The 288358-nt window shown below is 39.2% G+C and overlaps 2 protein-coding genes across 2 annotated transcripts; one reads left to right on the forward strand and one right to left on the reverse strand.

Moving 5' to 3' along the window:
* Positions 1-4587: 4587 nt before the first annotated feature.
* Col3a1 (collagen type III alpha 1 chain) lies at positions 4588-40748 on the forward strand. Its single transcript, XM_048456003.3, has 51 exons — positions 4588-4791; positions 13665-13864; positions 14115-14165; positions 14585-14698; positions 16017-16094; positions 17722-17775; positions 18276-18329; positions 19024-19077; positions 20194-20247; positions 20407-20460; positions 20842-20895; positions 21261-21305; positions 21437-21490; positions 21901-21945; positions 22582-22635; positions 23052-23150; positions 23669-23713; positions 23824-23922; positions 24112-24165; positions 24276-24383; positions 25061-25114; positions 25648-25746; positions 26083-26136; positions 26281-26379; positions 26645-26698; positions 26801-26854; positions 27232-27285; positions 27809-27862; positions 28328-28372; positions 28914-29012; positions 29098-29205; positions 29442-29495; positions 30078-30131; positions 30213-30266; positions 30914-30967; positions 31550-31657; positions 31934-31987; positions 32278-32331; positions 32522-32683; positions 32795-32902; positions 33803-33910; positions 34954-35007; positions 35092-35199; positions 35642-35695; positions 36173-36280; positions 36544-36597; positions 36695-36802; positions 37628-37916; positions 38802-38989; positions 39321-39563; positions 40321-40748. The coding sequence occupies exons 1-51, from the start codon at positions 4707-4709 to the stop codon at positions 40465-40467; spliced, it is 4392 nt and encodes a 1463-aa protein (XP_048311960.3). The 5' UTR covers positions 4588-4706; the 3' UTR covers positions 40468-40748.
* A 22167-nt stretch (positions 40749-62915) lies between these two features.
* Col5a2 (collagen type V alpha 2 chain) lies at positions 62916-194550 on the reverse strand. The gene is made up of 54 exons (XM_048456004.3): positions 194062-194550; positions 129357-129581; positions 125035-125048; positions 122348-122380; positions 121316-121348; positions 118110-118163; positions 114229-114339; positions 112441-112518; positions 109944-109988; positions 108554-108607; positions 108119-108172; positions 107361-107414; positions 104477-104530; positions 103481-103534; positions 102720-102764; positions 102236-102289; positions 100882-100926; positions 98761-98814; positions 95166-95264; positions 94815-94859; positions 94619-94717; positions 94130-94183; positions 93821-93928; positions 92452-92505; positions 91830-91928; positions 91318-91371; positions 90532-90630; positions 90369-90422; positions 90220-90273; positions 89263-89316; positions 88353-88406; positions 86675-86719; positions 86266-86364; positions 84628-84735; positions 84312-84365; positions 83050-83103; positions 82847-82900; positions 82164-82217; positions 81687-81794; positions 81526-81579; positions 80952-81005; positions 79912-80073; positions 79212-79319; positions 78054-78161; positions 76973-77026; positions 74996-75103; positions 74433-74486; positions 72014-72121; positions 71592-71645; positions 70162-70269; positions 68010-68301; positions 66422-66609; positions 64916-65155; positions 62916-64604 (listed from the first exon to the last, which is right to left on the reverse strand). Exons 1-54 carry the CDS (start codon positions 194153-194155, stop codon positions 64458-64460), a joined length of 4497 nt encoding a protein of 1498 aa, XP_048311961.3. The 5' UTR covers positions 194156-194550; the 3' UTR covers positions 62916-64457.
* Positions 194551-288358: the final 93808 nt, after the last annotated feature.

Here is a 288358-nt window from a genome sequence, read left to right on the forward strand (position 1 = left end):
CATGTATTCTAACTTAAACACAAAACAGAAAAACAAAAGTCCATGCACATACAAAGACATGCACAATCTTTCACATTTCCCAAGACTGTTATCTAAAATTAAGTATAAATTACTGAGTGTTTAATTCACTTAAAATTAATTTAAGAGTAGGTGAGCTGGCTTGGTGAGTAAAGATACTTACCGCCAAGCCTGATGAACTGAGTTCTGGAACACACATGAGGTCTAGGAGAGAAACGAGTCCTACAAGTTGTCCTCTTACATGTGCATGTAAATTACTGGATGCACAACACACACACACACACACACACACACACACACATCAGAAACATAAAACTAAAATGAAATTTACCTAGATGCAACTCTAACATTTACTCAAGCATAAGTGATAAGATAAAATCAGAAATCTGGAGAGTGATCTCTTAAACAAGCCTGATCACCCACTCAGACTTTATTCCTTTTTCTCCATCTGTTTTAGAGTCCTCAAAGAGAAAACGCAAAATTATGTGCCAAATTTGTATTCACATAATTTCTACATTGCATAAAAGTATAGTTGCCACAATCAGTGACTAATTCAAGTGGAAAACATTGTGAAAACTGGAAAGGGTGGTAGTTAATTCCAATTCCAGTGAGCAACTCGCGGACTCACACAACTTATTTGAACTTTTCTTTTCAAACACGGGGAAAACTTCATCATAAAACACAAAACTAGATATTTACAACCTCAGCTAGAACAGCAAATATTCAAAGAGTAGATCATTGTAGAGTTATTTAGTATTTCCCAAGTATGCAAGCAGTCGATCATCATAGAGTTATTTAGTATTTCCCAACTATTTGAACAAAAGTCAAGAAGACATGAGACTGGTGCAGAAGCGAAAGTCACAAAGAAATGACTACTAACATAATTAAATAGACACAAAGTAGAGGGGTGAATCACAGCAACTAAACTCTTGATTGTCACATTTATAGTTACTGATTCAACATCTCTCCACACCATTTTTTCATCCTACAAATTTTGTAATCAGGCATATTCAAGTCTTCCAGCTATAAGACAATTTTCAATAATAAGTCGACAATTAGTAGGTACATATTATTATTACTCAAATTCTTTTGAAATTCTCCAGAGATAGTACTTCCCATGACCACTGAGTAGATGGGTCCATCTCCTTAGGAATAACAAAGGCTTACAATGTGCTTCACAGCTGTGTAGAAAATAACCCTTTTGTTCTTGCCATTCTGTTGAAGGTTCAGTGTGTTTTGTGAACACCAGCACAGGTACATTTTAAAGGGCCTTACAGTAACTCAAAATATACAAACTGTCCATAAAAATAATCATTAAAGAAGACAGCACCATGAAGTTTAAAGGAAGAGGTGGGGCACAGGAGTTATTTGAGGGGAGAATGTGGGATAGAAGTATTGTAAATATAGTATGTATATGATGCAAACATAGAAATAAATACATGAATAAAGTATTGTCCTCTTTTAAAAATATCACAAATAAAACTTTAGACTAAATATGTGAAGAAAAGAGGAAACAGAGAGTGATGGATGTTGACCGAGTATCATTCTGTTGACAGAGTTTTCTGTCCCACCTGGTCCTGCAGTCATTCAGTACCAAAGAAACACACATAGGTCTACATCAATTATAAACTAGTTGGCCGAATAGCTCAGGCTTCTTATTAACTCTTATAACTTAGATTAGCTAATTAGATAATTCTTGTCTGTGTTAGCCACGTGGCTTGGTATCTTTCTCAGCAAGGCAGTCATATCTTGCTTCCTCTGCGGCTGGATCACGACTGCAGACTGAAAGTTTCCTCTTCCCATAATTCTCATTGCCCTGCCTCTACTTCCTGCCTGATTTCCCTGCCTATACTTCCTGCCTGATTTCCCCGCCAATACTTCCTGCCTGGCTACTGGCCAATCAGCGTTTATTAAACAAGTACAAGAAAGAAATCTTTACAGGGTAAAACCATTGTCCCACAGTAGATGGGTGGAGGAAGAGAGACAGGGCAGAAGAAAGAAGAGACGTGTGTTTCACGATGGAGACAGTTGATTGTGTTTCACGACAGAGACAGTTGATTTCTTTGTTTCAGTCCACTGTGGAGAGCACTGCGGACATTCTCTGGCCTTCAGAGTTCGTAACAGCTGGGCTTGCACAGCTCCCCCAGCTCAGCTTTCCACTGACTTAGAAGATCCTAATTCTTGGAAGATAATTGGCCACACCCTTGCTTTGCCTCATCTTTCCAGTCATTCTTGTCCAGAGACAGTTTACGCGCTGCTTTCGCTGGTGCAGGAATTTGTGTTTTTGTCATGTTTCCAGATGCAATAAAGAGAGCAAACTGGCTTTTTAAAATATATATACATCCTGTTAATATCAGTTAAGTCACAGAGGTATACAAAGCAAACTGTGTAGTTAACGATAGTGCTGGGCTTGCATGATACAGTTTCCCAGGGCGTGCATTTCACCCGTTGTAACAATAGCTCAGATCCACTCCCATCTGGACACTCCACCAAGAAACACTGTCTCCTCCTCGAAAAGAGGAGACAGAAGGTCTAGGACATAGAGAAAAGACTCATCATGCAGAACTTCCAAACACGCTTAAAGTAGAAAAGAATGATGAACCAGACAACCTGGAAGTATTCTCCAAGTCTCTCCTAAAGACCTTAAAATAGAGCAGACCCTCCATCTGCAAAATACCAGCCATATCCCTGTCCTGAGTGTGCTGATCAGGAACTTTCTTTATGCATATAAGGCTGCTTTAAGAATTTTAACGCAAACTTAAAATAGTATAGAAATCGTGCATACTGTGGTTGAAATTGGACATACAATATTTTTAAAGTAGCATTATTAATTTTTCACATGGAAAAATAATTATGCTGAAATTTTTCAATACATCTCCATGTCTATGAACCACTTTAAATAAGGAGACATGTATGTATGTGCATTGTCCTGTTTTATGTTCATGCCAAAGATTCCAGGAGAAAAACTCATGTTTCGGAGTTGGTTTGGACAGAAGAGAACATTGAAGAAAAGGATGAAGACCAGATGACAGAAAGACACATGTGACCGTCTTTCCCCAGCTTCTTCATTATCACCCAGCAGCACAGATGTTGTCAACAGTTACTTTTCCTGCCTCTTTCGGCAGCCATTCTCCAATACGAAATCAGAAGATGTACAGTAAGTGAGTCTTGTCCTATTTCTTGTTACCTGTCACCAAATGACATCACTTTCTCGCTTGACCATCTTGGTCTGGCCTCCCTCTGAGCAGGGATATAAGGAAAAAGGCATAGAATTGTCCTTGATTATAGCATGTACATAAAACACAATTTAAAAATTAGCAATCTATATTAGGGAAAAGAAAATGACAAAAAGAGTTTTAAGTGAGATGCTTTTCCTAAGGGAGAAAGTCTTGAGCAGAAGTAACTTTCATGAAATGGTACAAGAGGGCAAGAATCTCAAGGGTAGATGCACAGACAGGGCACACGTCCATGAAGTTAAGACTAAAGAAACAAATTATGTGACCTTGATGAGGAGGTTGACCTTGAAAGGCTCACAGCAGATTTTGAAGATAAATGAAGGAATAAGTGACTGAAGGTTAGGTATCAAGATATTGTTTGGTCATTAATGACATCATCACAAAGTTAACAAATGCCTTTTTCCTACAGAAGTCTAGTGGTACTTAATTCTCAGATAGATCTAGAAAAGCATAGAAAAGCGCTACTGATACAGACGCAGAACAGAAACACAGAAGAGATGAAACCCAGATGCAATTGCAGTAATCTTTATAATAATGAAATTGAAATTGAAATTTCTTGTATCCCAGGCACTGAACTCTCTCTTGTGGTTTCTTACAAAGACAAGACAGGAAAAAGTTTTATTTTTCTTTAGTAACGTCTGTTCTGGCTTCCCCACACAACATGTTAACTGGAAATCTTACAAGGAAACAGGCTTGCTAAAGACATCTGGGAGAGATGGAAACAGGGAAACAGCCACAGATAAGAATCTCTTAAGATCTGCTCACACCAGGCTCAGAAACAGTTACGTGACTGTCTGTGAAATCCAACATCCAGAACACTTGGGTGGGTGGGTGAATGTAAGGGCAGACAGGGGCTTTTCCTTCAGTAAGTTTCTTACAGTTCCCTGTTTAAATGGAGTTGGGGTGGCTTCTGGCAAAACCCCAACATCAAAGTCCTCCAGGAAAGATAAGAGTCCACAAAATAACCACACCCGACAATGGGAATCAAACACTTTTTCAAATTCGAGCTGCTTTTTACTGTTTCCCAGAGATATTTAAAAAGGCCAGGACAATTGTTCGAGATGATCCCAAAGCACATTCCTGTGTGTGCCTGTCAGGCAAATATGTATTTAAGACTAACGCGTGTTATAAACATATACATGGGCCGATGTATACAAACTCCAGATGTGCCGTTTCCAAACTCCATGGGCTGTGTCCTCTATAAGAGAAAAAGAAATATTAATCACGGCTTTTACTGCTGAGGGGATGGGAGCTGGTCTCATATTTCAGAAAGGGGCTGGGAAGTGAGGGAAGCCAACCTTTTTCCTATTTAAGGCCAAAGCAGAGGAATCTCAGCGGCTGAGTTTTATGACGGGCCCGGTGCTGGAGGGCAGGATCCAACTGATGGTGCTACTTTGAGCTGCTTTTGCTTTTCTCCGCTTGCACAAAGAGTCTCATGTCTGATATTTAGACATGATGAGCTATGTGCAAAGTGGGGCCTGGCTTCTCCTTGCCCTGCTCCATCCCGCTTCCATTTGGGCACAACAGGGCAGTGTTGGTAAGTAGGTACTGATTTCCACAGGCTTTCTGCGTTAACTTTGTCTTAACTTCTTACCAAGAGTCACATAGGGGAAAAAATAATCAGCGTCCCAGGAATTTCCTGCCTAGCCTCTGACTGTGGATGGCTTCTCTAACCATAAGTTTGCTTTTTAGATTTGCTTCTAAAAACAGAGTGCATATGTGTATTTGAAAGTTCTCTAGTTGTTTAAGATAAAAATGGTCTTAAATTGCTTTGTTTCCATTTTCACCTTTTTTAAAAAAAAAAATGCCTTTCAGACACTCCCTTCCTCTATTGTGAACATCTTGGAATGCTCCCAAGCCATCTGGAATTTATTGGTCTCTTGTAATAATTTCATGTTCTCTTTGTGTGCTGTTCTCTTTGTAAGAATGGGCCATTTAGCCTTATTTTTCCAGTAAAATAATGTATTAGAAATGCATCTGTTGTCAACAGCCCAGAAGAAGATACTAGAAGACCAGCAGAACCCCTGTATGTATTTCTGTAAATGGCCACAGTGAACTGTCTCTGGACAATGCTGAAGAGAGCCCAGGCCACTGAAAACATGCCATTGTTCCTATTCTTATTGCATTCTAAGAATGTGCATAGTCGGTTAATCCATACTTCCTCAGAGTTTTGCCGCAGGCTCTTTTACATCCCACAAGCTCTGCTTAGCTGGCTTTCCGCTACTGGAGGCAAAGTGTTTTAAAAGGAGTGTTTTCACTTTTTCTACAAACAAGGTAAAGATGCTAGCTTCGTTCTGAAAACGCTTCCTTCACATATTCTTGGTGAGCAAACACAATGATCTTTACTTTCCTGTGCCACAGATTAAAAGCAGTTGCCTTGTTAATTACTTAAATATTTTTTTCAAACGCCTACGTTCCTCAGCATCATGAAAAACTGGGGTACATACTTTCCTCAAAATAACTGTGCTTTTGTGAATTTTAACTATGTTAATGATTTTTCATATTTTATACGTTATCAAACGTGCTTGTATTTAAACCTTTAGTTTTGGTAAATGCTTCATGAGTATTAGTTTTTCCATTGTTTGTAATATCCATATCTTTGCTCTCTTTGCAAATTATTAATTGAAGACTAAGTGGTAGAGGCGGGGGGTGCCCGATAACATTTATGTATATTCAGTCCATGGCTGCATGTAAAGGAACACCTAGATTTCTTGTTCTTAGTTTTCTCTTCCCCAGCCCCCCTCATTCCCCTCCCTATCTCCCCGCCCCTCGGTCTCTTAAAGAAGTCCCCTCCCAGTTTTCCTCCCTCACTCATCACCCCACCCCCACCCTGGGCTTGTCCACCTCCCCTCCCCATTTCCTAATCCTTCCCCTCTCCTGCCACACCCAAGGCATCCCCCTTCAGCCTTCCATCTCTGTTTTCATTCTCTCCTCTTCCCCCCTCATTTTTCCCCCTTCAGATGCTCAATTCTCCTCTACCTTTCTGTCTTCACTTTCTCTCCCCATCCTGCCCTCCTGGAAGATGCAACAATCCCCACGTCTTCCCTAGAAAACCCAAAGACAGGGCCCCAAAGGAATGCCAATTCCCCAGCATCCCAATAAAGATCTTTGGATTTCTGGGAGAAGAATCACAGAATTTTATGTTTTGAAAAGACTGTGTTCCTTATATGAATATGAAAAACAGTGTGGGCACAATGAGTATGCTTCTTCCCAGTCTGACATCACCATCTTAACATCATTGCTGGCTCACTTGCTTCCGCCCTTGTGCTATGGCCATTAAGACAATGAAAGGGATTTAAGAGGGTGTTTTACACATTCTTTATATGTTTGTAGTGAAGGTTCTCCCGGATCTTTGGGGAGGTTACAGTCGGTGATGGCTGTTCAGCACACTGGGAATATTCACCGAACTCTAATGGGGTATCAACTATGTTCTCTAGAAACCCCAGAAGGGGCCCAGAGCTGCAGAACCGTAACTTGCAATCTACTCATGGGAGTTTTCAGGAGTCTAAAACATGTCTCCAAAAGGAATTCTGGTCTCTTTACAAATCTGTGCAAGTCTTACTTTATTCATGCATCTTATGCCAGCTGTGGAAAAACCTGGTCTGCTTTATATTTCCTGTGGTTTAGAAGTGTGCCAGATTTTTAAGTGCTAAATCACGCCACCTAGTGGCTGGCAGACAGGGATGCCATTTACGGAACCAGTGCCAACATGACGGCTGCATCACAGGATTGGTATTTTAGAATGAGGTGTGTGTGTGTAGATTTCATTCTGTGTGTGTGTGTGTGTGTGTGTGTGTGTGTGTGTGTGTGTGTGTATGTATGTATATATATATATATATATGCACATATGGTTTTGTAAATTTTAAAAATTGAACACTGCTTTCATAAGTTAAGGAAAAGATAATAAGATGTTGCCAAACATACTCACAAACAAACTGGTGATGATATTGTAAGACATTTTGAAAATGAGTGTTAAAGTTACAGACATTTTCCAGCAGGCATGGTGGCACAGTCTTGTCATCCCAGTTCTTTGAGTGGTAGAGGGTAGATGAACACTAGTCCAACGTCTGCCTTGTCTACAGAGTGAGGTCAAGGTCACCCTGGGAACAAAAGTGAAACTGTCTCAAAATAACAAATTTAAAGAAGGCTGGGAATGGCCCTAGTTTCAATCTCCAGTGTGCTCATAGAAAAGCTACAGATGTATTGAAATCCATAGTATGACCTTTAAATGTATTTTCTCTACTCATGGGCTGATATCATCCTTGCTTAACATTAGCATTTTGCTGGTTATAGGTCCATAGATAGATGTTAATAATATTGCTTTCTTAGGACAGGGACACAAACTACTTTAATTAAATGTCCTCTAATGTTGAACCTTCTACACTTTGCTATGCCAGTGATGTCACAAAACTTAACTATGAACTATTAACTGGCTTGGAATTTCAAAACTGTAAGTGAACTTCGAGAATGAATTCTTATTTCGGGCTTTGTGAGTCTATTTCCCTCTATGTTTAAAAGGAAAGCTATAGTTGATATTAAGATTTAGATTTTTTCTGGTTTATGTTATCCTAATTATTAAACATACCAAACCATGGGATTAAATGTCTTGTAAAGTCATTGGAAATAACTGAGGCTCATGAGAAGATACATTGTTAGAACATTGTAAATCGTGCACATATCTCAATTTCAGTCATGTAGTGAACAGTGTGTTGGTATAGGTTAGAAACAGGAAAGGACAGGGTTAATACTCAGAAATTTGAAGAAATGTTAAATGATTTAAGAAAAAAACCATAAACTTTTAGTGTCTGTATTTCTTTATTTTTTGTAGCTATTTGTCAATAAAAGAGAGATTCCAAATTCCAAATTGTTCCAGAAAATATATTTATAAAAGATTTTTACAGGTAGTCTTTTTTTTTCTATTTAGTACTCAACTTTTAACAGATTAATCTGGTTTATTAGGCAAAAGACTGAGAAGCTAATGACCTAACCAGAGATTACCATCCCTTCTGTGAACATGTACACTGCAAGCAAATAAAGGACTATTGACACACACTTTTGTTGTTTCTATCTGTGACCCCTCGCATTTCCTCAGCAGCTCCACAATGCTCAGCCTGAGGGAGGATACATCCTGCTTAGCTCTAGGAAGGAGCCTGAGCATTATAGAAGCAAGCCAGTCTTCTCAAACCATGCTGGGAGAGAGGAGAGCAAAGGTCCATTAAGGAATCCAGTCCCTTGTGTTGATGTCTTGCCCAGAGATTTCTGGTTAAAAGGACTTGTCCAACACTGTAGTGGACATTAACCGAGAGCCAGCTCTTTGCAAAGGCCTGTGTCCTGTGTCGTACCTACAGGCCCAGGCCAGCCTGAGTGGGAACTCGGAAAACACAGCCACCTACTGAGGTTCTGTAGTGTCCACTGCGAATGATGCTCTGCTGTGCAGAGTTCCTAGTTCTTTTACTTACGTGACGTAAGTGATATCTCCACCTTGAATCCATTAAACTGCATTGCTTGCAAGTCTGCTGGGAAGATGAAAGATAAGCTTGCCTTTGCTGGATTTGGGGGACACTTGGAAAGCTCCAGGTCTGGGGCAGATTCCTGGCAATGTAGGTGCCCTGATTCTTATCAAGTGTTTCATTCTGTTCCTTAGGGGGAGACAGCTTCGTGTCATTGATGTACAGGTTAGCAAAAAAGTCACATTTTTTTTTAAGACGAAATTTTTAAAAGGGGAGACGTTGCCTGTCAGGAAGGCAATGGAAACTCTGCGTTAGCTCTTTGAACAACAGTCATTTGTTAACTGCAGTCTGGAGAGTTAGCCACTAGCAGTTCTGTCTGTGCCTAACAAAAACACAGCCCCAGTGGATTCCTTTCCGATTATCTAATCAAAGCCTCGCTTTTTCCACGACTGAGGTCAAGCACTGCCATTTCCAATGTAATCTCAATGAGCAAAATGGAAAGTTCAAGTGGGAAGAATGCTAAAATTGTCCCCCCAAAGTGAGGTTGGAACACGACTAATCCCGAAAACTCTTAACAGTTAAATTAGCTTTGAAAATTAACATTGAGAGATGACTTTTTCCAGTAACATATTTGTCAGACATTTCTCTTTTGTTTGTTATTGTTGAGGCAGACAGGCTATATTTCTTAAAGAAACACTCTGTGGTGTTCCACAGAACTTATAAATCCTTATTTATTCAAAGGAGACTTGTGAGCAAGTTAATGCATGCGAAGCATGTAGTAATTATATTTTCTGAATATTAGTGCTTGAGGCATCGTAAATGCATCTATGCATTGGAAGCAGAAACCTTATGTTTGCTTCTGCCTGTCTTCCTGCCTGGCTTTCGAATCACTCGTTCATCTTGCTGGTGGTCTGGATGCCAGCAGGGTGGCCTTAGAAATACAAACCTTTTTCATAAGGTCAAGAGAAATAAACAGTAGGACTAAACTCCAGATGCTATCTTCCCGTTTCAAGATTAGAGAGAAAGGACATTTTGCAGACCACTGTGATTCCTTAAAATGTCTGCCTTCATCCTCCTGAGGGCACAGAGTTTACAAACCAAATGGGACAGGGAACTGCTCTCCATCCCATTCTGTCCTTGAAAGCAGAAAGGAAATAGAATGAAGCCATTAAGAGTATCAGCCTTCCAAAAAGCATCCTAGATTCAAATCTGATTTTCTTTCATTATTTAGTCTGGGGCACTACTTGGTTTGTCTCGAGCTCTTTGCCTGCGGTGAGAATTGTCACAGCATTTAGTTGATAGGTCCTCTGCAAGCAGAAAGGGAGCCATAAGATCAATGTAAAGCATCAGGTATAGAACTGCGCAGCTGCGTTCCCGATGGGCAGTTGCAGTGACCCACCCCTACATTTCTAGCAGGTTCATTGCAGGGATGCATGCCTGTACCTGCATTCCCAGCAGTCCGCAAACTCGGATCAAAAACTGTGATTTCATGGCTGGCTTGGCTTACAGGTGGAGACCATGATTCAAAAGAAAACAAAATGAGGTCAGCCACTCAAGAATAGTGCCTAGACGACAAGCGTGGTCTAGCAATGGTTGCGCTGTCAATTGTCAGCTACCACTCTCCTTTGGAAGAATCAAAAGTACTTAGCCATGTAACGTAAGGGAAGATTACACAAAAATCTGTGTTCTCCAAATATAAAACTAAAGTTGCTATAAAATAAGTTAAACATATTAAACATATTCATGATCTGGCAGATTGTATTATAAATAAGAATAATGTATAAATATTAAACAAATCAATAAACAGATCTATTCCAATGCTGCAAAGGGTGAAGCATTCCAGGACATGCCCAATGCTCTACCATGACTTCCAGGTTTGATACTAAAGGCAGCATCAGGAGATGTGCACTGAAGGGGTTCTGCTTTGGTAGATTATATGGCTAACAGTAGATGGTCATGCATGAGATAGTAAATCAAAAGTAACTAGGAAGGCATCCTTTTCAGGACAAATATGACTAAGAGACACAGGGTGGGAAGTGTTGTGTTCAGCCACAAGGTCTACTTACGACTTCTCAGGGTCTGATTTTTCAAGAAAGACAACTTTGCTGCAAACGAATATGAAATAAATTATGGCAACAAATTAGATCCACTAACTCTTATTTTTTTTAGGCATTCCAACTTTCTCCTTTTATGTAGAACAGCATGACTTTCTTAAAAAAAAAAAGTATGCTCTATCACTTTAAATGGTAGGAGCAGATTAAAAGAAAGACATCACCCCTAAAGGTGGCGTCACATTAAGAAAGGAGTGGTGGTTTCTAGAGGTGGGGGGCAGGAGGAGAACCACAGGCTGTCCAGAATGGCTGTGCAGAATGGATGTCAATGGGAACCAACACCAAGAAATCCTGGTGTGTTAATGCACAGAAGGTCAACTTTTTAGTGTTAGTATTAGCAACAAAAAGTATAAAGTATACATTTTAAAAGTTAAGGAAAATATTTTGAACGATTTTACCATAAATTGTAATTTTTTGAAGAAATAAATATGTTTAAACTGAATTGATTGTTATATATGTATATATATTGCATGGAAATTATTAAATTATAGAATTTTATAATTGCATATATTAAAACAAATAAAAATATTAAAAGTATTAAAAAATATGTACTAAGACATACTGATCATTATATTGAAGTCTCTGTACCTAACAAATAATAATATTTCTAATAAAATTTGAAAACAAAAAGTCAAATAACAGTTTTCTATTATCTATCCCTAGATTTGACATGTTAATTTATAATTGTAAGGAGTCAATGTCGTGCTTGTCTACTTGGCACTGTTCAAAACAGATAATAAACAACATTTCTTCTGATGTGAGATTGGCCTCAATAGGGTATACACAGGGGAGGATGAATGGGGGAGAAAAGCTTTATGGCCAATTAAGAACACATGAAGTCATTTTAAAATATGAGGTACTTAAATCTAACTTTACCTGCTATATTGATTTATGTTTAACTTTACATGGGTGCCCAATAGCTCCTTTTAATAACCTGTATGCTGTTTTAAATGTCAAAAGCTATTTCTGATTCAAGGGTAAGTTGTTCATAGAATAATTAGCATAATCTACCAGTGTCTTCAAAGGGTCAAGGTCAAGCAGTTTGACATCCATATCTTCAGTGAGAATATCCCAAGTTAGAATCAATCAAATAAGAATTTCTTGTCCATCTAATTGAGAGGAGTTGGAAAAGATTCATATGAAGAAAGGAGCACCCATGAAAAGATCTTAGTGATTTCGCTGAAAAGTCTTCCATCTCAACACTTGACATATTTTTTTTTTTACTGCCAACGGAACATTGTTCTTAAATACAAAACATCAGTTCTAGGTAACACAAATAGGTTTAGTGATCATCTCTTTATGCACTAAGACTATTAGTTATATGAAAAACCTCTTTGCCTTCTCTTGAATTACTAAAAAGCAGCAACATCACACCATTCTGAATCCTATATGCTGAGATAAACAGTTTGATATTCAGCACTTATATTCTCCGAGAATAAAGGTGCATTCCATAAAGCTTTAGAAAGTCTATTTCCACCCCACCCTTCACCCTCAACCTCACACATCTGCTGAAGACATGGGAGGAGTTGACATAAAAGAGAGATTTTTTTTAACTGTATAATCTTTATTCCCTATTGAAAATTTTAGTGGAACTGTCATTTTTGGTTTTTATAAAAGCTGTTACATTGTTAAATTGTTAAGACAAGAATGGGTCTCAACTTGCCTCATACAAGATCATATGATGATTAAAGCTGTGTTTATACATATATGTAGAAGGTAAAACAGCTCCATAGTCTGCAGAGAATAGATACTCTGAAATTTCTCTTAATGGTAAAGTTTTAGATGATGTATTATCTAAATATCACGATAAGGAAAGAGAAATTTGCAATCAGGGCTACAGGAAAATAAAGTTTCACTGTCTGAAAAAAAAACAAAAGAACACACAAGACATTGCTTACATTCGAAATTGTTTCCAGATGTTTTAAGACTTATTATTTATCCATTTGTGATTGGCAAACTGTCATAGCAATTTTCAAGCTGAGCTTAGCCATACTACACAGTCAACACTTCAAGAATTGGGAGTGGGTTTTATTCTGGCATCTCCTAAGTTGTTTCACTGGGAATGACTGCTGAAATTTCAATTTCTTACATATAATTAAGAACCAACTCTAAAATTTTGGTTGAAGCTATTTCTTCTGCTGTAGTAAGCCACAAATACACATGGCCATGATTCATATTTTCCCTATTCTTTCTACTTACTCATTGCCAATATTTGCTTTAATGTTGCACTTTATTCTAGACATTTGGAAAACTCTTTATCTAATATATATAAAACATTATGTCATATAATGTTGACCCACTAATACCCAACAGAGTTAGTAGTGACACTGAGCACACAGTCAGCTTTGTTAGCTTTCCCAACAATCTGGAAGAGTTTTATGCTGCCAAGATTAGCTCAGTTTTCCCCCTGAATGTCTCAACTCGGTTAATATAATCCAGAAGGTCCCAGAGTTAGTAACAAAAATCACCCTTTTAGTTGCATGTTCCCATTAAAGCATCTGCCATTAAAGCAAAGAATAGTAATTAGGCAGAATTGCTTATTTTCTGTTGTGTAACTAATATACAAGTGTTTGCATATTTGTATTGTGTCTACTAATGCTCAGTTTTTCATATGAGAAGTAAAAACAATTGATTTTTAATGAAAATTGTGGTGTGACATTTTATTTTAATAGGCAGTATCCTGGTGCATAGCAATTGCATAGCGGAAATGTGCTTTTTCGATGAAAGGAAAAAAATTAATTTTTCCAAACTTTCTTCATTTTGAATGTACTCTGCCAATAGTTACGACTGAAAATCACATTTTTTCAAAACATAAAATAGGCCATATGTTCTCATTTTTCTTCCCGCAGATGAATCAGGATGCACCCACCTCGGTCAGACCTATGAGTCTAGAGATGTTTGGAAACCAGAGCCATGCCAAATATGTGTCTGTGACGCCGGATCTGTCCTCTGCGATGACATCATCTGTGATGATGCACCACTAGACTGCCCCAACGTAGAGATCCCGTTTGGAGAATGTTGTCCAATATGCCCACAGCCTACCACACCTGTGAGTCTACAGAATACATAAAGTCTTCAAAGACTACATCTTCAAGCTTCATATTAAACAAATGGATAGATAGCATCCATTGCAAAGAGGCCTGGAAGGAACTGCAAACCATGTCTGTTAAGCAGGCTTAACAAGTGAATGATGTCATTTCTAAATGAAAGCAGGGGGTTGTGTGGAATGAGAATTAAGAAATATTTAAGAATCCTGCCATAGTTTACATATATTAATCTATATTGTTTATACTTCGTAGGCTCCTGCCCTTCCTGATGGCCATGGACCACGAGGCCCCAAGGGAGATCCAGTGAGTAACATCTTCCCAAGAAGAAAAGTTAATGCTAATGACATTTCTAGGAATGCCTGGTTTTCCTTGTCAAATTATTCCCGTATTCAAACTGAACGGTCATCATTCTGAATTTTCTTCTGTCCTATGTATTTGAAAATCATGACAAATCAAAGTAGAAATATACAGCGGTACCTCTCGGGTTTCCCAAACCTTACAAGTCTTCATCCCTCTGTCAGGTCAAAACACAAAATGTAGGTCAAGATACAAAGGAACAGAATAAACTTCAGTTATTCATGAGACATAGTTGGATATATACTTATCGCAAGGACAAGTATCACAGTGATAATTCAATATATCGTGGAAGCAAATCCCTAATAATCATTTTAAATCACCCCATATTTTACTGGTTTTGTTTGTTTTTGTCTTATTTGTTTTAGGGTCCTCCTGGCATTCCTGGGAGAAATGGTGACCCCGGCAATCCAGGGCTACCAGGTCCCCCTGGCTCTCCTGGCTCTCCTGGAATCTGTCCATCATGTCCAAATGGTGGTCAGGTAAGAAATTACAGAATTAAAACCTCCTCCATATAAATGGCTTAGTTGTCTTTATTTGCTCTGCATTACATCTCAAAAGCAACATTCGTCCTCTGGTTTTATATATTTAACAAATTCTTATGTAGTGCATCTATATGCTAAGAACTTTAAAAGAATTCCACTGTCAACATGCTAATATGATTGCGGCTACATCTTTAAAAAATGTCCCAACCTCTTAGCAAGTATATGACTTACTCATTATGTTTGATAGATAGACTATCAGCTCCTAAAATAAATAACTTACAAACTTTAAAAAGTGCTATAATTGCGGATTATTCCCTAATTCCTCTCCTAACATCCATGACAATGTCATTGGAGGCTTGGACACTAAGCAGTTAACAGCTCCAAAAATGGCTTATCAACTTCAGATAAACAGAGTAAGCCTGTGCTTCTCTGGCGACTGAACAGAACTCAATCTTCAGGACACACCTTTCTCCTTTTGAGTCAGGGCTGCCAATCAGTCTGCACATAAAACAGATAATCAAGAATATAAACACTACAAAGTTAAGTTGCACGGGTGTAAGTGAACTCAGAAAACTACACAAATACTTGTGATTTTTGTAACTGTTTTTCCAAAACAATTCAGGAGCAATGAGTATCACTGAAATCAAAAAGAACCTATCTAGACCTAGAACTTAAAGCAAGCTCTGAGCCCTTCTGATATTTTTCCTTGTTTACAATGGTTCAGTGCTTAATTGGGAGGGATTCAGCTCTTATTACATGAAATCAGAAACCATATATATGTATATGTATATATATATAAAAACTGTATATAGTTGATTGTATATACACATATGTATATATATATACATACACACACACACACACACACACATATATATATATATATAAGTTTTATTGGCCTTTTGGGAAGTTTATTTTACTTCCTCATATTTAGCTGGAGATTAGATACTTAGAGTTAATGACTTCTATGTTTCTTTGTCCTTACATATTCAATTACTCTGTGTATAATGCTATGACTATTGTATAGAAATAATGATTTCAGTAATAACATTGGGGGACAAATTGAAGTGGAAATTTTTCATTTAATACAGGTTTTTAAAATCTTCATACACCACTCAATATATATTTCTGTAACAAGTATAATATTTAAAGTCATAGACAGACAATAAGCAGAAAAAACATCACATCCGGCATGCTGAAATCTATCAGCGAACAGTACATGCTGCATACGCTTTTTCTAAATGCTTCAAAAATTAACTATGACCTTTGTATTAATAGAATCTGATCTATGTACCTGATTTTTTTTTTCCTACAGAATTATTCTCCCCAGTACGACTCGTATGATGTCAAGTCTGGAGTAGGAGGAGCAATGGGCGGCTTTCCTGGACCAGCTGTATGTACAAATGATTCTGAGCATGTTCAAGTATCACACAGCATTTGTTTCTTAACTCCTGAGTGATGTTCTTCCAGAAATACAACATTTTCATAAAATTGTACAAAATGGCTCATTAACTACCAAAGCTGGAAGAGAAACCAACAACCTGGCTGTGATTTTTTATACTAACTCATTTCCTTCTTGTGGCATTTTATGGCATGCCATTATTGTTAATTCTTCATGCTCACCTACATAAGGGTTCTCCAACCATCACCTCATACACTGTCTAATTGAATGCAATTTTGTTAAGGAGTGTTTCCACTTCTCATTTTCTCATCCAAGTTGCTTAGCATCCTTTTTTCGCGTTTTAGCTCACTGAATTTTTCATTCTAAATGATATGAATGTTCAATATCACTTTTCATCTTTCCTCCATGCTTTAAATCAAGTATGAATATTTTTAGAATCATTGATCTTTTATGTCCATCTAGCTTAAGAATAACTACTCACTTTGACTGCGAAGGGCTTTCCAAATGTAAATGGCCCAGAGTTTTAATAACAAAAGACAACAGGGATCATTCCAAGTTGGATTTGAATGTGTAATAATATAATGACATATTCTGTGGATGCTTGCTCTTGAATAACTCTCAGGGAGAGGCATAGTATTGAAGCCCATGATTTATTGCAAGTAACAGAAACATCACTATAAATAAATATAATATGCCAATATATTTGTGGCTTCTAAAGTTAAATAAAAATTTTTATCAGTAGATGCAAAAGAGCTGGTAAAGAGTATTGTAATTGGCATAAATGAAATTGAAAAAAGTTTACCAATTGGATGTTTATAATTTTCTAAGTTTTTGGTACTTTTTAATGTTTGAAAGTCACATGGAGAATCAATAATTTTTATGACCATTGATTATTACTACATTCATGTTATAAATCCTCCTTTAATAAGGTACACAAACCTCAATAAAACTACCACGTATTGACATTCCAGAAAGATAAGCTAAAAACTTGTTGTCAGAAATAATATACTACTGGTTTGCTAGTTTAGTCTGCATTTCTGAATGATGATGACATCCATTGGCTTTAAGTGTTTAGTGGCCCATACACTGTGCTTACACCCAAGTCTTACCATCAATGTAAGATGTTTGTCATCAATGTAATGTCACATGACTGTGACATTATCAATACAGTCATGAGGTTTGAAGCTGACTGACCCGCTTAAGTAAGAAACATGCATAAGATCTATAGTGTGAAGACATTCTCCACACGATGCTTAGACAAAAGACAAGAAATTGTTTTTAACCGAGGGAGGTATTAATGAAACACTATGAAGCTTATCATTATATTTTCTACTGACTTTCCCCCCTCTGTACGCCCTTTCTTAAGGGTTGAGGTTAAAATTTTTAACATTGATTAATAATCTGAATGACTCTCTAATTTCATCTGGAGTAAGGTTTTCATGCAAAAGCCCTTAATGGAAATCTCATACAATTAAGCGTATCAAGGCTGGTTAACAGATAACAAGATATAGTTGTATATGTTTCAAAACACATTGGCATCATGTCTGAACAGACATCACTCTGTGTAGTGCATTTTCCATTTATCTACTTGTGTTTATTGTTTAAATTTGCATTCTAGGGTCCCCCAGGCCCTCCAGGCCCCCCTGGCTCTTCTGGACATCCTGGCTCCCCTGTAAGTATAACGCCTACTGGTGTTTCATCTTTATGAATATATAAATCAAATTAATATAGATATGGATATGATCCATTTCAGCATGCACACTCACAACTAAGTGAAGTTGCAACCAAGAAACATCATTTTTAATGTTACATTTTCATATTTAATGTACTTCTGAACAACTATTATCAATTAAAATTTTGGTAAAGTTGAAATACATGTTTCATTTATAAACAATATGCCTTTGAGTTAAGAACCATTCATTTTCAATTTCAACGAAATCTTTATTTAATCCTGAAAATATGTTTTAAACCTTCATAAACTATAATGGAATTTTTGACTAAACTCACTAATCATGACTTCTGACTATTCTCAAAGTATGAGTGGTTTCATATGAAGCTCTTGTTAGTTTATTTACATACATTGCATCATGTGACAATGATGTCATAACTATCATTTAATAATGCAGATAGTACATAATATTAAAATCTATTTTCAATATTATTCTACTGTAGGGTTCTCCTGGATACCAAGGTCCCCCTGGTGAACCTGGTCAAGCTGGTCCTGCTGTAAGTAACATTTAGACTGCTGAACATGTTGACAAACTCACTTCCCATATGAAATCTATCAATTGCTGAGTCATTCATGGCTATATCTAGAGTGCAGATTGCACACATGCTTGGAGTTCTACATAATAACTTAGCATTGTGTGGTGTTTGCAGTGAACCCAAAGATCTTAGAGATTCTTAACTGGTTAGCCATCAAAGTTATCCACTTTCCAGAGTTAACAAAGATCATCAATCTAAGCACCTAAGGTTTCTGTAGACTCCCCTTGTGTCTATTCTGTCTGTGCTTATAGGCATGCATACATCTGCATATAGTGAAGAAAACGATCAGAGTCCTCCGGAATCATATGCCACACAAACGTACAGAAATTAAAATAAATGTTATTTTAATACAATATTTCAAAATATTGAGAAATGTATTTATATTTTTGTATAGTCAACGTCTTAAAATATACAATTGCATCTATAAATAGAAACTTTCATTATAAGATATAGATACATGGTATTTAAAGCTTTTATTAAAAATAAGGTTTAATCAACAGCAAAAAGTAGATGTAATGAACATATAATATTAACTCAGTGTAATTTTCATGGTGAGAAGGACAGAAGGATGTTTCCTTCCAGATGCCCTTAATATGCAGTGACAAAATGTAACAGAAAAATTTTGAGTTCATCTATTTCTATTTTCTCGTTTCAGGGCCCTCCAGGACCTCCTGGTGCTATTGGTCCTTCTGGCCCTGCTGGAAAGGATGTAAGTATTCATAGGTCAAATAGGAAGATAGTAAAATTCTACTTGAATGATAAACCATGTATCCTTCATGTCACTATAGAAAAGTTTAAGAAAAACTTGAAAGTCTTCATTCAAAAAAAATTTGTAGTTAGGTGGTGCTGGCACACACCTTTAATCTCAGTAATCCGGAGGCAGAGGCAGTAGCAGGCTGGTCTCTATGGGTTCAAGGCCAGTCTGGTCTATGGTGAGTTCCAGGTCAGTCAGGGCTATTACACAGAGAAACCCTGTCTCAAAAATAACATAAATTGTACCCTAACAAACATTTTCTATTATTAATGGTGGTTGGTAGGATTCTCATAGACTTTTATACTGAATTTCATAGCTTCCTAATTCCCCTTTTTAAGGGTAATGGCCAGCACTGACCAGCATTATTATTGCTTCTAGGGTAGTTTCATGGAGAGCCATGCTCTCTTGCTGAGATCTTCATCAGAAATCTTGCAACACTTCTAGCTCTAAATCACGAGATGAGATAGTTGTTTTCACTTTTCAGGATGCTAGCATTTTATCAACATGTTCATCTCTGCGTTGCGTTTGCAAAGCTGTATGTACATTTGACAAATTCAAAAGTAACAGAACTCTCTGATGCGCTTCATCTTCATCCCAGAAGGAACAAGATTTTTTTCTTTACATTCTTGTAACAAATAATCAATATATTAAGATCATTACTTTGTGAGCATAAATTTATAAATATTAAATATTCTCCTTTTTTCTTTAATTAATTTCCAGTGCTAAATTCTTTTCATTGACTTGGGGAAAAATCTGAATATTTCAGGGAAGAGACATCTGTACTAGGACATCATAGGTTTACGAAAAGGTGGAAGGAGCCTCCTTTAGTCCTTCCATTGGGAAACCTGATGTCACTGAGTAGATGGCTCTCACCTATCATCTTAGCACTAGGTGGCCATTGGAGGTTCAGGAGCACAGCATCAGCCAGGGCTACCTACAGAGACTGCGTCTCAAATCAGTACCTAATCGGAAGTAGTCTGATCTCATAGCTGCATGTGTGATGCAACCAGACCACTCCTTAGCTGCATCCTCACACATGAGCCCTTATGCATCCTTTATTTCTCTGCCTAGGGAGAGTCAGGGAGACCTGGTCGACCTGGAGAGCGTGGACTACCTGGTCCTCCGGTAAGTCTCCTCCATTTGATAACCTCCTCAGCCACAAGCATTTTAACTGCAAAAGCGCATGACCACATTGAAAGCAACATAAAGACAAAATGCATTTCATTGCTGGATTTTGATTCTATCTGAATGTTAATTCATGTCTTTCCCATGCATTACTTTTAGGGTGTGAAGGGCCCAAGTGGCATGCCTGGATTTCCTGGGATGAAAGGACACAGAGTAAGTGACCCTATGCTTATGCCTAACTCTAACCCTTTATTTATGAACTTAGTAGGTATGATTTACTGATGGCAAAGCATCTTTATGTTTAACTAAATATTAGGTGAAATCTGCCATGTCCAACACGTATCAATCTAATAAGAACAAAAACCATCAAACTAGGTTCTACTCTTCTACCCTGAAGGCAGCTTTCTAAACAGACTGAATGGAACTTCTTTCTTCTATAAAAACTATGCCAATGTTTAAAATACTTTACGTTATTTAGATTAACATTATAGATAGCTAAATATAATCAACTCCAGTAACGAAATTTAGTGGAAGACTTCCATTTGGAATTGCGTGCAAATCTTCAATTATTTTTTCTGTTTTTAAATTTTCCAGGGTTTTGACGGACGAAATGGAGAGAAGGGAGAAACGGGCGCTCCTGGACTGAAGGTGAATTGCAGCCCACGGTGTTTTGAGCGAACTCATTTGGAGTCTGGAGCTCTATGGGACATAACTCTGTCAACTGTTCTTTACCTACATTGATTGCTCAGGGTAGCCCCCTTAAGCTTCAATGACAGCTGATATAACAAAGCCTCTGGCATAGAGATGTTTGCACTTCCCAGCATGACTAATGAATATATAGAGTTGTCATGTACTTAAAATGCAGAATTTTACATTTCTGGTGATTAAAATTAAAGGCTTACACCAATTTAATATTACCAAAGTCTATATTTTCCTTAGTCTCTTCTGCGATACAGGATTTGCAATATCAAACGGTTTGCTCTACAACATCATAACATTTCGTATGTCTCTAGGGTGAAAACGGTCTTCCCGGAGACAATGGAGCTCCTGGCCCCATGGTAATTATGTTTCCTCTCCTATGATTTTCAGAACTAACACTAACCATCCAGCCCCACTGCCTTCCTCCTTCCCGTCTGTTCTCACACATGTCAGGTTCACAGTAAAATCATGCTCTCAATTTTGCCTGCAGGGACCCAGAGGGGCTCCTGGTGAACGAGGACGGCCAGGCCTCCCTGGAGCTGCCGTGAGTATTGCCACAGTGTACCCGGATGAAGGCAGAGGTTATCTCTTCTAGAAAATCTGTCTTCAAGATCAGATCAGTCAAGATTTGGATATAATGATATGGAAAAGAAAGTCTTGTATTTAGTCTCCCTGCTGATTTTTTTCCATTGGTGTGGGGGGGTGTCAGTTTTATACATGCATTAGAACCTCATATTTGCATTCAATTCTAAAAACCCAGAATCCAGGCTTCCTCCATGTCTCCTGCATGGTGTCTCAACAGTCTAACACTGACTCGAAAAATATGCGCTAGTAAGGGGACTTTAATATGTCTGAGGAAAACTCAGTTCAACTGAGCTTGTTTTGTAGTCAGACGTTACCGGTAATTAACCTTTCATAAATAAGAAAATATTTGAGACAAACTTCTCTTTTCAGGGTGCTCGAGGCAATGATGGTGCCCGGGGCAGTGACGGCCAACCAGTGAGTAATGTTGCATCTAAACCCACTTTGTTCCAAAGTACTTAGAGCTTGTGGATTATACATTACATTGTCATATTGTCATTACTATATAGCAAACCCACATTGTCACTTGATGACTCTTTTAAACCCTAAAAATGGAAATAATTTGTAGGTCCATCCAGTACTTGATAGTATCCAACAGGATATCATTTAAATCTATACGGATCCCAAAACTCTGCCTCCCTTCTAGCCACGACCATTATTCCTCATCATTAGCTGACATGTGTTTAACATGTACTTGTGTTTCATAACCAATATTGGTTATGCCAGTTAAGAGACATGCAGAATAGATTGTGATGTTAACTCTATGTAAATAGGAGCACAAATGCTCAGGAGTAAGATCCTGCATAGTCACAGGATGTATGGAAAAGTGGAGAGAAATACAGATATTCTCATCCCAGATTTAACCCTCTTCTTGCCTTACACAATGTTCCTCTCTAGAATACTCATGTGAATGGCAAATGCTCTTTCGTTTATGTGGTGTCTTTTGTACTTTTGATTATTCATGTATCATTTCCTATGAGGCTTCATTTGATGATTATTCTAGGTGTTCAGTCTAGCTCATTTTTATTGTTTGCATATTTTTCTCTGTTTTAGGGTCCCCCTGGTCCTCCTGGAACTGCAGGATTCCCTGGGTCCCCTGGTGCTAAGGTAAGCCTGTAGCTCTGACACATTGGATTGCTTCTCAAAGTTGCCTTGTAAAAGAATCAAATGTACATTTTCATCTACAGAGAACTTTAATGCCTTAATCTTGATTCTAATACATTTATATAAATCTTGATTCATATATATGGATACTTATACACATATATAATCACTAACATTCTATCATACTGATATTTATTCTGATGACTTCTGCCTTTTCCCAGGTCCTTTCTGGGAAACAATTAGAAAACACACAGACTCATATTTACCTTTGTCCTTGTCTTTATGATATCCTTTGTTTTATTACAATATTTAACCATAGTACTATAGCTTTAGAGAAATAAGTTTAAGTAGAACTGAAGGGTAAACTAAGTTATTAGAAATGGAAAGGAAAGCTGACATGTTGGAATTTGACTCTTTAGGGTGAAGTTGGACCTGCAGGGTCCCCTGGTTCAAATGGCTCCCCAGGACAAAGAGGTGAACCTGGACCTCAGGGACACGCTGGTGCTCAAGGGCCTCCTGTAAGTAGCAGACAAGACCGGAGAGGAGCCAAGCTGCTAGGCTTAATCCCTCAAAGCTTGCTTTGCTGTCAATCAAAACGTATTCCTTGAAAAATTGTAATTTCATGCTCTACTATAATTAGATTCGTAACAAAAATGGGAGTTTGGGCATTGTAGAATTCATGAATTTCACATGAACATAGTAGAGTAGAGACTATATTTCGTATGTAAACTATAGGTTACTTTTGTGATGCCTGGCAGGTTGCCTACACTAAGCACCAGCCAGGAAATAAATAATCTCTGACTTAATTCCTAATTATTTTTCCTACTTTTATATGTTGGGCTACTATTAGGGAAATAACATAGTCTCTACAGTACATAATACCTGTCAGTAAATATATTCTCTAAACAAAGAACTATACATGCGAGGGTTTTTTTGTTTTTTGTTTTTTGTTTTTGTTTGTTTGTTTGTTTTGTTTGTTTGTTTGTGGGGTTTTTTGGTATTTCTGCTAAGATGCTCTCTCCCCTTGTGCTCATAGGGCCCTCCTGGGAATAATGGCAGTCCTGGCGGTAAGGGTGAAATGGTGAGTTGCGTCTCCCTCTCCTCATCCCACACCGATTTATGTATTAAAGTCTGATGGGAGAAAAGAAGGTCCGTGCATGGCTGATGTCGGTGTTTTTTTGCTGTCCTTAGGGTCCCGCTGGCATTCCTGGAGCCCCTGGATTAATGGGAGCTAGGGGTCCCCCTGGACCAGCTGGGACTAACGGCGCACCTGGACAGCGAGGTCCTTCAGTAAGTTCCTTTCTCCTTCAGTGCCTGGAAGTTCAAGCTTACCTGTCACAGCAAAATATTGCTATTCCTTTTGCTCCCTTTCAGTTAGGTTTCTATGGCTCTCCTTTGAGCTGTGTAACATCTGGCTGGTTATAATTTTTTTTAGTCAAATCCTCATTGTTTTTACATAGAGATTTTATTTCTTTTTAGGGTGAACCCGGCAAGAATGGTGCAAAAGGAGAGCCAGGTGCTCGTGGTGAACGGGTCAGTACCAAACCAACATGGTTGGCTCCTTAGAAAACCACAGCGCACGGAGAAAATAATGGGTAAAATTTTCTCTAGTAAATTTCATACCAATTCTTTATAATTTTTAGGGGGAAGCTGGTTCCCCAGGAATCCCAGGGCCTAAGGGTGAAGATGGCAAAGATGGATCACCTGGAGAACCCGGTGCAAATGGACTGCCGGGAGCTGCTGGAGAAAGGGTAGGTTTCCATAGTAACCTGCAAGCTTCAAGGTACAGCAATCTTTTACTATTTTTCCCGCTGTTTGGTGAGACAGGGTTTTATTTATAGACCACGTTAGCTTGGACCTTACTCTGTAGCCCAGGCTTGGCTCAAACTCATGGCCATCCTCCTGCTTCAGCTTCCCCTAAAACTTGGATCAGAGACATGAACCATCACACCAGTTTGAAAGCTAAGGAAAGCCTGTAGCGGTGAACTGCTTCTACACAGTGTCTCACTACAGGTGGACCTCAAGTTTAGACATTCTGCTAATTTAGACTCCACCACCTAAGTGGGGGATTAAAGCTGTGCACCACCAAGCTCTTCTGGGCATTGTGTCTTTGAGTGTCCTCTCTAAACTTAAAACCCTGAAGGATTTCAGTTTGCTTATTTCTGTCTTGTGTGTGCATTTGGCTGATGGGCTGCTCTGTGATTTATTCTTTTCCACCATTTCAGAGTTTTGGTTTTGTCTTATTTAGTATTATTTTTTTTCAGTTCTGAGAAGTGATCTCATGACCTGTACTTGGTGGGCAATGCTCTACTATTAAATCCCTAAACTCCTGTTTAAAGAACTTTGTAGTATAGGAATGTTTATACTCATAAATTATGAACAAGTTTTAATCTTATAGGCTGAACTATTTAACTGTCATTGTTTCCAGGGAGCTCCTGGCTTCAGAGGACCTGCAGGGCCAAATGGCATCCCAGGAGAAAAGGTAGAGACCTCAGTTCCTGAATGTCATTACTACAAATAGGTTTCTTCTCTACATTATCCCATTAATGGAAAGATAAATATCTGGGGGAAACATATCAGAACAACAGAACACAAAACATCTCCTCATGACCCTAGTCCCTGCTTCATTACTCCCTGTGCTCTGTGATGAGCGAAGTCACTTCCTCTGTCAGACAGGGAGAATCCCTGCCCCCAGGGTCACCACAAGAACCAGAGAAAGCCACCTGAATGGCTCCACAGTAACTTCTCACCATTAATGGTGCTTCGCTTTAGACACACATAAAGGTATAACCAAGTCCAATTAATAATGTTTGTTATAAACAAAGGATATTCATCACAACTGCCTCATTTTTTCCCCCAACATGACATTCAGAGCTAAACTATATGATCTTAAAGGGCAGAACTCAGCAACACGAACTCCCCGCGAGAAGCCAAATGACTCCACTCATCAGAGATTCAGAGTGTCAGTGCCTAAGTCAATCAAAACTCTCTAAGGTTTGTTATCTCACAACTTAGGGTCCTGCTGGGGAACGTGGTGGCCCAGGTCCTGCGGGGCCCCGAGGAGTAGCTGGAGAACCCGGCCGAGATGGAGCCCCAGGAGGCCCAGGAATGAGGGTAAGCAGACATACCTGCTTTAATCACACTGTAATGTAGTAAGAAGAAAGACAATGCAGATAAGGGCAGACCAAAAACAGCTTCAACCAGACAATACCTTTCTGAAGACTTAAAGTAACAACCAAATCCCCTTTAAAAAAAAATACTGGTTAAAACAGATGAAAGAAGAAAGAAAATTAACTATTTAACTAAGATGAGTTTTTTAAACAGAAAGTAGGGAATACACTTACAAGGCTACATATAAACACGGAAATCTCAAAATTGTTCAAGTTGAGTATGTTGTACTTTTTCATGTGACTTTTTAAGTCAGCTGACAAAATATAATTTTTCATTTAGGGTGTTCCCGGAAGCCCAGGAGGACCAGGCAATGATGGGAAACCAGGACCTCCCGTATGTATAATTATAACATCCCTTTGAATTAGTCCAGTAAAAATTGGAGTGCATTTATTGGCTAGATTTGAATAAGTTTAGGTATATTATACTTTGATTATGTGTTCCTCCAACTCTAACTAAGGTAGTGATGTTTCTTCCTAGGGAAGTCAAGGTGAAAGTGGCCGTCCTGGTCCTCCTGGTCCATCTGGACCCCGGGGTCAGCCTGGTGTCATGGGTTTTCCTGGTCCTAAAGGAAATGATGTAAGTTCTAATGCTACTTTCTCCAATAAATATTTGACAGATCCCCTTTGGCTTTCTATAAGAAAATGTCAAGATACCCAAGACTTAACCTTCTCTAAAAACATGGACGAATATGTGAAATTGAGCAGTGTGTTACAGAGAAATATGTAATTGGCTATGGTTGTGTGTATGTGTGTGGCTTAACAGGTATAGGAGGATCGAAAATGGGATTTGGACTTTGATTAGTGATTTTTTTATTTATGTAAACATTTACCCTTTTCTTTAGGGTGCTCCTGGCAAGAATGGAGAACGAGGTGGCCCTGGAGGACCTGGCCTTCCCGTATGTAGATTTTGTCTTTTCCTACCTAAGCAATTTAGTCATTTCCAGACTCCGAACTTTCTTGATAATATGTATTAATTTCTTCACCTGTCACTGTTGTAGGGTCCTGCTGGAAAGAACGGTGAAACTGGACCTCAGGGACCCCCAGGTCCTACTGTAAGTATTAGTGTAACTGAAGAGAGAGAGAGAGAGAGAGAGAGAGAGAGAGAGAGAGAGAGAGAGAGAGAGAGAGCGCAGGGGCTCTATTTCCTAATAGAGCAGGGGCAAGCCTTCAGAAATTACGCAATCGCTGCACTGTATTAGAATATTTCCCCAGTTACTTGACTTCCTTATTTCATTATTGAATCGAATGCTGGCATTGACTACATGTTGTACTTAATTTGCCTTGAGTATCTTCTATAGCCCAAAGCTTTCCCTACTCTTCATATTCTTGCCTTTGACAGTAAGCAATAGGCCTGCTGGGCCATGAGCTGTAGACAAACTAGGAAAGGACAATTTTACAATGGATTCTATCATTGTGTTCCTCAACATAGGGCCCATCTGGTGACAAGGGCGATTCCGGACCCCCTGGTCCACAAGGATTACAGGTAAAAGCTTATTCTTTGAATGTTATTGTCTGTTAAAATTTCATATTTCCCTTTTAAATCTATTTTTGTAGAATAAATAAACTTCGAAATTTTTGTTCCCCTGCTACATGTTCATCTGAAACTTAATTTGTAGACTTTTTTCCATTCTGAAATAAAATATTAATAGTATTTTCTTCTATGGCTATTCTAGAATGTACACATAAAGTTATTAAAAATGAACTGAACCTCTGAAATTCCATATGCACACTTATATCTCTCACAAAAAAACTCTATGTAGTTAAATTCATCTGCCCTTATTCATCAGCACAACTGTATATACAGAAACAAAAATACAGATATAAGTCCAGGTTTGTAAGGTATAACCATCCTCTATCTGTCATTAGTTTAAATAGGGCAAACATTCTATACCTTAAAAACATGGAAATTATGACATGAACTACCTTGAAAACTAGGTTTACATGGGAAGAGCTTTCTCAAAGCCATTTTTGAAGTGATCATACGATGTTATTCTGTTTATTTGCAGGGAATACCTGGTACCAGTGGCCCTCCAGGAGAAAACGGAAAGCCTGGTGAACCAGTAAGTCACATCTTATTTTTGGTAAAGTTGACAATACATGAAAAACTCAAAAGCATTTGTCTATCATTAACTTTGTCAGCCCAAAGAGTTGAGTTTTGTTGACTTAGATCAGAGAATACTTGCTAGAATGTATGAAACTCTCCATTGATTTCTAGCAGAATGTACACCAAGTACCTGTCAGTTTCTTTCCTTTGAAGAGGTGTGTAGGATAAACAGGTCAAGGTCATCCTTGGCTACAGAATGAGTTTGAGTTACACGAGACCCTGTCTTAGAAACCACAACGAAACAAAGATGAGTTGCTTATAATGTCAGTCAGTTTAATTTTTTCTATAAAACAACAGAATTAAAGTGCTTATCAAGGTTTAAATAATTGTAGAACATACAGGAACAGCAGATGTCGATGTTGCTTAAACTTGTGCAATGCGTATTGGCAAACGCTTACCAAACATAATGCTGACCTCCTAGGGTCCAAAGGGTGAAGTCGGCGCACCTGGAGTTCCTGGAGGCAAGGTAATTCTACTTTAACTTTTAAACTATGTTATAGAGCAACTGATTAGGGGAACACGTTATTTTCTCCTTTTTAGTAAGGTGAAGGTAAATCCACGTGCGCAAACTGCAAACCTTGAACTTGCCCCCTCTGATATATTCTCTTTCTCTAACATTAACACGCGCCACAGAGCCAGCCACTCAAGAGGAAATGCTGTTAATGCATGGGTTCCCTGCAGAGAATTGTCCTGCTGGAAGAAATGTAAACTTTACCTCTATGAATCATCACAGTAATTACTTCCAAGACACTTTCCCCTTAATCAGGACAAATACACATTCCATTGTTTTAAACTTTTTTAAAGATTCCCGTTCCCAAACAGCTAATCAAAATTTTATACTCAAAAATTTCAAAACCATTAAGAAGTGTGAGTTCAAAACCTAGTAGACGTAATCAAAGTCACGTAATCCACAGTGTTTCTCTTTTCTGCCTCTAATGGGTTACTAATGTGGATGTTATCTTTTCTCTGAAAGGATACTAATGTGGATGTTATCTTTTTGCTGATAGGGTGACTCTGGTGCCCCTGGAGAGCGTGGACCACCCGGAGTTGCAGGAAGCCCTGGTCTTAAAGGAGGAACTGGACCCCCTGGCCCTGAGGGAGGAAAGGTAGCTGCCATTCCTGGTGTCCTGGACTTAAGAAGATGCACTTCAATTGCTTTCTTGTCATCTGGCATTCATCTCTTTATTGCAGGGCCCTGCTGGTCCCCCTGGTCTCGCTGGTGCTACTGGTCCCCCTGGTCTACAAGGGATGCCTGGAGAGAGAGGGGGTCCTGGGAGTCCTGGTCCAAAGGGTGAAAAGGTACTGATTGTTTTATCTTGATTCTACAATAAACTAGATTTTATAGATTAAAAAATAAGCCACTTTACTAGAAACTATTTTCAAAATTACTGTTATCATTTTTATTTTAAGTGGAATTTGACATAGGGTCCTATAGCAACTATTAATCAAATACCAACTCTAATGTCAGCAACTCCTGAGGGTTTCTCTTCTTGGCCAATGTTCACTGGGTGATGACGCGGACTTTTGTTTGGCAGGGTGAACCAGGGGGTGCAGGTGCTGATGGGGCTCCAGGAAAGGATGGGCCAAGGGTGAGTATTCACATCGGTGAGAAATGACCCTTGATAGAATGCAATGTGTGGTAGACCCTACTTAAGCTTTCAGTGTTCCCCAAACCACTCTAATGAAGTGAGACCATGTTAGCATGTCCTGAACATTGAAAAGACACTAATCACCTGACTGTTTAAATTCTTAGTTTATATCTATCACTCCATGATAGTTCGTCAGTGCCCTAAGGATGAAGAGAATCCTTAATAATATAAAATACAAAAGTCAGGAATGACTCTCATAGCAAGTCAATAAAAAGCAAAGAAACTAAGATTGCTAAGAAATATAGTTTTAAAAGATATTTTGATAAGATCTCATATCTCCTCTAATAGAGGTTAAAAAAAGCATCAATCAATGAACACTGTGAACTAAATTACTTTCTCTGATCACATTCACAGAATAGTGAGTTTACTGGACTCTCTCACGTTGCTACAAAGCAATGAAAGTATCATTTGAGCCATGAGAGAACAAAAACAGATCCACTTTAGTAGATTAGTTTCTCTAGACACTGATTAATACAAGAAATGATGTTGATTTCTTTCCAACTAAAACCCATCTCTCTGCAGGGCCCTACTGGTCCTATTGGCCCCCCTGGCCCCGCTGGTCAGCCTGGAGATAAGGTAACAGCACTATTGCAAATAAAGTCAGCCTTTGTTTCAGTAAAGACAGAAGAGTGACAGCAACATTTGATCTTTTCTTAGGGTGAAGGTGGTGCCCCTGGACTTCCGGGTATAGCTGGACCTCGAGGTGGCCCTGTAAGTGGCAAAGACATTTTCAACCTACTCTTAACCCCACACAGGTCATTGTCTTGTTTTAGTAGCTTTGCCCCTGGTTCTCTTTCCCTCCTGCTTGACTCTATCCTTAAGATATATGAGATTCAAGAAAATATTTAAAAAATTTAAAATCCACGTGAGATTATTTTAAGGTACCTTATTTCCTAAATCACTCTGGAGAAAGCACAGAATTTGAAAAATACTATCCATTTCTAAACGAGCATCTCTGAAACTTTGCCAGAGCATCTTCCAAATCAAAAATCCATTGCCTTTAAAAAGTCCTGAAACTCAAAGCTCAGCACCTTTTTGTTTAATCACTGTCTTATCACTCTGCCCTATTTTAAAGACTTTACATTTAGGAGTTATAGAATTAAATATATTATTATTGGAGCACTTTGAAGGCATGACCATTGCAAGTTATACCACAGTCGAGAGACAGAAGAAATCAACAGTTCTAGTGTTCCTTCCTAATTTTGATAAGAAGTGAAAAAAAAAAAAAGACTTTCAGGTTAAACTGTGTTTGCTGCATTAGCCGTTTTCCTACTCCAGCAAGATGTGATATACAGAGGGCACTGCATGATCGCTGTGGGGAAGGCCTTCACCGTGACTAACAATGTACTTTCCTTCAGGGCGAGAGAGGTGAACATGGACCTCCAGGACCTGCTGGCTTCCCGGGTGCTCCTGTAAGTATGGGTGTCTAAGCATGAACGTCCCAATGCCCATTTTATCATCTTGCTGAAAACTGACAGATACAAGTTCCTTGGTCCCAGTCTTTCTTCAGTCACTTTATTCCTTTAAATTACTTTATCAGTTTTTAAGTTAATGTTTAACTAATTCTATTGTTTAAGCTTTAGGCAACTTAAACCCCCTTCCTCTTTTATGCTTGGGCAAGGAGGCAATGCGGCATCATGATGCTCATTTTCAAATCCATAGCCTTTGCCCCATCATGTTTCCTCCTCCTCCTCCTCCTCCTCCTCCTCCTCCTCCTCCTCCTCCTCCTCCTCCTCCTCTTCCTCCTTCTTCCCCTCCTCCTCCTCCTTCTTTCTTTCTTCTTCTCCTCTTTCTCCATATCCTTCTTCCTCTTCCTTTCTCACGATACTTTGATTTAGTTTTGGTGTGTCTTCAGAGAGCCTCCTATTTCTATTTGATGGTAACATCTTCCCAACTTTTAGGAAAAAAGTTCTATGCTCTAAAGAAAAGGAATGCTAGCCCAAGGGCTCTGTGGAGGAAGTTAGCTCACAGGCTGTCACTGTTGCTGTGTGCAGGGACAGAATGGTGAACCTGGTGCTAAAGGAGAAAGAGGCGCCCCTGGAGAGAAAGGTGAAGGAGGCCCTCCTGGAGCTGCAGGACCCCCTGGAGGTTCTGGACCCGCTGTGAGTCTTACTGCTAAACAACCCCATAAAACATTTTGGTTTATTGATAGTTTAACATTTCATATAAGATTTTTTTTTGTTATGAAAGGAGACTATGATCATCTTTATAAGGATATACTCTATCTAAATTTTGGTTTCAGTCGTTTAGATATTATCAGATGTGAGCTACTTTCATCTCTTTAGGGCAGCATTGCTGGTCTCCTAATGCTTAATGCTTTGGTCATATTTTTACTTTGGTGCTCAACTTAGTATGTCCTTCCTCCCTTTTGCGTTTAGGGTCCTCCTGGTCCTCAGGGTGTCAAGGGTGAACGCGGCAGTCCTGGTGGTCCTGTAAGTACTGATCCTCTTAACTATCACTCTATGAGTTGTTACTGAAAAAAAAAAAAATGTCTTGAGTCCCAATCTGTGTAAAGACCCCCTAATGACACTACAGCCACAGAGAGAATGTGAAAGTCATTCAATCAGTCACGGGCAGTTGTGTGCAAATCAGAAGCGGAGGTGGGAAATCATAAATAACTTTAAGATGGAATTCAGGTCCTGGTCTACTCCTTTTCTTGACATTGTGTGTGCAAACATTTGTGTTCTAGTTTGTCACTAATGAGTGCATTTCGGCTTCACAGGGTGCTGCTGGCTTTCCTGGTGGGCGTGGTCTTCCTGGTCCCCCTGGCAACAATGTAAGCACTTTCTAGTCTTCTTCAAATGTTTCTTACAAAAAAGACTTCATATATCTAGGATGAGAAAGTGATATCTTGGTGTGTATCTGCAAAATCCTATATAAAATTGAAAATAAGTAAAAGGCAAGGACAAAAAAACAAAACAAAATAAAAACTCTCAATGTATATTTTAACTTTCATTTATTTGCAGGGTAACCCAGGCCCCCCAGGGCCTAGTGGAGCTCCTGGCAAAGATGGCCCTCCAGGTCCTGCTGGGAACAGTGGTTCTCCTGGCAGCCCTGGAATAGCGGGACCAAAAGGTGATGCTGGCCAACCTGGAGAGAAGGGACCACCTGGTGCTCAGGGACCTCCAGTGAGTGGCTCTGTTGTTCTCTTGATTGACTATATATTTTGATAACAAATTTAATAAGGGAAATATAACTGTGTCGAGACAAGCTGATTTTTTTCTTTTCTATTGCAACAGGGATCCCCAGGGCCACTTGGAGCTGTAGGAATTACTGGAGCAAGAGGTCTTGCTGGACCACCAGGCTTGCCAGGTCCTAGAGGCAGCCCTGGACCTCAAGGTATCAAGGTAAGTGTAGTTTCTTTGCACTGGATTCTTGCCTCCCTTCACAGATGTAGAGATTTCTTCACTGTATCAGATATGAGATGGTTTCTCATCACTACACAAATTATAAAAGAGCTGAACTTCTCTACACGTCCAGGTTTCTAAAAACAAAACGTTTATTTAATCATTCCAAGCTGCATTGGGAAAGCATGTCATAAACAAGGCTTGAATATATACATAGACAAGCCAACGTCACAGAAAATCAATGTTGCTATTTCAAACACCACTCTTAGGAAACTTGTGAACAGTCCCTAGTTTTTTTCACTATACTTGTGAAGGGAGAAGGGGCTTCAGCTCATAAATATATCAAAGCTTAATTGATGTCAGCTGCCCTTCCCCTCAAGCCATTTTGCTCTTTTGGTTTGTTGCCATTGATATTGCCATACCATTATAGGGCTCCGTATCTGAAATGTGCACTCAGCAAATAAGCTAACACAATTCCATTTGTATCTGATTTAATAATATGATACTTTATGTACCAATTTCAATATATGTCAGAAAATAATAACAGGAAGTTTAAAAGTAATTAGCATGTCTTCCCAAGACTCTGATAAATCCTGATTCTCAAGGTCACCAAGAGTCTGGTTTATCATTAATATTTCTATTTCTCTACTCATAAATTTCTGTTCCTCACAACCAAATGTTTTAAAAAGAGTTTTTTGCCATTCTGAATCACTGTGTGGTTAGTAAAACCCCCAAATCTTGCTCCTTCAATTTTTCCCTTATAAAGGGTATGGCTTCAAGAACATTGAACAGCAATACAAGTTGGATAAAACACATTTCCCCTTCCGAAATGAAGAAATCTGCCTACCCCCCAATAGTTGGCGTCTTAAAGTGAAATGTCTTTTCTTTCTTTTTACACAGGGTGAAAGTGGAAAACCGGGAACCAGTGGCCATAATGGGGAACGTGGTCCTCCTGGACCCCAAGGTCTCCCTGGTCAACCCGGTACAGCTGGTGAACCTGGAAGGGATGTAAGTAGCAACTGAGAGAAGATGTCCAACCGGTCAGCTAACATTCAAGTAGTCTGATACATTTTCTTTTTAAAGGATGTGTACTTAATTGTGTTTGTTTATGTGTGTACACATGAGCACATAGGAACTATGATGCACACATGGAGGTCAGAGAACAGCTTTTAAGGAGGTCAGTTGTCTCCTTCCATCACGGAGCTCCCCAGGAGTGAACTCTAGGCATCAGATTTAGTCACAAATGCCTGTAACCATTGTGTCATCTCTCCACTATAAAATTCAAGCATTAGTTAAAGAGCCCTTAATGTCTGTGATGATCTAGATATAGGTCCATGTAACCGAGCCCTCCTTCCCTCTCTGATAATCATCCTGCTAAAAGTTAGAATATTATTAATGCCTATGGACAATAATATCTCTCAATAAATTCATTAATGAAGGAAATGCAGTTGCTTAACTAATATAGGAAACAGGTTGATAAAGAAAATTACAACATACAGTTTTGCATAAGAATGTTCTTTATTCATTGGTAATTATTAATTTTTCAATTACTATTCTATATTAACAAAATATTTAACAGAGTGTTATGAATTTTTGAGAGTTATATTTGATGCTGAAATATTAAGTAAACTTAACTTTGGATTTCCATCATAAATTTCGATCTCCACTCCTCAAAAGTCATTTTCTAACTGTACTATAAATACCATTTTTTCATTATTGCTCTCCTCATATTATTTTGTGAAATTTTAGAAACATAGATATCCTACATATCTGCCAAAGAATTATCATTCTTCACAGGGCTAAACCACAGTGTAATATATGGAATTTCTTGTTGTTGAAAACAATTTTTCTTTCTACTGGGAGACAGGGCAGCAAGAGGATGGGGAATGAGCTGGAAGGAAAATTTGTTAAAGTAGTCTTTGTTCAAAACTACCACAGTGGTATCTAATACTTTGTATACTAAATAGAGATCATCTCTTAAAAGACTAAAAAGCTTGGGTAGTAGTTGGATAATTGCAAATCATCTTTCTCCCCCTCCCCCTTTTAAACAGGGCAACCCAGGATCAGATGGTCAACCAGGACGAGATGGATCCCCTGGTGGCAAGGTATTAAAGAACGATGTACGGTAGACACGTATAATTAAATTTGATGGCTGTCATAGTTATGTGAGATTCGTGGATTTGTTCCAGGGTGATCGTGGTGAAAATGGTTCTCCTGGTGCCCCAGGGGCTCCTGGTCATCCAGGGCCACCTGGTCCTGTTGGTCCAGCTGGGAAGAGTGGTGACCGAGGAGAGACGGTGAGTTCCCATGAGCACCTTCTCTCTATATCCCCTGGTCTGTCCAAAGAAGACTGGGGTCGGAATCGCGGTTACTTCCATCCACTGGGATGCATCTCTGCTGATTTCAGTCGGGCTTAAAGGGCATCAGTCTACTTTTTGCAGGGCTGCAGTTAGAATTAACGGGGCTCTTTTCCTGCTGTTTCTCTTTAGATTCCTTTGAAAAGATGGGGGAAGGGAACTGTTTTCCTTTTTGTAAAATTTCAGACTGGTTCACTGTATTTAATTTTTTTAATTAAGCTAAAATTTTAGTTTTTGTACACTATACTGTGACCATGTTTCCCCTCCCCCATTCTTTTCAGCTCCTCCTGTCCTCCTGACACACTCAACTTTTCAAAATGGGGTTGAGCGACTCAGTTCAGTTCCATATGATGCTGTGCTCACTTGTTTGTTTATCTCCTAGGGCCCTGCTGGTCCTTCTGGTGCTCCGGGTCCCGTTGGAGCTCGGGGTGCTCCTGTAAGTATTAAGCATTTGCGCCGTTGTGTTTGTAAACTCATTTTAGAGTGTTAAAAAAATACTCTGTTGCTTTTTGAAATGTCTAGGAAGTGGATAGAATGACAGATACATAACTGTGGAGAAAATACAAACTTATATTTGATGGTACAGAAAACAATTCAGCTTCTGAACTAAAAGTTCCGTGTAGCTAATTATGCCAGAATCAATTATGAGCATTGATTGCATCACCAATCCAAAATGTAAACTGAAACCGTCTTTGTTATTTTTTAGGGGTATTTCTAGCTACTAGGATTCTACATAATATAATTCATTTATTATTACCATCTATAGAAGAATGCTATATAATAGATTATAAAACATTAATTATTATAAAGCTAATAGAATTCTACAAATTGTAATCAACTTATGATAAACTCAGTTTTATTCCCTCAATATGTTTACATAATAATGACCTTCATTTGAAATGTATTTCTCAAGGGTCCCCAAGGTCCACGAGGCGACAAAGGTGAAACTGGTGAGCGCGGCTCCAATGGCATCAAAGGACATCGAGGATTCCCAGGCAATCCAGGCCCCCCAGGCTCCCCCGTGAGTGCATCCACTGTTGCAAGCCCTCCCTTACTGCATAACTGATGAGGGACTCCGAGCAGAACACTTTCCATCTCTGAACAATAAGCTAGAAGATATGAGACAGGAACTCAAGAGCTCATTTAAAACAATGGGTTAGCATGAAGAAATGAAAAGCAAGAGAGGAGTTTATTTCATCGTGGTCATTGTGGTCTGGCCTGATCTTAAACAGTCCATAAGCTGTGGGAGATCTTTTCAAGTCTCTGTTCTCCCTTGCTTTCCAGGGTGCCGCCGGTCACCAGGGTGCAGTTGGTAGTCCCGGACCTGCCGGTCCCAGAGTAAGTGTTGTAGAAGCCCGGCAGAAGGTGCCTCTTTTGAAATGTTTGCACTGCAGGGATGTATTCTAGCATGATAACATCGTGGTCATTTCTTCAGGGACCAGTGGGACCACATGGACCTCCTGGAAAAGATGGCACAAGCGGACATCCAGGTCCCATTGGGCCGCCAGGACCTCGAGGCAACAGAGGTGAAAGAGGATCTGAGGTAAGGCACTACTCATATATGCATGGCTTAATTTGCTGTAATCCATCATTTCATAAACTGTCCATTGTTTTCAAACTGAAGTTGCCTGTTGAGTCCAGTGTAATCACTTACTTTAGAAAGTAAGGCTTAATTTAACACAGTCTTTATTACAGTAAGACTTTTGAAACCACAACGACATGAAGAAAAAATATATAGTTTGATGAGTGATATTTTGATATAACGACAGCTACTTAACTAACCAAACCACACCATGCCGATCTCACACCAAAGAACATACAGATGCAATTTGATTTTTGTTGATATTTCACTCATTAAACAACCTTTACAATGCACAGTCTTGCTACTGCTAAAATCATGACTAGTGCCTTCATGCTCTGAAGCTTTGGGGGAAATGTAGCAATAAACCGTTGTTCTGACAAGCATACATGTGACAAATGAAAAATCAATAAGTCACGAGCACAGAGATACAATAGCAATGGAGATTTGAGTGCAGAAGATAAAGTCCCTCTTTTGTTTTCTTACATCAGTATTTGAATTGTACTTTGGGGGGCTGTTCGCTCCCATCTTTATATAAGAGAAATGCTGACGTTTGTGCTCAATCCTATTTATTCTTCCATAACAGAATAACATATTTGTCGGCAATGAATTAATTCACTATAAGTTGACAATCATGAAACTTCAAGATCATCTACTTCTTTTCTTTTAATTAAAGTAATTGTGGCAACATATGTGGATTGTTTACTATTCACTTTCCCAGATGCGTGGCACAGTCCTTCAGTGGAAATCCAAGAAGAACCTCACTGACATATAGTTTTATCCACCTAGGGCTCGCCAGGCCACCCTGGGCAACCAGGACCCCCTGGACCTCCTGGTGCACCCGGTCCTTGCTGTGGTGGAGGTGCTGCTGCCCTTGGAGGTGGTGAAAAGTCTGCTGGGTTTTCACCCTACTATGGAGATGAACCACTGGATTTCAAGATCAACACCGAGGAGATTATGTCGTCACTCAAGTCTGTTAATGGACAAATAGAAAGTCTCATTAGTCCTGATGGCTCTCGTAAAAACCCTGCGCGGAACTGCAGAGACCTGAAATTTTGCCATCCTGAACTCAAGAGCGGTAGGTCTGAGTCTTTATCACTCATGACTGTAGACTGTATGAGAATTTGATAAAGAAAGATTTTCTGGTTGAAAATATTTTAAAGCCATATACTACCCAAGCGTTGTTAATTAAGCTGAACACACTAGAGAAAACAGAAAAACAGTATTTGAAGGTGTATTTAAAGTATAACAAATGACTGCAAACTGTTTCAAATATAAGAAAATTTAAGGACAGTTTTACAAAAAATTTCTAAATACATAACAAAAATGATTTCAATGATCAACTGGCATGCATCATTCTATTCTCATGGTTAGATATTCATAATTTTATCACTTTGATTATTGTATTATATATTTATTTGAATTCATTTCGATGACCTAATGACCAAGTGTCAATTTTACTTAAGTAACTCCTGCCTTTTATCTACTGTGACATGTGTAATTTTATTTTATTTTAAAAACGTTTTTATTATAATCAATATAAAAATCATCTTTTAATTTCAAATTTTGAAATATCGTTTCAAAATTATTTCACCTTTTAAATATATTGACAAAGACCACTGCTTTTGTTCAGAGTAACCTTTGGACATTACTGAAAATATGAAGTATCAGGCAAGCTAAGCTATGATGCTGTAAATCTCTGGTAGAATGTTATCTTTGAAATAAAAGGTGAGATTTAGACAAGTAGAACACACCAAGGTGTGTGCTTTCTTTCTAATTTTAATACTGCTATGGATCTTACTAACTTTCTACTTCAGACATACCAATCAGTTGTGCTGTATACTACATACAAATGCATTAGCACTCAGTACTCAGAACCAGATAAACAAGCAGCTCTTCTGGCCCAGGCTCCACTTCTGAGTTTTGTAACGAATTCCCCTTATCTCTTTTGGTGACTCTTCAGGTGAATATTGGGTCGATCCTAACCAGGGTTGCAAGATGGATGCTATCAAAGTGTTCTGTAACATGGAAACCGGGGAGACGTGCATAAACGCCAACCCAATGACTGTTCCACGGAAGAACTGGTGGACAGATTCTGCTGCTGAAAAGAAACATGTTTGGTTTGGAGAATCTATGGATGGTGGCTTTCAGGTAAGAAAAGATAGACCTTTTAAACCAAGCTATGCCTAAATATATGTCATTTAATTTGTTTCCTCTTACTTCTTTCTGGTCACTGAGTAGAATACCTCAAACACTTGTCTCATTAGAAAACTATCACTTTTATAAAAAGGTGGGTTATATTAGGGAAGTTGAATCTAAACACCTTCTTTACTTGCTAAGGCATTTACTTCTGCATATAATAAAATATAATCATATAATGTATGTGAAGAATTTATAATGCAATATCCACGCTCATAGTGCACGAAGCCCTTCCCTGGGGCTGCAGTCATGACCTTTGGTGCATTCTTTTGTCTTGTTACAGTTCAGCTATGGTAATCCTGATCTTCCTGAAGATGTCCTTGATGTACAACTGGCATACCTCAGGCTCCTCTCCAGCAGGGCCTCCCAGAACATTACATACCACTGCAAGAACAGTATTGCCTACATGGACCAGGCCACTGGCAATGTCAAGAAGTCTCTAAAGCTTATGGGATCCAATGAAGGGGAATTCAAGGCAGAAGGAAACAGCAAATTCACTTACACAGTTCTGGAGGACGGCTGTGCTGTAAGTAGCAATGCCTTTGAAAGCAGGATGGCAAATATCATCAAAATTTGTTGCTTAATCATCCAAACTATTTGCTGAGAAAAAGTAAAAATCAATAAGGGAGACAGAAGCTGCCTAGTGGCATGAATTATTTAACATCTACTTATTTGTTCCAGAGATGTTAAATATTACAAAAGTGTAAAATATTACAAAAACAGAGACTAACTTCTAGATGGAAAACAGGTTAAATGAAAATGAATGAAATTTAAACTCACAAGACTACTTTGAAAACTGGGATATTTACTGTATATTATATACACTATTTATTATATAATATCCATCAGATATAACCACTTTTTTCAATGTAAAGCTATAACATGTGACTTAAAATCTATTCTTTTTTCTTGTAATTTACTAAAAGGAGGAACTCACTTCTAATGCTAGCTACTCCCATTGTGAGTGAGTCACCCACTTCTTAGTAAACTATGGAAGCAACAACCAGAGCCAGGCTTGAGAATGGGTTAGCCTATCTGTGACCATCTCCCTTCTGGGCTAACTCTTAAGTCTGACTAGGGTTTGACTCATAATTTTATTGATCAACCAAGAGCATTAAAACTTCAAATACAGAAGTTCTCATATGTTCTAGAAGGTTCCATGTGTACTAACTAACTACTCCGTGAGAGCAGAAGACAGTTTCCCAACAGAATCAGTTAGCATGCCATTTATGTACTTTAATGCCATGGCTCTTTTCTTACACCTTCTTTCTTCTTTTGAATAGAAACACACCGGGGAATGGAGCAAAACTGTCTTTGAATATCGAACACGCAAGGCCCTGAGACTGCCCATCATAGACATTGCGCCCTATGATATCGGTGGTCCCGATCAAGAATTTGGTGTGGACGTTGGCCCTGTTTGCTTTTTATAAACCAAACTCTATCTGAAACCCCAGCCAAACAAAAACCGCATCCATGTGTTCTTCTTGTTATAATCTTGTCCACCAGTGAAAGTGACCGACTAAATTCCAGTTATTTATTTCCAAATTTTTGGGGAAAAAAAAGTATAATTTGACAAAAAAAAATACAATTTTTTTCTGCCATTCCGTCCACCCAGTACAGTTCAAATGCTTTTGTTTTATTTTTTTACCAATTCCAACTTCAAAATGTCTCAATGGTGCTATAATAAATAAACGTCAACACTCTTATGATACCACTGTGTTACATTCTTTGGACTCTAGCCCACCTACAGAGCAATGATCACACCTCACCAGCAAAAGAATCCCTTGATTGACCAAACAGGCAAAGACGAAATTATGAATGACCTCCCTATTTTAACTACCTCAACTGGTCAGACAGACAAATTCTGAGTCCTAGAAGACTACACAATTTACGTATAACTTGACAAAACGTACGAATTTCATCAGTTACATGTAGAATGTCGGTAAAGTCTCGTACACGAGACTGCGGTGCGGGAATTTGCAGGAGTACTTCCGGCTCCCAGCTGTCTTCTTCACAGGGATTTATGCTTTCAAAGGTGCTTCCCTTCTGTCTTTGCTGGTGAACTTGCAAATAATTGGGAGGGCTTTAAAAACACATGTTACGGTGCTACAGTATTTTCAGTTTTAGACTCTAGATCAAAATTAGTGACCTTCACCCAGGCCCTAAATGCACAGCATCCATCCCTGTCGTCTGCCAGAAAGATCGAGTGGCGATGCTACAGGAGCCTTTATCCCTTTATCCTGTAAAAATAAAAAACAGAAAACAAGTTTGTGGTTGCTTTTGTCACAATAATGCAGAGAATCCTTTCAACTTTTTCTTTTGTAAGCTTGTATGTGGTTGTTGATTTTTTTCTCCTCTCTTACATTCACTCATAATAAAAGATCATAATGAAACATCTCTGGTTGTGTCGCTTCTCACAGATTAAACCATGGCATGTTTACAGGCGAGAGCTTCAGTACTTTTCTAAAAAAAAAAAAAAAAATCTAATTGTGTAGTTCAGTAACATAATGATTTAAAAACATGACGTATTATATGTGAAGAATAAAAATGCGCCCTAGTGAATTCTGTACATTTTAGAGCATGTGTAATAGAAGCTTTGATGTTATTTGAAACCTAGGTAGCTAGATTTCAAGCAATCAGTCCCCAGAGAGAATCCCAGGGTTTTCGAGTGAGGATAAGAAAATGCCAGCAAGTTGTCAGGAAGTGATCGGCTGCTGCACGATGCGAACGCCAGGTTCTTTCACCTGCATCTGCAGTGTGGAGACGTTGAAGAGAAATAGGAAATCAATTACCAGGGGCTGTAGGGGGTGGTACTATGGCCATTTTCACCAAAAGACATAAAATAATAAATAACAGGACTAAGTTCAAAATATCTATTGGCAACTGCAATTAACAATAATTTATACTTGAAGTATTAATCCAAATAAACCAGTGCTTTCTATTTTTGAGACAGGTCTTGCTTAGTTGTCTTCCTTGCTACATCTCTTGAGCTCACTGTGTAGGTTAAGTGTTTTGGAATTGGTTGTTTCTGTCCCAGCCTCCTAGGAAGCTGGATTTTTCAGCCTGGCTATCATATTCAACTAATATTAGATTTCTTTATGCGCCTTCCGTACATGTATTTAATATATTCTGCTCATTTCCATTATCCATTTGAAAATCTTTCTTTAATAATATATGGAGTGGGTAAACATTCAAATTATAAAGCAGAATGTCCAAATTGATTCTGTTGTCATTTGTGGCAACTAAAACAGTAGGAACCATGCAGAGAGACCAAGTAAGCCATCAGCAAGGTGATATGTAGAGCTGGGTCCAATACTGTATAGCATTGGCCTAGCAAAGGGGCAGTAAGGAAATCCATTATTTTAGACAATCAATATACCATTATAAGGAATGTCTAATCAAATATTAGCCTAGAAACAACGTGTGTGAACTGCCTCTTGTTCTATCATTTGAATATGTTCAGTTTGTATATTTATGGTGTTATAAATCATTCTGCACATATTATTTACATACAAATTATATATGCATAATAATTTTAGAACTCAGGAAAGAATGAGTGCAAACTAAGATATTGAATTAAATAAGATTTATTAGAATTTATTTTAAGAGAAACACATGAAATATAACTCTGCCTCCTGCATCTATAATTTTATATACCTTGGAGCTTTAATATATTGTGTGCTATTTATACATATTAATCAGTTTAACACATAGATTTTTAGCAGTTAGTAAGCATCTAAATCTAAACTAAGCATCCTACAAGGAATTTACAGTTGGATGTAACTTACTTGACCCTGGAAAACCCAAGGACATTTATTTACCTTCCCAGAGACCCACCTTCCCAGCAACATGTCTCATTGATTGGGGTGATCTGAATTTGATCAATCAGATGCACACACCTGCATCTGGAAATACCAGTGTAAGTTTCAAATTACTGCTGAAATACATACAGTAGATTTGTACTTTTACATTCTGGAGGTCAAAAATTCAAAATTGGATTGACCAAGCCAGCGGGAGGTATCAATCAAGTGCATGTTCCTCCTGAGAGACTCAGGGCCACATTACTATTTTCCTTTTGCAGGCTTAAAGACATGACTGGTGTTCCTTTGCCCGTGGGGTCTTTCTTTTGAAAAGCCACAGAGTTTGGTTGAGTATTTCTCACACTGCAGGACTCTGAGGTTGCTTCTTCTGTTCTTTCATTAAAAAGCACCTTTCTGGTTGTTTAGGCCCAATTGAGAGATCCAAGTGATCTCAAAACTTGGTGATATTTCTGCTGCTCTTTAAAGACAAACTGATTGCAAGGCCCGTTCTCCTTATATCTCATCCTCACTCTAGCTAATAACTAGAATCAGCTCTCAAAATGCTTCAGGGAGCAAAAATTAAAATGTCAACCTCAGTAGGAAGCTGATAAGCAAAAATAATGAATAGATTTTATTAATTCATACTGCCTAAAATTTGGAAAATTAGCATTCCAGTTCTGAGAAACAAGACAAAAGATAGTGCATTTCAAGGGAGGGGGTGGAATTATCAATGCATGCACATAGTTGGAAGTTCTAGAAATAGTTTTAACATGGTTATTTGAGTAAACTTAGATCTCAGATCTGTTGAAAGTGAACAAACGTGAGACATCAGGCACTTCCAAGCAGGCAAAAAATGCATTTCCAAACGATTCGAAGACAGAGATGCTGGCATAGACTTATAGTACCAGGTAGAAAAACTTGCTTTCTCATGAGGGTCATTTTCTATATGAGGTGCTTGTCTTTTTGCTGTGGCAAAATACCAGACAAAAGCAACTTCAAGAAGGGATTGGAGGCTGGAAGTTTTAGGGGATCTGCCCATCAGAGAAGAGATGCTATGAAAACAGGGCCAGGAGGCATCTAATCATACCGGGTCCAGTTCAAGAGACAGGACATTTTGTATACTTGGCCTTGATAATTTCCACTTTTTATTTAGTTCCAGAAACCCAGTCCATGGAATAGTCCTGTGCATTTCAGGATGGGTCTTCTCATCTCAGTTATCTAGGTAATAGTTCACAGGCGTTTTCCAGGGGCATGCGATAATTTCCAGATAATCCCTTAAAGCATGCCAAGAGGCTAATCTCTTAGGCTATTATAGATGCTGTCAAATTGGCAATCAATATTTGTACTTTGATGATATTTTAGAATATCTATTGTTATTGAGCCAAGTGAAGGTTTTGGTCATTGCTCTCAGGGAGCAATGAAAGATGAGGAACACCGTGGTAACAGGTGTTACGCCCTAGTTAGTTAGCACAGAGTACTATAAGATAGTATTGCATGAGGGAGAGAGTTGAGAATTTGGTTGTCTATTGCAATAATCCTGGCCTCTACCAACATAGTCAAAGTGGATGGGATGAAAGTGCTTGTATTTTTAATGTATTTTGGGTACACAAGCAACAGGAATTTCTAACGAATTTGTATGTGGTCTTACACAAAGAGGAAAGTAAAGCACAAGCTAAAGCTTACAACCTGATTAACTAAAGAGTTACACATCTTTAATCTCAATACTCATCAGTCTCAGGCAGGAGAATGCTATGGAGTAGGAGATATCTTGTGATATGTAGTTAGACCCATTCTCAACAGCACAAGAAATTAATTAATTAAAAAAAGACTTGTCAGAAATTATCAAAATACAAAATATCAAAGAGTTCAACATTCCTAATAGGGCATATTAAGTTGTTTGATAAGTTTTTATTTATCCGAGGTAGTCATTGAGGTCATAAATCTATTGATTATAGAAGGAAAAGAGAAAAAATACAAGCCAAGACCTACTGCATTTCAGGATTTACAAAGTATCAAAATGAACAGAAAGCTGTCAAGGAAAGAGCAAAGGAATGAAAGGAATGTGGGAAAGTGTTGTGGCATAGTTGTCAAACAGAGTTCACTGTACACACTTTGGAAATATGACCTATCAAAAGTTATAGAGGCCACTTGTTGGTTCCCAAACACCCGGCAGCTTAGACCTAAAATAATCACACAGAAACTGTATTAATCAAATCACTGCTTGGCCCATTAGCTCTCGCTCCTTAAGTTAACCCATTTCTACTAATCTGTATATTGCCACGTGGCTGAAGTTTACTGACTAAAGTTCTCAGTATCTATCTCTGGTGGCTCCATGGCTTCTCTCTGACTCCGCCCTTCTTTCTCCCAGCATTCAGCCTAGCTTTCCCTGCCTACCTACTACCTAAGTTCTGCCTTGCTATAGGTCCAAAGCAGTTTCTTTATTTGTTAATGGTAATCACAGCACACAGAGGGGACTCTCACATCAAAAAGTTGTAAAACTCATAGGCCCTTCCCAAAAGCCATATAACAACAAACAAACCATAGCAGGTAAGAGCAACATTAGACAACTTCAAAGAACCATTTATGGCAGCCCAAGAGCAGTGCTCTGGAGCAAGGAGACACAAAGGCTTACGGAGATTGATCATGGATTCTGAACAGATCCATCATAGGGTCCCGACATCCATCTTACACCCACATGACTTGTTTGTGGAAAGAGCTGATATAATTGAGGAGATCTTTCTTGCTCTTTTGGCCTTTGCTTACTTTTTAAATATCTCACTAGTTATTTAATCCTAAAACCATGTAGGATATACTTGGGATATATACTAGTGGGAGGCACTTCAGGAATCAAGTTTACCCCCTATGGACAGGTTTATTCACATACAGCTAATACTGGCTAGCTGACAGATTTGGAAAAGCAACAGGAAGAGCAATAAATGTAGTGACTAAAAAATCTTAACACTGTCTTACCACATAGGGACAAAAGGGAATGCCACAAAGTCATGCAGTTACAAATCAATATTTGAAGTCTCATAGGTGGCTACTTCTCAAGGATGGGGTGGCTCACCCAAAATCTCATGTCACTTGTGTTAGCTTCATGCTGATAATAGATGCTAAGTCCCTGTTGCCAAAGACACCAAACACATTGTTACAGGACATGGAGAAATTAAGCTGGGACTAGGTTGGAAGCTTCTTCCCTCTTAGTTGGTGTTTGAAAGACTAGAAGACATTGTACCCGCTGCTAATAGAAAATCTACAGAACTGCTTGCTTGGTTACGACCCTGGCATACTACAATGCTGTTTAAGTTACCCGTTTTATTTCCATGACAAAGTACTCTAATGAAAGCAATTTAAGGAAAAAAAACATTTATTTTGACTCAGAATTTGAAGTTGGGTTTTATCATGACAGGGAAGGTGTGGCATCAGTAATATGAGACTACTGATAACATAGTTTCTGTTGTCAAGAAGCTCCACTAGCTTTTTCTCTATTAGTCAGTCTAGCAACTCCATGCCCTTATACCTTTGGAATGCTAATATCCATACTTAGGGTATGCTTTCTTACCTCTGTTAACTCAATCAGTCAGTCCCTAACAGTCCTACCCATGGATTTGTTTTCTAAGTGATTCTAAATCCTCCCAAGTTGAAAACTAAGTTTAACCATCAAAACTATCGAAACTACCAAGATGTCAAGTGTGCTACAAGAGTGGCCTGACTGTTATGGACGTAACCAAATGTTTCTCAATTGAGTTTAAAGATTGCTCCACAAGAACGAACTTTTATTTTGTATGATGAGTTAGGTCAAAAGCCTGTGACTGAGGAGGTAATAGGCCCTCCTATATGCAAGCAATTGCTATTATCTTCTTCAATGAATATGTATCTTGCCTATTCAGGTGCTTTCTAAACATTTGTGACTACACCCATAGATTTACTACTTTTGGCAGGCTGTGTTGCAAAAGAAAACGTCTTTGTGACAGTTAATGGGAATTCATAACTGGTCAAGGTGCTGAGAATAAATCATTCTTATTGTCGTGTCCTAGCTATGGTTCTATTACTGTGAAGAGGCATCATGACCAAGCCAACTACTATGTTATGGGCTTGCTTACAGTTTTAGAGGGTTATTCCATAATTATTATAGTGGGAAGCAGACAGGCCTAGCATTGGAGCGGTAACCGAGAGCTTTACTGTCAGATCTGCAGGGATCAGGCAGAGAGAGACTGGGCCTGGTGTGGGCTTTCGAAATGCCAGTGACATACCTCCTCCAACAAAGCCAGGCCTACTCCAACAAGGCTGTACCTCCTAATCCTTCCCAAACTGCTTCATTAACTAGTGACTAAACATTCAAATATAGGGTCATTCCCATTCAAACCACCACACCATGGCACAGTAGAAAAGAATAAACTAAAACATTCACTCAACCTATTGTTGCTCAGAATAATGTCTTTGTAATTGTTCCCTATCTGGGGTAAATGGACATTTTTTTAAATTTTTTATTTTTATTATGTATACAGTGTTCTGTCTGTCTGTATGCTTGCTGGCCAGAAGCGTGCCCCGGATCTCATTATAGGTGGCAGTGAGCACCATGTGGTTGCTGGGAACTGAACTCAGGACCTTTGGAAGAGCAGTCAGTGCTCTTAACCTCTGAGCCATGTCTCCAGCCCTGGACATTTATTTATAACCCTCTAGTGTTGTGAAAACTTCTTTCTGGAGAGATAAACAAATATTTATTCATCCCAGATGCAGTAATAGCAACAGACCAAAGACATCTAAGTCTAGCTTGGTGAAATAGTGAGTTTAATCAGGGCTGCTTACCAGAGTGTGGATGAAGTGTTGCTTCCAGGTCCGAGATCAACTTATGGGTGTCTGTGCCATGAAGGAAGGAAAAATCTTTCTGCAGTGGCCATTAATTACCTACATATCCTTGAGGATGGATCTGGCCTTATGAGCCTTCCCTCTTACTAACCATGAACTAGACATTCTATAAATCATGAACAGCCTCATGAGACTCTTCACCTATCATTGAAAGTAAATGTATCAATTCTTAAGTAGTTCTTCAGATGACTACAGCTGCTGAATATTCCAGAGTTCAACAGTCATGTCATGAGTAGAAGAAAACTTTCCATGATATGCAGGGAAAGTCATACAACAGTAATCATTATAGTGCATCTGTAAACTATTTATAAAGAAAGGGATTATCCAAGACCATATTGGTAAACATTTCCCTCACCCATTACTTTTTAAGGGGATTGTGACAATACTGGGTATGCAGTTCTGGAGGTTGCTGATTTAATTAAACATTACACAGTTTTTATCCGTGAAGGAAATATTATTCTAGCTTTAATAATAGTTGAGAAAATATAAGACCATTTCAAGAAATATTCTGAAACTAAAAACCATGTCAATGGACCTTACTTTTGTCTTGTTTATACTAAAATCATACTTGTCTGAGTTCTATCTTGGAGGAATGTTCCTGTTTTTATAAGTGAGTCAGAAACTTTGAAAAATATTTTCCATACTAATGTTCTCCTTTAGTGGGGCAAAACTCACTAGGAAAGGCTGGGTGAACATTAGAACATTCCATATGGCCGTTCATACCCCAAAGATCTCTGAAATCTCCACATTCTGCCATTCAAAAGGTTTACAGAAATATTGTGAAGAATAATGTATTGAGTCAATGTCATAAAAAAGCTTATCATCCACGGTCACCAATCATGGCCATTATCCAGTGCTGTCATCCATGTCCAGCGTTGATAAGCGTTGTTAGAACAGATTCTCCTCTGATGATATTTTTGCACTTCTAACCTCCATAAACCTCCAAAAACACGCTTCTCTTTAAAACTCCCTAAATGTTTTTACTAAAATGGCCTGGGAATTATTCTAGCCCAGGTCCACATTTGTCATGGTGCTTAGTAAGTACTACGAGTCAAGCTGAATTTGTGATTTATAAAATTTAGAAATGGTAACTATCATATTTTACAATATCAGCTCAGTGACTGTGTGAAATTATTGTTATGTTTATTAAACTCTAAAAAGTAAGAAATTTTATAATTTCAGTAAGTATGATAAAATATACTCAAGCTCTGTCTTACGTTGAGTTCTCTGTAAACTGGCTCTAAGTTCACAGATTATTTAGTTGGCATTTGTTAGGGAGTCATTTCAAGATGTGTTTGCAAGAATATGTGAAAGGCAAGAGAGGCAGAGAAAGACTGACCCATATGTAGTACACACTGGTTTCAGAAGATCCTACAAGGTCTCCAATTTAGATGACAGATTATTTTATCCATGAATTAAATCACTATTCTGTGGACCAGAACCAAGCAGATCTTGGGGATCTTCAAAAAGACAGCCTTGGTAACTGAAGAGACCCATCAGCAATGACATATCTGTGAACTCTGCCAATATTCCCAGAAGCCGGTGAACCAACTATGGCAGTGGGGCTGGTGGGAATATGAGTATCAAATATCAAATTGTCTACTATAAAGTTTTCCAGCATATTCAATCTCATACTATACTGATTATTATAAACCACATACAATTGTTTCTATACAGATAGATAGACAAAATGGGTCAAAAATGGAAAGAATCTAATTAATAAAAAGAATTAGATGAAAATTTAGCTTTACTAAACATAAGGGAAATCAAGAGTCAATTTGAAAAAGAATTGGCCTGCGGGGTTGTAGTGTGAGGATAGTCTTTTAAAAAGATAAAAGTCTGTATATGAAAGGAGAGTGCAAGTGTCAGATAAAAGCCATTGCTTTTATCAAAAACAGAAGTAGAACCAGAACTTTCAGTCTATGTTCATAAGACATGGAAAACTCTAGGCTCATCACTGAGTTATTAATAAACTGAGGGGTCAGAGTAAAACACTGAGCAAGATTTGGGGAGAATATGAGACCATGGAATTTAGCAAATGCATGGTGACATAAACTCTCATGCCAAAAGACTCAGTATAAGTTGTGTTAGAGAAGCTCAAAGTCCTAGAAAGAAACAATGAAGGAACAGTAGTGTGTACTTAGAACACTTCTACAGTGAGTAAGTGTAACATAGAGGCCGGCTTGTTTGTGTTTTCTGTCCTGCCTGGTTCCCACAGCTGTTTAGCCCCAAATAAAAAGAATCACACAGAGATCTCCATAAATTATAAACCTGATTGACCCATTAGGTCAGGCAACTTATTAGCTAACTCTCACATCTTGATTAACCCATTTTTCTGATCTATGTTAGCCATGTGACTCAGTACCCTTTTTAGTGGGGCAGCTCACATCCTGCTGCTTTGGTGATCTGGACGGGAGTGGGAGTAATCAACTTCCTTCTCCCCAGAATTTTCCTGCTCTCCTTGCATCATTTCCACTTCCTGTCTGGTTTTCCCACCTACACCTCCTGCCTGGCCAATCAGCGTTTATTTAAAGCATGATTGATTGAATATAGACAATTCCCCACAACAAGTAAGCAGTAAATAAGGACAATTTTATATTATATTGTATTGTCAACTAGAGAAAGAAATAAATGGGTCCAGTGCTATGGTGCATCATTGGCAGTTTAAATATTTTCATTTCAAGATGGCTGTGCTTTTGAAAGAATATTGAGACATAAAGCATGAGCTGTCATGCAGAGCAGCGAGATTCGAATAGCAAGTGAGACATTTTACTCACCTATCGTACAACATAGGAACAAATCAAAGTTTATTTTATTTTGTTATGTTGCTGGAGCGTGAACCCAGAGCCTGGTCCATGGATGAAGGCAACTCCTCTGCCACTGAGCTACTTCTAAAGGCTCAGGGTAAAAGGTTTTAGCTATGGAGAAGTGTTGCTTGAAAAAAAAGTACAAACTGAAGGCCACAAGAGGAGCCATTATCCCCTTATAGGCAATGAAAGACAGTCTTAGTCTCTTTCCTGTTGTTCATACCACAATAGCAATAACTGGATAGGTTACAAAAAAACAGGCTTATTTTAAGTAATAGTATTGACTCCAGGAAGAAGGTACACAGCTGGAGGGTTTTCAAGGTGAGAATCATTGAACAAGTACACGTTCAGCGTAATCTCTAACACAATAATGCACCAATCACATAATGGATTAGGCCATTCATGAGGACAAAAGCCTGATACTTTATTAATGGTGCCAACTGAGCCCTGGCCCTTTGCTTTGTAAAAGTAAGCTTTTGAGATTTGATTCATAGCAATCAATTTAAGCACTAGTATTCAAGGTATTTTTATAAAAACTATATTTCTTATTCTTATAAAGAAAAGTAAAGAACAAATTCTCTATTTCAATCTATTTTTACATATCCACATGGTAAAACTAGCAAAATGGTACTTAGTTTACATTAAGCATTGAATTCCAGACTTTATAAACAGTATGCCCTAAGTTCTTCATAAATAGTTAAAGCATGCGTGTACACACACACACACACACACACATTTCTGTGTACGTCTGGTTGTTTCAAGAACAAACAACCAGTCGTGCACAGACAACAATATTTTACAGCATCCCTATCCATTCTCTGGCTTTTATGTTATTCCTTTCTGTGATATTGCCAGGCAGAGTAGAATCTGATAGTGATGTCTTATTTATTAGCTGATATTCAGCAATCGCATAGTCTCAACAACTTAAACAGTACTAAGTCTCTGAAGTTACTACTTCCTACTACAAATAGACCAGAATTGATATCAGCAATAATATATGGGTATAAACAGAGTCATTTACAGCAGTTCTCAATCTGTGGGTCACGACCCTCACAGGACATCACTATTCATAACAGCAAATAATTATAGTTGTGAAGTAGAGACAGAATAATTTTATTGTCAGGGCTTGCTAGAACATGAGAAACTGCACAAAAGGGTTGTTGTGTTAGAAAGGTTGAGAACCACTGATCTAGAAGGAAATCTGACTGGTCACTTAATATCTTGTAAAGAGGATTCAAAATTTGTTTCAAAACTAAGAAATCACCAATATTTGTGATGGAAGAAAGAACCCCAAGTCTGCTATTTCAAGAAAAAGATGCGACAATCATCAAAGCAAGGAGTACAGCACATTTCTTCAAGAAAGGGTTACAGACTGTAGAGAAACATGCTGTGAAATAAGGCAAAAGAAGGCAGATGTGGGTCATTGAAGGAAGACTTTCAACAGTCCCTGTGAGGAGGGCTCCCTTCAGAAAAGACTAAGTCCCAAGTTACTCAACTCCAGCCTTTCTCACAGCCTCCCATGTGGAAGCTAACCACCAAAGTGATTCATTTGGAAGGGTAACGGACACAATACAAAGTGTGACTGTGGAGAATACTAGGTCATGGCTGGCTAATCGCTGTGGAAACTCTCCTTGAACAGATGGCCGATGAAATCATCTGACTCCAAAACAATGATCTCAGAGAACAAAACATCCACCAGGGGAAAGGTACTTCTTCGAATGGGGGTGTGGACAGAGGTTCATCCACACTTGGATTCCAGAGTTGGAAAAGAGGAAGATTTAATTTTGAGAGTTGACAAGGGCTGTAGGGATAAAAAGGAAATTAAGCAGAAGGGAGACACCATTGTTGTAATGATTTAAAAAAAAAAAGAGTCAATCTGATTTTCAAAACTCCTCTTGAGTTTGCCATGAATGGAGTCAGCAAAAGCAGTCGGAAGGCAGGAAGCCATTGCGAACAGGAGAACCTGTGGTGCTCAGCATCACTTGAGGAAACCTGTCTGAGGACGCACAAGGCTTTGAACCTCAGTATTCTCTTGAACCTTAAAGCTTCAATTCGAAACAAAGATGTTTTCAATTCACATTACATTTTATCTCATGAAACTAACAGTTGTAGTCAGTCTGTGTCTCCAGCTGCCGTTCGTTAGACGATGTACCTCGTTATAGCCTTGGTTGTAGGGAAAGCAGCTCACATTACCACCAAAATCCTGCCTCCACTTCCTGCCTCCGTTCCTCCATTTCAGTCTCTGTGTTATATTTCACATACCTGCTGTCCAATTACTTAAAATATAGATGGTATTTAACCCAACAGTTTTATATGTATGTGGTTCCACTATGTTATGCCTTAACTTGTGGCAAATCACATTCATTGAAAAAAATCAGAAAAAAAATACCTTTTAACATGTGTAAGTTAAATCACTTAAGGTTCTTTTTACGGCAAAAAAAAAATACAATCAAAAATAATATGTAACGTTGCGAAATAAGCACAATTTTAATTTGGTGGCTCCTTCAGAGTCCCAACAAGTCTTCACCTACTTAATTTTCAACCAGAATTTCAACTTCCACCATAGTCCCTGACACAGATTTTCATGAATTTAATCAAGAAATTCTGGAAATGAGAGGGGGAAAAAGATGTGTCATCACAGAGTCACAGCTGGAGTAAAGTTCTCTTCCTCTAAAGGTTCTCTTTCCTTTAAAAATCTCCCTCTCGTTAGAGAGAAGGGAGCAGGGGAGGAATGGGAAATGCTCGGGGGACTGGGAGGAGGGGAGGGAGGAAGGATAGATATGGGTTCAGGGAAGAATATATCTCAACTATGGAAGTCAGTTTAGGGTTTACTAGAGACTTGACTGTAAATGGGATTCCAGGTCCAAGGAGACATCCCCAGATTGTTCTCTGGACAGAGGAGAGGGTGCCTGAACTGGCCTTGACCCATAACCATACTGATGAATATTTTGCTTATCACCATAGATCCTTCATCTGGCAATGGATGGAGATAGAGACGGGGACCCACGTTGGAACACTGGACTTAACTCCCTAGGTCCAAGCGAGAAGCAGAAGGAAGAAGAACGTGAGCAGGGAGGGCAAGATCAGAGGGAACCTTCATCCGGCGATGGATGGCGATGCAGACGGAGACCCACATTGGAGCACCGGACTGAGCCCCCCAAGGTCCAAAGGAGGAGCAGAAGGAGGAAGAACATGAAAAAGGAAATCAGAACCGCAAGGGGAGCGATCACCCACTGATACAAGGGGACTGATCTAATGAGAGTTCACCAAGGCCAGTTGACTGGGACTGAAGGAGCGCTTGATCCAACCAGATTCTCTGAATGTGGCCGGATTCCCTGAATGTGGCTGACCCGAAGTCTTTCTAAAAAGCCATTGACAATGACTCTGGGACTTGTTTCCTCTGCATATTCTGGATTTTTGGGGATCAAGTCTGTTTGGATACTCACCTTCCTGGACCTGGAGGGAGCGGGGAGGAACTTGAACTACCCACAGGACAGGAAACCCTGACTGCTCTTAGGGATGGAGAGGGAAGAGGAGAGGGAGTGGGGGGAGTGGGAGGGTGTTGGGAGGAGGGGCGAAAATGGAAACTTTTATATTTTAATAAACTTTAAAAAAAATCTATAAAATAAGGATGATTATTAAAATATAAAAAAAAAGAAAATCTCCCTCTCCGTCCCTTCTCCTCATTTTCTCTTTACTCCAAATTCTTCCCAGAGACCTGTTCTTCTTGGCCAACTGTTCAACTCCTAAAGCCTTTGTCCATGATTTGTTCACACCCATTAATCTAACAACAGCTTGATGAGTCTTTTCTTTTCTTTTCTTTTCTTTTCTTTTCTTTTTCTATCTTTCTTTTTTTCTTTTTTTTTCTTTTTTTTTTCTTTTTTTTTTTTTGGTTTTTTGAGACAGGGTTTCACTGTAGCTTCAGAGCCTATCCCTGAACTAGCTCTTGTAGACCAGGCTGGCCTTGAACTCACATAGATACGCCTGCCTCTGCCTCACCAGTGCTGGAATTAAAGGCGCATGATGCAACTGCCCAGCTAAAACCGTCTAGCCCAGGCTGGCCTCGAACTTGTGATCCTCCTGCCTCTGCCTCCTTTAGCAAATCATACCGGCGTGTGCATCCACAACTGGCGATGAGTCTTGCCTATCTCTTTTAAACATAGTTTCCTTTGTTAAAAGTAGATTCTTTCATAGGCAGTGGTGGCACACATCTTTAATCCCAGCACTCAGGAGGCAGAGGCAGGCAGATCTCTGAGTTCGAGGCCAACATGGTCTAAGGAGTGAGTTTCAGGACAGGCAGGGCTGCACAGAGAAACTTTATCTCAAAACACAACACAACACAACAAAACAAAACAAACAAAAAGAACAAAAAAGAAAAAGAGAAACTTTTTACCTCACCAAGAAATGCGCCCTCCTTTTCAGTCATCTCTTTCAGTGATTTCTCCCCAGCTCTCCCCACCTGATTCCTCATGTTTCCGTCCTTATCTGCCACCAGTTCACTATGAAATCTACTGTTTCCCCTTCCTAGAGAGACTCAAGGCTCCACACTCGAGCCCTCTGTGCTGCCTAGCATCTCTGTGAACTGTAGCATGGTTATCTTTTACTTTTCGGCTAATACCCACTTAGTTCGAGGGAAATTTTCCAAAATCTACAAGAATATTCCCAGCTAAGACTCCTAGCAATAGTGTAGCCTGACCTAGCCACCTCCTGTGACCAGTGGCGGGATTGAGACACTAACTCAGCCACCTTCTCACTTTCAAGTGACCCTTTGATTCTGTGTCTTAAATATCTTCCAGATGCCGCTCTTTTGTCAGCTGAAGTGGTGTTGATTTTTCATTTCCTGCTTCAGTCTCATTAGAAACTCTGCCCTAGAATTTTTGTCAAAATGACTTCTCTCCCAGGTAAATCTCCATGCACACTCTGCATTCCTAAAACCAGTCTGTCTTTTACAGTGAGAGTTCCATTGATCTGCTTTGGTCGTTCAGCTTCTGTGGGTGGAGATAGGTGTGAATGTAAAATTTTCAACAAGCTTGGCCCATCCACAAAGTCCGGCCACAGGTATTCCTCTCACTCATACCGGGAGGCCTCTAGGGGGTATGTTTGCACTCCAAACTGAGACTCGGTTCCCCGAAATACCCTCAGAATAATTTCCAATGTCTTCAGACTCATGTACGCCTCCATGTGTGATATGTTTCCCTATCTCTCTGCCTTTCCCATAAACCTCTTGTTTACCATCTACTGCATGCCAACCCAGTTGTTTGGGTTCCCCAAACAAACCAGTCTTTGAAAACCTTTGTCTGTGTTGTTGTGTTGGCCCACGCTTCCCATTACTCAACGACGTCTTTGTCTTTCAAGATTCACTGAGAAAAAGAAACTTCTGAGTTGTTTTTGCCCGTGCTCCTCTTCAAAGCCCAACCTGTTTTACACAGATTGGCCATAATCCCCTTGCGTATAACCTGTGCCACATGTTCATTCAATACAGTGATATGTCTTATAGTTGTATCAAGCTAATGATAGAAACAGTAAAGAAGGCATTGAGTCACTGTCTGTAGCATCAGATGGTAAATCATCGTATATTCCTAAGCTAGAGTGCCAATATGCGGCAGCAAATACAGATGAGAAGCAGGTGGTTCCAACTCTCCCTTAGGCTATCGTGTGTACATCAGTCTGTCATCATTCCTCAGTATTCTTTGTCATGTGAGTTATAAGTTCCACTGTATTTTATGTATGTGTTTATATGCTATTTTCCAAATCACGAATCAAACCACTTGAAAGTAAACAAAATCAATATTCTCAGAGGACACTCCAATTTTCCTATTCCCTGACCTGTCCATAGCTCACTTTGATCATGAGTCTTCTCACAGTTCTGTGAACTCTAGATAAAATGACTTGAGAAGATAATTTTACACTGTCGTCAATCCACTGGACAAAAGAGACAGAAAGTATTTGTGAGACTTTTGCTTCATCTGGTATCCAAGTACATTGATACTACCTGGCATAAATTGCGAAAACAGATAGAATTTAGCATTGTTAGCTCCATTGCTTTTATTTCCTATGAGGTCATCTGTCTCCCCCAAGTTCAGCAGCCCAGTAAATCACCTACCAAGTACTTCACACATCTTAAATATCTACTCTCGTTGCCGCCATCCGCAGGATTACGCAGTGAGATGTCAGCTAATAAATCAGAAGGTCAACCCACTAGAATGAATACATTTTGATGGAGGCCAACCCAGATACAAGGCGCTGGGGGTACCACCTCTTGAATAACAGGCGTTCTTGAAGTAAATCACGTGTGAAGTCATAGCACTCTCATGCTCTAGCAGGACCTGTCTCCAAAAGACTCAGCAGTGTATTAAATATTGGGCACAATTTTTCCTAGGTACTGGTATATTGGGTGACTCTCTCCACACTGTAGGACCCCGGTGAGAAAATTTATCACACAGTCAAAAAAAAAACCTTTGTTCCCACAGCTTCGTTCCCTGAGATAAACTGAGAAGTCAGTCCCCTACAATTATCTTTTATGGGCAGGACATTTGGTCAGGAGAGAAGCCTTTCAGAGAGATCACATTTGGGACCTTCAAAGATAGGGCTATGGCAGGCACATCTGAGATTGTTTGATTCATAGTCCTTCCTGATAAGGAGCTTGGATGCCCCAAATTCACCTGCAGCCAACTTGGGAAAGTGCTAACCTCAGCAGGAACCCCGCTCTAAAGCTAAGCGTGCTATGAATTCCGTACTCCAACTCTCACCCCAGCTTATTGATACAAGATTTTCACATAGGAAATTTCCCACCTGTGCCCTAACCCTGAGAGACAACAGGGAAAAGCCATTGTTTATTTGGCCAGCTCCAGAGAAAAGCTATCCATTTCGCGCAGACAGCACGGGACAAGCACCACCATTTGGCATGCATAGGTGAAATTATCAGGCTCCGGATTTTCTACTAAATAATCATAAATTCCCCTTGTTCTAACTGCTTGGGATAATAGATGTAATTCATGAATCTGAGATGTTCCTTTTAGCTAGCTATGTTGGTGAAAATGTTAACATGGACCAGACTCCACATGTCTTCTTCTGCAGTTGCACTGGTTACCATAGCGACCCTGCCAACAGAGAGAGTGCCTAATCACTCCATCCCTCCCCTCTTTTCTTTCACATCTATTGATCACAAACCCTTAGTTTAATTAATCACCACCGAGGAAGGCAGTATCACACATGGATTCCCCTTCTCTCTTCTTAGAATTTGAAACCTCCTAAATCAACTTTTTTGTCTCTGGCTGCCTGGGCATCTTTCTAGCCATGCATCTCTGAGGGGCTCTGAGGGGCCATAAAGAGAGCTGACAGCTTCGCTCTGGCCAGTTCTTATCTGTTTTATGACCCTGAGAAATTCGTGCCTTGTAACCTTGCTATTACCACAGGATAATAGCAAGTGTGTGTGTGTGTGTGTGTGTGTGTGTGTGTGTGTGTGTGTGTGTGTGTAAACTGAAAACTTTACAGCACAGCAGAGCAATAAAGAAACTGGCCCACAAGTATGGAGTGAGAGATTGATTTTTTTGCCTTCAGATCCCAAGTCTTCCACTGGCTGTAGATTCCTCTCTGAACCCTGAGGGAACCTGGGGGCTGCTCCGTTCTCACTATTCTGTCTTTTCAAATAAACTTTATTCAACAATTGTGTCATATTTATTGCAGTTTTGTCCTCATTTAAATACGCTTTGAGGTTATCCTGAGTGTCTCGTGATGCATGTATAGGTGTCTTACAGAATGCATTCCTTCAGGCTTTATTTGGTGTATACCTTTTTTCATTCCCATATCAAAGTATTAAACTACTCCATAATTCTTATGCCAATAAACTCAGAGGCTTTAAATATTATATTCTGTCCATTTTGAAACTGTTTTGTTACAGTATTTTAAAAAGAAAATGTGCTATCAAATGACAAACTCAAGCTCGCTTTGATAATATGACAAATATGATTAATTCTAAAGAGCCTTTTCTCTATGACCAGCAATTTATTATTATTATTTTAATATTTGATTATGGTACTAAACAGGTGAGGTGCAGGGACTACTTTCCCAAGGGCCACAGTTGGCAAGGGGCAGGACCAACTCTGTGTGGCCCAATCCTCTGCTTTTGGTGGCAACAGGGGCCAAAAACCTCACCACAGACTGAGGACACTGCAGGGCCAAGGACCCAGACGAGACCCCAGGCAGCAGCCGTCCAGGCCTGGACAACACCGAGGCCCCAGATGGCAAGGCTGGCCGCCTAGATCTGTATGATCCAACAGAGGCTCAGCCCTTGGGCACTAAGATGCACTAGATGGCAGCCTAGACCCCTGACATCCATATGGTTCTTGGTGGCAATGCAGATCAGAGACATCCACACAGACCTCAACTGCTCTTGCACCATGGACCCAGGCATTGTCCTTGGCAGCAGCCCCAGCCGGATGTCACCTTAGCCTTGGTTGGCAGCACGGGTCACTAGCACCGCCTCTGCTAGCTCACCCAAGGCAACAGGCAGCAAGGAGCAGGGCCGGTCCTCCTACTCTCAGGTCAGCTTCTCCACACGCACTCCACCAGGACCAGGACGGTCTCTACTGTTTTGCCCAAACAATGTACAAGACCCGCTCTGCCTATTGCTACAGTTGGTAAGGGATAAGACAAGCTCTTCCGTTCTCGTACCCCCGAGGCTCTCCTACCCATGTCTGTCCTCTGAGCAATGCTGATCGTTCCCCACCTTTGTCTCTTACCTCCCGCTGCCACCCATGGCAGCGGCGGGGGAGGGGGGGGGTGTGGGGGGGGGGTTGGGGCGGGGGGTGGAGCTGGTCCTGCCCCTCACCAGCTGTAGCACCGCCGAGAGGTCCCTGCACTTTTACTGGTGTACACACTAAAGGTGATATTGGGGCAGTCCTGTGGATACGAGAGGAGGAGATTGGTACCTGCCATTGCCTCATCTACCGTGCACTATCATGGATGAGAGATACTGCGGGACCGCCTTCTGCTCCGTCAGCCAATAGCCGCGGAAATACCAGCCCACTGGGGCGTGGTATATTTCTCTTTAAAAGAAGAGCAGCAAGCTCGGCTCGGCCTCTTGGTTCCGGTACTTGGTTCCGGCTCCTGCTCCCTGGTGTATGTAAGTTTTACCCCCCCCCAAAATAAATACCCCCTTAAAACATAATTGGTGTGGGATTGATTCGCCATTAGAGAGAAATATACCTTCCCATACGCTAGCCAGCTGAGAACGTTTCTCACCTTAATTCACTATTTTCTTTCATACTTTTCAACCAAGAGCTTGAGCCTGACTTTGTCATGTTTCATAGCTGAAAGAGTCCATGATGACTAGATTCAGGTATTCATTTAGAAAAAAATTGCATTTTTCATATATTAATTTCCCTATGTGACGATAAGTTGTTACTGTTATTAGTTTTATTTCGTGCTCACTCTAATATTTCCTTTGCTCTATTAATTCCTAAAAAAGTTATTTTTATGACACTATTACCGTGGCCAAAAATAAATTTTTTCTACTGTGCATTTTGTATGCTAGAACTATAAACATTAATGATGGCATAGTACATGAATCAAGTATGAATATTCTGAGTGAACTTTGCAGTTATATAGTATTACATTTTTATTATTCATTCAATGAATAGATGGTGATCTGGCAAAAATACTAAGAAAATTTATGTTTCTCTGTAAATATGTTTCCCTGCCTTTGTAACAAATGTGCAGAAAAGAGTATGGGTAACTATCATGATCTGATGTCCTGTCACCTGGGTACCCTGTCCCTTTATCCTTATAAGAGACGAGCCCTGCCCACTCCCAACCTTTTTCTGCAGAGGCAAGTGCATCTCCAGCCTCGCCTACCTGTGTGTTTTCTCTTGGTAGCGTTTCTCTCTTCTCCCCCTTCTCTCTCTCTCTCTCTCTCTCTCTCTCTCTCTCTCTCTCTCTCTGTCTCTCTCTCTGTCTCTCTCTCCTTTCACTTCTCCCATTCTCCCCTTCCTTTTCCCTTCCATGACCCACTAAATAAACTCTATACCCAAACTCTCTCTCTCTCTTTCTTTCTCTCTCTCTCTCTCCATGGCATATCTGTCTATCTCTCACCTGCCATGGTCTCCCACCCACTGACCAGCCTAGGTGGGAGAACTAGGAGGCCTCAGGTGACCTGCTGCTACCCCACCGAGGCCTTGGGTGACCCGCCGCTGCCCTGCAAAGGCCTCTGATGACCCACCATGGCCCCTTTTGGGACTGGCTACCCCTCGTGGTACCGCCACTCCCCGTGGGACCAGCCTTCCCCCCCCCCACCCCTGTATCTTTTAAAAAAGAATCACAGTAATTATACTCATAAAAATGAAGTAAAACATTATAGGTTTTTGTAAACGAAAAGTAGAGTGTTAAGAAAATGTGTAGGATGTAAATATATCACCTGGAGTGCAAAAAGGGGAGGAGAACCTTGCCAGAAAGAGATAATGGAAAGGCATCTGAAACATGAGGGATGTCAACTGGGAACATCTCAAGCTCTGAAGAGAATGGTTGGGATTACATTTTAAGTTTGATATCCAGATGAAAACCAAAGGCATAGGTATGGATAAAATCAGGCAAGGGCATTGAGTCAATACTGAGATAATATTGTCCTATTCGGGAACAACATTGAGATAATATTGTCCCAGTAGGGAACAGACACACTGAAACAACTGGGGAAATGACCCACTCACAAAGAAGGATGAAACGGTCCTTTACAATGGAGTGGCTATTTTGATTTGAAAAAGAAAAAAATCAGCGGACTGACGTGCCCTATGTTCTACAGACTGTCTATGGCTCAGGGCATGCGTAGCCGCTTTTAGGTTTTTAGGGGTTTGTTTTGTTTTGTTTTGTTTTGCTTTTGTTTTTGTTTTTTGTTTGTTTGTTTTTCCAAAATCAACTTTTAATGGTTTTCCTTAATGTCTTCTCAATTCTTTGTAATTTCAAAGGAAAATGGGTTCTCTTGAGCTACGGTAGATTAGCATGTGATAGCTTCAACTACTGCTTTGCCCAGATTTTTTTCTTTTGTATTTTCTTACTGAACCCGGGCTAGGTAGTGTTTTCTCAACTTGACATAAGCTAGCATCACTTGGGAAGAAAGAATCTTAATTGAGACAATGCCTTCATAGGATAGGTATGTAGGCAAGTCCACAGGACCTTGTCTTGGCTAATGATTGATCTGGGAGGGCTCAGCCTTTGGTGAGTGGTGCTTCCTCTGGGAAAAATACTTCTGGCTAGTATAAAAAAAAGTAAGTTTGAGCAAGCCATGTGGAGCAAGGCTGTAAGAAACCCGCATCCATGACCTCTGCATCAGCTCAGCCTCCAGGTCCCTGCCCAGCTTGAGATCCTGTTCTGACTCCCTTTAAAATGGAATGCAAGGAACTAGAGTAAGTGAGAGAAGCTCTTTCCTCCCCAGGTAGCTTTAGGTCATGGTGTTACATCACAGTAATAAAATCTCTAACTAAAGCAGATCCATAATACCATTTTTGAGAAAGGATGATGTTTATAAATTTTAAAATTGAATCTTTTTTAAAATAGGGAACAAATTACAGTGAACGAAGCCGGGATTTATTAAATTGTGCCATGAGTTTGGGACTCTTTTTAACACCACTCAATTGCTAGCTTTCCTTCCTTTTGGTTCATACCAGCTAATTAGAGAGCTTTGTTTGTACTTTCAATAAATGAGCAATAAAGAAATGCCCCTATCCCCCTTATTTTGCTTTTGGTTATCTAGCATCCAAGATAAAGGTAAAGAAATCTACTGCTCTGAAGAAACCTGTGTACCCAGAACACAACACTTTGGTGTTGTGCAGATGGAGTTCTAATAGCATTCCCGACATTTGGGTAAGAACTGGTATTTCTATGGGTGGAAACTATTAGCACTTTTAATAAATGGAAACCAATATGTGTTTCTGGATTTCTTATATGAACCCGTACCGCTTATACAGGCTGGATTTAAAAATAATCCAAGAGCATATCAAATATCCTTAGTGATATAGTCAAATTAAAAAATGTTGAGCTCAGATAATAATCAAATTAGAAAAAATGAAGTTGTGAAACAGACACTGGAAATAAAATGCTGATAATGCTCAGGCTAAATTCGTACTTGATACACATTGAGGCATGTTTTAGTATCGGTTTATTCAACCATAAAATCTTCATTTCCTTTACTCTTTATCAATCACCAGCCAGAGTTTTCTAAGGCATCGACTGTCTTCACTGAGGTCTTCATACCTTTGAGGGCAGTATTATCTGTAAGTCAGTGCAGACATAATGGAAGGTACTCGTTGCTTCTGTTCAGTGATAAACCTAACTACCAAAAGACCTTGGTTTTCACTATTGGGAGCTAGAAGGATCTAATCCGGTCAAAGGAATTCACAAAATGAGAATGACTGGCGGAAGCGTGCATTTAATTCCTTGCTTTGCAGAGATACATAACCAGAGTGGTGTGCGTGGCGTGTCCTTTGGGAAGGCCCAAACTATTTATTTTTAAGTAAGAAATAACAATGGAGCAAAAGAGTCACAATGAAGATAAAGATATCTTGAGACACAAGAGGACCTGTGTGCCCTGGACTTAGACACACGCAAGTAATACAAAGCATTCTCAATACAGTATGAGAGGAACAGTCAACGGGCCCTGGAACAATGTTCTGTCTCTCAGAATTGGGATGTTTAGCTGTTCTGTGTTTACAAATGGCATCGATGAAAAAATCTTTATTTTTTTAGAAAATTTTATAGAGGTCACTTTAGCACCATCGTTAAGAGAAAAGTAACACTATTTCAGCCCTGCCTATCTCCAGTCTTGGAATAGCAACAGAAGCACAGCACCTTTCAATATCTAAAGTATAAACAAGAACAGAAGTCTATCCCAGCTTCTAGAGATGAGGTAGCTCATGCTAAGAAATGTTGGGTCATATTTTCTTGTGAATGTTCTAATTCCAATCCTCACATTCTTATTTGAGGGATCGTCACAACTCCAGGTTTCTAGATCTGTCCTTTGTGAAAGGCTTTGGAAAAAAATGAGATTGTACCCGTGGGGGAGTCTCTCTCTGGGGGTGCGTTTAGAGAAGCATGCGGGTAATTGCTCTTTGGTTTTGCATTCAATATCTTCTTACATGAGAAAACACAAATATCGCTTCTACTAGTATTGAAAAAATAGAACAAATAGGAAAATGTTACTCTTAAATTTGAATGAAAAAATCAAAATGTATCAGTCTTTGCAAAATAAATTGGAAAACTGAAGCAATCATGAGTTTTTCTTTCCTCCTGAAATTCAACAACTGTGTGTTGTTTAAGGATTTCGTTTAAGAAATGGAAATGTGTGATATTATATTCTTCTCAAAGAATTCCTGTAATGGCATTACAATCTCATGACACTCGTGAGAGCTTCAGCCACGAAGTAAAATACTTTGCATTCATTTTTTGTTAATAATCTGGGAATAAGGGGACACGGAAGGGCACTGCTCTCTACTTTCCAGACTGCAGCCAAGCAAAGTCAACATTTGCTGAGGTTTTCACCCCGCTCTACAAGCTACCTGCTACAAAGAAGAATTTCCTCATAAATACTAAGCAATTTATTCATTACCGTGAAATGACTGGATGAAAACATATTTATTTCTTAATCGGTTTACTTTTTGGCAAAGGCGGTCATTGTCATTGGTCACCTTCAATCTAAACTGCCGTATTGAAAAGTAGTTTGAGTCAATTAAACTTGAGGATTGTAAGTAAAATAAATATTTCGAAGGATAAGGAGGCCAGGCACTTCAGACCGTATGTACAAAGCTGACGCAGGATCAGCCGTTACTTCAAGAGTCTCAGGATCAACCTCAAACAGGCAAAGTTCTTGTGAAAGGTGGTGGTCACGGATGGCAGTTCTTGTTCCCGCTGGTGTGGTCATCGAAGGCTGTGCTTGTTGTCGATGTATCTGGGCTTCTGTCACATGAAACAAACCGGCCCGATTTCGACGCCAAATTCCTGGTCTGCGCTGCCAATATCCACGGGAGCGAGGTCTATAATGGGCAAGCGGGCCACGTTCTGCGTTCTGTATTCAAAGACGGTCTTGCCCACATTGCCGTTCCGCTTCTGGAATTCAACAGGACAACGGGTGAATGGCATACACAAGCTGTCTAAGAATTCGGCGCAGCAACACCCTCCCACGGCGGCTTTTTGTATTATAACAGCAGTGCCATAAACAGCGCAAGCAAGTGTGCCACTAGTGTCCGTGGCAGAAAGGAGACACGCAAATCAGTATTCCTCTATTGCAGACTCACAAAAGCTTCTGACTGGGGGTTTAAGTTTAGCTCACAGAAGTTTAAGACAGATTCAGTAACTTTACTTGCTGAAAATGGAAAGGGCGTTACAGAAGACTATATTTCCAAAGGCTAGATACGTACGGAACAAGTATCTTGAAGAACTGTGTATCTGAATCTAATGTTTCCTTCTCCTTTGATTTCTAAGTCATTTGACCCTTTGAGCAGGACAGCTTTCTTGAGGTTTTTGGCTTGGTCATCCATGTATCCCACGGTGTTCCTGCAGACGTAGGTAATGTTCTGGGAGGCTTCTTTGGATAAGAGGCGCAGGAAGGTCATCTGAGTGATAGCTGAATTAGGTGACTGGTAATCTCCGTAAGTGAACTAGAGAAACAGAAGGATCGATGTGACAGAGCATACCCAGGAACTCACAATGCCCCCCAAAGAGATGGCAGATTGATGATAGGTACACAGATAGATAGAGGACTAACTGACCATAGGCAAATCGAATTTGAAAAATATTACTTTGTTTTCATATAATAAGATATTATACCTACCCAAAGGAAAATACCTATGCATAGTCATAAATATCTGTGTCCTTATGACCTCAAAGAAGACTAAAAAAGACTTCAATTTCCCTGAGAAAAATTAAATATTTTCAAATCTGCTTTAATTTTATACATATTATATACATTATACTTAATAAATACAACTCAGCTTTTTCACCCATCAAAATAAAATAGGAATTAAGTGTAAGTATAAATCTATTTTACTGAACGGTTAAATATTTACAGAAATACTATTTTCTATAAAACAAGGGTCCAAAACTCATTTCCAATTAGCTCTTTCTCACCCACAGCGTTGTGCTCTGTCTCCGGTGGCATCATTTTGATTTCTGGCATATCATTTTGGTTGAACCACATTTTACCTATTTATATTTAAATTTTTATTTTCCCTACCCAGAATCACAGCTCTTCCATACCATACTAACTGGGTCAAGGTAACCTGGGGTGGAATGCTGATTTTGTAATAGATCACACCACGCAAGACCTGATAAACTCTGAACACTAGACCGAAACAGAAGCATAAGGCAGACGGAAACACAGAGAAACCATCACTTAATTAGAAAAATTAGTAAGCGTGGGGGATATTTCACAGTTTCAAGGGATTCCTTGAATGTATCTAGCACGCATCAGCACTTGTCTTTCTAGGCACTACACTAAGCCCTAGCATTCGCAGAGACAGTGAGCTCAGCCTTACCACCCGCTCTTTAAAATAGCAATAAGGTTTTAAAAGGTTTAGTAATTTAATAAGTTCCAGATATGACCCAGGTGTCCTGGGCTGAGACAAGACCCCTACGACTCTACTACATACCCAGTGATGTATTTAAAGGAACTAATACTAAAGATTCTTTATTCTTTATTATTTATTCATTCTACTAAAAGGAAAAACTATAATTATAAATTCATATTAATTAATCTTGATTAAACTTACTTAGAAAAATATTTTGCATTTATAGTGAGGACTATCATTTCAAAGTAGGCATAGTTAAAATAAACCCGGTCAAAAATACAGCAAAGTTTTAATAAATGAGAAACATAATAAATAATAAGAAGTAAAGCATATAATTCGGAGTGAACATAAATTCACCTGAGATCCTCTGTTCATGTCGAGACCATACCACACTGGCTTATTGTCGGGAGACTTGCTGGCCCACCAGGTTTTAAGTGGAACACTGGCTGGGTTTGCGGAAATACATGTTTCTCCTGTTTCCATATTGCAGTAAACTTTGATTGCATCTTCAGTCGAACCCTGGTTGGGGTCAATCCAATACTCACCTATTTTTTTAAAGAGAGAAATAGTTGCTAAATGAAGATGATCTCAAACATGATGATGAGCCTCTAAAATTATCACTAGAGATGTGACCCATTATTCAAAATGAAATTGTGAAGGGAATGGGGAGAAGGCTCAACAGGTGAGGTGTTTGCCATGAAAGCCTGAGAACTTGAGGTGGGATCCAAAATCCCCAAATCTGTACAAACTAGGTGGGTGCGGTGGCCCACTTGCCGTCCTAGTATGTAGAAAAATAGAAACAGAAATCCTGGCATAAGCAGACAAGCTAGACTATCTAAGACAATGAGCTATGGACTCAGTTGAAAAGCAAGTCTTAACATTTAAGATGTACAGTAATTGAGGAAGGTATCTAATGTCAATTTTCTCCATGTATACACATGCACTCACATACATGTGAACACACAAACACACAGGCATGCAGTAACTCACAGATCACATAGGGAGGAATATAACTGATAAATACTGGGAGCTTTCCCCATGCTAACTGCTTTTTAAAGACACTTTTCCAGATTGTGTATTCCAAACTCAAGACATCCAAGTGATTTGTAAAATAAGATATACCAAGTCACATACATACACAAACAAACATATCTACTCACATGTATTTATTTAGGTCCATAAACATGTGTATGCTATTCTACATAAATTATAAAAATTAAATTTTGAATAAAATGAAAAGAGATGCAAATTGTACAATTAATAAAAAAAGTGTATATTTTTTAGAGGGAACAGTTTTTAGTTGCCCCCTTGACATCATTTAAAAGTTAACTGAAATTCTGGTGTTTTACAACTCATTCTTACAGTTTTAGATACCCCTTTTCTGGGTCTAATTAGATCATTTAAAATTACTGGAGCAGAAAAACTTAGAACACTGTCCAACAACTAAGGAAGACATGCTTCTTCATTCCAAACTGCCTTAAAAGCTCACTATACATTATTCTACCAGGAAGGACTGCAAAAGAGTGACTGGCCAAACATTAAAGTGCAATAAATGGATTCCATATGCAAATAATTTAGGGAAACATGTACTCTACTGGTCTCTGAATGGTTTACCTAATTACACTTCTGAATGATCTTATAGGTGGAAAACCATCTTTAATTATGCAAGAGCAAGTGTTTTCTGAAGGTACATATGTGTGTTGGGACCACTTCCTCAAAATTAGGTTTTGATAGACTATGACCTATATTGTATATTCTGTCTATCATCTTTGTAATAGTTCATGTAGTTGTCTCTACCACAAAACTGTAAGCTCTATGGCATGTTAAGAGTTTTCTCTTTGTGTCTACCATTAGTTATAAAGTTGCAAAAATCTTTTCCTGCTGCAGTTGCGACTAACTCAACCCCAACCACATGTATCACTGTTCCAGGCTCCTAGCTACTCACCGCTCTGCTTGGAGGAATGGCAAAGCCTTAAGTCATCACAGGTCCGGGCTGGGTGCTTCTTGGAGCCATCAGGGCTACGCATGGTTTCAATCTGACTACTGAGAGATTTCAGGGTAGCGTGGACCCCAGGGTCGGTTTTGTTTGTGTCATCGGGAGCCGCCTGGTCTTCAGTGAACTCGGGAAGTGGGTCTGGCATATTCTCATCGTAGTGGCCCATGATATCACCAAGAGCAGCCGTGAGATGCCCAGGGGGACCTGGAGGACCCGGGGGCCCAGGCTCACCAGGAGGACCCTAATGAAGGAGCAATTGGGAAGACGTTTAGAAGCGCTTTGGTTTTGCTTTACTAAACTGCTGCTATGCAGTGCGCTGGTTGCTACAGCTTGGCACACTAACTTGTCGATACTGAAGAAGGGTGAGTCACGCTTTTTAAACAGGCAGGACTAGCCCACCAAGAAATAGCACTGCAAGAATGGGGAGTGACCCCCAGCTGTTTTCCGTGCCAAGAAAAAAATATCTACAAGTCAGGCTCTGAGATAAGCAAAGCTTAAAGCCAAACTTTTCACTTTGATGTCCTTCTTTGATGATCTTATGTATCTCAGGTGAAGCATGTTCAAAGTTACATTCTTTTGAAAATAATCTGAGGCAAAATACAACTGAAATTCTTCATAAGCAGCTGTGTGCAGGAGGCAAAAGTGCTGTCAGGGTGTGGAATCTTGTTCTATAAGTCTCTGTAAATACCAGGGAAATAGCCACAAGACCTCCAACATGGAGCTTCTTCCCTTCTCCAAAGCAAGGAGAAAGATGTGAGGTCTTTTCGTATGTATGCGAATGGTGGTAGATATAAAAATTCTCTGGACTGAAAAAACTTGAGGAGAAGTTCCTTTTCGCCTTTTCATTTTTCAGAAAGAATTGAAGGAATGTGAAGCCTCAGATAAGCCCAAAAAGTGGCAAAGATTGCAAGTTGAGTGCTTTCCATTAAGACCTCTGAATTTTCAGAAGAAACACTGAGTCCTGAAAGAGCCATGTAACTAAAGAGATGCGGAGCCCACATCTCAGACAGAGAGAACACCCTGGGTGTCAGAGACAGATGAGCCAGTGCTGGCTCTGCCATTCCCTGTGAGGCTCCAGGCAAGGCATCTTAACTTCTACGCAAATGCTTTCTGTTCTCAAAACACTGAGAAAAGGGAGACAGACAGATGATAGTAAACTGGCTGGCTGGACGACAGATTTCCTGGGAGGTCACCATGACTCCACACATCCTGTTACACTAATCTAAGGGAAAGAGCCTCAGCTCACTAAAACCCGTGAGCCATAAAAAAGTCAATTAAGAGCCACACGAACCAAATTGTATAGCTGTTTTCTTCTCATAAAGAAAGAAATGGGGAGCTTTCTTGACTATAAACTTGCATACTTACATACCTACATAAAAATAATACATATTGAATTGATGGCACTGTTACTGGGGGGATAAAGATTAAGAAAGTAGGGTCAGATAAATGAGATCAAAGAAACATTAGACAGAAACTTAAACATACACAGTACATATGTGTATAGATTGATGACGCATGTCTAAAGACAGAGAAGCTAGGGTCTAACTAACATGGTCTATTATTGGATATTATCTCATACTAAATACCCTTAGATTGGGAATTGGAAACTTTAAATTAAAATCTTGAATGTCATTTTCAGTAAGAAAACTTTCAAACTCATATTCTCATCTTGCTCCAGGCTCCATTCTCTTTACTTCCCTGCCATGACATATGTACCATGAACTATGAGGGAAAATAAACGCTTTCTTAACTTGATTTTTTTCAGAGTATTTAGTGGCACCAGGAAAGCAAACTAAGACAATCGCAATTTCAAACAGTACAGTAGTTGCACAACTTTGATAAGAAAGCAATCATCGCTGGATATTTGACCTCAGTGTAATAGCAATCCAAGGACTTGGTATCTTGAACTCTCATTCTGTATGTTCTAAATACTGTGTGTTTGAAGACTTGGAATAACTTCTTAAGTAGGTAACCTTCTATTGTTACTTCTAAGCTTATTTTAGGAGTATCTTAAGACTTTTGTTAGCAAGGTTTAACAGATGCTGCTGAAGAAACTCCATCTTTGTATCAGTATCTTCCATGCAAAGTCTTATGAGCTTACCTCTGGTCCTGCTTCTCCTACACTTCCCCGCACACCAGGAGGTCCAATGGGTCCAAGTGGCCCAGGGTTTCCTTCTTTGCCTGAAGGGCCTACTGGTCCAGGAGGACCCTGTCGGAACACAAAAACTGCAGTTTAGAGGAAAGAAATGTCTCTCTAATAAAAGAACTATCATAGAGATTGAGTAATTACCATGATTGCTCAAATTCCAGCCCTAATAACTAATAAATGGCCTTTCAGCATTTTGTTACATTTACAACTTCGTTGTGTGTTAACTTTCCATCACGAATTCTGGATAAAGGACCAAGATAAGTTTAAAACTCTAGCAGACTGTGGTGATGGTTTGAAAGAAAATGGCACCCAAAGGGAGTGGCACTGTTAGGAGGTGTGTCCTTGTTGGAGTAGGTGTGGTCTTATTGGAGGAAGTGTGTGGCAGGCTTTGAGGCTTTTATATGCTCAAGATACACCCACTGTCTCAGAACACTTCCTGTTGCCTAAAAGATGTAGAACTTTCAGCTACTTCTCAGCACCATGTCTGGCTGCATACCACCATGTCTCACCATGATGGTCATAGACTGAACCTCATAACTAACTGTAAGCGAGCCAGCCACACTAAATGTTGCCATGGCTACGGTGTCTCTTCACAGCAACAGGAATCCTAACATACATGCTAATCACCAACTTTCATTGGTAGCAACTCTTTCATCAAATTGTTAATAAACTCAGTTGGAATTTCAGTTGCTTTACAAGTGAATTACGTAATTTGAGTGTTTGCTGAAGATGAACGACAGTTCTTACACCACAGAACTCCATCACAGCCTAGTGTCTTCTTAATATTGTTCTCAATTTATGTCTATTTATGCTGTATTTAAATATATCATTTTTTGCTAAATCCTCTTTCTAATTTTTTCTAATTTCCTAAGTATCAGTGTGAACTGCCTTAGGACTCCAATGACTTAGAAGAAGTAGCTCTTAAATGAATTTTAGAATTTCTGAAATCCACAAGTATTGAGTTCCTTTCATGATTTGCTTCCAAACTATCTTTGTATAAACTTTTTCTAGGGCTTTATCACAATTAAAGAATGGAATATGCCTATCTTCAAAATCTATCCCACTTCATGAATAGGTTTCATCATCTATAAAAATCCATGTTCAATGGAAATTTAACCCCAATAAGAAATTTAATAGGAGAACATATAAAAACTTGGGTAAGAGACTTTACCATGGGCTCACAGTACAACACACAGTATGCCACATTTCAGGATATTTCTATGTTAAATTATATACTAACTTTTCCCATACATTTTCTGCCAACTTCAAAGAACATGAAACAATCAATATTTAGTATCAGGGATAGTGTACTCCAGAAACAGTGTAATGTCACTAAAGTCTTTACTATGCACAATGAAAACGTAAGTGTTTCTGTTACTTACTCTTGGGCCGAAAGGACCAGGGATACCAGGACTTCCTTGTTCACCATTTGGACCCTACACAGGAAGAATATTGAAAGTGTTGTTAAAACATTTAAATCATGCATTGTACTGTGTTTTAACTTTCAAATTATGCTGTTAGTAACTTTAGCATTAGAAAAGAAGCCATTGACCTCCTTAACAAACATCCAACTAAATCTAAAGGCAACTGTACAGGTAAAGAGGCATATCATTTTTTGCTTTATTTTTTTCCTACAATATTATCGCTTATGTGTGGGTATCTATATTAAGTAACTACATAATTATAGTTAATTTTAAATTAAAATAGTATACAAAAGCATCTATCTATTTCATGGAGGGATAGGTGGTCCATGAATACACCAGTATATTCACATGCAGGGAATTACAATAGTTTAATTACTTACAGGAGGGCCAGGAAGACCCTGAAGGCCAGTGAAGCCTCTGTGGCCTTTCTGACCTCGGTCACCTCTGTCTCCATTGTCACCCTTGTCTCCTCGAGGTCCTTGGGGTCCCTATAAATAGTCAGTCATTAATATTACCTCTTAAGAGTATAATTTCCTGTGATTTTACTCTTTATCATTGCATTTATTATAATTTTTTAAAATAGCTTCTCTGAAATTAAAATTTATAAAAATTTTTACTTTCCATGTTTCCTCTAGGAATGCTAAATTCACAGATGCAAATAAAAGGATGGGCTAGGACTGCTGGAATTATTTTAAGAAACTAACAAGAGCTCATGAGGTGTATTTGCATTTCAGAATAACCAGCAACCCCCTGATTGCACTTAGGTCTCACTCAGTAGGATGTGATTCATGCCTGGTCCTGGAAACTTAGCAAACTGCCCATGGCTAGTGAGATCATGGACTCTAGAGGAGAACCTTGCACTGTTCTGCTCCTAAACTAACTCGCACCTGCATTCTAAATACTTAGTCTTATATCCACAGATAACTGTAGCTCTAGTCCCTCGTGAGAACCCTCACAGAAATCCCCACTGGTCAACATGCATAGAGCAACTGACCATGGGATTTTCCATGCATGATTGACACACCTATAACACTGCCCCTTTACAAAAGTTTCAAGGAAGATCACAAGCTCCTAGAAGAGGGGGAGAAACAGGCTTCTCCAGAAATAATTCTCTGAGAGGTTAGCTCATCACAAGAACTCAGTCCAAATGTGTATATACACATGAGCAAGGCAAAATGAACTCAGTAGGTTGTATATATACATGTGTGTTTAACATTCAAAGAAGTGGTCGTGAATTTGAAAGGAAGTGGAAGATAAAAGAAAAGTTAGAGAAGGAGAGACAGAGGAAGGGTAGAAATAGGGTAAATACAGTACTCATAAAAATTTCTCAAAAACATTTTGAAAGGAAACAAAGCTTGGCAAATAACACAAATATCATCAGTGAGCTACATTCATTAGATCCACACACGTGCACTAGACACACATGCACTAGTGGGAGAGACTATGTCAATTTCATCATATCTGCAATAATCTCTTCCCAAATGCAAGTATCCTGATCCTAAAAACATATGAAGAAGAATTTTATTTGTGCTATAAGTCAAATCCAGAGAAGTGGTAAAAGTATTCACTAGGTGGGTTCTGTCATTTACTTTGGGTGCCGGTACATAAACACAGTTTCAGGATTCAAGGGTTCCCAGTAAACCACAAGCAACATATGACTACCGACTAAAGGTTAGAAGTGTCACCTTTGGTTTTCTACTGGAAGATGTTACCCTTGGTTTCCTAGCAGAAGTGAAATGCTATCATGTAACTTCAGAGAATGGGCAGAATGATCAAATCCGTTGGATTTTTGGCAAATGTTTTATTTTGTTTACTTGTTTTTTTTCTGTGTTTTGTTTTTCTTTACTTTGTTTTATTTTTGTTTAATTTGGATTTCAAAAACTCTGGTAGCATAGAGAGCTTTTATAATAGAAATAACACTGGATATTGATGTATGAACATAAGAAACATGATCCATTAGACTGCCCATAACAGATAAAGGTAAACCTGCCTGAAAGCTCTAGACATTAAGGTATCACCAAAAACCCAGCCCAGACATCTCAGGAGAGCCACAGGGACATGTTGTAAGCAGGTCACTTGATTACGTCAACATAGCTTTTGCCATAAGTCACATGGCAAAACAGTCCCTAAACCAGCATCCCAATGGCAACTCATCCTTGGAACACACCCCTGCTGTTCAGGACTCTGCTTCCTGTCTCTCCAGCTCTCATCGATGACCTATGGCAAAATCCTTTTAAAAACTCACCATCCATGGTGTGCAGGAAATCTACATGGACCAGGAAGCAAGCCCCTGGCTGAGAAAGATTTGTCAGCCTTTGGCTTCCCAGGACCTCATCTCTCCCAGCCCCTCTGAGCTTATTGTACATGTGAATTATATTTATATTTATAATTATTATAAATTATAATAATTTTATATATATGTATAATTACATGTACTTATTGTACATGTGAAGCAAGAAAGCTTCTGTCGCTCTCGAGGGCCCTTGATCTTGCCCATATCATTTTAAATGCAATTCCCTGTGGTTTTTACTGCAGCTATAAAAGGCCCTGTCATTGTATCATTTCTTTGTAACACAATCTTTCGGAATCTATCTTCTACCTCTCTGAAATATTCCTCATTGTGACCATAGACAACATTACTGCTGCCATCTCACAGAGTTTCTGGCTTCTCCGGGTCAGTAATTATCTAGAGGCCTTTCTTTGCCTTGCTATTCATGAATCTTAAATTAGATTTCTTTTTAGGTATATAGTTTACATAAGGAAACATATAAATGTGTGTTCAGAAAAGATAGGACTTACAGGCAAACCACGTTTTCCAGCTCGGCCAGGTGGTCCAACAGGGCCTCGAGAACCCTAGAAAAGATTTCATAAAATTTATCATTGCATTTTTTAAAGTGTAAATGCAAATATGGGTATAACTATAAGAGTAACGTATTAACATAAGCATAGATAGAAATGTAACATGCACAATTATAGCTAGTTCTCTCATGTCCAGCAATGTCTCTACATCAGGTAAGAATGCACTAACTCTAGCAACACATTACAGTGATTGTTTTTTATTAGCTTTACCAATGAAGTTCGTCTTAGTTGACTTTTAAATGACATTGCTTGCTTAATTTTCTGTACGTATTACAGTTCGTATAAATTGCAACCTATTTGGATAATTAAAGTAACTACAGTGGGAGCATATCCATAGTCAAACAGCAATTCATTTCTAAACTTAGCATATATTTTAATTCATAATGGCCTGTTTATCAATATTTAGAGTTCTTAGCTAACAACACATACAAGATAGGATGCATGTACATATAGGATAGCATATCAATGTCATATAACTGTCAGTGAGAAATTGATTTGCTTACAGGATCTCCTCTTTGTCCTGCATCTCCAGGTGCACCAACAGGTCCAGGAGTCCCAGGGGCACCCTGAGAGCCTGGCAGACCTGCAGGCCCGGGGTCTCCACGATCACCCTGACAAGAACAGACAGAGCATTTTTCTTTAAACATGGATCGTATAATAACAACAATATTCTATATTGCTCATATGATAGACAATATGAAAATATACCATTTCAAACACTGCTTTACTTTAATATTTTACTTTCAATAATTGTTAGCTAATCAATACATTAAATTCAAGGGAATAGGATTATGTTCCCTCAGCTTCAGGTCTTATCCACCCTCGACGCTTGCTGTTCCTTACATTCTGATGGTCAGAGGGCAGAAGTCAACATTTGCTGATCTACCTCTCTAGACTAGTGTAGTATTCCTGTTGACCTCCAGAAGTCAGCATCTGCTGGTCCACCTTCCTAGACTAGCAGTCTTCAAAGGAGTGTCCACATTCATAAAGCACGGTGTAAATTTCAGAGTGGGAAAACGTCAAGGAAGCCGCTGCTTACGTTTTGAGCTACATTCACAAAATCTCTCAGAAAACTGGTTCTGAGGGTTCCTTCCTTCCTTGCCCTCCCCACCTCTGGAAGAAGGGCAAACCCTATGCTAGCTGCAGTCTTGTATGGTATAACGTCCTTGAAAGCAACTACTTCTGAGGGGCAAACAAAGATGTCTGCAGATTGCATATCGCGCTTGGAAGAGATGGGAAAGAGTCCTCCTGTCTTTCACTCACATGGCCCATATGGCAAGGCGCCAAATAAGAGCTGATTGTGTGCACACAGGTGAAATCAAAGTGCATGAGCCTGCAAGGTTGCAATTAATTGCTGCATGGGTTCTAATTTGTATCAATAATAAAAACCTATCACCACAACGAATGAGTCAAAAACTGGAGTCAAACTTTATTTTCTGACAGAAATTCATTCTTCCTTAACTTATCAATTTGGCAGCTAGAACAAACATTTGCATCTACGTTAAAGAACACATATACAATACGACAAAGAGAAGATTTTGGAAAGCATGTCATTTAAAGCACTCATACAATTGGAACTTATAGGAAGTTGCCTGTGTATGCATTTAACTTTGAAATTAAAAATGAGACAGCCATTTAAAGAACACAGATGAGTTCAGCAAGCTGCAATAATGTTTCAGAGAGTGCACATCAAGACCTTTGAATGCTTTCAGCATTACATGTACACCAGCAAAGGCAAAGACTCCGGTTGCTAGAAAAATTTCTGTGGCTGAAATAGAAAAGGGGAGTCTTAGCCCAGGACGCCCCAAATGTTAATAGTACAATAGCATTCTTGAGTCCTTACTCTGCGGAAGAATTTTAAGCCTGTATTAGCATATAAACACTTGCACTAAGTATATTTAAGATATTTGGAAATAGATTCAAAAAAGCCAGTGTCACGTGACTTGTTTGTCCTTAGTTGCCAGGTCTATTTCTTGACAGCTGAGCAACCACCACAAGGGACTTAGCTGCTGGTAAACCTGGGGAAACTGTCAGCTCAACACAGCCTGATTTAAAAGCATATAGCGTATCTATCATGTAGAAAGCATCATTGCTTATATCCTTGTAAGTTACTCTCTTTAGGGAGTGCATAGAAAAATGTGGATGCCATTCGGCTGTGAAAGTGATCCACAAATTTAGAGGATTCATTTACATCTTCAGCCGATGCCTCCATGTTACACCAAATAAGAAGGCAATTTGGTTTCCTGGCTTAGGAAAATATGTCATACTTTGTCATGAATTCAAATATTATTTCATTTACAAGATTATCCAAGGTTATAACCTTACTAAAAAGTTGACCGTCAGAAAAGTCAAAGTTGCACTGGGACTATGGCATAAAGAATATTTTAAATATTGTTTTATTATTAATATTATTGCACTAGAATTTCAATGATTTCAGGTTTATATATCTCTAATATTCTAATCAGTAACATTGAACTCACCCGTTCTCCAACCGCACCATCCCGTCCTGGGGTACCATCGTTACCAGCAGGACCCTAAAATGAACAGTGTTTGAGACATTGGTTCATGAGATTGTTAAGCTCTCGTTCCTGCCAACAGGAGACAGACCAACATGTTTTACTCTTCCTTGAACTCTAAAAAGGCACTCAATAGGATCCTCATCAAGAGAAAGATGGCTACCAATTCCTTTCTATTTCCATTTCCTTGTAAAATTACCATATTTTTATTTACTTTAATCACTCATTTCTAGTTCTCAATTTTAAAAAAGAAAGGTCCTCAGACACACTTAAATAGATTATAGTTATAGTGCTGCTACCTTGCATTTTGTTTGAATTTCCACTTTGTTTTTCCAAATAATATTTTTAAGGTTTTGAAACCAGATAACTATATTTATATTATATAAGATTCTGTTTGAAAGTATATATGATTGTTTCCTTATTTTACCTTGATATTTTTCAGAACTATGTTTTTCATTTTTTGATAAAATGAACTTTGAAATCATTGATTAATTCTTTCAGGAGCATGTGACCCTTTGATAATTCACTCATTAAGTTGCTGAACAGAGGGTATTTCAGCCTGTCGCTTCTCGAACTGTCTGTCCACGCTGTATTTCCTCTCAAAAGAGACTAAAGGGGCATGACAGCCCTGATGTTACTTTATCATGATAAAGAAAAGTGTCCTCAACTTTCTCTTCTTCCTGGGCTGTAATGGTTTCATTAATCCTATGACCGCAAAGCTGGGAAATTCTGATAAATACCCCATTACAGAACGAAATAATAACAAGGGAAAGATGAATGGCTGTGTCCTTCCACCCTCAACACAATTTCCCAAAAGCTAAATCAACCGACATGCTCACTGAAGCTTTTACGAAAGTCAGTCCAAGGACACTGATTTGGTTTCTCTATCATTAAGCCAACTCTCTAGGGAGATAGAGTACCTCAAACAGCACATCAAAAATCTTTCTTAAGCTCTAAATATCCACATCCACTTCATAATGGAAGAACTATCCCTACCACACTGAGCTAAAATAGAAGATATTTTCCTTAGGGTTGCCGCACTCACTTCTGGCCCAGGTTCTCCGACAGGACCATTTGAGCCTGGGGGTCCTACAGGTCCAGGGGGACCTTTATCTCCTGTAGCACCGGTTGGTCCTACTTTCCCGGGTGTGCCCTGGAATTAGATCACAAGCATGAGTCAACCACTGCAGAAAAGTTTGAAGAAGACCAGTTTCTATCAGGCTCCGTTTAGTCGGTGGTCCTTTAGTGTCTCCACCTACAGAAATAACTGTCCAGTATCCTACAGCATCCGTGATTGCTTAAAGACATGCCCATTTCATATCGTATCACTCCTGACATATCAAAGAGATAAAAAGCATCCTGTACCACCCGATTAGGTATGAATTTTGGGCTTGAAACATGTGTAGTCAATTATGGCTGCCCTTCTGGAATCCGTATCTCTACAAAGACATACACATCCTTATCGCTCCTGCTTTTACTGCTCGTTTGTTTTAAACGTGTTCCATTCCCTCAGACTCATCACTGAAGAATTTTACTTTCCAGCTCTTGGCTCAGTTCGGATGTCAGCAAGATAAGCTTTAACTCTTAAAGCTCTGCCTTCATATTTCCACCCAAAGGTCTTCTAGTTTAACACACCAGGAATCCAGCCTCTGTCCACATTCCATAGAAACACCATTTTCCCCTTAAACGCTGCAAGCCCCCACTGGTAAAATGAGTCATGCCAGAGTTTATATAGCCTCAAACTTTCCTCCATATTCCAAAGAATACAAGATCCTGGAGCATCCAAGGGAAACGGGAGATTATTGTTCACCCACAACCACTTCTAATGTGACTCACCCAGTTCTTCTCTTTGATGGTTTACTGTGAAGTATGGCTGTTTTGCTAAGGATGTTTATGTTAAAAGGTACTACCAAACCTCAAGAAGGCCATCCCCCTTTGCCAGCACTGTTTTTATCTTTGAAGAAATATTTGAGTCACCAAAAATCCAAATACTTATTATCTTGTTATTTACTTCTATAGCTCCATGGTTTAACTAATGTTTGTCAAGGTTGCTAAGCATTTAACATTTAAGATCAAAGGTTTTTAAAAAGCTAGGAGTATATGTCAGCTTAAGACTGTCTGAGTCAACTCAACAAGCAAAACAAATCCATTATTCCTGCAAAAGTTTAACACGCATCCGATGAATATTGACACAGCTACTCACCGCTGGGCCAGGAAGGCCAGGCATGCCTCGCTCCCCACGCTGTCCGGGCATTCCTACAATCCCTCTTTGCCCAGTGGTGCCAGCCGGACCAGGGGGACCATCTGGACCCTAATGGTGATAGCAGACTGTAATTACTACTCTACAGAATGAGTCCATATCTGAGTAATTTATATAGTTGACTATGACATTATAGACTTTGATGAGGTATCAGGGAAAACCCTCTCATTTCATAAACCATGAATGTCAATACTTATGGGTCCTAGCACAGCCTCTAACATTATTCAACACATGGAAGGAAGTTGACAGCTAATGAAAATAAGAGGAGAGAATTACTCAAAAAACTGTTTCCCTCTTTTAAAAAATAAAAAATAGTATTATATTTCAAAAAAAATGTCAAAATTTAGTAGTATGCAAATATTAAATATGATAATATATGTTTCATTTTCTTAATATAGGGGACATTAAATAAAGAATGTCCTTTACCATCTTGTGTGTGTGTATACATATATATATATATATATGTATATATACTTTTATAACAGAGAATTAGAAATTGAAAATTTCATATAACTTAGTCAGATGAAAGCATTTAGGAATGTTTCCAGAATATTATTTTGATAGATTTTATGGCAGTGATTATTACAAGTTTCTTATTATAAATATTTCAGCTGGAGCTGTAGTGCAACAGATGCAAACTTACAGGTTGTCCATCTTCTCCTGGGTCTCCTTTGTCTCCTGGGCCACCAGGTGGGCCAGCGGGTCCTCTATCACCCACTCGCCCATGAGAGCCAGGGTCCCCACGAAGACCAGGAGGTCCCTCCTTCCCAGGTTCCCCTATGGGCCCTGCAGGTCCTGGAGCTCCCTAGCACAACACAAAAGGAAGCAATGAGGAGGCCAAAGTGGAAGCTAAGTGAGAAGAGCGGACGTAGGGGGTTCTACCTCTGCGCAGAGGGCACAGCCTTGCAGCACTGTTTGTTACCTTTTGAGATAATCGGTTACTGTGACTACTTGACCAAACCAGAAGAAAACAAAGCACAGCATACCATAGATTAATAGCCTAAGAAAAGCCCAAATCTCATTTTTAGATGACCATTTAATCTCTCATTATTAAGAGCTATGAAATCAATTTTAATTTTCAAACATATTTAAGGTTCTGTTCCAACTATAGATTATAATCTTTTATTTTATTTGGGCTGGTCTGAACTGGTCTTATGACAGGATAGCTCTCAGGGGCTGGTACAATGGTGAGGCTACCAAGAGCCCCCATGGCTCTGCAGTATGACATGGTTTGATGCCCAACCCCCACGTGATGAGCACAGATGTCTCTAACCCTACGCCTAGAGGATTCAACACCCTCTCTGGCCTCCATCAGCACCTGAATGCACATGGTACATAAACCCGTGTACACACACACACACACACACACACACACACACACACACACACAAGAATAAAGTTTCAGAGATGTATTATTAGCACAGAACAAAAAAAGTGTTTAGTACTCAAACAGAATCGTGGTCAGACATTAGAAAGAACGTGCAAATAGTCTCTTCCAAGTTCATTGACTGGTAACTTTGGATTTGTTTTGGTAAGATATCACTATGACTGCAAGAAGACTTATCAAAGAGGAAAACAAATCAGTAGGAGATTAAACAAAAATAATAGTTAAAATGCCACATGTGTGTGGCACACATACAAGGCCATGGATTCAATTACTACCAATGATTTAAGTTGACTTACAGTAGGACCTGGAGGCCCAACTCTGCCGGCAGAACCAGGAAATCCTGTAGCACCCTAAGAACAAAATACCATACAGTCAGTCCAGATAAGAATTGATTTTTTTTTATTTGCCTGAAGTCTACATCTCACGCAGGAGGCTTAGAGTCTGTTGATTCCTTCTTGTATTTATGACCATGTAGCCTTTTATGTTTCTTGTTCCTCAAATATTTTAGAGAATCTGGATTAACTGATAGAGTCAGACAGTTTGTCTCTTTTGACTTTTATTTATTTTTAACATATAAAAGTACAGCTAAAGTCACACAGGTTCTTTTGTGTAATCAATTACATAAGGTATTTTTACTTTGATATGTAATACTTCTGCTTCATACGGAGCAGCTGGATTTTCGCAACTAACAAAACTGACTTTCACCCAGATTACTAAATTAAGCTAAGCACCCTTTGCTCTGTAATACAGCTGAAACATAAAACAATGTGTCACTACACCCTTAGATGACAGTTAGCTATTTTATAACCAGGACACATTCGATATTTTCAACTGGCTGTGTACAATTCCCAGAATAGCAAAGTGACTCACAGGTGGACCCTGGGTTCCTCGACCGCCTTTCAGTCCAGGGACACCATGAGGACCCTACGTGGAAGAACCAAAAAAATCACAAAATGAGGTCAAGTATATACTGTGCATTGTACATATTGGGTCCTGGTACCAAAATTTCCTTTTTAAATTTTTTAACTCACATGAGGGCCAGGTGATCCGGCTAGCCCTTGGGGTCCAGGAGATCCAGCATCTCCCTTCTGGCCTGGTTCTCCAGGCTCACCCTTGACTCCAGGCTGTCCGTCAGGACCCTAAATGCAATTTTTCAAATGAGTAAATATCTTTAAGAATTATGAACAAAATTTTCACAATAATCACTATTAACATGGCATTTAGTGTTATAAAACATTGCTGTGTGATTAAACATAGTATAAAAAACTCATATCTTCTTTAAAACTTTCTCAAAAAATTTAGCATATATTTATCATAGAAAATAATTACATTAACTAAAATATTATAAACAACTTTTGTTCCACCTCTGAAAATATGCTACATAATACACAGATTATTTTAAAATTTAAAGATTTTAATATATCTCAAGGCATAAAAAAATAAGACTTTTAAACTCTTCTACTAAGAAGAGTTTTAACTTGTAAGTTAGAAATATTTGAAAATTTTACCTGGGGTCCAGCAAAACCAACAGCTCCGGTTGGACCATTTTCACCACGAGAACCCTAAAGGAGACAAGCAGTGTTGAAGTTTTCACACATAATATACAGTTTATGTAGCTAACTATATGTAGAGAAGTCAACTACATTGCTTGAGGAAGAGCCTTAAGTTAAATCATAAACTGGAGGACATTGAGCAAGATTCTTGAGATCAAAGAAACTCAATTGCTTAGAAAAAAGCTATGTGCCTAGATTTAATAGATTGTGCAGCTGATAATTTTTTAAGTTTAATGACAATAAAATTTGGAAACTGGGGAGCAGTAAATAACCTAACACAATAAGCATAAAAGTTACATTAAAGATTAGACAGATGGCGATTAATGATAGATAGATAGATAGATAGATAGATAGATAGATAGATAGAAAAAAAGATAGATAGATAGATAGAAAGAAAGAAAGAAAGAAAGAAAGAAAGATAGATAGATAGATAGATAGATAGATAGATAGATAGATAGATAGATAGATAGATAATGGATGAATAGATGGATGGTTGGTTGGGTGGGTGGATGGGTGGGTGGGTGGGTGGATAGATAGACAGAGACGGACAGACAGACAGACAGACAGACAGATCAATCAAAGAAAAACTCTTTTAGTGTTCAACCTCACACTAAAGAAAATTAAAGATTTTTACTTACAGGATTGCCACGCGAGCCAGGAGGGCCAACTAAACCTCGAGGACCAGGTTCACCCTAGAAAGCAGATTTTAGATAAATAAGAATCCAGTGTGCAACGCAATTGAAAACCACGAGGCACAATGTGCAGGTCAACCAGACTCTGAGAAACAGCAACACGTTTGGCCTTGTTATTTTGGAGGGCACAGAGATATCTTTTGGCTTACCTTTTCCCCAGTAGGGCCTGCAGGACCTGGTGGTCCCAAAGGACCTGGAAGACCCTGGAAATGAACAGAACATAGGTACACTGAGGAAAGACAGATACAGAAATTTCCACATTTAAATAAATAAGCAAGCCAGCCAGCTATTATTTTTGTGGCATGATTGCTTTTGCAAGTCGTTGTCTAAGACAGAAGGCAACACCTCTAGCGTCTTAAGACTTGGGCCATGTTGCCCATCCACTAGCAACTAGATTTCTCCACGTGAAACCGTCTTTCAGTTTGATCGAAATTAGCAGCTTTCTTTGGCAATGTTTCTTTGATTTTACAACCTGTTTAATTTTGCTAGTATCGATTTTGAAATTTCGGTGTAGATTGAAAATTGGATTCTATGTTGTAATGTTTTCTTAAATTTTAACGTAATAACAAAATGTAATTCTATTATTATAAATTCAATTACACTAAAAAATGTCTTCGATGTTGAAGATGAAAGAGCCATCCATATCAAGGCTCACTGCTTTTGATGTAGTTCTGTCCATGCTGGGGCAGGACCTGGGACTTCAGGACACATAATCACAATATTTAAATGGATAGATTGTTGGGATTCTTTAGGAACAAGTTCTCTGTTAATTTTGTGCTTCTTCTTCATAAGGACCTCAATACTTTTGTCCTGAAAGTTATACATGCGTTACTGAAAGAATGGAAAGGAAAAAATTTACTTCTTATTTGTATATTCTTGAGAAAAGTTTTTTGTTTTCTCCAGATCTATAACAGAAAATATATTCCTCTAATAATTTTCCTAGAACACTTCCTGAAACCTGAGTAAAAAAAACAGTTCATTGCTTATGCACAGGAAATAAAAGTACCCTGTTTGTACAGGGGAGCTGTTATTAACATAGAGAACACATATTACTGTTTTCTTACAGCAAATGCCTCTTTCTAAAACAATGTATTGCACTTACTACAAATAAAGCAATTATTCTGTTTGCTCTGCTCTATCATACACATTTTATAAGCGTGGTAGATATAAAGATTTATATCTTTGTGTGGTCTATGACTTAATTTATTTATTTGTTGTAATGCTATAATGCAGAGTAAGTAAAATAAATACCCACTGTTAATCTACATCAAGTCTCAAACAGCATCGCTGTTACATTCTTGACAATAAATCAGCATGAGTAACGTTACTGTTAAAATCTAAAGCAAGTTCATAGGACAATGAACGATAATGTACATTTGTAGCCCGTTCGAGAAGATAACCATTCCCTTACCCTTGCACCATCATTTCCAGCTGTTCCTTCAGCACCTTTCTCTCCTATGCCACCCTGGGAAAACACAAAACAGCAGCTGCTCATTTAATTGTGCCTCCTGTACTCCAGATGAAGCCTCATGTCTCCTTCCCTGCTCTACCAGCTGCAGGTTACAGCAGCACCTGACTCAGCGTATTCTAGATAAAGATGATTAGAAGAGGAAATGACTTATCATCCAGGCTGAGCGAAATAAAAGGCTGCTTAGGAAGTCATTATTAGAGAAAGTATAAATACGAACACTGGAAAAGTTAACTAGCCAAAAAAAAAAAGGGCTTACTCTGTCACCCTTGGGGCCAGGAGTTCCTGCAATTCCTCTTTCTCCCGGCATGCCTTGAAGACCTGGTGGCCCTGTGTCTCCAATGGTCCCAGTTGGACCTGGATTGCCCTAAAAGGAATAAATGATGAGATTGTATTAGTATATTAAGACCAAAACCTGTGAAGTTGCTGTTTTAGTCAGTCTAAAATAATTGAATGTTAGCAATTAAATTAAATCTCAATGCTCAGATTTAGCACTTGGGGAAATTGTGTCATTGTGGGATTTCTTAAAAACAATGTAGATTTACATTTTAAGTTTTGGCTTATATTTCTAACTTCTCTCTTTCGATCACTTCAACTCCTCCATTATATTGTTCCTTTTTTTATAACTTACCTGTTTGTCAATATACTTTTTTATTTGCAATTATTATATAAATATTAGATTTCACTGTGGAATTTTGAAGATAATTTGTTTTTGATGATCCTACTCATACCTGTCCAACCTTCTTGGCATCTCTTGTACTATACCAGTTCCAGTGGCTCTTTTTCTACTTTCCTGTCACATACGTGACATGTTACCCTCCCCAAAGTCAACATTACTCCCCTCCCCATGGTCCTCATGGTCCTAGTTTCATGACCCATACCCAACTTGTCTTTATAGATAAACACTAATTCAAATAAAAAGAAAATAAATATCCTTCCAAATAAAATTAATTGAATTGCCCTTGCTTTTCTCCCATTGACCATTAATTAATTAATCAATTAATTAATTAATGACACATTAATAAAGAAAATATTGTAGTCGGGCGGTAGTGGCACACGCCTTTAATCCCAGCACTCGGAGGCAGAGACAGGCGGATCTTTGTGAGTTCGAGGCCAGCCTGGTCTACAAGAGCTAGTTCCAGGACAGGGTCCAAAGCTACAGAGAAACCCTGTCTCAAAATACAAAACCAAAACAAAACGAAGATATTGTATTAAGGGAAAAGGAGCATTTTATTATTTCCTTGAAAAAAAACCTGTGAGATTAAGTTGGTTCTCAGAAAAATGCACGATCAAATAGAGATTGGCTTTGCTCCGTCATCCTGGACCTTGATGATGTTAAAGACCTCTTAATCATATGATCATGTGAAATTCCACTTCATTCAAATTCCACACATGCAACTTGGCTACATTGTTGTCTACCAATCCTAAGAAAGCACATGAAAGCACACAGGCATGTTCTCTATGCCGCACTCCATCCAAAGCTATAGATGTGCAAACAGGCAGTAACTGCAGTCATGCAGTCAAGACAAAGAACATGAGAACATGGTTGGCCGCACCTACTAATAAACTATGATGTTCCATTTCTTTTCTCTTTCATTCATAGATGCTCCCAACAAGTAATTTTTTCCATTTCTCATCTCTGTTAATTCGCAACGACATGTACAAGCATTGGGAACTCATACATGTACGACAGAGCATCCTTGCCTGGGCTCCTCATCCCCACCATAGAAAGCTCACTTTCTAGTTGCCAGAAAAAGGCCAAGAGGCAACCACTAAAGATTTGTTGAAGTAAAAGTAATTTAATCAAGTTATCCCAGTAGACCAAGCGAAGATGCATTCCAGGGACAGCTGGTAAGTTCTAGAGATTTCTGGAAGCCCAGGTCAGGATTGCACTTACCTTTGGACCATCAGGGCCATGTCCTCCAGCCATGCCTTTCTCCCCAGGCAGCCCCGTTATTCCCGGTTCACCTCTTTCTCCAGGATTCCCTCTTTCTCCCTAGTATGACATCAGAATGTCAGATAACCTTAATAATAACCTAAAACAAATTTTAAAAATTTCTACAAAATTCGACAGGAGATTTTTTTTTATATAATGGAGCCACTATAATGGCTCAGGTTTTCTAATTTAGTATGAAGAAATGAACAGGGCCTAAAGATAATCTATGCTTACAGGACAGGTATCCCATAAATTTTTCAAAGAATAGAACAGCTTAGTACTTAAAATAAAACACCCTTTAAGATAAAAGACTTTCTTTATTCTATAGCCAATGGGAAACAAAATGAATCACACAACAAAAAATGCCTACCCGAGGTCCTAAGGGGCCAACTGCTCCAGGCTCTCCAGGAACACCCTAGACAATTTGGAAAAATGGAAGCTCTTGTATTATTACAAATATTTCTATATCAAATAACATATGTTCTGCAGTGTGCTATTATAATACTAAAGTGTAAAAAATATGTATACCTTTACAATTGAGTAAGTATATTTTTCTGAAAAGATTTGTATTAACCCAAATGTCTGATTTTTTTGGCAGTGAGAATGTATAGACTATTTTCTCACAAAGATAGTGTATTAGATTCTTCAGAGATAGCGGAACATAGTTATAGCATCTTTTTTCAAACAGAGTATTGGGAAGGGTTTAAATAGTAGAAAGGTAACATACAAAAACACATAATAGTTGGTCATTTCAGCTAACTGGATTTCAATTATATTGAATCTATGTTTATATATATTACATTTTATACACACACACACACACACACACACACATATTCCTTTAGGAATTGTAGGATCAAAATAGCATCAAAGCTATTTCAAAACTTCTTCCTTTAAGAAGCTTGGGGAACCCTAACAGTGGGAACAGGGTGTCTCTGACTCTTTTCTGCTCTTGGGATCCTGTTTCTCCTACTGGGTTGCCTCATCCAGCCGTGGTATAAGGGTTTATGTCTGGTCTGACTGTAACTTGTCAAGCCTTGCTCAGTGGCTATCCTTGGGAGGGCTGTTCAGGAGAAAGGAAGGATAAGTGGATGGGAGAAATGGGAGGTAGGGAGGAGGGACTGGAAGGAGTGGAGAGAGGGGAAGCTGTGGTTGAGATGTATTGAGAGAAGAACAAGAATTTAAAAAAAGATGAAAACTTTATCAAACCCACTTCCAGATTTCTTTTCGGAAGTGTATTGTTCTCACTGTGGCACCGTGGTCCTGAAGCCCAAGTCCGGCTGCTGCAGCACTTCCTACTTAAAAGTCTTTTACCAGTTTCCCTCTATTCTAAAAATGACCAAATGAAACTCCCAGTAGGACTCCCTTCAATCAGGTCCCTGGTTCACACCTCCAACTTTTTCTCTACCACTTCGTCACACTTCTGACACTACATTTTCACGGTGCCTTAAATTGCTCAGCAAGCATTTGCGCTCGCCATTCGCACTTCCTGAAACAGTTCTCCATCTTCTATCCTTCATATTTTATGTTCAGTATTACTTTTGGAATGTCTTCCTATACCAAGCAGTCTATACATATGGTGTCTCCCCTGTTGTAGCATTTGGATCACACTGTTATTATACTGTTTTCCAATATTCTGTCTCTTCTATTATTTGGAAATACAGAGTTCCACAGTCTGCAACCCACTGTCCGGCTGAGAAGATGGAGTGCTTACCCGAGCCAAGCACACAGAATGCTGAGTAAATGTTTATTGAATGGTAATAAGCAAATTAATCGCTCAAAGATAAAAGAGCAAATCTATCCACCATTAACTGCCTATATCAATTTCAGACTGTGCCTTATCTAGTAATATCTTAGGCAAAAACTGCATAAAAAGCAAGTGAGTTGAGTTCAAAGTGGAATTGAGGAAGTCCCAAAACATCTGAGTTCCTTCACCTGTAAATGGACATAATTGAATCATTGAACCAAATTCCTAGAGCTTCACTCATCAAAAATGATATTATAATCTACCAACTTACAGCTTTGATGCTAGTATTTCAAAAACTTACTTGATCACCTGGCTTTCCACCTTCCCCAGGAGGCCCTGGAGGCCCAGGCAGCCCCTAAAACAAGAATGACAAATCTCGTGATTCACTGAAAGATTTATCAGCTACCAAACCAAATAGTTTACATTTTATACTTTATTTAACTTCAATACAAAAGACATTGCATGGACATATTAAGCAAAAGTTATGAAAAATAGCATCCAGATACATTCGGAAAGCTATCTATTACAAGGCACAGGGCCAAGCTGGCCTTTAAGTCTAGCGTCTTCTTTACACATACCACTTAAAAATTAGGATAACAATGTAATACAAGACTCTCCATGTTTGTTTTGTCTCTAGCACATTTGAACTGCTCGAATATTATTGGTAGAAGGTCTGATGCTTTCACAAACTGAATTTTTTAATGCCCACAAATAATGTTTACTATATAGAAGCATTCTACAAACAAGTTTTAGTAACTATACCAATAAAATCAGGTAAGATTAAGTTTAATGAACCTGTTGAGATGTTGGGAACACTCTGTTATCATTAATTTCTTACCAGCTTCGTGATTAATCATTTTGTTCAGAGGAAGGTCATTCCCTCTCTTTGAACAACAATATTTGGTTACACACAACTATCCTGAAAGAAGGTGATGTCTGGAAATTAGAGGACTCTGCCACATTCATGTATACATGCACACACATATTCTCATGCATACAATATATGGTCTCACTCTACAGTCTTGTCTGGCCTGGAACTTAATAGGTCACATAGGCTGACTGTGCACTCAAAGCAACCCCTCTGACGCAGTCTGCCAACTGATAGGAGTGCAGGTTCACAACTGGCTACTTTCCATAATATGTGTGTTTGTGTATGTATGTATTCTTAAGAACAATTCATAGAATAAATGAAAATCTAAATGAATACATACCTGAAAGCCAGTAGGACCTGGAGGACCCTGCTCTCCTCTTTCCCCAGCTAGACCCTAAGAATAAAAGTAAAAGAGAAAAGAAAAGCAGTATAAATCCCACCAGATGTTCACATCTGTTTTCTGTTTACATGAACCAGGGTTATCGATCTCTTTAGACATCTGCTCTACGTATTAGTCAGATAACACCCTAGTAATAAGAGTCACCAAATCCCACTGTTTGAAATCTTTCAAAGTGAGAACATTTCATTTAAAAAGCTAGTGAAGAAATTATAGAATGGTTTTTGTTTTGCTTTGTTTTTAATTCAAATACAAAAAACCTAAAGCCAACTATAGATAGACTATAGGAAACCCACTATTTCCTACATCCAGTTTAAAGGGTTGTATTTCTATTGACATTTCTTCCTATTCATTGTAATTTCCTACAGGACTATTAACAAGAGCTATTTCAATATTTGAGAGGATACTTAAACTGACTCCATAAAAACTCAATATGTCAAAACATCTTTGATAAACAATTAAAACAAACTCAGAATGAAAACACAGAATCAAAATATGAACATCCTTTCTTTTTACCTTTTCAAAACCAACCAAACTAACTGCATTTTTATATGATACATTTTTTATAATGTAGGTGGAATTATTTATGCATTTATACATTTAAATGAACACATTAAAATATTTGCAAACACTATTTTTTGACAGCTGATAAATTCTTCAACTAGGCATATAATGGGTAACAACTTTTGCCACTAGATACCGTTTTACAGTTTAAAATGAGATCAGTCTTTTTACCCAAGTAGGAGGGAGCAATACATCAGAGGAATAAAATGAAAAGACAACTGAAATTCACCTTCAGCCCCTTATTTGCTCATTCCCTTAACCTGAAACTTATTCATGAAAACCTTGGAGAAACACTGAGAAATGCAATGTACAATGTCTATGAAGCAAGTCACATACCGGGGGCCCCACGGGGCCTGAAGGACCAACTTCTCCGTCTTTGCCAGGAGCCCCCTAGGATCACACGGACATGACATTTCAGGTGAGGCCATCGGAATTTTGATGGTTTTATATCTTTTTTTATTCAATACCAGAAAATGGATGCCTACCCTTTGTCCCGGAACACCAGCATTCCCCGCTTCTCCCGGTTTTCCAAGGTCACCCTAAAAGATACACGGGCACTATTCTAAATTTGGCTCAGTTGGAGCCACATGCCCCGATCTCCAGCTGCGGGCTCCCGGGAAATTGTTAAGCGCTATTGGCTGTACTCACACTGCTACCTTTGGGGCCTGGAAGGCCCATGCTTCCAGGCTGCCCTCTGATGCCAATTGAGCCTGGAGGACCTGGCCGGCCATCTTCCCCGGGAGCACCCTGCGGAATTGACAGACAGCAGGCAGGTAAGTTGAGTTCTAAGCACGGCTCTGTCCGCATTGCCACCTGACGTGGCTAACCGTCAACGTCATCTTACCTAAAAACGAATTTCCTTAGGTTTATATGTTAGTGAGTGAGAACAGTCAGATAGGTGTTTGTTGTTTGATCTGGTTTAACTTATTTTGTTTTTATAAAGCCCTGAGGCACTTTGAACATTTAGAGCAGAAATTCTCATTTTGCTCCATTCATAAGCCTCCTCGCCACCATCTCCTGGCCCTCTCATGTTAAGGGGTAGGCCTTTCCTTCTTTCATCCTCTGTTTTGTGATCATAAATATTTAAACTCCCCCAGTTCACATTAGAGAAGAGCTTCCACATCCGGATGCATATGCTGACAAGTTATTTATTTCTAGAACATGGAAAAGTAGAAGGCCCCAGGGAATGAGAACAATGTTAGACAAGTTTAACACTACTAAAGGACATTATTTTAGTGAATAAATTTCAATTTTAAAAACCTAATTGAGAAAATTTAGCTTACATTTTTCTCAGTTTGAAAGTTCATAGATACTAAGAAGCTGTTGCCATGGGGCACTTAAAAATGTAGTCATGGCCGCCATTGCCAGGATAAATAAATAACATGCACATCTATTGGGAAGTGTTGAAGTGATGGAATTACTCCAATTACTTACCAAAGGCCCAAGTTTTCCTTCAGGACCTTGCACCCCAGGGTTTCCTGTCAGACCCTGGAAAGGAAAATCCACTGTTACTTTGTTGCGAACAGCCACTGGTGGGAAGACTTTAAACAGAACAGTGATACTTTATTGCAACCAACTAAACAGATGGGCAGTTTCACTGTTTGAATAAAATGTTAAATGACGTTTAGTTAAATAGAACCAACAAGGTCAAGAAAGTTATTTTTTAGCATAAAAATTAGAAGTTGCAAAAGTTTACAAAGAGATGGAGCAGCGATCCTATTTGTGTGTATGTCTTTAGAATGGTCTTTTAGAAATGACTGTACTTTATGTACAGATCAAAAATAGCATACCAGTGTTTGTAAAATATATATAGCCCATAAACTATTGAAGTGATGTGAAATGACGCTCTGTGTTGTAAAGCAAGCTAAACATAAAAACAGGAAATGAACCTCCAAGGAATGCAGAAGTACTTGAATGTTGACAGCGTATAGCTACAGAGTTCTTACCCGAGCACCTGGCAGCCCAGGTTCGCCTGGACGTCCTGGGTCTCCCTGACCTCCTTTAGGTCCTGAAGAACCTACAGGACCACGCTCGCCCTGAGCACCCTATTCCAAGGAAGACAGACAGGGCGGAGTTAAAACAAAGCCAGAAGACGTTAAGTTCTTATTTCCCAAATACACATGAATATGCAATCATTTTGTCAGAGATTTGACAGCGATGCATTGGAAAACAATGTCGTTGAAGGTTTTGTTCTAAATTGTACCCACTGTGAAATGGCCTTATCCAGTATTAAAGAGAGAAAGATGAAATCACTGTGTCACTCTAATAAGGGAAAAATTTTAGAGTTTAAATCTCATCTAAAGGTTACATCACCCAAATTAAAGCCCTACAACCTTTTGTTCTCAGAGGTGACCCTTGAAAATCTGGAAGCCAGGCCTCATTAATGCTAGTATTAATTTAAATAACCACCCATCTCCCAGGACCTCATAGTACTAGAAAGAAAAAAAAATAGACAGGGCAGGTTTGGAGTTAAGCCAATACCTGATTCTATGTCCCTTGTGGGTATGGACTCCTGTGAGCCAGGGACACATGCCCACCCTGGAAATGTCAGCCTTGGTGTCTTCTTACCTTTGGTCCGGGCAAACCATCAGACCCTGGAAAGCCACGATTGCCAGGCGCACCCTGCAGAGAACCAAAATGCAGTTCTGAGATCCTGTTGTTCATTGTGTGATGTGACTAGTGAGTACATTTTACTTTGCTAGTAACAGGCTTTCAGAGTTCTGATCAAGTTAGCCCAGCAAAAATAAATATAAAGAAAATAATCTTACTAGAAAAAAATGAGAATTTGATGAAGATGAGTATTGAAACAAATATTCCAGAAAATGTCTCAAAGGTGATTTTAAAATAAACACAGAAAAAAACTAGTATGTAGATCCAGCAAGCAAAATCACTTTCTATAGTGACCAAAATGCCAATGTTAGCATGCTCCATATAATCTTATAGGAGAAGAAAACCTTGGATTTCGCTAAAACTGTACACAAACATATGAAGATAACAGTCACTTCTGGTTTGTTTTTTTATACCACACACCAACTTTTTCTACTCTTAAAACCACCTAGTCCTTTCTTGTCACCTCTGCTGGGAATGGGAGTGCTCTATGTCCCATGTTCAGTCACAAGCATCTGTTCTATGCTAGGCCAAACTGCTACCTTCTCAAACAAACCTATATCCTCCCTACCTACACATCACCTGTCCCTGTTATACACCTGTCTCCTTCCTACCTATCCATCCCCTATCCCTTTTATACACCTGTCCCCTCCCCACCTACCCCTCACCTGCCCCTGTTATACAGCTGTCTCCTCCCCACCTCCCCATCACCTGTCCCTGTTATACAGCTGTCTCCTCCCCACCTCCCCATCATCTGTCCCTGTTATACACCTGTCTCCTCCCCACCTCCCCATCACCTATCCATGCTATACACCTGTCTTCTCCCCACTTCCCCATCACCTGACCCTGTTATACACCTGTCTCCTCCCCACCTCCTCTAGCACCTACCACTGTTATTTATTCTCCACATGCTATCAATTATTTAATACTCAATGGGGCACTCCTGAAAATGTGTTTTATTTACCTGTCGACGTATTGTTTACCACCCAGTTAAGTAAACCTGTTCCCTACAACCCCATGAGGATGAGGACCCCAGGCTTCTTGTTTACTAATGTATCCTGAGTACGTAACGCCCCAGTTTGCTTACACTAATTAGAGATAATCAATGTTGAACAGATGAGTGAAACTTAAATAAAATGCTTAGCTCTTTTGACATCGAGATAAATGCAGTAAGCTCTGCAAGACATCTTCACTGTCTCCTAACTTATTTATGGTTCCTTCCTAGTCACAAAATTACACATGCAACCTCCCAAAACACACACACACACACACACACACACACACACACAGAGGAAAGGAGAGGAAAATTAAGTTTATTATTCAAATATACCCTTTCTCCCATTGGGCCTGGAGGACCAACTGTGCCTGGGTCACCTCGAGGACCTCGTTTGCCTTCTTCACCAGGTGGGCCTATGGGACCCTGGACACCGTGTGGCCCCTATTAAAACAGAAGTATGGGTTCCAGTAAGAGTCATTCATTAAGTTAAAGTGAGTCAACTCACCTAATTTAGTCAGCAAAAAGTTACAGTATATTAAATAACTATTTTATGCCATTGCTAGTGTACATACATGAAACATTTAAGCAATACACCTCTAGACAATATTAATACTTTTCATCATTAAAATCATGAAGGCTTACTGGTTCCCCCTTTGGGCCAGCTTCTCCTTTGAAACCTGGAACTCCCGGATCACCCTAAAATAAAATATCAATAATAGAAAGAGATTAAAAATTAAGTGCAATGAATAGGCTGTTGAGTCTATGTCGAATTAGGACTAAAATGAAATGTAATAATTTTTGTGCATGCTCATGTGAAATACATATATGTACTTGTATGGGGGTGAATTGACACCTTTGTTCTTTTCTTCATCTCCCAAGTTCTAGGATTACAAGCACAGTCACTCATGCCCAGCTTATACATACATACATATGTACGTACATATATGCATACATACATACATACAAGGGCATAAAAACAATTCATAGAAAAAGAGGTCAGGAATTTGAAAGATGGCAAGGAGGAGTAAATGCGAGGACTTGGAGGAAAGAAAAGGAAAGGGGAAATGATGTAATTATACTAAATATGAAAACTTTTTATAAATTCTTTATAAAAAGAATTTGAGACAATACCGGTTGTCCTCGGATTCCCTGAGGTCCAGTGCTGCCCTGAGGGCCAGGAGATCCAGGAGGTCCCGACAGGCCAGGAGGACCAGAGGTTCCAGCAGAGCCCTGCCATCGGCAAGGGTGACATTAGCATGGATCCTATAGTAATCTAGAGCCAGGGACTGCTTCCCTTAGAAAACCGCTGGATGGAAAAGTTACTTACCGTGGGGCCTTTGGCACCAGGCGTTCCATCAGTTCCCACTGCACCCTGAAAAGCACGTGAAGCACTTTTGTAAATATTAAGCTGTATCTGACATGGCTAACATAGTATTCAGATTTTCTAAGGAGAGGCAGAAAAGTTGCAAACAAAAAAAAAAACCCACAATTATAGTAAAACAGTACTTCCGTGGATAATCTTTTCTATTAGGTAGATGAAGCAAGATACATTGGTAGGGAAAGTATCCTTTTTCTGAGTGTTAATTTAGAATTGATGATATTAAAGAAATTCCATCTTCGGATGCTGTAATAAGTAAGCATCTTCCTGGGCTAGCTCCTAGATATGTGAGACACTCACAGGAAGACCATGAGAGCCGACTGGACCTGGGGGCCCTGTTTCACCTCTCTGCCCCTGAGGACCTTCAGGGCCTCGGGCCCCAGTAGGACCTGCTTCTCCCTAGAGGGATGGAAAAGAAAACATTAACTTAAGTAAAATACTAGTATTGTTATCTAAAGGTAATTGTATTTGGGGGGCTTTTTATGTTAAATCTACAATCTGAAGCGGCGGCGGTGAGCTTTATAGTCAGTGTAAACTGGGGTGGGGGGGTGCTGCAAGAGCTGCTTCCGCTCCTTCAGCCAATAGCCTTTAAGATACAAGCCCACTTGGGCGTGGTCTCTTAAGGGCTATTGGCTGAAGGAGCAGAAGGAACTCCCGCAGCACCACACATCTGAATTTCAACCAAGAACCACACAATTAAAGCTGGATTGAAACACGGAAGACAACAGAAGATTTCTGAGTATTCCCACAGTCTAACGCTCGCGATTTTATAGCTAAAAATTGTTAAAGAACTCAATAACTTTGAAAGGATTAAACTCGCGGTAAAATTACACAAATTTCGCTCTGCAATTTAGAGGCAAGAAATCCTTTCCTTTCTATAGAAGCAATAAAGAAAATCATGTTTCAGGGTACAGAATATACTCTGGCTCATTAAACGTTCACTTATGGACATTCAGAGAAATAGTCTTTCAATAAAAAGGAAAACACTTGATTTTGAAGTGGCTAATAAACTTGTTCACTTCTAGCAATGTAAAATAAAAGTCAATGCATTAGCAAAATAAATAATATTTTCCCTTCTAGGAACTAGGAGATAGTAAACAACAGCACGGATAGTGGAGCAAAAAGCCATGGCAGCCTGTACTTCAGTCCAAGATGATAGCCAAGACTGCAAGTACCAATCCAGCATCCTCAGATAACTTTGGATTGGTACAAGCAAATTTGGTATGAGCTTCTTTTATGCAGTTTTGAGACACATTTTTACCACAAGCCCTTCCTATGTTTCTCTAAAATTCAAGTTTGGTTCTATATTTTATCCTGCATATTCCTTAGAGGAATCCATATTTCTTCAGCTAAAACTAAAATTGTAAGCTTTAGGGAGCTGATATATAGTAATAAAACACATTAAATTCCTTCCGATCTTTACGGAAATGCAAATGACTGGATAGTCTTGGGGAAATAACTACAACCAAGAACCCAGAGGTTTTATAATGAGGAGGTGAGGAGGCAGAGACAGTAAAATAAATTCTGAGATATACCCAACATACTGCATGTTTAAGTTTCATTAAGGAGGATTCAACAGCCTCAGATGAGTCCTACTGATACACAGGGGTACAGGGCTGTACCCCAAGTCTCTAGAGAAGCTATGTCAGCTGTAGGTGCAGTGAGAAGACACTGCTTTCCACTAGTGCACAGACCAAGGCATGGGGAGTATTCTTTCCTTATTTGCTTAGCAAGTACTCAGTTTGAGGGTGGGGAGTCTCCCTGGAAGCTTGAAGGAATGTTATATGTTTTCATAAGAGCATGAAGGGGGGTTGGGTCAAGAGCGAGTATGTTTAAAATTTGAACTTCAGGGTTGGGAGTATATCACAGTGGAAGACACCTGTTCTAATAGCTCAGGAAAAAAATGGGAAGTAGGGAGAGAAGAAGGAGGAAGGAGGGGAGGAAGAAGAAGAGCCAGTGTTATGTAAGAGAAACAAGAAGCAGAAATGAGGATGAGGAGAGGGAGTATGGGAAGGAAGGAGAGGGATGTAGGCTTTTTGAGAGACCAGAGTCCTAAAGGAACAGATTCTCCATGGAAACAGAGACCAGCTACTTAAGACTTCAACTTAAAGCTCTCAGCCTGGAGAGTAACTTGACTAATTGATTCTCATATCTCAAAAAGTACTGAAAATGACCTTTTCTTTCTATGTCTGAATTCACATTTAGTCTGAGGACAGTTCCTAACAGGAAGCAGGAACCTATGCTTTATTGGCTGGCCCAGCCCCCACGTTGAGCATTTACACAAATCATCACACTGAATCCTGGACAGAATTCTTTTGGAAAACGAGGCACAGAGAAGTTCCTGAGGGGCCATAGATGCAGTCATGTTTGCTAGCTGAATGTCCTGAGGAAATCTTTTTCTCAAGACGAAGAGAATTACCGCTCCTGGAGCAGAAATCAGATCCTGAGGCTCACAACTCAGAATCAGTGTTTTGCATTTATTTGTGATTCAGCTAATGCAATCTTATTGTCCTCCTACTGTAATCTTTGACTCTCTCCCAAAGAACTGAAAGAACAAACCGTGTCACAACACCCACAGAAGGCCTTAATCCGTTCCCACGTGGAACGCCAAGTGTCCTCCCTACTTCCTTCTTTAAGGGCTTGTGCAGGGAGGGGCTGAGAAACGGCCAGCGTGTTGTGACAGAACAGCCTTTCTTGCTTTTGCAAGATCTAATTTATTTGGACTTCCTATGGCTTAAAACAGTCTGCTTTGATTATTTTCCACACTCTCTCCAAGAACAGAGTATCCACTCAGCTCAAAATTGCTCGTTCTTGTCTTACAGCCATTTCAAAAATCTGTCTGTAGAGTTCAATTATATGGCTTTAAGTAACTTTTGTTTAATGGCACATCATACAGCAGGTTTCATTTTTTTCCATTTTCTTTTTTTAATTCCCTTGCACAAGGACCATGAACATATTATTCTAGGCTTTTTTTCTCTTGTTAAACGTGACTAGCAAAAAAAAAAAAGTAGTCAATAAATGAGTCCTAATGATATTCTGCTATATTCATAGATTGTTGCCTATCTGAATTGCCATCAGAAAGACTTCTGCCAGCCACAGATGGAAACAGATGCAGAGACCCACAGTCAAATCTTAGGTGGACCTCTGGAATTCCTATGGAAGAGGGGGAAGAAGGATTAAGGGAACCAGAGGGTCCAAGGACACCACAAGAAAATCCACAGAATCAACCAACCTGGGTTCATCGGAGCTCACAGAGCCTGAGCCTCCAATCAGAGAGCTTGTGCTTGGGACTGACCTAGGCCTTTGGCACGTATGTTAGAGTTGTGTAGCTTGGTCTTCTTATAGGGCTAAGAGTGGGAGCATCAGCTATGTCGCTAGCTCTGTTACTAGCTTTTGGGACCCCTTCCTCCTACTGAGTTGCTTTGTCAAGCCTCAATAGGAGAGGAGGAGACTAGTCTTACTACAACTTGATATACTTTCGCTGGCTGATATACATGGAAGACCTGCCCTTTTCTGAAGAGAAAGGAGGAAGAGTGGATGGGGGAAGGGAGTGGGAGAAGAGGAGGAAGGAGGGAAAACTGTGATTGGGCTGGGAAAACATCAATTAATCAATTAAAGAAAAGAATAACCTACAAATCTCAATCCCAGAGAACTTAGACAACAATGAGGACACTAAGAGAGACATACTTAGATCTAATCTACATGGGAAGTAGAAAAAGACAAGATATCCTGAGTATATTGGGCACATGGGGACCTTGGGGGAGGGTTGAAAGGGAGGGGAGAGGAACAGAGAAAAATGTAGAGCTCAATAAAAATCAATTTTACAAAAGAATAACCCCCACACTCTTCAATTACTGCAATGGCCCTCACTCATAAAATGCTGTTACTGTTTTACCTTCATTCCAGGATTCCCTGGAAAACCAGCAGAGCCAGGTATCCCAAGAGGACCCTACAAAAGGGAAATAGACAAAGTCATCACAGATTTTTAATCAGTATACAATGACATCATTTTTCTGTTCAGAGGGTGTGAGTCTGCATTTTTAACAGATATGAACACTCTGGACATCATACAAAACAATGTAATTATGTTATAAGTGTCATCCAACATTGGCTTAGAGTACTGTTCAAAGATGTATATTATGGTGTCATATAGTAATAGGAGCGGCAGGCTGCATTCCCGCCTAGCTCCCGCATGGCTAGCTTTATACCCTGAAATAACAACACCCAAGCTGTATTCATTTAAACACTGCCTGACCCGTTATCTGTAGCCTCTTACTGGCTAACTCTCACATATTGCTTTAACCCATATTTGGTAATCTGTGTAGCACCACGAGGTGGTGGCTTACCAGGAAAGATCCTAACCTGTGTCTGTCTCGGAGAGGAGAGTCATGGCGACTACCTCACTGCCTTCTTCCCAGCATTCTATTCTGTCTACTCCACCCACCTAAGGGCTGGCCTATCAAAAAGGCCAAGGCAGTCTCTTTATTAACTAATGAAGGTAACACATAGACAGATGACCCTCCTCCATCAGTGTCAACCATAAGAATTGAATTTCCAGGGCAGAAGAGACAGCTCAACAACAAAGGTCACTTGCTGCTTTTGCAGAAAACCCGAGTTAAGTTCCCAGCATAAACATGGCAGCTCACAGCTATCTGGGTAGTTAATATGTATATGGTACACACACACACACACACACTTGGCAAAATACTCCTATACATAAAGTAAATAAATCTCATCATAAAGCACAAATTTTCTAATCGTACCAGATAAAATCGATGACATCACACTGGAAATGTGTGTCTCTTGAAAGGTGTGCCTTGCTTTGTCCGTGTTAACTGAGTCTCCAAAACAGTTATTGAACATCTATAGTTTGCAGCAAAATCTCATATCTCGTTCTGAACGAATGACATCCAGAACCATCTGGAGATGACACTAGTGTACGTTGCATAACACTGCCAGAATTTGTAAGGATGGACAGCTGAAGTGGTCAGCATAAACCAGTTTTCAGGGTACAGCTTTGGATACAGTGCTAAATTACTGCACTTCTTTGAACCATGTGTTTTGTTTGCAGAAGTTTTGAATTAATAAAAGCTTTTCAAAATATATTCCTTTTGTTCTATCTTTTACTTCATTTTTGAGTAACAAGGGGAAGAAAAATCTACAGGATCAAGAATTTTGATTAATGTATTTCTATTTCACTATGGGAATATGGAAAAATTAATATTTTAAAATTGGCCCCTGTGATCAAATATCCCTATTCCCTGTTACATCTTAGTGTTTTATAACATCAGTAAAATTTATCTTGTGCAGCTACTTGAATTCATGTTTACCCTTTCAGCAGCTGGACTTCACTGCCAATATACTAGATTTAGGTTACACTTTTATAGCCCCTTTCTGGAATGAAGCTAATGGTGCTCACACTCGGTCTTGACCACCTTCATCCACCTACAGCATTGACAACTGATGCTCCTTCTGGTCATGCGTGCCTATGTTTAATGCCACAGAGTGGCTTCTCAACACCTGAGATAGGAAAGAGCGCAAAGACTCCTTAACAGTAGATGTAACCGTGTGACCTACCTGCCAATTCAGTCTTTTCCTTAGTATTTCCCTGAGTTCCTTGTATTTTTTTCATTAAGTTATTCTACAGGTGGTATAATCCTCTTGCCTTTTATGTATCAATAACTCAAGATTTTATTTGATAATTAATCCTTTTTAATTCTTTATTTATATCCTTCATATATTGTAGGTTTAAGCTATCCTCCTCTGTGCTCAGTGTTTCAAATTCACTATATTGTATCATTGACGGTAGTATTCCACACCTATATTAATTCATCCAGTTTTCAAAAATAAAATCCGTGCCTGTTATGTTTTTATTTCATGTGTCGACGATACAGCGAGCATTCTGTAATTGTAATACACAAAAATAAATAAAATAATGGAGAAATAAATAAATGTGAAAATATACAAATTGATAGTGGATAAATTAATTAGTTAATATGAAAATAACATAACTCACCATTGGTCCAGGTTTTCCAGGCATACCATGGGCACCTCGTTGTCCCTAATTTTTAAAAGAGAGAGAGAGAGAGAGAGAGAGAGAGAGAGACTTAAAAGAGGGAATTGCATCATCGACAATAATTCATTTGCTTCCCAAACAGTTGACTATGAAAATACTGAAAAAAGAATATTAAGGATGACTGAAAACAAATGCCACTGACCTAATGGTGATAAAAAAAAAGCATGCGTTCATATAAAACAGATTATATATATATATATATATATATATATATATATATATATATGCCTTTTGATAAGGTAGCAATAAACATATTTATCCTGTATCAGTAGAAAACAAACAAACAAAAACAATTAACCCTCAAGATTAAGGAAAGAAAACAGCTCCAAAAATTCGCTTTACTTAACCGCATCACCCTGTCATGCAAATTCTGATCCAAAGATAGTTTGAGCATCCTGGCTTTCTTACTGAGCATATTAACTCTGAAGACAAGTGCTTTTGCAAAATAAACAAACAAAAAAACTAAGAACACAGGAAGCACAAACAAAAATCAAATTCACATTAATTCTGTGGGTCTCAGACAGGTCCCTGTCAGGATGGAGTCTTGCGGAAGGGTCCCCTGAATCTGAATCAGCACCTGTGGAGGGCTGCTGTCCGATTCTCCCTGGAGACTGCAGACTTTCCATTGCTGCCCTTTCTCTGGTCATGTCTACACAGGATGATAGCTCTCCAGGTATTAACTGAGGTCTCTGCTGTTGTTGCAACACTTTTCCTCAGAGTCTACTTCCTTATTCATATTTCATGAGTTTGCTTTTTAATGCACTCCCCCATCAATTTCTCCTCTACAAGGTACAGCTTTCAAACTGTTGCCTAAGAAAACGGACCTAGGACCCAGAGTCCACTGGTATCAGATGAGCCACAAGAAGGCAGACGTGGCAGAAGATATTTTAAGCTGGATTCCTCGCTAGTCAGTTAGCATCAAATGGAGGTGGGATCATCCTCAGTTGGTAAGTGTTGTCTCCAACGATGAACTGAGACAGCATACAGACTAATGGAACGGGCTGAGCATACTATAGCTGTCTCGGGCGTTTGGAAAGGTTTAATGGAGAACAGACCAAAGGATAATGAGAGCTGAACCTGGGGGAGGTGTGCTCTGAATTCTTTCCAAAGCTTTCAGAATGTAAGGCCACACTGTCTAATATTTCAAACTTGAAGTGTGTTCCAACATAAAATAACCCAACCATAAAGTTATGTGCCCTGCAATTGCTCTCATTTAAAAAGCATATCTACTAAAATATAACTAAAAATATGTTGAACATGGTTCTTATTAAGAACGTGACCCAGGTATACTTACAGGGGCACCCTGTGGCCCAAGTCTTCCTCTCTCTCCCGGCATTCCTCTTGGTCCCTATAAGTGACATAGAAAAGTTCTCATGAGATAACTAATGTGAGTTTATGTGATGGTTTAATTTCACTTTCTCATCCAATTTAGACACAATATAAATAAAAATAAAAAAGACCTGAGAAATAAAATAATATAATTGATATTAAAAAGCAATATTAAAATGTGAAAATCTGTTTATCTATGGAGATGCAAATCCCGATACAAATAGAGGTCACATAACACGGATTTAAAGGCTAAATAGAGAAGAGTAATTACTTATGACTATGCTAAAGAAAAGCATTGAAATCCTGGAAAAATGGAGAGCCGTCTCTTCTTTGACTGTTTTTCTCTCGGCTACCTTTCAGAATTATATACTAGCAAATATACGCATCTTTATTTGAACATTTGCTTATTGTAATCTGAAAAGCAAAGAAATAAAGAATGTGAGGATTACCAGAGGGCCCATGGCACCCATCGGACCGGTAGGGCCGGCTTCACCCTAGAACAAAGGAGAGAGCACATCACAGTGTGAGGACTCTAAGTACAGCTACCAAAACGCTGCTCCATAAAGGTGCAATGTCCAAGGCACAGTTTCAAAAAAGACATTTGAAAAGGGTGTTTCCAAAGAAAGAGTTCAGAATTTGCTTTTACTATCTTTTCTTAAAATTAAATGAAACTTTAATTACCATAGAAATAAAGTCTAAAGCTGGGGATTTAAACAAGATTGACATAAACTGTCACTTCTGGTTAGTGGGCACTGACATGTCCAATATACCCCCAATAACATTTTACAACATTAAAGGTAACTAGGTAAATTTAAATATCACTTTGGGAAGGAAAGAATGGCTAGAAGTCCCTGGAAATGAGTGGAGTACCCAGGAAACTTTTTATTTACCTGACTGTCGGCTTGTTTAAGTCCCTCTCTTTTCCATATATTACTTTCTTTTTAATTTTCTTATTTCTCGATACAGGGTTTCTCTGTAGCTTTGGAACCTGTCCTGGAACTCACTCTATACACTAGGCTGGTCTCGAACTCACAAGAGATTCGCCTGCCTCTGCCTCCCGAGTGCTGAGATTAAAGGTGTGCGCCACCACCGCCCGGCCATATACTTCGCCTTTAAAGGTTGCCAACGGCAGCTGCACTGCTGCCCTGAGTGAGGGTCAGTGTTGCCCACAGCAGCTACAGTAAAGTCAGGGTTAGTGTGGAACAAATACCTTGGCACCAGTTGCTCCAACTTCACCTTTGGGGCCTTCAAGACCTTTGTTTCCCTGCAAAAAAACAGTAGAAATTTATAAATATTTCTGGGTTTTTTTTTCAGTTTTCAAAAGAATAAAAGAAGAACCAAAACCACACTTATACACAGGGCCTTGTGGAGACAAGCTTTACAGGTAAAATAATTGCTCACTATTTTTCTAAACTTTAAATACTTTCATCAAATACATTAGGAAAAATAAGATTTTACAAAAAATGTTCTCAGCTTAAAGCATTGGTCAACAAACATATGACTTCCTAGAAAATTAATCTGTGCCACAAAATATATACCGACCCTACAGAAATTATATAGTTTTAAAAGCTATATTCTTGGGTGTGGGTTGTCCAGGAACCACTCCCCAACAGACACCAAAAAATAAAATCATTTGATAATGAGGGCATCAACATTCATTCTACTTAGAATTTCTACTGCCCAAAAGGTGACTCCCTAGTATAATATAGCCGATATTGGCCTTGCCTTTGGATGGAAGACAGAGTGATGTCTACATCCCAATACAGACACATGTATAGTAGAAGGCTGATGATAGATTGTATTTACGTGCACTATGTTTACTAGTCACCTACTCATTGTCTCCAATTTAAAAAGTTACTGTCTGCCAAGTTGAGGCCTTTTTGGCCCAGTGTACTCCACTTTAATCAAGACACTCCTTGCCCTACAACATAATGATTCTCTCTTTCCCTAAGTGCATCCAATTTGTAGATGAAGTTGTAAATCCAAGACACTTCTGGCTCACCGTAGTACCATCGCACGTAACACAGCCTTTTTGTAATAGAATTATATGAAATTCAAAGGTAGTGTATGGTACCCTTACGATTTCAGTAATGCAGATGACTCTTTCAAGGACAAGTATAAAGGCAGTTGGCACAGGGAATTGCCAAGGTTCTGATTGATTTGTCCCCGGGCCCCTCTCAGTAAAACAGAGAATAAGACAACTTACTCTGTGACCTTTCAGGCCTGGGAGACCAGGAGCACCAGGAAAGCCTCGAGCGCCCTGTGGGAAAGGTACACAGAAACATTGCGCTCATTAATAAAACCAGAAAATGGCTTAATATACCTTTGCCCCAAGGCAGCCGACATCTTTCTCACCCACGTATTCAAGAGAAGAACAGGATACTTTTGCCCATTAAAATGTTACTGGGGTAATCAAAACTAGGAAAGCAAGCGCACTGATAGAAATGGAAGAGCCCAACACACAAAGATGTGGGTTAAAGAGCCAGCTGCCCATTTGCTGACACTTCACTGTCTACTGACAAGGGACAATAAATAAATAAGTAAAAGAACAAGAAAATGTGCATGGATCAACACGTGCAGTGTGTAAATTGACTAGGTCCAGGCATCGAGAAGAAACTTCAGGAGAGGAACCCGAGGGGCACATCTGCCTGCTTTCCGCTGAGCTTCACCTGGGTTGAAGAGGTGTCCTTGTATGAAGCAAGCCAAGGGCTTCTGTCATTTCTACTGTCTGAATACAGTAGTTTAATATGATCCAAATTTTTAGAAGTTAGGGTTCAGAGAAAGCTTTGGGAAATGGTGATTGCTTAAAAAGCGAGTGAGCGGCTAAAATATCTGACAGACAATCAGGAAATGTGAGGGTAGCTTGGGGTCCTGACTCAGTCATGTCTATGTTTCTCTCTAATTTTATGTCTCTTCTAGCCAAGCACATTAAAGCAGAAGAATAGAAATACCACCACAAACGGAACCCAGTCGTAAAACTTTTTTGAAATGATATAGAGGCTTTTTCCACATAGTGTTTTTCAGATGATAATGATCCAATAACTCAATCATGTTCTTATTATTTTGACTACGTGTACTTGGTTTTGCATCGAATTCCTATGACCACTGTCATTGGAAGGTTCTAGAGTCTGATAGCACGGATTGGTGCTATCAACCAGCTGTCAAATTTCAACTGTGGTTCTCAATCTTCAAATCCCTAGCACTTAGCCTTATGCTTGGTTAGTGAGCAACCAGTAAATCATCATTAGCTTGGCAGCAGACTGAATTAAGGTTTTAATGCCGCAAAGCCCCATAGCTGTCACCAATTCTTTCCAGCAGAACTTCCCTTGTCCCTTACACATGTGGCAAAATCCTTTCGCTCCACACACCATAGCCTTTACTCAATTTTACTAAATAAATGAATAAGCAACTAGACAAAAAACTATCCGTTGATAAGATCAGAGAAATATTTTCTGTGACTTCTTGCAGGGAAAGTACCTCGGCGTTTTGAGACTATCACAGTAAGGATATACTATTTATCTCTGAAAACAATGAGGTATCACTAATTCTTCTGTGGCTGCACCCATGCTTAGAAAATCTTTCATATCAATAACTCCCTTAAAGGTTTTCAACTGGCATCCTCTCTCTCACACTGAGAACTATCTCCCTTAACATCAAACAAGCCATTACTGCACACCCACCCTAGCCTATGGAGGAATAGCTGAGCTGTTATTTCAAATAATTAGTTAACGTCAGCTTTTACGATCGCAGGGGAAATTCCTATGTAATGACATATTCTAGTGTGACAAGGAAATGAACTGGATGTTCTAATGCTCAGGAAGAATTCTCCTTCTGCTGACCCAGAGCTGTCATTACAGCGCAAATGTGCGCGGTCGTAGTGAGTTTGCAGAGCGCATCTGCGCCGTCCTGGCAGGGTACCGCTCCTCCCCACAGAGATGTACGCTGTGAGCACAGGCAGGAGTACAGAAGGCCATGGTGGAAAAGGACATCTGTCCTGGCTGCTAACCCTCACGCCTTTGTCTTCACTTATACCCCAGGAAAATAGGGGAGAAGAGAATAAATAGAGGAATATGGAGGATTGGTTTCATAATTGAAACTAAATCATTCTTAGAGCCCTATAAATCCAAGTTAAAGAGCAACATTCCTCTGTGTGTGTGTGTGTGTGTGTGTGTTTTTAAACAAAAAGATCCCAGTAATGAACCTCCTCAATTTTTGGAAAGTAAACAGAGAATCATGCAGTATTAGGTGGCTGTATTAAGTGCAGAAACATTAGGGAATAACAGGAATGAAATGAAGGCACTGAGTTCAGCGAGGGGCTGTTGGGCGAGAGAAACCACGCACTGGCATGCTTGAGAAAAAGTTTTGCTTCTTCGGTCTCTAATTCTCTCCATTCTGGTCTAGCATGCCCTTAAAGAAACTAAACAAAGCAACATGGGGGCACAAACAAGCAGATTTGGAGGTCGTTCATGGTCCCGGATCTCGAAATCCGTTGGAGTGGGCTGACATGTGTGTTCCTTGAATGAGTTAAGGGAGAACGAACCAGCTGTGTTAGGGCAGCCTGGCCATGGACGCATCTTGTCCTGAGATTTTTGGACCCAGCATATGAATAAAGGATTTCAGGCAACATTACGACTTGGTGAGCAGCCAAAGGAGCAGCCTGTCCACAATTTAGTCCCCAGCTGATTGAAAACACACACAAGGCAACAACCTCAAGCTGCTACTTCCGATAGACGGGCTGCTATACAATAAAAATATTTGGAGATCAACAAAACTCAGGTGTTATGAATTATAAGTAGGTCACTTTGGTGACTTCTTAATTGTGGAAATTTTGAGTTTTGGGAGTATCCATGAGAGTTATAGCTATGACCCAATTGTTTGGCTCTAGGGTTTGCATCTGGCGCCAATACAATTCTGGGAACTGGGATTCACTGTAATGCTGGCAGAATGTCCCTCCACATCTTGCATTTTGACAGGAGAGGATATTGCTTGGGTGTCTGCATTTACCTAGTGTTTAACACATGTGTGTACAATGAGCTGCAAGTTTCGCATTCTTTATCTTTGTGTCATTATACTGATGATAGTGAACTTACCGGTGACCCTGAGAACCCCACTTCGCCAGTATTGCCATTTCTTCCAGGTTCACCCTTTACAGGAAAAAGGGGGGTGATAAACGTGGAGAGATTAAATACCCTTCTCTGAGATTGCATGATAAAGTGCAGATGAAAAACTTGTACGAATTTTTTTATGTATATTTTTTAAAGTATATTTTTTAAGTATACTGCAAACAGTGTAGATACAGAACTCAGGCTCTATTTCTGGTAACATTTAATACTGAAATTCAGTTTATCATGCTTCTTTGAAGTTGCCAGAAAGAATAAGTAGATGCAAAGCAACCTGTTCTGATGTAGCCATTGTCAGAACCTCACAACTTACATGCAGAGGGATGGGATACAGCTCAAAGTAGAGACCCTGTCAATCATGCACAATACCCCAAGTTGATCCCTAACACAGCAAAAAGTAAAATAAAATAAACATTTGTTATATGTTCAGATTAACTCATCTTCCCTGCCTTCTAAAATGCACACACCAAAAATTATTTTTTTTCAAAGATAAATCTTAATAAAAATCCTGGAGAATTCAGGAGAGATAATACCTAGTAATTTAACACTCTCATAATAAAGAGTCCTCCCAGATTGTGGAAAACTTGAACCTGTGTTTTCAAGTCTAGAGTGGTTTTAATGGGAGCTAAAGGGATGAGGTGATGAAAGGGAATCAGAGCCGAATTTTCGCCTGACCCATGCAGCTCCTAGGTAGCCTCGTCTACACTCCAAAGCAATGTTAGACTTACATCTTCTCCAGGCTTCCCAGGGGGCCCCTCTGGTCCACGGGCACCAATTGGACCCTAAGAAGAAAAAAGCAAAACAAAAAGCAAAGAATATTCACCTCCTCCTTCCAATGCTATCCCAATCCTATTGAGACAATGAAACAATATCAAAGAACATTACTCATGGTTTTGTATCTGTATGTCTCAGATCTTCTTGTGCTTGTCAATAAAGTTGTTGAATTGCACAAATCTGTGTATCTCTACTTTCCACAACACTCAAGTCCCTGGGTTAAAATACTGTGACTTAGAAACATAGAACCTAAGTATAATCCACAGCACAGGACCTCAGGGATTGTCATTTCTTGCTTAGTGATTGTGGCCTAGGAGAACAAACACCCCACAACACCTCATAGAGGCAGAGCCCCGTGAAATGGGCTGACACACTCATTCCACACTCACCATTGGTCCAGGCTCGCCAGGCTCACCGGGAGGTCCTGATGGCCCAACACCACCCTAAAATGGAGAACGAAGGATAAATGAACCGCAGGGAACCAGAATACCAAATTCTGCTTTCATAACAATGCATTGCGTGGGGGCTGCTCTCTGCCTCTTTCCAGGTATATAACTTCAAAGAAATTACTGAATCAGACTATAATGCAGTTTCACAATCTGAAAAATCAGGTTAATATTAGGACTCAGTTTATTGGCCTGTTTAGGTAAATGAGTCTTCAAACAGGGCTAGTGCAGAATGGGTACTCAATCAATAGCACTTAGCATTCTCATCATCATTATTAACTACCTCACTGTTATCAACTACTTCTCTGTTCAGCAATGTAATGAAGTCAAGTCCATAACAGCGGATCATGACAATGTGCTTACCTCGGCTGAGCTAAAGATGCTTCCTTTGGAAGCATTCTTAGCGAAAGTCTATTAGATCACTATAAGGAGTCGAATAGTTCTACACCATAGTTCTGTTAGCATTTGATAGGTGTGGAAAGAAAGTACAGAGTGTTAGGATCTTACAGATTCCACAAAAGTATCACCTTGGCCTTGGTTCATAATAATACTAATTGGAAATGGCCTTTTATTTATTACCTGATCGCCAAGTCTGAGAGTTGGCAATAATCAGTTGGGGAAATCATCATGACCTGAGATGATGTTTGATTGCTTTAGAACCCAGGACACAGGGATCCTAGTGTTAGAGGTCAATCACATAGAGAATTCAGATGATGCAAATTGAGGATCATTAAGAAACTTCAGGGACTAGGGAGACAGCTTAGTCGACAAGCATTTGCTGCACAGGCATGAGGAAGACTGGAGTGTGGGGTCCCTGCACACATGTCAGAGCTGGGCAGGTAGACAGCCAGCCTGTGATCCTTGTGCCAGTTAGAGGGACAGGAGCAGGGCATCTCTGGGGGCCCCCCAGCCAGATGACTGGCCAAACCGGTGAGCTATCAAGTAAAGTAAGAGACCCTGCCTGCAAGTGAGAAACTCTGCCCCAAGAACTAAAGCAGAGAGCTATCAAAAAAGACGTATGGCTTCAGTCTCTGGTTTGTGTTCTCTCCCTCTTCTCTCTCTCTCTCTCTCTCTCTCTCTCTCTCTCTCTCTCTCACACACACACACACACACACACACACACACACACACACACATACACGATCAAGAAACTTTGAAAAAAAAAGTTGCCTACGCGCCTGCGCTTCTAAGGGAGTGAGTATTGTTGGGTAGATGCCAGTCCCAGTGATAATTACGCAGTTTAATGCTCTGCCCCAAGTAGTCATGAAACGTGAACCTTATTTGTGCTCTTTCCTTATGCTGTAGTAGATAATTTCATGGTAAAAACACTTACTTGCTGTCCTTGTAAACCTTGAGGACCCCTTGGGCCAACAGGACCCTTAAAAACAGGTGAAAAGGAAAAGTTACTTCATATTCAAGTCGCACTGTATTTATTTATAGATTTGTTAATTTCATTGTAGGTGTATGAGTGGTTTGCTCATGTGTATGCACGCACACCATATATGTGCCTGGTGTTCTGGGAGGTCATAAGAGGGTATTATATCCTCTAGAACTGGAGTTGTGAACCACCATGAGGGCGCTAAGAATCAAACCTGGGTTCTTGGCAAGAATAGCTGCTCTGAATAGTTGAGTGACCTCTTCAGTCCCACAACTCAGGCCTTTAAAATAGTGAATGCGTTTCAGAATCTGGGAAGTGACGATTAACTAGAGGGTCATACTGACATGACCTTAGATTTGCTTTTCTGGGAGGCAGATGCACTCCGGGAGATTAAAATTGACTGACGTATGTGATGATTTCACTGTGTAGCCTCTGCCATAAACACGCCTGTGCACACCCAATGTCTTTATGACAAGGGCCCACAGATGTGCAAGTGGGAGATTCTGATAAAGGATTCTGAAGAGGGAAAATCTTGGCACACACACAGTACTTACAGATAGCCCGTGTGATGTTCCCGCTCTAGGGAGGGCTGGCTTCAATACCAAGCTAAGTCAACAGTTTATGAAACCAGCAATATGGGCCAGATCATTTTCAATGTCAGTTTAAATTATCGGAGAATTGGGTTTTCTGGAACATTTCTTTCTTTCACAACACATATTAAAAACATAAGCACAGGGTTCCCTCATCTAAACATGAAGTGATTCCCGTGAAGCAAAGGGATGCAGCTGAAAGTGAAAACTTAGGGGAAGTTTTAACTCCATATGAGGAAAACAAAACTCCATGTCAAACCTTAGAAAACAAAATCAGTTTAGCTAAAATAAAGCTCAATTGAGTAAATGCTGCTAAATTCAGTCTAGTTCGTTCTATAGTCTAGCTACTAAGGAGAAAAAGCCCCTTTAAAAATAAGGAAGTTAAAATGTGGCCACTTTGGGAGACAGAGACAATGATTCAGAAAGGAGAAGAGTGGGAAGTTCAAGAAGGAATATCAAATTGTGTGCATGTATAAAAACAACGTAAGGAAACTCATTGTTGTGTACAATCAATATAAGTTCATAAAACAGTAATTTTAAATTAAAGAACTTTCAAAATAAAATTTTGATAAGATAATTGTATGAATATGTATGTAATTTAAATTTAAATATATAAAACATTAGGTGGCTCAGAAAACTATTGCAAAACAAGCAGCTAACAGTGATTTAGAAAACATGTAAATCATGTTTGAGGTAACCTAAAGCTGGCCTTAAAGATGGGTAGAGGGCTGGTTATCTATTAACATGGACCAGTTTTGAATTATTAAGTTCAAAAGGCACTGAAGAATTGGTGTGAAGAGTGTTAGTTCTTTCTGTGTGTCTGGAATCCTTTACATAGCCAAGTTAAGAATCAGTCCAAGAAGCTGGAAAATTCGCAGGGCCAAAGACGACAGAGGGATAGCCAGGGAAGCAGAGCTGTTGGACTAAAGATGTCCAGTCAAAGGATGCTAGGTCATCAGGAACTTATAAAAATGGAAATGACCCAGCATTTGTTTGAAAAGTCAAACAAGTCAGGGTTTCTAATCAACACTATAAAAAATAATAAATACACTTTTACTATAAATAAATAGTCTTTTTTTTTGATGGTAGTAACGTCCTCTTCCTTAAGTGTGAAATGAAATATGCAGACAGATGTTGATTGATGTTCACGAAAGGTACATAAGGGTATGACTGGAAGATTCCTGGACTTTCAACGCACACACAGCAGGACTTGCAAAATCAATTAAATGTCTTAATAAGTGTGTTTTGAAATATTCCAATTTTATTTATATTTATAAAATGTGTGTATGTGTGTGTGCATATGTATGTGTGAACGTTTATGTGTGTATGTGTTTGTATGTATGTATGTGCTTATGTTAATGCATGCATATATGTGCATGTGTGTATGTGTTTGTATATGTATGTGTATATGAGCATATGTATGTGTTTCTGTGTATGTGTGTGCTTCTGTGTGTATGTGTATATGAGCATATATATGTGTTTCTGTGGATGTATGTGCTTCTGTGTGTATGTGTGTATATATGTTTGTGTGTGCATATAAGTGTGTGACAGTGTATGTGTGTATGAGTGTGTGTTTCTGTGAATGTATATGCTTCTGTGTGTGTTAGTGTGTACATATGTGTGTGTTTCTCACTGTGTGTGTGTGTATACTTGAGTGTCACGGTGCACATGTGAAAGTCATAAGAGTCTATTCTCTCCTGCCGTATGTTTCTTGGGGGTTGATCTCAAATCAGCAGGTTTGGCAGCTGTGGCCTTCACCAGCTGAGTCCCCTCATTTGCTTATGATTCTATCTAACTCCCCCAAGCTTCCCCATTTATAAGTTTCATTCACCTAATACTTTACCAGTAAACAGTATGCTTACCACGGAGCCAGGCATGAGTCCCACTTGACTCCCAAGTCCGGATTTTTCATCCACTCCAGCCATCTGAGCTGAAAAGGGCTGTAAAAGGTAGGCATTGACATTATTTACCCTGTGAAAGATGTGTATCGCCACACTTCTAACGCTGAGAAATGCGCACACTTCGCCATTCTCTACCAGACTCTTCTAAGAGCCGTTCTCAATATTTGACTTTGATACGTGGGCAAGAATGCAAGCTGCTTTTTGGTGTGCATGCGTTTGACAGTCTATTCTTCCTCCAGGGTGTTTTCTCCATATGCTTTTTCAGAAAACCTGCTGCGACCAGACACAAGCATCTTGACAGGTTCTCAGTTGCCTGCCATGGATCTGATGTCTTCATCTGGCTTTCTTCCATTCCAGAACATGCTCGTAAGAGAGCAAAGCTTAAAGAATATACTTTAAATATTTACCCTAAAGATGCCAGATTCCATTTCAGAATATTTTAACTAGATGGTGTTTTTTATTCACTTGTGGAGAGGAACCTAAAAGTTGCTTTTATGTAAGCTGACAAAATTGTTATAATCCTTTCAGTAAGTCTCTGACCATTCCAAGAAGCAGAAACCATTTTACTTATTCTCTGGTAACTTTAAAATACTCTGGCTACTAAACTGACGAAAACTATTCATCTATTTTCCAGCAGCTTTATTAATTTCCAGACATTAGTGAGAAATAGGTATGTTGTTCAGCATATAAACAGACTGTTCCTTCTTTAATCAGCTGGTAAGCAAATGCATGAACAGTTGCAATATATTAGTAGTCTTCACAACTCTTCGGGTTGCTTTTTCTATGCAGTAAACCCCTGAGTGCCGTCTGCAGCCACCAAGAGTTCAATGGGGCAGACAAAAAGAAGCATTTCATTTGGTTAAAGAAGAAAATGAAAATATAAGAAATATTTTAATGCTACTGTGGTTTGATATAGCTTCCCACACACACCCTAATGCCTTGGCTTAAAATCTTGGTCCCCAGGGCAATGTTCACAGGTGGAGTATTGGGAAGTAACTGGACCATGGAACTTCCCCGTGAATTCATTCACCAATGGAGTCATAAGTCAAAAGCATGGGTTGGGAGGAGGTAGAAACATTCAGAAGTGAGATCTAGCTGCATGAAATTATCCAAGTCACTGCGAACATGTTTTGGAGAACTCTTCCTTTATTTGTCATCTTCCTGGCCATGGAGAAGGGAATGTTTACTCTATGTTAGGCCATGATGTTCTACCCCCAAGGGAGCCAGCAGATATGGCTGAAAACTTCTCACACTGTGAATCAATCATCTGCCCTTTAAACTGTTTCTCACCAGCATCTGTGATGGTAACAAAAATGTCTGCCCCGAGAGTCTGTACAACTTCATGTTCTTTCCAACACCACAAATATGGCATCCTCTCTTGGGAGGGTGCAGGTTTGGCTTTGGGAGCCGGGAGAACAGCAGGACAGAGATGTGTGTTCTTCAGCTCATTGTGTGAAGAGTGCAGTGTTCTCTCAGCACCCCCAGAAAAAAGGCGAAGGTTTGGGGGTCTGGAACTACCGCTGGAGAACAAACAATTTAATGCAAGCCTTGAGAAAAGGATGCTTTGGATTTTCTAGCAATTCCTTGTGAGATTTATAAGTTTCACTGTTGTTCCCAGGAGATCGGCACTCATGCTACAGGTTTGGAGTAAAGTATCAACTTCTGAACGGATACAGTCTAACACCATCAGGCTGAATTCATGATTTGTGTATTACCTAACTGTTACACTAACCAAAGCACACAACTCACCCTGCTCATTCCATCAGGCCCTGGGTGAGAGGGATGTCCAGGAGGCCCTGGGGCACCCGGCTGACCAGGAACACCTGGCTCTCCATCAATTCCCTGAGGACCACGAGGACCCTAGGAAAGAAAAGCACTGGACGTTAGAACCACTTTCAAATAGGTGCTCAGTAGGAAGCTAAATGCACAGACTTCGAGAGGGTGATCATGGTCATTATAACAGACAAGCTAAACACGATCAGTTTCCCCACTGCTCAGGGTTTCAGTCACCGAGACACGGTCTTGGTAAGAATTTTACTTGATGTGTTTAATCTTAGAATAATTAGAAAATCGTGTCTCCTCAGCAGCAGTCTAGAATGAGGTTTATTTGATGAGATTTTCTTGCTTACGTATATTTAATAAACAGTTTCTAAATGTACCTGTCTGGTATTACCTGTGAATGTGTCTACTTAATCTGTTTTTCACCGTATCTTCCCCTAAAATGCAAAGGCCCTTGATACAGTCTGTGGGTTTATTTCCTCTTCCAAATTGCATGAGGCTTGCAGAATTTCTAGTACATAGTGGACACTCACTACCGTGGATAGCATTTGCACATATCACTCTTCTTTACTTTATGTCTGGCACGTCTTATTTTCCTTCCCACCCAAGTGGTCAGCTAGACGAATGAGAAATCAGAGGCTAGTTCTCAGGGAAGTGAACAATGACCCTCCCCGCCAAGCTCCACCCTTTTCCTAACCCACATTCTGAGGGCAACTTGGGAAACAGTCACGTCCTCAGGTCTGGAAAAGCTCCGTTTCCCAGCTTCATCCGTCCCATCAGACTCGCGCATGCGTGTGTGCACGCACGCGCACGTCTTGAAATCTTAAGCTCTGATGGGAAAGGAACAAAGAAGTCACAAGATAATTTGAATTTTACCAGTAAATAAGGGGAACGAGTACAGTGGTAAGTTGGTGCTTAATAGTAAAAAAGTTTCTAATTCTTAGCCAAGAGAGTAGCTCTACTTGGCCCACGGTCAGCAACTCAAATGTGAACCAACAATGCAGTCCAGAAGGCTGGACAAGCTGAAGAAGCTGATTAATCGTAATTTGCTGTACTCAAACATTCATATCTTTCAGGAGTGGGCCAAGGAACACTTGTGTCTTTGAATTGAAAGAAAAATTAGCCTAGAAAATTCAAATCATAACTTCTTAAAAAAAAACATTCTTATATTTTAAAAATCAGCCCCCTTCTTTCCCCTCACCCACTGGCAAGTAACTACTCCCTCTAATGCATTATCAGGTTTATTTCTGCTGTCATCTTCGACCCCGGATCACACAGTGTGGCAGGCAGCTCTGCTCCAGAACACACAGAGTAGCTCTTAAGCTTAGTCAGAATGCTTTTTCCCCCAAAGCCGACTGCTCAGTATGAACTATTATTATAAACAGAAACTTAACAGAAACAAAATGCTTACTCCCAAAACGTTCCCAAAATAAACAGAAAACTCTATTTGCTTGATGTATGAATAGAAAGCGATCTGGTTAATAGGAATTCTCGGGATTGTTCCTGTATTCGCTGGTTAAGCTTGATCAGATACCAAGCAAGGTCTGACCTGAAACCAGCGCCTACACTTTTTTATTGATATCCAGTCTCTTCTGTATTCTCCTGGAATTATCATTAAATATCGCTGGTATGTGTTAGTCTATCAAAACTTGACATTTAAGTTAAGAAACACTTATGAAAATTTTCTAAGACTAAGCAAATGTGAACAATTTAACGAGAATAAGGATACAATGTAGACGGTTTAATGATTAAAAACTAAAAATGAACTAGAATAAGGAATCCATTCAAATACATATTTTCAATTAAACTTAATCACATAATGTGTGTGTTAAGGTAAGTAAATGTTCTTTCTCCCTTTTCTCCCATCCCCCAGAAGACGCTCAGGCAGCGCTCTGCCTAAAAGTACTTGCAGATGGCCGCTAGGTGGCGCACTGTAAACGTCCACATGACGAAAACAAGGGCACAATCCTCAGTAACTTTTCGCTGGTGCAGGTTAGCAGTTTGACACCGGAACACAGTCACACATGAGCATGCACACAGGTACATGACGTAATGTTACAACTGTAATAACTGCTGTGTGCTTCCCTGTACTTGATGGTCCTTATCAATGTCACGTGAAACCACACTACATTCCGGGAGCGTTCTGTTTTGTTTGACAGGAATGGAAACGGGAGATGGGAACTGGTACCCTTGACTTTAACACAACTCATTACTAGGACAACAAAGACCTTAATCCAGTGAACATCTCTGGTGAATATTCTGTCCTGAATCAAAATCTTTTACCCAGGGGTATTTGGTGATACGTTCGTAGCTAGAAATTAGTGATGATATTTACACCAAGAAAATCGGCAAAAGTTACCAATCAAGGAGATAAATTAGCAAACGAATATGAACTATCAACATGCCGCCGCGTGTCTCACCACTGCTCGGATTAGCAGAGGGATGGATTTCACGCTTGGAAGTCTGTCAGCGTTGTCCTGTGCTCGCATTGATAACTAATCTCCATTCTTCTGCTACCAAACACACACACTCCTATCTGATCAACAATCTTTACGGCGGGGCTAAGAGAGGAAACAAATACCTCATCAAAAGCAAAAGAGAGAGAAGGGTTAAGCGTTAGATTCATCATGTAACTCACCTTCTGCCTGTCATTTTTATTCTGTGCTGACCCCTGGAGAGCTAAAAGCATTTAAGCCACTAATATCAGCAAAGTAGCTCAACAGAAGGGCAAAGAAGAGCGCGCAAGGGAATGAGAACACTCAATTTAGTCCCCTGATGTGGCCACAGCTGGTTTGGGCACTACCATGCACCTGTAGGCCTAGGCGATCCACCCACACTGCCAACACTATTCTAGACGCCTTAGCGCTACATCCTCTGTTTGGTTTAACGTGTAGATGCTTTTAAAGAAAACTAGGCTGTAAGATTTCGTAACGATCTGACCTACAATAGATTCCGCTCCTACTTATACATTCAGAGTCATGTGTTGTCTCCTTGTTCATCTATTCCTTCCACGTATATCCCGGCAAATGCATAGTTGGATACTTAAAACTCCATTGGAAATTGGGTTTTAGAAGCTACAATTAGAGATAAAAATTAAACAGTGCAAATGTTTTTCTTACTGAAATAAGGGGTAATGCCAGCAACAAAAACGTCATCCAGTTTCCTGATATAGGAAACATCTGAGATTTTATGGTGGGTGTAAGAAAGCATGCATGTAAGAAGAATACAATATGCCTTGCTATGCAAAAAGATAAGGCAAGAACAAGGTTCTACGATGTGTGTGACATCATGTTTCAGCTCAAGGACACACAGCTTTTAGTTATAACTCGTCCCCTTTGTTAGAAGTGTTAATTTCTTCCAATTATTAAATCTCTGTAACATCTACACCATGGAAAGGAAAGAATTCTTCTTAGGAAATAAATCTTATCCACCAATAATTTCTTTTTCCCCTTCTCTAGTTGGAAATTTCCACAGCAACCATAAAAACCGGAGTGCAGGTGTTTTACCTTAAATGAACGTTCTTGGCCTCGTTCACTCGTGAATGACAGCTTCTGACTCAACGTGAGGTATTAATCTTGTTTCTATAATCAGTGTGTCGGTAATGTGACTTTATAAAATCTAAGTGATTGCAGTTGTGTTAGCTGACTAGTAAGGAGTGGCTAATCACTTTCATGCAATAATTTTCTCTAAATTTGGAGAACTGTAAGTTCACTTGGTGATTGGAATTCTTTGTGACATTTCGTGGAAATGGCAGAGCAAAAGTGTCTCTGGGACCCTCGCTGCACTCAAAGGAAAAGTGCAAATCAGCACATTGACAAACATTTGGGGGCGGGGAATAGTCGCCAACTTACAGGTCTTCCTTTGGGGCCTCGGTCCCCTCTTGGTCCTTGTGATCCTGGAGGGCCCTAAAATACAAATTATGGTTATGGATATAAACACTTATGAATTTTTAAAGAATTTAATCGATAAAAGAACAGTGAAAAAGACACATCACTTTTCCAGTTTAGTGCAGCTGAGGACTGGACAGCGAAGGCTGTGCGAGTGAATGTTCTAGAAACGAAAGGGCTGAGTGTTTCTGGAGTGAAGTTCAAAGAACTGCACAGACTTAGGAACCACATAAAGACACTGCGGAACTGAACGTCTTGGTGTAGCTAGCAATTGCAAAGTAAGCATCATTTTCACAGGCTGGCCGCAACGTAAATCTTTGGCCATTAAGTTCTAGGTAGGAACAGATGGCCCAGATGACAGAGTTCTACATTCAAAACAGATTCAAGACTGCTGCCTGAGATGGTCGAGACTCACAGGATACTCCAATCAGGATTTGATTATAACTCTAAACTTTCTTTAGGTATCCATAAGATTATCAGCGCCCCCAACCAGCAGGAAGTAGCCTGGAATACTACGCCCACATTCCCAAAAAATGGACTATGGGTATTTTCCTTTGTTAAAAAAAAAAAAAAGAGGAAAATGGTGTGGGAGAATTATCTGTATTCTGTCAATCATGTATTTTAATAAAACACTGATTGGTCAGGCAGGCAGTATAGGCGGGAAAACCAGACAGGAAGTACAGGTGATGCAATGAGAACAGGAGAATTCTGGGAAACAGAGAGGTTCCTCTGGCATTCCTGTCCAGGCCACTGAAGAGGCAACATGTAACCTGCCCAGCTGAAAAAGGTACCAAGCCATGTGCTAACGTAGATAAGGATAATGGGGTAACATAAGTTATAAGAGCTAATAAGTAGCCTGACCTAATGGGCCGATCAGCTTTATAACTTATAGAGATCTCTGTGTGGTTGATTTTCCTTGGGGTATGCCGGCTCTGGGGTACCGGGCGGGTCGGAAACCCCAACAAGCCGGCCCCATCATGTTACAGTTCATGTTTGAAGACTCACGGAAAAGTGCCAACTTTAAATTATCAGTTATCTAGTAGAATATGTGAGTTCAGATTGGCACACAATGCTCCAGACTGCTCGCTACTGGCCTATCTGCTGCTGGCAGCCTACTGTTGCTTCATGTACATTCAGACAGTGATGGATTGTTATTTCCACAGCATACATACATGCGTACATATAAACTCTACTCAAAATTTCTCGAATTCTAAGTGCCACAGTTACTGCCTTACTAAAAGCATTTATTTAAAAATGTTATTTGTTTCAACCAACAACCTTGCGTCTGTTGTTTTATTTAATTTTTTCAGTATTAAGATGTTTTCCCATAAAGCAAAGAAAACCAGCCTACAAATCACAAGCCCAGAGAACCCAGACAACAATGAGGACACTAAGAGAGACATACATAGATTTAATCTACATGGGAAGTAGAAAAAGACAAGATCTCCTGAGTAAATTGGGAACATGGGGACCTTGGGAGAGGAAGGGGAGAGCAGAGAAAAATGTAGAACTCAATAAAAAATCAATTTTAAAATAAAATTAAAAAATAAAAAATGATGTTTTCCAGACTGGCCCTGAAACCCCTTGGTCCAAGGGTTCTTAGGTCTCAGGCGCCAGAAAAGCAGGAACTATGTATCCTGGTGCCATGCCCTGCTCAACAACACTGTGTAAAAGCAGAAACTTCCAAAGGAAATGAGTCTGTCATTTTATTTCAGGAGATCTGATGTGTTTCAATGTTTAAATGTTATATATATATATATATATAATTTAATGCTTAAATGTTATATATACATTTAAATGCTAATTAATATATATATTATATGTATATAATATATATATATTACACCTAAGAAGGCTATTGATTGTCCAAATATGAGATAAATAGCCTTTATGAAAACTCAGGAATCTGTCATGTTGCTTTATAATTCCTCACATTCGACTGTAACATATTATTTAAGGAAATAAATCTCTCTTAATTAGTAAGCACACAACTACGCTCTCATTTCAAGGACAAGGTCAGTCTAAAATCAACAGCGCAAACATAGAGTGCTCCTCCTTCCACCAACAGCAAGTATAATACGTAAGAAAAAAGAGGGTGTTTTTTTTTTCAGGTCAAAGATGAACTGACCCTTGTGTGCCATAAAATGCTGGTTAAAGTAAAACATTTTGGACTTCTTTTGTGCTCTGCTGTTTTCTCATGTATGTCTATCAATACAGATGCTCAGTATTATCCATTCTTCAGGCAAGGAGCATTTAGGTTGTTTCCTGATTGAAGCTCAGTCAATCACATTTGGCTCGGTTGTAGCCGCCTGGGGCCAAGGAAGAAGGACCTGGGAATTCAGGTGCCCGCCCCTTGTTTTGTCTCTCTCAGCTGCACATGGTGCCCGCTGGACCCCGGTCATGTATGTTTCTCTGTTTTCCAATTATTAAATTATATTCCTTTGTTTTTAAGCTGGTCTGGTTAATTCTAACTACTGGTCGACCACGCCCATCAGTTTCCAGGTTCTGGCTATGACAAACAATGCTGCTATGAATATAGTTGAGCACATGTCCTTGTGGTACAATTGAGCATCCTTTGGATATACACCCAAAAGTGGTATTGCTGGGTATTTGAGATAGGTTGTTTTCTAATTTTCTGAGAAATCACCATACTGACATCCAAAGGGGCTGTACCAGCTTGCATTCCACCAGCAATGCAGGTGGAATGCATTCCCTCTACCCCATAACCTCTCCAGCATAAGTTGTCATCAGTGTTTTTGATCTTACACAATGGAGTACTACACAGCAGAAAAAAAACCAACATCTTGAAATTTGCAGGCAAATGGATGGAGTTAGAAAACATCATATTGAGTGAAGTAACCCAGACTCAGAAAAACAATTATCATATGTACTCAATCATAAGTGTTTTTTAAATATAACCAAAAAAACCCCTACAAATCACAATCCCAGAGAACCTAGACAACAATGAGGACCCTAAGAGAGACATACATGGATCTAATCTACATGGGAAGGAGAAAAATATAAGATCTCCTGAGTAAATTGGAAGCATGTGGAGGGATGAAGGGGAGGGAAGAAGCAGGGAAGGGAGCAGAGAAAAATTTAGAGCTCAATAAAATCAATAAAAAAATAGATGCTCATATTCACAACAAATACTGGAGGAAAGCACTTACTGCAGGTCCTGGACGACCGCGTATGCCCGTTACCTAAACACCAAGCAAGAAAATTATGAAGATAAAGTTTACAGAGACTTGGAAAATTCAACAGTCTAATGAATAGGAACAAAAGCTCTGTGGCATCTTTTTAAGGATGTGCCCAACTAGCCGCACTTCTCTGAACTCCGAGTTAAAATAGCACCTGTTTTGAACATTAATACAGAAATATAGTGTTTGCATGGAAATTGATACATTTTATTGATACAATAAATTTACAATGATACAATACATTCACACTGAAGACGGGGCTCTAAGCTAAATCTTCACTCTCAGGGCAGCTATGTGACCTTGAACTAACTGTTTATTCTCTCTCTAGTAAGTATCTTTAAATGGAAATTTATATGCAGACTGAAACGCAAAATGGTGTCAGTGAAACAATCTCACAGAATTATGCAGAATGAAAAAGTTAGTCAAATATTTAGAATCTAAGACACATCAAATATGAAAAGGGGAAATGCATACTTTTGGGTAACTTGAGACAATAGGGTTTTTTACCTAATTACTACTACTATAGGTAGTACCTATTACTTCCTAATAATTACTGAGTGTAATCTTTTCGCTTAACAGATCAATGAAAGCTGCTATAAAATCTATGGTTTGAAATAATAACAATTTTGTCATATCCATGATGTAGCTTCTTGTCAGCAGCAAGGATTATGATGTCCTCAGAATTCTGAATTAATGTGAAATTTTGATCAGGATCAAGGAATGACACACTTCCAAAAGTGTGGAACATCATTATATACAATTCAATACACTTAATATTATAAGAACATGATTTTTTTGGATTGTCAGTCATGTGAATATAAAATTTAATGTTATAAAGCATATATATTAATCAAATACTGTATTCTGCCTTGTGCACGTTTTACTAAACTTTTTCATTATCAATTAACTTTCTTTTTTAAAGGAAACAATAATATACAACTTCTATAGTTATGCTTGAAAATAGTACATATTTTGTTTTATGTAGAAATAATATATACTTACAACAGGCACGAGTCCTGGTTCTCCTTTTTGTCCCTAGAAAGATTTTTAGTTAAAGAAGAAACCAATTAATAAAATATAAATTATTTTGAGCAATAACATGTCACACTAGTCTACAGAAATATGGGAATGTCAATGAAATGCTAGCATTGAGAACAAAGTTAACATTCCATGATCAAGACATGATCAAGTCAGACATTCTTTGTGAACACAACTTCTACAGAGATGAAGACCATGAAAGAAATCTGGTAAATGAAATGAGAAGGGAGAAAACCTTTGTTTTACTTCATTTTTCATAACACTAATAGCAGAGAGTTGATTAGAATAAGAAAGAGTCAAGGAGAAACAAGGAAAGACAGAGTGTCGCTAGGACATCTCCGCATAGATTAAAACCACAGAAGAAACCCAGAGAGGTATGCATTTGAGTGTCCCATATGTCTGAAGTGGCAGGGTATCATTATCGACATAAACCATTCTTGCCCCTCATTTTCCTTCCATAGACTTCATGGCGAACATCAAAAGTTACAGATGCTTGCCTTGTCAGAAGAGAAAGCACGGTTGTTCTAGTTGCATGCTTCTCAATCTCTGAGGGAAAGGTTGGAAAAAGTCAACCTCATAACAAGAAACTGCCATGTCAGTTTATGAGCTTCAGTGAAGGAGCACAAGGAAACTAGGCACCAGAGGCGTTTTGTTTCAACAGTAGAACTGTAGGTTTCTGACGTGCATATACTGATTTTTATGATCTCAGTAGGTAGGGTATGGGTGGCCTAATATCTGTGTATTTCCCCATATATTATTTAGTGTTATCCGCATCAGCGTTTGTCCTTCTGTGATTTGGGGCTCCTTGATGTTTTCCTTGTCTCTGCCTGTTTTGCTTCCTGGGTGATCACCCTGAGCCAATGAGTTCCAATTGACACATTACAAAATGGCTTTCTCTGTTAAGCATCTGAGGAGGGCAAGTATGACTTCAAAGTCATATCCTACGTGAATGGACCGCAAGAGGAGTGAGTTGAAGCTTATTTAATTTCATCTCTTGCATATATCATTATTTCATCTAATTAGAAAATCAAGTATGTTGCTAGAAGGGAATTCTGCAAGCAGAGGAAACACACAGACTAGATTATCTCACTCAGTACCTCGGAGATATCCGGGGTTACCTTTCTGACCACTCCCATGGTTTTTACACCCTCTCGCTTGTCTGGTCAACGCTGCCCTGCTATATCCCTACGCCAACCTACAATGGACATCCCTGACTATCCATGCTTGGGTGCCATCATGATTGACTGGTGTGGGAGAATTATCCGTATTCTGTCAATCTGTCAATCATATTTTAGTAAAACGCTGATTGGCCAGGCAGGCAGTATAGGCAGGAAAGCCAGACAGGAAGTAGAGGTGGAGCAAAGAGACTGGGAGTATTCTAGGAAGCTCCCTCTGCCATTCCTGTCCAGACCACTGAAGAAGCAACATGTATGCTGACAGCTGAAAAAGGTACCAAGACATATGCCTGATGTAGATAAGGATAATGGGGTAACAAAAGTTATAAGAGCTAATAAGTAACCTGACCTAATGGGCCAATCAGTTTATAACCTTATGGAGTCCTGTGTGTGATTTTTCATTGTTGCTTGCCGGCTGTGGGGTACCGGGCGGGACAGAAACCCCAACAAGCCGGCCATCATACTACAATTGACAATGTAAGAGATGCTGCTAGAAACTATGTGGGCTAAAAGTCTTACTATGTTTTGAGTACTGTTCTTTTTTTTAAAAAAAAAAACAAAACAAAACAAAATCTAAGTCACCAAATCGTACACTCCAAAGGGGAAAATCTAATTATATCTTTCCAATATTACCTCACACATGGAAAACTGATGAAATTTTAAAACTCATAATTTTAATGATCATCATGACAGGCTCAGTAGCAGGACACACAATACAGCGATTACATCGGTTGATCTGAGTCTGGAGCAGGTAATGCTTTAGAGTAGGGACATGGCCCTAGAGCAGAGGTTGTTACTAGGCAAAGAGCTATGTTTACTGCTGTCCTCACAGATATGAAGCTCCTCTCCAGAAAGATATTTTAAGGTCCTGAAGGTGAAGGAGGAGGAAGAGGGCAAGCAGTATGCTTTGGGGAAATAAATGAATTTATTTTGGAACAATTAATTTTCATCCACTGGAAAGACCAATTCATTAAAGTAGAATTCCCCTCGCTTTCTTTCCTTCCCCTTCCTCCTTCCTCCTTCCTGTCTTCCTTCCTTCCTTTTCCTTGATCTACCCCTGACCACAAATGTACATCAAGTTCCTAAGGCACATGAAGTTATTTACCAAGTACAATGCTTAATAAAAGGATGGAAACAGCAGAACGTGTTCCAAAACTCCTAATGTAGTTCACAACTTTCTGACAGGAGCGGGCAGTTGTCTAAAACTAGCTCAGTGGTCAAAGGCTTGTCCAGTATATGGAAAGCCCTGACTCTCCCACCCTGAAGACAGAAGAGACAAATGAACTGCAGAACCAGTAGGTTAGTGGCCTCTGTAACTATCAGCAGTCAAGGAACTTTATCCATTCGGTCTCCGTGTATTTCAGGTTACCTTACACTCCGCACCAAGCTTCCAGACATTTCAGAGCACAGTTCTGTGAGGATCGTCTCAGAAAGAGCTTTACTTGTGGAAAAGAAACGATACAAAGTCAAACTCACCTTTCTTCCTCTACCTACAAAAAGAAAAGAATAAACATCATTTTATGGAGCAATGACTATGAAAATCATGCAGCATATATGCTTTCAGGAGTTTATTTCTTATAGATATAGATTTCAACACAGACGGGTTATCTCCGCACGAATATGGCAGAGCGCAAAAACTGCCTTGAAACAATTCTAACAAAGGACATTGCACATATATTTGGAATGTTCTCATGTGATCGTAATTTTCTTCACAACATTTACAGAGATTCTAGTGTTAGCAAAGCCTAATCATTTTATCATAAATTATATTTAGAGTTGCCTGTTGTTTTTAATACTTTAGATCAAGAGGTTTAGTTCAAATGCAAATTGCATTGAACGTCCAACTCTTCAACGGAAATCTGTAACCCACATCAGGTCCTCTGCCCCCCGTTTTCTGGTCTCTGCCAAGCCCTGTGCCGTCAGAAGCCACTACTATTTGTTTCATGAATATAATCTTCATAAATAAACAAATGATATCGGGTACCTAATTTTTCCTTATTCACCTATTCTTGTCTGAATATAGATAGTTAAATCCCACAAATCTTCGTATAATTTGTTTTCCTGTTCGATTTTCAAATCAGGACCACATCACATGAATCCAGTGCAGTCCATTTAACATCATTACTTTCCCCACAATTAATTATTTCAGTTGTTTCTTTTTTTTTCTAATTACTAATGATAGCTTATTACCCTGCCATAATATTTTGAAAAATGGAAGTGAGAAACATATAGAAACTGGGATAATTTGGGGTTTTCATAGACTAGCCACAAACCGTGTTAATTATTATAAATGATATTATAAAGAAGAAAGATGACCATCTGTAAGCATATTTGTAAGATAAATTTCCTTAAACTGTTTGGACCAGTGAAAAGATAATTATAATTTGACATATTATCAATATCCCAACTCCTGAGGTTGCAGCCACTTGATAATCCTATAGCCAGTAAACAAAACTCCCAGAACAATAGCTGGTGATACAGTGTGCTAACAAACACTACTATATTGTTCAGTTTGCTAGATGAAACAATGTGACTGATTCCTAATCTTGATTTTGAGGAAATTTGACAGGTGTCATATCAATTTCCTTAAAAAAAATGTCATTTCTTCTCCTATCTTTTGTTTTTTATTTTAACAATAAAATAAAATTTTATTATTTGTAGCTGCCATTTTATTATTTGTAGCTAAAATGTCTTTACATTTAAAACATTGTCATCCTTTGTAACTTGAATTACAAATTCACTTTATTACTTGCATGCCAGGGTGTTGTAGAATATCGTTTTGAGGTGTGTTGCTTTTGTTTGCGCTTCATGTGTTTAACTCTGCGAAGCTGTGATTCTTTGCCTGTCTAAAACACCTGATGGTCTAATCAAGAGCTGGACGGCCAATAGCGAGGCAGGAGCAAGGATAGGCGGGGCTGGCAGGAAGAGAGAATAAATAGGAGGAGAAATAAGGAAGGCAGGAGCAGGAGAACGAGGAGAGGAGGACATCAGCAGCAGCCAGGGAGCAAGAGTGAAAGTAAGATGAACAGACGCAAAGAAAGGAAAAAGCCCAGAGGCAAAACATAGTTGGGATAATTTAAGTTAAGAAAAGCTGGCAAGAAACAAGACAAGCTAAGACCGGGCATTATAAGTAAAAATAGCCTCCGTGTGTGTGTGTAATTATTTGGGAACTGAGTGGCAGTCCCCCTAAAGAACAAAGAGTAAAAAGGCAAAAACAAAGAACTACATAAACGTTTGTTTTTATTTGGTTTTCCTTGTTTGTTTGCATGCTGGGAAATGAACCTAAGGCGTCTCTCAGGATGTCTGAATACTTTACCGCTGGACTTGACCAGAACCTGAGAAAAAACCTTCTATGTTTCGGGATTATTAAAGAAATCTGTTATTTTTGACATGAGTAGAATTCCCTTTTATCTCATATTTTTGTCAACTATTTGTGGTTTGCACTGCCTTAAAATGTGTGACTGTTGTGAATCTAAGATTTGTCTAAAATTCAGCCATTCTAGAGGTCTTATTATTATTCCTGATAAGAATACAATAGAATGCTCACACTTCTAAGCCTTTACTTACCTACTATAACTTTATCAGCTATTTTTTCTGTGTTGTATCTTAACTACAGATATTTGTTATTGCTATGAATGGGATATATTTTATTCTCATTATTTACATTATAATGGAACTATTTTACAGAACAAATCTATACATTTCTGCTGGTTAATTTATGCTATACTGCCTTACGGTATTTTTTTTTTACTCAGTTTCCTTAGGTTTTATAAATGCACACCTTTGTTTTTGTGGAAATGATAATTCTCTTAAAAGAACATGTCTAGAGTGGCTACTGACTGTACGCTACCAGCCATGCAAAATGCACAGAGGGAAGAATTATAATTTTCGCACTTCTGCTCAGTTTTCCCAACTAGTGAAAGGGTTTGCCCAGGTTCTCTTAGTGCTGCAGGCAGGCAGTTTTTGTCAATATGTCACGGTTTTCTCTGCTTCATTGTGTCAACTTCTTTGGAGACTTTTCAATTATATGCGTATCTTCTACATTGAGTCTGCCTTTTGATATGTTTAATTCTTGGTTAATTTATTATTTTTCTCTTCTCATGGATGCCATCTCTACCTCTTCTGTAATTTGTGCACCATCCCCTCATTGGTCAACTTCCTAGTTCATCTTTCCGTTTTGCTTGTCCTATTGCTTTCACATCACTGCCCATGGGTCCTGACAAAAGGGGTTTTCTCTTAGACACAATTATGACTTTACTACGTTTTGACCTGGAAGTACGTCTTAGTACTTAGTATGCCTTATTTATACATAAAGCATCCAGCACTCAAAAAGCTGTAGAATTGGTGAGAATGTTGTAAGCTCAATTTGGTATGAGTCAATTTTGTTTGGATGTGATGCCTGGTCCTTAGATCTTGCTAGCCTTGAACTCAGTGTGTAGCTCAGGCTGACATTGAACCCTGGATCCTCCGATGTCACATTCCAACTCCTGCATTAAAGGCATGTGCCACTGTATTCAGCTCCAGAAATTTGACCTGGTCTCTGGCCTCACATATGCCAGTGTGGTTTTGTCTCATAAATTTAGCTGAAATCAGTTACCCTTACTTCATGCTTCATTAGTAGAAGTCTGTAGCTATTCATTGTCACTACTTCTCTCGGAAGGAGTTGCACTCCCCTGCACTGTTTAGAGTCAGGGAATAAGAGATTTTGCTCTCCGACATTTGCTGACACACTCCCACTTGCTATTTGTTTATCCCCATGGTTTAATTGTACTGATTCCGGGGTCTATGAAATTATGTTTGCTTCCAGGAGCTTCTTTGTCTTTATCATCCTATGACATGTGTTTATCATACTGCAAAAATTTGACTTTAAGTATTACTTTAGGTGCATTGTTTCTGCTAAATACTGTCCAAGATGAAGAGATAAAAGTGGCCGTCTAACATGTCCACGTAGGTACTGTTGAAAACTTCATTATATTTGCTGTCAAATGGAATTTGTGAAAAGCAAAAGGAAACTTTGATAATATTTTCACTATGTCAATACAAGGAATAAAGCAAACAACTGAAAAGCTTAGTGTTGGTCTTACATAACTCATTAAAATATGCAGATGTAATGCATGCCTGTCTCTTTGATTAATAATCAAATTGATGTATATATATATATATCAATTACACTTAAATACATTTTTAAAAAACCTTTTAAAACCCAGTAATTATTATCTTTCCTTTCTCCAAGAACTTGCCTCCATTCCTTCCATTATATGGTTCACATTAGGCATACCCTGGATTTTTGAGGTTATGTAAGATAAATTGCTAGATCAGTAAATTATATTATGAATAATTATTGTATTCTATAGGGTGAAGCTTGTACCGGAGATGATAAATATGTCTTCTGCATTTTCTCTTGGATATTAAACAATGAAAGTCCACAAAGTATCTTGGAGGCACCTTTTATAAACACAATACCAGCAACCACCTATAATGCACAATCATTCTTTAATTAGATATAACCATTTAAAACACGGTACTCTGATCGTTAAGAAAGCAAGAAATCAAGGTGTATCTATTTCTATATGTTAATCAGCCTCAGGAGGGAAAACCAGGTCCCCTACTTGCTCCATGAGGTCCATTACACTTTAAAAATATACATATTTTTAGTTTACTGATTTCAAGTCATTAGCCCCTGAGGTCACCGAGTTAGTTGCTGTGATTATTCATTCAGATTGTTGAAGTATGAGGGCAATAATTACTCTGAAATAAAGCCATTGACTCTATTCTGAAACAGCTTTGAGCATTCTTACCAAAATTAGTGTCTGCACCTCCAGGGGTTTGTGGGCATACTGGACAGCACTCTCCAGCAGGTGTTATAGGATTGGCACAGCTGAGCATTTCTGGGCACTCTATCTTGTCACAAAGAATGGCACCATTGTCACAGACACAGATCTGGCATGCAGAAGGTTTCCAAATGTCTCTATTTAAATACATCTGGCCGCCTTGGGTACAGGCTACTTCTTCATCATATTCATCTGAAATAAAAAAGAAAAGAAGGTAGTAATTCATAATTTGTGGAGTGTTTAAGATAATAAAGTATCGTTTTGGTCTTTAAAATTCTAAGAAGTACTCTCCTAGGGCTTGAGACTTAGCTGGGTCAAGAAAGCCCCTGTTGTGCAGGCATGGGGAGCTGGGTTTAGATTCCCAGCACCCATATAAAAGACTGAGAAAGTGTAGTCAAGTATGTCTGTAACCTAGTACTGGGAGGATTTCCCAGAGCTACCTAACCACTCAATCCAGCCAACTTCAGGGCGAGATTTGGTCCCCATACACAGAGAGAAAGCAGGTGTGGAAGGCATCCAACATTGATCCTTGACTGTAACACACACACACATGCACACACACACACACACACACACACACACAGAGGGAAAGAGGAGAATGAAGAAGAAGTGGAGGAGAGAAGAAAAGGAGCTAATCTCTTTAGGAGACAAAAGCCAGATGGATTTACTCACATTAAACAGTGAGTAGCTGCTCATTACGTAAAGATGAATGAAATACATGTTCCCCTAACAGATGACGAAGAAAAACATGATCCAAAGTAAGTATGCTTTTCCACCAAGGGATGATTGTCACAAGATTTGATTTTCTAAATCATAAGTGATTGTGCATAATAAGGTTTGATAAAGAAGGTCAAAAAGAAACCACTTGAAAACAGAGAGCAAAGAGGACTTCAAAAGGGAGTGAATAACTTCAGTCCACGTGAACCCTAGATGACTTTTGGCTTACTAGAGATTTTTATGTAAGTAAATCTCAAGCAAAGAGTCCAAGCAGATTCATGTACTGAGAGAAACTTCCAAAGAATAGCATACGGACTTCTGGGAATTGTTTTAAACCTGAATTGAAAATGAAATAACCATTTCCTGTCTCTTGGATTACGTTTCCTTTAACCATGCCAAACTAAAGATATTTGTTTTTCAAATTGTAACAGAAACACAAAACTCATACATATAACGAAAAAATTATCTTTACATTGAAACCAATTCATCAAAGTCATAACAAAAATAATATTGTGGGTTTTATGTAATTTTATTAATTACCTTTCTATATTTAGATAGAAGTTTTTTGTTTGGTTGGTTTTTTTGTTTGTTTCTTTCTTTCTTTCTTTGTTTCCAAGACAGAGTCTCTCTGTAGCTTTGGAGCCTATCCTGGAACTCAGTTTGTAGACCAGGTTGGCCTCAAACTCACAGAGATCTGCCTGCTTCTGCCTCCCAAGTGCTGGTATTAAAGGTGTGCGCTAACCACCACCCAGCTGAAAAAAAGTTATTTTTAATATTAAGAAATATGTACACATGTTTTATCCTGTTGCCTGATTCCTAGATCCTAGTTCCTCCAGTTTTCCTATATCTTCATGGCTATCAAGATTACAGCTACCAAGGGGCTGGAGAGATGGCTCAGCAGTTAAGAGCATTGCCTGTTCTTCCAAAGGTCCTAAGTTCAATTCCCAGCAACCACATGGTGGCTCACAACCATCTGTAATGAGGCCTGGTGCCCTCTTCTGGACTGAAGAAAGAATACTGTATTCATAATAAGCAAATAAATAAATCTTTTAAAAAAAATTACAGCTGCCAAGAGTTATTCTTCAGAATCCTACCTCATATGACTTTCTTCAACAAGGAGACAATCGGTTCCCTTGTTCAGACCCAGCTCCCCTCTGGAACTTCCTGCAACGGCCTCGCAAAGAGAATGGGAATCTCAACCCTTCTAAGACAGTTCCCACCTGGCATTTTCAATACCTCCACTGAAAGCTGAAAGGTAATTGAACAGAGGAGTCGGGGAGCACTCAATCCACAAACTTCCTCAGATGCTGAAGTCCCAGGAATGAAACTGAAACAACAGAATACTATCCAATTCCCAGCAATAAACAGGTCATCTGTCAAGTGCTCAGAACAAGACAGGGATAGACACCTATATCACAGGCCACCTTCTAAAGCTCAGTTACCATTGCAGGGGAAGAGACAATAAGATTGTGAGGGCCTGGTCAGGCCAGCCAGGACTGCACTGTGAGATCCTGAATCAATATTTCCAAAGAGAAAAGGACGGGAGGGACAGAAGGAAGGAGGGAGGGAAGGAGAAACCAAGAGAGAAAAGAGGAGAGGAAGGCTTGTGAGATGCAGAAACAGTGGCTGTCTCCAACCAAACAGTACATCCCAGACATGTCAGAGTGGCACACCAGAGCTTACGTCAGCAGGAACTGATGGCACGAAATCAAGCCAATCAAAACCTGAGCATGAGCAGAGGCAGGGCTTCTGAAATCCCACCCCTAGTTGAGGATTTGTTGGCAACTGGTGGCTTGTGGGGCAGGGAGAGTCAGGTTATTTTCAAGGATGCCCTCCAGAAGGCCACCCACATCCATGTACATTCAGGCAGCACTACATGAACCCTAAATTTAAAGTAAAAGAACAAACAGTACTGGGGAAACTAAGTGGTCAGGGGATACTAGAGAAATTGGAGAAGAAAAATGGAGGCATTTATTAAATTGCATGTACATGGATGAAATTCTCAAGCAATAGAATGTGCTGCATTGGCATTAAAATTAGTTTTAAGCATTCTGCTTCCAAACTAAACATTCCAAAACATGATCCATATAATCAGGGACTCAGTTCATAATTAATTGAACTACTACAACAAATAGATAAATTTAAAATAACTTCTGAGCGGCAATATGGCTCCGTGGGTGAAGGCACCTGTAGCCAAGCTTGAGACCAACCCCAGGGGACTCCACGGAATGTAAGAAGAGCAGATGCAGAATTTCCCTCTGCCTTCCATGCTCAAATTCCATGTTCCCTATTTCTTCCATACAAACATGTGGACAGGCACACAGAATAGATGAATAAACGCAATTTTCAGAACCAATGGAACTTGGCTCATGAAGTTTCTGGTTGAGGAAGCAGCATCTACTTTATGGTTTTAAATTCATTGCTTGAAAATTAAGCACTCTGTTAGGTCAACTAGCTATTTCGCTCACAATTTGGGGGGTCAAGGTTGAGGGTTGGTAATGTTCAAACATATTAACGGGGTGAGGTGGTATTGGGTGTGCGCTGATCATTCAAATACTGAAAGCATATGTGTTCTGTCAGATATCTATACATATAAATATATCACTGTGGAACATCATGTATTTATATATATAGTCTGCTATATATAAAATACTTTATTCAGCATTGTGAAGTTATATTTATTAATACAATAAAATAAATTTGTATAAATTATTATACAGTGCATTAATATTAATTAAATATAATTAATCTAGAATTATGCTATATAATTTTAATTTTTCAATAGTGTGCCATAAACAAAAACCTTACATTCACATGGAAAATGAAATATTCTTAGACACAGGATATTATTAGATGTATTAGTCATGTGATAACATATATAATATTCTTAGACACAGGATATTATTAGATGTATTAGTTATGTGATAACATATATAATATTCTTAGACACAGGATATTATTAGATGTATTAGTCATGTGATAACATATATAATATAACCAAAATGAACTAAAACTGGAAAGTAAAAATACCCAAGACGGCACGCAAATTTTCAATACTAAAATGTGTACAAATCTCCTCAGCAGGTAGCTTAATCATATTTCTGCAGTGACTTTAGAAAAGGAGGTTTGGAGAATTTTTCCTCCAGCTCACTAGTCCGTTTGTGTTGTTTGGAAGACTTTTGTCTTTGTCGATAAAGCTCTTTCTATCCCATCCCTAACTTAAAAGCCATTTCTTGTTCTACATCTTCTCCTGGTGACTGCTGAGATTTTTTTCAAATAATCTGTACTGTTTTCTCTGAAAGCCAAATAAACTTGCTCTTGACCCCAAGAAGGGGGGCAGGAAGCGGGAGGAAGTGAGAGAGAGAGAGAGATTGGAAAAAAAGACTCACCCTTTCAGTCCTGTGTTAACACAAATGAGAGCAATTTCTCCCTGGAAGTTTGAGACAATATGATCTCAACTCCAGGGGCAGAGAAGGGGTCACTGTATTGCTTTCTTTAAATGGCAAAGGAAAAGCTGATTTTGTGCTCTGGTTCTTCCCTGGTCTCTTTCTCCTGAGAATTTATAATTAAACTTAAGATGAAATGGACCTGTAGTCGGAATGTTTTTACATGGCAAGGAGAAGAAAACGCGCATTCACTTCTGAGGCATGCCTTCTCCTCGCCCACACAAAAATCCTTTCCCATCACAGAGGGCTCAGTGAAGACTTGCTGTGCCTGTCTGAAGGAAATATGTGTGCATAGCAAGACTGCTTAGAAAATAGAGCTCATACACTCCTCTGTGTTTCTGCATGGTCATTGTGCAGAACGTGGCTACCATCCTTTGTGTTCTACAGGGCCCATTACTTGACTGAAAAAGCAGAACAGGAAACAAAATGGTGAAAAGAATTACAAAGATGTTGTCATGACATAATTATTGCATGAAATAATACAAGCAAAAGAGTAGGAATTTTCAAATGAAATCTTGAGAAATCTAATAGTGCCCTCAAGACTCTGCAAGTCAATTCGGAAACAGAATCCAGGCTCAGATTTATAGTCTAGATTTGAGTCCTAGAAAACACACACACACACACACTCACACACACATCACACACACTCACGTCCTGAAAATCTGTAATTTTATGCTGCTTGCACTTTTTGCTGCTTATAGTTTCTTAATGTCACTAACATTTTTAAAAGGTTGAAATCTGGCCATAGTTTTACTCTTCTCCAATTTCTGTGATGTAATTTCCCACATTTGAACTTGCAGGCTACAGGACTGCTTTCCCTTACTAAGTACCGCAGCAGACTGACTCCATTGTGAGTCACCCCCAAAGCCCTGGCACAGATATTGAGACGGAGAGATGCATTTTGTTTCATCATCTTTTACTTGAAATCAACTCAATTGCTCTATGTTTATAAAAAAAATTTTCTTTTATATAGATCTGTTTTCTTACAAATCTTATGTGCTTTCAAATTTAATTCTCTAAATTCGGTACTTAATCACTAGATGGCAGAGCAAACACACCATCTTTTAACAACAAACAACCAGAAAACTAAGATTTTTAAAGCTGCCCTTTGCCAACTCTGAGCTAACATTCTCCACTTTTCCATTCCTTCATATGCGGCATACGTGCAAAAGATGTCCACATTGAAGATCTCAAGTTCAAAGTCAGCTGGGGCTATATCATGATATTTTATCTCTAAAAGGAGAGGTAGTAGAGGTGGGGAAAGGCTGGAGAAAGAAGTAGGGGAAGGACAAGAAAGGCTGGAGAGTAACCCTGTTCCTCTCTAGCTTGTCACAGGTGTGAAAGGGATGGTGGGTGATATAGCATCTATAAATGAAGGTGTCCTACTAAGCTTTGAAAACATTGCAGTAACTTCAACGCATTTACAACCCTGGCATTGAAAGGTGGCTTGATGGGCTGAAAGAAACTTTGGGTTTCTCAGCAGCAGCGACAGGGAACTGTGTGTCCTCTCTCCACTTGTTAGCTCTGCCTTTGGCCTACTTGTGACTAGTTATCTGGTCAACTTTATAAGCACTTCCTACTGTCACAGAGGACTTGAGTTCAGTTCCCAACACCCAAAGTTCATAATTGTCCTGTAACTCGAGTTCCAGGGAATTCAATAACCTCTTCTGGCCTACATGAGTAACCCCCCCCCACACACACACACACACAAAGAAAGAAATAAGGAAGGAGGGAAGGAAAGAAGAAAGGAAGGAAGGAAGGAAAAAAGAAAGGAAGGAAGGAAAGAAGGAAGGAAGGAAGGAAGGAAGGAAGGAAGGAAGGAAGGAAGGAAGGAAGGAAGAAAGAAAGGAAGGAATTTTGAGAAATGAAAAATACATATTGAAACCTTTGTAAGCCAGAGATACGTAATTCCTAAATAATATAACTAACATTCTTCTTCATAGAACCTGAAGAAAATAGTTTTAAATCCATGCTCATACTACTATTATGCCTTAAAACTAAAATTGTGAATAACCTAAGGGCCTTTAACTATAGTTCACTGAAGGTCTTCCCTGTAGAAAGTATGCCATGCCCTTATATTGCGAAAACTTCTCCTCTCTTGTTCAGACAGATGTGTGTTCTGATCAATTTTTTCTCCTGCGCTGTAAATTCCTTGGGTACCAAAATAGTGGCCACCTCAGGAATGTTTTCCTGATGTCTGATAAGAAAGCTTTTATAAATTTATCTGTCTCGTAGTGTGGATGGGGATCAAAGAAAAGTATATATTGTGAACAAATATATTGAAAAACAGCACTTTCATCTCTTAAATTTCCAGCGGACTCTTATTTTGAATGAAAGGAAATGGGTAACATGGTGGATTGACGGAGTGCCTCTGGTGTCAAGACCTCTGTGAGGCCAGACAGGAAGAGGGAAGTGTTGGTCCTAACTGCTTGTATTTCTGAACAATTGCCTTCCTGACCGAGTTCACCTCATTCCACGCTGGGGTTGTGAAGGTCTGGGATGCCACTATTTAATGCTCATTTCACTTTCCTCTTGTGCACAAAGGATGCAGCAGCAAACACTACAACCCATCTCTCTGGACCCAGCCGTGGAGACTCTCTATAGCAAGGATGGCCAACCACAACCGTCTGGACCTGGCTGCGGACACTCTCTAGCAAGAATGGACAACCTCAGCTCCATCTGGCTTCCAGACATTCCTTAAGCAAAGTCTTTCCTCTCTGAAGCACCTATTACCACAGGATAAAACAAGGAGAGGGTCATTCACTTTTCCCTTTAGCCTCCACCGAGTGAGTGCCAGCCGTGCCATGTCCTTCTTTCTCACACTTTAAAAGCCAAAAGCATCGGAAGTCACCAGAGACAACTTCTTGTGTTTAAACATGAAACGCCAAAGGCCTTGGTCCTCAGCTTTTTCTGTCCAGAGAAGGTTAGATCATGAATGGAGTAACTTCCCCAATGGATTAAAGCAATGAGCTCACAGTTGAATGGGTTATTAGCACGTGGGACCCAGCTGGAGGAAGCGGATCACTAAAAGTTGTCATTGGATGATATATCCTGCCCCTGGATACTTTATGTCAGTTTTTCTCTCTCCCTCCGATTTGCCAGAGGTGAGCCACTTTTCTCTACATATAACTACCCGGAAGCTGTCTCTCCACATACAAGCCAAGAAGCAGAAACATCCACTGAGCAATGACTAAAACTTCAGAAATTTTAACAAAGTTCCCAGAAACAGGGACACAAGGATTGTCTACCACAATACCCAAAGTTTCTTAAGCTGAGCTGAAATCCCTGTTCTACTAAGCATGATTTTGTTTTATAATCTAAAGCAACACGAAAAGTTTTAGAGATGTTATTAAACTCTGAGAAATTACAAAGATGATGACCTCCCCACACAATTTCAGGTCAGTCTACAAATGAACAGTCTTGGTAAATGAAGACAGAGGTAATTTCCTTAATTCTGCCATTAAAGGTTTTTTAATCATACGCAAATGCTTTTCGGTTAACTAGCAAAACCGCTGGTCTTACTTGACTTAAAATGGAAAAAATGAAAGCAAAGACGCTCTTATTAGATACGACTTGAATGTCTTTCCATGTGCCATTTGGAAATGGGAATAACTGTGGCCAAGTTACGAAACTAAAACTGCACATACTTATGTGCAATGCTCATCCACAGTTCAGTCTGCAGGAACGACTTTTCCCGCTGTTTTTGGTTGGTTGTTACTGTCATTACTTTACTCACACACAGAGATGCACTCCATGGCTTAAGCTCCTGACTAGATGCAAAAACACTACAGAGAATGAGGTGAACCTATCCACTATCCTCACATAGGATTCGGAGGTACTAACATACTTCATACAAGTAAACATATATAAACATACACACACACACACACACACACACACACACAGAGAGATCTAAGTAATATTTTTATGTAACTAAATCCCTATTTGTAAGTAAACATATATAAATACATACATACATACATACATACAAACATACATGCATACATATTCTGCAGCTGCCCAGCCTTTGGGCTTAGACTGAATGCAAAAGGTTTGTCTTCCTGATTTCCTTCTTCACCTGCAGGTCTTAACTCAAGGAATACTTTTTACATAAAGCCCATCCTGACTACTTAACGAAAAGTCTCAAAGGATCACAGACACATAAGCCACAATACTCTAATCCACCGATGCTTGTGATTCTCTCCTTTATTTATTCGGTTTTGTTTTATTTCAGTGTATTTTTGACACAGGGTTGCACCATGTACCCCGATCCAGCCTATACCTGGGATAATCTTCAATCCTTGATCCTCCTGAATGAGCTGATAATGTGCTGGGATTGTAGGTCACCACGACTGCATCCAGCCTTGCTCTCCCCTGATGGCTGCTTCCTTTTGTTCTTTATGTAAGAACTTTCACTTCTGTGTGCATTGTTGGCCTCTGCATGATGCGATTGCAACTCTCTAACTTTTCGGCTTTTCTCTCTGACATTTGCTGATAGCCTAAAACCGCGCCAGGATTTCAGTAAGTGATCAATCAAGATTTCTGGAATTAATTTGGTGAATAGTGTTTCATTATGATTCTTGAGGTTGTAGAATCATTCAGTAATACCCTTTGGTATGTAAGAAAGAACAATCCTTCCTAAAGTCAACTGTAGGACCAACAATGAGATATAGACCATACTGGATGCAAACATGATATCTTTTCATTCTGGGCCATTCCATGATTTTCAAAGAAACACCATTTAATTTGTTTATTTTAGCTGTGGGTCATACTTGCAAGAACATCAAATAACTTGGAGAGATTGGAGTGACACTTTATAGTAACATTTTCATTGCAGATGTCTTAATCTAAAATGGACATTTTGTATATTTTAATTTTTTGCTTATTATGGAACTTGCTTCAGAGATATTGTGGTAATATTAACTAGAAGAGACACAAGTGGGTATAAAATTAGATATTTTGTCTAAGACAGTTTTTCAGAATTACTTCAAATCTTTATCTTATCACTATCTTTACATTGTATTTTGCCTTCTCTCTCATCGTTTCTAATACAAAAGAATAATTAGTGTTTATAAACAAAACATTTATTTCAGAGGCTATAGATTAGCCTGGTCGATACAGTACTTGCCTCATATGCTCAAAGTCCTGGGTTCCAGCTTCAGCACCACATAGTCAAAATGGTGAAATACATCTCTCATCCAAGCAATGGGGAGGTGAAAGCAAGGATTAGGGTTCAAGGTCAACCCCAGTTACATATTGAGTTCAAAGCCAACTTGAACTAATGTAAAGAGAGAGGATATACAGATATTGTGGTAATCAACTTCTTTGTTGTAATTTGTTCTTTATTGATTTGCTGCTTATTCACTGCCCTCTGATTAACTATTTTGGATTTTTTTTTAATTTTATGATCAACAGAACAGTGTTCAATTCTTAAGGGGTCTCAGATTCCATTCATTGCATTACAAAGAGTCCTATAAGCTTGGAAGAAAGTTTCTAAAGCAAAGTTCAAGCATTGTCTCTTTCTCCCCTCTTCCCTCTGAACTGGGATCCAGGGGATGGTACAAGAGGCAAGGAGCACCCGTGCTTTTATCCCAAAGAGAAATTTCTAGTTTGTTTGTTTGGTTGGTTGGGTTGGGTTTGGTTTTTTGATACAGGGTTTCTCTGTGTAGCTTTGGTGCCTGTCCTGGAACTAGCTCTTGTAGACCAGGCTGGCCTCAAACTCACAGAGATCCTCCTGCCTCTGCCTCCTGAGTGCTGGAATTAAAGACATACGCCACCACTACCCAGCTGGAAAATCTCTAGTTTTATCAAATACTTGGACTATATAGCAAAGTAAACTAACACCAGATTTTATTCTGCTCTGCAAAGGCTTCATTTATATCGTTTTGTAACGAATACAATCAGGTGATTTCACTAAGGAACAAGCACAGACATCAATTTTGCCTTGAATCTTCCTTCCAAGTTCCTGTCCGAGCAGACAGTGGATTCTAAGTAAGGCTAACATCATTATTTGAGAGCCTAAGTTTATTTCATAATCTTCACCCAGTTTACCCTTTTATAATATGCATTCACAGTTATATGAGTCACTTTACTATAGGCTTAAGGTCAAGGCTTGCTGTGACTGAATCTCAGAACCAGCTGAACATCAAAGGGATATCTAGAACTTTATATCAGTAACTTTCTAGTTTCACAGAAAAGCTATTTATTGGATGGACACTTTTATGCTTCAAGAGAACAAAAGACAAGAAAAGCAAAGGGAGGAAGAGAGAGGAAGACAGGGAAGGAAGCCAAAGTCCAACAAGCAAAGTCAGCATCTCCCTTGTATGTCCACTAACTGAAGTGTACTCCCATGTCCCTTTAGTACACAACAGGAAAGGGTTCAAGATCCCCTTGTACTGTGGTTAAATGGGGAAATATAGTGAAATCCAAAAATTGTATTTGTAAAACATGTCTATCTGCTTAACAAGCAAATAAACACAAATCAAATGAAAAGTCATGTGCAGAGGGCAGTTGAGTATTTAAAAGTTTTATTATAATTTTAAAGCTCTCAAGTATTAATGCTATTCCTTTTAACTAGTGTCAATTACTAATTTAATCATTATTGCAAACTTATTGAAACAATATGACTTTGAAGAAAATATAAAAGAAGACTAGACTACCTGGATTTTCTTCAAACGTTCATGAAAATGTCTATGGTTTGAAATTTTTTTAAGTAATCAGATGATAACCAACTAGCTAAAGAACATTTATTTTGCACTAACAAAGTATTTAACCAGTGTGAACATTATAGAGGAATATTTAAATGTTTGTTAAAATGAGTATTATAAAATTAAGCGTGTACTAAAAGATTAAGTAGGTCCTTTTCTAGTTAATGATCTATCATTAAATTAATAAGGTAACAGAATGCCTCAATTTTTCTACTCATTAGAATATAAAAACGATAAAACACGAGCGTGAATTTGAAGGGGAAATATTTCAAGGGTATTATAAATAAATTTGCCTTGAAATGTGAGTTGATCCCAATGAACTAGTCGATGTGAAAAAGAAATAACAGTAAACTTAATTAACCAATATTAACTTATCATCAAACTTTATTGAATTTCATCTGCTATCTGAGAAAACTTGGGGCCAGTGCAAGAGAATTTTAGGGTACATCCTTAGATGAGTTGAGGATGCCTTTATAAAAAAAGATATTGAATAAGTTGCAAGTGAAAGGAACATGGAGTTCACATTAAAGTAAATGTCATATTTAGCCATCCTTACTTAGCAATGGACCAGATTTCGAGCCTTAGACTCGACAGGAAGAGAGCAGAAATCCAATACTGTTCGTCAAACACGGAGCCCTTGGGTATAGCACACAGAACAAGTAAGTCAAGATTCCCTGTGTGGGTTCAGTCCTTAAATGTTTTAGTTGTCCATTACCTTTTACAATAAAAATGTTTTCAAATTATAAAATAGGCAATTTACTCATAAAAGAAATGGTTATGATTTATGGCGAGAGTGACCCTGGTAGATCCTATGGCAGGTGGAGGAGATTGAGGCAGGTAAGGGACAGACAGACATGTCATGTAGCGAGTGCTTGGCTATGGAGCGCTGCTTTAGTTGGGCAGGCATAAGGAAGGGGGAGAGAGAGAAAGAGAAATAGGAGGGACACAGAGGGAGAGGAAAAAAGAGAGAAAAGAAAGAAAGGGGGAGAGAAACAAAAAGCTCAGAAGGACAGACAGTAGGCAGACAGAGAGAGAAAAGGAAGGGGGCTGAGACTAGCTTGCCTTGGTGGGGGAAGGTGGAGATTGGGAGTGGGCGGAGCTTGTCTCTTAAAGGGACAGGGTTCCCAGGTGAAAAGGCAGACCAGCATAATTATAACTATAACAGAAACAATATAAAGGCATGCCTGGTGATAATGCTATTTGTTCAATAAAAAAAAACTAGAATCTATTATTATGCCAAACATTAGATATAAAAGCTGTGGTAGTGAATGTATTTTTTTCCTGTCTTTGCAGACTGAAGAAGGAAACCATGTGGCAATAGACCTAGGCTCTTTAAACATAAAACTGGGGCAAACTTGGATACTGGAACACTGGTCACCTAGGTGGGAGGGCAGAGACATGAGAACCGTCAGTGATGCTAACTCTGTCATGCCTTATTTCCTTTCTCTACTGTGCTGAGCGGCATCCTTTTCATAAGGAAGAAAGCCAAATCCGAAGTGGTTCCTTCCAGAACCCCTGTTCTAAGATGTGTAACAGTGTTACTCCTGGCTCATGCTGGCAATTGGCAACAGACTCGTTTTGTCTGCCAGCTGTCCGGCATACATCTGAAGAAACATGGTACTTCCCCAAACCCACTGCTCCTGCATTGATTCCTTTACCATCTTTCCCCTTTTCCCTTGCCTAAGGGAAAACAATGGCACTCTTGTTTCTAAATCTGCTGGTATGGCCACAGTAGGAGCCTTGGGAAAAGGTTGTTGCTCTCGCTCGGTAGTATGCAGAACACCCCAGAAGCCAGGACAGAGATGCACAGTAAAACAGAGAGGGGATATGTGTTGCCAATGACTAACTCTGGCAACAGGAGGACACACTGTGAATGTGTTTTTCCAAGTCCAGTTCCATAGCCATTTTTTCAAATTTAGATTCAGAATTCTGGATTATATCCTCATGACATTTTCCATTTTTTTTAAGTTATTTTATGCAATGGCTAGTTTGAAAAAAAAATTCCATCACAAGTGCTAATTTAGAATCTAGTAAACCGTGAGCATTAAGATACGTATCAAAAACTCACACTAGGATTTCATTTTTAGTTTATATAAGAAAATCCACTTATACCAGTTTCTTATATTATTTGAGTCTATTTGCTGTATGCTTGATTACATCCACGCCAGAGATACAAGAGTTATACATACTACTCCAGAAAAACTTTCAGGTATGAAAAAAAATTTCATAAAATAATATTTTAAAAAATATGCTTGCCAAGGACTTTTCAAATGAAGTCCATTCTAGCCAGCTACCTCTTAAGTGATTTCAAGTAGTCATAGTGATGCTATGTATATGTAGAAATCTCTCTATATATATATACACATATATATGTATATATAATTAGACTTTCACCTCCTATAAGATCTAAATCATATACTATTGTTGAATGGAGGGCAGAAAATATGAAAGAGGTGGGCAAAAGGGTGAAGGTCTGCAAAATACCATTCTTTGTATCCAGTGCAACCATTTCAACCATTAATTCACAGCAGCTGAAGTTATGTGCACTGGACCCATACTGAACAACAATACCTTCAATCAAGGAAGCCATAGGGAGGTCGGGCAGCTAAGTAGGTCCCTACTCTTTACTGCTGAACTAACGACTCTTGATAGATTCTGGGGAAGGAGAAACGGATGTTTTTAGTTGTGCACCAACTGCTGAGTCCACCAGGCTCCAATGAACGGCTACAGAAGCGTTGTCAGTCCTGGTTTATCTCAGTGGATCGCAAAACAAACAAAAGCATCTAAACGTGAGAAAATTTAAGTAGAGAACATGGGTAAGGGTGGTGGGGGACGAAAGTGGTCAACACACATGGCTAAATGTTCAAAATTGTCTAAGACAAAATTTCATAAATGTTTGAAACTAAGACAAAACAGCAGACCTTGAAACATTCCAGGAATTCTGCATGGTTCCATAAAGGTGAGGGGGAATCCCATGAAATAATCACTGAGAAGAAGAGAAGTGTCCTATGGGTAGGCCCAGAAGGGGGGATATCAATTTTACAAAAAAGGTACTACAGGGTTTTGGTAAAGATAGGAACTTTCTAAAGTACAACCAAAAGTTAGCGAATTGTGTAGCCGATGATCCAAACACCTACGCCCTCCCTCATCACTCTTGCCCTTCGTGAGACAACCAGACTTCTGCTTTAGAGAGGAAACAATTTTTGCACAAATAAAATGTTGAAATTCAAAATCTAATGTGGAATTTGATTAACTGGATGAAACCAATGGATAACAGAGCTTGCCTGAAGGAAAGAAGCCCAAGAGTATGAATTAACTTGAGAAAAAAAAAGGAAAGTTGGCATTAGACATTTTGAAAAGAGAGGCTAATGATCAATGTTTAAAACTGAGATTGTTATTATAGGGAAGCCTGTGAGCTCTGTGCTTTCTCTTCAGTTCCTGACTCTTAGTGGCCAGTATTTCATCTCCAGGTGCGTAGTCTATGCAGTCATGAAATATCCCTGTCCTAATATCCGGTGAAAAGTACTCCCCCCCACGCCCCGCTTTCCTGAGTTCCCGTAGGATATTGACGGGGAAACCAAGTCCATGTCATAAATAAGCCATCAGATATTTGCATGAATATGGTTAGCAAATGGCTTCATACCAGCTATCAGTTCCCTTTTTAGATTAGTTTATAGGGCACAGGAAATGAATTTCCCCCAGAATATTCTGCTTTTATAGCATAAAAATGACTCTCATTCATAGCAAACAATAACAGCATTGTGCTCTCTGTTTTCTTTAAACTAATCAGATGTTTTGTTTATTTGTTTGTTTCCAAACTGTTGGGAAATATGCAACTTGAAAAGTATGATCTAAAAACATCAACTATGTACATTTTAAATTATATAATATAAACTCTTTACTTTCTCATTTTTTTTTAAAGTCTTAAAACTAGCTTTAAGAACGAGCCCTAGTGCTTGTGTAGTTGGTGTTCTTGTGAGACTCCCAATAACGGGATTCGGGGTGTCTCTGACTCTTTTGCCTGGGCTTGGGACCCTTTTCGTCCTACTGGGTTGCCACATTCAGCCTTGATGATAGGGTTTGTGTCTAGTTCTATTGTGTCTTTTTAGGCCATATTCAGTGGATATCCCTAGGAAGCCTGCTTTTTCTTTTTAAGGGAGAAAGAGGAGGAATTAAATCTGGGGGAAGGCACTATATGTTTATGATTTTTAAAAAGGAAACAATCCCAGCTTTGTTTCTGTTTTTTGCTTGTTTTCATGGCTTTGGAAAGGAACCTGAAAACAAGCATCCTCTAACCACACGGCACGAGTTCAACTGTCTTCTTTGTGGTGTTAAGTTGAGTGCAATGGATTAGCTTGTTTTCTGGATTTGAAAGAAAATGAAATAAAGAAGAAAACATGACTGCAGATCATTCATTTACAATACAAAAGGCACGCCTTTTATAAAATCTAAACGTGATCATTTGAATGTTTGCATTATAGAGGACAGTTGCATAAATTTAGATGCTCTTGTGACATTAATGAAATAGAGATGACTAAGAGGTCATTGTCAGCTATGAGATTGTAATGATCTCATACATGGTATGACTGGGTTGTATTACCAGATGTGCCTGATCAAGGGGAAGCAGCGGCCTATCTCCAGCAGTTTGTCTGATACTGTAAAATTCAACTGCAGGAAAGGACAGTGTCTGTAGGTTCTGAACTGGTAAACAGAGCAATTGATTGGAAGACATTATTAAACCCATCTGCATTTATATTCCTAGATTTCTCTGCAAGTTAGGAACTCTAAGAAATCATTTTCTGTACCCACATCAAACCACAAGTATATCAGTAGTCATGTGCTCAACATAGTTCTACATCAGAGTGTCGGTACCCATGCGTTCAACATTATTCTGCCTCATATCATACAATAAAAATCAGATTGTCTGCACCTATAAGCTCTTGGGTTTGTGATACTTGAACCATACAACATGTAAAGAGTTTAGTCAACACTTAGCGAAATTTGAAATGTGCGGTGGGTACACACTTCAATCCATGACCTTATGCTAGGCTACATATGATGCATTATAAACTCTAGTACTTAAAGTTTCAAAAAGATAGTCAGAAAATTAAAAACTAATTATTTTACAGGAACTAACTAACTGGCACAATATTGGAAGTCAATTCAATTTAACGTCATTGGACTTAGGAGATAAATAGAAATGTTAATAAGTAGAGTTGAATTGTTTTGTTTTGTTGCTCTTTGGGGGCCTGCCACCCAGCTCCCAAATAATTACAAGGAGACTTATTCTTACTTATAAATGATAAGCCTTAGTTTGGCTTGTTTCTAGTCAGTTTTTCTTAAGTTATCCTATCTACCTTTTCCCTCTGGGATTTTATCATTCTCTAGTCTATATTTTTTTCTTTCCTTCTTTCTCAGTGGCTGGCTGTGCGGCTGAATGGCTGGTCCCCGCTGTCTTCTCTCCTTTTCTCACTTCTCACTCTTCTTCCCTCATATTTATTCTCTCTGCATGCCAGCCCCATCTATTTCTCTCTCCTACCTAGTTGTTAACTGTTCAGCTCTTTATTAGAACAATCAGGTGTTTGAGGCAGGCAAAGTAAGACAGCTTCACAGATTTAAACAAATGCAACATAAAAAAATGCAGCACATCTATGAATCATTACACAAATGTTCCACAGCATAAATGAATGTAATACATCTTAAACTATTCCACAACAAGTAAAAAAAAAAAAGGTGATGAAAAGATAGCAAAAAGAATGTTATCTAAGTGTGAGAATGCACGGATTTTCACAATGGTAAAACTTTGTGTAATGAGCTCAGGGAATCCCAGGAACAAGGGGAGGAAAGGTTGTGGGAAACACAGATGGGGCCTGCCTGCTTAGTTGATTCAGTGGGTCATGTTTTCTTGGTGTCCTCCATCCTCTCTGACTCCTACAACCTTTGTGTTGAGAATGTGGTCTTGGTACATCCTGAGCTTTCCTGGATCCTACAGAGAGCCAGAGAGTGAGGCGGGAAGCTGAGTTGTAGCAGAGACAGCACTGGAAGGAAGGCTGGTGTGGAGCGCCACCAACACAGGTTTCTGATCAGCTTTATTTGTTGCGTCTTCAGAGAGAGGACACTGTCAACCAGGGCAAGAGAATAGTGAATGGAGAGAGGGTCCACTTACAACCCTAACTGATAAGATTCCGTTATCTTTTGCTCACTGATCTAGTCAGTGGCGAACACTAATGGAGAGGAAGACACTGAAAAATGAGGAAAAGCTGAGTTTTCCATGTTGCATTACCTTTTCACTCTGGCCCTGAAAAGTTTCATGTTGTGAAACCTTTGGTAAATGAATATTTCGGTCCTCACTTTACTCATAATTTTAAGCTTGGGCCCAGTACATCTCTTAAAATTGTTCTAGAAATTGAACAGTTAAAAAAAATGATTTAGAAAAAACTCATTCCTGTTCATGAAAGACAAACAATTACTATCGAGCACAAAGTCTCCCAGGCCCCTCGTCCCTCACTCAACCATTTTTGTGTAAGTTGTCCTTGGAGTCTCGCCACTGTTCCCTTTAAGAGGGGCCTACCGGAATGTTCAGGAAGTGGAGAAAGAGTCCCGTCATGGTGTGTGGGTGGAAACCATTCACAACGGACTGTGTTAACAGTGTCCTATCGGAATCCTGTCCCTCCTTAGAACTCACTCTGATCAATTCGATACTAGCCAATATCACAAACCTGAAACATTCATATTTCAAAAGCATAAGTGACAAGGGTCGGGAATAGGAAGAACTCTTGGGTTCTCCAGGGCAAGAAGAATGTTTCGGAGTTAGCATGCCATACTGAACACAGCCACTATAGCAATTAATTGAGCCTGTTAACGGCACAATAGCTGAACAACTTGCCCAGGGCAATGCACCTGTGTTTAACAGCACCATGGATGGAAACCTCGGGAGCTAATTACAAGGCATCTTGACAAGAGGCTCTTAAGTGATGAAGCCTCTGCTGAGCTTTCTGCCAACGTAGCCCATATTTTGCCAGTTATAATTTTAAGAAAGTAGGTGCTTCTGTTTGTGGGATGGGGAGGCAGGTCCCAGTGTTCTCTTTCAGAGTTATGTTTAAGACCATGTATTTATAATCTTTTTACTTCCATAATTCAAACATTTCGCTGAAAATCAGTCGTGTAAAAATTATATGTGTTTTGTGATTTTAAATACAGTGCATCTCTCAAATGGAAGGTTTTTGATTTCATTTTAAATTTAGCCTAGATTTTAACTTGGTGCTTCTCAAACTCGGCTCTCAATCAGAAACACAGAGGGGTTTTCTGTTGTTTTGTTGGGTTTTTTTTATATTAATTTCTACCTCCTGCTCTTATTAATTCTATTTTTTGCTTTGAGTCTGGAAAGTTCTGCCTATTAAACACTTCTCTCATGGTTTGGGTGCAGCTGTGGGAATGGTTACTGTTTTCCTCACAACACGTACTTCTACTAAAACCCAGATGATTGCCACGCCCAAGTATGACCTTTCTCGTCGAGGGCCTTTCCTGACTGCTCTTCATGACAATAGAGATAAATTCTAGCTGGTATTTTTTTATGGGAAAGGCTGCTGCTGACAGCTTTCTTAATATTCACCTAAAGGGAAAATCCCTTTAAATTCAAAATGTCCTTTAATCACTAGGGCCATTCAGTAAGTCAGGCAATGATATCTCTGCGAAGGTCTGGTTTATATCACGTCAGTATCAGTGAGCTTCTGGTGTGAATGTAGATTGCAAGTTCTCCCTGAATGTTCACGTGCTTCTATGGTCCCCAGTGTGTTTTATCACGGGGCAGAATTGACAAGAAAAAAGAAAGAAAGAAAGAAAGGAAGGAAGGAAGGAAGGAAGGAAAGAAGGAAGGAAGGAAGGAAGGAAAGAAAGAAGAAAGAAAGAAAGAAAGAAAGAAAGAAAGAAAGAAAGAAAGAAAGAAACCTCAAGAAAAATCTTTCGCCCAGAGAACTTAACAAGGAAAAACAACTACCTTATAGAAAACAGATGGCCGGAGCTGCCGGCCCTCAGAAGCTGTCATCTGGGCCCAGCCCGCATTGTCTACATGTTTGGAAATGAGTTGAAAAAAGAAAACTGCTTTGCCAAAGGAGGCCCGTTTTGCACCTCAAATTCAAAATTCATGTTTTGAAAGTGAAATATGCAAGATGGTTAAGGGGTGGTGGTTGTTGTTGCTTTTGAAAGATTTAAATGCACTTAAAGCATTTAGAGACATAGGAAGGTCGAGCAGTGGAGATAGATAAAATACTTTCAGTCAGGTGTGGTGCTGCAAGCCTGTGATCCTATGAGGCTGAAGCGAGAAGTCTTGAGTTTGAGGTTAGCCTGGGCTACAGGAGAGACACCCTGGTGTTGGAGGTTAGTCTAGGCTCCAGGAGAGATACTTGGTGTTTGAGGTTAGCCTGGGCTACAGGAGAGACACCCTGGTGTTTGAGGTTAGCCTGAGCTACAGGACAGACACCCTGGAGTTTGAGGTTAGCCTGGGCTACAAGAGAGACACCCTGGAGTTTGAGGTTGGCCTGGGCTCCAGGAGAGACACCCTGTCTCAAGTGGCAGTAGTCATGATAGTAGTGTTGAAAATGTTAAGAGTTTTCTGCCAAATTTCACTTTTCTCCTGTTATGTAAAGCTTTATCGTGCATAGAAACCCCTTGGGTGATAAGTGACAGTCATCTTTATTGTGCGATTTCACAAAGGAAAATATCTTTAGATTTTTATTCCATTGGGGCTGCTGGATTTTCAAACTTAGGAAATTATTTTCAATTTGAAATTACAAATATATTAACTGTTGTTCATTGGTTCAAACCTTCTTCCAATATCTATGAAGAAGCTAAGGGTGTAGTTCATTTGATAAAATATTTACCTAGTATGCATGGAGCACTGCATCCTAGGTTTGATGGACACCCATAAATCTGTCATGGTGATAATTCCCTATAATAGCAGCATTTGGGAGGCAAAACTTGAGGATTAGAAGTCAAGGTAATCCTTTGATACAACATGATTTGAGACCAGCCTAAGCTACCTAAAAGCCTCCTCTCTAAAATAAATAAAAAAGTAAATAAATAAAAAATAAATAAATGGTTTGGGGAAAGAACTTAGATTTATTTTACTAAAGGAGCATTATATATTTCAGGAGAAATATCATCTTTAAGTAAACCACTGGGGTATAGGACGTGATTGAGAGCTGAGTGTCTCATACATGTAATATGACAGGGAGACGCAGCAGAGGAAAACATGTGATTCTCTGTGTGTGAAACTGGGATTAGGCAAAAACACACTGCTCACACCTACTTTTGTCTCAAAAGATGAAACTCTAACAAATCTAATAAAACGTGCACTAAGGAACTGCTGACAAATATCAACACTCACGTGTGTTTGAATGAGATTAAGTCCTTCCAAGAGGGTTTCCTCTGAACTCAATTTGCCTTTTAGACTTGGGAAACAATCCGGAGGAAAAGGAGTGAGTTTTTTGGGCAAATCAATAAATAATTGAGTATTTCAAACATTCATGCTATGTAATTAACAAATAAATGTTGAATTTTGGGTTAATTCAGAGAATGATATTTATTATAAAATTGGTATTATGTCACCCACTTGGACTTGTTTTTGATTATCATCTATTAACATCTATTTTTGAAAAAAATGAGATGCTGACATGTACAGACATGTGATTAAGCAACCTCATGGATCCCAAGAAGCAAGAGTAGCCACAATTTGTGTCTATTTCTATGGTAGGTCATCATGGCTTAGATTCTAGAGACATAAGTAGAAGTTTCCTACCACATCAGCATTCCTGGGTAACGCTGTCATTTTGGTACAGACAACTTCATAAAATCGAAGAAAGAAATAAAGCTATGACAATATTTTTGGAACAATTGCAAAGTTAATTGTACATTTTAAAAATTTGTTAATCAGAGAAAATAAATTTTGTATACTTTTAGAGATGAAAATAGTCTCTAAACTCATTATAACTCATGACTTTCTGAAAGGAAAAGCTATTGTATTTTTAGCAGAATAACTGCATTTAATTTTACCCACATACCATTAATATTCTTTGAAAAGAGTAATACGATTAAAAAAACAACGAGAGAAAGTGAAATAATAAAAGATAAAGGAATAAAAATGCACTTTATATAGTGCTAACTCCTCAACTAATTCATTATCAAAATAATAAATTAATATCGACTACGCCCAAGTACCACTATCAAGGAGTGTTACAGATAATATCTCAGGAAAAACCTAAGCAATTCAGGGATTAAAAAGTCCAGGATGGACTGCATTTGGACATCATGGTAGAGATGGCTTTGGTAAGAAGTAGACAAAATGCCAGAGAGCCCTGCTGCCTCCAAACAATGACACAAAGAGCTAATATAAGCTAAGTGTAACCTAATCCTTCAGAACTGGATGTTATTGTAGGGGATGTGATATCTTGAATGCCTTTACTTCACGGAGCAGAAAAACGGCAGGTGACAAGATTGACTCCTCAGAGAGGCTCGAAAAACAAAGTTAATCAGGAAAGCGGCTGAGAATCTACACAGCAAATCTGCAGGATAGCATACTAGGAGCTAAGAAGGGTCAATCCTAGCGACGGAGAGGCAAAAAGACAGGCGGTAAATGAAAAGACATGTCCCCCACCACCTAAGTGGCAGTGTCCGCAACAGATGCTCCAAAATTATATTTCATGTAAGAAAACACACTGCTTTGCTCTGCCTTGAAGAGTTCATGCCCTATCTCTCTATTTTTGGGGCAGCGGGGATGGATATGGGGGCCGGGTTCTCTGAACAAGGAACTAGGGAAATGTACACAAACTCTGCTCCTACTTCTTGGTGTATGGAGAATAAAACCAGACTCTCCTCCACCTTCCCAAGATATCGTGAAAAAAATACATTGGAATCACATGCTGACAGTCATGGTAGATTTTCCGTTGACCTGAAAAAACAGTAAGACAACACAGCTTGAGGAGGAAAGGGTTTATTTCACCTTGAACTTCCCAGTGACCGTCCATCACCCAAGGAGTCCAAGGCAGTAACTCAAGGCGGGAACCTGGAGACACAACTGATCCAAAGACTATGGGAAAAGCTACTTACTAGCTTGCTTTGTGACCTAACCCTGGATCCTCAGCCACCAGGGTGGCTCCGCCCACAGTGATCCCTGTCCTCCTGCATCAAACATCAATCAGGAAAACGACCCACGAACACGTTGACAGACCAGCCTACTGGAAGCCATGCTCACGTGAGATTCCCTCTTTCCAACTGACTCGAGTTTGTGTGAGACTGAGAAAAACCAAGCACATTGAGCAGGTTTGTCCGAATCCACAGAGGTGATTACATTTGGTGGTTTCTACACTCCATTTATAAAGTTCTTAGAGCCTGCCCCACACCTAGTTCCTCATCCTCTCTCCAGTCAGGCAATATTAAAGCAGTAACTTATAACTTCAGCCTGAAATATCCTTTATGGTAATTGACAAGGCAAACAAAACCTTTTGACAACTTCCTGACTCTGCTGTAGCATATAATTTTCAATGATTCTTCATAAAGTAAATTTATATTCAATGAATGAAGTCTTTAAATCATACATAACACACCTTTCTAGATTCTGACAGTAGCAACAGGTAGATACCAGAAAAATGGAGTGAATTATATTTAAAAACACTTCTAAGTACATCCCTTAATATTGGACGGCAATGAAGAGTCGAGAGAGTCTGCCTGAATCTTTCCAAAGGAAACACCTTTTAGCCCCAAGCTTGTTTTTTACCTCCACCTCCTGTATGAAGCTATAGATTCATATATCTGAAGATGCATTAGTTGCAAACCTTCAAGAGTATTCTTTCAACTGAAGACAGTATCTATATTTCAACACCCCAGCACTGGATTAGTTGGAAAAGGCAGGTAAGAGAAGGGGGGCAGAATAGAATATAATAGCTTTATATTGCATAAAATAATTCTTCAAGTTCTAAGTATTTTGTGGCTTATCTATTTCCACTTTCCATTTCAAGCTACAATTGTGGGTATAGTCAAACAAGTAAGAAAGAAAGGTTGATTTAAAATTTGATTAAAATACACAAATTTTAATTTATTTAGTTAAATAAAAACTACCATAGATGATCATATACTCTGATCTCAACCTCTTATGAAACTTCTTCTTCCCAAGCTTGAATATTTGAATAAATTTTAATTTATGGTTGAAATAGTTTATGGGAATATATTGTTATCCATGCAGTTAGGTGCTTGTAATAGTGCCCCCAAGTGCTTTGAATGTTCGGTGAAATCGCCAACGCCTCCGCAGTAAGAGAAATACTGCTTCCACTCACAAGAGAGGCAATGCAACGACCTCTGAAGAGCCCTGCTCCCTGGTGTCATGCATGTTGCTCACACTCATGTAAAAAGCAAAGTGCTTTATTACGAGTAATGAACAGACAAATTTTAGTTTTCTTATTCTTTGTCCTTAGATTGCAAACCCTACGGCCATATCCAAAAACTTGTGAAATCTTCAGGTTAATGGCAAATAACTAGCAACTTGGCACTGAGAATAATGGTCTCGTTAGTAATTTCATTAATGATATTAAAATAAGAATATTTGAATTTAAATGTCTGTTTAAATTAGCAGTGGTCATAATTGTAAGAGTAAAACAGAAAATGAGAAGCTAACATTTATTGAGTACTTAAAATACGCTAAGCATAGCTGTGTTTTGCATGTTAGATATAATTAACTCTCAAACAAAATTTGCAGAAAGTTAATTAAAATCTATTGAAAGCATTATTGTTGTGTATGAACAGTAGATCTAGTTAAAAGGTACATGTATATTTGTATATAATTTTTATATCTGTGTCTTATGTATATAGACATTGTCTTTTATGTTAATACCTATACATTGGCAGCTATAGATTTTGTTCTTTATAAATATTATATTTACATAAAACCATATATATATATATGCAAACATGAAGAAATTTTATGTTTGTGTATTCACATATACCAAGAAATGTGTGTAAGCATTCTGGAATACAGTCTTAGCAAATTACACACCACTATGGAGGATAGGAAAGAAGAAAGTCAAGTTTCCATACTTGACATACATTGTAATGTTATTTAACTAGAAGAGGCTTTTCTTTGCTTTATGCTACACTCATTTTAATACGTTAAATTTAACTAAATTCATCCTCAGTCACATCGCTACAATCTTATTTTTCCATCATATTGTAAATCCATTGTCTTGTAAATAAGTTTAATTTAGTTGGGTCATTAACATTTGGAGAGCTACCAGCTAGTGTCACTCCAAGCTCCTCAAATTCTGGAGTTTATTTGCATTTGTGGTATGGGACAATGGTCTGAATCTGTCAATTATATTTTAAATAAACGCTGATTGGCCAGTAGCCAGGCAGGAAGTACAGGCGGGTCAATGAGAACAGCAGAATTCTGGAAAGAAGGAAGTTCAAGGAGGGCCTTGAACTTCCCAAAGGGCAGGATATCCTGCCCTCTCTTAGGATTGGAGGGGGAAGGGGGAATGGGGGAACGGGAGGGAAGTGGGAAGAGGGGAGAAAGTGAAAATTTTGAATGGTATTTTTTATAAAGTAATAAAAAAATAAACTGCTGAAAAAGAAAAGACCACTCAAACTGACTCTACAAACAAAACCACCAGCCTGAGCCTCGGGATGCAGCTAAAGTGTGTGAATTACGTAAGTGGCCTTTTATAGGATATGTTATAGTTCAAGATACTAAAAATTGACAAAGAAAATAAACTTCTATCTTAACACAGGAAATATCTTCTAGAATTTTAAAAATAGATTATTTGTAACAGCTTCTTTTTCAGACCACATCAAAAACCACATTTTAAATATTTATCGTTTTTAATTCTGTGTAGACATGTAATTCTCTGCTTCTATTCTGTATACAGTTATGTGTGCATGATCACAGGTGCCCTTGAAGACCAGAGGTGTTGGATCCTCTGGAGCTTGACTTACATAGGGTTCTGAATTGTGTGACATCGGTCTGGATTCTGAAACCAGGTCCTTGGCACGAGAAGCTACCCCTAAGTTATCTCTTCAATCCTCAGATCCAACTTTTATATTGATTCTTATTAATTTTTTATTACTTTATTACTATTCATTTTGAAAGAGTGGCTAGGAAGGCAGACTTATAATTATCATTTGAGAATCAGGATTTAGGCAGAAGTCAAAATTTACTGAGCTCCGTTTATTGGGTTTTATGTAGTATTTCAATAGAGTCCACAATTTTTACTTAAATATGGATATTATTCACTTAGAGAAATGAAATTATTTTTCTCACTTTCCAGATTAGATAGTCATGGGCTCAAAAAGGACTTTCTTTTCTTTTGTATTGGAATAGAAGCAATGGTACTTGTGCATTTGGGGCCTGAGGTGGCTCCCAGTGCACAGGAGATGATGAGTTGGGTGGAGGAATGGGTAGATCACCTGGAAAAGTAGAGCTCCTGGAGTCCTTACTAAGGTTGGTACTGCAAATCAGTGCAAGACAATGGGCAAATAGAGAGCCAAGTGCAGGGTTCTCAGGCTTGACAAAGTCCAGAGCTTCATAAAGAGAGCATGGCATTGAACTTCCCAGTGGTTTTACTCAGTGGTGCAATTCCAATTGTTTACAGTTTTCCATGAGTCAAACAAAATGCATGGGCAGACATATCCAGCCCAAGACTCAGGGTAGGAACATCTGAATTACAGTATATTCTCAAAACATTCTTTCTAACCTCTGTCTAGCTTTACTGTCCATTAACATGGGTTGCTTTTCTTTTTTTAGGGATCTCATATGAAATGTGAAAGTCTAGGTCTGCATCTGCTCCCAAAAGAACCATATAATTATTTTAATAACTGTATAATCCACTGAAATAATTATGTGTCTATGAACACACAAACACACAAACTTTGTTCTTGCGGCTAAAGTTGATACAGTCACAGACACACCTTTGCCACAGATTATGGCTTTAAATATCATCCCTCAACAGAAGAGGTAGGGTCACTTAGAAGAACTGCAAGTTCGTCTTAGAACTAGGCCGAGACAAACATGAAAAGGATTATATTGAAATGTCAGAAAAGAAGGGACAATTTGAAAGGAGGTGTGTAGGATGTGGTTTTATCAGAATTGAAAGGGGCGCAAACGGCGAAGTTATATCATAACTTGAAAGGGGCACATCTAATGCGGTAATATCATAATTTAAAAGAGGTACATATGATGGTGTTATGTGAGAATTTAGAAAAGTGGAGTGTGTGATGGTGTTGTGTCAGAATTTAGTGGCCTGTATGATGGTGCTGTGTCAGAATTTAGTGGCGTGTGTGATGGTGTTGTGTCAGAATTTAAAAGGGTGTTATGTATGATGATGGGGTTAGTCTCAGCATTGCAGAAACCAACAGGTCTAGAAGTATAAATAAGTTTGAGAATTCATACTGACAAATAAGTCATCAAGAATTTCAAATAATTTGTGTGATACTCCATCTTCAAGGAGGTAGAGAGTAACGCCACTCTTTTGTAGGTTGTTCGCCCTGAGTCCTTTAAGAGCACAGGATAGAGAGAAGTAGTAAATTAGAATGGTAACCACGACACAAGTCAGGTATTCAAGTTCAGCATCACTGCTGCAAATCACCCTGACCGTCAAGTACTATGCTTTATCTGTGAAAGCTTCCTTCCAAGTACTCACATATGAGTCTATTCATAAAAAAAATAAAGGTCAGGTCCCAACTGAGGGACATTATACAGAATGCCTCAAATGCCTCATTAGATCCCCTCAGCTTTTCCAAGTCTTGAAAACAAAGAAAGGTTAGTTAAATGTCACAACCAAAAGGCACCTAAGAAAATGCGCTCATCATATGTAATGTGGTGTTGCCTGGATACTGATATAGGAAAGGCTCACTAAGTAAAATTCAAAGAAATGTAAATAAAGCTCATTTATTAACAATGAAGTATCAATATTAATTCATTATGTCTCAATACTATGTCTGGAAGAGGAAAATATTGGGCCTGGAGTCCCCTTGGAACCTTCTATACTGTGACGTAAGCCAAATATATACCCAAAAATAATCAGCCTGAAGACTTCATATTAAAACATCTGATTTAGGGTATATTTTTAAAAAGTATATTTTTAATGACCAACTTTTAAGGCATATCTAAACTATAATTGGTTAGCATTCCAAACTGTCCATGTATACAAAAACACAGAAATAAAGGTAAATTTCTAAGTTAAAAATTATTCCAAAACATCACTTTGACATATAAATATACCATAAAGTCCACATGGATAGAATATGTGTGTGTGCATGAACACACATACACTCTGGTGCTTTAAAGCATAAAAAGTGATGACAGATGCCCCAAAGCTGAACTGAGCCCAGTGATTCCCTCTCCAGCACCCTCCTCTGAAGGGCATGCTCCCTTGTGCCCTTTATTTCATTTTTGATTAGGGGTGTGTTCTGCCTATCTATACACTGTAAAGCTTAAACCACATTTGGCACAACTATGATTAAGTTTAATGAACAGGAAGTTGGACACATCCGTGTCATTGTGGTTCCACGGAGCTAGCAATAAGTATGCTGAAGCTTTGTGTGTGTGTATTCAGGTGCACACACAGGACAGAAGAAAAGAATGGGGTTAATTTAGTCCAAGTGTGCAATTCTATAGCTAGAGAGTGAACCTTCCTTATTTTCCTTTAGGTTTTTACCTTAACTCTCTCTCCTCCTTCTTACACACACACACACACACACACACACACACACACACACACACATTCGGAATCTTCTATGTGGTCATCCGTCCATGTAAAGGTTTGATTATGAAAGAAGAACCACCGGATTCCATCCTTGAAAGACCTAGTCATAATTTTCATTGTAATTAGAATTAACATTAGGAAACCTAGAAGAAGTCATCTGTTTGAGGTCCTGTTCTTCCAATAAAAAAAGTTGGTTCAACAATTCTCACATCAAAGGCAATGAGAAAAGTTTCATGAAAAAACCATTCTCAGCTCCTAAGCACTCTACACACATACATGCCTTCCTAGACAGTCCACATTGATGTTTAGTTTAGGGCAGACATTGAATTGGAGAGGATGACGCAGTGAGACCTTTAAGCTGGAGACCAGCCTAGATTACACTGTAAGATCCCATCTCAAAACCAAATCAATCTACTTAAAATTCACCAAAAAGTATACCTTACTTTCAAAGTATTTTATTGGTGATCATTATTATTTTATTTAAAGTCAATTTCAAAGTAGCTCTGTGCATTCGCTTCAGGAGAGTCTTACTGTGAGTTTGGCTAAACAGAGACTGTAGCAGGCATAGTGGGGAGAAGGGTAACATGAGCCCTGACTCCAAATGGCTTGGGGTGGAGTCACAGTTGGAAATGTCTGAGCAGTGTGCAGGAAAACACGATGGTGTTCTCAGACCCTCTCATCCTGCAGTATTAATAATGGTAGGGTCACATACTCATACATGCACTCTTCACACCTTACCTAATTCATACTTCTACCAAATTGAAACAAATTATTTTCCTACTTCACAGATCACGCAATTAGAGCTCTTAAGACAAAAGATTTTGCCAAGTTACTGGGGAACCCATCCGCAGAGCCTTTTCCATGTGACACAGGGAGTTAAACAGGGAGCATTCTCAAAGCCTTTTCCATGAGACTCAAGGAGTTAATGGGGAGATTCTTAAAGCTTTTTCCATGAGACACAAGGAGTTAAAGGGGAGTCATTCTCAAAGCTTTATCTGTGACACAGGGAGTCTATTCTTCTGGGACTGTAGCCGGGCTGGGTGAGTCATACAGAGTGGAGGACCAATTTGACTGGGGTGAGTGATTAGTATTTCTGGGTCTCTTACTCACTAAAATATGTAGTCACAGGGATTATACAGTGAAAGAAGAGGGAATTTTTTGTTCAAGACAATTTTGAATAAAAAATTCTTTAAAATAGAAAAGTCCTTTCTATTGAAAAATCCAACTCTTCACATTAGACATATCTAAACATGAGTAATTCTTCCACAGAATCTCAGTCTTCTTATTGTTATAATGAATTTTTAACCTTTATGACAAACACATGTGGTAAGATAAGTTCTCCCATGTTACATGCTATTTTACCATAACTACAATTTTATGTGCATCCCTATATACTAGGAACCATTAATTTTGTGTATTTTTTACTAACGATATGCTTTTTCTTTTCTTTTTTGGTTTTTGGTTTGGTTTGGTTTTGGTTTTTTTAGGTTTTATTTTTTGTTATTGTTGTTTTGTTTTATTTTGTTTTCGAGACTGGGTTTCTCTGTGTAACAGCCTTGACATTCGCTTTGTAGACCAGGCTGGCTTCAAAATCACTAAGATCTGTCTGTCTCTGCCTCCCAAGTGCTGGGATTAAAGGCATGCACCTCTACTACCAGGCTTCATTTGCTTTTGAACACAGGGTTTCTCTCCACACCCCTGGCTATCTTGGCACTCACTGGGTAGACCAGACTGACCTTGAACTCAGAAATCCACTTGCCTCTGCCTCTTGAGTGCTAAATTAAAGACCTGTGCCATCACACCTGGCTTATTAAGATACACTTTAAAGTGACTTCTATATAACACAGAATGTGAAACAAAATAGTACCCTGCTTTTTAAAATTATATCCTGGGCCACTGCTGACTAAAGTCACACTTTGGGAAATGCACAAGTGAACCACAGGATTTCAGAATGTGGGCAAGTCTGAAGTGAGCTCTTGACATAAAAATAAAGCTTTTAAATTGAGTAAATCAAATGATGCTATTAAAATAACACCTGAAGCCTATATTAAGGAAATATTGTTAATAACATCATAATAATTCTTGCTTTATTTTTTATTTTTTTAATTGATTTTTATTGAGTTCTACATTTTTCTCCTTGCTTCATTTGAAAGAATGTATTGTATATAGGCCTAATCACTCACTTCACTCACTGGGATTTCAACAAACGGTAACCTCAAAATAGTAAGTATTATTAATAAATATTCATAAAAATATAAAAGCTATCATTATTTATTCCACCCCTTAATTTCCTAAGCACTCCTTCACAGACTGCAGGCTTACAGAGTTGTCCTTAAGTTGCGTGTATTGTGCCTTAATTGTTCCTCCATTTTTCAGTGTTTAATGGCACGAACATACAGATCTATTTTTACTATAAGGATCCTGCAATGTATTTTCATTGTAGCCATTAAAATTGTCTTCTTAAGTGGCACGTCAGCCATGTCGCCTTCTTCAAGCCCCAGTCACTGTGCCCAAAGACATTCTGTTCTCTTGACAGATTCATTCTCACCCTGAGAATTGCGCCATTTCCTTCCCTCTTCGTCTGCACACCTTACACAGGCTGCCTCTGCTGCTCTCCTGACTTCGCTCCTTCCCATGCTCTGGGCTATTCATTCTCATAGAAACCTATATCCGTATCAGCAAGAACAACTTACATCCTTCTCCCAATGTGCACATAAAACGCCCAGCTGCCTGGCCTTTAGCTTCATGCCACCCAGAGTATGCAATGCTAGCTGCCTCCTAATCCACTGCGCCCTTCACAGCTTCGACTGGCAAGAATTATGGGGAAGTCTGGAAAGTCACAGAGGCTCCCAGTGACCAGTGGCAGCTGACATCTGAGCCAGAGCTTCTTTCTCATCTTGCACTATGAGCTCTCGCTTGAAGCTGTGCCTGCTGGGGGGCGCATTTCTGCTTTGGTTATTGCCTGTGACTTTTTTCACACTACTCCTATCTGCCCACTTGTCTAGGATAAAAGCGATAGTACTTTCTAAATTTCTGACTGCATTTTTTTCTTTTTTTTTACAAACTAAATCCCATCATGCACTCTGTTGGAATTAGTCTTCTTCAGAGCATTGATGTAGGGGCATTTCAACAGCTGGGTTCCCAGTGCCCTGGGTCCCTTAGGTTGGGACTGCAAAAGAAAATAAACAGCATCCAGTTATCAGGTAAATTACAGTCTGATTAAACAGACAAGGCATTGAAGCAAATATAAACACCAATGTGGAATCAATCAGTCTGGGGTCACGAAAGAGATCCGTGGAGTCATACTGAGGAGGAGAGACGTCACAGAAGAGCAACACTTTAACCTGATTTGGAGAAGGAGTGATGTATAACTAGGCTGAAGGAAAGAATGACCACATCCCGGCAGGAACAACGTCCCGCAGACCAGTATTCATAGGTGTAACGTGTTCATTCTTAAAATGAAAAGAGCTCAAGGGTGAAGTTCTTGAACGTCGCGATGCAAGTATGAAGATTAATTGGCTAAGCATTGTGGGGTTCGAATGTTGCTTCTAATCTGTTTTTCAGTCCTTGAAGGAAGAGAAAAAAACAACGCCTGTGTAGATCATCTGCTGAGCAGATGGTGGTGGGACCGGGCGAGGATCCTCAGAAACATTCCTCCCGAGCAGAAACCCTGCTGCTGGGGCAGAGCTCGGGCCTCTGAAAACAGAGAGCGTGGATGTTCTGGAGAGGTTTCCTAGCGATTCCAAACCCAAAACACAGATAAAAGAAAGAAATAATTCACCCCTATTAAGAACCTTGATTTCATTAAATAAATGAGTTGGAAATGGATTACTTTTGTCTAGTTAGGGGAGCAGATGTTGTGTTCTCCACAAAGGAAAAAAAAAGGAGAGAAATAGAGGAGGCTTTTTGGTTCTAATTACGAGTTACAAAACTGGACTTGTTAAGGGTGGTATGGGTGGCTCTCATGAGGAAGAGCGGTGGCTGCAATGTTCTCTGTAATCATATGCAGAGTAAAGTCAAACAAAGTTATGCACAATAATCTGAGAATAAAATCCACTGTATATGTATCTATCTATATATATACACATATATAATCTGACAATAAAATCCACTATATATATATTTATATCTATATATATAGATATAATCTGACAATAAAATCCACTATATGTGTATACATATGTGTACATACATACATATATAATCAGACAATAAAATCCACTGTATATATATATATATATACATATATTATATGTATAATCTGACAATAAAATCTACTATATATCCTACTAAATGCACAGTTACACACATGAATATATACACTCCCATCAGAAAGTTGCTTTTAATCCTGATGGATTTGGGAACATAATAGTGCTTACAAGTCTAAGAACATGAGACACCAGATCACTAACTAGTCTGTGCAGCCCTGTCTCCGTGGCCTTAAGCACACTGTGGGAACCAAGCAGCATGACTAACACACATGAAACGTTTTCTATTTGCCTCTGAGTAGGAACAGATGCTTCTCATCCTTTAGAGAGGAAATTGCATTCTACAGAAGAGGACCTCGGTCCCGCCAAACGAATAAGATAAGAGATTCCAACAGCTCCTGGGGTGCACTGGTGCACGATTCTCTGTTATTGCAATGATGCGTTCTGAAACAGACACGTCTTTGAGTTTGGAACGTCATGAAAAGCTGAGTCTCCCTACTCCGCAACCAGAATCTCTTTCAAAGATTGTAAGCTACTTTCTCAGTCCCTGCATGTACGGAAAAGTGGACATGATATATGCTCCTATGTTCATAGATAAGGAGTAGTGGACGGGATGAGTGCTCCCATGTCCATAGGTAAGGAAGAGTGGACATGGTGAGTGCTCCCATGTGCATAGATGAGGAAGAGTGGACATGGTGAGTGCTCCCACGTCCATAGATGAGGAAGAGTGGACATGGTGAGTGTTCCCACGTCCATAGATGAGGAAGAGTGGACATGGTGAGTGCTCTCATGTCCATAAATAAGGAAAGATGGACATGATGAGTGCTCCCATGTCCATAGATAAGGAAGAGTGAACATGATGAGTGCTCCCATGTCCATAGATAAGGAAGAGTGGACATGATGAGTGCTCCCATGTCCATAGATAAGGAAGAGTGGACATGATGAGTGCTCCCATGTCCACAGATAAGGAAGAGTGGACATGATGAGTGCTCCCATGTCCACAGATAAGGAAGAGTGGACATGATGAGTGCTCCCATGTCCATAGATGAGGAAGAGTGGACATGGTGAGTGCTCCCATGTCCATAGATGAGGAAGAGTGGACATGGTGAGTGCTCTCATGTCCATAAATAAGGAAAGATGGACATGATGAGTGCTCCCATGTCCATAGATAAGGAAGAGTGGACATGATGAGTGTTCCCATGTCCATAGATAAGGAAGAGTGGACATGATGAGTGCTCCCATGTCCATAGATAAGGAAGAGTGGACATGATGAGTGCTCCCATGTCCACAGATAAGGAAGAGTGGACATGATGAGTGCTCCCATGTCCACAGATAAACTTCATTAGCTCAGACTCTGGATAAACGAGATGAAACAGGTTGTGAGATAGCTTGTATTCATATAAACAATCTGATGGCAGCTATCCATTCAATAGTGGTCTCCAGAGTTACATACAATAAGTGAGAAATCATTTAGATTAAGAATTAAGAATAATTTATTCCTTACACAACCTTCTTCTCTGTTTTTACATGATTTCAAAACAGTGTCAAAATATAGTAATATAGGTATAAGAGAATTCCGGTAATAATGGCACTAATAAGCCAGTATGTTTGTCTGTACAAACCCCCAAATATCTCTAAGTGTCTGCCTCAGTTGAATATCCAACATGTAGATCTATGCTTAACTCCAAACACACAAAGTGAAAGCATTCAAGGGCATACAAGCTGGTAAAGAAAGCCTACAAATTGCCAGGAGGTAGTAGCACATGCCTTTAATCCCAGCACTCAGGAGGCAGAGGCAGGTGAATCTCTGTGAGCCTGAGGCCAGCCTTGTCTACAAAGTGAGTTCCAGGAAGGCAGGGCTATTTCACAGAGAAATCCTGTCTCAGGAAAAAAAAGAAAGAAAAGAAAAAAACCCAACCCACAAGTAATTAAATTAAAATAATTCATGACTATGTGTGAGAATTTAAATGTATATTCTATCTGCCTATGGAAGGATAAACAATAAAAATCCATGTCATTGCTATTTTATAACTGAGATTCCAAATCAAATGACTGACACTTACATATTATTTTAATCACAGACTGAATCAGAAACCTCGTGAATACAAGCATCCTAAAACCTTATCTGTCATTTATTATTCATATAATCTGTATCAATTATATTGTCTAGATTGGCAGAGAAAATTTAACAATTATTAAGTAGTGAGCAGAAGAATTTCTCCAGTAGGATTTATACTATTTAAATATAATATATTCAAGGAAAGTAAACACACAGCTTCTTAGATCATGAAGGAAAAACTGTACATGTAGAATGAAGTAGAACTATGAAAGAGCTTGAGATGAGAAAAGGTCCTTTTTATGTGGGAGAGGTTAAGTATAAGACAGAAATTGAGACCGTAGTCCTTAATAACATGGCCTTTCCATAGGTTCTTAAATATCCAGTGAACTTAACAAATTCACAAAGATATTGAATGAGTAGATGTTATCATATAGAGGGATAGAATTGTGACTCTCAGGATACACTCTAAGTGAGATAGAGGAGTTAAAGCGAAGGACCACAAATTTGGACCATGTAACATGTACTTCAACTCTAGAATAGCCTACAAAGAGAGTTTTGATCTCAGTAAGTGCATTTATATAGCATTTGAGTGGATAATCAATGAAGAAACTGTCCAAACACTTTACAGGAAGCTACCAGTGTACATTAAGACTCAAGAGAACATATCGTTTACCAAGATCTGTAGTGTAAAAATTTCACAACCCATGTGGTAAATAAAGATAAGTTGATTAAAGATACCATGATAAAGCTCTTGCTTATTGTCTAAAAAGATTAAAATTACACTGAATTACAGCTGACTAATAATTAAAAATTATTTGAATCGTCTATAAGAATTAAGAAAGTAAACACAATTGATAAAACAGGAGGAATGTGGATTTTTATGGTTCATCCTCTTATCAGCAGAAAGAATATATTTTCAAATGCAAAACCACACTAAAAGTCTATTTTCTTAAATTTTATTCTCTTCATCTAGACAGAGTCAGACAGGAACTGCTGCGGGCCATATCACAGCGATTCATTTCTGCCTCCGATTCAATCAGGCCAGGGTTTGGTGAAAAGGGGAATGCCGGATGAAATCGTTTAATTTTAGGAAAAACATTAAAATCTTGCATTATTTTTAAGCACGTTATAAAGGACCACTTTATTAGATGAACTACAGAAGTTCTGGAGTCTATTTTAAATAATCATTAGAAGTCCAAGATGGTTATATTTTCATAAATCATGAATAAGTTAGAGGCAAAAAAATAAAAGAAAGAAAACTAATTTCAGGTCAAACTTTGGCATCAAAGGCTGCCTATGAAGAGAAGTAACACAGAGTGAAAAGCTTGCGAATGAAGGGAAGGGAAAGGTTTCCAAAGTGTGACAGGTCAGACAGCAGTAGATGTTGGGCAGACCAGAAAACTATTCGTGAAACTACATTACAAGGCATTTCAAAGCTAACAGGAAGATCCTTCAAAGTGTCAAATTGAGGAAAGGAATCTTACAAAGGAATCCTAAAAATACAATGGTGTGTTTGGAGAACACTCAATATTTCATTAGGTTTTAGTCCATTTTGATTTATTTATTTCATAATATCAATGTAGTTTCAGTGAACATTTCAGAAATACTAAATAAATTGTTGAAAGCACCATTTATTCACCATCATATTTAATACAGAAAAATACTTGAGAAATTATAATTTTTATGCAAAGCAATGAGAGGACATAAAGGTTGAATATTGAACAAGGAGCAATCATGTGACTTCTCAGAAACAAATTAATAAAAAAAATTAGAAGTGAATTGTCAACATTATCCCCATTTGTAAACAAAGTCTTTTAAATATTCCGGTAATCAAAATTTGAATTACACCCATGCAATCTGGGGCAATCTGCTTCATCAACATGATATATACACCACATGTGCTTAATTTAACAGATCCCACAGAGGGAATGAGGGGTCTGGAAAGGAAAATAATGTTTAATTAATCTGTTAGAATTGTCAAGCTAATAAATAGTTAGTGCAAGAACTGATGGATATAGTTTATTTGTATTTTTTGTATTTTCAAAGAATATATAACAAGGATCAGACCAAGCCTGCTTAAATATTGACTCATCCCTGGACTCAGAAGACGCTTTGACATTCAAGTCTTCCATAAAGTCTTTCTTCAGGTATACAGAAACCCAAATACTGAGCTTTACAAGCTCTTGAATGTTAATAACTACTCCAGATAGAACACTACCCAGATATCATAGATAATATCAGAGTGTTAATTTTGGGGGTTTATATTAGAATCCACCCACCTACCTTCCTTAGTACCCTGGACTGCCCTGGTCAAATTTTTGGATAAGAAGATTAAGGACAAAAGGGAAAAGAGGTAGAAAAAGTGAAAGGAGCATAGAGGACAGGAAAGCAGGTTTGTGGTGTCTCTAGTTCTATCTGCACAACTATCGGATGAGCTGGAAGGAAGTGCCCCAGCATGTGGATGGACCCAAATTGTCACAGATACTGCTGCACAATCCTAAAACTCCTCTGGAGAATAAAGCAACATATTACCAGTGAATATCCTTAAAGATGATATTTTGATAGGTAGATGATACTTGATAGGTAGATGGGGGACTAATGAACTTCCTTATGGACAATTTACTTGCATTTTTAGAGAAGATATTTTTATTCCCTTGGGAGAAATCTTTATATACATAACAAGCTCATTGGGTTGGGAAAGACCCAGGGAAAGAATCTCAGAATTTTGTAAAAATCATTCTTGAAGATAGTTAAGCAAGAGTCTGGTTTTAATACTAACATTTTTAAAGATAATACACACATACATGTTATGCATACACACATGTAGCAATATCTAGAGCTTAGAGAAATGCAGCGTTCGGGTTAGATTTGTACACTTAAACGAATAGTCATAGAAGTAGATAAGATTTCACCAAGTCACAATCACAAGCGCAAAAGAGCATGCACTCTGCACAGATCTATACATACGATAGTCTCAACGCTGAGCCTGGGAAGTTAAAGAAGTCAGCAAGAATGTGTTCTAACAAGCCATGAAGGTCATGTCATGAGATTTGAAATATAAAAATACAAGTTTAAAAGGAAAACATTGTAAAGTTGGTGAAGAAGAAAAAAGAACATGAAATCCCTAATGATGTCTAATGTGGTATCAAAATTTTGAAGGCCTTCAACAATCAAAATAATTTAGTTAGGAATGATAGGGTACAAATAGGTTAAGAAGTATGTGCAAAAGCCTTTGTCTCCTACTGGCTACTACTGTTGAAGAACACCGTGACCAAAAGCAACTTGGGAAGGAAAGGGTTTATTTTGTTTTATACTTGCAGTTAATAGTCTGTCACTGGAAGGAGCCAGGGCAGGAACTCTAGCAAGTCAGGGAGTGGGTCAGAAGCCATGGGAAAGTGCTCCTTACTGACTTGCTCCTCTTAATTATTCCTCCTTCTTTCTTATACACCCCAAGGCCATCTGCCTAGGGCTGGCACCACAAGGATTTGGGCTTTTTCTGAATTAACCATTAAACAAGAACCTGCCCTATAGACTTGCCTAGAGGCCAATCTTGTTTCTCAATTTTTGTCCCCTCCTTCCATTTGTGTCTAAGCTTTTGTTAAGTTGACAGAGTTCGACCAGGATATCTTCTAATGCCCATATATTTTACAATCACAGACTCTTTTTTAAGAAAGAACTTCATTTTTTGTGAAGATTTTTCATCTTATAAACATGATCCATCCTAGAGATCATTAGTTTGTGTAGATTCAGCGTTCGCCAAAAGTAATAATCCTAAACTATAAGAGAGGGTGGCTGAGTTCATGTTAATTCTGCTACAATCTCCAATATCAATGCTAAGAAAAATTTTGGAAAATGGAATATTATTTCTCTAGCCAAAATCATGTCAACTTCTCATTATTAAAAAAAGAAAATGGACTGTTTGGATCTGACTCCGATCAGGCAGAAGCTATTCTCAGCCTTAGCCGTAGGAGCCACTCCTTGCAGTAAACAGAGGCAAATGCCAGGACCTGTGGCTGTACAGATGCTAAAAATAAAGGACAGTTGAGAGAACAGCCCTAAACAAGACATTTACACCACCTCTTTAAGGCTCAGAGAGCATTGTGGGAGAGGGATGGAAAGACTGTAAAAACTGGAGGATGAGAAGAAAATCTGAGCAATACCATCCTCTAAGCATGACACAGCCAGGGCAACCAGAGACAGCTGTCTCCACAGGCACTGGAGCCACAAAACTCTTCCTCCTAATAACTATAAAGCGAGGAAGGGCTTTATAAGACTTTATCACATATTGCTGATCTATTGTTCTGTAATGGATTCTGGAGAGGGAGTCACTCAGCTGTATACCCAGTGGTGAGCCAGCCAGGCTCTAATGGTGAGTTCCAAACTCAGCATTCACAGGGACAGCCCTAACTAAACTCTGTGGGACTCTAAACAAAACAAAAGTCAGTAAACAGTGGAAAGACATTTAGGGGGAGGAAGGCACTGAAGGGGTGGGGAAGAAATAGGAGAGGTCACATGGGAGAGTCACCAGACTGTGCAGCACACGTGTATGTGGCATAGGAGTTCCTTCTGTTTGTGTGTTGCTTTCATTGATTAATGAATAAAGAAACTGCCTTGGTCTCGTTGATAGGGTAGAACTTAGGTAGGCGGGGAAGCAGAACTGAATGCTGGGAGGAAGAAAGGTGGAGTAGGAAAGAGGCGCCATAGATCCACAGTGGAGGTAGATGGGTTGAATTTTACCCGGTAAGCCACTGCCGCATGGCAATATACAGATCAATAGAAATGGGTTAAATTAATATAAAAGTTAATCAATAAGAAGTTAGAGCTAATGGGCCAAGCAGTGTTTTAATTAATACAGTTTCTGTGTGGTTATTTCGGGGCTAAGATAGCAGGGCAGCCGGGAACTGGGCAGCAGGATGAACAAGCGGGCCCTTCCTGTAACATACATAAAATTGGGAAAGAGCAGAAGGGACAGAAGAGCAAGAAAACAGGTGAGACTTCAGTGAAGGACTTCCCTTCATTAATCTTGGATGCTGTTCCAGGAACGAGCTGGGAAAGTGACTGACTGCATACTTTTAAACAAAATTGTCTTAGAGGTAAAATGAATGCAATAATACTTGCTGATTAATAATCCTAGAACATTAATATTTGGAAGACAACTAAAACTCTCCATCATCACAAAGGAAATGTTAGCTAATATATTTAGTGTGGAGCATAAATTTTGTCAAATTCTGAACATGAGTAACTCTTAAAGAAGCACACAATGCAGTTTTACTTGTAGACATCTTATGATTACACTAAGGGAAAGCAATGGCTTACCACATCATTAACCCCTCAAATCACATATGAGAAGCACTTCTTGTCCACTTAAATTGTAATTACAAGTAATAAATTCAATAAAAGATGGCTTTCCTATTTGTTGGGTTGAATCTAAACTCTCCATTTCTGTTCCATTTTTTAAAATTGATTGATAGTTTTATACAACATTTTATATAATTTTTTTTTCAAGACAGGGTTTCTCTCTGCAGCTTGGATTGCCCTGGAACTCATTAAGTAGACCGGGCTGGCCTTGAACTCACAGAGATCTGCCTGCTTCTGCTTCTCAAGTTGGGATTAAAGGTGTGGGCCAACACTGCCCAGTGTGTTCGGTAGCTTTAAGGCAACTTGGAATTTCAGTTTTAGAAGTTTTGATCAACCAATCATGTTTCAAGACAATCATATCAATGAGTAAGTTAATGAATAAATGTCCATGGTTGTACCTACTGGCATTTCTCTTACTTAATAGACAGATTAAAGAAAATAGAGTATGAAGAATTGTTTACATTTATTTATTTTTTAACATGTGTATGCCTGTGAATAAGTGAGTGAATACGTGTATGCATGCATGTGTGTGTGTGTGTGTGTGTGTGTGTGTGTGTGTGTGTGTGTGTGTGTTCACAGGGGCACACATGTGAAGGTCAGAGGACAGTTCATGGATGTTGGTACTGGCATTTAGTTTTCTAAATTTCTATTACTTCCTACACTGTGGCATAGTAGGAAGCATGGGTGGGTCAGCATTTCCAATGATATATTCATTAATTTGCATACAGACCGTCTGCTATGGGACTCTGCATTTGTGCTCTCTAAAGTGGCATGTGGCATTCTACCCTGTAGGTCCCAGGAATTTAATTCCATCGTCAGGTTTGTCAGCAAACACCTTTACCCAATAAGCCATCTCACCGGCCAGACTTCTCAAGAGGAAGGCTCCACAGTAACATTTACTAAAAGAAAACCTTTTATTTACAGTTCTTAGAAGGGCCTTAAACACATATTTTCAAAAATGATATATGTGCTGCGTGGCATGCAATTTCAAGCTTAGCGCAAAGGCGAGGGCCATAAAATTTTATGCGTAGCCTCAGTTGTTATGGCTTGCTTTAATTTATGTAATTATGTATGAGGTCAATATGGAAAATTAGCCATCATTCAGACTGGTAAACATTCCTGAACAATGTGTCCTTCAGGAATTAGCTAAGAGACTCACATTTCCAGAAAGTCAAAAGAAAGCAGTCATCAGTTCAGCCCCCATACGGTTGAGATTGTTTCCTGTTCTACATTACAACTGTGTTGTAGAGATGGTTGAGCAGGCAATAAATTATATTGGAATATACTCCGGTGACACATGACTGGGTATATGAGGCAAATGGATTTCTTACTAACCGTCACATGTCAGTATATAAGCACACCTCAGATTTACAAATCCTTGGGACATAGTAAAACTGAATGAATTTCCATTTTTAACTTAACTAACATTCTTCTTTCTGAAAGAAATATTTTAAAGACATAAATGTTAAAGTCTTTCTAAAGTTTCAAAGATTAAAAGGTCACCTTAAAATACCAGTGTCTCTGTAGGCAGTGGCTATTTTTTACCTTGTAAGATAACTTCAATCAAGTTTTGACTTCTTCACTTCTGTTTTTTATAATTATCTTTGAAAAATGATTTTCTGTGTGTAATAAATGCTCCCTATTCTTTCCAGGCTTTGTCCTACAAGGATCTTAGGGACCTTTCATTAGTTACTGAGCCACTAAATTCAAATATTCAAAATTTCAGAAGAGAATGAGAAGCTATTTAATCTAATTTCTTAATTTCTTCATAAGTATCCATGATCTATCCATAGATCCATGGGCTGGTTACTTTCAAAAAAACAAATATGCTATTTTAGAGGGATCCTATTCCATTTGGTTAGGTCAAACTATTAAAAATATCTTTCATAGAGAATGCCACATGAAGCATTAGAGAGTCCAAATATGGAACCCATAGCAGATGGTCTATATGCTGCTCATTGAGTGTATCAATGGTAACATTAATCTTCCTATGCTTTCTAAAACACATGATTCTAGTATGTTATTAGGGTTTAGAGATATACATGCCATTTATTTCTTATTTCATTCATCTCTACTTCCACAGCTAGAACTTTTCCAAACATTTTGAGATATACTCATAATCCTTCCCATCTTATTCTTATTTTCCATGATTTGGACACAATAACTTTACCTTTTCTGTTCCAATAGATTTTTATAGTCTCTCCTCTACACACTTCCAAAACACATCTTCTTTTAACCAAAATGACCTTTGTTAAAGAGTGTTAAGAAAGATTACAATGACTTAGATTTTTGCATTAAATGATTATGTAATACCAAGGAAAGTTATCATCAGATTTTATCAAAAAAGCTAATAGTGAAACAATGAGGCTTCAGCTGATGTGTTTTCTGCGGTACTCATGACTGAAGACACGGAGTGCTTAAGGGAAAATGTAAATAAAAATCACTGCAGACCGGGTAGATACCTACTGTTTCTGTTAAGATCCTGTCTCAGACAGACAGGAGGACCAATGGAACCAAATATAAGACCCAGATATTAATCCACACACCTAAGAACACCTGATTTTTGACAAAGAAACAAAAAATATCAAATGGAAAAAAGAAAACATCTTTAACAAATGGTGCTGGTATAACTGGATATCAACATGTAAAAGAAAAATGAAAAATGAATGAAAATACATCCATATCTATCACCATTCACAAAACTCAAGTCCAAATGGATCAAATATCTCAATATAAAGTCAGCCACACTGAACCTCATGGAAGAGGAAGTGGGGAGTACACTTGAACACATTGGCACAGGAAACCACTTCCTAAATATAACCCCAGTAACACAGAAACTGAGAGAAACACTTAATAAATGGGTCCTCCTGAAACTGAAAAGCTTCTGTAAAGCAAAGAACACAGTCAACAAGACAAAATGGCAACCTACAGGACAGGACAAGATCTTCACCAACCCCACATCAGACAAAGGACTGATCTCCAAAATATACAAAGAACTTAAAAAACTGGTCATCAAAAAAAACAAATAGTACAATTTTAAAAAATGAAGTACAGACCTAAACAGAGAACTCTCAATAGAGGAATCTAAAATGGCTGAAAGACGCTTAAGGAAATGCTAAACTTCCTTAACCATCAGAGAATTGCATATCAAAACAACCTGAGATGCCATCTTACACCTATAAGAATGGCCAAGATCAAAAACACTGTTGACAACTTATGTTGGAGAGGATGTGGGGTTAAGGGAACACTCCTGCATTGCTGGTGGGAGTGCAAATTGTTACAGCCCCTTTGAATATCAGTATGGCAATTTCTCAGAAAACTAAGAAACAACCTTCCTCAAGACCCAACAATACCACTTTTGAGTATATAGCCAAAGGATGCTCAGCTGTACCACAAGGACATGTGCTTAGCTATGTTCATAGCAGCATTGTTTGTCATAGCCAGAACCTAGAAACAACCTGCATGCCCTTTGACTGAAGAATAGATGAGGAAAATGTGGTACATTTACACAATGGAGCACTACACAGCAGAATGGGTAGATCTAGAAAACATCATATTGAGGGAGGTAACCCAGACCCAGAAATATAAATATGATATGTACTCACTCATAAGTGACTTTTTGACAAAAAGCAAAAAACAAACTAAAAAGAACAGCCTACAATTACAATCCCAAAGAACCTAGACAATAATGAGGACACTAAGAGAGACATATTTGGATATGTCTTCCCATAATCTACATGGGAAGTAGAAAAAGACAAGATCTCCTGAGTACATTGTGAGCGTAGGGATCATGGGAGAGGACTGAAAGGGAGAGGAGAGGAAGAGAGAGGAGCAGAGGAAATGTATAGCTCAATAAAATCATATATATATTCATATTCATATTCATATATATATATGAAACCCTATCTAAGGCAATTATGCATGAGGGTGAGGGCTAAGGTGCCAAGTCCATACTAGGTAGCTGGAACTGACAAGAATATGGGGTGTGTGTAAGGAATCCTACAGTCAACAAGTAGAACAAGCCTGGGAGAAAGGTCAGGTGGACTGCAGAAATTAAAGACCGAAAAGGGTCTGTCTATGTCCTTTGGTGTTCACTTCATGTGATCATATTCCCTAGTTGCTGGACCTGGAGATACAACCTTTGGTATTTTCCCAATTAAAAAAAAATAAAAAATGATAAAAATAAAAGAAATGGAGATTAAAATAAAGCCACGTAAAGATGGGGGAAAACAAGATCCTGTTTCAGTAAGTCACCTTCCAGAATGAATTAAAATTCTGCTTGCATTAAAATCTAAGCCACAGGGACAGGAGCTGTACTTGAAACTGTGCCTACATAACATGTGTGTGGTTCTTGGTTCAATCCTCACACTGCCAGAAAATGAATAAAACCCACACACATTACTTCATACCTCAACTACAAAGACCACTAGGGTGGCCGCTAATTTCAGTCTCCGTAATTATTTAAAATCAACTTTAGCTGAGATTTCCACTATTTACACATGCTTCATCGTTCTAAATAGCTTTGGCAACTTTCCTTTGGGAGCAATGATATGAAAGTCATTTTGATTTGATTTTCAAAGCCCTTTTGCTTTGCACAAAGAAATTACATAATTATAGAGATCATCTCAAATCGCATTTCTGGGTTTACGAGTTTGCTAGTTGCATCACACAGCAAACTGTGGCACTCTTTTTCTTACTCAAGAGCTTTAAAAAAAAAAGAATCAATCCCTATTCCTGAATCAGTAAGAAAAATCAAATAATCATGACATGAGCAGAATGCTCGTATTACCAGTGCATAACTAGAAGGGTTGATACACTCTACTTTACCAACCTTAATTCCACTCCTGACACAGTACAAAGTAATGCAAGACAGCGTCACTATTATTATCTGCATTGCATGTATGGTTGAAATACAGAACCAATTAGCTACTCTTTGATAGAGCTTGAATTTAAGCTGGGGTTTCTAACTCCAAGCACAAGATAGATAAACCCATTGGTCCATGACTTTGAGACTACAAACCAAGATTCCAGTAGCTTCTGATTCTGATGTTTCTTCAGATAAATTAGAAGGTCAAAGAGTCTAGACAGCAAAGATGGTAAATAAAGTTATATAAAAGTCAATATATAATGAAGCTTTCCTCCACATGAATACTCAAAAAGTTTCCGAGAAAATGCACAGCAGAGGACACTGACTTCTCCAGCCCTGAACTGAGTGAGCTCCCTAGAAAAATACCTACCTGTCACCCTGGCCCTACTGCCCCACTCCTTGTGAAAATAGTTGGAACACGAATTGGGATTTCAGGTCCCAACTTCTGCAGAGGCTGACGCTTTGGAAGGGCCTGGGCTTTTCTGGCCCAGGACCAGGGTTACCATGGAGATTGCCAAAAAAATCTTTATTTTATGGAGGAGTTGAAGTGGAGAGCATTGAAGTGTAGAGTGGAACGGTGTAATCAAAACAATTTAGAAATAAAAGGGAAAGATTCACAAAAATGCAGAGTTAGACGCACACTCATTTACCTAGAGCAAGTTGGCACAGGCTGACTACTTCAGGACAACAATCTCTTGTCTCCATTTGAAAATCCATGTGTATTTAAAATGTCAGGGTCGGGGGAAGCCCTGTAGTCAATGTAAGCATTTAATCAAAAATTTTAGACTTTCTCCCTTTTTAGAAAATAATCCCAAAACAACCCCCAGCAGAGTATCTAGTTGCCTGTGAGACTTGTAAATTCTCATAGAAAGTAAGTTTGACTGAAAATCCTTTGACTCTGCCAACATTGCCTTCCCTTTTTCAGGTATCTTTAGAAAATGTATCTTCTTTTACTCTTGCTTCTGCAGGTGGATTGAAAGGGGTTGAATAGAAGAAAAACTCATCCGTGAAAGCACCTCACTTCATTTCTCCTTCAGTAGTGGTGCCCATATCTGACACCATCCTGTGATGAAGAAACATCATAGAAGACAAGTGACTCAGGCCAGCTTACTTTGGTAGCAAATAATCGGGCAGGTCTTTAAAGACAATCTTCTTGGTAGTTCCACTACCAGGTAGATTTTCTAACCTTATAACTTCTGACAAGATATTAGCCTAGCATAGTTACTATGGTTACTATCATAACTTTGATGGTTATGGGAAAGATCATAAGAAATGGAGCATAGAGCAGAAAACTAATGAGCTTGGGTGCATGCTAACATAGAGGCACATCCATTTTCACTCAGCTCTGATCACTGCTCTCTTCACTCAGACACACCCCCTGAATCTCCTCTCTGGATTCTGAACGTTTTGCTTTGTGTATGCCCAATCCCTCATAGACCAGTGCTTCACATCATTTTCGGTTGTCCTGGCAACACGATTCGATTTTCTACCACAGTTGCCAAAACAAGCACTTGCACATCTGGAAGTCATCCTCCATCACTTTCGCCAGTAAGATGCATTGGCCTTAAGTGGTAGTTCCCATACAGACCCCCTGAGATTCCACAGTACCTTTGGATAACAGCTTTTCAATATTCCCTGGCTATGGAAAATTGCTATTCGCTGACTGCATTCTTTGGCACCTTCTATAAAATTAATAATGACATTTTATAAGTTAATGTTTCAGTACAATGAAGTCAGAGTTTTAAAATGAAAAACTAAAGAAAGAAAATAGTACCAGTGCACTCCCACGTAGAGACTTCAATCTTCCTTAAGGAAGAAACCTACATCCAGATGCAACGTCTTATGCTCACTGAGGTTAACGGGTGACAGTTGTTGTCATTAGCTGCAAAATGTGATAAAAAAAACGAAGCATGGCAGGAACAGCACACTTTTAAGACCAAGTCTCCAGTTCAAGACTCAATGGAAGAAGAACCAGCAGTTTAATGAAACACTGTTCGTTTGCCAAGGCCGCTAATGACTTGTGCTGCCCACACTGCTGTTGCCGGAGTTGAGCGAGGGACATGAAATGACCAGAGAGACATCTTTGTTGCTACGCAAGTGGCAAGCCCCCAGCACAGCAGGATTTCTCCAGTTTCCTTCCCTCTTTCCTCGTTCTACCAAGAAGAATATAGACTTGTAGCTCAGCTCTCCACCTATCGGGCAAATGGCCTCTAAAATCGTCAAAAAGAACTATGATTTTTATGAGAGAATAGTTAATTATACTTGATGGTAGATCCTGTGAACATCTACTTGTGTGTATGTATTTACCTGGCAAAAGCTCAGGACAAGAATTGAATGTCAGTAAATGCTTGATGAATGAATGAATGAGCACTTGTCACTACCTAATTGTAAAAGAATAGTTGTGTTACTGGAATACTCTGATGTGTTTAAGAAAGAATGTGTCACTTTTATCTATTTGACAACTCTGAATTTTGCTCCTGCACGTAGAATGTCTCCCCCATCTTCTTCATGCCTGATTCCTCCCTCATTCCCCCTCTAATCTGGACCCACATTATGTAAAATTATGCCACATTCAGTATGACACTGGCCAAGACCCTTTCTATCACTATGGGAAGTTCTAACAGCTCTACTAGTACAGGAGCCACTAATTACACTATAATTGAGATTGTAATTAATTTAAATTCAATTTAAATAGCACCATGTTGTCAGTAGGTTATATTTGGCATCATGATTCTAGATACCTACTCAGTTTTTAAATCTTCTGATATTTGTTATGCTGAAGTAGTCTTAAAATAGTATGTGGTGTAGAAGGGTCTTCTGTCTGTGTGTTACTTTCACTGGTTAAATAAAGAAGCTGCCTTGGCCTTTTGATAGGCCAGCCATTAGGTGGGTGGAGTAGACAGAACAGAATTCTGGGAGAAAGAAAGCAGAGTCAAGCAGACGCCATGGCTCTCCTCTCTGAGATGGACGCTGGTTAGACACATGCTGGTAAGACACAGGCAAGTGGGGATACAGATTATTAGAAATGGGTTGAATCATTATGTGAGAGTTAGCCAGTAAGAGGCTAGAACTAATGGGCCAGGCAGTGTTTAAATGAATACAGCTTCCGTGTAATTATTTCGGATAAAGCTAGCCGGGAGCCAGGCAGTGGGAAGCAGCCTGCCGCTCCTTTTACAACAAGTATGCATAGCCATTTTATTCATTTATTATCTATGTCTCTATGATTATCTCTGGTAGTTGAAATATAATCTACCATAGACAGTAGGTTAAACAAGGAAACTTAGTCTGAGGGGTCAGATATCCCAAATAGGTGTCTCTTGCACATCAAGGGGTTGGCATTACTTCGGTGAGAATGAGTAAAATACTCATATTCTTGCCATTTCCGGCTTCTTGAAGCTTCAAATATATTCTCTGATGATTCCTTCCTGTTGTCAAGGCCTACAAACCAGGCAGTTCTACCTCATCCTGCCTCTCTAGGTCTCACTTTCGTTTGACATTATTGCATTATTTCCTGTCACTGCTGTTGAATGATAGAAAAAGCCTATACATACATTCTTATAGCTTTGACATTGACAGTCTAAAATGGCTTCCATCCAACTAACATCAAGGTATAAACATGCCTGCCCCTCTGAAGACTCTAAAAGATAATCCATGTCTTTCTCTTTTCCAGTTTCATAGAAGAAGCCCAAATTTCTATTGTTCTTGTCACAATCAGAGGAATGACACCTCGAAATCTCCTTCTGATTCTGATGTTTTCCTTCTGGGCTGCATCTCTTCCATCTCCTTCCTTCCATTTAACACCCTTGTGCTCACAGGAGGCCGACTAGTTAGTTAATCTAGGCTCATCTGGAGGTCAGTTGTTGGCAGCTATGATTTTATCAACAGACATCATCCTCCTTTTCTACATGAGACAGCATGTACACAGATTACAGACAGAGATTAAAGGGTGCAAAGGATTCGTCCATGCCCATTCTAGTGTGGGATTCAGGTTTTGTGTGCTCATGGACTTCCTAGTTACCATATCTGAAGAGATACGGTTATGTCTGCCACCTTTTACTAAACGCCTTTTTGCCCAGGCACGGTTGTATATACCTGTAATACAAATACTCAGGAATTGGAGGCAAGATGTTCATGAGCTAGAAACCAGTCTAGCAGTTGGAGCAATGGCTCACTCAGCAAGGAAAAACACTTGTTTGCTTTGGTTCCCGACACCAAAATGATGGCTCACAACAGCCTGTAACTCCAGTTTCTTGGACTTAGATGTCCTCTCTGATCTCTGAGGGGACCAGACTTGCATATGTTAAATATACAAACATTCAGGCAAAGTACTTCTACATATAAAATAAAAATAAATAAATCTTGGGGGAGTGGGAAGAAGCCAGACTGGACTAGGATAACATCCAGTTTCAATAAAATTTAAACATTTCATGTATTTATTTATTTCAGTTTTTCAAGACAGGGTTTCTTCGTGTTGTGGCTCTGGCTGTACTGGAACTCACTCTGTAGATCAGGCTGACCTCAAACTCACAGAGATCCTCCTTCTTCTGACTCCCGAGTGCTGAGATTAAAGCTATGTACCACCCCTGCCCAGGTAAATTTAAAACTCAATTTCTCTCTCTCTCTCTCTCTCTCTCTCTCTCTCTCTCTCTCTCTCTCTCTCTCTCTTCTCCTCCTCCTCCCTCATCCCTTGCAAGTGTGTGTGTGTGTGCACGCACATGTCCCTGTATAGACACACAAATGTGTTCAGGTATGTGTGCATATTCATACACATAGAGGCCTGAAGTTGATGACAAGCATCTTCCTCCTCAAACACTCCATTTTTTGTTGAGTCAGGGTCTCATACTGAACCTGGAGATCATCCAGTTCAAGCTGGACTTGCTAACTAGCTTGCCTGGGAGAACTACCTCTGCCTCCAGAGTGATGGTGGAATTACACACCACCTTTACACTTTATCTAATGAGCCATCTCCCTAACTCTAACTTTTTTTTTGTTTTTTGAGACAGAGTAAAATCTACTTTTAAAGAATCAATTTCTCACTACGTGTTTTGAGAATTAGAGGATTTAAAATATGAAAGAATACAAAACAATAATTTATATTATACTTTAAGAGACATTAAATTATTCTTCTATATTATTCTTTTATAGACCCTTTTTAAATCTTCAGACATTAACTATTGGTTTTCTGGTATATATCCACTTATGAAGTAATTTGAAGAGGGTCAGGCTAGTCTACATTGTTAAAGAGGCTACACTAATGAAATATAAACTTATACAAGCAGGAGATTATCTTAAATTGGTATTTTACATAAAAGACAGTATTTGAATGCCTAAAATAAATATTGGTGACTCTCAGATATATTTTTGCGAATATTTACCTGCTATTAATCCCTTTAAACTCATAATGTAAAGTTGTGGAAGGATGCTTAAAAGAAATCCCACACTAGCTCAGAATTGAATAATAGATGGCCATTTATTTAGGGGTAGACTCACAAATCAGAATCCTCTGCTTGAACAGAGAACAGAAACCGAATCCAGCAACCAGAAAGAGAGCGGACACATGCCTTACATCGGCTTATATAGAATAAGAGGCCACGCCTCTGTGGGCGGGTAACCACTGGCTGTAAGACTTCCTACAGCACCAAGTCATACTTTCTCTTAAAATCTGTCAGCAGAACAAGCAGCATTTATTCTTACTGGAGAACACAATAAACCTACAATCCAAAAAACCATTTAAAATTTACAATGAAGTAGTGGAATTACAGTTGAAGATTAGTTGCCATAGTAACTGAAAAATGGGAAAAAAGTGAAAAATTCAGACTAAGCAATTTGTTATATGATTACAGCTCTGTCTGTATTTGATCTATCACGATAGATGAGTTGCAAGCTATGTTGAAGGAAGTAATCAAACATTCTGCATAATCTAAATAAATCATAAACTTTTTGGCATATATATTTTTCCTAAATAATGTTTCTAGCATATATGGTTCTCTGAATACAATCCATACTAAAATTATTTGATTATATTAAATCATTTTTTATTTCTTTTTTTCTTCTTTATATTTGTTCCTAGGTCAGTTGTTATGACCAGTTGCTTTTTGAGATGGTGTCTTATTATGTACCCCAGCTGACCTCGCTCTAAAACTTACAAAGTTCCAACAATTTTTCTTTCTCCTTACCCTTAAGAACTGGGGTTTCAGGCATGGACAGGCTATGTGGCTTCCATGTGGGTGCTGGCATCTGAACTCTTGTCCTCACGATTGCACACCAAATGCTCTTAGCTACTGAACCATCTCTTTAGCCCTCAAATGTTTTGGTGATAGTGCATGTTTTCATATGTTCGGAAATATTTTTTCCAAAAGGAGAATTTAGATTCGGGCTGTGTGGTCCTAGGGTTAGGAAAGTTGCGATGGCAAAAGAATTTTGAAGTTGAGTGCAGCAAGCACCAGGGTCACGGAGAGACTCTACCTCTCTCAGTAAATAAGCCTTAAAAATATGTACACAGGCTGGAAAGATGGCTCAGCAGTTAAGAGCAATTTCTGTTCTTCCAAAGGACCCAGGTTCAATTCTCAGTACCCACGTGACAGTCCATAACTATATAATCCCAGTTCCAGGGTGTCTGATCTGACACCCTCACACAGGTTCATACAGGAAGAACACCGAAACACACACACACACACACACACACGTAGAGAGAGAGAAAGGGAAAATAAAAAAGTTTAATGGCAAACAAAAACAAAAAAAATGTTATACAGAAGAATTCTCAAACATTCACTAAAGTACTTTTGAAGAACATTTGAATAAAATATATAAAATGCACAAGAATATATATATATATATATTGTGTCTTCAATAATAATCACACAAACGTGACCCTGCTATCTGTTTGCAAATGTGATAGCTGGTTGGCTTTGCAACCTGACTGAACAGAGTCTACCAAACGGAATTCTCATCTAGACTATTGTCTACCTAAAAAAGTCTGTCATACATACCAGTAAAAAAAAAAATACTGGAATGTAATGTGTTTTGGATGAAAAAGTAAAAATGTGGGCTAATTTTTTAGTAGAACTAAATGTTTTGTGGTATTCTTATTTGAAGTAAATCTTTGCCAAGGGTTTGTTCAAAATGCCTTCTTCTCTCTGGTATGTTCTGGCTTAAATACAACATTTTTAGCATCAATGGAATAACTAATATTATAAACTACTTAAAATATGACAGATGCATACGTGATAATTTCTTTCTGACAAATAGAAAACTCTAGGGAGGAATTTAATTTTTAAACATATCTACTCTATGCCTTTACCTCTCTTTGTCTTCAAGGACAAGTTCATGGCTTACACATTATGGTAGTTCTATAATCTGGCTAGCACAATAATCAAACATAGTAGATATCCAATGAAGACTTTCTGGATTTTAATTGCAATTATTGTAGATAACTGATCAATAATGATTAAATGCAGTCCTGAGACTCATCACAGTAATTTCTGTAGATAACTGGCACTATAGCAACTCGTGGAAAATTATGTCATATTATATCTATAGAGGTAGAAAATATCATCATGATGTATAGATTAAACATTTCCAAGTCAAGAATTTACGAACTCTTAATTAAATCATAGTCTTTTGGTTTGCATAATATCATAATATCACTATAAACATTTCTTAGTATAAAATTATACTAATACAGTGCAAAACCTAATAGAACATGCTCATCATTTCATTAAGATCCAAGAGACCCTGATGTTGAAAATTAATGTGTAGATAAATTACCTGAGCTGCATTTCAAATATGTGTAATGGTTATTACATCGAGTTAGTTCAGAAGTCAATATATTTGAATATATCGAAATATCTAAGAATTTAATTTGGTCCTTAACTTTGTGGATACATTATTGAAGGCTACCAAAAAACTTTACATAGCCAGCTTTGATAGAAACAATGACTTATGTTCAAAGTGAATTACATTTGAGCGCTTTCAGATAGCCAGGTACATGCCTCACTTACCGCAGAGGCCCTTCAGCTGGGGGAAGTGTGTTCTTTCTGCAGTCTCTAACTTAGCATGAATGCACTTGGGGTTGAGCATCAGTTTTATTAAAGCACACCATGAACTTTGACCATATTCATTGTCTGTCATCCTTTACTGCCCCTGTCTCTTTTCTCACTACCCTTTCCTCCTCTCAAATAGATCCCCTAATAAATTCATGCCATTAGTTTATATATTCAAGTTGTTTTTCTTTCTAGATATGTATCATTTCACTTAACATGGTTGATGTCCAGTTCCATCTAAGTGATTACAAATGACATAATTTTATACTTTATGGCTAAAATATGATGAGCCATGCATGAATAAGGAAGAGATAATAATTTAAAAACTATTGTACATACATGATACTTTTTATGCATTCATCTTTTGTTAGGCAACGAGATTGAGTCTTGGCTACAGACTTTAATCTTAATATTTCATCCATTTGAACTGGAAATACAATATAGAGTTATTTTGTTTTGTTTTGTTTTTTTTCCAAGACAGGGTTTTTTTTTTCTGTGAAAGAGCCCTGGAGGCCCTGGAACTTGCTCTGTAGACCAGACTGGCCTTGAACTCACAGAGATCGGCCTGCCTCTGCCTCCCAAGTACTGGAATTAAAGGTGTGTGCCACCAATGCCAGGCGGAGAGAGATTTTTAATAGACAAGATTTATATGGTGTGTCTGTCTGTAAGTCATTCAGTCTTATTTCTTGCTTAGAATGTACCAGAGTGAAATGGCAGCAGAACCCTGGAACAAAATGTTCACATATTTATGGTTTGTGAGAAAAGAAAATGAGAGAGAATCACGGAAATGGAAGAAGGGCAAACAGAATGTTCTAAAATATTCTGGACTCAATAACTATCAATACAATGAATCACAGCTACCTATTCAGGCAGAACATTTTCACACCTTCCAATTAGCATTATTGTAAAGAGAAATTAGAACTTAAGAACAGGAAGAAATGAGACAAGTTCTATTTGGTCTATTCTTCAGACAAGATCCCACAGCCAGTTAAAATAATGCTTCCTTTCATTTCTCAAATCTTCCTTCTCCTCCCCTCTTCCCTTTGCAGCCCCTACCTTTTCTTGTCAGTTTCATATGATCACTGCTGCCATCCTACAAATAAACTGCCATGTTAGTATGTATATTATGTTGTTGGGGAAAATTAGCATCTATAACTCAGAGCTACAGCCTCCAGGAAATAACCAGAATTCTGGATCAAAACTTTAAACCCTAATTTAAAGAGCGCATATATATCATCCACAGAAAATATGCATTATGGCCCCAACGATCAAACTCTGCACATAATATACTCTGTAGAAATACAAAATTAGTCTGACCTAGGTGAAGAAAGTTTACATAAATACTCTGTAGGCCTTGGGAGTTTAACAATGCTATGCCACATACTTTGAAGAAAGTCTCTGGGGCCCAGAGAATTTGAGTCACTTCCCCCAAATCACTGAGTGAACCCATGACAGAGCTGCAATTAGAACGCAGAATTCCTGTGTCCCGGTCCAGTTTTAAGTTAGAAGCTTTTCATTAAAATTATTTCAACAATTCATTCAATGGCAGAAAGTTGCAGCCTGTTTAGTTGAAGCTCTCATCTCGTTAACTGCATGTTTCCCTCGGTGCCAGGAGAGTCTTAAAATACACCAGAAGGCAGACAGGCCTGGGAGGTGATGGAGCCTTCGTATAAACACTCAGCAGATTGCTGGGGGTTTTTGGTCAGCTTCTTGCTCCTAGTCACTTTCGGCTCACTGAAAAAGAGATGCCAAGCAACACAGAGGACCTCAGAGATGACTGGTTTTGAGAAAAGCTTCCTGACGAGACACAAATAAAGAAGAAGTAATGAATTTGATAGTTCTCACCTTCTAACGGGAAGATATTCGTTGTTCACAGAAAAAAAAAAACCAAGTCCAGTTATAAAGCAGGGAAATGTATCATGGAACCTGGAACCTTTTATCTTATCGTCTTTCAGTTCAGTTATCAGGGATTGACTGCACCCTCTCAAGGGCCCTTCTTGCCATAGACTCTCTAAACCCTCACTCCTGATCCCCACACACTGCTGACTGCACAGGACCGTTAAGAGTTTAAGACCTTCCAGGGTGACTTGAATGCTGCTGTTGAGATTTCTTAGAGAGAAAAGACAAATCAAAACATTTAATCACTTTACAGCGGGAAAAGGAAGGCCGTTCAGGGAGAGGGATGAAGAAGAGGAGCTCGGAAGAACCCATTGGGAAGTCCCTGTAGCGATTTGTTTATTAGGAAGCAAATCCCAACTCCATGGACCAGTTCCCCTGGGGCATGTCTGATATGACAGCCATAGGACTATATCCTGAAGAACTTTAGATTTCCGGGTTCCCTTTATAATAGAATTGAGGTGACGGCAATGTTCTGATGGGAAATCTGTTGACAAGAGAGAACTTCTAGGACAAGCTGAAAATCACCTTCCAGAGATGCGCTCCAGAGTCTAGCCAAGACAATGAGACACTTTGTCAGCACATTCTAACGGCCCGAAAATATTGAGGGAAATGTTTCAAGTACAAATTGCCATATAAGGAGCTCACATTAGAGGAAAAACAATTACTCAGTCCGTACAGTAGAGCAATAAGTAGGAGGGCATGTGGATCAAGTTAGTGCCCTGCAGAGCAGAGCATAAGCAAATACTATAGCAGGCAATGCTGGTAGGTGGTCCAAACTATAAGGGAGAGTCTCAAATACAAACTAAAATTTAAGACAATTAAGAAGATGGCACCAAGAGAGACATACATAGATCTAACTACATGGGAAGTAGAAAAAAAACAAGATTTTCTGAGTAAATTGGGAGCATGGGGACCTTAGGAGAGGGTTGAAGGGGAAGGGGGAGCAGGGAGAACAGCAGAGAAAAATGTAGAGCTCAATAAAAATCGAAGAAGGAGGAGGAGAAGGAGGAAGAGGAGGAGGAGGAGGAGGAGGAGGAGGAGGAGGAGGAGGAGGAGGAGGAGGAGGAGGAGGCACCCAAAACTGGGTGTGGAGGCCTGTGCCTTTCATCCCAGCACTGGGGAGACAGAGCTAGGTGGATCTCTGTGAGTTTAAGGTCAATCTGGTCTACATAGTGAGTTCCAGGACAGACAGGCCTATGTAAAGCAACTGTCTCAAAAAAATCAAAACAAAACAAACAAACAAAAGGGAAGGTGGTGGCCACACAAAGCTGCAACATAAGACCCTGGAAAGACAAAATGTAAATATAGCATCAAAATTCTGAGGAAGTTAAAAATATGTTTCCTTTTTTAGGAAAATGAAACTAAATTGATAGGTAATGTATCTCAAAATTCATTTCTTTTTTTTGATTAAGTACTGGACTTTCTCCTCCTTCTAGCATAGTGGTTCTCAACCTGGAGTCAGAACCCCTTTGTGGTTTGGATGCTCCTTTTATAGGGGTCTCCTAAAACCATCAGAAAACACAGATATTTACATTATAATTCATAACAGTAGCAAAATTGCAGTTACAAAGTAGCGAAGAACATAATCTTTTGCTTGGGGGTCATCGCAACATGAGGAACTGTATTAAAGGGTCACTGTGTTAGGAAGGCTGAGAATCACAGTTCTGGCACATTCCACCAAAAGACCAGAAGGCAGGAACATGAGGCAGCCCAGGAGAGCTGCATATTTACCAAATGTAAGAGGTACACTTTACATATTAGTTGTATGGAAATATCATATGTTGCACTAATTTAATTTCATATCTTCATCCTCCATTTATCTGAACACAAATATCTGTAATGGAACCCTGAGTGTGTTCATTGGTTCATCTTAGATGAGTTCTATTGCAATTTGCCCTGATTATATATAAAAGAGTTGAAACATTTCCAATCATTTTCCCTTTTAACAAACATAGCAGATTCCGAGAATAATTGGAGCATCTTCAGCTGTAAGACTGTAAAGGTTAGAGGCTGGGGACGACTGGGGCAAAGCTGTCTTCTGGAGATGACAGGGTTTTCACTCTCATGAACTCACGGCACTTACGGAGGCTGCGCAAGATCAAGACAGACAGCAGTCCAATTTAGATGAAGGACGGGTTTATGAGTACCAACCCTATCAGAGGAGCTAATGGGCAAGGATGAAGGAGGGGCTTATGAGTACTGAACCAATCAGAGGAGCAAATAGGCAAGGATGAAGGAGGGGCTTATGAGTACTGAACCAATCAGAGGAGCTAATGGGCAAGGATGAAGGAGGGGCTTATGACTGCCCAACCTTTAGAGGAGCTAGTGGCAGTTGACGGCTGCTGTGGAAAAAAAAGGTTAATTTTCTTTAGGATTATTGTTCACTGTTATACTGACATGCTCCATTGGATGGATACATATTCATATATCTGAAACTCTCATTGGACTCGGTCTGCTTTATTTTAAAAAAAAAAAAAGAAGAAAAGAGCATGAAGTTGGAAGGGAAATAGGGTGGGAAATTGAAGGAAAGCCTAAAATTGATGGGATGGAAATATGGACATTTGTTACTTTTGTTGTTATTACCATCGCTATACTAATAATAACTATCATTTTGCAAGTGATTATTAGTTGAAAACAAGCTACAATCAAATGACAGAGAGTCATTCTATTAACTATTTGAGGTAAATTATATTATTATAAAGTAAATTATCTTATTATAGCTTTATGTATAAAGAAAGCAAGATTCTCCTGAATGTTAAGAAATTGTCCAAGACTGTGCAAATATAATTTAAAATCCATGAACCTGAATTTAGTTCATTCACAACTGAATGAATATCAATATTTTCTTATTTTTACAAAAATATTCAACTACTGAATATGCATGAAATAACTGTCATGTGCCTACTGGTTCTATAGAAAGGTGTTAATCAGAATTCAGGAAGCTTCCCAAAGAGATGAAGAACAAGCAAAAGGCATTATCTGAAAGACTGAGTGCAAAACAATTCAAAGATTTGCTAAAAGGAAAAAACATGATATGAATTTATGGTATAATCTCTACTTCTCAAGCAGTGAATTAGCAGCAATACACTTGACCACTTAGAGAACATATAGAGAAATGGAAGAGGTTAATCATTACAGACTAACCATCTAATCTAAAAATTATAATGACCTGAGGAAGGATGCCACATAGTATTAATCATAAATAAACACAATTATGGCTGTTTACAAAAAGAAAATGAGATTAGTAGCTTTGAAAGTCAGTAGGATAACCCTGACATTCTTTAGTTTTAAAAAAAAGACACAGTATTAATAATCAATGGAATATATAAAGCATAGTACAGTAGGCAAGGGAGAATCAATTGCCAAATTGGAAGATTCTAAGGTAAATATAAGATCTAAATAAACAATTCATCTTACGGGAACAAGTAAAATAGACACAAGGGACGCAATTCTTCACATATGGCTCATGCAGAGAAAGGTGAGGGAAGTTCTGTAAGATAGAAAAGGAGGAACACTGGGTTCAACTTTGAGAAAATTAGTTGAACTTTTAGTTGAAAACTCAGTGCACTCTGAAGAGTAGAGGTTTGGAAAAAGAAGACAGGTATGTGTGTGTGTGCATGCATATGTGTATATGTGTGTATGCATGCATGTGAGTGTGTACACACACATGTACAAGGCCAAGCACAAGCATAAGTACATTGGACATGAGAACTACAAGTGACTTTTTATTGTGAGGTAAAGAATGACAAAAGGGAAGAGCAAAGGGGTCAAGACCATGATCTTGAAACCCACAAAAAACACTGACTTGAACTGGTGAGAGCTAGTGACTCCGGACTGATAGCGGGGGATTCTGTATAGGATCAAACTAGGCTTACTCAATGTGGGGGACAGTTGTGAGACTTGAACAGCCTGTGGGGTCACTGACAGTGAAACCAGGATTTATCCCTAGTGCTTGAACTGCTATCATCTAGCATATTCTCTTTGGAGGGATTCCTTGCTCAAAGTAGATATGGGGGAGGGCCTTGGTCTTGCCTAGAAGTGAAGAGTCAGACTTCATTGACTACTCATGGGAAGGCTTACCCTTTCTGAGAATGGGGGGATGGGGTAGGGATATGAATGGGGTGGGAGGAGGGGAGGGGATAGGAATGGGGATAGCTATGTAAAATGAGAAAAAAAATTGTACTAAAATATTCTTAATTAAAAAAGAAAAAAAGAAGGTGTGCAGGCTAACAAGCATGACCATTGCTATCTCTTCAAGTTATGTGTTCCCATTGAAGAATTAGAAGGCAAAAAAAAATGGACTTACATTTTGTTTTAAATTGCACTGGCAAGAAGGGGATATACTTATGTGATATATATCACAGTTCTGTTGATAGAAAATGGCTACAAGAGTGACAAGAAGATGAACTCAGTTGTCATTGCAGTAACCCAGAGATGGATGATGAGGACTTGAAGTAAGAAATTTGTCATAAAGATGAGTAAGAGTTATATATGGGGGATATTTAGTATATAAAATGGAAAAAGTAGTGACTGGTTGGAAATTTACTAACTGAATGAAGCAGTGAAGTTGCCACTAACTGACGTAAATGGCATGCAAGAAAATAGCCCATTCTTGGAGAATAGAGATCTAGAGGAGTTTGGATTGAATTTCTGTATCTAAAACTGAATTGTTTTAGATACAGGAGCTCAAAACAGTTCTCAGTGGCTAGACATATACTACAGAGTTCATGTGAAATTTCGGGATTGTCAAAAGAGTTATGAGTTAGCATCACTCACTAGGCAAATCCCTTGAAACCGCGGACGCTTCCTGATGACCTCAAAAGGCAATATCCTGACAGAAACAGTAAAGTAGGGAAGAGGGCTAGGTAAGAGAGAAAGAGGAATCCTACGAGTGAACAAGAAAACAAAGTTGGGGAGGTGAGGGAATGCCTTCAGAGAACTGCATTATTGAAATTCTGGAGTGATCAATGGTAGTAGTCCAGAAGGTAGTTCTTACAAACTGAGGAGAAAGAGGCCATTGGGTCATCAAGCATGCTGGTACTTACTGCACCAGCTTACGTGTAAGGGAGACTCCAAAGTCAGAGTGCAGGGAAGCAATGAGGCAAGAGAGGGATGTGACACAGAGTCAGAAAGCTTGATTGACCACTGTCCCTTGAAAGCAGCTGGGCTCAGAAAGAAGACATGATTTCTGGGAGATGGATGGACCTGCTCAGAGGCTAGGAGGAAAGACCCAATAGCAAGGAGTAGTTGACCCTTTTGAGAAAGACCCTTTCTCAAAAACAAAACTGAGGGAATGAGAGAGCCGAATCAGCAAATGAAAATTCTTGTCACTCTGTCAGAGGACCCATGTTTGGTTCTCAGTGTCTGTATGGTCCCTCATACTACCTATAACTTCACCTCCAAATCTGATACCCTGGCTTTGGAGGGCACCACATGCATACACATACATGCTGGCAAAATACTAAGACACACAAAATAAAAATAAAATGACAATCTTTGCAAAATAAAAAATAAAATTGAAGACCAAGAACTCATCTGGTAAATCCTGCCTACCTTAATTTGATCCCCAGAACCCACATAAAAGTAGAAGGATACAAGTGACTCCACAAGGTACATACACACACACACACGCACGCACACACACACACACACACACACACATGCACACACACTAACAGTAAATTTAAAGTAAGATTGAGAGCAAACGAAGACATCAATTGTCAGCGTATGGCCTCCACACACATGTCTGCCCCACATCTAAGTACACACACATGAACATGTACACACCCATGGAAGAAAATTTAAATAACACAAATTTACAGTAAATTGGTAATATCTCATGGCATATCCAGGTCTCCAGAAATAAATCGCTGAGAATAATACATATTAAAATGTTAATTAGCCCTAAGATAAATTTGGGATTTTTTTAACCTTGTACAATCTACCCAAACTCATGTGGTAGATTAATTACTAACAATGCTAATCTTTTCCTTTTACCATTGATGCATCTCTCATATGTAAACATACACTTCTCAAAGGTGCAATCCCAGAGTCTAAAACAGTAGATTAAAATGTCCCCATTCAACTCTACCATGTGTTCCATGAGGCCAAAACATGAGTTTTATTCTTGACATGAAGCGAACTGTGTATTTAAAATGATTTCATACTATTTAGTCAGGTTAGCACAATTCCGGCCTCCCTGTCATGCCTTCTCAAGACATAACTGACTCTTCCTGCTTTAGTCTACTGTCTTGCATTGAACGCATGTTTGGGAGGCTCACAATATAGATTCCAGGCTTGAGATAATAGTGTCAGTGTGTAAAAAGCAGGAATAGGAGGGTTGACAGATGAACTCACATTTACCTGAAAATATATCAGAATTACACGAGCCTTCTATATAACAGAATTATTCATCGAACACCATACAGATATTAGGTTTTGTGTTATCTTTTCCTCAAATGACATCAAATTTATAATGGTTTACCCACAAACTTCAGTCAGCCTTACAAATAAAATGAATCACTAAGAAACCAAAGTCCCAGAGTTTACACTTCAGTGCATGGAAGTCACAGGCACTATCAATACCAGAGGAAAGATGGCCAAAGACATAATATATATAGTGCTTCACCAGTGTGACCAAGGTCACCCCCAAAGATCCGATTCTCACACCACATCCAATCTTACTAGATATATTTTAAAAGAATAAGACCTGAAAGCTGTATCAATAACAAGATCTGTAGGTTAACTCTTTATGCAATACTCAATCATGGGGGAAACACACACTACACTGGTCAATACAATGGATTCCCAAAACTCCCATACACAGAGAGAGAAATATTCAGAGTGACACATCACTGTGGTTTAGATAATAATTATATATTGATCACACATATACACACACACACACACACACACACACACACACACATTTCACCTAAGTATTTCGTCCACTGCGACAATCCTTTCTGCTGTCCTCGATAGTAGAGCATTGTAGCATCATGGTTCACCTAGAACTCAACATTTTTCTGCGCATTCTTGCATCTTTGTGTGACCATATAACTAAATTCCAGCCACGCATAGATAACCCTACATGTTTCGAAGACACGAAAGATTCCATTTAAGATGGGCAGACTCACAGCTTCTCATTCTCTATCTAAATGTCTAGGAAACTGCATGCAGTGATCGGATCTCTAGCAGCTGCCAAGGGCTGGAAAATCAAAGACCATGCACTAGGGATCAAAGAATGGAGAGAGAAAAAAATTTGAGTGCCCAGCTATTTTCAGAGTACCAGCTTTTCACTCTGCTTGAGAGCTTCTTTTGAATACAAAAAAAAAAAGATTCTGTTTTACTTATCTTGGTTGAAATTGTGTTCTAATACATGGAGCACTCTAAAATAAATAATAGTGAGTGTAGAACGCTTTATGAATGTGAATATCTTAAGTGATATATTCATCCTCTGTTTCTTTGGGTCTCATTTGAAATAGTGTCATCCAAGCACTGCTGAGTGCCACACATCTAATGCCTCTTACAAGATAAATCACAGATATAACGTCACAAAAAATTCAAAAGACTCCAATGTTTAAAAAAATATATGTGCATTTTATTTCTCTTGGTAGTTTGAAGCTGTCTTGGGATCAAGCTTCAGCGTAGGGTTGTAGCATGGGTATTGACAATTTCTAGTCCATGGGCCAAATTTGGCCCTTAGACATATTAAATCTGACTTACGCAATGCTTTCTGAAAAATGTTAACTTGGAATGTTTGAAGTGGGAATGCCTGTGCCTTCAGTTCTCCCATCGTCCCCTGCTTAGACACGAAACTATTGCGTCACTACTCATGTGGCAAGCCTAGCTTCTGGCAGCGCCGAGGTCCCCAGTACGTGCTCCCTTCCCAGTACGTGCTCCCTTCTGAGCCCTCTCACTGCATCGCTCCTGCAACGTTGAATAAAATGATTCATAGTGAAGACTATTCCCTGAGACTAAGCATGCCTAGGGCCAATAACAAACCTGTGCATAGCTTCCTCGATGTTACATTTTGATTTGGAAATAAAACTTTACTGTAAATGGCCTAGTATTTTTCTCTTACAAAAAAAAAAAATGTGAAACATTCCAAAACCCCCCTACACCATACACACCAGAGGGAGGAGGTGGATCTTGAAAAAGCAGATTTTATCATCTTGGCTCTGATTTTGGTTACACTATACTTTCAACGAAAGTTAGCCTAAGTCTCAAACTCTTTCTCTTAGTTTCTAACAAACTTTTAAAATCCAATGTTTAAACTTTCCTGATAGGCAACTCTATTTTGGCCAGAAGTGTCTAAGACTTTATCTACTCATATTAGCATCCACACATGATCCTGTCAGACTGACACTGTGCCTACATTCCATATTCCAGTCCAAAAGGAGGCAGCCATACCTCATACTAACAAAAGAAAAGGCTAAGTGTGTCTTATATATGCAATGCCAGCTTTCTATAGCACACATTGGAGAGAACACAAAGGAAATACCACCATCCATGTTACTCAGAACAACTATTGAAATCTATATGCTCTGTACATACAAGTCTTAGACTTCTCTTTAGTATTAATGCATTCCCAACATTTACTCCTCCTCAGACAAGAGAAATGGAGTATAACAAGTATCCACACAGCAGCAGTGCATACCCAAGCGTGCAGAGAAAATGAGTGGAGTTTAAGTTAGGTGGCTCTGCACACACTACATCACTGAGTCACAAATATCATACTTACTTACGCACATACTTTTCTGCAATTGATTTTTTTATTACATCTATCTGAATGACTATCCACAATGTCTATAAGAGAATTTATTTTCCATTTCAGGGTTTGAGTTTCTTTGCTATTTATTGACATTAGGGGCAAAAGAGTTTCGTTCCGAGGCAAAACTTTTCTGAACCAACTTCATATTCTTAATTTCCACAAATAAACATTAGAGAAAGGATAAACCCTTTATTTTTCAGTAACACCTACAGAATAAGCAGAATGGCATCGGAGAGGCCTTTAGCATACGGCCTACCGTTCAAGGCTTTCTCGTGTCTTACATCTTCCATTTATGCCCGTGTCCAATAGCTGCCACACTTCACAAAAGCTCAGCATATAACTTTAAGATAAGTCGGGAATGATGTCTTCCCTACAGACATTTTAAAGTTGCCAGGCTGGCTGGGGAGGGGAGTGAGCAGATCCCTGGTAACCCTGCTCTCCTAATGCCTCTGCTTGTCCTCCTCTCGCCTAACTCCTCTGTCCCTACGATGACAAGCAACACATCCTTCTCGCGGTATTCTGAAGAAACATGGTAAGATTCACCTTTTATAAAGTCCCTCACTTTTCGGAACAGAGAAACTGGCTTGAAAAGTTTCCAGATTCTAGAAAAGGGCCCCCTCTACGGGACTCTGACAGACTTGAAACTAACCTCCAGAGGCTTCTTTTCCCTCCTCACAGTTTTCTAGAACCAACAGTTGCCAAAACAGTTTCTAAACATTTTCAGAGGGAAAATCCAGGGAGGCAGAAAACAAATGTGGGGGGGGGGGGAGTAGAGAAAACACATGAGAGAAACAGTAACAGACATGATTAACATGTTTGCTAAGTTAAAAGATCGAATTCAGTAGTAGCAGTGACTCAGATCTATGCTGGCCTATTGCAAATGAGAATGTGTCTGTATCGGGCGTTTCCATCCTCAGACGTTAAGGATTTAACAATCAATGGAGCCATTCGTTTTTGGATGTTTTGTCTTTTATAATATTCTATAGCAGCCATGCCATTTTGTTTAACAGCATGGCCCAAGGAAAATACGCCTTAAAAGGAAGGAAAGGGAAAAAGGAATGATCAGAGGGAGGGAGGGAAGAAGGAAGGAAGCAAGGATCTAAGGAGAATTCCTTATCAATACTCTGTGCAAAATTAGTTATATATGAGGCATTTCCTACCTTCAGGCATTCCTCCCCCAACCCCCTCCAACCCCCACCCCGGGAACCACACTGTCCCGATAACCAAGTCAGCAGGGTGGGAAAACACAGCAGTTTTAAGAAATCTGGCTTCTATCAGCCTCTGTCATGGAGAAATAAACATGACTCTCTCGCAGTAAGCAAACACGATTTTAAGATCACAGATGAAAACGTCCGCAGGGAAGGATGAGGCTGGGGGAAGAAAGGAATGAGGAGCAAAGACAAAGAAAATTCCGAGCTATCAGAGTGCCGCAGAGGTTTTTCTAAACAAAGACTTTCCACGAAGCTGCTGAAGTTCACACAGGAAAGACTCCACCCTGCCCAGTTTCTGCAGCGGGCTCTCCCTGTTCAGAAAGCGCCAGCCCTCACAGCCGCCTCTCACTAAACGTGCCTTCGGGGCTCCGTTTTAAGCACTCTTCTCTTCTAGACGTCCCGCTCCCCATTCAGACAAAAAGACTGATCTGATTCTGGCTCTTCCCGGACGGCAGAAGCCCACTCTGCCAGGGCAGGCACCGAAGTTCCGGAGTCAAGCTGTTTCCCAGGTGCAATGCCACAGCCCCTGTCTCAAACTTCAAACCCGGTCTCCTCTTCACGCTCTTCCTGAAGCTTAACATTCCATCGAGTTCCCAAACCAAGCCATAAACACCATAAGCAAAGCAAAAGGCAAACTCACCATTCTCTTGTTCCTGGGCTTTTATTGAGACACAGTGCCCTAATAAAACAGTGAGAATGAGGAGAGGTCTTGCTACCACCCAGTGTGCCATCATGTCTAAATTTGAGACATGTGGGTCCTCCGGGGAACGAAGAGTAGATACTGAGGTCACTGTAGCACCATGAATTCCGCTGAGGGCTCTTTTTCAGCACCAGCCCCCAGGCCGCCTCAGCCTGTTTCAGCACCAACTCCGGCACGGTCTGCGAAAACTTTTTTCAAGCGATGCAGCTTTAAATAGGAAGAATGCTGCCTCCACTTCTTTTCCTGCCCCTTTCAGCTTGTTCAGGCTCATAACCATCCAGTGTCTGCCAAGCAACCGCCTGATTGATGGTAAACAACCAAATCAGAACGCGCGCTTCTGCGACTTGGGTTTTTACTCCTTCTTGTAGATTTTAAGTGCCCATGGAGCCAAACAGAGACAAAGTTTTATTTCTTTCTGTTGAGCGTGTGTGTGTGTGTGGTTTTCTGTTTCTTTCTTCTTTCTTTTTTTAAGAAAGCCTATTAGAAGAAGTCTGATCCTCCCCTCCCTACCCTTCCCCCAGACACACACCCACTGACTTTTCCAGAGACTCTAAAAAGGCTTTAGAGAGGATGTCCAGTCTTTTAGGGAGATTGTTGTTATTTTAGGTATTCAGAATTATCTTCACCACCAGAAGCCTTTAAAGGTCACATTTTAAACGCTTTCTTTTGTCTGCAGAGGAAGAACTCTTGTCTCAGCTCTCCTTCTGTTCCCTTCCTCATGCCCTCAGAGGGTTTCTGAGGAAGAGAGGCAGGATAGAACAACTACGAAATGAACTTGAGATACTCTGCATTAAGTTATATCCACATCTCTTAAGGAGCAATATCTATACATTTTCCTTGTCCCAGAACATTTTATTATGTTAGAAAAAAGAAAAGCCTACTAAGGATTGTGTCGGCTTCTGGACGCAGAAAGGGTGGGTTCCAGCATCACATCCTCCACTCGCCAATTTCGTGAATCTATACATAACCCTTACTTCTGTGCACTCCAATTTTCTTGTTGGGAAAAGGACTTTGCCCTGGCCAAGGCGCAGGGTCTGGCGACACTAAAATGAGTAATATGCTATTAACTGTGTTCCAAATTGCAAAGAGCTAAAAAAACGTGGAGGGTGCTGTTATTAACCCTAAACCAGCTTTCCATGGGGCACGGTGATCCCAGATGCACATTCCTCTTGAGAGCAAAAGCCATTAACATTGTGCCCTATTCAGGCTTGACAAGGTATAAATGCCTTCAGTGCATTTAAAGCAGCCTAATATATTCGGTACCGAGAGTTCCCAAGGATCAGGAGTTTGTCCCATATCATGTGCATGACTAAAATGTTAACAATTTTTTATCACTGATCACATACCACACTGAGCTCTGAAGGGAGGATGGCTTTGATAGTTTGAATGCAATTGTTCCCTATAAGATCGTAGGGAGGGTCATTATAAGGAGGTGTGGCTTTGTTGGAGTAGGTGTGGCCTTGTTAGAAGAAGTGTGTCACTGTGGAAGTAGGCTTTGAGGTCTCCTTTATACTCAAGCCACGCCCAGTGTTTCGGTTCATTTCCTGTTGCTGGCTGATCAAAGATGTGGAATTCTCTGCTCTGTCTCCAGCGCCATGTCCCAGCATGCTGATAACGTTCTAGATGTCTGAACTTTAATCCAGCCAATTAAATGTCTTTCTTTAGGAAAGCTGCTGTGGTCATGGTGTCTCTTCATAGCAATAGAAACCCTAAGACAATGGCACATTAGAAACAAAGGCCACATCTATCATCTACAAGAAACATATATAAGTGATGAAAAACTATGTCTACATGAAACAAAAAATACAAACCAGATATATAACTATGTGTGGAATGTATTAGCCCCAAAATAAGTTCAAGGAAAAGAAATAGTCTCTAATTAGAATTGGGATATGGGCTTGATTTACTATTTCATTTCCTTAATAAAAGAAATCCAGGAGGCTTCAGTTTGAGAGGTGCAGGCAGACTCTGAACAAGTTCAAAGAGAAGCTTTCTATCTCTGCACAGTGACTTCCCTTACCTACATAGCTGTCTCCCTGTTGTCTTGCTCCCACTTAATGAATGGACTAAATAAAGAACAAAAATCAACATCTAAGTCATTGAACAATATCTGAGAAAAAAACATGATGTCAAGATGTCAATACGTTTTATTTTTGGTTTTTCGAGACAGGGTTTCTTTGTATAACTTTGGAGTCTGTCCTGAAAGTAGCTCTTATAGACCAGGCTGGCCTCAAACTCACAGAGATCCTCATGACTCCGCCTCGCAAGTGCTGGGATGAAAGGCATGCACCACCACCAACCGGGTATCAATACTCTTCTTAATCCTTCATCAAGGAAATTTCCTTTTGCAATAGATGGGGACCACTTCAGAAAACCATAACCAATTATAATGTAGAGTTGTGTAACCAAGTCGCAACAGACACATCTACAAAACAACTCGTGAACTTAACACTCAGAGAACACTGAGAAAGACGGGTGGAAAGAGTCAAAGAAGCAAGGAGTTTGCTGTGAGGCTATATCTCCTACTAATAATGTCAGAAGTTACGCCCATAAAGTCTCACAGCCGGACTGCCTAACCATGAGCTGTTCAAGGACAACACCAGTAGACATGGCAAAGTGGACAGAGGAAAAACCAGGAGACCTCAGTCTGGCACAGATAACTACAGGCAATTAAGGAATGCTGAACATGAGAGAAATAGCCTTCCCCATGGAGGAGCATACCAATTGGTTATCCAATCCAAATGATCATCCCTGGAAACACACAGGCAAGTAACATGATACAGGCTGGGCAGGTGGCATTTATGCACTCAGAAATAGATATGTCTTTCTGTGTGCACATATTTGCGTGCAACTACAATTAATGAAAAAAATAGGCCATGAATTTGAAAAAGGAAGGGCAGATAAGAGGGATTGGAGGGAGACAGGGAAGAGATAAAATGACGCAGTTATATTATAATCTGAAAAAGAAAAAAATCTTGTTAAATGGGATCTTGTTAAATCAATGGGAGAGATAGAGAAATAAATAAATAAATATAGGAAACATGTAGCCTTTCCTGAGATTACCAGTTTTCTTCTACTATAAGACCATTTTAGATACGAACATTATCCTGGTAACAAAAGTGGTTCAACTTTGGGGGTATCTTGCAATCTCCACTGAAGTGCTGAGATAACAGATGTTTGTGGAGAATCGACAACTCTTAGAAACTACATCCACGCTGAAAGTTCAAAAATGATGAGGTAATATTACAGGACCTGGAGCAGAGTGAGCAAATCTCATCCTCGGTGTCTGTTCCCGTCATCGTCCACTTGCTGTGGCAGCAGTTATTCTGTGATTATTGATATAGATATTTGCTGTAGGAAGGCCTGCCGCTTGTGATTACCCGCCTACTGGGGCGTGGCCTCTTCTACTATATACGAAGTCGCAGGTTCTGTGTATGCCCTTTTTTCTCCTTCCCCTTGCTCCTTTTCACCAATTGTTCATTAGGATTGTTTGGATTCGATCTACATCCACCGTACAAGCAGAGAATCCTGATTTGTAAGTATACCCCTAAATAAACAAATAACTATCTCTCAGTTCTGAGCCAGTGTAGGATTTCTTTCAAGCCTCCATTCACCACTTCATCTGGCGGGATAACCACGCCAGATATTTTAAGTGTGGACACAACTTCACAGGGGAAATTGAAAACACAATGTAACCCTCTCCCAGACCCCCGAAGCATCTACCATCTCTTTGCATTGCACTAGAAGTCTGAGATAAGACCATAGGAACGTTTTCCTGAGAACTAAGATGAAACAGTGTCCGCCTTGCAGTTTTCCATGAGCTTCTGCCCTCTGTTGCCACGAAGCCATGAATGGTAAAAAAATTTTTTCCAGCTAGAACTTTTCTTCCATGTTTGTCATTGGGTCCCACATGACAGTGTGGAAAATTCTAGAATGGACACAGGTGTCAGCAGATGCACCGGTTTAACAGATGTAGTTGAATTCCTGGGAAATTAAGTGTCGTTATTTTTTAGTCTTTAGAGAAGCAGAGAATGAGCTCTAGCCATTGCTGCTGGAGCAGGGCTGTCAGGATTCAGGCTCAGTTCTCCTGAGGCATGCCAGCAATCCAGCACCGCAAGTACTTGAGTGAATCTCTAGCAGATCTCATAGGAATCCTCAAATCTTACTATTGGTTTTCAAACTCTATATAAAAACTCTGCTTAACAGGAGTTTACTTGATCAAGTTTGCCTAACTAGTACGTGTAAGCTTCTAGTTGTGTGGTGGTTAACACGCAAGTGGGTGTAACCACTGCTTCCTGGCTCTTCCAAGACCTCCCTGACACCATGTTTCAATCTCAGGGAAAGAATACATCTTAGCATTCGTTCAGAGATGACCTGTCCCTTTCCGTTCTTCTCTTCCCTTCGATTTGTACTTGGACATTATGTCCTTTCTGTCATTTGCTAACCTGATGGTTAATCTTTGATGTCAACATGACCACATATAGACTCAAACTCAAGCAACTTGGGCCTTTCTCTCTTTTGCTAATTTGATGGTTGATCCTCAATGTCAACATTGACTCCATCTAGAGTGAAAACCAAAGAGTTTGGGCGAGCCTGTCCTCACAGGTTCACACTTTCTTGATTACATTATTTAAGGTGGGAAGACTCGTTCACATATTCGGCCCCACATTCTGGTGATAACCCACATGAAAGGATGTGAAGGAGGGTTTTGCTTTTTTCCTATTGCCTTTACTGCCGCTGACAACTTCATCTAGTTCATTTCCAAGGCATCTCTTTGCTAGAGTTAGGACCAGTTTCAGTGAGGTTCCGACGTAGACTGAAGACCAGAAGCTCTCCAGAAATTCTCCGGAACTCTAGACCCAGAATGGAACTGCTGAGCCATCTAGCATCCAGTCTCAGGGACTGAACAAAAACTGGATTCTTGGCCCTTCTACGATGAGACAACTATTATGGGAGTTGCTAGACCACAACCTATAAGCCATTCTAACATTTCTCCCCTCCTCCATATATATGTGTGTGTGTGAATATGTATATGTATGTGTGTGTATATATATATATATACACACACACATATATATACACACACACACATACATATATTCATTCTTCTATCAGTTCTGTTCCTCTAGAGGACCCTAATATAGCATCTCTTCCTCTATTTAGTACATTTCCTGTTGCCTGTTCCCCTACCAATTACTCATATCTTATCTTCTGTGCTGGTGTATGTGCACACGTCTGTGTTGTATAAATGAGTTTGCATACGCTTGTGCATATGTGTGATGCTAGACATCTTCATCGTCCTCTGTCACTTTCTACCTTAGGACAGGGTCCCTTAATCTACTTGAAGTTCACTAATGGACTAGAGTGACTGATCCCCAGGCCCTGGAATCCTGTCTCCACCTTCCATCACTGGGGCAATAATAAAGTCTGATTTTTACCTGGGAGCTTGGGATCCAAAATCAAGTCCTCATTCTCTTGCAGCAACTACTTTAACCACTGAGCTATTTCTCCCGCCCCTATAGCTTATCTTTAAGAGTTCTTAGTGAGTTTTCTCATAATCTCTCTTCTTTTGCATTTACTTCTTTAACACCCAATCAGGATTATACCTCTGTATCAAGATCCCAACACTAGTGCTAGACTATGGATTACATTTTCAAAGTGATCAACAACCCTCTTTACTAGTATGTATGTATGTATGTATGTTTGTATGTATGTATGTATATATATATATGTGCTTATTATTATACTTATTTAGAATGAATATATATTATATGTATAATATTCGAAAAGGAATTTAGTATTAGATTGGCTTACACAAGAAAACTTGGGGAGTCTAACATTTGCTGTATGTGTTTAAGAAAAACTGAGAACCTAATAGTCCCTCAGCCCATGAGGCTGGATCAGCAAATCCAATCTGTCACTGATGGCTTGGAGGAGAGGTGGAGAGTCTGCACTGCAAAGCTGAAGAAGCTGGTTCTGATACTAATGAAGGATGTTACATCAGTAGCAGCAACAGAAGAAGGCCCAGCAGATAAAGCAGCATGTTTTCCTGGATCTCTTTATCTCTGGCCACTGAAAACAGGTACTGCACTCTCTAAAAAAGGATCTCCCTTCTCAGTTAATCCTTCCAGGAAATATCATTACAGACAGGCCTTGCATATCTCTTAGTTAATCCTAGGTCCAATCAAGTTGACAATTCAAGATTAACCATCAAAGTTACATTCTTTGTTACTAACCCCACAACTCTTTACAGAAACAACTTAAGGGGTGGGCAGGGTGATTGGGTTCATGGTTTCAGTTAATCGTGACTGGGAAGACGTGCTGGACCAACTGAATTCACAGAAGTAGCAGGAGATAGTGGAAACGGGTCACAGTATAGACAACCAGGAAATAGAGAGTGACACAGGAAGTGATAAGTCCAAGGACTTGATCCCAATTCCCTTCTTTCTCCAGTTAGTCTCCACCTCCCAAAGATTGTACAGCCTCCCAAAATCATGCACCAGCTGGGAAATGAGCGTCCAAGAGATGAACCTGCAGAGAGCAGTTCAGAGTTAGCCATAATACCTTCCTATAAAGTTTGATGTTTTGATTATTCCCGCCCCCTCTTTTTGAAACCCTTTTGTCTTTCTGTCTCTGTTTCACTAGTTCAATTTCCTTTGGAACCCTGGTGTGAGAAGTCCTCCTGTCTATGTGTTGCTTTTATTGGTTAATGAATAAAGAAACTTCTTTGGCCTATAATAGGGCAGAATAGAGCTAGGCGGGGGAAAAACTAAACTGAATGCTGGGAGAAAGAAAGTGGAGTTAAGAGAAGCCATGTAGTCTCTGCAGGGGACAGACGTGCTGAAACTTTGCTGGTAGGCCACGACCTCGTGGTGATGCACAGATTAATGGAGATGGGTTAATTTAGGATGTAAGAGCTAGCCAATAAAAAACTAGGGGTAATAGGCCAAGCAGGGATTTAAATAGTATAATTTTCTGAGTGGTTATTTTGAATCTGGGCGGCAGGGAACAAACAAGCGGCCTCTTACAACAGAACCTTCTAACAAAAGGAGGTCTATGTTTTCAATTCTGTCTGTCCTGCCATCATTTTCTTCTCCTTGCTCACTGGCTTTAGCAACTATTGGTTCCCTTTAGCTTGATTTACATGCTGCAGTTCAGCCAAGACTCTCCTGAGAGGGCTGGAATTACAGATATGCATGAACCCACCTGGGTAAAGTATTTAATCAATTGATTTAGGGTCTGAAGAGCTAGTTCTGCAGGTAAAAGCATTTGATGTTCTTGTCGAGGATCAGATATTGACTTCCCGCAGCTACATTGTTGAGTAACTCACAATCACTGGAAACTCCAGCTCCATGGCATCCATTGCTCTTTTCTGGCTTCCGCAGTCATCCACACTCACTAGGAAATACTCACACACAGACACAGGCACATACCCATAGATAAAAATAAAATTAAATAACTTGTGTTTACCCTGAAAAATAATGGGTCTCTTTATTGCACTTGCACTTGCACACACACACACACACACACACACACACACACACACACACACGAACGAAATATATATATATATATATATATATATATATATATATATATATATATATATATCTTATAGTACTATTTTGGCTCTAACCATCTCTCCTTATCCCTACTACATCCTCCCACTGGTCCCCTTCTTACCTCCAAAGAGTCCCCCTTTTTCTGTCTTTTTACACACATACATATAAATCTACGCTCCATATATGAAAGAAATTGCGATACTTGTCATTCTGTTCTCTCTCCTACTATTCTGTAGGGGGAACCTACAATCCATTACAGAACTTAAGACTGCTCATCCACTAAAAATGGCAGAAACGTGGTTTCCATAAGGACAACACTTCTGTCAGTAGATAATGAAGCCAGCAAAGCTTAGTTAAGGCCTCCTTGACCAGGTATGCTTCTCTGTCATAATACAGGCTGACACGTTTGGAGAGATCCCAATACCACACTGTATTTATCTGTGTCTTCTACCACATTAAAAGGCTCCTTAATGGAAAGGACATTTGTTGGCTAATTATTCCCAGTAGTTATTTGTCGAACACAAATTGTTTAGTAAAGAATGAAATAGGTGATTTATGACAAGGGGAGAAATGGCAGTGAGCATAAATAAAGATGCTCACAAGATATCAACTCCAGATTACTAGGCAAATGATAGAAATATCTATACTAACAAGGAAGAAGACTAGGTAATAGAGCAGAAAGAGAACGCATCACTTCTTAGGCACACCTGTACATATAAACTCTTTGGAATGGTGACATGGGAGTTTGAACGGAAAAGCATTATTTTATCAGTATAGTCTCATCAAGTGCCACTGTAAAAAAATAATAACCATGGTAATAATATGGTTAGGATTATTAAATACATGTAAGCACTACATGTATATTAACTAAGTTAATCTTCAAATTAAACATATGGAGATAGAACTGTAAGTGCTTGCTTTCTGGGTGATGAAGGAAATTGAGGGTCACAGAAGTTTAATCACTTGGATCAATTAACATGCCAGGGCAGTATTGGGTTGAGGTCTGAAGCCCTGGTGGCAGTGTTGTGGCAGAGGCTTAAAATTCAAAGTCATTGTGCAATGTCTATTTCATTATCTTAAATTGTGTCATTAATTTTTTTGAAACATGTGGCAATAGTGTAAAATTCAGATTATCTGCCTAATAACTGTAAATTTTTAAAAATTGCATCTGGTTCATTTGCATATGTGTATATATGCACATGCATGTGTGCATATGTTTGTACATTCTAATGTCATGACACAGATGTGAATTTCAGAGGGTCAGAAATAGATTGTGATGGGCCATTGTCAGTGTAAGAGTCACTTCCCATAGAGAAAAATCAGGGGTACAGATAAGAAGGGGATTCTGGGACCTCTCTTTCCCAGGTCCAGTCATGGAAGGAAAGGACAGGAATGTCATGCAATCAGGGGACTTTAAAAACCAGTACCTTTTGCCTAATCAGTCCGCCAGCCGTTTCTGTGTGTTTTCTATGCTGCCATTCTTTCTGTATATTAAAAAATCTGCTTCATTTTTTAAATAACCACATGAATTTAATATTACTCATTTTCAGCAAGAAAAAGCTTGCAAAAGTGAGTACTCTCCTACAGTATTAATCTTGGGGATCAAATTAAGATTGCACAGCTTAAGAGTATGCATCTTTACCTGCTGAGCTATTGACGGTACCACAAGAGCTTTTCAAGTAAGTAAACATGTCTGTTAATATATGTATAATATATTTATTATAAAAGTTATTGACAATCAAACTTCATAAATATGTTACTTCTGTCTAAATACCCATACTGAAAATGTCTTTATATTTTTACACAATTTGGGATCTTTTTATATGAGAAGATTATGAATTCCTACTACATGACTTTTCTATTTAATAGGCAATTATACTTTAGTTGAGTAATATTTTAAAAAAATTTTGATATTTTACATTTTAAAATATATAATTATCTTCCAAGGCAATAAACACTCATGTTTAGAATTTATGGAGAGTTCTCCAGGTCAAAGTTATAAACATGATAATATAATAATAAACAGTGCTGGTGGTTACAGCACAGTACTCTACAAGTACTACTCGAGTTCAAACATCCCTGCAACTCAAAATAATACAGACTTCATGATCATTCCTGTTTGTTACTGAGATTCAGAGCAAGTAAATGCCATGTAGCTATTTTCTCCGAATTACAACAATCCTTCCTGGACAGAGGCCTTGATAGTCATGGAAAATGATAGGATTCATGAAGCAAGAAAAACTCACAAACATAAGAAAGGCCTGAAATTTACAAGATCCACAAGGCCCCTCCCCAAAATCACATTACCCACAAAGTTAGATACGTGGCATTTTCTTTGGTCTGGCCTCAATGACACTGACTGAGACAGAAGTTTGCTTATATATCCCCAGGAAATGTCAGCAACATAATTAACTTTTTTTCAGAGTTTTCCTAAGGCAAATAATGATTCTCAAATATAACTTTCTTAAGTCTTTACATTTCTTGCACTGTCTTTGATAATTTAAAATTTATCCAAATTTTATTAGTTGGGAAAAAGCTTCACAAATTCCATGAAAATGCAGTAGTTATAAATATGACCCTGAAGCCAAACAGACAATGCAAATGATCATGCAAGTGTCTACCAGATGGATAGACCTAAGAAAACCCATGTCTTCTATTTGATTCAATCTCTTCAACTGTAAAATGGGGATCATAATATCATGTAACTCAGGGTTGTTATGAGAATTCAATGAGTTGTTAGTTGTAAAGATTTTAGAAGTTATCTAGCATAAAAATATTACTGCTGATATAATAAAAAGTTTGTTGTCAGACTGCTAAATTTACTTCAAAATAAAAACCACAGTAACTCGACAATTTAATCACAACACATTCCCCACTTGTCCTGCCCTTTGGTATTATGTTTATTAGAGGTTGTTTATGCAGAACAGAAGCCATAGTTTAATGTACACAGTTCTTTGGATTCTGACAAATGTGTGAGATCGAAATCATGATCACAAACTGCAGGATTTTATTTTTGCCTCCCCCAACTCCTCAATGTGGAGCCAGTGTTCCCTGTCATCTAAGCCCTGGCAGACTGATCCGACTTGTTGTCTGTGACTTCACTGTTCGACAATGCTCAATAAATAGGTTCATTCTAGTCTCCGTCTTCTGAGTCTGGTTCAAAGGCTCTCCCATGTTGACCTATCCGTAGCTTACTTTTAACTTTTGGTATTCATATTTTAAAGTGGTTTTTCTTTTTCATTTTTAAGCCATGAATCCACTAGTTACTTTTAAGTCTAATAAGTTTGAGGCAAGGATGATTGTTGGTACTGGAAGAGACAATTCTCAGTAGCTAAAATAAGAGCCATGAGTCAGGGCTTCCCCGGGGGAAACTTTGTAAACGGCAAGGCTAGGTACAGGCTACAAAGGAAAAATTGTCTAGAAGTTCACTGAGACCAAAAGTCATTTCTACCCAACGAGCATGCCAACCTGCATGTCTGCTGTCAGGAGCTTCAAGTACTAAATTTCCAAGATGGTTTTTACAGAAGGCGCCATTCAGCCCACCAAGGCCTTACATTCATTGTCAGTTAACCACTCTGTAGCAGCCAGAGGTCTGGAAATGGGTCTTTTCTTGATATAGAGAGGGCAGTAGAGAACAGGGAAGCCATGTGACATATTTTACCCTCTTTTCTAAGTCTATTGGTATTTCTTAATTTCGTCTTATAGGTTATAATTGTGTTAGGGTTTGAATAAAAGTAGTTATCCCATGTATCAGTGTGTCAAAATGAGACAGCTTTTGAGTAATAAAATGTATTGTCTGTTCTCCCTCTCTTAGGTGGAGTATGGCACAGGGGACATGAAGAGCAGGTCTCGGTCTTGGTTAATATAAAAGAGAAGAAACACCTGCTCAGAACCCCATGGGCACAAATCTTTACACACATGCTTAAATAATCAATAAAAAGCTACACTTACACTATTGAGTTAAAATATATGATATAGTTAAGCTATAATTTTTATTTCAATATCTTCAAATATCTTTAAATATCTTTGTGTAATCCCTGAGTTCACAAATGTATGTTAAAGTAAACTTCAACCATCATAACTGAAGCTTGAGTTATAAATTGAAACGTAAGTACTGCGTAGCTAGGTTTTTTCAGTATTCTAAACACCACAAGGCTGCTCACTCATCAGTTATACCATCGTGGCGTCAGAAGCATTCAGTATATCTGTCACAGTTGTTATTTAATTAATATAGGATAGATGCATAAATAAATACTCCTACAAAAGAGTTGTTTAAAAAAAGTTTGTGAGCTTAATTTTAAGTATTAAATTGTCAATTATTGTGTCTTCATAAGCCTGAATCCTTGACAGCTAACACTAAAAGTCAAACCCCAATGTGATCACTTCCTATGAAAAGACAAAGTGTATCCCTAGCTCATAGGAAATTCCAGCACAGGTTTCGTTCACCAGTAGGAAAAGTACTGTTTTAATTTCCAGGATGAGTGGCAGGCTCTCATAAGATTTGAAAGAGCACATGTGTCTACTGGGCTGTGGCTGTGACGTTTGTTTCTCTGGAACAGATGCAGCCATAAGTATTATTGCATGAGTGGGATTTTATAAAAGTCCTTTGGATTCTCTTCCAGTGGTGTGCTTACCTCCCTTATTCAGAAACAAAAGGAATCCTGAAAACTGTTCCTAGAAGATCTGAAATCTCTTTCTGCACATAAAAATATAAAACATAGACAACAGAATGGTTCTTAGACCACCTGGTCATTTCTTGTTAACCTACTGAAATTCAATCTATGTCCATTTGTCTGCAAAAAGATAATTGTATTAGTTCATATTCTCTAAGTCAATCCCGAAAGCCTATCAGTTTATGAAGTTATAATATACTTTGTCTCTTGTACAAATTGTGGGCATTCCTAAATGTTTAAGAATCTGTTGAACTCTCCTGAAACACTTCTGCTATGTGGAACAGGAAAATGCTAAGTAGCGAGAAGAATTAAGAGGTTACTGCACTCTGGAGACATGAGCATTCGTGACTGCACACTTGTCTAAAATGTGTCTTGCTCATCGTAATGTCCTTACCCAACTTAAGAATGAAGGGGATTCCAATTTTGAAGTTGTGTGCCAGTCGACATAATGCACAGTTGCTAAGAGGGCATCTTAGAGATATAAATATGTACAGGGTAAAGTCCCATCCCCATACTGGATTAGGTGGTGAACCAACCACTGACAATATGTCACATACAGTGCAGGGAAGTACACAAGACATTGGAGAAATAAAGATAAAATCTTGAAAGAAATATTCATTTTCGTGGAATTTTTATTAAAATTTTTATTACTTATTTTTTCCAAATTCCCATTCCCTCCCCTCCTTGCATTCCCTCCACACACCCTCCCACTCCACCCCCTCTAATCCTAAGAGAGGGTAAGGCACTTTGCTTTGTGGAACGTCCAAGGCCCTCCCTACTACATCTAGGCTGAGCAAGGTATCCATCCAAAGAGAATAGGATCACAAAAAGCCAGTCCATGCAGCAGAGACAAATCCCAGTGCCACTGCCAGTGGCCCCTCAGTCTGCCCCAGCCAAACAACTGTCAGTCACATTCAGAGGGCCTAGTTTGATCTTATGCTTGTTCCTTCCCAGTCCAGCTGGAGTTGGTGAGCTCCCATTAGCTCAGGTAAACTGTCTCAGTGGGTGAACCCTTCATGGTCTTGAACTCTTTGCTCATATACTCATTCCTTACTTTTCAACTGGACTTTGGGAGCTCAGTCCAGTGCTCCAATGTGGGTCTCTGCCTCTGTTTCCATCTGTTGTTGGACTAAGGTTCTATGGTGATATTTAAGATAATCATCAGTCTGACTACAGGGTAAGGCCAGTTCGGGCGTCCTCTCCTCTATTGCTTAGGGTCTTAGCTGAGGTCATCCTTGTGGTTTCCTGGGACTTAAGCAGAACTTTAGAAAATACACTAAACCAGCAAATTCTGGCTGAATGGTGATTAAAGAAAATTAAGGTGGCATAAAAAAATTGTTATGAGCCAAGCAGAGTAAAGTCACTGGTTCCTCAGTCAAATGAAAAACCAAAATCCCAAATAGAATTCCTAAAATTACAAGATTACATATGATGTGAAGAGTTACCAAGAATATAATAGAAATCCAGTTTGCAGCAGCACCAGCCCTGACAACAGTTTTATCTCATAATGGTTTAGTCAGTACGCCAAGACACTTCTATAATGACTATAGTATTTTGGAACTTCTAAAATTATTTCATTGTCCAGGTTGCTGAACTGAAATCTCTTCAGCATCATGCCATCAAGGAGACAGAAAAATACTTGGATAATATCCCCACATCTTTATTCTTGTAGAAGAAAATAAAGGTTTTTACAACTCTTATTTTGTTGCAGTATCATAGTCATAGCTTTCCTTCCCAAAAAAAAAAAAAAAAGAAGAAGAAGAAGAAGACATGGGTCAAGTAAAACTGTGGTTGAATGAGCAACCATGTGTAGATCGGAAGTCTGTTTTTCACACAGTGACATCATCTCATTTCCCGGGCCCACTCTGACCTCTTCTCAGCAGCTTAAGTCAATGTATCAGAGAGAAGGGAAACGCACACATATGTAGGCCCCTTCTAATTTCGTCTAGGAAGTTTCTCCCTCAAATACAGTTCCAATACAAATATTAAAGAGATGAGTATAATCAAATTTTAATTTTATATGAGAACAAATGGAGTGAAAATCCACATTTTGTTAAGTAAGAAATCTCCACAAAGACTATTGTTCATGGGAAATTTCTTCTTTAATAAGGATGGCCTCAGAGTTCACAGGAGCCCAGCTCCTTCTCTGTAAAATAGGATAGGAAGGTAAACGCATTTTGTACTTCCAAGATTTCTACAAAAAGCATTCATGAATACATTTTTTTGTTCGTTTGTTTGTTTTGAGACTTTGTTTCTCTGTGTAGCTTTGGTGTCTGTCCTGGAACTAGCTCTGTAGACCAGGCTGGCCTTGAACTCACAGAGATCCTCTTGCCTCTGCCTCCCACGTGCAGGGATTAAAGGTGTGTGCCACCACTACCTGATTTCCATGAACACATTTTATAAATTCTAAAACTTAAATTGCAGGTTATTATTATTTATCAATATGTAATACAAAAATTAAAGAAAGAAGCAGCCGGAGCTGTGGCTCAAGCAGCTAGGAGCACCTAACGCTCCGCTCTATAGTCCCAGGGGTCGTGGGTTCGAATCCCGCCTGGTGTTGATGACATCGATGACAATACTCGATCAATCAGTCGATCGATAGTCATTATCAATATCAGGGGAAAAAGTTTAAAAAATTAAAGAAAGAGCTATTCATTTATTGCTTAAGAATACAGATTCTGAAGTTATTTTTAACTAGACAATGTGCTTCATCCCAGGTTAAAGGGGGAGGTTAGTGGGTGATGCAATGCTTGTTGATTTGGCAGGTACCTTCAAAATCCCCAGTTTAAGCTGAGCGTTGACATAGTAACATCAAAAGTAACAGAGAAAGAATAGTGACGGAGGCTCTCAGAGGTTACTGGGTAAGACAAAATTTACTGTTTCTTAAATATCATACACTGAATCACCCTATTCTTATTTTACCATTAATGATTATAAGCACCCCCAAATAACATTGCTATTACAACTTTTTGATTTTGTAGTTTTAAAATGTCTGGTTTGAGGTCAAAGACAATTTTCACAACAGTGTCCCATTGGTTTTTCCCAACCACACAAAGAGTCGCAGACACATTATACAGATAATTAACATTTGATTAAGAGATATTAAATCACTTGTACAAATTATACTAGTGAGCCACACAGAACTTAATCCCAGACCTGACTTCTGTTTCTTCGTCTACATCACAGACAGAATAAACACACTTGGATGCTACCAAATTTTCTATGAGGAAAGGAAACAAGGTAAGTTTGTAAGATTTTTCATTTTTTTTCTTTTTTCAATTTTTTTACTTTTACTTAGAATAGATTTTTTCCACATAAAATATTCATAAAATACAGTTTCCCCTCCCTCTGATCCTCCCACTTCTTCCTTTTCTCCCCCACGTCCTGCTCCGCCCCTTTCTGACTCTCATTAAAAATAGAGTGTCATCTAAAGGATAATAACATAATAAAATATAAGATAAAACAAAGGCTAGCGTATTGAAATTGCACAAAATAAACATTCAGAAAGAAAAGGGTCCAAGAGAAAGCAAAAGAGAGAACCATTCATTCGTACACTCGGGAATCTCATAAAAACACTCAGCAGAATACCTGCAGAGTAACTGGGGAGGGGGTGCATAATATATAGCATATAAATATATGAAATATATACTATATTTTTATGAATAAATGTTTTAAATAGAAGACATTATGAGACATGCCTTAATATGACATTATGAGACAAGGAATGTTCAAAAGCCCTGTTCTGTTTCTTTGCTGTTGGCATTCTATTTCTGGGTTTGTAGCCGAAGTTTTCATTTACAAGTGACAATCATTTGGAGATTGCTTCTGGGTTAAGTGTAGGGACATGAGTGTCACAGCCCTGTGCAGGCCCTGTGCATGCTCCCTCAGTCTCTGTGAGTTCATACATCCATTGCCTTTGCTGATTTAGACGTCCTTGTTCCCCTGGTGTCCTCCATCATCTCTGCCTTTAACATTCTTTCTACCTTCTTCTCCCCAGGGTCCCCTGAGCCCCGAGGGGAGGGATTTGATAGGGAGATTTTCTCTTTTTTAACTCTGTGTTTGTATGAAGCCAGAATTTTTCCGACACTTTAATCATAACAACATATGGCAGTAGATCGAATCAGATGCAAGTATAAAAATTCTACTGTATCCTGTTAAAACATATATTAAAGGAATTTCTTTTAAAACATAATGTTTCTCTTCTAATTAAATTTTAGTTTCATAAAATAATATTGCTGTGGAAACTCCCTCAGTCAATAGCCTTTAAGATGCCAGCCCACTTTGGGTGTGGTCTCAGGTACTATAAATGCAGACAAAAAGCGTGTGCAGATCTCTTGGATGCTGGATTCAGTTCCAGTTCCCAGGGCACACAGAGGACTTCAGATCACTACTTGTTCTGTGAGTTTATCCACAGATAAATAAACCTTTGTTATACTCCATTCCAGGCTACTGTGGAACTATTTTGTCCACCAACAAATTGGCATGTACTGTTTGGCACATGGATTCACAAAACTCCTAAAAAAGCTTAAGAAATATAAGAGGGCTTTTAGACCCACAAAAATGGGAGTCAAGAGCAGGTTTTTGGTAGCCGCATTCTTTCAGATAGGTTCTGTTTGCTGACTACAAGTAATGTGGCTTCTTTAAAAGCCGGCTTCCAGGTTTGTGTTGACATCATGGAATGGCTCTGGCTCTTTCAAGAGGTCCTGTTATAGAGCATATAAATGGGGTTTGTGAGCAGAGTGCTACAGTTGCTCAATTGTGACACCAACCCACTGTACCCCTAGAGCTGGAGCGGTGAGCATGGCTGGCAGAGCTGGTGATGAACATATCTCCACCATGTTGGACTGGGTGGAGCCAAAAGGCAAAGCAGCCTTAGTCCTGTCCACATGGCTTAGCATTTTAAGAGGCACTCCTGGTCAGAAAATGACTACAGATACACAATAAGGACAGATTCAGACAGAAAAGACCTCTAAATTAGTAACAGTGTGTTTTTTTAAAAAAAAATGTACATAGGTTTGGGAGAAAGAAGAAAAAGAATATAGACAGTTATTAAAGGAAATAGTTTTAAAAATAAAACAAAGTCTTTGAAGAGACAGTAAAAGTAAAATAAAAGAGTACAGACAGTAATAGGTTAAAGGAGTAAAAAAAAATAAGCCACCTAGAGATGAAATAAACACAGAGAGTCTGGATTATGCGTATTATTGTGTTTTCTTTAAATTTTTTGACTGCAGAAAGACATGTGGTTCTGGGGGCTGTTAAATTAAGCTAACATAAAGGTATGTTGACTTCAAAATTTGGGTCTAATGTTATTTTGCTTTGGAAAAGAGGTTCTGCTTTTGTGTCCGCAGAAGATGAGAAGCTGTGAATTCTTTCTAGGCTAATGCTGTTTGATGGAACAAAACCCCCTGAAAGGTCTTTGTGAACCCTAAAAATTACTTTGCCCAGCAAACATCAGAAAGTAGTTTGCTGAAAACAATGCCCAAATTCCCAAAGTAATTGTTTATAAATGTTTGCTTTCATTTAAAAGAGGTTGATTATAAGTGATTAATGGTCACGGTAAATTTCTTAAAAGGGGGAGAATATGGAGATATGATATGATATAGAGATGAATACTTTGCATTGATTTGGATCTTGGTCACTGATACATATTTAAGGTTGATTTTATTACATTTTGTATATCTATTTCTGCTTTTGTTTAAGGTATTGTGTTTGTACAGTTCATTTAAAAAGGTAATGTATAATTAAGAAGTATAGACTAATATGTAGTCATTTATAATAGTCAAACTTGTTGTCTTACTAGTTAAGTTTTCTAGATGTACGGAGAATATATTTCAGATAGCTAGGTAATCTTCAAACACTTCAAAGAACTAAAGAATATGGTATTTAAACACCTTAAGATTCTCTTGATGTGAGACATGATTGCTCCTAGCAGTACCAATCTGTTTTTGAGAGAATGTTGGGCACAGAAGACACTTCACTTGGAACTTGTTTTCTTCTTGGTAAAACTAGCCTTTGGGCAAAGAACTGGCGCCTCAGTCACTGACAAAATGCACGGTGTCTAGACTGGACAAGCAGGATACAAGCAAAAAGACTGCAAAACTTTGCCAAGACAGTGTTAGATGGTTTTTCAAATTTTCTTGCCTCTGAAAATGGCCTGTCAGTTACTTTAGGCCTTAGCCAAAGTTGGCTGCCCTAACATTGCAAGTGAGAGTGACTGTCCAGACATTGAGATGTCTCTGTCAGTTCTAGAGCAAATACACAGTTCTTTCAATGGCTACTTTCAATGGCTACATTCTTGTCAAATTATTCAACTATTTCACAATGTATAATAATATATATAGAAGGTGAAAACAGTTTCTGCAGAAACTGAGTAAGCATCTGGATACTAAATGAAGGGACTAGAGACACTCTTATACTTTGTATAGTTAGATAAGGGTATGTGAAACAAATTTATGTTCATCATTACCTTGATAAGACTACAAATAGCACCAATGAATCATAAAGTAAAAGAAGCCACTTTTTGAAGAAATCCAATGATCTTTTCTTGAAGAAAGACCAGAACTTCTGATGGAAGGGAAAATCGAGAGATGATTTCTTGTGTTTTTCACAAATGAAAGCCATATACTGGACAAAGTCATTTATCAGAAAAGTTTCTTAACCATATATCTGAGAAATTAAAGTCACCTGAAATCATTTTTGTAATAGTAAATGTTTCTAATGATTAAAAATTAAATCTATTTTTAAAATATTTATAATGTGCAAAAGTTGGTGTATACAAATTTCAAAGGAAATTTTCTCATCTGGGGTAACAATTCTCCCTCCAAGAACCAATGGCCACATAACAAAATTTCCAAAACCTAGCATAAGAAACCCTCTTTTGAGTTGTTGGTCAGGGTTTTCCAACAGACTCCCAAAACATTACAGGCTATTGCTATTGCCTTTGGTTGCCCACTAGAGGTGGAAGTTAAATCTCTAAAGATATTATGTCCTTCAGTCAAAGGTTTCAGAGAACCTAAACTGAGCTGACCCTAACCCCACTCCCTGAGGACTATTTTGCATGGTACAAGAAGGTTTGTATATGTTTTTGCATGAAAGCATCATGCCAGCTTCCAAATAAGGGAAGCAACTCACAATACTATGAAAATATGATGCCTGTGAACAACAGCAATGATGCATATAGAATGATAGTCCTAAGGGTGCCATGGTAGCATGCCTGCTTTGGCAGTAATCAACAGTTCTCTAACTGAAATAAGATTTCCTTAAAAAGAGAGAAGCTATGCCTTGTAGTGGAAATCTATCTCCTGAATGAGGATCAATACCCACTGCTTTACTAAACCAACAGAATCCCTAAGTACATTCTAAATCTTTGACTTATACCCATAGTTAAGTGTCATCCTCATCCCTCTTCAAGGAAACTTCTCTTTGCAACAGATGGAGAACACTACAGAAAACCACAATGAAGCAGAACGCAGGGTTATGGAGCAAAGCCCAAATGGATACATCCACAATATAACACCTGTACCTAAAGCTCGGGGATCATTATGGAAGAAAGAACAGAAATACTGTAAGAGCCAGAGGACCAAGAACTTTGTTGTGAGACTGTGTCTCCTTGTAGTAACAGATGTGTGGTAGTTTGAATGTACTTGGCCCCTATAAGTCTATTGAAAGTGGCACTATTAGAAAATGGGAGTTTGCTGGAGTAGGTGTGGCCTTTTTGGAGGAAGTGTGTCACTGTGGAGGTGGGCTTTGAGGTCTCATATATATTCAAGCCATGCCCAGTGTTTCAGACCGCTTCTTATTGCCCGTGGGTCAAGAAGCAGAAATCTTGGCTCCTTCTCCAGCACCATGTCTGGCTGCACGCTGCTGTGCTGTACCGTAACAATAATGGACATACAACTCCTGAAAATGTAAACCACATAGTTTTGTTTTTCCTTTGTAAGGGTTGCCATGGTCATGGTATCTCTTCCCAGCAACAGAAATCCTAACTAAGACGAGAAGCTACACCCATAAAGTTTCATCAACGTGACAGCAACATGAGCTGCAGAAGGACAATAACCATAGATGTGCCAAAGTGATGAGAAAGACCAGGAGGCCTCAACCCTACACGCGCACGCACACACACACACACACACACACACACACACACACACACAACTAAGGAATGCTGAGAACTAAAGAAATAGCCTCCCGGGAAAGACATCCTAATTGGTTATCTAATACCAGAGGGTCATCCCTGCTAACATATATAGAGGTAACATTACATGGACTGAGCAGGTTTTGTACTTATGTATTTAGGAGTATGTATATGTATACATGTGCATGTGCAAACACACATGCACCAGCAATTAATTTTTAAAAAGGCAATGGATTTGAAAATACAAGATGTTTTATATAGAGTGTTTGAAGAAAGAAAGGGGAGAAGCTTTGTGATTATAAGTTTAAAGATAAAATAATAATTAAAAATAAAATTGAAAAAGTATCATTTCAAAACCACCCTTGAATGCAGTGCGGCATTGCAAAGCATGTATGGATCTAGTTCCGTTGGTATGCCTGATCTAACTCCATAATGTATGTGTAACTATTGGAGAAAGTACCTAGTACATTAAAATTGATTATAGGTGTAAAAACTGCCATTTTACTTACCCTCCTAAAATAGATGCATGTCACCATTTTGAGAGCTATAGAAACATAGTAAGAAAATACCACTGCTGAAAAAAGTTGCCATCACTGATATAGCTACACGGAGAGTAAACTATGACGCTGTATTGACCAGTGTAGATCAGAAGCATAGAATCCATTGACTACTCTGCTCTGACAGAAGTTTCATCATTAACATTTCACTACCCCGTAAACTGTTCAATATTAAGAACAATTCTCGATTCTTAAAAGGAGTTCAATTTAACAAACCAGTTTTCCAGAATGATATCATGACTGATGTCTTTTAAAACCTTCCATCAACATGTTTTTCTGTGGCATGAATGCATTAAAATGGTAAGAATGAGATTTTTGTACTCATAACTGGAATAGATGAAATGTGAATCTGTAATAGAGTTTTTAAATTTGTGTTTCAGAAAGGAGAGAAATTGTGAGTATTTCAAACATACATATGGGTCAAGGGCACATAATGAGGATACGTCATGAGCCTAATGTAACTGTCTGGCTGTATTTCTTGCACCCTCCCAAATCTAAAAGTGGCACTGCTTTCAAGTTCCAACCAAAAACACAGAGACTGCACTTAAGTACAACGTAGTTGAGAACCAAACACCAGAACTCCAGGTTATAATCAGCATGCCCAGCCCATAAATACAGGAGAAATTCTGGTGGAGTGGTAGAATTACAGGGAGAGACCAGTATTTGCTTTGGCAGATGTTGGCCTGTGCAAGTGGGAACACAGCTGTATGCAGCGTGTCTCAGTGTTTCTGAAACTGCTGAATTAGACATAAAGGAATATCCAACTTTGCAGTGTGTCAGCAAGTTTAGAGAACAAAGTACCATTTGTCTTTTTTTATATATATATAAATTGCGTAGAATAAGCAGTCAGGATTAAACAGCTAATGACTTTGTCCATGATAATTCGTTTCATGGCTCCATCTTTGTTACACAGCTATGGTTTTCTCTCTTGAAATATTTCATCTTTTCTGTGTCAGAGAGAGAAAGGCTGGTGATCCTGCAGTCTGAAACAAGATAGATGGGTTACACGTGATTGGGAAGTTCAATAAAAGTAAAATGTCTCCTATTTGACTTCAGAAATGTCATGCTGAAAAGCTGTTTGGGAACTGAAAGTAAAGAATCTTCACATAGGGCTGTTCAGTTCTCTTAGCTGAGTCAAATATGCTGGTTCATGAAGAATCGAGGTCCTTGACACGCAGACAGGAAGAGCGACATTTCATCCTCCAAGCCAGCCTCTTTGCAAAGGCTTTTGTTACATGAATAGGCACACACTGAGTGCCCAGTCTCTGACTTTGCAGACTTCCCTTGGGCTGACTGAGCACAGCTGGCTGCAGCAACTGATTCTTAGTGGGTCTGTGTGCCTAACTCTGCTACTAATTCAGTGTGAGTCCTGCTTGTGGTTCAGTATTAATTGGGTTGACAGAATTATTTTCAAACTTTTAAGTCACTTTCATTTTCAAATTTAAGATGGCACTGATGTAGGAGGATCATCTGTCTATGTGTTACTTTCATTGGTTAATAAAGAAATTGTCTTGGCTTTTGATACGACAACAGCTTAGATAGGCAGAATAAACAGAACAGGATGCTGGGAGAAAGAAGCAGAGTCAGACAGACGCCATGGAGCCAGCCTCCAGGTCAGACATGCCGAATCTTTCCCCGTAAGCCACCACCTCGTGGTGCTACACAGATTATTAGAAATGGGTTAGTCAAGATGTGAGAGTTAGCCAATAAGAGGTTACAGATAACGGGCCAGGCAGTGTTTAAATGAATACAGTTTTCATGTAATTATTTCAGGTGTAAAGCTAGCCAGAATCCTGGAGGGAATGCAGCCCACCACTCCTTTTGCAACATGGCACACCAGAATATCTCTTCAAAAATTCACCTTCTTTTCCAGTTTTAATCTCTAGATGAATTCTAGATGTTTCTGGAGTGTGTTGGATTGACTGTGTGTGTCATGGGCATAGAATGCTAGTATGCAAAGTGATAGGATATCTGCCATTTATCTGTGTCTCTGCCCCCAGGATTCTACTGGTGGAGATTCACGCTTTAGACCATAGAATGCTAAGCAAAAGCAATTGGACATCTTCTTCAGTGTTTTCAGTGTTCTGTTGATTTTTATATGTTTGAACTGGAAAGATAATGACTGCCTTATTGTCTTACCTACTCTCTCCTTTCCTCACCTAAGGATTTTGATGGTAGCAGCCCCTGTCCCCTCGCCTTCACAAAGAAGCAACTTCCTTCTCATGGGGGCATGAAGATGTCTCCCTTTCTAGCATGGTTTATTGTTCCCTGCTTTGTTAACCACAAAGAGACATTTTTAAAAAGCAAAATATCTAACTTAATAAAAGAACAATATTTCTGTGTTGGCTACGCACCAGCCATTGTGCAAGGTGTAACTTAGTTCATGCAGACATCATCTGGCAGTTGTTAGGAAAGACATACTCAAGGTTCCAGTGAAGGTTAAAAGTAAGTAAAGCAAAGTGTTGGGAACCTAGGGAGACTATGTCTTAAATACAGTACGAAGTGAGGTCTATAAACGGAGTCACCATTCTTAGTGTAATAATTGAGCTGGGGCTGGGGAGTTGGCTCAGGGGTTAAAGATCTTGACTATTCTTGAAGGGGATCAGGATTCTGTTCTCATCATGTGATATGACTCCTCATTTATTCTGTGTTCTCCATATCCACTTCTCTATGAGTCACTGTTGTATGGGTGGACATGTAAAAGCTCACTACCATCTGTGACTCCAGGTTCAGAAAATTTGACACTTCCTTGCAGCTTTGGCTGACCATGAGGGGACTGGCAATGGCTCTTCTTTATGGCTATCAACTTAGCACACCTGGGAAGAAGAACCTCAATTGAGGGGTTATCTCAATTATATTAGCCTATGGACACGTTTATTAAGAAATTCCTTGACTTCTAGTTGATGGTGGTGGGCTTAACCTGCTCTTGGAAGTGCCATCACTATGTACATTCTGGGCAATATATGGAAGCTACCTGAGAAGAAGGAGAAAGCAAGCCAGTCAGCATCATTCCTCCACAATCTCTGCTTAAATTCTTGCCTCCAGCTTCCTGCCTTGAACGCCCTTGATGATGGACTATCTGTCTCCTGTCAGACACATAAACTTCTTTCTCTCCAAGCTGGATCTAGTTAGTATTTTATCACAGCAACATAAGAGCATTAAAAAAAAAAGCCCAGAGCAACAATTGAACTGAATGCTAATGCTTAGCCTCAGAAGAGTTTGAGCTTCATTCCTGGTTAATCCCATGTTCTTTATAACCCTTTCTCTATGAGCTGCTTTTTTATGTGTTGATAGTATTCTCTAAACAGGGAAATAATTAATTGTGAAAAGTCAGAAAATAATTATATGTAATAAGTCTAGGCAATAGTAGATGTCAAAATTTGTGTGTTCCAACATCCATATTTCAACTTCTGGTTCCACTAAATATAATCATTTTAGGTTTTAGAGTTATAATTGAGTAGAAATCAAATGTAATGAACACTTTTGTGAATTAGATATTTGTGTAACATAGTAGAATCAGTACATCACAGTTACTAAGACAAAAAAATGATAAAAGCCTTATATTATGAATTCCTTACTACACCAACAAAAATTATTTACAAAAAAGAACCAGTTAAAGTAGGAGGGCAATTATTCCTCTCCCTACAACGAACTGCTCCATGCTCTCTAAAATGTACAGTAAAAATTCCAATAGTTACTAGATCTGTATGCCAGGTCATGTCATGGAAGGAGATACTGGGTAGGAAATGGGGCTGAGAAAAGTCACTTCAGTGACTTTGGGCTCATAGTAGAGTCTACAAGAACAGTTAGGTATTGGAAATTTGTCAAAGCCAGAGACATGACTGGAGACCCACAAATAAACAGCAAAACAAACAACAACAAAGACTGAACCAATGAAATACTAAAGAGCTTCAGAAGCAAACATTCAGCAAAAGCCAGTTCTTAACTGTCACAACATTCTCAGAGTCACAGGGACCCTGCGTGCTATAAAGAGGCGTCTGCTTCTGCGCAGAACATAGGTGACCTTAAGGAGGTCTGCATGCACAGCCGAGATAGTAGCTGATGCCATATTCTATTTGAGAGGAGGCACTGTCATTTCTCCAGAATAGATCCTGTGATAAAGAAAAGTCCTCCTGGCTAAGCAAGGATTCCATGGCCCCAGGCCCAGTGTGAATAACCACAGGAGGAAAAAGAATCCACTAATCTCCAAGTGCCATCTACAGTCATCTGAAAAAGTATTTGCACAACAGATATTTTAAGGGAGATGTTTGAGATCAATAAAATATGGGAGGCAGGGAATGCATGAAGACTCATAAAAGATTGAAGGGTCAGGTAACAACAATGGAGTCAGGAACAGTGACACAGACTTGGTAAGTGTGGAAATACATGCACGGTCCTTTGACAATTTGTTTTCAAGAGCACTGTGAGCAGTTCTTAAATAAAAACATAGGATACTGCTGAACACTAGTGTAAATCAAAATTATTTTATCTTGTATTATCACAAACAATGTTAAGAAATAATTTAAAAGTATGTTTCCTGTCGCGCCCATCTTGTCACCAATGAAGACGCAACACCGGACTCTTCTCACTGTGGTTTTTATTCAGGACCTTAGAATAATCTTCTCACCCTCTCGCTACCTCTTGCAACCTCTCGGCTGGGGAAAAGCCAGTTTATAGCTTAAATAACCTCTGGGTAGCCAACTCCAGCAAGTCACGTGGGAAACGCAGATAGGTCCAGAAACGCGGAAGCAAGCCATATCTTAGCGTTAGCCATATATGGAATTGTTCACATCTGAGAGCACTCACCGTTGGGAAGGTGGAAGGCGGGAATCAGTGCCACCTGTAAGGTGTGGCATCATGCAGCTCTCTACAGTTCCCCCTTTTTGTTTTAGATGCAACAGGCAAGAGTAGCCTTGCATCCTGAGCGTGTAGGGGGACTGTCCTGCTTCAATGGCTGTAACGGCTTTAATCATCATGGCTGCTCCGCGCTACTGAAAAAACCTGATCTTGCATATACACCATAGGCAAGCCAGGGAGACCAACACCAAGAGGCCTGCTAACATTCCCAAGCCTGCCCACTCTTTTAGATGTTTTATGGCAGTGGAGATCCAGGATGAGAGTCCTTCAGCTATGCCAGCATCCACTCGGGTAGAATTCATGGTGATGATGATCACCCTCAGCTGTTTCATCACAGCATCCAACTCTCCAGTCCAACTACCTAAAAGATAACTAGACAATTGCTTAGACAAATTTATAGCACGGTTCAGGTAATAATCAGTCACTGCATCTGGGATCGTAGGGGTGCAATCCTCCAGCTGCATCAAGAAGTCCACCAGAGGCGTGCTGAACACTACGGCTTCACTTCTCCATTGTCTGTGCTCAGCACGGGGTAAACCCCATTAGACATTGCCCCTTCAGGGGGAGTCACGCTGCCCGCTGCCACTGAGGCCAGTCAGCGCTGTTCCGCCGGCTCCCCTGCTCGCACGGCTATGGAGCCCATGCCCGTAGTGGCGGCTCCAGCCCTGGACCCCCCTGCCATCCCTGCGGGGCTAGCCTTGCTCTCCATGGCTGTGCTGGTAGGAAGTGTGGCAGGAGCCGACACCGGAGATGCCGGACCCGTGACTGAGGCGGCACAGGCAGGCAACACCTCAGGGTCCGCGCAGGAGCCGCTGTAGCTCATGGGGCTGATGGGAGAGGCGGCGAACAGGGTTGCTTCCTCGTTAGCAAACTCTATCAAGAAGGCTCTCTAGTCTAAATACTGTCCTGGGCTTAAACATGCATGTGCAAGCCCATTCCAATCACTGGGCGTCATGCAATATCTATTCAAGGCTTTCACCTGTGCCACAGTAAAAGAGGCTGTAAATTCTCACAGATTTAGTCAAGGACTTAATCACCTTAATATCCAGGGGTTCTTTGTACCTATATAAGGGTTTTAAGCAGTTCTTAAAAACTTAAGTTGCACCATGTAGAGATAATACAGTACTGCCTGTTTACTGCCAGTCTAAACCTTAATTGCGCTTTTATTATGATAATTACGATCAGTCCTCGGTTTGATAGCTTGGGGCACCTGTTCTTACTTACGGTTTTACAGCTTACAGCGCCACTTTTACTTTCGGTTTGACACTCTTGACATTGCTGTGGCATCTGCCAGGCTAGGCACCGACTGGGCTGGGGCAATGTGCCTTCCACCACAGCCACCTAGCAAAGCTCTGCTCCAGCTGGCTTCTAGCCCCAGCTGCATTCGTTGTAGGTCCAAACTGGTGCGCAGAGTGGAGTGGAACTCAGGGAAGCAGGCTTGTTGCTCTGCAACCACTGAAAAGACCCCACTTAAACAATCTTTTAGGGAATTTGGGCGTTGTCAGTCTGTCTGGCTACTTCCTGCTGAGCGGGGACGCTGCATTCTTAGGGGTATTTACTACAACGTTTCAGGAGGTCTCGGTGATTCAAACCACATAAATCTCAAGTAAATCCTTAGGCTCTCATTTTCTGTGGAGACGAAAACAGAACCTCTTTTCCAAAACATCAAATCCTTAGGCCCGTATTTTAAATTCAAAATACCTTTCTTAGAAGTTCCTAAATATCTTTCTCCTGTTCAGTACACAAAGACAACACAAACAACATGACCTACCTCTGTACACATTTACACTAACCCTGCCCTTGACGCAGTCACATTCACCCCACTCTTGTCGTGGTCATTAACCCCACTTTTGTCGTGGTCATTAACCCCGCTCCTGATGCGGACTTCCCCTTTACCTGGGAATTTACTAGTGCACTTCCCTGCCCTCAGCAAGTTGAGTCCAGACGAGAGGTTCTGTCCCCGTAAGCCATTTATTGTTCCTTTCCCCATAACGTTCCCGGGTTTCGGCACCAATTGTCGCGCCTGTCTTGTCAGAAATGAAGACACAACACCAGACTCTTCTCACTGCGGTTTTTATTCAGGACTTAGAATAATCTTCTCACCCTCTCGCTACCTCTCAAAACCTCTCGCCCTGGGGAAAAGTCAGTCTACAGCTTAAATAACCTCTGGGTAGCCAACCCCAGCAAGCCATGTGGGAAATGCAGATAGGTCCAGAAATGCGGAAGCAAGCCAGATCTTTAGTGTTAGCCATATATGGAGTTGTTCACACCTGAGAGCATTCACCGTTGGGAAGGTGGAAGGCGGGAATCAGTGCCACCTGTAAGGCGTGGCATCACGTAGCTCTCTACAGTTTCCAAAGAAAACAAATATGATTTTTTAAATACCTAGATTCCATGTGAATTAAATTAAAATCTGCCATAAGAGTATAATATTAGAGAATACATTTTGAAAGAAAATAGCAAAAATATAAACTAAGCTTAACTTTTCAAATATGCCTATATTAAAGTAGGGTATATGTTTGAATCTTCAAACAAGAGCCATAAATTTGTGTATGGAGTTTACTGCAATGTCGTATTTTCAAAACTCGGCTTCATTTTCCATTTTTTCCTATAATGTATAGAAAATGTTTTATGTTGTTGAAACACATCCTCAGAATTAGAAAAAGACTAGCAAATCTTGTTATTGCAGAAATCGGGTTCGCTTTCAAGTTCTTAGTCTTGTGAACAAAAGAATTTTGAAACAGATTCAGAAGGAAACTCAAGCACAGTTTTATTTGTGTGGCTGAGAAAAAACAGGACGGGCAAGTTGTAAATCCTGGCAGCTCCCAGCAGGAGAAAGGTGGAGAAGAGTGGACCATGCTGTTTGGAAGCCAACATGCTCAGTAATGGAAGTCTGCAGTTACTTGGCACAAGGGTGAGGTGAAACTTCAGGTAACTGGCGAGAGAGCTTAGAATGTGGCTAAAGGCATGTTTACACAGAAAAAAATATGTCTAGACTTTCAAGAAAAGATATAGATCAGAAAAATGGTGTTGTTTGAGCATAAAATATATATCTTTTTAAAAGTGGCCAAGCTTAACAGTGCTGACGTAGGGGAGTTTGTATGTGGCACACCAAAGAGGGGGCTTTGGGGAAAGCAGCTTGTCTCATTAAGGGGGTAACTATTCCTCCCATCTCCTCACAAGTATTGAGGTGAATCAGATTTCCTGTGGGGTGACCTCCTAACCAGGTAATTGACACGCCCAACTGCATTACCTTCCTGGAAAAGATTCAGATGAGAATGTCATACAGAGCCAAGTTTATTCTAATCCTTTGATCTGGAGGCCCAAGGAAGGGCGGCTGTGATGTTTTCCTTTCCATTACTACCCAGAAAGTGGAAGGTGGTGTCGAAGCTCATTGTGAGGGAAGGGTCCTCTCAGGCAGGCTCTAGGGCTCTTGATCCCTGCCCAGCCTAACAACCTTCCATTCTTATAAAGTCATAAAAATCTTGCTGTCATTTTATGGTTCAAATTCAGTAGTCACACAGTTCCTTTATCGTGTCCCCCAAGATCCAGGTCCCGATGTAAATGATAAGCCTGCAAATATTGATAACTGCTCAAAGGGAGTTTACATGCTGCTTAAAAAATCACTAACAATAGCACATAAAATATAGTAAAATCAGTACCCTGGGGCTAGGGAGATGCCTCCGTGAGTAACTGCACTAGCAGCCTAGCCTGCCCACCTAAGTTCAAAACCAAGGACCCATGTGGTGGAAAGAGAAAAATCAGTAATCGCAGGCTTTACTCTATGCAAGTGCACCGTGTCATGTGACATCCATACAGAGAAATACAAACAGACAGACAGATGGAAAGAAGCAGAGATAGACAAACACACACACACATGCACATAGAGTGAGAGACAGAGACACACAGACTGACACAAGCAGACAGAAAGACAGACAGTGAGAAAGAGAGACAGACAGGCACACACAAACAAAAGAGAGACAAGAGAGAGAAACAGAGAAATATTCATACAAAATAAAATAAGTTCACTTCTTCTTCCAGTCAAACAAGCTTTTTACAACAGCCCCCTCCATTTCCTTTTTTCTTTTTTCTTTTTCTTTTTTTTTTTTTTGTTCAGCTTCCTGTAAAAGGCTCCCCCTCTGCAGCAAAGGGGTTCTATGTGCTTTCTGGGAGACTGCCAGTCCAAGGACAGCTCCTGTGAACCAGCCTTAACAACTTCAAGATGCCCAGTGTTATGATTTCTCCACGTTTCAAGATTTCTTTTTTCCTGTCTGGCTCTGTTCCTCTCTGGACATTCCTCTTCTTATGGGTAAAGGCAGAAGGCCCGCTTGTTAATTGTTGTCAATCATCAGCCTCCTCTTTATCCTCTTCTTAGCACTTCAGTTAGAATGTACATCCAGATTCCAAATGCATCTCTCTAGTCTATGCACGCCAGCTGTCTCCTTTCTCCTCTTAGGTGTCTCGAAAAAATAAAACAGGCTTCAAGATCAACTTGTCTAAGACCAAATTCATTACCGCTCTCCATTCCATCTTTTCTTCCCTAATTACCACTAGTTACCCTATGTCTGGTCCAGGGTCAGTTCCACAGGGTGGTCAGCACAGCCTAGACCCAGGATGCTCTCTGCTCATTATTGTATGGGCAGCACTAAGCACAAAGTCTCTTACATAATAAGAGATCAGTTCATACTTTATTTGAATGAATAAAGAAATGGTTCATGGGCTTACACAGGAACAGGTGTGGTCATTTGAATAAGAATGACCCCTCCATAGGGTCACACATTTGAATAGTTGCCCCCCTCCCCCAGCATACCCTCCCCTGTTGGTGAAACTGGTTGAGGAAGGATTTCCAGGTGTGGTCTTGCCTCACTGGGGGCAGGCTGTGAAGGTTAGCAGGTATGAATCTCTCTCTCTCTCTCTCTCTCTCTCTCTCTCTCTCTCTCTCTCTCTCTCTCTCTCTCGCCCGCTCATGGTAGTATCTCAAGATATAAGCTCTCACCTACTGCTCCTACACCATGCTTGCCTACTGCCACGCTTCCCACCCCGATGGCCATGAACTCTACCCCTCCGGAACTGTGAGCCCCCAGTTGAACACTTCCTTTTATAAGTTGCCTTGGTCACAGCGTCCTGTTTAGAGAAATTTAAAAGTAACCGTCGCAACAGGTTATCAATCACCTGAGCGTTTCAATTGCATAGTAGAGATGAATCTTGGATGATGAGGATTTCATTAAAATAGAAAGGAGAGCAAAAGAGGCGATAGAGGAAAACCTTGGAGGAAGTAAATGTTTCAGGAGAATGAATCAAAGCCTGCAAAGCCGAGGGCCTCGCAGTTGAGAATAATGGTGACGAAATAACGGGATTTGGAGAAAGAACTGGAGAAGTGGATTTTGCGCGAAGTCGGAGGCAAATGAATTTTCTCACGTAAACACTGAGCAGACGGTTGATGTTTACCGGGCAGAAGACAGGATGTGTGTTTTAGACAACCCCCTGCTGCTTCTGTCTCATCAGGGTCCTCTCCCTCTCTTCTATCCAGGGCGTTTGTATCAGCCTTTCAGTTAGGATCTGAAAACTGTAAGGGGCAGTGGAAGAGCGGCTCATTCTTTTCTGTTTGATATAAATTTTGTCGACACCACCTTCCCTTTGAACGTCACCTGGCCCTCCTATACCAAGCTTCATCTGTCCCTAGGGAGAAACCAAGGGCACCGGAGCCACGCCCCCTAGCTTCATCTGTCCCTGGGGAGGTACCAGGGGCATCAAAGCCACGCCCCTCCCCCAACACCTAAGACCTCCAGCATCTCCACCCCCCCATTCCCCTGTGTGTTCTAAGTTTGACTCGTCCTTTACGGAACTTTTATTTCAGTTTGCGAGCACCCCAACCTCCTGCCTTGTTCCCTCTACTTTAGAGGGGAGAGAAGTTGTTCATCTGGTTCCTTCTTTGGTTTATTTTCTGAGTTCCAACAAATGACAGTCATTTCGTCTTTGATTCTGTATATCACAGTGCCTAGTGTGACGTTTTATGGCTCATACTGGGTCCTTGTGTGGCAGAAACTCTGCTGTGGATCAGAAATGGAATGAGTGAAGATGCCCCAGAAGGGCTGTTAAACAACTCAATATCCGAGGCAGAAATAAAGTCAGGGGACATATGACTGAAGACATAGTGAGGAACTAAAAAAAGCGAGCAGATAACATCTGTAGAACTTTTCCAACATGATATTCTAAATCCGTAATTCTTTTGAGATTGCCGTTACCTTTACCTCCATTTCATCAGAGACGCAGATCTCCCTCACTCCGGTCACACAGGCAGGAAGTGAAAGCCAGGGACTAAACTCGGCTTTTCTGGTTTTAAATTAAAAGAAGACTGGGGCCAGACTTGCACCTCAGTAGGAAAATACTTGCCTGATTTACACAAAGTTCTGAATTCTGTCCTCAGCACCACAAACACGAAAAAGAGAAAACAGTGCATGTGACTTTCAGGGGTGCGCATCCTTTCATCCAGAACAAAGCAACGAGGTTTGGCTACCAATTCCCCGAAAAGAGAAGTCAAAACCACCTTAGAAACTCAGTTTTGATGCCCAGTGACTGACGAAGCTTTTCGTGACAGTAGAAAGCAGTAAGACATGAGGCTTGGGTGTTTGCTATGAATCCCCATTTCAACTTCGAATATTTTTGCATTCATATTTATAGGGCATCTGAGGTGTGATGTTGGCTGGAGGTTGGATCTGAGTCTGATACTTTAAACCGGCTTTCATGAAGATAAGAGTTCAGAGCCTAGATAAAGCCACGAAAGCAGTCAGCAATGCTTGAACTAAGAAGAAGGCTGGGGTGTTCATTAGGGCACAAGTTGGGACGCTGGGGGAATCCCATGGTGGGTAAGGCTTGCAGGCAGGAGACAAATACGCCATGCAGACAGAGGTTGAGGGAGGAGTTTATTGAGATAAAAGAAATGGGGAAAGAAAGAGAGAATAGAAGATAAAGAGACAGATGCAGAGAGAAAGAGGGAAAGATAAAGATTATAGAGACAGAAAGCCCTCTCCTCAGAGAAAATAGCAGAAAGAAAGAGATGGAGTAGGCGGAGCTTGTCCCTTAAGGGGACCTTTTGCACCAGCCACACAGACTAGGACCCTGGGCTGGCCATGGTGCTGCCTGGGTGCATCTTACCAGATGACAGGGCAGGCCAGCGTAATGCCTGGATCCTAACATTTCCATCTTTTCCTTATTATAAAGAGATGGGGAGAGTAAAACGGATAGCAGATGGGACAGGAATAGGGGCACTGGGTACTCAAGACTGCTTCCTGCTGATCTGTGGGTATTGAAATCTTGGGGGACCTGAGGAAACGGGGATGCTGGTTGTTTCACTGCTGTCCAGGCTCTGTGGAACTGCTGGTGTCTCTTGGACCTGGAGAGATGCTGGTAGAGCAGAGGATAAGGTTAAGCTTAGGGAAACAAATTTTCTTTAGGTCCTGGTGATTGAGGGGGAGGGTGCCATGACCATGAAAAGATGGGAAGGCTTGGGCGCTTAGGGCCTGGTAATTGAGGGAGGGGTGCATCTGACCTGCTCCAGCTGAATCCTCCAAGTCGGCTCCCTGGAACTTTTAAGAGTTCTTTGAGTTTGTGAAAACGTAAGTCTTAGACACATTATCTTTTTCACTGCCTACGATCTGTACTGAAATTTGTATTGTAGAAATGGCAGTAGACTCACGTCAGAAATGAAGGTGACAAACACAGATAATTTAAAATCTCCGTCTAGCGGTTATGACAGTGGTAGTACTCTGCCAGAGCTAGATGAATGGCTTATCAGAATTGTTTTGATTAATGTGAAGGCTTTGGACCCTTGGGGTCCTAATATAACAGCAACATAATGAAAGAGAGAAATTTGGAACATGGTTTATTCTTTCAAACATCTCAAATCACATGACTTTGTCATAACTTAAGTGATGTGGGACAATGGTCTGTTTTTTGTCAATAATATTTTAAATAAATGCTGATTGGCCAGTAGCCAGGAAGGAAGTATAGGCAGGACAACCAGACAGGAAGTAGAGGTGGGTCAATGAGAACAGGAGAATTCTGGGGAGAGGAAAGCTTGGTCCACAGTCATGACCTGGCCACAGAAGAAGCAAGATGTGACTGCCCCGCTGGAAAAGGTACCGAGCCATGTGGCTAACATAGACAAAAATAATAGGTTAATATAAGTTATAAGAGTTAATAAGAAGCCTAAGATAATGGGCCAATCAGTTTATAACTAATGTAGACCTCTGTGTGATTTCTTTGGGACTTAATGAATGCGGGAACCAGGCAGGACAGAAACTCAGACAACATTAAGCTTTTTATCCTCAGACCTTCATAATTTGCATTACACACCTTATGTCACTTGCTTGTACTCTGAAACATTATTGTTCTCAGACCTTCATAACTTGCATGTGCACACCTTCATAACTTGTATTTGTACACCTCAAAACACCTTCTTAGACCCCAAAGCATTTTTAGATCCTCACATCTCAAGCATTGTATTTTTACATAAGTGGCCCTTATAGCACCTGTTCCTTACCAATCATTGACATCCCCTTAACATTCAGGAGAAATCTGTGAGTTTATTTCTTCTCTGAGCCCGGTAATGAAGTAAATTGTGTCTAGACTTATACTAGGTCTAGGAAAGTGAGTCCTGTGACCTGAATTTTACACAGAGACCTGAGAAGGCAGTTGGCAAAGCTACCAGTCATCAAACTGCATCAGGGTTCTTGATAAGGATAAAAGTTCACCTGAGTTATTGATTTTAAAATGACAGAGACTAGCTTGATTGGCTACCTAGATAGCCAGCCACCCTGTGATTCTCCATGGTTCTTTTTTTTTATTATTATTATTATTTTTTTTTTTTTAGTAAATTTTATTAAATTATAAAAGTTTCCATTTCCACCCCCCCTCCCAACACCCTCCCACTCCCCCTACTCCCCCTCCTCCTCCCTCTTCGTCCCCCAGGGCGGTCAGGGTTTCCTGCCCTGTGGGAAGTTCCAGTTCCTTCCCCCTCCCTCCAGGTCCAGGAAGGTGAGTGTCCAAACAGACTGGATCCCCAAAATCCATTATATGTAGAGGAAACAGGTCCCAGTGTCATAGTCAATGGCTTTTCAGAAAGACTTCGGGTCAGCCACAGTCAGAGAATCCGGCCAAATTCGGAGAGTCTGGTTAGATCACGTCCTCTTCCATGGTTCTTGAGGGCAGGTCTTAGGGCAACATTGTCTCTCAACCGGTAGCACAGGGCCTGAGAGGCTTCAGAAGATCCTGTAGATAAGGAGTTTGTAGGAAGACCGGCCTACCTTGCCCTAGGCAATAAGGCAGTCAATTCCTCACAGTCTGAAAAGGTTTGCAGCAGTTAAGGTGAATGGCAGGTTAGGTCAGTGGCTAGCGCTGCTACTTCTGAAGCAAGTTATGGGTATCTAAGTTCTTTTGTGCCAATCCATCTTCTTTGCAGGAAGTAGGGGCTGCTGCCAGGAGCTAACCTGTCTCTCTGTTATGAAAAGCTTTTCTAACTAAACATTTAAATGCCATTTTCACCAATCTCTGAGCATTTGAGGGCCATCTATCGGGTATGTGAGTTATGAATACAGTATAGGATCTGCCTGGAGAACTGAGAGGCTGTGAAGGAATGTTTTACCCAGAGTCTTCCAACTTGGCTATAACCGGTTTTAATTTAACAGATTAGATTTATGCTCATGAACGACAAAGAAAAAAATTGCAATAGAAGCTTAATAGTAAAAACTGACAATAGGGAAGAATAACTTAAAGGAAATCTCTAGGTTAGCTTCGTGAATCTCAAATAGATCTTTATAACCTTAATTTTTATCACTATGTAGATCTTTATAACCTTAATTTTTATCACTGTGTAGAATATATTTGAAAGCAGAGTTGATCCACATAGACAGTATGTTGCTAAAATATTTGAGACTTGTTGCTTCCTTAGTCTAGAAGGAGATACAATGAACAGAGCTCACTAGGATTGTTTCATAGACCATTGTGGCTGTTTTAGACCCTTTTCCTAAACTGTAGCTGAATGTCGCTAAAGTTGCACACACACACACACACAGAGAGAAAGAGAGAGAGAGAGAGAGAGAGAGAGAGAGAGAGAGAGAGAGAGGGGGGGGTACAGAGTTAAAGCTAGCTTACATTCACACATAAAGTTAAATCAAAAGTCACACGAATACTGAGTGAGTAGAAGCTGACTTTTTCATCTCTGACTCTCACTTTGTAACAAAGAAACGGGGCATTTAAAGAAATAGAGAGTAGACAGACATTCGCAGGTCTTTGAAGCTGAGAAAAAAGTGGATAGTCAAAGCTGCCAGTAAACAAGAAAGCAAATTCCTTGCAGGTCAGAGAGAACAGATTCACTGTGGATGGGGTCCCCACGTGAAATGAATGCCTCAGGGGGACCTGTCAAGGCGTACCATCCCCCAAACTCGCCATACACAATAGAGTCAATATAACAGGAAATTAGAGATGGAGACATAAGTAAAAGAGGAGACAAAGTGTAAAGGCGGTTGCAACAGGTCATATAACTGCTTTGGCTGTGGGGGTGGAGAAGGGTGGGGGTAGGCTGTTGTAGGCGCTGCTTGGTTAGGGGCAGAGCCACATAAGTCTGTGGCTCCTCCCTGTCCCATTGCCACCTGGGGCTGAGTGGTAGAGGGGTGGCTGGTCACATGGCTACCCTTAGTAAAGATGGCAGTGAAGACATCTGACTTGCCCGTAGCCAAATGGCACTTGCCCACGTGTTGTAACTTCTCCCATTTAACCATCAGCTGGCAGCAAGGTCCCAAGAAAGTTTGGGATAGGACTCTGTCGCTTATTTTCCATCGGTAAGTCAGAAAGATAAGTGACTGGCTCAGGTCGTTCTCTGATTCATTCGCAGAATGAACGAGGGCCAGGGCAATAAGCCGGAAGGACGCAGAGTCTGAAAAGGCAGAAAGCGGAGAAAAGGGGAGGCTGTAGCCTAAAGGACCTGTAGGTTGGAGAAACCAAGGCACCACTCAGTGGTGCTAGGGCACTAGGCCCTAAGGCCTCCCTCGTGGGAAACGCAGGAGGTGATTTTTGGCAAAAGGCAACCAGGGGAAGGGGATCTTACCAATCATAGTTTGTGTTGTGTGGAGGTTCTGATGGCAATTGGAAAGCGGGTTCTCATCCAGGTCCAGGATCCCTGTGTGTCTCAGGAACGTGGAGAAAGCTTGGCAGAGTCAGGCACCAGTGATAGTACCACTGTAGGTGAGAAGGGACCACAAGATACACAACGAAACCGACTTTACGGATTTTATTAATAAAGAGAACGGAAGGAAAAGCGGGGGGTGCCCAGGTCTCTCTGAAAGCAACGTGGTGAGGGAAGCTGCAGCGGGAGGCTGTTTAGTGCATGCGCATAGTGGTTTCCACAGCCAGGTCACACATAGATTCTGTGACTTCACTGCACGTAGATACCGTAGGGCACAGTTTGCCTGAATGCTGATGGCCCGGAAATGCTAATTTATGGGGTGACTAAGCATTCTGCCTGAATACTGGTGGCCGTGGGATCTTGGATGTGAAGGATCCAAGAATTTTCTAACTGTTAAATACAGACCTGTGCCATTCTTTAAATGTCCATAAAGAATAAGTTTGTTGAAAAAAAAAAAAAAGTACATACTAACCAGCGGAATGAGACAGGAGGGAAGAAAAGAAATGTGTGCGCTGTGACCGTGCAAAGAATGTCCTCAGAGATGGACATTTGCCGCCATTTCTGCGCTTTTTATGGGGAGAGGAGAAAACAAAAGGAGGAGGAAGGTTAAGATAAGAGACATGGCAACCAATATTTTCATTTCTAACTGAAAAGCGGGATCTGCTAGGTTGATTCTCCTTAGACCTGCTTGGCCACAACAGGAAGGACATCAGCTGAGCAGAATGAGACTTTCTGTTGTTCGTTTTTGTTGTTGTTTTGTTTATTTTTCTCTGTTTTCCTTTGATTCGAATATTTTACATTTGTTGAAAAAACAAAAAAAACAGACAGAAGTACCCTCTGAAAGCAGAAAACTGAAAATCCAAATATGGTAAGCTTCTGATTAGCCAGAACGGCGGGAGCGTGGGCACTAGAGCAGTTCAGTGAAAGCGAAAGGCTACTCGAGGAGAAATAATTCACTGTAAATCGCAGGCACTCCAGAGCTTAAGCGTTTAAGGACAAAGACAGATGAGTCTCGAACGGGATGCCCTCTATTTTCAAGGATGAAGTTGAAGACCTTGCTAACTGTCCGGAAACAAGCAATATTGCAACATCATCTGCTCTTGGTAATATATTCTGCTCAGATTAGTATAAACTTCTGTTGATGTTTCAAATGTATCTAAACATTTGTTTCCTTGAAGTAAAGCAGGCAGGAAACCCAGAGTAAAGGGCGGGGCCGGAGCTTGCTCCTTATAGGAATCTACGCCAAGCAATCTGCAAACACTCCATTTCTTGGAAAATGTCCACTAGCAGATTTCTCCATGATCTGTTTGCGCCAAGGCTGCTAATGCTGACCTTTACATCCCTTAGCAGTGGGAGATTTGTAATTAGGGAACCTCGTTTGGAAAAGACATTCCTGTTGGGTGACCATCAGCAGTTGCTATTCTGAAGAGTCTGTGAGGAGTGAGCATCTTTGTGAAGCTGTGTGCGCTTCACAGCCTGAAGACACAGAAACCACAAAGGGAAGAGCACGATTTGGTTCTTATTTCTAATTTAGAGGACATGCTGTCTCCAAGATTTCACTGTTTGTTATTTTATACAGATACTAACCAAGTAATCAAGAAAACCTACCAAATTCTACAAATATAAATGAAAAGCACAAAAAAGATAAATTCATCCACTGAAATTTTTTAAAGATTAGTTTATAATGTGTGTGTGTGTGTGTGTGTGTGTGTCTGGTGTGTGTTTGTGTTTGTGTGGTGTGTGTGTATGTGTGTGTGATGCAGTGTGTATGTCGTATGTGTGTGGTATGATGTAGTGTGTGTGGAGAGCATTATGGGGTGTGTGTGTGGTATGGTGTGTGTGTTTATGTGATGGGGATGTGTGTGGTATGGTGTGTTTGTGTGATGGGGATGTGTGTGGTATGGTGTGTTTGTGAGATGTGTGTATGTGACGCAGTGTATATGTGGTATGTGTGTGGTTTGATGTGTTATGTATAGTGCGTGGTGTGTATGACATGTGTGTGGTATGTGTGTGTATGTGGTGTGTGTGTGGTGTGATGTGTGTAGAGAGCATGCATGTGGTATGGGTGTGGTGTGGTGTGGTGTGTGTTTGTATGATGGGAATGTGTATGGTATGGTGTGTGTTTGTGTGGTGTATGTGGTGTGTGTGTATATGTGTGTTGCAGTGTGTGTGTTTAGTGTGTGTGGTGTGTGCGCTGTGTGTATATATATATATATATATATATATAGTGTGTGTGTGTATGTGGTGTGTGTGGTATGTGTGTGTATGTATGAGTTGTGCAGTGTGTGTAGTGTGTGTGTAGTATGTGGTGTGTGTATATGTTATTTGTATGTGCTATATATATGTGTGTGTGTGGTGTGTGTGTACTGTGATATGGTGTGTAGTATGTGTGTTGTGTGGGGGATGTGTATGTGTGTTTGGTGTGTGGTGTGGTGTGGTATGTGTGTGGTATGATGTGGTGTGTATGGTGTGTATTTGTTGGGATGAATGTGTGTGTGTGGTATATATATGTGGTGTGCATGTGTGTGTGGTGTGATATGTGTGGTGTGTGTATGTGGTGTGTGTGTGTGTATGTGTGTGTGTGTGTGCGCACCTGTATGTGGGTGTCCTCAGAGGCCAAGGGAGGGCATCAGATCCTGCAGAACTAGTTACAGGTGCTTGTAAACTACTTCTGAAAGAATAATATGTGCTCTTAACCTCTGAGCTTTCTCTGCAGTCCCCTCATTCACTAAATTTTTGTTTTGTTTTGTTTTGCCTACTCCTCTATGCAGATCTACGGTGAACGGTGGAAGATTGTGGGTCGTTCTGTAGGCCGGCAGGAGGGCACTGACAGACGGTAATGGAACTCCTTGCAGTGCTGTAGAGCGCCCGACCGCTCTGCCGGAGGACCCGGGCTCGATTCACTAAAATTTTTAAATGCTTAAAAATTAATATGAATGGACAATCCCACATGGTCCAAAGCAATTATCATTGCTTTTGTTTTAACTTATTGTTATTTTCATATATAAGCATCTTGTGTTTTGATCAGCTGCACCTCCACTCCCTCCTCCCCAGGTCTTCCTATACCCCCCCAATCCACACCGTAAATTTGGCTGGGTTGATCTTCTGCAGGTCTTGTTCACACAGTCCCAGCTGCTGTGAGATCACTGTGCCATGGCCTTGCCATGCCCTGGACTACTATGAGGTGGCTATGCTCCACTGTCCCTGACTCTTAGAATCCTTCTGCCCTCTTCCATGATGATATTACTATTATTATTACGTGTGTAGACAAATCATTTTAATTTGCATATTTAGGCAAACAATGGTTCTTATATATTACTAAAAGCATAATTAAAAACTAACAACCGGCCATATATTAAAAATAATTACAAATGTCTCAAATAAATAGATTTTATATATACATACACACACACACACACACACGCACATACACTAATGTAAAACTTACAGAAAAGAATAAAATCTCCTCAAACAGCAAACTGTATCCAAAACACAAATTCAAAATAAATTAAATTTTACTACAACTTTTTGTTTACTAAAGCTAAAACATAGTCAAATTATACAAGATATGATAAACAATGAGTAACCCGGATAGTAGCACTGAATTCTTATTTCCTATTCCAAGACGCCAGCAATTCTCGGAGAGCCACCTGATTCCAGGTCTCAACGTGAAAACTATAAAACATGAGGCTACATGACCCTGACACACTATTTATGAATATATTGCCAAATAACGCTAATTTCAGGGTCAACATTTTTCACAGGTCAAAGGCACCATTTTAACTTTGATAGAAAGAAAATTCCCAGTGTTCCAAGACAAGCCTGTTTCAGTGTACTGTTTTATAGTGAAGTTAAACTGAACTGCTCACCTTGAAAACTGAATGAGAGAATTCCTAAATAAATGGTGTCTGGACATGGGCACATGTATTTCTTTGTGTGTGCGTTTCCTCTATCCAGCTTTTATCTTACAATGAAAAAATTTTAGAAAATTGTCCATAGTGTGAACATAAATATGAAAAATGAAACACATTCACTTTGCATCTCCTTATTTGATGCTATGAAACTTCTATAAATTAGCAAAAGTTTCTATATATATATATTATATATATATAGTAATTCACTTAGTACCTCCAGAAAGTCAACCTTAAATGTAGCATGAATAATAAAAACCCAGAGACAAGTATTGGGGTTCAACCTGAGGATCAGCAAAGCAAAGCAGCCATCCACTGGCTCCCACCTCTATCTCAGACTGAAAATGGGCAAAATCTTGTCTCCATAAATCCTAAAGACTCCACTCTCCACTGACTTCCTGTCTCTTACCCCTTTCTACCCAGCCATATTACTTCTCTCTCATGGGATCCCAAATGCTGGGATCCCCTTTGTGTGAGCTCTGGTTTTCTTTTAGACAGATTCAATCTTGTGTAGGCCAGGGTGACCATCAGCTCACAGACGTCTGTCTGCCTGTCTCCTGTGACCTGCGATTCAAGGTGGGCGCCACTACTCCCTGGCCTATATGGCTGACTAGTATGGCTGCTTTGCTCTCTGATCTTCAGACAAGCTTTATTCATTAAAACACAAATAATATACCACTATACTGTACAAACATATGTTATTCACAGCTTCTATTTTATGGTCAAAAAGTAGAAATTTAAATGTTTGACAACAGTGACCTGGTTGAAAAAATTATGGAACCTATATATATGATGAATTGAGATAACCATATTATACTTATGATTAATAAGTATAATTAATAAATATAATCAATACTAAATGATTGCAGCAACTAGCCATGTCATATTAAATAGGACATAGTATATCAAACACTATAGATGAATATAGTATAAATACAGGGAATAGTCTAGGAAGAATTAAAACTTTTTATTAGAATTTATTTCTGAGAGGTTGGATGATAGGATTCTTAAATTCTCTTTTCCTATAGTTATAAAGCCATCACAGAATACCTATTAAATTAACAAAAAAAAGTTGAAAGTATCCTCCACTTTTTGATTCGAGAGCAAGAGCAGCAGAAAGACATAGAACAGAGAAAGCTAGGTGGATGCACAGTGGAGCCAAACCCAACTCAGGGTGACTAAATCTCCAAGGGAACATCGGGGTGCACTAGCCAGCTTGGCATTTGGGAGAATAATTGCATGCATAATTTAGAGAGTTTCTTTCAATATGCATCCTGCTTGCAATCTATTTAACTGTTACTTATTAATACTGACTTTCAGAGTCAGACCTGAGTCTTTTTTCCCAGGTGATTTTGTTAAAATCTTCCAGAGCTTCCCATGAGTGACATTTTGTTCTCTTTGCTCTAGCTCTTAGCAAATTGAGGCTCAAGCAAACACAGGAGTTTCTTACTGACCACAGTCAACAGCAGACCCGACCAGAACCTGAGTTTTCTGACTCACCTGAGTGTTTCAAAGATTCCCTTAAACAGAGAACCTGAAACTCAAACACAAAACAAGAAAACAAAACAAAAACCCAAAAGCACCAAGCCATAGCAATGTGTGTGCGCGTAAAAACTTTGAGAAATTGTTTTAAAATATAATTTCTGAAAAGACTAAGAAATCCCAAGTTTTTCAATTAAGCAACTCTAATTGTGAATGTTGTCTTTCCTCAGAGCATAAACCTGAGCAAAGCCTCTTACCTCTTTATCTCCAGGCCTTAAAACCAGGGAAAATAGTAGCCTGTAGCCCCCAAGTATCACCGAAGATTCATAGGGAAGCATGCTGACATATTGCCTATACTCAAAAATGTACATTTTAGCGCCACTGAAAATCCTGAGACATCATTGACCAGCAAAGATTACAGAAATTGCAAAACTAAACCTGGAAAGAAGACACAATAAGAAAGGAAAATGACAGCAAGCATGTACGTGATGACCCTCTGTTCAGGCTGTCCGGTTTGCTAAAATGAATTTCAATTTAAAAAAAGGAAAGAAAAGAAAACAGAGAAAGCAACAGAGATCCTTTAGTACTCATAGTGGTGAGCACTCCAAACTGTACTTTTAAAAGGGACAGAATTGACAGCTTTGTTAGCATGGCTGTTTGTAATGATGAAATGTTCTTATATTCAGGGCTCTTGTTGAAGAGAATAGAAAAACTATTCTAATTCTTTTAAATGGAAAACAGAATATTAAGAATAGTGTCAAAGACGACTGATAAAACCTGGGTGTGGGGGGTATTGCTACTCAGACTCTGATTAAGATGCTGTTACTCGCTGAGACATTGAAATTTAAATCCTGAGGGAAAAGATTGTAGTGCTGGACAGAAAGGATAAAAAGGGAAAAAAATGGGCATACTAACATTAACACGGAAGCCATGTTGTCCAAGCCGTACAAAGTCCTCACCACAAAAGTCAAAAAATAGAACCCAGTTCAGCTGACATTTGACACCCAGTGTTCAAAAAGGCCCTATTCTTCATTTTTGCAGGTAAATATTTCCCATTGTTTCTGCATGAGAAGCCTGTTCACTCTTTCATACTAATTACACCAATTTTGCACTTTTCTGGTGCGTAACTGTGTGTTAGCGTTATCAAAGTGGGACTAATATTTGAGAAACTAACGATGCCTGAACTCCACTGCTGCCTTGTCTCTGAAGCTAAGAGCATTTATGTTTGGATACACATCAGTCATTCAACATTTTGCTGCTAGCTTTTCTTTTGTTCTTAAAGGAACGCTAACCAGCAGTTCAACAAGGTATGGACTACGGATTCTGCCATATAGACATCAGTGTTAGTTTACTCCAGAGTCATCTGAGATAACCGACAGAAGTGACAGTTTTTAGGCCTCTTCACCAGAGATTCAGATTCAACATGGCCAGGGGCATGAACCACACATTGAGAAATCTTAGAATAAATGACCATGTTCCAAGCTTTCTAGTACTGTAAGTATCACTAGAGAGGCTATACACCATGCACGAGGAATATTTAATGAATACACTATTATCAGGCATGCTTGTTTTATAATATAGTTTCCAACTCTTTGTCGGTCTACGGAAATTATTTTCTATCTCATAATAGATGCACCCTCAGATCTAGGGAAACGGCCAGTTCAGAACCACTCTCCTGCAGAACTGAAAGAAACAGATGTGTGCTAATAGATGCCAGAACAGAGATGACTGGGTAATTTCCTTCTTAGGCTACCTTGACTGAGCCTCAAAGGAGAAACTAGTCTAGGCACTTGAGAAAGCACTTACCGGCTTGACTCTGGGCCATGGGGCTTTGGCCAAGGCACACCGGCCGGCTTTCCTCCTCAGAAGGAGCGTCTCTATTCACAATTCAGGAAAGGAAACCACTTGCATCCAGTAGACGGTCTCTCGGGATCCCAGCTGTCCAACGCGGTTACAGGCTGAATGAGGAGACATCACGGAGCATAGGAAGGTAGTTCTTAGCACCAAAGTCAGTCATCTTTGCTCTTGGGAGTGATTCATGTGAAATCACACCAGGCAGCTAGGTTGAAAACTTCTCATTCACTCACTGTAGGATTCCCAGGAGGTGTGTCAGAATAATTCATGGATAGCAACCAAGTACTATAAATAAATAAATTCTAAGTGTCAATTAAAAAGGTCAAATATCCAGCTTTATCATAGCCAACCAACCCAGCTAAAAACATACACCTATTGAAAGCAACTTCATAGCAAAATATCTTAATGACTTGTATTCATTACAATAAACTTCTTCAAATCATCCACTAAAATCCTAGCAAAATCATGTTGGAAAGGCATTTTTAAATTCTAAATGGTTCGTCTCCCAATTTGCCTCACATATAAGAGTTAAGCACAAAATCATGAGCTACGACAATATTTTATGAGAAATTATGTCTGACAGACACTTGCCAAGTCCGTAATCAGTGCGATTCTAAACGCGTATCGTCTTTTCATTCATGGAGTCCTCACGAACATCAGACCAAGTTGGCCAACAAAAGACCAAAACTAAGCAAGAGAATTTAGACAAACCTACTTTTATTGGAAGTACTCTGTTTGCTCATGAAAGTAATGTACAAGGGGCTGGAGAGATGGCTCAGAGGTTAAGAGCACTGACTGCTCTTCCAGAGGTCCTGAGTTCAATTCCCAGCAACCACATGGTGGCTCACAACCATCTGTAATGAGATCTGGTACCCTCTTCTGGCAGGCAGACATAGAAGAAATGTTGTATACATAATAAATAAATAAATCTTTTAAAAAAAAGAAAGTAATGTACAAGAATATTTACTCCAGAACTATTCCTAAAAGGAAAAAAAAACAACTACTCAAATATGTACCAACAGCATAATGGAAAAACTTATGATTATAATCTTTCAGCAACAATGATAAATGATCTCAAATGACACATGATGCAAAAATATTTCAAATATAGTGTGGAATAAAAGGACCAGAATTAGTTTGTTTCCTACTATCTATTTCAAATCATATAAAGTGAAACATCAGTCTTTCGTGGTGTAAATCTAAACTATGCTTATTGCAGGAAGCAGAAGAGATGATTCTGATTAAAGGTTAATATAGGAAGAGTCTCTGAGTGGTTATGAGTCTTCGTGTACTTCCTGGGTCCTAGTGGTGTGGATTTATTTACTTTGAGAGTCTGAGCGCATGAGAAATAAATCTGTGTGTGTTCACATGCCTGTGCACGTGCACTCAAGCAGTGATTAAATGCTCACAAACAACATACACTTTCTCTGTGAATTGCACAAGAGTGAAAAGATCATTTTCAAAACAGTTACTATATTCTGATAATTCTGAGGGGAAAAAATGCATTCGCAATAAGGTTGAGATAAAACGAAGAAAAGAAATGCCAGAGAAAGCCAGCAGAGAGAGTGGTGGGTGAAAGAGCTTTCTTATGAAATGAGTGTTCTTCTCCTTGAGAATATAAAAAAGAAGGCGTATAGAAAAAATATAAACTAAATTGTTTATGGAACACTGAAGATCACCAATATTAAACATATAAATAATCAGTCTAATTCACTCAAAAAATAGAGTAAAGAATGAAAATCATGGGATCCTCACAATATATGCAGATATGGTGATTGATAAAATTAATTACAAATAATAAAAGCACTTTAAAAGCTAGGAACACGAGAAAATTATCTCACCATAAGCAACACCACATACAAAAATCCCCCGGCTAGCATCTTACTCAGCAATGACACTGACAGCTTTTTATATTCAACCAGAAGCAAGGCACAAATGTGCACTGCTTCCACTTCCATTCAAAATAACACCGGCATCCTGAATGGAGCAATAAGGCAAGAAAACAAATAAGAAACATCCAAATTAGAACGGAAGAAGGTGAGGTGATCTTTTAGCATGATTAAGGATGATGTGCCCTTCTATAGAGAGAAAATTACCATCCTAAAAAAGAACCCATCATCCTCAAGTTAGTTTGTTAGTTGAGTTAGTCAGTTGAGGCTAGAGCTGTCTGCAAGACTTGATTGAGGAACTGGCCAGATCAGATTGGCCTAGGAGCATGTTTTGGGGGGGTTGTTTTAATTGCCTTATCTGAAGTAGCGGGGACCAACCCAATGTGGGTTAACACCATTTGTTACGGTTTTGTCTCTTTAAGAGGCAAGCCACGCCCACTTCCAGCGGCCCCTCCCTCGCTCCACCATCTTAGATCTCTTACTGTCCTTTCTTGGGGCCCCCGCATCTTCTCGTTTCCCCTCTTCTCTATTTCTTTCCCCTCTTCTCTCTCTCTCTCTCTCTCTCTCTCTCTCTCTCTCTCTCTCTCTCTCTCCCTTCTCCTTTCCCCCTCCATAACCCCCTGAATAAATATTTAACCTCACTCTACATGTTGTGTCTATCCATGTCTCTGTCTCCTGCCTGCCCACCATGTGTCTCCCTGCCCAGGATCAGCAACTGCTCTGGGGATCTTGCAGGGACTCACAGCCAGTCTCTGTCTAGGACTGGCTGCTCCCAGAGTCCGCTGCCTGCTGTCACATGGTCCGCTGGGGATCTTAAATCATAAAACCATTCCCTGGGCAAGTGGTCCTAGGCTGCATCAGCAAGCAGCAAAACAACGGAGTTCCTCTATGCAAGATACTATTTGAATTCCCATCCTGACTTCCCTTAGTGATGGGCTGTGACCTAGAAGTATAAGACAAATAAATCCTTCCCTCCCCTGAGCTGCTTTTTAAAGGTCATCGTGTTTGTTTGTATAGTCGCAGAATGAAACTAGAAATAGAAGTGGTTTTTTTTTTTAATCAGTAAAGTTTCAGGAAATAAGAGCACACGGCAATCACCTGTGTTGTTATCACTGCTAGTGAACAACTCTTAAAAGAAGCGAGGGAAATAATCCCATGTACATCTGCATGTAAGATGTACTTATAAGAAAGACTTATAAAGAATCTTAACTAAGGATTCATTTTTTTTTTTCTTGGTTTTGGTTTGGATTATTTCAGACTGGGTTTCACTATGTAACCCTGACTGTCCTGGAACTCTGTAGACCAGGCTGGCCTCAAACCCAGAGATCCACCTGCCTCTGCCTCCCAAGTTCTGGGATTAAACACATATATCACCATGCCCGGCAAAGATGCATTTTTTTTTAACTCCAGAAATTAGGAGTGAGGTCTGAGTGAAGAAAATTAAATGAGCACAAATATATAGGAAGACATTTTTGTTTGTGGATTTAAAGAACTAACATTTTTATAATATTAATACAGCCTAAAATGATACAGAGTTTAAATTCTCATCAAAATATCAAAAAAAAAACCTCACAATTTGTATGAAACCACAAAGGACCCCAAACGGCTGAACTAATTTAAGAACAAAGTTGAAGACTTTATACTTTCTGATCGCAAAACATTACAAAACTACAAAAAAAATATATAATGGCATATCATTGACACCGATAAATAAAACTGTGAGAATATGGGTGGTTCTTCTATTACAATGGTACATCACTGACCTAGATAAATAAATCTGTGAGTGTATGGTTGATTCTTCTTTGAAAAATATGCCAGGAATACAATAAGTATCTTCAACAAAGGATGCTAGAAAAGCTCAATTTCATATAATACCAAATGCAACAGAAACAAATATGACCTTTATCTTTATACCATAAACCACAACCACACACAACTAAAATTGTATTAGAAATTTAAACCTGGAAGGAACCCTCATTAGACATTAAATCTCAATCTAAAGAACGCTGAACAATAAATGTGCATAGGTGCCCATTCCTGTGTGTGTTGGTGTGTGCTTGTGGGGGTAGGAAGGTGGATTCATTTGGGTTTTTGTGCAAGTATGGGTGCTGATAAGTATTCACCCGTAAATGCTTCTGTGTGTACAGGCCAGAGGTCAACATTCCCTATGATTCCTCAGGAGCCATCCACTCTGTTTTTTGAAACAAGATTTCTTACTTGCCTGGAAGCTGCTTTAGACTAAAGTCTTTGCAGAAACTCACAGGGATCCACCTTTCTCTGGCTCCTCAGCTCTGACAGAGCAAGTGTTCACCAACAGGCCTGACATTTGTGTGGGTCCTAGGATTGAAATCAAATCACCATGCGTGTATGGCAAGCCCTTTACGATTTCGCCAACCCAAGAAGGAAATTTCCATGATTTATAAACTATGTCATCTATGACATTTTTGTTATAGCAGCCTAAATTGGCTAAAATAGGTCTTTTAATTAACGTTTAACTGGGTTTTCTGTGTTTTGTCTAGTGGCACCAGCAAGAGTCCTGTGAAAACAAGCTGGTCTGTAATGAAGGCATACCGCGAGGGGACTGAAGATCTGGTTTAAGGATATGATTATCAGCTGAGACAGAGGGCAGGTCTAAATATCATTGTGCCTATCCAAAAATGTCCCCACAGCCCCTAACAAGAATATTAAATAGAGAAAAGTCTATGATTAAAGAGTGAGTAAAATCAGGTATGAGCCAAGCTTAGTGTGTCCACGTCATTTCAGGACATGGGAAGTGTGAGCGCCGATGCCAACAACTTTAGCCGTCAGAACAGTGAACTAGAACCACTGAACGAGTAGCAGCAGCGAAACGAAAAGGATAGCTGATTTCCCCAGCCCTCGACGTGGGACGCCAGCAATGCCCCACATCGGCACTGAAGCACAATTCAGCAAAGTCCACGATGGAGCCAAACCAGAGAGCACAAAAGTGCAAGCTTCTTCTACGGGCGCCCACCGCAGAGTCTGAAGTGAACATGCCTGAAACCGTGATTTATTGTTTTAAAGACAGGAAACACTGCTAGTCTGCGCCGGCTGATTGGAGGATTCTCACCTGGATAAAGGGAAAGGAACGGGGAAAATGCTTTCTACTTGTGACTTAACTGGAGACTCAGCAGAGCTAGTAGATACTGTTAACTACAGATACTGATACATCGACAGCATACAGCAAAATAAACAGATTTCCAGTATCCTGGGTTTTCTTGTCAACGTTTTACCAAAGCCCAGCAAGACGTTTTCAGGTGGGAGGAAGCACACAGAAGCATCAGCCCTGGGGGCAGAAATGCGGGTGCTCATTATACCAAGCACATGTGTCATAGTATGCTGTTAGCGTCTTCACCTGCATCCTCGCTGCCTTCGCTGTGTCTCTGGGTAATTTGAGGCCAGAGCCCAGGAAAGATAATCTTTTCAATAGCTCTATTAAACAATATTTTATAGATGATCTGCAAGCAACCATAAGTCAAGATAATTGAAAATAAGACATGAACATTTATGGTTCGTATGGCGATTTGTTAGTGGATAGAAACATTTAAACAGCCACCAGGATCTGAGAGCCTAGGGAGTTCTAAGGAGGCTTCGCTAGACTAGCACACAGAATTGGGTGCCCGAGAATCAGTAAGAACAACTTCATTAGTTTGGTATTGAGAAACCAATCAAATAGAAAATGTGTCATTCATATCTTTGCTATTAGTGACATGTTTTATACTAACAAATAGCCATGATCATTAATGACACTCTGCCGTACTTGTAGATCAGTAACTTGCTCAATCATCATCAGAGAAGCTTCCTCCAGCAGAAGACGCAAACAAATACAAAGATCCTTAGTCAGACATTATGCACAGAGTAAGGTCTTGGGACACTCAGCCTAAACTGAAAGTCTCCATCAAATTCCTCCCCTCAGGGCTCAGTGAACCCCATGGAAGAGGAGGCAGAAAGAATGTAAGAACCAGAGGGGATGGACCCCAAGAAAACACAAACCTCTCTACGTCAACATGATCAGAGCTCATATGTACTCACAGAGAGAGGCAGTAGGCACAGGGCCTGAACAGTTCCTTTTCATATATATTATGGTTCCAGTTTTTATTGGATTCCTGAGCACGGGAACAAGTGGATCTCTGTTTCTTGTGCATCTTCTTGGACTCCTTTTTTTCTTCTGTTTGTTTTGTCCAATTTCAATGTGTTTTGTTCTATCTTACTGTTGTATTCTATTATTTTCCCTTAAAAGCCTGTCTGTTTTCTAACGATAGGCAGAAATGGAGAGGGTCTGGATGTGGGAGAGGGAACTGGAATAGAGTCAGGGGAAACTGTAATCAGGATATATTATATGAGGAAAGATATTTTCAATTAGAGGGGAAAAACACCTGACACTTAGTTTTCTCCAAATTTGCCTGGTAGACAGCTCGCATATGGTGGGAGGTAGCATGTTCTTCCCTATTCCACTTGGAGAGGACTCTGGGAACACAAAGCTAGTCTCTGGACTTTGTTCCTTCTGGTTTTTTCTTTGTGCTGCATCCGGTGTGTGTGTTTTCTGTAAGATAAGCCATACCAGTGAATACAACGCTAATACTGTTGGATCTTGAGAGTGTATCCGTGAGTTGCCAACTTTGGGGTGGTCCTGGCAATTGCTGACATGCTTTACTATAAATAGAACTGCTAGAGATATTTTTGTATGTACCTGTTGGCAATGTATGATAAATTTTCACAGTTATTAGGTCATAGAATATGGAAGTGGTCAGCGTTACTAAATCCTAGCAATTAATTTGGGATTTACAATTCCTATAAGTAATGGAGAAGGGATCCAGGCTTTTTACTTTCTTCCCAACACTTGGCTTAGTCCTTTTAGCCAATTTATTATATGTAATGGCATCTCATTTGGCTTTTAATTTATAATTTGCCAGGCAACTAAATATACTAGAGATCTTTTTCAGAGGTTTATGAATGATTTGACTACCATATACTGTGGCTTTTTTTTTTTTGCTGGTTTGTCTACTTGTTCACATTTACTTCCAAGTATTTTACTATATTTTGGATAAAAGGGCTTCATTTTATAGTTGATCAGTTTTACAAATGCATCAGTCTCCCACATAGTCTCTGACTGTTAACCAATAAACAGCATTCTTAACTTCAATGTAGCTTAATTGATTATTTTTTTGCTAAAAATATGCATACAATACTTAAATAATATTTACTACCTGCAAATTCATAAAGATATCACCAATGACTTTAAACATTTGATTTCTTTGCTATTTGTTTTAAGAGATATAGTCCATTAGAATATGTCATGAAGTCATATATTTTTTATGGAAGAAAATATATCTCATTAAGATATTATTCACAAAAAACCTCATTGTTTCCTTTTATGGAATCTTGTGAACTTTTCTGACCCATGGATTTATTCTTTATAACAGCTCAATAATTTTATCCTTAATCGTATGTATTCATTCATATTTCTAGTGTTTTCTCCACGGGAAACACTACTGCCTCTTCCAGATGTAGTCTGCCTGTGAGTCTATCTTTAGAAGTTGCGATCTCTTTCCTGTTTAGTCCTTAATATTAATATCTTAACCTTACCTGTTATTTCACAGAATTCACAAGTAAAGCTACGAATCAAGTCATAGAAATCACTATTACAACACATAGGAAACAAAACAGCAACAGCGGGCCTCAGGAAATGAACCCCAGAGCCAATATTGATGGGAAGATGGAAGTTCCTAGATTGTGTATAAAATGGAAGACATAAAGCACTCCGAGAGGTAAGGGAGTCACATCCACCTAGGAATGTATCTGAGACAAGCTGCTGAGTCGTCCGGTCAGCTAATGAGAACACCATCCTCATCCTGTACCCAACTAACACTAATACAATACACACTGATTATTTCATCCTCATCCTATACCTAGCTAATGGTAACACGGTGCCCATTGATTATCCATTCTCATCCTGTACCTACCTAATTGTAACACAGTACCCACTGATTAGCCCATCCTCATCCTCAGCCTACCTAACTATAACACAGTACCTACCCATTGATTAGTCAGTTCTCATCCCTCCTCTATTCCTCTCCTCAGCCTCTGGGAACCACTATTCTGCTCTTATGTGAAAGTCAATACTTTCCGATTCTATACATGTGAGAAGTCGTACTGATCTTTGATGGGGGATACCCTCTGTACGCCATGAATATGTTTGATTGCCATTATTAGAGAAGCTGTTTCAGCCAATGATTTGGTAAAGCCAGGTGGGAAATCTCAACAGAGATATAGAGAGAAAGTAGGTGGAGAAGGAGAAAGACAGCAGTTGCCAGCCAGAACCTTACCAGTCCTTTCATGACAATGCACAGATTAATAGAAATGGGTTGATTTGATGTAAGAGTTAGCTAAAAATATGCCTAAGCCATTGGCTAAGCAGTGTTGTAATAGTTTCTGTGTGATTACTTGGGTCTGAGCAGTCGGGAAACATAAGAACAGCCTCCGCCTACAGAACTTTCTATTCCTGGCTTCTTTGACTTAGTCTAATTAACTAGAATGCGGCCAAAACTATAGCTTCCATCCTTTCGTGGCTGAATTTATGCTTCTTTTTTTTGGTAAATATTGCATTTTCCCTTATCCTTTCTTCACTGATGATACTTAGGTTCTTGCTTTTTGTTTTCTTAGCTATTATGAATAATGTTACAATGAACGCGTGTAAAGATATGTAATATGAGACTTTCCTATCAAGTGCTTAAAACTTGTGTTTAGAGGAATGAATTCAAATCTTTTGATCTCCCCCGTTTTGTAAGATGTTTAAGCAAGTGTTTTAATCTCTCCAACCACCACACCTTTGTTTACACAAAAGCCGTACTACACTCTCCAATTAAACTGGCTGGCCCCTTCACCCTTCACTTCCTGTGTGACAATCCTTCAAAAGGAGCCAGTTGAGTAAGACTGTGAAGTAGGACTCCAGCCAATGTGAGAAAGCCCCAGTTGTCACCTAAGTTACAATAAAACCATGTACCCTCCTTGTCTGGGCGTGCCCGCTCTTTCTAGCACGCCCTCTTAAGTAAAGTCTTGTGTACTCCAGACACTTCAGCTGGAGTGGCTGTCTCTTTCTTTGTGACCCTAAACTTATTTTTAACACATGGGAATGTGGAGCCTCTTCAACACACTGATTTCCCTTCCTTTGGCTATCTCCCCATTTAATAGCTCAGACATGAGTTCTACCATTAATTTTCAAGGAACCTCTGTACTATTTTTCCATAATGTTTGCATTAATTCACACGACCACCAGTAGTGTGCAAGGTTTCACTTTCTCCACACCTTCAGCATGTGTTATTGCTCGTTTTTCCGTTATTAGCCATTCCTACTGTGGTTGCATGGTGCCTCCTGGTTCTTGCGTTTCCTTAAAGGCCTGTGATGTTGGCCATTTTTTTTTCCTGTGCCCATCGTCCTTTGCAATGTTTTCTTTTGAGAAATATCTTTTGCTCACTTTTTAATCCAGTAACTTTTGTTTGATTGTTTTGGCACTGAGTTTTTTGGAGTTCCTTAAGCTACTCTTTTTGAAAATACTTATTCTTAACACTGGCTCTAATGTATTAGAAACAGGCAATATATGTATGTAATCTTTTTAAAAGTCACAATTACTATTATAATAACAAGTACTCTTTTGAATGTTACAAATTAGTAGCTTGCATTCCCAAGACATACCTGCATATATTATAAGTTATATTTATACAGCACAGTCTGGCATTTCACAGAACTTTCCCTTATCTCCGGTTATTTCCATGTTTTGACAATTAGAGAAAAAACAGATGGTGAATGGTGAAACACATTTTAAACTCTTGCAGAAATATTTGGCCTCAATTACAGGAATGTTAGTGAAATAATGACTCTGTAGAAATGGCGGTTCCATTTTACATGTACTTTCTTGAAGGAAATAATTAAAGATGAAATAAAGAATAAATTGTTGAATATGTACTACATAGACATATGTTGGTATGGGTAGAGGTTTTTCGTGACCTCTGTATGTCATCATGACTCTGGGTCTCAAAACTCTGCATCATACATTGAAAATATTTTGAGTTCATTCTGCCTTTTACAACCTGTAATTTTTTGTAACTGCAGGTTTCTCTTCCTCCTGTCAATTTCTGAATAACCACTCTGAGGCCTAATATTAATTTCAAACTGTTTGGTCTATCAGCTCAGGCTTATTATTGACTAGCTTTTACAATTTAAATTAATCCATTTCTATTAATCTATATTTTACCCCAAGGCTTGTGGCTTGTTACCTCGCTTCCCTTGACTTTGCCTTCTTTCTCCCTGTACCAGTTTGGATTGCTTGCTTAGCTATATTCTGCTCTGCCATAGAACAAAACAGATTCCTTATTAACCAATGATAATAAAACATATTCACGGCATATAGAAGGGTGTCCCACATCAACTTTCTAAACTAATCCTGATGGCTTTATTTTTTTCCCCACTATTTATGTCAATTATACTTTTTAAAGTATTCCACATTAAAAACACTTCCACATTTCAAAAAATGGACCCAATATTATTCAACATTTTTTTCTGAAATTTTTTCATAATTTGAGTAATACTTCAAGCGTCTAGATATGCATTGTCATTTTATACTATATTTTCATTTTCATCCTGTTTCTATCTCTTTTATTAAAATAGTTTTAAGCTATTCTGAAGGCTAATTTGGTAAGATGATTATAATAATATTAAGGCAGTTATAATATTTCAAAGTACTTAGGAAAAATGGTGAGCTAACTTAGCTCAAAATTATACTATATTTGTTTTTATCGTTTATGACAAAAAAAGTACAGTTGTAGCTTTTCTTTGGCAAATCTTCCAAATTGAATTTTATTAAAACAAACTTTTAGGAAATGAAAACAGTGAAAAAAGTTTGTACATATTTATAGCAAGAGAACATTGACTTTGCTTTTGTGGCAACTCGGGGTCAATGATTATTTGCTCAAAAATGATTCCAAATTCATCAGAGGGCTTGAGTGTAAGTGAAGTAGCCTAAATTATCATTTTATTCCGGCAGTTCAAGGTTAAAAGTCCAGTTTTAAAAGTACTTAATTTTTTTTTGATTTCTCTCGGTTGAACAATCTAGTTCATTTAACCAAAAATAAAATAATTCAAATAACATTAAGTGGCACTCCATGATAAAGTTCTTTGTAACTGGAAAGTCAGAGTAGTTACTTTGTGTCATCCTGCGTGCTGTACATGGGTGTAAAAGAAATAAAGAACCATATTTCACTGTTGCAAACCTAAGTCATCCCTGCCAGTGAGCATTCTTACTGAATTACAGGAATAACCAACTCCAAACATGGAAGACACCCACGGGCAGCATCAGGCCCCATTCACATAAGGCTTCTGTATACACTTCTTAAAACACATAGCTTCTACCAAAATCTTATGAGGTTCTACTATGCCACCCCATCAACCAAGGAAGGCTAAAACATCAAGAGGTCAAGTTACTTGCCAAGATTACTGATTGGTAAATGAAGCAGCTGGGATTCAAATTCAAACAATTAATCTTCATAACCTTTGCTTGTAACCAAGAAGCAAAATTTAACCAAGGTTTTTGTCATTTGTGGCAGGACTTGCTAACCATTAGCCTAGATTTTATTTGACTAATTTGGAGTTACATTTGCTGGAAATTTCAAAGGAATAAATAATGGAACTTACAACATTTTTTTTGCAACCTTCCCTTCTATACTTGAATGGCTACATTGTACTTTACCATTTTCTCAACATTATTCTTCATTAGGGAGTATGTATCTCTAACTCTCTCAGGGTAGCTAAAGCTGCCAGTTCAGTAGCAAATTCTGTCTCCCACCACACCCACAAGTGAGGAGTCTAATTGTCCTGACACCTTTGCAGACATTTGTTTTTTCCTTGTTCAGGTGTGTATGTCTCTACTTCCTTTGAGACAATGAGTTCTTTGAGAGCCTGCTCCTCTTGTAACAGCCGTCTTATCTTCCTTCATTTCTTTAACTCTGGTATTCTTACTTTAAGAGAAGGTAAGTAGTAAGATCAAATCAGTTTCATATTTTAATCAGAGACTTATAAGGCATCATGATGTGAATCTTTCAATTCATGTCTTATAAAGACTGTGTGTCCAAAAGCCTGCCCAGTCTGGGGGTGTGAACTCTGTGCAAGCATGTGCAAAATGGGGGTGGTGGTATCAGTGGGTTCCTTTTCTGGTTACATGTATTTGAGATGAGAAAGCCTCCAAAATAGTCTTGTAACAGTAAATAACTAGAAAATAGTTACGCTATATGGGTTATAATGATTACCGAATGAAAGTCAGAAGAATATCCTTTAAAACCAATAATGAATATGATGAAGATGAAACAGGAAGAGTGGATGTGTGTGAGAGAGAGAAGTAGAGATCAAAATGGAGAAGGGATTTGTAATCCCTGAGTTTTCTAGAGTACCAGCATCTAGCAATATTTGCATATAATATTGGTGGTGTCCTGTGCACCTGAAGTGGTTCCTAGTGATTGAGGCAGCCATAACTGACATGGCAAACTGCTGCATATCCTTTGGAAACCTCCAGAATGGATCATTTTCCTTGTCTCAAAGTTTGAGTTCCCTGATAACAGGGTGACAATGCTCCTGCTAGACGCTACAAGCCAGCAAGTCAAAAGCCCGATGCCAACAGGGGATTACCTCTTTTGGAGTGTTTGATCAGTGAACTGCCATAACACCCTTAAATATTTCAGCTACTGCCAATGCTACTGGCTACCCTCCAGAAGTTGATAGAGAGGCCCCATTGCTGAAGACACTACACATTTGAGTCACAGGACAGGAAAGCAGACTTAATTTAAAAGGCCTGAAAGATCTAAACAAACAGCACTTTCCTGTTTGTAGATGTGTACAGGGCTTGGTATTAGTTTTGTTCTACCTAAGAGTCTTGCCTTTGAGTATTTGATTATGGACACAACCTCTATTTATTTCTCAAAAAGTCACTTCTCTCTCTCTCTCTCTCTCTCTCTCTCTCTCTCTCTCTCTCTCTCTCTCTCTCTCTCTCTCTGAATTCTTGTGGTGCTTTATACCTAAGACTGGTATGTTGGAAGAGTAACTCTGATACATTTGATGATTCACCCTCTTTGTGATAATTCCAAGGAAAGCCACCAATTAGGTTATAAACCCATTGTAATAAGCCCATTGACATCTATGTTTGTTTCTAATGTTCTGCACCTGGGACCTTCTGCTGGGGAAGCAATCTGAACGGTGTTCACTAATTAGGTTTGAGTTCATACCCTTGGACTGGCAGTTTGGTGTCTTCGTTTTTTATTAAATATTTCTTAAAAGTAAAAGTTTCTTCAATTTTTTTAATTTAGATAAATTTAAGTTTCAAGCACAAACTATGTTATAATTTAAATGACACGGTGGCTATTGATCCCGTGTGAGTTGCAATACTTTAATCATATGGACAGACATCAGAAACAAGGTTTTAAATTTTGGCTGGCTCAGCCTACAGAAAAAAAACTCAAAGGCAGCTTGGCCATTGATCTAAACCAGCGTCCCTGCGTCAATAAAAGACCTGTAGCAAAACGTTAAAATGTCCCCAGAGGGCAGCCAGCCAAATGTGTGCACCATTCAATCCTCCAAGTCTGGATTGGAAAAGGGGAAGCAAGCTCAGGCTGACCACAGTCCTATGGCCACTTCGGATGCCCTCACCTTGCTGTGGAACTTCTGCCTCTGCCCCTGGCAGCTTGGCTCTTCCAACCGTGTCTTTCCATGCCCTATGGCACAGAACAGTTCCTTGGACATGACACCAGAACCAGAGGTGACAGGCTGCCTGTCACCAGGAGCCAAAAGACAGGATTCCATGCTTGAGGGATGCCAGGAAAACTGAATCTGGGGCCAGTTTGGGAAGTAAACCACCTCACAGATTCTTGCTCAACCTGGGAACAAACTTTCTGTCCTGTGAAGGCGTGAGTACACACCCCTTTCGTCCCGAGGTAACCATACTCACAGTCCTCTGGGAGTCTCGTCCAACTGCTCACGGCCCGCCTTTACATGGATTCATCAAAAACAGCAGAAGTTCTTATTCACGCAACCCCTTGCCAAGGATCATGACTGACCAGCATGAAGTATACGTCCACCTCCACCAAACAATCAGAAAACAGCCCGAGAGCTCTTCCCCATGCTTTAGAAACACGGCTCAGAGCCAGAGATGTGTGGTTGATGAGAGATCCAAACATAAATTCCAAATGTTAATTATTGCAATATGTGATTAAGTTAATTTAAAAAAATAAACAGTTAAGACCAAAACAAATTAAAAGTCTGGTTCAAATATAAATTTTGAAAAAAATGCATTCCCCAATTAATCATTAAAACAGTAAAGTATGTGTAACCATTTAGCATTCTTTCCAAAGAATAAAATTCATACTGTGATTTTATGAGGATCTGTACTTTTGCTTTCCTCCATTCAAATGGTAACTTTTCTTCTCTAATCTCAAGAACCAAAGTGTCTTTGATGTAGGATTTTTTTCAGTAGGACCCACTGTTATTTTAACAACTGCTTTTAAAAACTGATACTCTTATAAAAGGATTACTCATGAAAAAATATCTCCATCACCCCACTCAATCCGGTCATAGGTATTCATTCTTACCTTATGTTGGCTCTACTACTAGAATCTATATACAACTAAAATAAGCCCTGATGGAGCTCATGACAAAAGGGTAAAGCAGCTATGAAAATATCTCTCCTATAGATCAGAATGATATAACAATTAAAGTGAATCAAAAACATGTTGCAAAAGTAAAGTGGAAAAAAATATCCATTGGGGTGAAAGGCACTGGGCCTCTTTTATCCAGGACTTTACTGAAGCACCTTAAAAAGTGAATAACCTCATGGTAAAAGACGCACGATCTGGAGCCTCATGAATTAAAAATACAAGGAGAGGGCAGAACTCACTGCTGGGGCCAAAACTCTGAGACAGCTCACAACAATCCCTCTTGAGATACAGGTGCCTCTGAGAACTCCTACAGCCCAGGAAATAACAGTAAGAATTAACTAACAGAATTGCATGAAGTTAAAATATTTCTACCCAGCTAAGGATACAACTGAGCAATGAGACAGTTTACAGAATGGAAAAAAATCCTTGTTTTCTATGTAACTGATGAAGGATTAATATCAAAACATACAAAGAATTAAAAAAATAAACATCCCAAACTCCAAAAACCCCAAAAGTAGACAAATTAAAAGAAATAGAAACAGCCAACATGTGGAGGTCAGAGGGCAACCTGAGGTATCTGTGCATCCCTCATCTGAGATGCGCTCTCTTGTTCGTTTCTGGTCTATATACCCCCAGGAATCCTTCATCAGCGTGCTGGGATTCCAGAAGTACACTCCTGGCTCTGTGTGGATTCTGGAGAGCCTCTCTCAGGTCTTCACACTGGAATACCTTCCCACGTCCATGGCACCTTAAGTGCTTGGCTTGTTGAGCCATCTCTTCAGCCCAGGATTCCTCCTTTCTAAAGACATCTCGTTTTCTAATCTGTACAAAGTGAACAATTAAGTTCTTATTACTATGATGTAATGATTATCTATTTAAATAGTTGATAAGAACTATTAAATAGTTTATAAGAAACATTAGAATCAGGAAGGGATCTGGAGAGATGTTTCATCTGTTAAGAGTGCTTATAGCGGATGGAAACAAATATAGAGACCCATAGACATCACGCAGAGAGTGAAGGACCGTGGAACACACAACTCGGAATGGGATGTCTCCATCAATCCTCTCCCTCAGTGCTCAGGGAGCCCTGCAGAAGAGGAGACAAAAAGAGTGTTCTTGAGTGTATACATTATGGCTTCCAGCTTAGTGTGTCTATGGGACTTCTGAGTATAAGAATGAGGGAGTCTCTGCATCTCTATCTGTTTCTAGTGCCTTTTCTTGGGCTCTTTTCCTTCTCTCTGTTGGTTTTGTCCTATTCCAATGTATTAGTTTTTGGTTTCTCTTATTCTGTTATTATCCTTTATAAACCTGTTGTCTTCTAATGAGAGACAGAAATGGAGTAGATACAGATGAGGGGGAAGGTAGAGAGGAGCTGGGAGGAGTAGAGGGAGGAAAACTGTAACCAGGATGTATTATGGGAGGGAAAAAAACTATTCTTAATAAAAGGGGATGAAAGCTTGCTGCTCTTGCAATGGGACTACGGGTCTTATCTCAACACCTACATGGGGCTCCTTTAAACTTCCTATAATTGAAACTCCAGGGGATTTGGTGCTTTTTTTTGTAGGCTCCAAGTGTACCACTACTGTACGGATATACATACATGCAGACACACCATGCACACACATGCACGCCCACGAATTGAAAAGATTTTAATCTAAAATTTTAAAATTCACATAAGCCTCAAGGCATATCAGTTATTTCAAATATGTATTTTGTCAAGAGCGATATCATCTACTTCAGTATAAATAAAAAAATGACCAGAGCCTCAAATAGTCAAATGTAGCCCTAGTCCATCACTATAAAACACATTTTGCTTTTTCTCATCCGGAATTTTAAATGTTTATTACTACAGGCTTAAGCATGTCATCATTGTCAGTTAGATGTGCTCAATATGTGTATGCAGAGAAATAAACTGTATTCTGGAGTTCAGGGCAGAAAGAATTATAGATACCTTCCCTGCCCACAAAATAGTTGCCACACATTAGAAGTTTCCGCAGTGGGAGGTAGAAAAAGACGATCTCCTGAGTAAATAGGGAGCATGTGGACCTTGGGAGAGGGTTCAAGGGGAGAGGCAGGGAGGGGAGTGGTGTGGGAGAATTGCCTGTATTCTGTCAATCATATCTTAATAAAACGCTGATTGGCCAGGCAGAGAGTATAGGTGGGAAAGCCAGACAGGAAGTAGGGGTGGAGAAAAGAGACTGGGAGTATTCTGGGAAGCAGGAAACTCCCTCTGCCACTCCTGCGCAGACCACGGAAGAGGCAACATGTAAGCTGTCACACTGAGAAAGGTACTGAGCCCATGTGGCTAACATAGATTAAAATAATGGGTTAAGATAAATCATAAGAACTAATAAGTAGCCTGACCTAATGGGCCAATCAGTTTATAACCTTATGGAGTCTTGTGTGTGATTTTTCTTTGTTGCTTGCCGGCTGTTGGGGTACTGGGAGGGACAGAAACCCCAACAAGCTGGCCCTCGTGTTACAGATGGCGCCCAACGTGGATAACTGAATTCACATAAAGCTTGAGAAAGTTTGGGAAAGAATAGAATAAAGCATGTTTTCTTGGTGGCAGCAATTTCTTGGGTCTGCTCTGCTTGCTAGAGGCAAGCAAGCGCTCTCATCTAAGAGAGGCTTCCTGACTCAGCTTTAGCTGCAAAACCTTGCAGCTCATTAAGAGGTCCTGCCATGAAACACTTAAACGGTGTTGTTGAAAAGCTGAACGCATGCTTTTTTGTTTTCAGGCATAGAAGGAAAAAAGCTGCGCTGTTTTAAAATGCCGGCTTTCTGGACTGTCCTGCCAGGGCAATCTCTGACTCTTTCAGGCAGGCAGTCCAACTGAGTATGGTCTGTGAGCAGAATGCTGCAACTTGCTTGCTGACAAGGACCTTGAAATGCCATAGAATTATGGCAGTGAACACAGCTCTGGCTGGTACCTCAGCCATGATGATGGAAAGCAAAATAATGGGCTGGATCTAGCTGTCAAAGCCACGGCTTTAGTCCTACCGATATTGCTTGGTAAATCAAAGACTCATATGGTCAGAAAAAGAGATATACAGTAAAAAGAGATTCAAAGAGGAAGAAAACCTCTAAATGGTTTACTATGAGTTAAAAATATATACAGGTTAAAAGGTAAAGTCATTAAAAATAAAAAAGAAAGGGAGAAATAGGGTGTGGTAGTACACACCTTTAATCCCAATGCCTGGGTGGCAGAGGCATATTGACCTCTGTGACTTCAAGGGACAGAGGTAGAGATTGACCTCTGTGACTTCAAGGTGTGGTAGCACACGCCTTTAATCCCAATGCCTGGGAGGCAGAGACAGACAGATCTCTGTGAGTTCAAGGTGTGGTAGCAAACACCTTTAATCCCAGCACTGGGGAGACAGAGGGATCTCTGTGAGTTCAAGGACAGCCTGGTATACAGAGTTATTCCAGGACAAAGATATATACAGAGAACCTGTCTCAAAAAGCCAAAAGTTAAAAGTAAAAATAAAAGAAATAGAGGTTGAAACAAAGCTGCATAAAGATGGAAAATAAACAGAGAATCTTGATACTGTATGCTATTATTCTCTCTTTGAATTGTTTGAATGCTGAGGAAGGAGCAACAGCTGCTAAAAGACTTTTGTTTATAAATGCTGCTGAACTAACCCAAGATAGATATTTTGAAAATACCTTGACTTCAAAATTGAAGTCAAAAGGTATGCTACTTTGGAGAAGAGATTTTGCTTTTGCTCCCACAGAAAACGAGAGACTGTGGATTTATTCAGAGTTAAGAAAAATCATCTTTGACCAAGGGAGGCCACCTGAGAAATCTCCGACAGGAACAGATGGCCCAGATGACAGAGTTCTACATCCAGAACAGATTCAAGACTACTGCCTGAGATGATCAAGACTCGTAGGATACTCCAGTCAGGACTTGATTTTTAACTCTAAATTTTCTTTAGGTCCCATAAGATCATCAGCGCCCCCAACCAGCAGGAAGTAGCCTGAAATACTACACCCACATTCCCAACAAATGGACTATGGGTATTTTTCTTTGTTTAAAAAAAAAAAAGAGGGAAATGGTGTGGGAGAATTCCCTGTATTCTGTCAATCATATCTTAATAAAACGCTGATTGGCCAGGCAGAGAGTATAGGTGGGAAAGCCAGACAGGAAGTAGGGGTGGAGAAAAGAGACTGGGAGTATTCTGGGAAGCAGGAAACTCCCTCTGCCACTCCTGCGCAGACCACGGAAGAGGCAACATGTAAGCTGTCACACTGAGAAAGGTACTGAGCCCATGTGGCTAACATAGATTAAAATAATGGGTTAAGATAAATCATAAGAACTAATAAGTAGCCTGACCTAATGGGCCAATCAGTTTATAACCTTATGGAGTCTTGTGTGTGATTTTTCTTTGTTGCTTGCCGGCTGTTGGGGTACTGGGAGGGACAGAAACCCCAACAAGCTGGCCCTCGTGTTACAGGGGAGTGGAGAAAAATGTAGAGCTCAATAAAAATCAATCAATCAATAAATAAATAAATACTTTCACCATAAAAAAGAAGTTTCCACAGCATACAATCTACAAACAAAAGTGGATAATAAAAGGCTAAACAGAAATATCTATGAAAATATGCTCTCTAATGAAAAACCCTCTAGTTACACAGTAACATCTTTTAGTAATAGGTATATTTAAAATTTTTTCATCAGATATTTTTCTAGGATATAAGCAAGTTTAAATTAATAGTGAAAATATTTTCTATTATGATAATTTGCATGACTTCTTTTGTAAAATTAATTACAGTTGACACAAAAATGGTTCTCAACAAAAGTAGGCAAGCACTTTCCTAATAGTCCATAAAGACTATAATAGTTGAGATATTCTACAATACATAATTTTGTATGTATAATAATTTCTTTACAACATTGTTCTTCTCCACAATTTGAAGTGAATATTCTCTTCAATACAGATGTCTTAGTTACAGGTATCAGATTGTTTTATTGGGAACAAGAGATAACTAATTCTGTAAAACGTAGGAAATATACTTTTTACTTACTGTCATAATTATGATCTCATGACTATGGAAAAATGAACTCTGCAGCTTCATAACTAAATATTGCCCTTTCAATTGAAGATTATGAGGGGACATAGTATGTCTTTGTATCTGTGTACACTAAGGAAGGTTTATAACGGAATATTCTTTTGGGGAGGTAGTCTGTTTGGTAGTGTTTGAGATTTTATTCCTTTTTTCCTTGGAAGAAAGGAAATCACAGCTGCCCAGAAAATAACCAGTTGCCAAGAAGCAATGCGGTGAGAGAGGATGAACATACCCCAGGGTCCAGGAAAGATGGGTGCCAATTTCAGCTGTGACAGCCAAGAGACCTGGGCCAACCCCTAGCCAAACGTTGGCCTATTCCTGTAGCTGAGAAGCTAGACCCAACCGTCTCCAAGACTCCTTCAAGGACCAACATCATCTAACACCTTTTATTTCTAGCATCCCAATGGAACAGTGTGGTGCATCAAAGACTTGCATTTAACCTGAATGAAACAGAAATGACTTCAGTTTACGATTCACACATACTAGCCAATCCGTGTAAAATGAGTCCCTTGTTCTCTAGGACCCAGAAGTGTCCTTAGGGCAAAGCAGTTACTACTGAAGGCTGACGGGAGAGGAAGAGTACAAAAAGGGAGGGAAGGAAGGCATTGCTTCTTCTCCAGGTGTGACTGTGTGCTGTGTGACAGGGAAAAAAGAATCTCAACTGAGGGATGGCTTTCATCAGGTTGGGCTATGGACATGTTTGAGAGACTTTTTCTTGATTGACGTTAGATGTAGGTGAATACACCCCACTGTGGCAGGGCCACTCCCGGGAAGAATGACCCAGGTTGCAGTAGAGAGTTTGCCGAAGGAGAGGAGAACAAGCCGTTAAAAAACATTCTTCCACTGTTTCTACTTCAAGTTCCTGCCCTGCTGGAGTGTTCACCCAGTTGTGTTCCACCGTGGACTGTTATTTGGATGTGTAAGACAAATAAGCCATTTTCGGCCCACAATGCTTTGGGTCACCGTGTTTTCCAAAGCAGTAGAAGAAAGCTATAATGTCTCCACTCTGAGAACTGTGAGTTGCAAAGTCCTGTGGTAACATTCATTCACGATCTGATTCTCCTTGATTATTTGGAACCCCATACACTAATAACATGAATATTCTAATTCATTACAGTAAACCATACGCCATGCATTTTCCCAAAGCAGCCTCAACTCCAAAGCACTTGCCTCAAACTTAATCTAAGTTTCAGATTTTATCTTTTTTGATGGTTTAGGAAATAGTATTTCCTGTATGCTTCATCGTACAGAAGGACCAAAAAAGCTTAATAACTTAGTTAATGACTTAGCTGATTCCTGAAAATACACACAAGAGACAGAAGAGGCCATAAAAGTTTATCAGACATAGCCAGCCAAGGACACAAAAATATATGGAAGAACCAAGATATTTATTTCTTTAATTGTATTTTACTTTTGCTATAAACATAGTATAAAGCTGTTATAAAACAGCGTATAAGCATGTCTTTAAACTTTGTTTTGTTACATTATTCTAGATAAGTCCTAAAAACTATAGGGTCTCCAAAACAAATGTACATACATACTGTTTAATGATCGCCTTCATGAGGACCATACCTTTTTATTCAGGTTGCCCATAGTCATCAACTCAAGATGTCTAGCAAGTCAGGATAATAGCTGCAAGGTATCCTAGCAGGACAGTGGCCAGAAGAGTCTTAGAGCTTAAAACCACGCTATGAAAATAGGTGAGCCTAGGATTAGGAGCTGAATGCAGAAAGAGCCAAAAGAAGATGTGTCCAATGAGGCTGAGATAAACGAAGAATCCATTGCTGTTTGCTGTGCACTCTGCCCCACAACAGACAAAAGTAACGTGGGACGTTTTAAGGGTCAGACTTGAGGGGTAATGGCCAGAGGAGATGGTTCTGCCAACGGCGTTTGGCAAAGATCGAAAGAGAGAAAGGTGGTGAGCAGATGGTCTCTATTCAGAATTTGTAAAAGGGAAATTACATTACAGGAGTAGAAATTCGGGTTGCATAAGAGGAAAAACATGAGACATGGCTTCTTAAAAGCATCGCTGTTCTCCTTCTTTGAAGCCTTTGAAAACGCAGCAGACAGCTTTGTGTCTGTGGCAGTTAGAATACAAGGTTAAAAAACAAGGATTCAGCTCAGACATTTATGAGACAGTCATATATTGGTATATTGCATATATAAATTGTACACAAATGCACTTTATTTATTAGAATGAATTTTGTAATTATTTTTAAAAATCCATTGAGATCCCAGAACCTGACACTTCACCCTAACTTTTCTCTAAAAAGGTGGAATAAAACATGTTTTATATAATTGACATCAATATAATCATACAGAATTCATTCAACATGTTAAGAATGCTTATTAATTCAAACAAGTATGTATTACTAAGAATTAGGGATGAAAACATTAGGATGTCACCAAGATATAAACATTTAATTGAAATTATATTTCAAGGAAAATGTCTCTAAACACTACATAAATGTATTGAAATGGCATCTTAGGTAAAGAACATTCTCAAAACTCACAAAGAGAATAAGAGAAAAGCAAATACAAAAAGAAGTCTGGAAAGACTGTTAGAAAAGTAATGAGATTTGCAGATTGACTGAAAACATCAAGAAATCCTCCAAAGCATATTTGACATTTGGTCAGTCAGTCAGAAGAGACTTGGCTGTTGGTCAAGAGAAATATGAATCATAAAAGTTCCTCTCCGCCATCACAGAGTGCAGACGAATCAGATGTCAGCTAACTAGTTCTTGGTCTCAATTCCAAGAGTCAGTAACGTAAATAGTTGGCTTTATGATTCAGCTTAGATTTCCGTTTTTTTCTTTTTTCCAAGCTTGGAAAGCATGCAGCTCCCACTCACACAGGATTTGGGGAAGACTATAACGATCATCCCATTCACCGTCTCTGGTCTTTACTTTGGCCGGTGGCTGGGGTGAGGTTGTCATGTCTATCATTCACTGCACAAGTCTGAGCTTCCAGCCAAGGGCTGGGAAGCACATTCTGCTGTGGCAACAGACTAAACAGACAAAAAGGCAGAGTGAGAAGAGGGGAGCATGTCCAAACCCAGAGAGGGATGGAAGCAAGACATTTTCAAAGCACACCACGGCACACAAGCACCGAGTTCATGTGCATCCCGGCTAATGGCCAGCTTAGTAAAGTATAAATAATTATTTTCTACTAGTGTTTTGTCAACATTGCCTTTTATGAATCTATAGATGGTTTAATTTGAATTTCTCATGAACTACATATCCAAAGATTAACTTCAAAATAAAAATTCTCATACAGTTGCTTGTATAGTTTTCAAATGTTAATTCCTTAAATAAGAAGGTCGGACTAAGTCATCTTTTAAGGCATTTTCCTACAAGCTTCTAGGTGAAAAAAAAGAGTTTCCACAGCATCAAATGTAAGTTACAGTCAGATTCCCCTCCCCCACCCCATGTTTCAGAGTCATACGCATTCATATGCACTTGTACATACACAAACACACATGCAGACACAGCATTTTGTTACCTGGAAAAATAGATCTTTTATTTAAAAAGTTCTATATACTAAAGAATACAAGTATGGCCAATCTGGTTCACTATGTTATGGAGCTGGGTGAATTTTAAAACTGTTGAGAGCTGACTGCCTGTTGATCGTGAATTTGCTCTCTGTTTTAGGTCAGTAACTGGCGCTAAGTTGGTCTAATTTGGTGCTGCTTTTTACAAAATATTTGAACACTTGTACTATGATAAAATGAAATTCTTAGAAAATATCATGTATACGCACGCCAACTTTTGATAAATTGGTTATACCCTAACTGCAATACACACCAAAACTGAAAAAGACTCATTCCTTGATTATGACTACAGTAAGGAATAATAAAATGCTATGCCTACTTCTAATCAAGTAATGAAGATTAAACACAAGTGCTAAAGCATTCACCTGAAGGCTGGAGAGATGGTGCAAGAGTTAAGGGCACTTGCTACCCCTTCAGAGGCTGAGAGTACAGATGCTAACACCTACATGAGGAAGCTAATAACCACCCAAAACTCTAACTCCAGCTCCTGAGTGTCCAATGCCCTCTTCTGATTGCTACAGAAACCGCACACACATGTGGCATATACACACGAATAAAAATTAAAAGTATAAATATTTAAAATACTCATGTTTCTAAGCATGATGGATAGATGTAATCAGCTTACATAAACTTGGTGGTTGCATTCCAGAAAAATTTAGCAGGCTCAGAAACCATTCTGAACACGAGCTTTGTTTGTTTATGTAAAATGAAGAAAATTATGGCTCAATGACTGGCAAGTGGACTTTTTTCTTTGCATGAATAACTGACAAGACTTTTAAGTGATACAGATTATGGCCTAATTCTTGACATTCCAAGAAAGGTGGCTCCCCCAGGTTCAGATACTAGATGTCAAGTCCAATTATTATTATATATAAAAATGTTTTCATAACAACCTAGAATTCTCATGCAGAACAGTGCCACATGCTTCACCTCAGCCTTGAAAGCACAGGTGTAGGTGCATGCCTACCTTTGAGCTCTCACTGGGTCAGTAGGGAGAGGTGCAGCAATGTCTTGAAGGACTATAACAAGACCTTTGTGTGTCACTGCAAACACTTTCAAACTTTAAAAATTGAAATCATGCAAACTGTGTCCTGACTGTAAGGAAAATAGGTTAACAGTTAAAAAATAGAAACATAAGCATAAAATTCAGTATGGCAAACATTAATTTCTTCTCTATAAGCCACTGATAAACAGCTAAAAATGGTATGTATAAATAACAAAAGGAAATACAAATGAACAAAAATGATTTTTAAAAACTTGTACAAGAACTCTCATAAGAACACTTAAAAATCTTATTGATTTTCCAGAAAAACACACCCTTCACAATAGCCACAAATAGCATAAAATATCTCAGAGTAACTCTAACCAAACAAGTGGAAGACTTGTATGACAGAAACTTTAAATCTTTGAATAAAGAAATTGAAGAAAACACCAGAAAGTGGAAGGATCTCCCATGCTCTTGAGTAGGTAGAATCAACATAGTGAAAATGACAATCTTACCAAAAGTAATCTACACATGCAATGCAATGCCCATCAAAGTGCCAGAAAAATTCTTCACTGACCTCAAAAAAACAGTACTCAACTTAATGGAAAAGCAAAAAACCCAGGATAGCCAAAATAATCCTGTACAATAAAAGAACTTCTGGAGGTATCACAATCCCTGACTTCAAACTCTACTACAGAGCTATAGCACTGAAAACAGCCTGGTATTGGCATAAGAAAAGACAGGAGGACCAATGGAACCAAATAGAAGACCCGGATATTAATCCACATATCTTCAAACACCTGATTTTTGACAAAGAAGTAAAAAAAAAAATATCAAATAGAAAAAAGAAAACATATTTAACAAATGGTGCTGGCATAACTGGATATCAACATGTAGAAGAATGAAAATAGACCCATATCTATCACCATACACAAAACTCAAGTCCAAATGGAGCAAAGACCTCAACATAAAGCCAGCCACACTGAACCTCATAGAAGAGAAAGTGGGAAGTACACTTGAGCACATTGGCACAGGGAAGCACTTCCTAAATATAACCCAGCAGCACAGACACTTTGAGTAACAATTAATAAATGGGACCTCCTGAAACTATAAAGCTTCTGTAAAGCAAAGGACATGGTTGACAAGACAAAATGACAGCCTACGGAATGGGAAAAGATATTCACCAACCACACATCAGACAGAGGTCTGATCTCCAAAATATACAAAGAACTCAAGAAATTGGTCATCAAAAGAACAAATAATCCAATTTTAAAAATTGGAGTACAGACCTAAACAGAGAACTCTCAACAGAGGAATCTAAAATGGATGAAAGACACTTAAAATGCTCAATATTTTTAGCCATCAGAGAAATGCAAATCAAAACAACTCTGAGATTCCATCTTACACCTGTAAGAATGGCCAAGAACAAAAACACTGACGACAACTTATGCTGGAGAGGATGTGGGGGTAAAAGGAACACTCCTACACTGCTGGTGGGAGTGCAAACTGGTACAGCCCTTTTGAATATCAGTATGACAGTTTCTCAGAAATTTACAAAACAACCTTCCTCAAGACCCAGCAATATCACTTTTGGGTATATATCCAAAGGATGTTCAACCATGTCACAAAGACATGTGCTTAACTATTTGTCATAGCCAGAGTCTGGAAACAACCTAAATGCCTCTCAACCAAAGAATGGATAAGGAAAACATGGTACATTTACACAATGGAGTACTACACAGCAGAAAAAAAATATCTTGAAATTTGTAGGCAAATGAACGGAGCTAGAAAACATCATTTTTAGTGAGGTAACCCAGACACAGAAAGACAATTATCACATGTACTCACTCTTAAGTGGTTTTTAAACATAAAACAAAGAAAGCCAGCCTACAAATCACAATCCCAGAGAACCTAGACAACAATGATGACTCTAAGAGAGACATACATAGACCTAATCTACATGGGAAATAGAAAAAGACAAGATCTCCTGATTAAATTGGAGCATGGAGACCTTGGGGAGCAGAGAAAAATATAGAGCTCAATAAAAATCCATTTTAAAAAATCTTATTGATTTTTACTAGAGTTAAAAAAATGAAAGCTATTTACTCATTGAAATGAAAGCTCATTGTTGCATATGTATTATCAAGTGACATAAATATCTAACAACATCTCAATGTTCTGAAATTCATGCATAAAAATTTTGTTTGCTTTGTTTTTTTAATTGTATTTTTTAGAAAAAAGTAAACAAACTATCTTTTTGCAGTTTACATACAAATTTCAGTTCTCATTCCCTTCTCTCCTCCCACTTCCTCGACTCTCCTTCCACCCCACCCACCCTCATCATGTCCTCAGAGAGGGTAAAACACATTGCTTTAAGGAGGTCCAAGACCCTCATTACTATATCTAGGTTGAACAAGATATCCATCCAAAGAGAATGGGTTTCAAAAAGCCAGTTCAAACAGTAGGGATGAACCCTGGTGCCACTGACAGTGGCCCCACAGTCTACCCCAGCCATACAAGTTACACACAATCATGGGGTCTCGTTTGGTCCTATGCTGGTTCCTTCCATGTCTGGCTGGAGATGGTGAGCTCCCATTAGCTCAGGTAAACTGTTCAGTGGGTGTCCCCATCACCCACTGACCTCTTTGCTCATATTTTCTCACTCCTTCCATCTTCAACTGGATTTTGGAGCTCAGTCCAAAAAACCATCCTGAGTGAGGTAACCCAGACCCAGAAAGATGAACATGGTGTGTACGCACTCATAAGAGGATACTAGATGTAAAACAAAGGGTTATTGAACCTGTAGTTCATGATCCTAGAGAAGCTAAGTAGCAAGGTGAACCCTAAGAAAAACATATATAGATCCCCCTGGGAAGGAGAAATAGACAAGATCTCCTTTAAAAAAAAAATGGGAGCATGACGTATGAGGAGAAGGGAAGGCAAAAGGGTAGGAGGAGAGGAAGGGGAAGGAGAACATGAAGGAACAAGATAATCCAGATGGAGGAAAGACCAAGATGGAGAGCAAGGAAAGAGATATCTTGGTTGAGGGAGCCATTATGGGGCTAGCAAGAAACCTGGCACTAGAGAAATTCCCAGGAATCCACAAGAATGACCCCTGCTAAAACGCTAAGCAATAGTGAAAAGGGAGTCCAAACTGGCCTTGCCCTATAGTCAGATTGGTTACTCTCTTAAATGTCACCATAGAACCTCCACCCAGCAACTGATGGAAACAGAGACAGAGACTGGCAGAAGAGCATGAAAATTTTTAAATATGGTGTTTGTTCAGGGAAAGACAAATAGAACAGTGAATAGGATGGGAACTTAACAATTTCTGCCACTATAAGATCTTTTCAGAGAATACTGTAAAACAATGCAATTTTCAAATCAATGGGGAACATAAATGAAGCAAAGAAGGTTATTTAATTCTACAAAAGTTATAGGCTAAATTCCTGACTTCATTGTTCTTTCTTAAGCCAAATATAGATATATACTATGGCATCAATTGTCCAGAAAATGCTATTTACACTACATATAGTAGTTTATTTTTACTCTGGTTATATAGTAGTATTTATGTAGTTCATATCTCAGAATAATGGTTCATTCTAGATGGTAATTTGTTATTGTAGCAGGGATAGCCATGGAGGGCCTCCATATAGATAGAAAGATAGATAGATAGATAATAGATAGATGATAGATAAATAGATAAAGAGATAGATAGATATAGAGATAGATAGATAGATAGATAGATAGATAGATAGATAGATAGATAGATAGACAGACAAACAGATAGAAAGTATGGTACAGATATACAAAAATAATATAGAAGTGAGTCATTAGACTCAAAAACAACAAAATTGGAATTCCAAATATCTTGGAATAAAATGGCAGTCCAAAATCAATTTCAAATCCATAAAAAATACAGTGATATACAAAGAACATTTCTCATAGAATAATATCCTCAGAGCACTGAGGCAAAATACTGCCCAAATATTATAAAAGCTGGGGGTTCAAAGAAAACCAGAAATAGACTGCATCAAAACTGGTCATTTAATGATAGTCTTCGTGATCCAGTGATGCTGATACCTTTGGTTTATGTGTGGTGACAGAACTAGCAAGCAGGAAAAACTCTTGGAAAGAGAAGGAAGAGGCCAAATACTAAACAATCTTCTTTGAAGACTGAGACTATGTACAAAAATGATTCAAGATTAGAGATTGTTTTAAATGTATGGAAAAACCCATAAACTCTTAGGATAAAGCGAACAAGTATATCACAGCAGCCTTAGATCAGGTAATAATTTCTTACATAACAACAAACACCAAATTGCTATAAATTTGACATCTTAAAATTACATGTATCACTTCTCTCTGTAGAATAAAAATCCAAAACCAAGGTGTTGGTGTGCCCATGTCCCCTCTGAAGGCCATAGGAGAGGAACCCTCTTCTTTCCAATTTCTTTTGATTGTAGACAATCTTTCCTTTTCCTGGATTGCAAAGGAATCATTCCACTCTTCATTGTCAAGTGATAGTCCCCATGTGTCCAGATATCTGTTAAATAAATATACTCATCACTGAGTTAAAGGGTTTTACTTTTTCTGAATTATATTTTCGAGGATTCTGTTACCAAGTGAGTCATATTCACAGGTCCTGGAGGAAAAGATTTCAATAAATCATCTTAAGAAAAACAACCTGCAGTAATCTGAATAAATACTTCTCCCAAAGAGAACATCAAAATGGCCCACCAGCACAGAAGAAAATAATACAATATGATTAGCCACCAGAAAACAAAATCACCTTATGATATGACTTAGGAAAATTAGACTCCAGCGACAAAAAAATCCTGAGTATGGATGAGGAAATGGCAAAACAAGGGAAGCTTCATATGCTGTTGGTATGGTTGAAAATGTTGAGTGAGTCACTTATGAATTTAGTATCTGTAGTTCATTAAATGACTAAACATAGAATAACCATCTGACTCCACTATTCTGCCATCATGCAAAATGAACAACTGTCTTAATTCTATTATTCAGCTGTAGAAGGAATGAAGTATGAATGCATGACATCATGCAAGTGACTCTTGAAAGCTTATGTTAAGTGACAGGTGCAAAATGTTATACAATAAAATTCCATAGCCACAAAATATCTGCAATAAACACTGTGGTAGCCTGAATGTGATTGGCCCAAATAAGCTCATAGGGAGTAACAATTTTAAGAGGTGTGGCTTTGTTGGAGAAGGAATGACCTTGTTGGAGGAAGTGTGTCACTGTGGAGGCTGATTTTAAGGTCTCATATATGCTCAAGCTGTGCCCAGTGTCTCAGACCACTTCCTGATGCCTGAAGATCAAACTGTATTAACTTTCAGCTCCTTCTCCAGCACCGTGTCTGCCTTCAGGACACCATGTTGCACCAAGATGATAATGGACTAAAATGAATATATAATCACCCCAATTAAATGTATTTTTCATAAGAGTTGCTGTGGTCATGGCATCTCTTCACAGCAATAGAAACTCTAACTAAGACAAGCACCAAGCAGAAAGTTGCTGTCAATGGAAGGGCAATTAAGAGTACAATAGGGATGTAGGACATCTTTTGTAGGTGATGAAAATCTTTTTCAATTTTGTGGCAGTGATAATTGAATTCTGAATATTCTAAAACACTAGCATGTATGTTTTAAAGGATGAATTAATGACATGTGAGTTATATATCAATAATGCTATTCTAATATATTGCTTTAATAATGTTCTCCATTGTATGTATTATATAGATAATCTGTTAAATAATCACATGATAGTATCTCTGAAAATCTTTTTTATAATGTAGCATGTAATACTGGCAAGTTAAAGGTACTCTATGGTTCAACACATTTATCGGAAAATGGAGGCACCTCAGTGGATAAAGATGCCATTACAGAGCCTGCTGACCTGAGTTTGAGGCTCCACATAGTAAAAGAAGAGAACCAACTCCCACAAACTGTCCTCTAATTTCCACATGTACCCCAGGTTGCACACATGCACACACACACTAATTAGTAATAATAAAACAAAATAAAATTTATTTTTAAATTTTCAAATACTTTTAAATTAAAACATAATTACATGTTTTCCCCCTTCCTTTCCTTCCTTCAGCGTTTTTCATGTATCCTAAATATATAAATATACCTGCTCAGTCAATACAGTGTTGCTCATATATATGTAATTGCAGGGTTAACGACTTGCTATCGGATCCCTTATCAAAGAGACATCTTGCAGTATATGAAGACCAGCACAGAAAGCCCAAACCAGTCAAAATCCAGAAAGCAAGTGATAATGAGGTGCCCAGCCCCATCGACGTTGGCATACCTGTACCTAAGGATCAGGGATCATAGCAAAAAAGGATGCAGAAGATGCATCAGAGCTATAGAAACAGGGAAAATGCTGAGATTAGTCTCCTAGAAGTGTTGGAGAAGTTACAGCCATGAAACCTCAACACCATGACTTCCTATACAAGACATGAGCAAGAATGATACCAACAAACAGGCTAACATGGAAGAGGGAAGCTCACAAGGTTTCAACCTTAGACAAAGAACTGAAAGCAACTAAGGAGTAGAGAAAGCTGGAAAAATAGTCTTTCCTGTCCCAAATTAAATTTAATAAAATTTTAAAACATTTATCAATTTTTGGTTTTGTGTGCATGAGTGTTTTGCCTACTTGAAAGAATGCAGAGCTCCTGGGGGCCCAAGTGGGCATCAGATCCCCTGAAATTGGTTATGGACTTTTGTGAGCCAGTACTGTTAAACTCTGAGCCATCTCTGTCGCTCACAAATAAAGAAGGATGGCATAAATCTGGGGAGCCAGGATATTAAATAATGAGCATGATGGAATTTTTTTCATGCTTCTAGAAACATGATTCACAGAATCATGATTTAAATCATTTAAAGAATCGTGATTCTTTAAACAGCATCTCCATTTAAAGAAGTACAGATGGAGTAGCATGTCTTGTTACATTTGTCAGAACGCTTCTGTGCAAATGTGTATTTTACTGAAAGCCATCTGGTCCACCAGAAAATGACTCTGTGAAATCAGATTGGCCAGTTGAAGCAGTGCCACAACGTTCCCCATGATATACAGTTTAGTTGGTTTTGTAACCCAATGACTTTAATCAATTCCATACATTTTAAAAAATGTATCCGTGCCTATGTTTCTTTCTCTTTGACTTTTGCTAGCTATTTAGGACAGAAATGACTAATACTTGAGTTTTCTGGGTCTCCATATTCAAAGTTGAGATCAAAATGTGTTGTTATTCACTATTTATCCATTAGTAAATATTAATCAAATTCTAGTCTTATTTTTCTTACACTCTTTGATATGATTTTTCAAAAAAAGCACATCACTATTATATTGTGATTTAGTGAGAATTATAATCACTAGACTAAGAATTCTCAAAAATGCTATTATTTCTACCAAATAAAAGGTAATTGTTTCATTTATGAGAAAAAAACAAAACCTTCTCGTCTGGTAAGCCTTTGTCAGCTGTTTCATTTCTCTGGCCTTCTGAGTCTGTGGCAGGAGTTTAAATCATTTCCAGACTTTTTAGCTATTTTTATATCAGTGCTCTGACCAAATTTTATTCAGCATACTCTCTCCTCTTAGAAATAATTCTTCAGGCAAAATATGCTCCCTCAAAGAGATGTGCAGGAAATTGATGTGTTTGGTCTGTGTAGGTTTGTCATATGGGAACTGTTCAAAGGAGATGAAATTTAGCTGCACATGGCCCTAGAGAGGACAGTGTAGTAGCCAGGAGAGGCTCTGGGAAGAGATGAGACACTTTACCAGTTGGCCAGAAGTAAGTCATCTCTTTGTAACAAACAGTATTTGGAGAGAAAAGGCTACTAGTGGTGGCTATGCTGAATTAATTGTCCACTTAAACACATCAACACCTTAGAGAAGACTGAGAAAGCACACAGCTTTTGGTCAACTAGGCACTTTCTGTCAATCAGATATGCATGTTTAGTTCTGCTTGCTAGTCATCAAATTCTTGATCATAAGAACATTGAATATGGTAGGCACATGTCTCCCTAAAGTCTCATGAGACCCTGAAGCCAAGTTCCAGCCTAGAGGAATGCAAGGAAGGATGCTATGGATTTGGCGGACTGACATCTCTAATACCCAACTTTTCCACGGTTTAGGGAAATTCTTTTGGCTCACTTAATCTGAAAGCCTTCCAATAGTGCTTTCTATAATGTGGTTGGAAAATAGGCGAAGCTTTTTCTCAGAAATATTAATTCCATACTTGAGCAAAGTTAATAAATCACATCTCACTTTTTCTTTTCCAGACTGAATAGGCACAGGCTTTCCTTTTAAAACCTCAGTTTTCCACAGTTTGCCATGTAACAGCTTTGCAGTGTTTCTACTCCAAATTTTCAAGACTTCTAAACATTGAGTCTCAGAAGTAGATGACAAAATCCACAAAGCATGTGGAGAGGCCTGGGTGTTCTCTACCAGCGTGAGCACATGGACAAATATGATAGTTATTTTGGGCACTAAAGAAATCTTTGTTCTGCGTATATTATGACCACCAATTTGTGAAATGATTATAACTTTCTTCTTGCCCGGAATATCATTGAAAATGACTGGGTGGTTCTCGTCTGCTGTCCACAAACCAACAGGAAACACAAATAGCTCTTCTTTATAATAGACTAAGTAAAGAGAGATTTCAAATTAGATGGATCAAAACACTGGTCATTTTCAGATCATTTACAATGCAGTGTAGATTTAGGTTATGTTTCTATGCATAAGCCAGTACAAAAAAATAAAATTGATATTATAAAATGTGTTATGATGGTAGGAAGTATAGAAAATTTAGAATGTGCATATTATTAAACAGTGTATGATGCATATTATTGAAAGTGTATGTGATTTTGGTCCACGCGTTATTACTTAATTTCTTTGGGCATTACTTTTTGCAAATGTGGTTATAAACAGAGAGCTATCGCCTCACATCTCTAGGAAATTATATTATATTATCAAAAATAACAAATTTTTTCAGGGATGTGAATACACAGATAAACATTTCATAGAAAAGAAATTAGTGTGAAGAAACACCTGCACTTCCATGGTTACTGCAGCATTCTTTATCAAACTCAAGAAAGAGTAAGAATCTCAGTGACCATCCACTGATGACTAGATAAAGAAGATGTAGGAGATAAACACAAAAGAAGGGAACTCGGACATTTGTGGAAATGTGGTTAGATGCTTTGCTATGTAAGATATGCCTGGCACAAGAATCTGAGTATCACATGATTTAAGATAATAGAGAGATGACAGATGATAGATAGGTAGATAGATAGATAGATAGATAGATAGATAGATGATAGATAGATAGATAGATGATAGATAGATAGATTGATAGATAATAGATAGATAGATAGATAGATAGATAGATAGATAGATAGATAGATAGATAGATAGATGGATGGATGGATGGATGGATGGATGGATAGATAGATAGATAGGAGAGATAGGAGAGATAGATAGATGATAGATATAGAGAGATGAGAAACAGATATACAGAAATGAGAGATGGAGAGAGAGTATAGATAGAAGATAGAAAGAGAAATAAATAAATAGAGAGGATAGATAGATATAAATAGAGAGATGGTTGATAATAGATTATAGATGAGGTTATAAATATTGGATATCATATATTACATATCAAATGTACATAAGAGCTTAAAATAACCAAAAATACGAAACAAAATGATAAATATTTTGAAAACGTAGGGAATAAGTATTTAAAATTGAAGTATTTAAAAATTCTGTTAATAGAAATAAATTCAGGGTATTTATGACATACATTAGACCATGATTAATAATAGTTCATTGTCTACCTTTATAATGCCCAGAAGAATAGATTTTAAATATTCTTACCGCAAAGTATGTAAAATAATCCATAGGTGAAATAGTTTGACTTAAAAGTTCCATTAGGCAGACAAATTTCAAAATTATGTTATACACAACAAATGTGCATTTAACTTGTCAATAAATAAGATTGCTGTGAGATCATAAAAACAATGAAGGTGTGATCCTAAGGTGTATATTCTCTTCTTCATTCTAGCTAGTTCTGGGACAGCGGTAATGCAAAATTAGACATCCTCACAAAGGACCCTCAGACAGTTCATTGACAGAGAGCAAATCATAATGCGAAAGGATTGTACCAGAAAGCACATAGCATTTCACTTATGAGACCTTGAAATCTTTCTCATAACCTGGCCACAAGTCTGCCTTCTGATTTTAGTCTTACAGGTCCTTGTAGCTCACAACTTGCATACACCTTCATCACAACTGTAATTTTTCGGTCCTTTGTTGCACAGCCAGTTTATTCCAGGTCCTAATTTTTTAAAAACCAAAATTTCCCTAGGACAGCCCTCAGTAATTAAGAATGCAAATACAGAAAGAAAGCACTTTCTTGATATGATGTCTGATGACTATTGCCTTCATTTATTTTTCCTGGTGAAAAGGGGCATCATGTGATGCTTTAAAGTAAGTAAGTAAGTAAATAAAAATACTGAATTGTGATATTTAGTCCTAGAATAGTTTGCTTTCAAACTTGGAACACTGATAGTGTCTTTGGACAATTTGACTAGTAATAAAAACTAAACCCAAATACATCTGCGCTCTTCAAACACAGATTTCTGTGTAGTAACCAGACACTACTATTATTTTTTGACTCTGTGCATAATTATTTCTGTATTTATATAATCAGTGCTTTCAATAGAGTGAGTCTGAAACCTCCCCAGAGGCGAGGTAGAGAAGCAGAGGTGAGGTTGCAAATGGTGGGCATGAAAGACTGACTTTGACATTCGGTGCCTCCCTCACTCTCTGCTCCTTGTCTGCTGTGATGCAAACTCTGCCCTTGCTCATTCTGTCCTGAGCTGATCTACTCAGCTATGACTTTCTTGCCTTAATGGACTGAAACTTTTGAAATAATAATACCAAAGGAAAAATAATAATAATGATAAGAAAGGAACATCTTTGGATTTCTCTCAGGTATTTTACCGCAAGAACGTGAAAGTAACCAATCTAGAAAAGCGCTGCAAATAACTCAACTGAGTGATTCATAGGCTTTAGGTAAAAATTCGGAAACTTTAGGGCTGTAGCAGGTGACAGCCTTGGAATGCTGCAAACAGAGCTTGTGGGTCATTCCCATGTGTGTTCTGAGTTCTAAAATCCGCACAGAAATACAGGTGGTAAAGACCGCGCTCCAAAAGATTAAGATACATTGGAAATTGCTCTAGAAAGCACCTGACACCGAATTTGTGCAGGATTTGTTTGTGACCTGAAAATTTAGGGTGAAACTGAACTCAAAAGACATTGGATGAATTAATCTTGTTGGTAGAAATGTTGAAATAGCAAAGCATGCAGGGTGCTGCATTTTTTGTTGTTTTGGGTAATTTTATTTTTTAATTAACTTATTTAGAAAAACTATCTTTTCTCATTTTGCATACCAATCCCAGTTCTCACTCCCTCCTCTCCTCCTGCTCGCTCCTCCTCCCCCCTCTCCTCTACCTCCCATTCACTCTTCAGTGAGGATAAGGCTTCCCTTGGGGAGTCAACAAAGTCTCCCACATTGCTTTGAGGCAGGACCAAGACCCTGCCCTACTCTGTCTAGGCTGAGCAAGGTATCTATCCAAAGAGAATGGGTTCCAAACAGCCAGAACAAACAGTAGGGATAAATTCTGACCTCACTGCCAGTGGCCCTACAGTCTACGCCAGCCATACAACTATCACCCACATTCAGAGAGCCTAGTTTGGCCCTATGCTAGTTCCCTCACTGTCAGGCTGGAGTTGGTAGGCTCCCATTAGCTCAGGTAAGCTGTTTCAGTGGGTGTTCCCATCATGGTCTTGACCTCTTTGTTCATATTCTCACTCCTCCCACTCTTTGAAAAAACTTTGAGAGCTCATCCCAGTGCTCTGCTATGAATCTATGCATCAGCTTCCATGCTAGATGAAGGTTCTATCATGACATTTAAGATGGCCATCAATCTGACCACAGGACAACGCTAGTTCAGACACGCTCTCCACTATTGCGTTGGGTCTTAGCTGGGGTCCTCTTTGTGGATTCCTGGGAAATTCTCTAGGGCCAGGTTTCTTGCTAGCCCCATAATGGCCCCCTCAATCAAGATTTTTCTTTCCTTGCTCTCTGTCTCTGTCTTACACTAATTGTAAAGCAAAGATAACAACCCTATAATTCATGACCCCAGAGAAGCTAGGTAACAAGGAGAACCTTAAGCCAAGTATACATAGATCCCCTGGGAAGAAGAAATAGACAAGATCTCCTGAGAAAATTGGGAGCCTGGAGGTTGGGAGGCAGGGAGAAGGGAGGGAAGAAGAGTAAGAGGAGGGGATAAGGGGGAGGGAGAGGAGAACTTGAGGGAATGGGATGGATGAGATGGCAGAAGGGTTATTTTGTTTTACTTTTGAAATTTTGATTACATTTCTCCTTTCCCTTTCCTCCCTTCCAAACCTACCATTTACTCCTCTACACTCAGTTTCAAATTCATGGTGTCTCTTTTCACTAATTGTTATTACATAAGCTTTAGGTCTGAAATTTTCACTTTGCAGCAGCTGGAGACCATTACAGACTGATCAAAACTAAAAGTTGTGGGGCCCCGTTCCAATGGACACGGCTATAAAGCACTCTCACATATATGGCTTAGAAACATTGCAGAGGAGAGGGCAGAAAGACTGCAAGAGCCAAAGGATCAGGGACTTTGCAGAGATGTTTTGTTTCTAGTAATATCAGAAGCTACACTGATAAAGTCTCACCAACATGACTGTCCAAACATGAGAAGAACAAGGGTGACACCAGTGGGCATGCCAAAGGGAACAGGAAAAGGCCCATATGGGCCTTTCACAAAGAGCTATAGGCAAATGAGGAAAGCTGGGAGTAGGGAAAAGTCTTCCCCAGGGAAAAGTGCACCAGTTGGTTGTCCAGCGCCAAAGACTTAGTCCTGAAAACATACAAGTAGATCACATTATGCAGATTGGACAGATTATATTTAGGGGGATATGTATATGTATATATGCATAGATGTAGTATCAACTAGTGAAAAAATATTTAATGAATTTAAGGGAGATTGGGAAGGGTTATGTGGGAAAGAAGAAAAAGAAGGAGAAAATAATGTAATTATATGATATTCTCAAAATAAACTAAGATGGGCAGTTGTAGCACATGCCTTTAATTCCAGTACATGGTGGGGGTCACAATTTGTTTATATGGTGGGATGTAATAAAAGAAGAACAAAACAAACAAACAAACCCAAAACCCACTAATCAAATTACGGAAAACAACCACAAAAGCGAGAAAACAATGTTGTTTCTAAATAAGCAATGCCGTTTTTGGATTATATACAATCAGCTAGTGTGATTGAGCAGCTGACATTTGCCTGTGTTAGGATGAGCATTTTAAATCAAAACTAGATGAACATCAGAAGTTTTGCTTAGTTCAACTAATAATCATTTCTTTGTCCAAAAAGGACATATTTTTTCACATTAATTACTCAAGAAAGCTGCTTTAAAAAAAAAACTGATGACCTGTCCCTGCTTATAGTCATGAATACTTATCTCAGTTGAAATCAACTCTTAAATGCTTTTGAGCATAATTAGATAGTTGGGATTGTGGGACCAGAGCTGGGCGTCTCCAGTGGGGCTGTGACTTAGCATGTGGACCAACCACAGTGTGCTGTTGCTGTCACACATCTGGTGAGTAGTCTGAACCCCCCTGCTCACTTACAGTAAATTACCTCCTATGTGGTTTTGGAAATGGGGAAATCTGAGGCTCTTGCCTTCTGACTTAGAGAATGACGTCAAGGTTCCCAAAGACTTCAAAACGTGGGCTGCAGCTTCAAACTATGCATTTGCCACATTGCTCACAGTTGCTGTCTGATTGCCACACGTAAGATTTCCATAAGAGTTGCTCACTGATGATTTATATGGCAAAAATGTGACCGCCTTAAAGCGCTACCACTTTAGGAAACTACTTAAAAAGGTGTTTTGAGTAGAAGTTGATGCATTTCTATACTGTTTCCAAAAATTGGAATAAAATATATGTTGCTGTTCACGTAGAACTAGTCATTACTCACACTCTAATGGTTGGCAGAGCTTTCACCTTCTCTTTTTTATGGCATCTACTACTTGAATGTGCTTTATAGTAATATATCCAAATACACTTTATAATACAACTAACTATTTTCTTCATAATAACTAAAATTATTTTCTTAACTTATTAATAACTTTTTTCTTACATTTCTAGTGTAGAAAACTCACAGTCCCTGAGTCAACTTGATTTTTGTCATGGTCTATGAAAGTACAATCTGTGAAACTCCCCAAAGTCAATCAACTAATTAATTCTGCTTTATGTTTAATAGAATGATATTTTTTAAAAAAAAATGGACTGAGGTAAGATCAAATAAAAAATATAAAATACATAACTTAATGAGTGATCTATATTAACAATGTATAAAAATAGTATATATTAAAAGTAATAATATCTCCTAGCTGAGAAACTAAAATAAGAATCCTACTAATCATAGATACTTTTACTATATAAAGACTATATATTATAAACTATATAATATTATATATTATAACATTTTATCTATATGTAATTTATTTTTTATATCACAGAATTAACACAAATCAAACAAACAAAAAGGGCTGGCTTTATTAACTAAAACCAGGCTGAAAACATAAGGGCTAGATTCATTATTACCTGTGAGTTCAAGTCAACATCAAACATCCTTAGCTCTCTTTATGTTCCCAAAGAGCAAAGCATCCCAGGTATTACAAAGACCTACTTGGCCATCACTCCTAACAAGAATTACAGAGAGAAGGGGTGCTTAGGCCATGGCTTGGGAAGATGGGTTTCACAAACAAGATCCTTTGCAGCCACAGTGTCACCTGTAAGCCCCGACAGAACAGTGCTCCTTAGTTACGGTAGTCAGGAACTCTTTTTCTTACAGAAAAAATCTGAAGGTGTTTAGGTTTCCAACATGGGAACACCTACAGAGATGTTACTACTTAAAAAATATGGAACTTCCTTTGGTAAAATAAAAAGCCCACTCCTAACAGGCCAGCAGTAGACACTACAGAGAAGGTTAGACAAGAACTGGTCGAATATTAAGAATATGCACGTATGCCTTTGTAGATGGAAGTTTTTGTTCTGCCTGGTCCCTCAGCTGTTCAGTCCCAAAGAAACACATAGAGGCTTATATTATTTATAAACTCTTTGGCCTATTATCTCAGGCTTATTATTAACTATTTCTTACAACTTAATTTAACCCATAATTCTTGTCTATGTTTATCTAGATGGCTTGGTACATTTTTCAGTGAGGCATTCTCATTTTGCTTTTTCTGTGCCTGGCTTGTAACTGACTCTCTGCCTTTTCTCTTCCCAGAATTCTCTTAGTCATCTGGTCGACCCACTTATACTTCCTACCTAACTACTGGCCAACCAGTGCTTTATTAAACAAATACAAGTGACAAATCTTTACAGCGTACAAGAGCATTATCCCACAATAGGATTTGAGACAGCATATGAAGAACATAGCATTGTCATAAATACCAGGCTCCCCAAATGGAGTGGCAACTTCTTACTGGTTTGCTGGGGTCAGCTAAGGTTGGTAATTTTACAGTTATCTTGGGCATTGTTTTGAAGACTTTCTTCTTCTTCTTCTTCTTCTTCTTCTTCTTCTTCTTCTTCTTCTTCTTCTTCTTCTTCTTCTTCTTCTTCTTCTTCTTCTTCTCCTCCTCCTCCTCCTCCTCCTCCTCCTCCTCCTCCTCCTCCTCCTTCTCCCTCTTCCTCTTCCTCTTCCTCTTATTCTCATTCTTATTTTTCTATGCTTTATAGTTAGAAGTCGAATCAGCAGCCAGTTTGTCCTGGAAACTGCTGAATTTCTTTTGCAAATGGTTTGAGTATCCTGTACATTCTTGCTTGCAGTGCACTTGGTCCTAGCAACATGGTTGATGGTGTTGTATGCCAGCTACTAAAGCTGTAGAAAGAACACAGAGGCAGAGCATGAGAAAACATGCCCTATGTTGTCAGTGCATGACCAAGATATCTACAGGCAGAGCTGCTTAGAGTCTGATGTAGAAATTCTGACAACAAGGGGCCAGGCACAATCTGAAGACAGAAATGCCAAGCCTTTGTCCCGTTCCTGTCACCCATCAAACACCTGAAAAACCAAGTGAAGAGTTGATGTTTTAGCACAAGTGGCCATCAGACTTCTGTCTCAGGGTGACCATTGCTGTGATGAAAACCATAACAAGAGGCAACTAGTGAGAAAGGATTTATTTGGCTGCTGTATCCTAAATCACAGTCCACTGAGAGAAGCTAAGGCAAGAGCACAAAACAGAGCAGGAACCGGGAGGCAGGAGCTGATGTAAATACCATGGAGGGGTCCTGCTTCCTGGGTTGCTCCCCATGGCTTGCTCAGCTGGTTTTCTTATAGAACCCAGGACCATCAGCCCAGGGATGGCACCACACAAAATGAGCTGGACCCTCTCCAAACAATCACTAATTAAGAAAATGTCTTACATGCTTGCCTACAGGCTAGTCTTCCAGAGGGATTTTCTCAATTGAGGTTTCCTCCTCTCAGGTGATTCCAGCTTCTGTCGAGGTGATGTAAAACTGGCCAGTCCCTAAAAAATAACATGTACAACTGTTGCTATAACCCACTTACATGGGAAATATGTAACAAACAAAGCCAGTAAAATAACATCCTGTTTCCATTCTGACTGAGCTCCAAAATCAATGGTTTTCAAGTCAGTTAAGAGTAAGCAAAACTAGAGGGTTAGTCAGATTTTTCTTTGTCCATCACCTTGAGAATAGACAGTCTGTGGCCAGTCAGAGAGTGAATCTCTGGAGACTAGGCAACATATCCATAATGGCAATGCAAATGACCTCTATGAAAGATGAGGTGATTAACCGTGGTGGTGGGCTAAACAGAATCTCTTGGAGGAACGAGAAATATGATGGCCATCCTTAGTGGTTATATCAGAAAAAAAAATGTAATGTAGGGAAATAACTCGGAGAATATATAAACCCCAAACTCCATGGTGCATCAGCTGAAATCCAAAGATGCACTTGACCCAATATACATTGCTTACACATAAGAAGTCCCACAGTAAGATTGGTCCTGGTCTGAAGGGATTAAAAGGAGTGCAGAGACTCTGGAGCAGCAGTTCTCAACCTTCCTAATGCTGTGACCCTTGAATACTGTTCCTCATGTTGTGGTGACCCCCAGTCATAAAATTACTCCGTTGCTACTTCATAACTGTATTTGCTACTGTTATGAACCATAATGTAAATACCTGATATGCAGAATATCTGATATGTGACCCCTGTGAAAGGGACATTTGACAACCCCCAAAGGGGTCATGACACACAGATTGAGAGACACTGCTCTAGAGTAAATGAGGACCAAAGAAAAGCTCTACTGGTAAATATAAAAGGGTTTCAGGAAATAATTTCTGTCTTATTTCAAATCACAGTGTGATCATTTTTCTTACTATCTTATTAGTCCTCCTCCGTGGAAGGTGAAGTAGATACTCTACATCTTTCCAAACAATGATAGCTAGATTTAGGAAAAAATTAAACATCTCTTGGTTCAAGCCCTTTTTCCCCTAAGTTCTGGAAAGTGAATTATTGAGGTCATTTCTCAGTGACAGTCGGATATCTCGTGTGGTTTTCACTCAGGAATGTCTGACAGGTGATAGCGAATGACTTCAGTTGCTTCTTCTGTTAGTACAGACACTAAAGATTTTAGTTTGTTCATAATTTCAGAACCTTTTCTTCTCAAAAAAAAAAAAGCACTGCGAACTTGAGGAATGACTTAGTCAATGAAGTGTTTGCCTTGCAAGTGAGAACATGAGTTCAATCCCCAGAACCCTCCACAAAAAGGACAAAAAAACCTGAGCATAGTGGCATATGCCTTTAATACCAGTTCTGGGAAAGCAAAATGGGAGACTCTCTGGAGCTTACTGGTCACCCTACCCTAATTGGTGAGTCACAGGTCCCAGTGAGGGATCCTGTTTTAAAGCTCATGCTGAAAAGTTCATAAGAAATGACTCTAACTTGCCCAGGCACTTGCACATATGTGTGAACGAATTGCATGTGTGCATTTGTAGACATATGTGCAAGAACATGTGCACGCATGCAATCTCTCTCACATAAACTTCTTAATCGTTAGTTAATCTCATCTTCTCCATTATTCCCACCAACCCTATAAAATTATGTATCAATTTTGTCTCTGCATATTTCTATAATGGATATTTCTATATTTCTCCTATCTAACTATAATTATGTACTCATTGATGGACATCCCCCATCTGCTTTTTGCCACTGACTACCCAAGGCTGTGCTGCTCTACCCTCTCCCTCCACACTTATCTTTCATCTTATGGAAAGTAAGGTTATGGCGTTATTATTTTTCTCTGGATTATTTTTACTTAACATTATGTTTTCCATATATATGGACATAAATATTGCAATTTCTTTATTCATTTGCTGGTAGGTACTTAGATTCACTTTACACCTTTGTTGTTATGTTAGCTTTGCACAAAACATAAGTGCTATGTCTGTCCTCCACATACAATTTCATTTCCTCTGGAAATACACCCATAGTAGGATATCTGTTCCATATGAATATTTTTAACAATCATGTTGTTTTCATACCAACATCTCAAATGGGTTTTGAATAGGCATATGCTTCTGCCACATTTCATTACCCTGTGCTACCATTCTGCCAATACTTACTTTAAACATTTTTTTCTGTCTGCTTAATATGTTCTTCCTATGTAGCTCAATGTTCTGGATGGATATTACATTGGGAAATCTGAGTATCTTTCAGTTCAGAGACCTACCTTCAATCTTAAAGTCTATTTTAAGTTTGCACTAAAACATCCAAGTTCAAAACGAAAAAGAATGGAAAGTTTTTAAGGAGAAAGAAGGAACAGCAGCAACAAAAACAAAACAGACATACCACATACAATATGGGGGGGGGAGCTGGATAAAAGTAGGAAGATGAGCTACCTGGAAGAGTCCAAAGTAAAAGAATCAAAGATTTTAAGATTTAAGTTAAGAGTTTAAAAACAGATTTCTAGAAGACAGAGAAGAAAAATGGTTAGAAACTTATTGATGGGGTTGTTTTATTAGAAAGTCGACATATATCATGCCCAGAAAAGCAGCCATTTTGAATTTGATTATTTATGTAAAAGTGAATTATATGCACACAAATGTTGGTTTCCAACAAACACATAGTCTATGTGTTTATAGCAAAATAATGATGGTATTTTTGTAAAAATTTCATCCCAGCCACAAACACTTCCAAACTAATATCAAAACTCTTTTAAAAAGGTAATACCAATAAAATTCACACGTCAAAAATGTATTTTTGTAGCTAGTATATTTTACTAGGGTTTCTTTGTTAAGATTTGTGGCAGGCTATTCTGCAGCTCCTCGATAGACCTAGTATCCAAAGATCCTCTGTTATGTTCCCAGCACTGCAAATTCAAACAAAATAAAAGAACAAAGCAAGAGGCCTCACACAAAGCTTGCTTGCTTCAGAAGGTTTTCCTAACTCAGTATAGTCCCAAAATGAGCACCTCCCAAACAGCGTTGGTCCAATTATTCCTATATTTTCCAAGGCAGAGTACATATATTTAATATGTGAGCAAAAATGTGAAGTGCTATCATAATGAATAAACTGAACAGCCCAACGCTCGCGGGGTTATTGTTTTCTTTTCTTTTTTCAAGACAGGGTTTCTCTGTAGCTTTGGAGCCTGTCCTGGAACTAGCTCTTATAGACCAGGCTGGCCTCGAACTCACAGAGATCTGTCTGCCTCTGTCTCCGAAATGCTGGGATTAAAGGCGTGCTCCACCACCACCCAGCGGGTTATTGTTTTCCATACAGAGTAAGATCCGAGCAGTTTTAAAGGAGGAATATAAATCTCAGTCAGGAAGAAGCAGACAAGCAGACATTCACTGAGTCCCCCTGCAAGCCCTCACTTAAAAAGCACAAGACTGCAAACGTCCTTAAACACTGCTATGTGTGAGTCTGAATTATCCCAAACCTGATCATGTTTCGCATTGTCCTCTGTTCTGAGAGGCATTGGCATCCTCGGGAGGTGGGGTCTGATGGGGGAAAATAGGTCACCGTAGATGAATTTTTGGAGGTTATGGGCAGCCCTGAGTCCAGCACGTTCCCTACTTCCTTGGCCACTGTGACATGAACAGCCGCTACCTTGTGTTCCTGCTACCACCACAACCAGCTGTTTTGCTCCTTCTTCCCAACTGTTGGTCCAATACTTTAAAATTGTGAGTGACAATAAGTCCCCCCGAAGTTGCTTCGACCAGGTATTTCCGTCACACTGACATAAAAGAAATGAATGCAGCCACCAATCCCAGAGCTAATGAGAAAAGACTCTACTTTTCTTCTGAGCACACAGAAAAGTGAGTTTTTAAAAATCCATAGTTGTATGTTTTATAGTACATTCCCATTACTTAGAATACATTTGAATATTTGTCTTTTAGTGTTTATAGAAACCATATGCCATTGTCAGGCTAGGTGTTTTTTTTGTATTATCTTACAAAGAGAGACCTGAAGGGCAGTTCTTGATACCACTACGATATGACCAGAAGGGGTGGAACAAGATGACTAGCTAGAAGTCGAATTGATTGAACCCCATAAACAGCAGGAGTTAAAGAAGCTTAGAATTTATTCATCAAACCACTGACCAAAAATGTTCCATGGTTATGAATAGTTAGGAAAGAATGACATCTGTGTGATCTGTCTGCGAAAAATTTCAGTGAGTGGAGCTTCTTATTTGGAGAGAGAAGCCCCTTCAGTTTATTGAATATTTATTAGACAGTGTCTAAAGAATCAGACTCTGGAAAGTGACTAAAGAAAGAGGGAAAGGCATTTGTCAATAATTTGTCTTTCTGACTGTTTCATGAGGCAGGAAATAACTTCAGTACCATATCAAATTTAAAGTGGTCATTATATGCCATGATCATAACGGTTACCAGTAATATCACCACTAAAAACAGTAACTTCAACTATTTACCAACTTCATTCACGCCACAAATATTTACTAAGTGTATACTATGTACTGGAGTGTGTATAACAATGGAGAGAGAACAAAATCTCTTATCTACTGGGACTTTTCCTATAAATGAATCATTAATAAAAAGTTAACAATGATGTAATTGATATTAAGAGTGGATCTAAAGGAAAAAGGAGGTAGGGGCACTGGGAGGAGATGAGGGAGGGGAAACTTTGGTTAGGATGTATTGTTTGAGAGAAGACTATATCTTCAGTAGGAGAAGAAGAGGAAGAGATAGAATAATGGAAACAAAGGGGTACACAGCAGGTCTTTCTAGAAAGGTGATTTGAACAGAGGCCTACAGAAAGTGAAAGATGGGACAGAGGTGGTGCATGCCTTTAATCCCAGCACCTGTGGGGCACAGACAGTCTGGGCTACAGTTCCAGGCCAGTCTGGGCTACAGAGTGAGTTACAGGACAACCAGAGCTATTCAGAGAGATCCTGTCTCAAAAATAATAATAATAATAATAATAGCGTATGTATCAAAATTTAATTCTTGTGACTCATCTGAACAGAAGTGTGTGGGGTTTTGTTTGTTATTTGCTTCCAGGTTTAGAGATTAGCAACCATGTGCAGACACAGCAATGGTATAAAATTACCAGCATCGTCTGCCACTTAATGGTCACAAGGCTGCTCCACATCAGTTTGCCACTTTCAAGACCTACGCAAAGTCCAACGGCAGGCGAGCAATTTAATTCTAATGGTTAGCCAAATTGACACAATATCTAAATAGATATGTTTATATCCATAGATAGTTTTCACTCTCAGCTTGCATGAGGAAAAACCTCTCTTTCCAGCTAGCTAGGATGAATTCAGGCTTTATAGATTCACAAGTGGCTGAGAATTAGTGACAGTTTGGTGTTTAGCCCTGAACAAGACATTTATATCAACTCCTGTAAGGCTCAGGGGGCATTACTGAAAAAGGAAGCAGAAAGATTGTAAGAACTGGAACATAGAGAGAAGGGTTTTGAAATTCATCTGTAAAACAACACAACTATTGTCGTTTCAAACTCTCAACCACAGCATGTGGCTGCACAAGAATAGAGCCATCAACGATCATAAGAAAATGAAGGGAATACTCACCACACACACGCACGCACACACACACACACACACACACACACACACACACACACCACTTCTCAATGCTGAGCTATTTCCTGTGGACAGATTCCGGGAAAGGGGAAGACATTGCCTTCAGTTGTACATCTACTGGTCCTATCAGACTTCAATAGATAGTGTTAATCTAATAGTCATATAGCTGTGCCTTATTAAACAAAACAGATCACATAACAAAATCAAATGTCCTTAATCTGGGAAAAGAACAGTTAGCGTAGGAAGGTGGTGGAGGGAGATGAGAGAGGGGGAGATAGAAACCAAAGCATTGTGCGTGTATATGAAATGTCAAAAATTTGCTTATTGTGGGGGGGGTGGAGATTTGGCAGGACAATGAGCACAAACGAGTAAAATGTGAGGCTAGTTTGATCTGTGTGCTCTTCCTCCAAGAATCAAGAACCAAGAATCCCAGTCTGAAGGTGAGACAAATGTCATAGAAACTGGCTGCAGCATTTTATAAGACACTGGATTAGGCTTCAAAACTATAAGAAAAATAAGGAACCGTGCGGAAACTCTGTCACCGCGGAGAGGAGCCAGAGGAGGCACGTTGGTTATGTGCAATGTGTTGTCTTAAATGAGATCCTGGAACAAAAAGAAATGTGAGGGAAAAGCCGGGGAATCTGAGTAAAGCAGACCTGTCTCTGCATGATGAGTCTATTTTAGTTCATTCATTGTGACAAACGTGTCAATGCTCAATGAAGTGGTTTTAGTGAGAATGACCCCATAAGCTCATAGATTTGAATTTTTGGTTCCCAGCTGGTGTACTGTGCTATGAGATATTTGTACACTGCATGAAGGTGCATTGCTGTGATCGGTGTGATAAAAGGCTGAATGAACAGCCAATAGCTAGGCAGGAGGTATAGGCGGGACTTCTAGACAGAAGAACATTCCGGGAAGAAGGCAGCTTAGTGAGCCAGATGCAGAGGAAGGAGGGTGGGCAGTAGGAAGCGATGAGGTAATGAGCCATGGGACAGAATGTAGATTAAAATAAATGTAAGTGAAAATCAAATAAAATAAATTTAAGTTATAAGAGCTAGAGTGACAAGCCTAAGCTAAGGCGCAGCTTTCATAATTAATAAGAAATCTTGGTGTCATTATTTGGGAGCTGGCTGATGGGACAGAAAGAGTCGTGGCAGGACTTTAGGAAGGATTAGGAGGTGTGGCCTTGGAGGAGGTATGAGTCTTGCTCTGTCTCCAGCCTCAGCTCTCCTTCACTCAATTGCTATAGTTGCTGCATGAATATCCTTAATGACCAATTTTACCCTGCTTTTTTCTTGTGGATCAGATGTAAGCTCTCAGCTATTAGTCTAGCACCATACTCTATGATATCAGCCACCATAACCCTCTGGTGTCTTGGTCATGGTGTCTCTTCACAGCAAGAGAACAGTAACAAGGATTCGAATATAAGGCCTTAACACAGACAAATGAAGTAGAGTAGAAAAAGCTCTCCAAATTATCCTCAATGAATTCTGTTGCTAGTCATTCCTGTTCACTTTAAAAATATAGCCTAACTCTAAAAACCTCAAAAGCTACCACATGAATTTAGAGTCTCTCTCTAATCTGAACCACATTCACCATTAATTTTTAAAATATACGAAAATTGCATGCTACATAGACTAATTCTGCTTGGTCTAAGCAATGAAACAACAGGAGGAAGATGCTTGAAAAGCAAGGCACCTCTCCTTCCTTGGCCAATAGGCTGACTGTCTCTATTGGGCTCCTCGTCCCCTAAATCAAAGAGGAAATGTGTGTGGTGCTTAGCACGGGAATATGGAGCTCCTCCTCTTCGGATCCTTCTCATAAAATGTGAACATCAAAGACTGCAAACTTTCGAAGGCTGCAGCCTGTAGTAGCCACCTCGAGAGTCGGGCAGATCTGAATCTATCCCTCTCTGCATCTGTTCCACCGAATGAATCACTTAGCATTTCTCGTCTGTTTTTCCAATTTTAGAACAGAGGTAGTCATTTAACCCGCTTCATGGTTTCATTGTGTGATTTTCATGAGAAACTATGTGGAAGTCATTTCACACAGGACTTATCACATAACGCTCAAGGAAAATGTTAGCAATCGTTTCCCCATTTAATTTCTAAAATGTATTATCGTAAAGGGTCGGTGATGGCATTTCCACACATAATTTGCTTTCTTCATGCTCACCCCTTTGATTGTCCTTTCTTCTCCCCCTTTTACTTTTCCTAATACATCCCTAATTATCCACCTTCTTCATTCCAAGGGTTTTTTTTTTTCTGAGTTGTTTCATGCAAAAGGAAACATATACTTATCTTTGTAGGACTGACTTATTTCACATAACATAACGATCTCCAGCTAACTTCCGTCTTCACTTTTAGTCATTAGAGCTATTTAAAAGAAACGCATCTGCTTCCACGCCTTTCTGCTCCAGGGATGTGGTCAATTTCACTTTCTGGTGCTTTCAGTGGGGAGGGAGGAGGGTAGGAAATCTGACTCATTCTGTCTAAAAGATGTGAGGCCAAGTGATGAACGTTAAGCCTAGGACAATAGGAGACTCCACGGTCCTCTCTATTGCTGTGAAACTGCAAGTTGAAGGGGACAGTAGACATTCTGTCAATGTCTGTCCCTGAGCAGTATCAGTGAGCAGGACTCTGATGTTAGTCTGCGATGATGTAATGTCTTTTAGGGTCTGAGATGACTTGGTGGCCAAGAACGCTCATGCTGAAAGCATGAGACTGGAGTTCAAATCCCCAGGCCCCGTGGAAAAAGGCAGTTATGTCTAGGCACGTCTGTAATCACACACTGGGGAAGGGGAAGCAAGTGGGTTCCAAGCGCTCACTACAGCTGCAATGGCAAGCTTCACTTTTGGTAGGAGACTCTGTCTCTAGGTAGTAACACAAGGAACGACGGAGAACGCCCACCATTCTGCTCTAGCCTCTGTATGTATACTCGTAAATGCATACCTGTACATTCAGGTGTATGTACCACACACACAACACAACACACACACACACACACACACACACACACACATACAAAGAGTTAAAACCTGAAGAGATGGATCAGTGGTTATGAACACATATGACGCTTGCAGAGAACCCAAGTTCAGTTCCCAGCACGCATGTCAGGAGACTCACAGCTGCCCATAATTCAGACTCCAGAAAAACTTGCAGCCTCCTGCCTCTATAGATGTCAGTGTTCATGTGCACACTCACAGACACAGACAGGCACACACAGACAGGCACACATATACACATAATTAAAATTTTTAAAAAGACCCGGAATACTTTGTATTTATTTATTTTTATTGATTTTGATTAGCTCTACATTTTTCTCTGCTCCCCTCCCTGCCTCTTCCCTCCTTCAACCCTCTCCCAAGGTCCCCACGCTCCCAGTTTACTCAGGAGAGCTTGTCTTTTTTCTACTTACCATGTAGATTGGATCTATGTAAGTCTCTCTTAGGGTCCTCTTTGTTGTCTAAGTTCTCTGGGATTGTAATTTGTAGGCTGGTTTTCTTTGCTTTGTGTTTAAAAAACACTTATTTTAAAAAGAAAATGTTCCCATTACTAAGCTATTGAGATCTGAAAAGTATAATCTA

This window comes from Myodes glareolus, chromosome 27 (genome assembly GCF_982192425.1).
Source record: "Myodes glareolus chromosome 27, mMyoGla1.1, whole genome shotgun sequence".
Taxonomy (NCBI): Eukaryota; Metazoa; Chordata; class Mammalia; order Rodentia; family Cricetidae; genus Myodes; species Myodes glareolus.

Bases quoted from the DNA above. Each gene is read 5' to 3' on its own strand.
- Col3a1 (XM_048456003.3), top strand. From the start codon at position 4,707: ATGATGAGCTATGTGCAAAGTGGGGCCTGGCTTCTCCTTGCCCTGCTC. The intron at 21,306-21,436 runs GTAATTATGTTT...TTTTGCCTGCAG, and splicing joins ATGGAGCTCCTGGCCCCATG to GGACCCAGAGGGGCTCCTGG. The intron at 26,380-26,644 runs GTAAGTTCTAAT...CCTTTTCTTTAG, and splicing joins CTGGTCCTAAAGGAAATGAT to GGTGCTCCTGGCAAGAATGG.
- Col5a2 (XM_048456004.3), bottom strand. From the start codon at position 194,155: ATGATGGCACACTGGGTGGTAGCAAGACCTCTCCTCATTCTCACTGTT. The intron at 94,860-95,165 runs GTGAGTGTCTCA...CGTGCTTTTCAG, and splicing joins TCGGCTCTCATGGTCTTCCT to GGTGCAGTGGGAACTGATGG. The intron at 86,720-88,352 runs GTAAGTTTTTGA...CAAATTGTCTAG, and splicing joins GTGGAAAGCCAGGTGATCAA to GGTGTTCCTGGAGAGCCTGG.